The sequence below is a fragment of the Microcaecilia unicolor genome, chromosome 1 (assembly GCF_901765095.1).
Source record: "Microcaecilia unicolor chromosome 1, aMicUni1.1, whole genome shotgun sequence".
NCBI lineage: Eukaryota > Metazoa > Chordata > Amphibia > Gymnophiona > Siphonopidae > Microcaecilia > Microcaecilia unicolor.
In genome coordinates, this window is record NC_044031.1 from 670,202,486 (window position 1) to 670,490,843 (window position 288,358).

The following is a 288,358-nucleotide window of genomic DNA, read 5'->3' on the forward strand; positions in this document are numbered from 1 at the left end:
CCAAGAACTGGTGGCCATTAGCACCAAAGGCACAACTCAAAGGGAAGGTGATCATTGCAAGTGGAAGACCCTACCCTATCTTCCCCTGGACCTAGGGTGCCATACCATGTGGTGAACCCCTCCATGGATCTAGTGCACTCACCACTCCAGAATCTTCTCTGCTGACAAAAAAACATCACATGTGGAGCCCAGGGAAAGAAGTCAAAAGCCCAGGCCCAGAGAGAAGCAGGAAGGCCTAGACTGGAAAAAGAGAGTACTCCAGGCTATACTCACATGATTTATGTTTGAGTGGAGGATATACTGCTATAAAGCCCGGAAGGGCAAAACAGGCATTCGTTTTGCTTCCCATATTATTTTTGCTGCTCTGATTATCGAAGTCCTCATGGTCTTCTCTTACGGACCCTTTTACAAAGCAGCAGTAGGGCTACCACATATATAGTGCATGCCAAATCGACACTACCGCCCAGTTATTTTGAAGTTTGCAAATGCTGTTTCCCGTGGTAGAAAATATTATTCTATTTTCTACCACGAGGGGTGATCACTGTGGTAATCAGCAGCATGGTCACATTGGCACACACTGCATGAGTATTACGTGTGTAGCATGTGAGCCCTTACTGCTAGGTCAATAGGTGGCAGTAAGGGCTCAGGCAGTAAGTAGCAATATGCTACTTTTAATTCTAGCACATGGCTATTTACTGCCCCTATTAAAAAGAGCCTTTTTTCCCCAGCCGAAGTAAAAAATGGCCCAGCGCTTGCCAAAAACACTCACTCACACTACCACAGGCCACTTTTTTACTGCAGTTTAGTAAAAGGGCCCCTTAATTTATTAAGGGTATGTCCATGATTGTTCCCTTTCCATGCCCCCTTTTACAGGCCATACGTAAATTATAGGCACATATCATCTGCCTAAAGTTAGGTGCATAACAACCAATTAAATAGTGGCAATAATTGCTTGTTAAAAAGTCAATTATTGGCAGTAATTATTATTATTATTTATTGCATTTGTATCCCACATTATCCCACCTCTTTGCAGGCTCAATGTGGCTTACAATACATCATGGATAGTGGAAATGAGAGGAGAATTGACGTTTGGTGTTACAGAGTAATTTTGGGTTACAAGGTAATGGAATACATGATAGTGATACACCATAAGGCATTCTTAACATTACTAGATATATGTGGGAATATCACATGTTTTGATCTTTGTGGTATATCTTGTCGAAGAGATGGGTCTTCAGTAGTTTGCGGAAGTTGGTCAGTTCGTAGGTCGCTTTTAGGTTACGTGGCAATGCGTTCCAGAATTACGTGCTCATATAGGAAAAGGTTGATGCATGCATTAGTTTATATTTTAGGCCTTTACAGTTGGGGAAATGAAGATTAAGGAATGTGCGAGATGATCTTTTAGCATTCTTGGGTGGTAGGTCTATCAGGTCTGACATGTAGGCTGGGGCCTCGCCATGGATGATTTTATGTACTACGGTACATACTTTGAACGTGATGCGTTCTTTGAGTGGTAACCAGTGTAGCTTCTCTAGTAAGGGTTTTGCACTTTCGTATTTTGGTTTTCCAAATATGAGTCTGGCTGCTGTGTTCTGGCTGTCATCACCTGCATAGCAAAAGGGGAGGAAGTGTGTTGGTCAAAATAACCCACTTTTGTTTTTCAGCATTCATGTACATAGCCCCACACGCGAAGACCTAGCAAAGAATTGGTGAGGAATGGGATTGGCAGGCAACCCACAGATGTCATTGTACATGGTACAGAGCTGGAGACGAGGAGCGCAGTGTACTACAGAGACTGATGTGCAAGAGAGCCACACGGGCAGGTGGGTAGACATAGAACTGTGGAAGGAGTGCAGAGGACACAGTGGCTACAGCACAGAGGTGTGAGAAGGAGATATGCAGAGTTTGGTGATGGGGAAAGAGGAGGGAGTGGGGAAGGCCCCCAAAGCTGTGAAACAGTGGTAACCTACACACACATTGCTGGAAACCCTCCCCCCCCCCTGGCTACTCCCTGTGTCATAGTCTGCAGTGAATAGTGATTTGTATTGCATGAGGTGTTCTCACCCCTTCCCCTACTGAGGAGCACCACACTGTCCCCCACTTGTGTAAAACAGATGTGCTGATGTGTCAAGGGACCCAATGCCATGGATCCCCTCCTGGGGCAAGAGCCCATGAATGATGCGCTTGATGGGGGTCAAGTTAGTGGTGTCATCTGCTGAGGGGTTGGCACCAGCCTTCCTCCTGACATCATGCCTCAGCCGGCGCCACTTCCATTTGCAGTCTTTCACATCGCTGCCACAGTGGAAGACCGCGTTGAGTCGGTCCCTTACTGCCTCCCATTCTCTCTGCTTCATTGTAGCAGCCAGCCTTTGGCCCATGGGAGCAAAGAGATGCGTGTGCCTCCTCTGGATTTTCTGAACCAGCAGTTCAATTTCAGGGTCGCTGAAATTACCTTGCGGGTGGGTGGTTGCTTTGGTGCCATTCTAACAATGTGATGCAAAGATTCGAAAATACAGAGAAGGGCGCTTAAATACTCTCCCAGGGACGCCCATGTAAGAATGCGATGGGCGTCCCTGAGATGGGCATCCTAATTTTGATTATTGACAAAATCCCTAAACGTCCCCAGCTGCTCTGGCGATTTGGGCGTCCTCATTTCAATTATGGCTGGGGAACTATGGGTGTCCCCAGCTGCTCTGTGTTTCGGGCATCCTCATTTCGATTATGGGTGAAAATGATAAACGTCCCCAGCTGCTCTTCCCATTTGGAAGTTTGCATTCCCTTTATTGGCACCTCTTTAAAACGGCTTTCTCTGTGCTTGCACTTTAGAGGTTTTTCTTTAGATTATGGAGTGATCTTTCAAAGCGTTTTAGCTTCAGTTATAGTAAACCTTGTTTTTGCCACTGTATGCTTTTGTACACCTGTTTGTTTGTTTTTTTGGAGGGGGGGGGGACTTTTTGCCAATTCTTGAAAGATAACTGGTGTGTGGGCTTTGTACCTTTCCTTTCCAAAAGTTTCAGACTGGGTGTTAGCTGATAGCTTAGCATACTGTATACTCTCCATTCTCTACCCTCCAGGAGCTGCTTGCTGTGTGTGATGTGCTCCCTCACTGCCCCCCATTCTCTCTCTTCTTTGTTGAAGCAGGCAGCCTCTGGTCCCTTGGAGCCAACAGATTCTTGCACCACAAGTTCAAGGTAAGCTCATACCTCTCAGCCACCTCTTCCCTTTCTGCTATGTAGGTGCTAAACAAACACTTCTTGCATCTTGCAGGACAGCTGGTCAAGAGGATTGCAAGAGACAGCAGTGGACTGTAATACACTGCACTCTGAGAGCCATGATTGTTTCTACCCAATTCATTGTACAGATGTCTTGTTCTCTATTGGACACACTCAGTTGTGGCTGCCTGTGGGGTGGGGGAGGGGGAGGGGAAGAGGCCTTGAGAATGGATGTGTGCATCCTGCATGATCAAGGGCTCCCCATTCTCTGTATGTTCTCTGCATTCAAATCTTACCTCTATTTTCACCAGGGGCTCAGGTATTCACAGCTGGTAGTTTTTCTCCCGCTTTCCACCTCATGTGTCTCCCCGCTAGGTTCCATCCTTCTTTATGTGGTGAACCCCAGTCCCCTTTTATGAAGTGCCCACCCATTCTCAATATTGCTGGGGGTGGGGAAGGGGGGAAGCATATATGCACTGAATGACTTTTCCACATTATTCTAAAAAAGGAAGCCACACGAAGTGTGGAGGTGCACTTAATCCCCATGAAACAATATAAGAAGAAAAGGAGTCCTACAATCCTCCATAGTTATGGAACAACAACATTTCTAAATTCCAGTGCATTTTTTGTAGAAAAAAAGGTGCCGGTACTCATTGTGGGCGGGGTCACCACACATGACTCCGCCCCTGTTATAGCCACACCCACATTAGCCACACCCCTTGTACCAGCCATGGCACATATAAACAGACATCATTGAAAATATTATACTAGTATAGGAGAAAAAAATAACGTGATTTTTTTTCATTATAAATAATTTCTGTAAGCTGTTACAGCTCCAGTATACCCAGTGCAAAATAATACAGCAGATGTAAATTCTCAAATTGGACATATTCCAGACACTAAAATGAAAATAAAATGATTTTTTTTCTACCTGAGTTTTCTGGTGACTTTGTTTTTCTGATCATGCTGGCCCAGTATCTGATTCTGCTGCTATCTGTCCTCTTAACTCCGTTTCCAGGACTTCCTTTCCATTTATTTCTTTACTTTCCGTCTTTCTCTTCCTGCACCCTCATCTCATCTCCTTCCTCACTCTTAATATATTAGTATAGTGAATTGAGTGTCTTCACATATTATTTTGTTTTAGCATAATATTAATGAAACATCTAATAACCATGCACTAGAACATTCAAATAACATAGTTATGATGCTAATGCTTTTCTAAAATACAGCTTACCATAAAGCCAAGGGGGCAAGTGCAGATATGTAGATAGGGACCAAATGGGTGATACAGAGTCAGTAGGGATAAAAAGATGAGTGGCTAAACTCAAGGCAAGTTCTTTGTACAACTGTGTTGGCAGGACTGGTTTTCGGCATTCTGGGGCCCAGGGCAGAAATTACATGGGAGGGAACACAGCTGAAGTTTCACTCATATACCATTAGGCTGCCCAATCTGAATTCTTATTACCAATGAACAGTGCTGCATACATCCAGTGGTGTTATAAAAATGATAAAACGAGGGACTTCTGGTGGAGCTGCCGGCCAAGATGGCCGCCGCACATTGAGCTCCGCAAAGTCGCGATCGGGAGCTCCTACAAATCAGCTGTTTTCAGCCCCCATCAAGGTCCAGCTAGAGGACGGGTAACGAGGAAGGAAACGAGAAGGCGATCCGACCCCCTGGGAGGGAAAAAAATATAAGCGGCAAACCGCAGCGGCGCGAACTGGCAGTAGCGAGTCCCCCTTCCCCCATACCACGCGGCGAGAAGCTGGCGCCAGAAAGACACCCGAACGTAGACTGCTATAGGATCGGAGAACAGGAACAGACCGGGCAACGTTTTTACATGCCGACAAAGTGAGTCCTTACCGAGGCAGAGGGTGCTGGCAAAGGATGGTGGATCTGTGAACGGGAGGATGGACAACGAGAGAGCTGGAACCGCTGAACACAGCAATGGAAGAGGGGGAAGGAGAGGGCCTAGCGCAATGTAAGTAACACAGACTTGAAAAATAATATTCAGCAGAGATAATAGCTGGCACAGTTGCTTCAATGACTACAGTAAGATCAACAGAGGATGATGAAAGCAGGGTAAAGCAGAATTAAGAGAGCAGCCCGGAATTTAAAGAGACAGGAACACCCTTCCTCAAAAGCTCTACTTTCAGTCTTGGAAAGACTTGTAGGAGGTGAAAAACAACATCAGCCCTCATAGGGCGGCTGAAACAGTAGAGCAGAATTAGTTTTCTATCATACAGAGGACAAAAGAGTGCCTGGGAAGCTATTCGGATTTAAAGACAGTAAAATTTTAAAAGCACTCATTTATTATATTGTGCATGGCGACCCGAGGGTCCAAAAAAGAGCCGGAAAAATCTAAAGGAGGAGGCTCAAAGATGGCGGAGAAAAACTTCCCGTCGTCGCCATCGGTGAGTTCCGCCTGGGCTTCGGAAATAGTGGCGGAAGTTAAGCTAGCGGTGGAGGACACTCTAAATCACCAACTTCAACAAATAATGGACAAGTTGGATGGCATGGATCAACGGTTCACTACCTTCACAAAAGATTTCCAGGAGGTCCAGCAGAGACTAGGAGAAGTGGAAACATCAGCACAAGAATCCTCCACGGCTATAGAAGGACTTACAAAAAAAGTAGCAGCCTTGGAAGATAAAGTGGATGATTTGGAGAACCGCTCTCGACGGAATAACCTCAGACTGGTAGGAATACCAGAATCAATAAAAGAGAGGGATCTGAGAGAATATCTGGAATCCTGGCTTGCTAAGATGTTGCACAATGAAAATACAACTGGACCCCTAAGAATAGAACGAGCACATCGTTTAGGACCCAGGAAGATGCCCAACGACCGGCCGAGAGTGGTTATCCTGCGTATGCTCCACTACCAACATAAAATGGCGCTACTCACTGCTCTTAGGAAAGGAGCAACACTCGAACTTGAGGGTCATAAAATACTATGCTTTCAAGACTATTCTACTAAAGTCTCTCTTTTGCGCAAACAGTATTCGCAGGTTTGTGGAAGACTACATAAACTACAAATCCGTTTTGGTCTATTATACCCAGCGAAACTAAGCGTTCAACATAATGGTGTGGTGAAGTTTTATGAAACAGTGGAGGCAGCTCAAGCGTTTGTGGATCAGCTGGAGAAAGACAGACCGAGGCCTTCCACAAACGAGTAGACTTTGTTGGTGAGATGAAAACCTGAGTAATGGCGAACAGGGTGGTCAAAGAGTTGATAATCACTTCTGTTGATATTGAGTTAAATTTCTTTGAAATGGTTAATGTTGTTAATGTTGTTATTGAAGTTACATTGCATACAAAAGGGGGGGAGACTGGATGCATACTTGCTAAAAGGGGTCCACGATCGGAGACACGGAAGTTGAGCACCCTAGGTGCCCAAAAGAAGTAGGGGAGGACAGAGGTTGGGTGGGATAGGGGAGGGACTAGGGGAGGATTCTTTGAGGAACCATAGCTTCATGGGCAGGTTGGAGAAACAGGGGATATGCAGTTGGTTAAGGGCCACATTAGGAACTTTACGATATAGAGAGATACTAAAAGGACAGCGAGGGGGGTATTGGCTGGGATGCCCCCATTGCTCAATACGTGCAGGTCTCCATTCGGTGTACAATCTGAACAATGAGTTCACGTAATGGCACTTAAGATGGTGACCTGGAACGTGGGTGGCATCTCCTCGCCGATTAAGAGACAAAAGATACTCCAAGCGTTACATAAACAAAAAGTAGACATAGCTTTTCTTCAAGAGACGCATTTGAATGCTAAGGAACATGAGAAATTACGTAGGTGGTGGGTTGGAGATTACTACGAATCCCCGGCGCAAGCCAAAAAAGCAGGAGTTATAATATTAATCAAAAAAGGGATTCAAGTCCATACTCATAAGATTGTAGCAGATGCGGAGGGCAGATATGTACTTGTACACTTAACAATAGAACGACAACCAGTAGTGTTGTGCAATGTATATGCCCCCAATACGTACAATAAAACTTTTTACAAAAAACTCCTGCAACACCTAACAGGCTTCGATGGAATCCCCATGCTAGTAGGGGGAGACTTTAATGCAGTGGCTGATCCTAGGTTGGATAGATCACACGGGGAGAAGAGGGGGTCGGGGTCGGATTCGAGAGGCATAAACATGTTAAGTGAGGTCCTAGACTTGGTGGATGTGTGGAGGACTCTACACCCATTAGAACGGGATTTTACTCATTTGTCCCGCGCACATGCCACCATGTCACGAATTGACTACATATTTCTTTCACGCAATTTATTTACAAGGCTGCGGGAGACAGACATAGGTCCCATAAAAATTTCCGATCATGCGATGGTAACTGCAGTACTGGAGCCACCCGGGCCCGCACCAGGACAATTTCAATGGAGATTCCCTACTCGTCTGTATACTGACAGAACATTTCTAAACTATATAACACAGAAGTATAAGTATTTTCAAGAAACTAACCAGGAGCATAGGGGCAACCCAATAATATACTGGGATACAGCTAAAGCCGTACTACGGGGAGAGATTATAGCATACACGAGTCATCAAAAAAGGGTATGGGAGAAGGAGTTGTTTAGATTAGAAAAAGAAGTAACAAGAGTGCGGAAAGCATATGGGCGACATCATAGTTTGCAACTTAAAGCCCAACTTTTAGAATTGCAGCAGGCCCTAAATGAAGGGATTCATCAAAAGGCCCAAAAAAACTATGCTTATTACAGATACCAACTATATAAATATGCCAACAAAAATAGTAGGATGCTCGCAAGGTTGTCAAAATCTAGGCAAGGGCCCTCGAAAATAGACGCCTTGTACTCTCCTAGTGGGGTATTAGAGAATACGGATGTTCAAATCAATAAAATCCTGGTAGACTATTACACGCATTTATACTCGCCCCCTGATCCACCCCCGTTAGATAGCGAGATGTACTTTAGTAGACAAGACAACGTCCGAGTGGACCCGGACGGTCTGGCTATGTTAAATGCCCCCATAACAACTGACAAAGTAGCGTGGGCAATACAGCAGGGTCCCTTGGGAAAGGCCCCAGGCCCAGATGGATATAGAGGGGAATTCTATAAAATGCTGAGGGAGGAGGTGGCGCCACCGCTCACAGCTATGTTTAATACCATAGTGCAGGATCAACGAATGCCTCCCTCCTTACGGCTAGCACAAATTATAGTAATACCGAAGCCGGGACGGGATACGAGGAAACCAGAATCCTATAGGCCGATTTCGCTCCTCAATTATGAGGCCAAATTATACGCCAAAGTCTTAGCCAACCGATTAGCCCGTATATTACCAGATATTGTTGAGGAGTCGCAAGTGGGTGTTGTGCAGGGCAGAAGTATTACCAAGAATATCAGGAAAATACTTACAACGTTGGAGGTAGTATCTAACCAGGCCATACCATCCGTGTTAGTCAGCTTTGATGCCGAAAAGGCATTTGACAGAGTGGTGTGGGATTTTTTGTTTGGGACGTTAGAAGCATATGGAATAAGCGGGTTTTTTCAGGAGGCAATACGGGCGTTATACTATCTTCCACAGGCCCAAATGTGGGTTAATGGAATACTATCTGCCCCCTTCTCGATATATCGGGGAACTAGACAAGGCTGTCCACTGTCACCTTTGCTGTTCGTATTAACATTAGATCCCTTGATCAGAGATATTCAAGGGACGCCTGATGTGAAGGGAGTGGCGGTGGGCGCAGAAACGTTCAAGATCGCAGCATTTGCAGATGACCTACTAGCTCATCTGACTAATCCAAGTACCTCACTGACAGCTCTATTAGAATGTATGGCAGAATATGGGGATTTCTCAGGTTTTAAGTTAAATTTGGAGAAATCAGAAGCATTGCTGGGTGGGGAGAAGCGCGAGGAGAGTTGGCAAGGCCGTGTCCCATTGAGATGGGCAGATGGGTCCTTTCGTTATTTAGGAGTGCAGTTGTCCATGGATACCTCAAAGTTGTATCACCTGAATATAGAGAAACTGCTACAGGATACAAGACGCTCTCTTGAGCGGTGGAGCCATCTGCCCCTATCACTTACTGGGAGAATTAATATGTTTAAAATGTTCATCTTCCCTAGATGGCTCTACATCTTACAAGCCATGCCAATACACTTATTAAGAAGAGATATACGAAAGTTAAATAGGATTTGTAGGAAATTCCTTTGGGACGGGAAGAAGTCCAAATTACGTTTAGAATATCTTTATGATAATTGGACACAAGGAGGCTTGGGTCTACTCAATATTCAAAGATATAACCAGGCCTGTTTACTGAGACATCTCAGAGACTGGGTGCTAGGCACAAATCAGTATACCCCTATTGGGTGGGAGAGGGCACTGTATAGGCCTTGGCATATGAATTTTCTTCTGCAGGCTAAATCAACTAGTTTACCGCCTATATGTAAGAACAGTATTTTGTTACAACCTTTAAGACAGGTCTGGCGTTCCCTAATGACGGCTTGGAATCATAATCCAAATGTCAGTGATCAGTTGCCTCTTCAAGGGAATGGGGACTTCCAACCTGGAATGGAAGCAGGGACCATTAAAAATTGGGCAGAAATGGGAATCACTTTAGTGGAACATTTAGTCAATGCGGATGGAAGGTTGTATACATTCCAAGATCTACAGCAGAGGCTATCCCTAACAAACAAGGATCACTACACTTATAGACAATTACACCACTACTGGTATAGCTTAGACCAAGAGGCTCTGGGTACAAAAATGGGTCAAAAGCTTAGAGAATTTTTAAAGGGGGATGCACACGATCAGGTTTCAATATCTAGTTTACACAAAGCACTTCTGTTGCTTTGCCCACCTCGCAATTATGAAGCACTCACTGCAGCCTGGAGTAAAGACTTGGGATATGAATTGAAGGGAGTAAATTTTACAAAATTGATCATAGATATCCCAAAACAGGTGGGGGGCGGAGCTGCAGGAGAGTCAATACAGAATAATACACAGGGGATACATGACACAAACACAAGCAGCGAGAGCGGGGTGGACACCCGATGCCCAATGTTCCAAATGCAACAGAGGACGGAATACCTTTTTGCATGCATTTTGGAGGTGCGATAGAGTAAAAATATTTTGGAAGGCGGTGCATAAATACCTTGAGAGCATCATTGATCAAAAAATACTCCCATCCTGGAGAGGAGCACTTTTAAATAGAAGGACAGCCTACGGGATTTCGGATAGGAATTTGGACCAATTGATATGCAAGGCTTATGCCGTGGGGAAAAAATGTATACTTAGACACTGGATGCAGGTGGTACCACCCTCCTTCTGGCATTGGAGAAATAGGTTTCATGAATTGATGCTATGGGAAGCCAGGGAAGCCCAGGGCACTTCCAAGAAAAGAAAGAAGTTTATCTCCATCTGGACCAAGTACTTACAAAGTATATCCCATAAAGCGAGAAGTGCAATATTAAATAAATTTTCCACATAGGGGAACATAAAGGTGGGAGAGGATAATGGCAACTAGAGTTCAGTAACACAACATAAGGCAGAGCACCTTAACCAACACCGTAGCATAAGAGTGAGTGGGAGATGTAACTGAATGGCTCATGAAGTGAAGGCGGAATATTTCATGATAAAAGGGGGGAGGGGGGAAGGGGATGAAAGGGAGTATTGTGTTCAGTACTGGTCTCCGTATCTCAAAAAAGATATAGTAGAATTGGAAAAGGTACAGCGAAGGGCGACGAAAATGATAGTGGGGATGGGACGACTTTCCTATGAAGAGAGGCTGAGAAGGCTAGGGCTTTTCAGCTTGGAGAAGAGACGGCTGAGGGGAGATATGATAGAAGTGTATAAAATAATGAGTGGAATGGATCGGGTGGATGTGAAGCGACTGTTCACGCTATCCAAAAATACTAGGACTAGAGGGCATGAGTTGAAGCTACAGTGTGGTAAATTTAAAACGAATCGGAGAAAATTTTTCTTCACCCAACGTGTAATTAGACTCTGGAATTCATTGCCGGAGAACGTGGTACGGGCGGTTAGCTTGACGGAGTTTAAAAAGGGGTTAGATAGATTCCTAAAGGACAAGTCCATAGACCGCTATTAAATGGACTGGAAAAATTCCTCATTTTTAGGTATAACTTGTCTGGAATGTTTTTACGTTTGGGGAGCGTGCCAGGTGCCCTTGACCTGGATTGGCCACTGTCGGTGACAGGATGCTGGGCTAGATGGACCTTTGGTCTTTCCCAGTATGGCACTACTTATGTACTTATAAGGGGTTAACCGCGACACAAATACAAGTTATTATTCTTGGAAAGTGCAGATAGCGGATAATGTTTATGGTTGTTTATTGCTCTATTTTGATATAAGGATTAAGTTAAAGACAGTATTAAGGGGGGGAAGGGGGAATTGGGAAGGAAACTGTAAATCAAATTTGATGATAATGACCGCGGATTAGTGTACATATGATTGACAAAGTTAAAACTGTTATGTACTTAATCAAATGATTGTGTTACTCTGTGGCATCATCAATAAAAACTTTGAAACATAAAAATGATAAAACGAAATCATATTTTAAGTACAATATGCCATCCAGCCCCCATAAAACACTCCCCACAACCAGGACCCAATCACATCTTTATCATCTGAAAGTAATGAGATTTCAAAATGACATTTCTACACATATTTCCTCTCCCCTGACCTATCTCCAGCTCTCCTTATGCAGGTAATATTTGTTTATCTGTGTAAAAGAGCTGTTTGAAAACTGCCCATTCTTAACCAAGCTAAAAATACATGCAGAGTTCCACATTTCCTATACTTTAAGCCACATCAGATGGACTCCTTTACTTGGCAACCTGACCCACTGGTGCTAATACCATGAGACTACTGCTAGGGGGGTGAGGCATACGGTGGATGGCTTCTGCCCCCCCCCCCCCCCCCCACCAGAGAACCCTCCAGTAGGTGCTTGGGGAGGATATCTTTGAAAAGGAGATGGGGGATTAGGAAGCTGAGGAGGGGGTTCTTTTGTAAGGCACTGGCCCCTTTATGTTACTCCCTACAAGCATCAGGTTACGCATTTACAGCCTGATTCTCCCAGGTGGGAAACATAAAATCTCTTGAGACGGCATTATTGTTCCATGAAAAACACAGTTTGTGAGGTTTCACCTAACCTGCATTTTTCATTTTGCATAATTATGAGCTGCTTTGCATGCATTTGCATGCCTTGCCTTTTGCTGTTTAAATGTGTGCTGTGGTAAACAATCGTGCTTTAAGGGAAAATAACGCTGTCAATTAATGTGTGTTATTTGGCATATTTTATTTATTTATTTATTTATTGCATTTGTATCCCACATTTTCCCACCTCTTTGCAGGCTCAATGTGGCTTACAATACATCATGAATGGTGGAAATATATAAGAAAATAGACATTTAGTATTACAGAAAGATCTTAGATAACATGATAATGAAAAACATGATAATAGTATAACAAGCAATATTGTAAGACAATTCTGGATATATGTGTAGGGGTTCACATTTGTTGATCTTTGTGGTATGCCTTGTTAAAGAGATGGGTCTTCAGTAGTTTGCGGAAGTTAGTTAGTTCAAAGATCGTTTTTAAGTTGTGCGGCTGTGCGTTCCAGAATTGTGTGCTCAAGTAGGAAACGGTTGACCCATGTGTTAGTTTGTATTTTAGACCTTTACAATTGGGGAAGTGAAGATTAAGGAATGTGCGGGATGATTTTTTAGCATTCCTGGGCGGCAAGTCTATCAGGTCTGACATGTATGCTGGGGCATCTCCGTGAATGATTTTGTGAACTAGGGTACATATTTTGAATGTGATGCTTTCTTTGAGTGGGAGCCAATGTAGCTTTTCTCGTAGAGGTTTAGCACTTTCATATTTTGTTTTACCGAATATGAGTCTAGCCGCAGTGTTCTGGGCTGTCTGACGTTTCTTGATTATTTGCTCTTTGCAGCCAGCAGATTATGGGATAGATTCTATATATGGAGCCTGACAATTCCGCACGGAAAAAATAATATGCCTAGGCGAATTCTGTAAAGTATGCCTCTATTTTATAGAATAGACTTAAATTTCCTTGCGAGACATAGCATATGCCGAGCACCTTTCCACATGACCAAATTTAGTCACAGCCATTTAAATCCTAATGCCTAAATTAGGCGCAGAGCAGTGTATTCTACAACAACGCGAATAGATTTTAGAAACACCCATGCCCCACCCATGGCCACACCCCCTTTTTCAACTATGTGACTTAGCATTTAAGCACACCATATTACAGAATGTGCTTAGAAAGTTGTGCATGTAAATCTAAATTAACGCCAATTAGGGCTGATAATTGCTTGTTACCATCCAATTAACAGCATTGATTAGCTAGTTTATTAATAAAGTTATGCGCATTGTTATAGAATACACTTCAATTTCCATGTGGAAATTAATCCTGGGGTATGTGTTGGTGAATTTATTTTGTATGTTTTTATTGTAAACTGCTTTGATTTAAGCGGTCTATAAATATGTAAAATAAATAAATATTATTCCATTAATGTATCTTAGTAACTTTCCCAATTTTATACAAGACCAGCTAACTTGTGCAGCGTTTAAGCACATAACATATGCTTATAATAAAGGGAACTAAACCCTTGGATTCTATATATGGCATCCCAAGTTGCACTTCTGAGATGCATATGCACATAAATTAGATGAGCTCTGAAGCATTGGTAATTGGGTGCTAACAACCAAGTATTGGTTGTTACTTGGCACTCATTAAAATTTGCATGCGTATCTGGACATGTGCTATTCTATAAGGCACAGTGCCTAACTCCCATGGCGCATATCTCAAAAGGGGGCATGGCCATGGGCATGTCAGGGGCATTCTGAAAAGTTATGAGTGGAATTAGAGAAGAAACAGAAGAGATGCTGGACCAGGGGAGAAAAGAGAAGAGAGATGCTGGACAGAGGAAGGGGATGGATGAGAAAAGAGAGATGCTGGACAGGGGGGGAGGGAAGAGAAAAAAAGAGATGCTGGATAAGGGGGAGAGGAAAGAGAAAAGAAAGGGAGATGATGGATGGGAGGGGGGAGAGGGTGCCAATTTATATGTTTCAGGGAGTTGCCAGAAACCCTAGCATGGACCCTACCTGCCTTGCAGAAACTTACATGCATACAGAATGCTTTAAATGAACAAATTCCAGGTAATTTTACAAACCACTATTTCTGCACGCTGAAATTCCTTATAAAATGTCTTTCTTAATTTTGCTTTGGTTACCTGGCTTTGTGCATTCTAGTCCTAGTTAATTATCAGCTATTATACTGACCAAGGAAAAGACTTAGTACACTTTTTAAGACCATTTTGTGCTCCTTTCAAAACATATTTCATACCTTTATTTCTGGAAGCATTACTCTACGATTGTCCACATTATCAATGATATATTTATTTCTATTTCAAAATTACACAAGCTTTTATAAAAACTCTGGGCACCACATAGCACACGGATCTTATTTTCCATGTCAACTTATCTATGCCCCTCTGTAGAATTAATCTTGCAATGCAGTTACAATGTGAGAATTTGATGTTAATGCCTGAATATTTCACTCTGTAGATGTCAGCGTATCAGTTGGGTTGTGTGGATAGGTGCAGCATAGGTATATTTCCTTGAGTCGATGTGGATAGCGTGTAGGGTGTGTTTATGTGTATGAATCTTTGAGTATGTCTAGTTAATCAACACCATGATCGAAACAATTTTATGTTCGGTTCTAGAAAGCTAAATGTCAAGGCACGACAGGGTTAAAGAAGCCCCAAAGAGTGACACCAATAGCCTGCTGTACATAAAAGGATTCCTTGTTATTATTCATCGCACAGCCTCCACCCCAGGCTGGAGGATTTAAATAGAGGAGGGAGGGGGAGACAAAGGACATCCTCAGCCAGGCGTGGAGAGAGGGGGGTCGATCCCAGGGAACTCGGACCAGGCAGACACCTCGAGGTCTTGACAGAGGGCGCAGATAGGAAGGAGGGATCCAGGAGCGTGTCAGCCCCAGCCAGAGAGAAGCCTTGTCCCGAGCCCAAGCAGAGGCGGAGAGATGCCGGGGCTGCCGCCTAGCAGACTCTTCCAGCTGAGCTTCCTGGCTCAGCTCTTGCTCTTCTCTTTCATCTCAGTCTCCGCTTCCGTCAGTCTCGATGTCACTAAGGAGAGGAACAAAGTGGCCAAACTCAAAGTCAACCCCAGAGGCAACCTTTGGGCCACAGGTAAGTCGTAATTTCCCTTTTGCTTTGTGGCAAAGTTTCAGCCTTTCCCCCTAATCTCTTCCAACAACTTTCAGTGCTGAGGCTCTTTCTTTCTTTCTCTCTCCAGTAGGGTTTACTTTTATTCAGCGCTAGTCCCCAGTGACAAAATAATGCTAGCGGGATTTATGTATTTTACTACGACTTTATCTCAGAGGCGCTGTTCTTTAATTTGTTTGCTAATGTGACAGTTCCCACTTAGTTTCTGCTTTTAAGTTTCAAAGTGTGTTATTTTATTTAAGGAAACATCTGTTTGGTCTGGGCTTTCTGGTCTCCAGTTTTTGATGCAGGACTAAACTGCTACTAAGTTTATAACTGTTTTTAGAAGCTCTCTGTCCCTCTCAGATAGAAAGGACACTGCAAGACCTAAATAGCGATTTAGGGGGACAAGTGACTGCTCCCAGTGAGCTCAAGCCAGGCTACACTTTCTTCTTACAGGATCCCGACCCAAGCTCTTGCCATCTTCTTCTGACAGGTCTTCGTCGGCCATAGGAGCCAACTTTTTAAAATGATCGGGGGTGCTAAACCCAACAGAAATGACCTCTGCCTAGACACAGTCAAGGAATTTGTTCAATATTGGGGGGTGCTCAAGCACCCACAGTAGTCACAGAGCTCTGTCAGTGCTGCTGCATTAAGTTTTGGAATAGGGCACTATTGGACTCTCGATTATTCTGATTTTCAACCAGGGGCTTCGATGTTAGCTTCACAACTTCAGTGCAAGAACAGTGCTGGGCAGACTTCTACGGTCTGTGCCCTGAGAAAGGCCAGGACAAATCAAACTCGGTATACATATAAAGTATCACATACCGTGTAAAATGAGTTTATCTTGTTGGGCAGACTGGATGGTCCGTACAGGTCTTTATCTGCCGTCATTTACTATGTTACTACCACGAGTGCTAAGACTCAGCTGTTAGTCTAGGAGGGAAGATGTTGGTCTCTCCTGCCTGACAGGCTAAGATACCAGCAGCAAAGGCACCAGATGAAGCCACTCAGGAAGCGCAAACTGCACGGGTGAGTCGGGCAGAGCTTTAAGTTTAAGGACAGCCCGCACCAGTTCTGTCCATTAACATTCACGGTATGTTCCGCTTTACAGTGGTCACAATTTAGAACAGAGAAGGAAAAGGCTAAAAGCTAGGGATGAGTTCAGGTACAAAAAAAATTTAAATTCACTTTTGGATTCTTCCCCCCCCCCCCCTTTTTTTCCCCAGTTCGTTTCATGCATTTATTTTAATAAAAAACACAAGTTCCACTAAACATTTTAACAGGCAAATTTAATTGTGAACGTGTTAATTCAGAGGTTAACACTTTTAAATCGATTTTGTACAGACTAGTATTTTAAAAGCTTGCTAATGAGCCCAATGCATGCTATCCAATGTACATTCAAAGCGGCACAAGGACTGCATACTATGGGGGATCCTATGACTGTCACAGTAGCTTGAAGGCTGCTGATCTTGAATAAAAAGTCAGATGTGATTATGTAGCGTGTTTACAACTTTTATTCAATTTCGAAACGAAAACTCAGCAGCAGCAAAAACAAAGAAAAGACACGGACAAAAAAAAGAAATAATTCTCGCACCAGATTAAAGATTCAACATAACCTAAGGACTTCCAAACCAACCTATACTGTGGACTATGAATTTTGCATGATCTCATTCACACTTCTCCATTCGGGTCAAGGGAAGTGACATTGACCATGGTACAAGGCATAAAATAGCAGTAATGAAAGATCTCATGTTTTGCAGTGATGAACAGGGAGGGGCTTAGTGCTTCCGTTCCATTAAAATAAACCCTGATTGCTAAGGCTATGCATTGGAAAAAAAATCAACCTTATTGAATTAGTAATCATATTTAAAAAACTGTAGAATATGGAAGCATGGATGGCTCCTGCTTGACACCAGGGTTTCAAAAATTCTTGTAATTCCTTGCGGTTTATCTTACAAAGACAATTTTAGGACTGGACCTGGAAACTATGACGTAAAGAAACAAGTGCATTGTAATTTAACAATATCCCATGCAAAGTGTGTAGCCATCACTCAGCAGCCTTTGGCATCAAACGTTTCCATTTACTTTAAGGGGCACCAGTTAGCTAGATAAAGGAGTCTCCCTTATGGCTTAGATGAATTATAGACTATGCAGTATACTTTTAGGACAGGGGGTCGTGGACCATTCCTGCATATCAGGGGATCCCAGGACATGATGGGAATTTTGAAATAATGGCACCAACCAGGGGGCTTAAATGTTCTGCCACTTTAAATGCAAATTCTGATAATTAAGCTGTGGAATCTGTTGCTGCAGGACAGAGTCATGGCAACTAACACAGTGGAATTCAAAAACGAATTGAACAATCTCCTGGAGGAAAAGTTCATAAAAAATTATTAGCTAGGTAGATTTGGGAGAGACAATTACTCATCTCTGGAAATGATGTATAAGAAATAGATCAATCTGGAATGACCACTTGCAGAGACAAGATGCTGATCTCATGGACCCTGGTCTGACTCAGTATAGCTTTTGGTATGTTCTTATGAATGCAGATATCTCTCTCAACCTCCAGCCTGGGATTAGGATTTCAGAGGATTTCATTTCCTTAACAGTGGGGGGTTGATATTCAGCCTGATTTAATCATTAGGAGGGTTCCACCAAATAACTCTCTGGGCAAGTAGGACCCCATACACACCATGCATGCCTAATTCAACAGTGAGCATTGTATCTGTCTAAATATATGGCAACAGGTTAATATGAAATGTTAGAAATCCTAGCAGAAATATGGCCAATTACGTGGCCAGGTTTGTCTAGCAGGCTGTCCTAGTAAAATTGACTAGTAGCTAAGTCATCTAGTTCTCTAATAACTTGAAGTCCAAAAGGGAAGACAAATGCTGAAAGAGCCAGGTTTGTGTGCAAGGGTTTGCAGGGGACCAAGGAAGCCATATCTTTGGCAATAGCCACATTAGAATTGCTGGTTATTTAGATTATTACAGAGCTTAGGGGTTAGACATGAGGCAAGTGGGTGCTGGATTTGATTTGATTTCATTTTGACAGTTATTGACCAGTTATATCTTATGAGAGAGTCTAAATGGGGTAGTCTGACTTTCTGCTCAAGGAGTCTAAAGGAGGAAGGCAGGAAATCTGCCCTAAACAAGAAAAAAATATTGCAGGAAGTTACACTCTATGGTTGATGGCAGCGACACATCCTTACTGGGAAAAACTTAGTGGGTAGAGTGGATGGGTCAGATTTTCTTTTCTTGACATCATCTACTGTGTTGAGAAATTTGTGCTGCCTCCTTGATTACTAGTGAGCCTTGATTTATGGTGGTGGAGTAAAGATACTCTGGCGTTTAAAGGAATAACATTAATTCTATTTAAAACAAATGATATGTTATTCAGTATTATACATATAGTATATAATCCTAATTAGTATCCATTATAACAGCATTTCAGATGACCACATATATTAATACAGGAACTTCTGATTAGAGAAAGACCATCTACAAAGAGGGGGAAAAAGTTTCAGTTAGAAACCTGCTGGTATAGTTTAGGGGCTTTTGAAGAAAAAGTATCAGGCATTACAGATAAAGTAGATAGAGACAGAGAAAATGACGGCAGTTAAAAACCACAAGGCCTATCCCTTTCTCTCCCTTATAGATCTGCTGTATTTGTCCCATGCTGTCTTGAATTCAGATACAGTCTTTGTCTCCACCACCTCCACCAGGAGGCCGTTTCATTCACCCACCACCCTTTCCAAATGTTTATTTCTTTATTTATTAAATTTCAAAATTATAATCAAATAAATATAACAACTTGTACAGAAGCCATATGAATGAGAATAGCATCACACAAAAGAAAAACAGCATTATTGCAAGACACAATTTTATATTTTTACAATACATATGGCTACAGTCCTCAAGGAAATAAGATCCAAGACTAAGAAAAAGGAGAATTAACCCATAAGAAATAAAGAACAAATTAGAAGTAAGTACTAGCTGGTCTGATTTGCAATTCTTCTATAAAAGCATTAAATCCCAGAGGCTGCATCAGAAATATCCTGCGGGGCAGAACATTGTTCACTTCACTTACCAGCCAAAAACGTAGATAAATGAGCAGGATAAAAATATATATATATATTTACCACCCTTTCAAATTTATAAAATAAGGTCAGTTGTGCACGCAACTAAATTTAATTGACTGTTAATTGGAGTTAACATCCCATTATTGGCTTTCATTGCTAATTAGTGCTAATTAACATCAATTAGTAGTTGCATGCAGAACTGCCCTTAGCCATTCTAAAAGCTGCGCGTGTAAATTCTATCTCACACAACTGCCCTTAGTCATTCTAGAAGCTGTATGAGCAAATTCTATCAAACAACTTCGAGGGGGCTGTGGACATGGGAGGGACATCGGCAGTTCAGGATCGTGCATCAAAGTTAGATGTGCAGGTTATAGAAAACTAGGAGTTATGCACCTAACTGCTAACAGTAGGCATGAGCACTTACCAGCCTTTAACATAGCATAAGTGCTCGCACTTAAAGTTGGATGCAAAACTGTGGGCTTATACTAGTGTTCTATAAGAGCAGTTCCATGTGGAACTGTCGCTGCAAAATTCACACTTAGTGCTCATAATCCTGGTACCTAAATTCTGCTTCTTTTTTTCATAATTTCTTTAAAATTATACTGGCTTCAGCACCATCATAAAATGGAACTTCCTACCATCTCAGGGGTCGTTTTACTAAGGTGCGCTGAAAAATGGGCTGCGGTAGTGTAGGCGCGTGTTTTGGACGTACGCAGATCCATTTTTCAGCGTACCTATAAAAAAGGCCTTTTTAAATTTTTGCCAAAAATGGATGTGCGGCAAAATAAAACTTGGAGTGCATCCATTTTGGGTCTGAGACCTTACAGCCAGCCATTGACTTAGTGGTAAGGTCTCTGCATTAACCGTGCAGAAATTGCCTATGCACGCCAAGTCAGAGTTACCGTCAGATTTTCGCCACGCACCAGAAAATAAAATATATTTTCTGGCGTGTGTAGTGGATGAGCATAAAAAATGAAATTACCACATGGTAGCCGGGCGGTAACTCTAAATTGACACACCTTGGGTGCGCGTAGGCGCCTATGCGACTTAGTAACAGGGCCCCTCAGTGACTAAACGTGTGTATGTGTGTGTGTGTGATCTCTTTTTCAGGTCATTTCATGGGTAAGAAGAGTATACCAGACTCTCCAGTTCTGCAGTACCCAGAGGAAGCCGCACTCAGCTCTGTGCCACTGGCCTACAGTCCAGCACACTCGCCAGAAGACCTGAAGGAGCTGCTAGTTAGAGAGCTGCTGAAGAACCCCTTGCAGCAGAGGCAACTAGATGAAAGCAGAGTGAAATTCGATCTTAATGATCAGGTAAATAATATTTACAGAAACTTCCATGAGGAATGCATACACATCTACCGTACAGATGGGAACACACACAGAAAAATGGCCAGATTAACCTGGCATTTGACGCTTATGAGCAATGGCACGGTTCATGAAGGGTCCAAGGTGGATTACTATAACATTCATTCACCTTTCATGTAGTGGAGGAGTGGCCTAGTGGTTAGAGCACCGGGTCCGGTTCAAATCCCACTGCTGCTCCTTGTGATCTTGGGCAAGTCACTTAACCCTCCGTTGCCTCAGGTACAAAATTAGATTGTGAGCCCTCCTGGGACAGAGAAATATCCAGTGTACCTGAATGTAACTCACCTTGAGCTACTACTAAAAAAGGTGCGAGCAAAATCTAAATAAATAAATAACATGTAGGAAAAGCAGAGCCACTGAAAGAAAGGGATGAGTGATGGGTAATAGAATAAAACAGATTGAAATGTTCTACTTGCAAAGTATATTGATCCAAGTGGTTAAAGTAACTTGATGAAGATGGCCAGGTCTCATAGGGTTTCCTCAGTTCTATTTTCAACATAATGCTCTAGTCACCCCATCAATAGAATATTACAGTATATACTCCTGGCACAAGGATTATGAATCTTGGAGAGAGGAGAAAGTTGTTAGCAAAACAGAGACTAAAAGGCATAAATACAAAGCTTGTGTGCTAAATGTCAGGAGTGTGGCCAGTATCTGCTTTGCACTTACCGCACAGGGCAGGCACTTACTGCATGGGCCCAAGTTACTTACCTCGATAGACAGTGCAGGTGCACCTGAGCTATGTCAAGACATGTAATGTGGGCTTTGGGGCTAAAAACAAACAAACAAACCAAGCCTCTTACACAGTGCGCAGCCTGAACCTCCTCAGCACACAAGCCTACAGCCACCACCCTGAACAGACCCTCCCCCATACAACCCTCCCATATGATCCCCCTGAACAAGTGCTCCACTGTATAGACCCCCATCAAAATCTTCCTCAACAAGCCTCTCCCCTCTACAGTCCCTCCTGAAAATACATTCTCCTCTATGACTCCTCTCAACATGACCCCACCCTGAGCAAAAACACCCTTCGTGAGCAAAAACCCTTATCACCAATTCCCAGCCTTCCCCCTCTGCTGCTGCCCTGTACACTAAGCTACCAGGCATACCATCGAGTGAGTCTCGGGAGGGGGGAGGGGAAGGTCAAGGATTGGTGACAGGGGCTTCCTCTAGGAGGGAGACTTGTTTGGGAGGTAGGGTCCTGTTGGGGGGCATCTGTACACTACAGGTGTATATGATCTCTAAATTAAAGGCAAGCATGAGTTTAATTTCTATTTTATCTGGGTTTATTGTATATTGATACCACAGGAATGAAATCATATATTACTGTGCTTTATTCCATAGACAATATCTGAGAACAATGGAAAGACTTATGGTCATATATATGAATGAGCTCTTTAGATCCAGCATGTTGAGTTTCTAAGCTTGGTTTTAATCAGCCTCACCAATTTGGAAGATTGTACCCTAGAATGAAAGAATATGCAGGGTAATTTTATAACAGGGCATCTGGTTTAAGAAATTAAGTAGGTTGGTACTAATTTGCACAGGCAAGTAGATGCCTACTTATCTTTATGAAATACTAGAGTAAGTGGTAAAAGCTACACCTATACTGCAGATGCAGAAATTTACATGAGCACTGGGGCAGGTGTAAATTTCCATGCCCATAATTTTTAAGTCTGCACATAGATTAGCATATTTTACGATCTACATGTGTAATTGTAAACTCTGCCCACACATTCTCTCAAACTCCACTTCTGTACATGCTTACCAGCAAAGTATATGCCATCGTGTCATGGTACATCTATCTATATAATTCACAACATAAGTACATAAGTACATAAGTAATGCCATACTGGGAAAAGACCAAGGGTCCATCGAGCCCAGCATCTTGTCCACGACAGTGGCCAATCCAGGCCAAGGGCACCTGGCAAGCTTCCCAAACGTACAAACATTCTAAACATGTTATTCCTGGAATTTTGGATGTTTCCAAGTCCGTTTAGTAGCGGTTTATGGACTTGTCCTTTAGGAAACTGTCCAACCCCTTTTTAAACTCTGCTAAGCTAACCGCCTTCACCACATTTTCCGGCAATGAATTCCAGAGTTTAATTACACGTTGGGTGAAGAAAACTTTTCTTCGATTTGTTTTAAATTTACTACACTGTAGTTTAATCGCATGCCCCCTAGTCCTAGTATTTTTGGAAAGCGTGAACAGATGCTTCACATCCACCTGTTCCACTCCACTCATTATTTTATATACCTCTATCATGTCTCCCCTCAACCCCAAAGTTCTAAATGAAGCCACCACTGGAAGTTGAAGCATCGAGATCAGCTTTCCCCACCGGAAGTTGAGGCGTTGAGATAGCCACTTTCCCCATCAGTGTGTGCCCCGCCCTTGCATCACTACGTGATGATGACGAGGGCGGAGCACTGACACTGGACGAAACGGAACGCCAGCAGCAATGAACACATAACCGCTCACTTACACTGCAGCACCGACAACACAAACAGCGCTGACAGAAGAAATCCATTTGGATGGCCATGCTCCTGCTCTCCGTATGTGTCACCCCCCCCCCCCAAAAAAAAAACAAGCTAGCGCCCATTTCATTGCTCTGAGAAACGGGCCTTCTTTACTAGTACTTTTATAAGATACATACGCCTGAAAATGACTTTATAAAATTACCTCCTATGTGTCGAGGACTTTCTGGTCTATAGAAACAATTTGTAGGAAATCAGCTTCTGCTGCCATTAGAGTGGAGGAGTGGCCTAATGGTTAGTGCCAGTGTATCTGTAATCGATTTCTGCTTCATTCCCTGTCTTCTCTGGAAATCATTGTTCACTGGCATCCAGGAGACCCAGACAAGAGGTGGCTGTACATGTGTCTCTGAAGTGCTGTCATTGTTCAGCACTTGTCCATTGTTTATTTTTTCAAATGTATATATATATATATACACACAATTTATCCATCTTCTCATGTTTTTTTTTTCCATTTAAAACGATGGATTATTTTCTCATGAACATTGATCAAGTGACCCTAGGTCAAAGAACAGAAAAATAGATAAAAGCAGGAAAAAAGACCTCAGAAGTTAGTGCTTTGAGATGCCAACGTTCTATTGCACAGACTGAAGAAACTAAGAATGGTAAACCAGTAGCCATTCATGGTGACTGAGAAAAACTAAGATAAGTTTTTAGTGTTTGGGTGGATACGTTTTCTTAAGCTTACGGTATCACTGAATACAGCATGTTTGACAATCAATAGCAAAAAGCTGAGAGGCTTTTTTATAACCTTTGTTGTATTGAGAAGCCACCAAAAGGACTTTTTGCTCAAGGGGCTCACTACTGAGGACTTTATATTGTGATAATGTGATCAACAAACAGGCATGGAAATCTCACAGGCAGAGTTCAGTATAAAGTTGGAAGAAAACTTTATTGGTGGAAAATCATTATAACAAGAGACAGTCTGTTCTTCTCATAGGTTCAGTACTCTTCATTACATATCCATAGCTTAGCGGCCAAGGGATTCTGAGCCTACCTTGGCAGTCTCTTCTCTCTTACAAGCACTCAATCCTGGAATTCCATCACACATAAGTTTCAGATTTCTTCTCTTTCAACATACAAGGTCAGAGCTGGGGCCACCCTTCATCCCTGGAACTTTACCAGATACTGTAGCCTAAGTCAGATCACCTTGTGAGGATCCTTGCCCTCAGGACCTCTCCTGGAGACTTCTTGCCTCAGGCCCTCTCCCCCTCTCTCTCCGGAGCATTTAACCACCTCTTGGCCTGAGCCCCGCCCCTCTGACTCATCATCTGACAAGGCAGGTTTAGTGCCACCTGCTGTAAGATGGCTATAATGCAACCTCAGTGAGGGAGTGTTCTTAAGGACAACTGCCGCTACCCCACTCTCTCCCTGACATATAGATTTTTGTGATCTTTGATGCAGGGTCATTTGACTGAAGTTGGTTGAAATATTCCTGATGCTTGGGTTGTTGGTCACATTTTGTTGACCCAGCCTAATGTGAATAAAAAAAAAATGAGTTGCAGGCGCAGCATAATGATAAAAGGAAAGCAGTCCTTGGACCTGGCAGCATGAAAGAGGTTTGTAGAGGAAGTTATTTGCCGCTAATGTTATTTCCCGTTAGTATTATGCTGATCAGAAGAAATTGCAAGGGGAAACCTGAACAGACATTGCATGCAGGAGCTCTCCTTCCCTAGGAATCAGCAGCAAAAAAAAAAGGGAGAATTCACAGAACCGAAGAAGTTGCATTTAACACTAAAGCTTCTAACACAGGACCTGTAAAATGAGTTGTCTATATGGCTCCACACATTCCTCTAACCAGGAATTAGTGAATCAAGTGGAGGAGTAGCTTAGTGGTTAGTGCAGTGGACTTTGATCCTGGGGAACTGGGTTCAAGTCCCACTGCAGCTCCTTGTGACTCTGGGCTAGTCGCATAACCCTCCATTACCCCTGGTACAAAATAAGTACCTGAATATATGTAAACTGCTTTGAATGTAGTTGCAAAAACCTCAGAAAGGCGGTATATCAAGTCCCATTTCCCTTTCCCTATTTCAGATTCTACATGGAATGTTGCTACTATTGGAGATTCTGTTGCTACTATTTGAGATTCTACACGGAATGTTAATGTTGCTACTCCACTAGCAACATTCCATGTAGAAGCCTGCCCTTGCAGATCAGCAATGCAGCCGTGCAGGCTTCTGTTTCTGTGAGTCTGACGTGCAGGACGTCAGACTCGCAGAAACAGAAGCCTGTGCGGCTGCACTGCTGATCTGCAAGGGCAGGCTTCTACATGGAATGTTGCTAGTGGAGGAGTAGCCTAGTGGTTAGTGCAGTGGACTTTGATCCTGGGGAACTGAGTTCGATTTCCCACTGCAGCTCTTTGTGACTCTGGGCAAGTCACTTAACCCTCCATTGCCCCTGGTACAAAATAAGTACCTGAATGTATGTAAACTGCTTTGAATGTAGTTGCAAAAACCTCAGAAAGGCAGTATATCAAGTCCCATTTCCCTTTCCCTATTTCAGATTCTACATGGAATGTTGCTACTATTGGAGATTCTGTTGTTACTATTTGAGATTCTACATGGAACGTTAATGTTGCTATTCCACTAGCAACATTCCATGTAGAAGCCTGCCCTTGCAGATCAGCAACATGGCCGCGCAGGCTTCTGGTTCTGTGAGTCTGACGTCCTGCACGTACGTCAGACTCACAGAACCAGAAGCCTGCGCAGCTGCATTGCTAATCTGCAAGGGCAGGCTTCTACGTGGAATGTTGCTAGTGGAGGAGTAACCTAGTGGTTAGTGCAGTGGACTTTGATCCTGGGGAATTGAGTTCAATTCCCACTGCAGCTCCTTGTGACTCTGGGCAAGTCACTTAACCCTCCATTGCCCCTGGTACAAAATAAATACCTGAATATATGTAAACCGCTTTGAATGTAGTTGCAAAATACCACAGAAAGGCGGTATATCAAGTCCCATCCCCCCTTCCTTTTACTAAGCTGTGGTAAAAAGTGACCTTAGCGCATGTTAATGTGTGTCATTCCCCTGTGCTAAGGCTGCTTTTTTCCCTCGTGGGTAAACTGGCCGATTTTTCTATTTCCAGCATTAATGATCAAATACTAAAATTTTCCATTACCGCGTGGCCATTAGTATGTGAGCACTTACCGACATCTGTTTGTAGGCAGCAGGGGCGTAGCTATGTGGGGCCACGGGGGCATGGGCCCCCACAGATTACGCCCTGGCCCCCTCTACATTTGACCCCCCCCCCCCGCCGTCGCCGCCCGCCCTTGCCCCGCATCAGGTACCTTGTTTGCTGGCGGTTGTCCCCAAACCCCGCCAGCCGAAGAGTTTTCTTCAGCACCGGTCGACTCCGGTGCCTTCGTTGTGGGATCATCTGTTTCTGACGCCTTACGTCCTGCACTGTGTATGTAGCCCTGTGCAGGACGTAAGGCGTCAGAAATAGTTGATCCCACAATGAAGGCGCCGGAGTCGACCGGCGCTGAAGAAGACTCTTCGGCTAGCGGGGTTTGGGGACCCCCGCCAGCAAACAAGGTACCTGATGCGGCGGCGGGGCAGGGGGTGGGCGGGCAGTGGCAGTGGCAGTGGTGGGGGTTTGCGGTTGCAGCGGTCCAAAGTGGTGGAGGGGGTCGGCGGCTAAACAGTGCCCCCACCTCAGGCTTTGGCCCCCCCTCCCGCCGAGGTCTGGCTATGCCCCTGGTAGGTGGTAAGGGTTTATGCACTAGTATGCAGCAATGGAGCTGCACTAACTGATCAGTGCAAAACATGCCGACTCACCTCCCCAAACTGGCTCCCAGCTCTAAAATAAGGGCACTGTTTACGAAGTCGTGTTAGTGTTTTTAGCGCACCTACATTTAGCGTGCTTGCTAACCATGTAGGCGCCTATAGGGATATTATAGGCACGTCCATGGTTAACGTGCATTAAAAACGTTAACATGCCTATAACGCTGCTTAGTAAACAGGACCCTGTTATTTTTTAGCACGTGGTAGCATGCGCACTTGCAATAATTACTGTAGGGCGCCTGAGCATGCCTAACCATAAACCCTTTATTGCTATAGCAAGCATGCGTTAGTGCTTTCCACAGCTTAGTAAAAGGACCCCCAGGTGGTTCGGTCCTTCTTATCTCCTTTTTGACCCATTATCACTTCTTTGTATGATTCCTTTTCTTTTTGGTCTTCTATCTGATTTATTTGCCTTCTTTTATCTGGCCCCAATGCTCAGAACCTAACACCAGTGCTAAAGGCAATTAGTGCTGGACTGGCGTCGGCATTAATAGGTGCAGAATGTTCAGCGGGCACTAGCGCAGGAAACAACAGGTATGCCAAAGAATGCCATAAACTATATTTAAATGAAGTCGAACAGATGTTAATGAGGTCATTTGGTATTCCCTCCAAATGCTCAGGGAACAGCGCACAAACAAACCCTGCTCCTAATCCTGGAAACCTGCTACCAGCTCAGAGCTGGCATTGGGGGTGGTTTGAAGCAGGGGCGTAGCTACGTGGGGCCACGGGGGCCTGGGCCCCTGTAGATTTGGTCTTGGATCCCCCTGCCGATGACCCTCTCGACACCCCCTCCTGCCGCCAACCCTCCCCCGCCATCACCATGGGCTACCTTTGCTGGCGGGGGACCCGCGCAAGGCTTCGTTCTGTTTCTGACGTACAACGTGCAGAACGTCAGAAACAGAACGAAGCCTTGCGCGGGAAGCAAGAGGACCTCAGCTGGCGGGGATTGGGGTCCCTCGCCAGCAAAGGTAGGTGATGACGGCGGTGGTGTTGGGGAGGGTTGGCGGCGGGAGCGGGGGTTGAGAGGGTTGTCGGCGGGGGGGCAAAGTTGGTGGTGGCAGTGGCATCAGGGGGGTTGGCAATGGCGAGGGGGGTTAGCGTCGCTGGAGGGGGGCTAAAATGTGCCCCCTCACCTGGGCTCTGGACCCCCCTCCCGCTGAAGTCTGGCTACGCCCCTGGTTCGAAGAGAGGATTTATTCAGAATTTTTCACTTTACACTGTTGGTTTTGATTTTTTTTTTTTTGAAGCAGAAGGAAGCCCTGCAAGCCTCTAAGCACAGGTAGTGAGAAACAAATGTGAGCTAGTCCAAGCAAAACTGAAATGTGAAAGCACACATTGGTGCCTGTTTTCTGTGCTTCAAGTGAATAAAAATGGAAAAGCTTATATTTAAAGGTGCAGAAGAACCTTGCCAATGTGTGTTTCACTTCCGAGTTTGCCTGGGCATGCGCACAAGAGCTGCGCTTACCGCAAAATTCTTGTGCGCATGCACCAGGCATGTTCCTCCCCCCCTACTTTCAGTCTCATAGCTTGCATATAATTTGAGTGTCATTAGCTCTGAGCATTGGAGGACTATGTTTCTGTGCTGTTCCTGCAGTATGGGGTGGGCGTTGTTTGCTTTAGCGCCGAAGTTTTGAGCATTGGGGCTTCTGATTCTGATGTACATGTTTATCACTCATCCTTCCTCTTTCTATCTCTTTCTGTCTCTGTTATGCTTTTTCCATTCTCTTTTTGTTATTTAATTTACTTCAAAGCCAGCTCATTTTGTAAGCAAGACTAGTACATCTTTAGTTGACATGTACTGAAATAGTCCCACGTGACGACATACTGTGCACCTTATCCCTAGAGTATACATCTCTGAAGCAAAACATCTAAATAAGTAAGAATGACCAAAGGGAAGAAACGACTAAAAACATAAGACAAAACTTGTATCTACTTTTTTCAGCACATTGCTGATGAATTATAGAGCCTGTGCACTGCAACTCTTATTCTGGAGTTTGTTGCCAGAGTTTAAAAAAAGGGTTTAAAAAAAGGTTTGGACAGCTTCCTAAAGGAAAGGTCCACAGACCATTATTAAAATGACTTGGAGAAAATCCTCTGCTTATTTCTGGGATAAGCAGCATTAAAATGTATTGAACTTTTTGGGGATTTTGCCAGGTATTTGTGACCTGGATTGGCCACTGTTGGAAACAGGATGCTGGGCTTGATGGACCTTTGGTCTGTCCCAGTGTGGCAATACTTATGTACTTGTGTACTTACATAAAATATTTTTGGCATGAATGGTACTGAATGGGTGGTGACCAGATTCTGCTAAAATGTAGACTCCATAGCATAAACACACAGTTAGAAAGGAGGCAAAAAGGATGGAAGCAATGATATTCAGGCCAGATGGGTGCAAGAAAGAGACCCCCCCTATCTCCAGCTGGGCTCATCAGGAACTGGGTGGAGGGGTGAATGACAGCACGATAGGGGGTGGGAGTATGGAGAAAGGAAAGGAGACATCAAGGAGGGAAGCTTTTTCCAAAGATGAACCTCCTATGTCTGTTGAAGAGGAAGGAAACTCAGAGGAGCTGGCAGAGGAACATTATCTGGAAGCTGGATCAAGCACTACTGATAGCACCCATGAATGTTTTATTTCATTCAAGAACCAACCAACCATATTCCAGAAGCCTGGAAAACTCCAGTGTGCTCTTTGAGAGTTTCTCTACAAGAAAATTCTTGGCAACAAAGAAGTGTATTTGGAAAAGAATAACATCAGATGTGAATGGCCTCAAGATTGCCCCTAGGACATTAAATACCAACATTAGGATGTTCAGTGCAAACATCTGTAGTCTTGGTTGCCTCCTTTCTCTCCTCTGCTTTCCTTGCCTTCCCAGGGTCTGACTCGCTCTATCTCTTCCTTCTCCCCTCCTCTCTCTCCGTCCCTTCTACCTCATCCTCAGTTTCTTCTCCCCCTCTGGTCTGGCCTCTTCCTCTGTCTCTGTTACTCACTTCCTCTTCCCTGTCCTCTATTTCACTCTTTCCTGCATCTTGAAACCCACAGCATATCCAGGGGCTGAGGCAAAAAGCTACTGTCAGTCTAGCTGCGTGGTTACTGCTGGCTACATGAAGGTTGTATGTGCTGAGCAATATAGAAAGGGACTGAGAGCTGGAGCTAGCTCATATGGAATACATGGACACACACTGCATTATATTAAATGCATAACAGATCATTTATTTCTGCAAGCTTTTGATGATACTTAATATGTTTGGATGGATGACAGTAACATTATTTTGAATTTAAGTTGCAACAAGGCATATTTTCAAAGCACTTAGACTTACAAAGTTACATAGAGGGGCATTTTCGATATATCTAAGTCCAACTTTGGATGTTTTGAACAAAACATCCAAAATCTGAATAGTAAAGAAGGTCATTTTTGTAAAATAAAAAATGAATAAGGGACTGCAATGGAAATCGAATCCAGGTCACCAGGATCAAAGCCTGCTGCACTACCCATTAGGCTAGTTCTCTACTCCGGGTTCATAAATTAGGCTCAAATCTAGGCAAATGAATGGCAGGTCTAAATTTGATAGGCATAACTTCTAAGCTCCTATATTAAGATGAATTTTCAGCTGAAAAACTTAGGATCTTAAGGGGCCCTTTTATTAAGCCATGGTAGAGCTACCACGCAGGTAGCGCATGCCAATTTGACCCTACCGCCAGGGTACTGCAGGCACCCAGTGGTAGTTCAGAAGTTGGCGCATGCAGTTTCCCACGGTAGAAAATGATTTTCTATTTTCTACCACATGGGGCATTCCTGGCGGTTATCGGCAGCACAGCCACATTGCCGCACGCTGCCTGATTACCGCATGAGTAGCGTTTGAGCCCTTACCGCCTTCTAAATAGGTGTCGGTAAGTGCTCAGGCAGTAAATAGCCACAGGCTAATTTTAATATTAGCGCATGGCCATTTACTGTCCCATTTTTAAAACAGGCCTTTTTCTCACTGTGGTAAAAAAATGATCCAGCATGTGCCAATTTCACGCACCAAAACTAACACAGGCCACTTTAAACTACAACTTAGTAAAAGGGCCCCTAAGTTTGGCAGAAAACAGGGCACCAATTCAGACAACTTCAACCTGCTTGGATCAATGATCAATAATGGATCAAGCAGTCAAGAAATCCAATGACGTATCACTCTTGGTAAAAAGGGCAAAGAAGTATCTCTGCTTACAAAGATTTGACTTGTCCAAGTCATGGTATTTTCAACAATGTCATATAGATGTGAAAGCTGGACAGTGAAAAAGCAAGACAGGAAGTATTTTCATTCCTCGGAATTATGGTGCTGGAGAAGAATACTGCATACTACATGGATGCAACTGCTGAAACTGCCTCTCACGGGGGTCTCACAAGAGTTTGGGGCCACCATTTTAAACTGTGATTTGGGGATTGCTCCTGTCCAAGGAGGTTTGATTGAGAACCTCCTTGCTGCTGCCTGACCAGACACCAAAGTCGCTTCCTCTCAATGCATGAGCGGAGGGGGCTTTGGCGTGTGAGCTGGAGTCAGGGGCCCAATGTGTGTGTCAGAAGCAAAATGCGTGTGATTTGGTATGTCTGGGATAATTCTATAACAATGCACCTGTATTTGGAGGCTATATTATAAAGCACAATAGGCACCTACTTTTCTTCATAGAATACTAGCGAGGCAGGGCAAAGCTGTGCGTATACTTCAGGCACTCAGGCTCCGCCCATGTGTACACCCACCTTCAAATTACACCCCATCACATTTAAGCACTAGTTTATGGAATAGTGCATAGTGGAATATTGGCATATGTGCATGTCTGTGTGCACATATGTGTCTATTTGCTGGTGTTCAGACCATTTATGTGCTCTCTTGGGGCCTAAATACAGGTGCACTGTTAGAGAAGTAACATTAATAGTAACATACATGTAATATAAATGCTTTAATTAAAACTGTGGACTTTTTAGATAAGGTCTGTTAGACCCTAATTATTCCTCCTGCTGTTCCCCAGTAATATTTTTTCTTGAAAACGGACATTTTTCTGAAGTTGTAGATGTAGGGCCGGCCCAAGGCAAGATGCCACCTGAGGCGGAGCTAAGATGCCACTCCCCCATGCTGAGATGCGCCCCTCCCCCCTCCCGGGTTGAGATTCCACTCCCTAGCCCATGCCGAAATGCCTCCCCCTCCCGGGCTGAAATTCTGCCCCCTTCCTACCTCCAGCCCGTTCGCAGCGTTTACCTGTTTCATTCACGTTCCAAACCCGGCAGCAGCAGCTATTCCTATACGCTGCCCTGCCGCCAGCACCTGCCTCTTCCCTTTACTGTGGCTGCCTGAAGTTACATCAGAAGTTACATCAGAGAGGCAGCCACAGTAAAAGGAAGAGGCGGGTGCCGGTGGCAGGGCAGCCTATGGGAATCGTTGCCGGGTTTGGAACATGACAAAACAGATAAATGCCACAAAGGGGAGATGCTGCTCCCCAAAGAGTGGGGAAATGCCACTCCTAAAAGAGTGCTGCCTGAGGCCCCCGCCTTAGGTGGCCTAATGGTTGGACCGCCCCTTTGCAGATGGAAGTCTAAGTTACTATCACTAAGGATTCTCTGTCAGTCATAAAGGCTAAAAAGAGACCAGAAAAATAATACCTAGTTTATCCCCTGCTGTAGGAGGGGGATTCAAGGATTCCAAGTATAGCTATAGAACATGATTTAGGAACGTTGGAAATAAACCATGGCTCCAGCAGTGTCCATGAAAAAAAATGTCTTCTTTGAGCCAGTGAGATAGAGCCCATGACTGACTCCCAGAAGGTCTGCAGTTGGAGCATAAGATGATTCTCCTTCAGCAAAATCAAAGATTAAAGATCAGATCAGTTAGTTAAGTTAAAACTGATAGGGCTAGATTTACTAAAAGGTGCTACTGTGTTAGAGCACACTGATACCATTACTGTGCATTATTTTACTGCCGGTCCCATTTTATGCAAAAGGACCTGTTAACTTTGTGTTAACAATGCTAGCATATGCAATAGTGCACTTTATTAAATCTGGCTTACAATATATTGTCTGGAAGTTTTCATTTGAAAATCATGGGGAAATAATAGTAATAAATTCTGATCTGGGATGGGAGGTCCTGTGTTTGTTCACACCAGTGATGTGGAATATCCAGTGATACCAGGTACCACTGAGCACAGAACACAGGAAATTAACATTTATGTACTTTGGGAAGGGGGTGACTGAAGGCATATCAAGAGGAAGGATAAAAGGAGATGTAAAAAAACTGAGAATGTATAAGAGGAAATATATTTTCCTGTTGCCTTGAAGCATATGCCAGTTGGAATAAATAACTTGCATGACATATGGTTGCATGTTGTAGATACACATGGTGAGAAAATTCTGTCTCACCTCTGTAATGAACAAGATTTGATGGTAGTAGGGTGGCACTGCCAGATGGATAGAATTCTAGAATAGATGGAATTTTGTTACATGCAGGAAGCAGTTTTGTGATAACCAGGGGAGGTGTTCCAGGCTTCACCCCATCACTGGTTAATAGACAGGGGAGGAACTGTGCAATAACCAGAATACTACATTGGTGTTTGATTCATCATAAGTTTATGGGTCCAAATAGGAAGGAGATTTTCTTATACTATAATTCCTTCATGTTCTAAAGGATGTCCACAATCTCTGGAGCACAGAAAAGTTGAGATGTAGTTAAATATAGTGGCTGGACAATCTTCTACAGGAGTAGAGGTATAGCCTACTGGTTAGTGCAGTAGGCTGAGAACCTGGAGAACTGGGTTCACTTCCCACCATGGCTCCTAATCCTCTACTTCCCCAGGTACCAAAACAGATTGTGAATATACTAGGGCTGAAGAAAGTAGCTGTACATAATATGAGTAGAGAGGTGTGGTAGCCATGTTAGTCCACGTTTAAAGGTAATCAATAGAAATAAAACATGGAAAAGAAAATAAGATGATACCTTTTTTATTGGACATAACTTAATACATTTCTTGATTAGCTCTCGAAGGTTGCCCTTCTTCGTCAGATCGGAAATAAGCAAATGTGCTAGCTGACAGTGTATATAAGTGAAAACATTCAAGCATTACTATGACAGTAAAATAGATACCATTGGAGATTCTACATGGAATGTTGCTACTATTGGAGATTCTACATGGAATGTTGCTATTCCACTAGCAACATTCCATGTAGAAGGCTGCGCAGGCTTCTGTTTCTGTGAGTCTGACGTCCTGCACGTACGTGCAGGACGTCAGACTCACAGAAGCAGAAGCCTGCGCGGCCACATTGGTGATCTGCAAGGGCTGACTTCTACATGGAATGTTGCTAGTGGAATAGCAACATTCCATGTAGAATCTATAGAAATCAAACAAAATAAAACATGGAAAAGAAAATAAGATGATACCTTTTTTATTGGACATAACTTAATACATTTCTTGATTAGCTCTCGAAGGTTGCCCTTCTTCGTCAGATCGGAAATAAGCAAATGTGCTAGCTGACAGTGTATATAAGTGAAAACATTCAAGCATTACTATGACAGTAAAATAGATACCATTGGAGATTCTACATGGAATGTTGCTACTATTGGAGATTCTACATGGAATGTTGCTATTCCACTAGCAACATTCCATGTAGAAGGCTGCGCAGGCTTCTGTTTCTGTGAGTCTGACGTCCTGCACGTATGTGCAGGACGTCAGACTCACAGAAGCAGAAGCCTGCGCGGCCACATTGGTGATCTGCAAGGGCTGACTTCTACATGGAATGTTGCTAGTGGAATAGCAACATTCCATGTAGAATCTATAGAAATCAAACAAAATAAAACATGGAAAAGAAAATAAGATGATACCTTTTTTATTGGACATAACTTAATACATTTCTTGATTAGCTCTCGAAGGTTGCCCTTCTTCGTCAGATCGGAAATAAGCAAATGTGCTAGCTGACAGTGTATATAAGTGAAAACATTCAAGCATTACTATGACAGTAAAATAGATACCATTGGAGATTCTACATGGAATGTTGCTACTATTGGAGATTCTACATGGAATGTTGCTATACCACTAGCAACATTCCATGTAGAAGGCTGCGCAGGCTTCTGTTTCTGTGAGTCTGACGTCCTGCACGTACGTGCAGGACGTCAGACTCACAGAAGCAGAAGCCTGCGCGGCCACATTGGTGATCTGCAAGGGCTGACTTCTACATGGAATGTTGCTAGTGGAATAGCAACATTCCATGTAGAATCTATAGAAATCAAACAAAATAAAACATGGAAAAGAAAATAAGATGATACCTTTTTTATTGGACATAACTTAATACATTTCTTGATTAGCTCTCGAAGGTTGCCCTTCTTCGTCAGATCGGAAATAAGCAAATGTGCTAGATGACAGTGTATATAAGTGAAAACATTCAAGCATTACTATGACAGTAAAATAGATACCATTGGAGATTCTACATGGAATGTTGCTACTATTGGAGATTCTACATGGAATGTTGCTATTCCACTAGCAACATTCCATGTAGAAGGCTGCGCAGGCTTCTGTTTCTGTGAGTCTGACGTCCTGCACGTACGTGCAGGACGTCAGACTCACAGAAGCAGAAGCCTGCGCGGCCACATTGGTGATCTGCAAGGGCTGACTTCTACATGGAATGTTGCTAGTGGAATAGCAACATTCCATGTAGAATCTATAGAAATCAAACAAAATAAAACATGGAAAAGAAAATAAGATGATACCTTTTTTATTGGACATAACTTAATACATTTCTTGATTAGCTTTCGAAGGTTGCCCTTCTTTGTCAGATCTGAAATAAGCAAGGGAAAGGGATAGCGCCTTGCCTTTTACCTGTAGAGGAGCAGCGTGCAAAGTGACAGTTCTAGCAGGAGGCAACAGAAGAGAGGATACTGGCGACATGCCTCACGAATGGCATCCACCTGCGTATCTACCAACATTTGCTTATTTCCGATCTGACGAAGAAAGGCAACCTTTCGAAAGCTAATCAAGAAATGTATTAAGTTATGTCCAATAAAAAAGGTATTGTCTTATTTTCTTTTCCATGTTTTATTTTGTGTTATTTCTATTGTGTACATAACATGAAATTTATTATGCACAGAAAGGCAGTACATCAAATCCATGACCCTTTACCCCTCTTTTTTTTAGTTTGGACATAGTACACCTTCAGGTGTTGTCACAGACCCTGGTGGTCTTGTTTGAGATGATTATTTGTGCTGCTTTGGCACCTTTTCTGCCAATCGTGCCACCTATTTGGGGTATAAATACCATTCACAGTAGCTTGTATCCATTTATTTATTTAGATTTTGCTCACACCTTTTTCAGTAGTAGCTCAAGGTGAGTTACATTCAGGTACACTGGATATTTCTCTGTCCCAGGAGGGCTCACAATCCAAGTTTGTACCTGAGGAAATGGAGGGTTAAGTGACTTGCCCAAGATCACAAGGAGCAGCAGCAGGACTTGAACTGGCCACCTCTGGATTGCAAGACCAGTGCTCGGAATTCAAACATGCGTGGGATATACATAAAGGAATCCTGTGCAGAAGGAAGGGATCCTCAAAAGCTTAGCCGAAATTGGGTGGCGGAGCAGGTGGGGGGAAGAGGGGTTGGTGGTTGGGAGGCGAGGATAGTGAAGGGCAGACTTATACGGTCTGTGCCAGAGCCGGTGATGGGAGGCGGGACTGGTGGTTGGAAGGTGGGAAATCCTGCTGGGCAGACTTATACGGTCTGTGCCCTGAAAAAGACAGGTACAAATCAAGGTAAGGTATACACATATGAATTTATCTTGTTGGGCAGACTGGATGGACCATGCAGGTCTTTTTCTGCCGTCATCTACTATGTTACTATGTTACTAACCACTAGGCCACTCCTCCACTCCATTTGTCAATTACAGCATGTATACACAAAAAGATTTGGTTGGTCACCATAGAAACAATGATTGACCACATTGGCAGCAGTTCATATTGAACACTGCGCAGCTGCCAAGTTACCCAGTTCCAAGGGAGAATTTTTAGCCAGTTCTCATTTTGAAAGTATATCCCAATGCGATGAGGTATTTGCAGTCCCTGATTCTATCCACTGAAATCAGTGCTGCAGGTCCCATAATATATCAGAATAGGGTAGTAGAAAATCCTGGTCTGGCTTAAGAACAGTTCTTGTAATTAAAGCTTACTCAAAAAACAAAAAATTCTCATGTTGTGGCACTAAAGTACAAATTTTATCAGATGTAGTTCATGGTACATAGCTACATAGAAGGGCTTTCCTGCAATTAAAGTCTCGTACTCTTACAGTGGGGGGCAGGTTTTTTCTTGAAATTCTCCTGCAACAAAACTGGATGCCGATATTTGAACCCCTGATCCAAGATTTGCGTGCAACTAAATTGGCTAACAACGGGATTAGTGTCAATAATTAGGTGCTAATTGGCACTAATTGTCAGCAATTTGAATTTGTGCACACATTTTACTAAGCTACAGGAGAAAGAGCCCTGTGGTAGTGGCAGGGGCAGTTTTTCCTGCACGCAATGGCCCTTTTTAATGCAGCAGGTAAAAAGCCCCCCCAAAAATGGCCATGCATAAGATAACCCTTACTACATGGCCATGCGATGGGGCGCACATATCTTACTGCATGGCCATTTTTTGTGGGACTTTTTACCCGCTGCGGTAGAAAGGGCCCTGGTACGCAGGAAAAATGGACCCTGCCGCTACCACAGGAACCCTTTTTCTTGCAGCTTCGTAAAAGGACCCCTGGTTTAGCGCTCCGCTAGAGAAAGACATTTTTCTGGAGAATTGGAAGTGGCTCACACTCTAGCCGGAAATACCACCGGTGGTCGTGTTGGGCCGGTGGTAGTTCTGATTTAGTGTGTGTGGTAAGCCCGCATTGGGCATACCGCCGCTTTGTAAAAGACCCCCTTATCTTGCTATACGTTCGAAAGGAGGCGTGGACATGGGAAGTGTATAAGCGGTCAGGGGTATTCTTAAAATTTGTGTAATAGAATACTGGGGGGAGTGCGCGCCCAAATATGGGCATCAAAATTGGCCCTCAATGCTATATCTATAATGAACGCTCATCTTCGAGTTCCCATTATATAATAGCATTAAGCGCTGATTCTTTTTGGTGTCGTGTATTGAATCTAGCCCCAAGTGTTTAATTAATTGTCCTGATTCTAACTCTGGGGTCCTTTTACTAAGGTGCACTAATTGATTTTAACCCATGCTAACGAATTAGCCCATAGATATACAATGGGCTGTGTGGCATTTAGTGCACTCTAAATCCATCAGTGCACCTTAGTAAAATGAGCCTTAACTGTTAGATCCTGCTCAACTGGAACATTTATTATTAAAAAAAAAAGACAAGTGAATTTCCTCGATATTTTTCTTTATTGATAGTGGGTTAAATGGGGGATTTTAAATTAGATTTTATGGTCTTAGATATAAGATAATTAGGGGCCCTTTACCAAGTAGTGGTGAAAAGTGGCCCATGGTGGTGTCGGGACGTGGGATTGCCGTGTGCCAAGGCAACCTTTTTTCCACCACAGGTAAAAGTTTTTATTTTTGTTAAGGAGGCAGTAAATGGCCGTTCAAGTATTTACTGCTGGAGCCCTTAACGCCTAAATAGTAGGCAGTGAGGGCTCCGGCAGTAACCCAGTAGTGCTTCCCAATTACCGCTGGACACACCCACTCCCTGCCTACCAGTGCTAGAAAATAAAATATATTTTCTAACGTCGGAAATGGCACGCAGCAGACCTGGAACTACTTCCAGGCTCCTTGCTGCATGCAAACCCAGCGGTAGCTCTACCACCAGGTGATAAAAGGACCCCTTAGTGTTGATACTTTGCTCATCATATATGGCTTTATTGTTTACCTTGTATAATAATCACCTTTTTCCTCATTAATGTGGACTTGGTTGTGCTTTTTGTTACATACATATGTAAGTAAGTTTAATTTGAAAATGAAATTTTAAAAAAAACATCTTCCTGGAGCTAGGCAACTTGGCAGCTTTAACACTATCTCTGAAATTTCTCAAAAATGTGAAGCTTGTTGTGACATGTGGGACACTTCATAAAGCTGTGTGTATTTGACATTGCAGGCATCAGAATTATTAATGAAGATACTGGAAAAATATGTTGAAAATACCAGGAAGTGAAGATGAAGACTTGAATTCCCTGTTCCTGTACCTACTAGAAAACCTGCCTGAAATACACAGGACTTATTTCAGACATTCCAAAGGCTTTTGTTTATAAGAAAAGATCAAATGAGGATGATTTAAATTATAATTTAATGTAGCTACATCATTTTTATTATTTATTAATGTAATATTGTTAATATTTATCATCTATATATTAAAGGTCAAGGTACTAACTTGTATATTTTTCTGACATTTTAGGCATTGCTGCTATTGTTATGAGGAAACCTGTGAATAAAAACCATTCTTTGCACAGACAGCGTGACATCCCTTTTTCTTTGTCTGTTAGTTGATATAAAACTGAGCTTATTTTCAAAAGAGATAAACATCTCAAAAACAGCATAGCGGCATTAGGACATTTTTCTCTGATTTTCAATAGAAATCAAACAAAATAAAACATGGAAAAGAAAATAAGCTGATACCTTTTTTATTGGACATAACTTAATACATTTCTTGATTAGCTTTCGAAGGTTGCCCTTCTTCGTCAGATCGGAAATAAGCAAATGTGGTAGCAGATAGTAACTTCCAATTACCGCGAGGGTGGGCGGGACTCAATGTGAGAAGGCCCAATGACGACGTCGAAGACATTTTTAGTAGCAGGGAGGGCAGACACGAGGTGCTGCCTGTCCTTCTGGCGCTTCCAAATTCTTTTTTTAAAGCCAGTGAGGGTGGTGGGGACCGGAGAACAAAGCTAGTAGGTAGGTTGGGGGGGGGGGGGGACTCAGATGGGAGAAGGGTGTGTGGGGTGGGGGTTCTCAGGTGGGGGGAAGGGTGGGGAGGGGGTTCTCAAATGGGAAGGAGACTACTACTTAACATTTCTAAAGCTGAGGTGGGGAGGGGGTTCACGGATGGGAGAAGGGGGTGGGGAGGGGGTTCTTGGATGGTTAAAGGGGACGGGTGGGGAGGGGACTGGGGTTCTTGGATGGGAGAAGGGGACTGAGGAGGGAGTTCTCGGATGTGAGAAGGGGACGGGTGGGGAGGGGACTGGGGTTCTTGGATGGGAGAAGGGGACCAAGGTGGGGAGGGGGTTCACGGATGGGAGAAGGGGGTGGGGAGGGGGTTCTTGAATGGTTAAAGGGGACGGGTGGGGAGGGGACTGGTGTTCTTGGATGGGAGAAGGGGACTGGGGAGGGGGTTCTCGGATGGGAGAAGGGGGCAGGCACTGGGGTCTGAGAAGGGGCCATATGGGAAAATGGGAGCCATGCCTGGGGCTGGTGGGAAAATGGGGCATGCGTGGGTCAGGTGGGAGAATGGTTCTGAAAAGGGGGCCCTAATACAAGGCATGTGGATGAAGGGGGCTGGAACTGGGGGCTGAAAAGGAGGGTAGGTGGGATAAGGGGGCTAGTACTGGGACTGCAGGCTGAAAACAGGATAGGGAGAAGTGGCTGGGGGGCTGAAGCTCGGGACTGGTGGGAGAAAAGGGCTGGGGCTGAAATGGGGGACTGGTGGGATAGTGGGGCTGGAACTGGGGACTGAAAAAGGGGCGGAGAGAGGGGCAGATCCTGGATGGGGTAGCGAGAGGGAGGGCAAACCCTGGATGGATGGGAGAGGGAGGTCAAATTATGGATTGAAGGGGCAGAGAGAAAGGGCAGACAGTGGATGGCAGGGATAGAAAGGGCAGACAGTGAATGGATGGGGGAGAGAGAGAGAGAGGGCAGACAGGGGCAGATGGTGGATGGATCATGGAAGGGGCAGAGATAGAGGGCAGATGTGGATGGAAGGGGCAGGGAGAGAGGGCAGACATTGGATGGAGGGGACAGCATAGAGGGCAGACACTGGATGACAGATGCTGGATGGAAGGAAGACAGTGAAAAGAAGATGAGGAAAGCAGAAACCAGAGACAACAAACTGTAAATAAAATATATATTTTTATTTTTTTGCTTTAGGATATAGTATTGTAGCTGTGTTAGTAAATGTTTATAAATAGAACATGTAAATAAGGTAATCTTTTTATTGGACTAATTTTAATACATTTCAACTTAACTTTCAGAGAAGAAAACCCCCTTCCTCAGGTCCGGATAGGATACTGTAACAGTACTATACTGTATTGACCTGAGGAAGGAGATTTGGGCCTCTGGAAGCCAAATGTATTAGTCCAATAAAATGGTATTATTTTATTTTCTGTATTTGTTTTATTTCTATTTGTTAATTTGTAAAGTGGTGATTGGTATTTGTTAGTTTTTTCAAATTTACATCTGCTGTCTTTATATTTTGCACAGTACTAGGGGTCATTTTCTGTTTCTGTGGTGTTGAATTGTATGCTGAGTCTGGCATCTTGGGGGTTCAGTTTAATTTTTGTCTAAATAGAAAGTTTAAATATTACTACTTATTCTATAGTGGATTAGGGTGTATCTGTGTTTGTGAAAAAGACATGGCTTTCAGTTGGCATTGACTGTGCAGGATCGACAATCTGTACTATTCTGTCTGGTTTTATTTTACAATAGGTGAATTGATGTTCTAGTGCTCACTGTAGTGTTTAAGATGCTTTCCTTTTCCTTGTGTGACTAGTAGAAATGACTGCTTATGGTATGGTAGAATTGCTCAATAGGTCCTGAGTGTTTTGTATTCTCGGCATACCTAGTACTGGATTTTGGAGGGGGTGTTAAAAAATGACCGGGAGGGAGGGGGGCCTTGTAGCTGGGAGCCCTAGGGGGGGAAGCCCTGGAGCTGGGGGCCTTGGAGCTCAGAGGGAGCAGCCCGGGAGCTCGGAGGGAGGGGTAGCCGGCCCTGGAGCTAGGGTGGGGGTGGAGCTAGGTGGGGGCGGAGTTAGGTGGGGGCAGGGCTAGGGTGGGGCCCCATCAAATTGGTCTGCATAGGGCCCCGCACTTGCTAAGACCGGCCCTGGATGGACCGTTCAGGTCTTTATCTGCTATGTACTATGTTACTATGACCCCTCCCCCCATACATTCCATTGACTTGTTTTTGTATACTTTTCCTTTGTAAGTTTTTTTTTAATGGTCCTAAAAGATGATGATGCACTGAGCACAAAAACATCTAACAAATGGCCATTTTCAAAACAAAAGGTTGGACGTTTTTCTGGTTTGAAAATGGCCATGGTCACTGCTGGGTTTTTGGACATTTTTCGCAGAATAGCCAAGATTGGATATAGACATCATATCGAAAATGCCCTTCAGTATGTAGCAAGTCACATATAGGGTGATAATGGGGCAGTTTTCAAAAACAACCTGCCCGTGCAAAATCCTCAGGTACTTTGTACTCATGGACTTCATACAGATATTTGCAAGGAAAGCCCACATGTACTTTCCCTTAGAAAATTGCTCATGGGTACAGCTTGTTCACGGATTTTGGATTTGCTTTTCAGTGCAAGTACAAGCTGTTGGCTTTGATGCAGGAGTTCTGAGCATCGGCCCCTCAGTGAATTGAGTGCCACTCTAAACAGTGGTGAAAGGGAGCCTCCCTGAAGTATGCCTCACTGGATCTTGATGTCAAGAATGAAAAGCTGTCTTCATACTTCAGATGGAGTATGATTTGCCACATTCTTCATGGTGAACTTGATGAACTCAATAAATCCAGGGTGTATTTTGTGCATTTCAAGGCATTTTATTATTCAGGAATGTGGGATGCTATCAAAGGCTTTTTTTTATAGTCAATCAATGCAATACTGAGATTTCTGTTGGGTCCCAAGCACCAAAGTGAAGCATTTTGACCAGTGTTACATGAAAATCTATATTTTAAATTTATCTTTTGGAAGAAAATGCCAAATTAAAATATTAATTAATTCATGGGGCTCCCAGTTCAAGATCCAACATATTATATAAACCTCCACATATTATAGACTTTGGAAATTATAACCCATTCTTAAACATGCTCAAGTGTCCAGTACTTGCTGTTGGCAAAACTAATATTCTCCCATTCTCTCCCTTCAGAAAAGAGATTTTGCAAAGTGCAGCCCAGCCCTTAGCCTGTAATACAGGGCTTCCCAAACCTGTCCTGGGGATCCCACAGCCAGTTAGGTTTTCTAAATATCCAAAATAAATGTACATGAGATAAATTTGCATGCACTGGAGATCAGCATGCAAAGATAACTCATTAAAATTCATTGTAGATATTCTGAAAGGTCATGGGGTTCCCAGGACAGATTTGGAAGACCCTGATGTAATTTCTGAATGCACTATACAAGCAGACAAAGCTGTGAAGCAAGGCTGAGTCTCAGAATGGCTAAGGTTCAATTTTTAAATAGTAAGGAAGCACTTTTGCGAAAAGTCTTGCTTGCGTGTAGAAGAAAGCCTGTGTGTATTTAGGGCAAGAAGTTTAGCAGCTTCCAAACAGTCAGTTCGAAAGAGGTTCGAGCCACCCAGGTTAATTAGAGGACTATGCAGCCAAAAAGTTTCTCTTGGGTTTGTTTTGTGAAAAAAGGATTCTGAAAAGTAGATGAAGGTGAATCGCCACAATAATTCTGGTTTTAAAATCATTTATGATACTTATCATGACCTGTTTCATTCTCAAGACATTGATTAAGTTAAGTATTATTACAGCAACAATTATTAATCTGGTTTATATGTGATTACACTGTTTTATTCCTCTGTGATCTCTTCTAGTACTTGCACGTATATTCACAATATGACATTTTTGTATAATTCACAAGCAGACATTTCACAACTACAGGCAGGCGGTTAAGTGAATATGCCTGCCCTACTGGAAAATAGGTTTTAGACTCGTGCATTCCTCTAGCAATCCTCTCTTGAGGATGAGGATCCTGGGGATGAGCATTCACTTGCTGCTAGCAACAATCAGAAAAACAGGTGAATTAGCACAGATCTGAAAATTATAAGTGAAAATGCCAACATCAAAGTTTCATAAGAATAGCCATACTAGGTCAGACCAATGGTCCATCTAGCCCAGTACCTTGTTTTCAACAGTGGCCAATCCAGGTCACAAGTACCAAGAATTCCAAAAAGTATCCTGATTCCATGCTACCAATCTCAGGGCAAGCAGTGGCTTTCCCATATCTATTTCAATAGCAGACTATAGACCATACTACTGTCCCAAAGATCCACATCTCATGTTATTCAGACCCCATGCCTAACTCACAAGTACAAGCAGGCATGAAAGAACTGCTAGGCAAAATAGAGACTCATTCAAAGGGTACAGCTGTGTGATACAAGACAGAGAACTAAAAACTGAGTAGGATGCTATTGCATTTGGCGTGGAGGTAGGGGGAGGCTGAGAAATGACTATGCTTTTGGTGAAATGATTACAGAGAGGTACAAATAGTATTGGGTTACCCCATTGTCAAAAGAATGTGAGGACATCACTGGTTCAAAATAATTTTATTGGGAACTCAAAACCAGTCAAGTTCCCTGTTTAACCTCTTAGGGACAACACAGTCCAGAGTGAAGATGCAGTCAGTCTCTCTCTCTCTCTTTCTCTCAACAACAACAATATGGAATTAATATCACCACCCCGCACTTGTGGGGTTATCACTTCAAGGACACAAAAACATGAATCAGTAAAAGAATGTTGTGCTTGTAGTCAATGAGACACATATACAAACGAGCAGGGACCCCAAATCATATAAACCTAATCCAATCTAATATAACATAAATTGACATTTCTAACCCGCTTATTCCCTGTTGTGGTCTGAAGCTGCTTACAAACTAAAATTATTATGACAAATTTCCATCACATATTACAGTTAAATTCACAAAACGTAGGCAGTTGAGTTCACAATTACCTCAAATAGGTGTGTAACTGTGGACTCACGCTAGAATTTGCTAGAATTCACACTTAATGCCCATCATCCAGCCACCTAGCTTTAGACGATTACTACAAGAAAATTATCCCCATGTGCCTCCATGGTAACTGCACATCATTTACTCCTAAATCTAGTCACTGGGCACACAATATGCGTGCAATATTACCCTCTGTTAAAGGAAAAGAAGAGGCTTGTGACTTGCAGCATATAGGTGTCACCATGCTTCTACAGAGCAGAGGCACATGAATACTTGTACCAATGAAACAGAAGATTCCTTAGGACTACTACAACCATGGAAGAAGACATCATGCAATATCTCCTTCTAAGTGTACCACCTCTTGACCTCCAGTCTGATGAATCTCAAACCAGAGAGCCTGAAGTGTTTCAACAGATGAATTGCAAACGCCCCAATACCATACCACATCTGAGCTGGAAAAATAAAGCCATCCTAGGACTATTGAGACAATTCTATAATTTAGTGCCTTGACTTGGGCACTACAGTTGGGCTTGCTTAGCACCATTTCTGTAACGGCACTTAGGTGCGACCCTTTATGCCATGTCAAGGGAAGGTGGTCGTGCCTATGCGCGCTAAGTGATGCATGTAACTGATAGTATTCTATAATTTACGTGTTTCACTTAGTGCCACACACCCATGGCCCATCTACGCTCCTCCCATATTTACACCCACCGTGGAGTTGCATGCTATAGCACATAGGAGCTATTTTATAGAATAGCACCTATTGCACAAATGCTTGAAACTGCCAATCTTTAACGCACATAAGTGGTGCCTAGTTCTAGATGCAAACTCATAGAATTGCCTCAATTATGTCTGCTGGTCTGGGTAGGCATGTATTCTGTCATGCAAAATTGTCCAAGTTAATATTGCAGGCATTGTTAGAGAAAAAATATGAATCTCAGAGAAAAATATTCATAACCAGGTCTTGCCAAATAAAACAAGAAACAAAATTTCCCGACAGAATAAAAGGCAGGGACTTGCTATTGACACACTAATTAATGGTCTCCCACTAGCCTGACCTCCCTCCCCCTGGGTAAACGTGGCAGGATAGGAGGAAGCAAAAGCTGGTTGACCCAAGGAGGTTAGATTGAGGACAGGAGACAGTACTACTACTACTTAACATTTCTAGAGTGCTACTAGGGTTACGCAGCGCTGTACAAATTAACAATTAAGGACGGTCCCTGCTCAGAAGAGCTTACAAACAAGGCTATCTAGCCCATTATATGGGTTGAAGCCAGTAGGCGGAGCTTGCTGGCAGTAGGTGGAGTCACAAGTACACCCAAAACAATAGTAAATGCCATTGAAAGCAATAGTAAAAATTATTAGAAATAATGGACTGCCTATGCGTGGTCCATCTGTTAAAAGTCAAAGGCTGTTCTAGTTGGACAGAAACATGCTCAAACAACAGAATAATCAATTTATGTATCAACCTAATGATGATACCACTAGCCAAACTCCTAGCCAATCAAAACCTTAACCCCTACATATATGCTGATGATATCACGATCCACATCCCGTTCAAAAGTGATCTAAACGAAATAACCAACGAGATCAACCAAAGCCTCCAAATCATGCACTCCTGTGCATACTCATTCCAGTTAAAACTTAACGCAGAAAAAACTCAATGTCTAGTTCTCACTTCCCAATATAATACAAACAACTACCCCAACATAACCACACCATACTGCACACTTCCCATTTCAGAAAATCTGAAAATTCTTGGAGTCACTATTGACCGAAACCTCACACTTGACACCCATGTGAAGAATACAACGAAAAAAATGTTCTACTCGATGTGGAAACTCAAAAGAATAAAACCTTTTTTCCCAAGAAACATCTTCTGCACCCTTGTACAGTCACTAGTGATAAGTCACCTGGACTACTGCAACGCTCTGTACGCAGGTTGTAAAGAACAGACCATTAAAAAACTCCAAACAGCCCAGAACACCGCAGCCCGACTCATTTTTGGAAAAACTAAATACGAAAGTGCGAAGCCTCTAAGAGAGAAACTACACTGGCTCCCGCTCAAGGAATGAATTGAGTTCAAGATCTGCACAACCGTACACAAAATCATTCACGCAGACGCCCCACTCTACATGTTAAACCTAGTGGACTTAACGCCCAGAAACGCCAAAAGATCAGCCCGCAAATTCCTCCATTTGAACTTCCCCAGATGTAAAGGAATTAAATACAAATTCACCAGCTGTAAAGGAATTAAATAAAAACAGGCATATGCTACTACCTTTGTGTACAAAAGCACACAGATATGGAATGCACTACCTATGGCCCTGAAAACCATGGACAACTTAACCAGCTTTCGCAAATCTTTGAAGACACATCTCTTCAACAAAGCCTACAAAAGAAATCCTAATGAAACTAATCACTCCTAAACCACCCAAGTGCTTCAAAAACACCTCTCACATGACCTTACCTATCACCTTTCCATTTAAATCCTCATCTACCTTCAGCTTATTACCGACTGTATTTAAGATCATGTAATGACTATATCATAATAACACTCTGTAAGCCACATTGAGCCTGCAAAAAGGTGGGATAATGTGGGGGTACAAATGCAATAAATAAATAAAAGGTAAACTTCTACAAAACAGATGAAGATGTGATTCCAATGTGCCTTAATGAAAGGGGAGTTTAATTCTACTTCCATTTAATTTCAATATATTCTATCATCTTTATAACACCAAGGCAGATTACAACAACATTTAAGATGAACCCATCAGGAAACAGGGTACCCTCACTGAAATTTGGTCGTCTGTATTGTATAGTGTATTTATTTAGTTTTTAGTGTAGAAAAATGAGCACAAAATACAGAGTTTAAAATTGCTGTTTCTACCAGCTATAATAATTTTTTAAGCTGTTTTAGTGATATTCAACTGTTAATTCATGATATTTATATCTACATATGGGAAGCTTTGAAATAAATTAAAAAGCTGTCCAATAAGTAAAAATTAAAAAAACAAAAAACTTTTTTCCTCCACTGCCTATCCAACTGAAACAGCTTTAGACTTGTTACAGATGGACCAACAATAAAAAAAAAAAAAATGGACAATATGGATGCAGCAGCTCATAGGTTTGCTTGCTTTGTGTTGAGTGAATGGGGATGACGGCTGCGCTGGGAAGGGGAAACTTAGATTGTCCTAATTGGCTTCTTTTACAGTGGACTAGATAGGCGGCTCACTTCCACTCCTGTTTATTAAACTTCCTTGATCTATTCAATTTCTTGGGCTGACACTTCGCAGCACGTGACCGGAAGTTGCGTCGTGTTGTTTTTCCGGGTGCTCGGCGTGGAGATGCCGCTCGTGGTGCTCTGTGGGTTTCCCTGTAGCGGCAAGAGCCGCAGAGCCAAGGAGCTGAACGACTACCTAGTGGCGGGGTCCTCCGGTGGCAGAAAGGTGCACATAGTGGGCGATGAGGCGCTCGGGGTGCAGCGAAACGGAGTGTATGCAGGTACTGCGTGGCTCAACCCACCGCAGGGATATCCCGAGTGGCTGTTACAGTTCATCACTGTCCTGTAGTTTACTTTCTCTTTGATTTGAATTACTTCATAGCATTGCTTTGGCAACACATGGGCACATTTTGTCATGTAGGTAGATTTTTTTAATCTGAGACTTACCTACCCATAGTATTCACCAGCATCAGGACCAGGACCGGTGTAAGAGTATTAGGTGCCCTAGACAAACCTTAGGCCTTGCGCCTCTCCCAGTTAAACTTTAGGCACCTTACCCCCGTTCCCCCAACAATCATGAATACCTTAACACCATCCCTTCCAGAATAATTTAGGTAAATGAATTATTTGGAAACCTACTACCCTACCTGCTGATAAAAGTGCTTCCTGGTTTTTCTTTGAGCTGTGTGGCTGTCGGGACCTATTGCTTTTCTTTGGCTGCTCCCTCACGCCCGAAAGTCATGCCCTAGGCACTTGCCAAGTCCTGGCTGGTCGTTGGATCATCCTGAAGGGAGACAGATAACCTTTTTAACCAGAAAGCTAACTGCAAGGAAAAATAGCAATAGGAAGGGGTTGGAGGAGAAGTAGGGTTGATTGTTGTGGGCTCATCATGCTTCTGAGGTCTTTGTACTGTCATGCCACAGTAGTCCTGCCCATGATGTCTACAAGCATTCAGGGTGCTGGAGGACTTGGGAATGCTAACAGATCAGCAGTAGATCATGAGATACGTCACTGTATTGCCACCAAAACCACAACTATTTCCTTCCTCAAAAACTTAGAGACCCCCCCCCCCCCCCCATTTCCCTTGGAAACTCTCTTCTTTGGTGGGTGGGCTGCCCTTTCTGAATTGCCCTGAGCCTTAGGCACCCTCTCAGGCCAACTCTGTTGTCAGAGTTGTGATGACTGAGATGATTCCTACTGAGGGTATGATACAGAATGCTTGCATTAGAAGCGGTACACAGTTTCTAATGCAAGTGTAATGCCCAATGTTTGCTCACCAATGCAGTAAACAAATTATATACAAATAAGGCCTGCAGAGAGCTTGTGTGCTAATCAGGGAGAACACACTGCAAGTGTATGCACAAGTTTTGTGGTAAGGGCAGCTAGTGCTGTGCACATGACTGAGTAGAAAAATGTATTGGCACACATTGTGTATGTGTTGTACAGCTATTTGGTACTTAAAATGATTGCGATGCCAATATTTATTTGGATTTAGCGCATACCTTCTCAGTAGTAGTAACTGTTCAGGGTGAGTATTTATGCACAGAATAGTATTCCAGCACATCCACAGGTGCATGCTGGAACAGATTTTTTTTTTTCTACTCGGATCTGTGCATAGCTATAGCTGCCCTTGAAGCAGAAGTGTTGCTTCCTTTGTTCTTTCTTTTTTTTTTTTTAACCCTTGCTTTTCATGGAGGCCACAAAAAAGTTGGTGGGGCCTGTATGCTCACAGGAAAAAGAATAGGTATTGAATCCTAAGAGACACTACTGCAGAAGAATGCGCTAACCCTTCCATGCCTCCTCAGACTTGGGGTTAAAGCCCTGGTGTTGTGCTTAGCCTTTCTACATTGGGATGGAATAACTGATAAGCTCACTACCACTGACTTTAATATGCTGTGTGCTGGTGTCTAATGCAGGACTTTTCACAGGTTTAGTTTCTGCAAAAAAACCTTTTCTGAATTGTGCACCCAAAAAAATCTTTCACAGACATCATGCTACCCCTGTTCTAATGTCTGCTGATTTTTGCTGCACTGGCCCTTCAGAACATTTAACCGGTTGGCGCACAATGAGGAAACCCTTCTGTCTGGAACACTAACCGCTAGGGAGCACCATGAAATAGGCATGATCTCTCATGGGAGTACCTGGAGTTGACAGCAGGGCACCACTTCTGCCTGTAGCCTGCATCATTAGTGGAATGCTTAGCTGAAATTATCAGTCCTCATCTAAAAATAGCACTCGCCACTTATAGCTACCTAAACAGGAGCTCTCTCCTGTCATAAATGATAATCAGAAACAGAGCCAACTGTACCCTGAGTTCGTGTCACCTAAAATGGACAGAACAGACACACCAGTACTAAGGTCTCTTTATTTATTTAAGGCTGCATTGTGATTAATCAAGGTATTAAAGGTATGTTGTTTATTTCCTTCCCTCACCCACCCCCCACTGCAGCTCCTTGTGACTGGGCAAGTCAGTTAACTCTCCATTGCCCAGAGTCGCAAGGAGCTGCGGAGGGGGGGGAATTAATAACATACCTTTAATAGCATGATTAATCACGATTACAAATTTTAATCAAAATGCAGCCCTAAAAAATTAGAGAATGAAAGATAAGAAATACAAATTGAAAAATTACAAATTAAATAATTTAAAACAGCATTCAGAATAGCTATAAACAGTCGTACAGTTTTCACAGCCTACTTCAGAAAAGCAAGCCAGCCTAATTTAAACATCTCAAGTAGTTTGGATGTGTTAAGCAAAGTGATCATGCTGGGTAACCAACAATGTCCAGTTCCAAACTTGGTGACCCTAGGCCAGGAGACCAAACACCCAGGATATGCTTTTCAACACCCAGAAGGGCTTTTTTGACTTCCCTGAATTGTTCAGGGAAAGGTTATTGCAAGACACTTTTTGACTTGCTGCACCACTGAGGGTGATCTTGTGTCGTGTTTGAACTAAGCACTTAAGCCTTGTTGAAGCATTTCACGCAGAACATTGACTTTGCTCTATGGCACAGTTTCACCTTTGGCAGCCTTCAACAAGGCGTAAGTACAAAGAGCCTTTATTGGTTTTCTGTTCTAACAGTAGACAGTTGGACGCAATACGCTTATAGACTCCTGAAGCAGGCGGAAATGTTGAAATACGGTGCCTTGTTGAGTCTTAGAGGTTTCTTTTTTTTTTTTAATTGTAGTAAACGTTCTACTAGACTGATTGGACTTCTTCTCTATTGATTTTTTTTGGTTTTGCAGTGTCATTAGGCATCATACTCCAGCTTTCATATATAATATAGATGGCATTGTTTTGGTGCTGGAAGAGATATCCAGAGCCCTAAACATTTTGAAGCCATGTGAGATTTAACCTCAGATCTGATAAGGGAACCTATTTAGTCTCAAAAGCTTATGTACTAATGCATTTTCTGATGGTTCTTGTGTTGGATCAATAATATATTACACTCTTAAGACTCTGCTATGCAAGAGACAGCAAGGTACAGTAGTTTTTGGGGCCCTTTTACTAAAGGACATTAAGTCCTTAATGTTAATAGACTACCGCAGAACACATTTTGCAGTATTTTGCCTGTTTGCACACAGTAACCCCGCATGTTACCTATGTTTAAAAATATTTTTAGGTGGGGCCGTGTCATAGACAGAGTGGACATTGCCACATTATCTGGCTAGCATGTTAGGAGTAGTGCGCGCTAACTGGGTTAGCAAGAACCTGCTAAATAGGAGGGCATAAGTGCTTCAGCATTAATTTTTTTTACAGGAATGGTGCATGACCTGCAAAACAAAACAAACAAAGAAAAAGTTCAGCAAAAATGCGTTAAATCTGTGAGAAAGTCCCGTGTTAGAGCACGTTAAGCCCAGATTTATCACACTTTAGTAAAAGGGCCCTTTTGTGATGTTAAAAGCATGAAGGATGTCTCGGAAGTTGAGTGATTATTGGACAAAATTAACTAGAGTGATACAACTCACGTGACAAATATGGTAATATCAAAACTGTTACACGAATACAATACCTACAGTAATGGTTCATGTGATGTAGTAACGTAGTATATGATGGCAGATAAAGACCTGCATGGACCATCCAAGGAGCTGTAGTACTATTTTAAAAAGTGTAGTTTGCCTTATAGTTAAGTTAAACTCTAGCATGGACTGTTTACATATGTTCTAAATGAAGTACTTAATATATGGCATCTGATTTTATTTGATTTATCTTATTCAAAAATGTATATTCCTCACAATCTACTATACTTGGTGGATTACTGTAAACATGCACAGAACAAAAGAATAGGCATACTGGGTCAGACCAGTGGACCATCTAGCCCAGTATCCTGCTTCCAATGGTGGCCAATCCAGGTCATAAGTACCTGACAGAAACCCAAATAGTAGCAAGATTCCATGCTACCAATCCCAGGGCAAGCAGAGGCTTCCCTGATGTCTATCTCAATAGCAGACTATGGACTTTTCCTCCAGGAACTTGTCCACACCTTTTTCTAAACCCAGATATGCTAACTCCTATAGCAATATAAATAACCAAACACTAACATCGTGCATAACTAGAGAAAAAGTAGTCATTAACAATTTAAAATTTTAGTGTATCTCCATTTTTTTCAGAAACATGATAGCATGCAAGCCTCAGATAAGTGCTATACAATAAATTTTTAAATAAATAGAGAGTCATGAAAAATCAATATAAAAATAAAAAATAAGAAATAGATAATTATTGAAGAGGAGAATTAAAGCAATATAAATGCTGAAGGTTTTTTGGGAGCCGATAAGTTCTGTGAGTCTTAAAGTGAAAAGTGTAAACAAAGTTGGATTGCATTTATACAGAGCCTTTTTACTCCAGAGCAAGTTGCTATTTTCTCTTTCATTAAGATGAAAGTTACATAAGAAAAATGTGATCTGGTTTCCACAGTGTTGTCACCACATTGATATATTGAAAGTGCTTCTTTTTTTGACAAGTGGTTAAGTTTTGTATGATTAGACGTGATCTTTTTTTTTATAACTGCATAAAATTCACATCTAGGTTCTCAGATGATTGAATAATTTTAGTTAGCTTTTTTGTGTGTGCGTGTGTGAGCCAGAAACCTGAACATTTCATATTGCTAGGTTCACTGAAAACATTTTAGGCAGTAGTTGAAGGCGAGTTGTATGCCAACTTGAGCGCTTTTGTGAAAGACGAGTGATAAAGTCTCAAAATATAAGACATAGAGGCGTATTTTCAAAGCACTTAGACTTACAAAGTGCCATAAGTTACTATGGAACTTTGTAAGTCTAAGTGCTTTGAAAATGAGCCCCTTAGATTGTAAATGAGACCATGGGGAGATGGATGTGTTAGCTCCATTGAGTAGCCTATATTTGAAGATTCTCAGGATTTTGTTTCTGAATTGACAACCTTGTTGGTCACATTTCTGTCCAAGAAAAAATAGTTTCAGTTTTTAAAGCTTGTTTTTAGAATTGGAATCTTCCATTTTGTGGAATGAAATTGGAGGTTTTTCTGGATATTATGTAAGCAACGCAAGCTAAGGTCTTTTTGTTTTTGAAGCTGCATGTGAAACCATTGGGGGCTTCTTTTTTTTATCTGAAATTCCCTTGTAAATGTGTAGCGTCACTTAAAGGGCATCAGTATATTTTTGGAGATCCAGTGCAGTTAGAATAATTTCTTACTGGGAAATCAGAGATGGTTAAGGAGTTTTGATATGATTACCAGCCAGGTTGCAGGATGAAGAAAGGAAATGTTTCTCCTTCGATTATTTTTTTGTTTTCATTAGCTTTGTTGTAAGTTCTCCGTTGTATGGACTGGTGGTGTTTTCATAGATTATGTATGGTTATTAGTATTTGTTTACATTGTTATGATGCTTTTGTGAAAATAGGCTAATGCATAAAGGCTTTTCGTTGTAGTTTGCCTGCTATCACATGTTAAGCTGCATGTTAGTTAATTTTTTAGAATTTTCTATCTGTGGCATGGGTGGGAGTGGGCATTGGAAGTGTTAGCCAGCGAGCATATTATACTTGGTACTTGCTAACTGGCTAGCACATTGTTAATGCGGGAGCACTTGGCGCCTCCTAAATAGCACGTTAACTCTCTGCAGGTACTGCACACTAATGATAACATTAACATCTGAGCTGCAATAAAAAATAGAAGCAATGCACCCAAAAGATGCCGTGTTAAATGGAAGCTGAGCATGCAATAAAATCCTGCTGTCACAAAACGCCTAGCACCCACCTGGGGTTAACCTTGCGACCACCTGGAGGGTCTGTCTCCAGCACTGTTCAGGCCTCCCTGCACCTGGGCATGTGCTCTACACTAGCAACTTCTCTCACCGACTGGGTCCTGCTTGCCTTTGGGTGAGTCTCCCACTCTCAAGTTATTCCCTGTTGATTTCTAAGGACACTGGAGCCACACTTTCAGGGGTCCCACAGTTCCTAGAAAGCATCCACAGATCCAGAACAAAACAGCTAATAAACTAATGGATTTATTATCAGAAAAGTAGAACAGTGAACGATATAAAACATGTGGAAAAACAACAAGCAATAACAGGTAACTCAATAAGGATCACTATTAAAGCTATCTAAACACTTTGTTACTACCTGGGTAGCACCTGGGGAGTTTCAGGAAAATAACTGCTCACATGTCTTGAACAGAGTCTCAGGGCAGAGATTCTTACCCTCTGCTCTCCCTATCTGAGACTGGGGAAAATCCAGTACCTCTTGGCTGGATTTTGAACTCCAGGACAAATCGGAGCCCAGAGCACCAGCTTTGAAAGTATCTGGCCAATGGCACTGCAGGTTACTTTCCCACTGGGCTAAAACTGAAAAAGAAAACAGTCATCTCTGCAATAGCTGTAAAACAGAGAACAAACACCACCTGCTGGCCAAACAAGAGAAATACACTGCATGAAAACATTGATTTATTTATTTTATTTTATTTTATTTTTGTTATTTTTGTACCCCGCACTTTCCCACTCATGGCAGGCTCAATGCGGCTACAGTTCACAGGCTTGAAAACTCCCTGTTTCGCCACACATTAAGCCCAAATTCTAGCGCACTTTAGTATAGTATAAGGGCTCCTTAATTAAAAAAAAAACACAAAACTTTGGGATGGGGATTATCCGGATAGCCACCATAAGGAGAGAAGTTGGATGCTCATGTGATTACAAAATGAGGTTTTAAGGAAATGCTTATGAACAGTCCAAGCTGAATGAATCAGAGAAACTGAAACAAATCTCTGTAAACCTGGAAGATGTGATAAGGTAATTTGACAAATTGAAGAGTAGCAAATTGCTTGGATCGGATGATATACATCCCACTGGAAGATTGGAGAGTGTCTAATGTAACGCTATCTGAGGAACTTGGAGGTGTTCTGGCGTCTCCGCTGTCTGACCTCTTCAGTGCCTCCTTAGAGCCCTGGAAGACTAGAGAAGAGCAGATGTGGGGGGTGGGAGGAAGGACAGCAGGAAAGAAAGATGGGACAGCAAGATGATGGGGATGTCAGGCTACAAGGGTGGAGGAACGAGAAGGCGAGCAGATGCTGAGCTACAAGTATAGAGGCTGAAATGCTTCTGTGTATGAAAGAAGAGCGGAACTTGGGGGTGTTTGTATCTGAAGACCTTAAAGTGGCCAAGCAAGTAGAAAAGGTGATTGTCAAAGCCAGAAGCATGCTTGGGTGCATAAGGAGAAGGGATGACCAGTAGGAAGAAAGAGATGATAGTGCCCTTGTATAAGTCTCTGGTGAGGCCTCATTTGGAGTACTGCGTGCAATTCTGGAGATCACACCTACAGAAAGATATAAACAGGATGGAGTCAGTCCAGAGAGCAGCTACCAAATTGGTAAACAGTCTCTGTTGTAAAACATTTAGGGACAGGCTTATGGACCACAACATGTATATGGTGGGGGAGAGGGGAATATGATAAGAGACGTTACCTCAGTGGCGTTAATGTACAGGAGGTGAGCCTTTATTCAAATTATGGAAAACTCTGGAATGAGAGGGCATAAGTTGAAGTTAAGAGGAAATAGGCTAAGGAGGAATCTGAGAAAATACTATTCAAGGAAAGGGTGGTGGATGCGTGGAATGGCCTCCCAGTGGATGTTGTGGAGATGAGGACTGTGTCGGAATTTATGAAACATGGGGCAGAAAAAGGAGGTGGTGTGATTAATGAGGAAGGGCAGACTGGATGGGCCATTTGGCCCTTACCTGTCGTCATGATTCTGTTTCTAAAAAGGGTTCCAGAGGTGTGCAGCAGTGGCTAAGAAAGCAAATAGAATGTTAGGAATTATTAGGAAAGGAATGGAAAACAAAAATTAAAATGTTATAAAGCCTTTGTATCACTCCATGGTGTGACCGCGCCTTGAATACTGTGTGCAATTCTAATTACCACATCTCAAAAAAGATATAGCAGAATTAGAAAAGGTACAGAGAAAGGCGTTGAAAATGATAAAGGGGATGGAATGGCTTCCCTATGAGGAAAGGATGAATCAGCTAGGGTTCTTCAGCTTGGAGAAGAGATGGCTGAGGGGAGATATGATAGAGGTCTATAAAATACTGAGTGGAGTGGAACAGGTAGACGTGAATCGATTGTTTACTCTTTCCAAAAACACTGGGACTAGGGGGCACACAATGAGGATACTAAATAGTGAATTTAAAACAAACCACAGAAAATATTTCTTCATTCTTTGTGTAACTAAACTCTGGAATTCATTGCCAGAGAATATGGTAAAAGCAGATAACTGCCTGAAAGAAAATTTCTATAAGTCATTATTAGGATGGGTTTGGGAAAATCTACTGCTTATTTCTAGGATAAGCAGCATAAAATCTGTTTGCTCTTTTAGGATCTTGCCAGGTACTTGTGACCTGCAAGGGCCATTGTTGGAAACAGGATGCTGGGCTTGATGGACCTTTGGTCTGTCCCAGTATGGCAACACTTATGTTCTTATTTAAATCAAAACTAACATGAAAGTACGTAAACGGTGGAAAATTAAACTGTTAAAGTAAAACTTTGACAACTTTTTTGATAGTGTTGGTGTTAGAATCTGTTTTCCAGTGAATTTCCAGTTTTTCTAAACCTTCCTCAGAGGCTCGTAGACATTGGGAGCGTTTTCATGAGTTGCAACGAGTTACCGATTATAAACCAGCCATTATGGGGCAAGTCAGAGTGGGAAAGATGCCAGTTTGTCATGGTAGTGGAATAAAACTGATGAATAAAAGATGAGTTAGTTTAGCCAAGTGTTTAAAGCAAATTAGCTGTGACTAGTGCCACCGGTTCATTAAAGATTTACAACGCCTGTCACGTTCGAGTTTACCTTCTGATTGTTTCCCAGAACTGTGGTATTGTTGGACAGGCCCATGCAGTGTGGTCCAAAATCGCCCACTCTTCCCCAGTGTCTACAGAAGCACATGGAATTAACCTTATTAACCTTATGCAACTGAAACAGTGGAATAGAAGTGTGGCGTGATTTTGTATTGCATATCGTAGGTTGTTAATAGTGTGTCTCATTGAGTAAGGAAGAAATTGAAAAAGAACCCATCTGCTCTCTATTAAGTTTCTTTTCCTCTTCACAGATTACAGCATTCAGTCCTGATACCTATTTGTCTTCATGTAGCTTCCTTTGGAGCCCATGCAACTGTTTTTTTTTTAAATGAAATTACTATAGCAAAGCCCCTTTGTAGCAAAGTGTTACTTGTTTCTCGGTTATATCTTAATTTCTGCTGAGAGTTTCAGTTAGGGGAAAGGGATTGGGACCTGGTATACCGGCTTTCTGTGGTTTTTGCAACTACATTCAAAGCGGTTTACATAGTATATACATGTGCTTATTTGTACCTGGGGCAACGGAGAGTTAAGTGACTTGCCCAGAGTCACAAGGAGCTACAGTGGGAGTCGAACCCAGTTCCCCAGGATCAAAGTCCGCTGCACTAACCACTAGGCTACTCCTGCTTATTATTGAACAGGTATCTGCTATAGATTGTGGGATTTTTTTTTTATTACTGCCTCCTAATTGGAGAGCTGACATCCACACTTTCTAAATAGAATTTTTAAAAAAACAAGTCAGCAGGTCATCAGCTCACATCAACACCACCTAAATATAGAACATTTCAACAACACACTGTGATCGGTTGCCTACAGTTAACTATAAAATGTACATGGAACCATTTTAAGTTTAAGGTTAGTTGTTAATGTTGCATCCAAAACCAAGTATGAAAAGACTCTTTGAGGTTCAGAATCGATGTCAAAATAGAAAATAAACTCTAGCCCAGGTTAATAGTCACTGTTTAAAAAAAAAAAAACACAACAGATTCCCACCCAAAACCTTGCCTTTTGTTTTACCAGGTGGCCTACACTGGGTGTAATTAATTATGAAGTTTGGTCACAGCTGGAATTAAAATTGACTATTTACAGAACCCCTTTTATTGTCCTGAACTACCAGTTTCTTTTCCATATGTTCTTACTGAGTAAAATGGGGAAAGTACAGTCTAAACTGGGTGTTAATCACTTTTATTTCTTCCTATTTGTATTCTAATAGAAATATATTCCATTTTCCTTGCATATCAAATCAGCCACTCTCTTGGCAATGTGTGGCTTTGGAAACAAACCCTTATGCAAGGTTTGAAATGTTCCAGCGGGATTTAATTTACCAGGGAATTAATGGACTCGCCATGTACTCCCACCACCACCTCCCACGGTAATCAGCTTTTGAAGTATATGGTGTGTGTATTTCTTCCGCATAAAAAGAGTATCCTTCACCCTACCCCATCCCATGCAGCTAGCTCTCTCCTCCTTCATTTTTTACCTTACACAAGTCCAGTTTTACTCCTCCTATCCAGTCACTTCTTCCTCTTCTCCCCTTTACCTCATTTTTTTCATCTTCCTGTAATCCTCTTCTCTCCTATTTTTCTCTACTCTTTCCCCTATCATTCTCCTGTTTTCTCCCCTCTCCTTTATCCCTACTCCTGATTTTTCTATGCCGCAGATAGGGTCAAATATTCCATTTCCTTCTCCTGGTTCCTGATCAGAGCCAAAGACACTTCTTTTACAGTGTTTGCCAAAAAAGTCTACTCACTCCTCGCCCCTATGAATGTTGCCAAAGAACATGAATTTGGGCTGACAGTCTATAAGGGTTTGCAAAGATGAGATGCATTCTGAAAGGGTAGGGCCTAAGGCAAGAGAGGGAAGGGAATGAAATTTGTATACTGTATGGACAGTGACTGTTGGTAAAGGATGGCACTGATGGTCCTCTTAAAGAGATCTTAGTTCATCTATGTGATCACTAAAATTCAGTCTAATCTAGTCTGACTTTTTGTATACTGAAATTAGCCAAAAACACTAGATGTCTTTATTTTCTACTTCTTGGAATGAGTTACAGGAAGAGTGGAGTTTTTCCCATTTGGGTCTGCCTCTTCCAGTGACCTGGCCTGACCACAGTCTGTGACAAAATGGTAGGTTTGAAGGGCCATTAGGAAAAACGAGGTGATGATGCCCCTGTATAAGACTCCGGCACTGCAGAAGTTACAGAGAGAGGAAGCAAAGCTCTATCCCAGGCTCCTTTTCTGTAAGGTGTGATATTCCACAGTCGGAGGTGCTAGAGACCATGGAATTGCGGGCAGCACAACCGCAAGGTGTCAGAGTTAAGACAGGAACCCCTATTGAAGGCGGTTAAATAGGACCAGAATGATCCAGAGTTGGTGATGGTAGGACTGCCATCTCCTATTCCAACTGGGGGCAATATGCTACCTTTGAAATTATTAGCCTTGAAGGCATTGAACAGACAGCCCCAAATTTTTCTCCCGAGTTCATTAACATGATGCATCAAGTATTCTGCACTTGGGGGTAAGATCAGGAATTAGTGATGAACACAGGACCACCAGTGAAGAGGTAGGCACAACCCCTGGGCAGGTTCAGAGAGGTCTGTGGACTTTCGCACACCTCCAGTGAAAAGTCTATTATGGAGCTATATTTAGGGGGCAGGGATGAGCACCTGGAAGAAGTGAGGTGTATGAAGAAGTAGAATAAGACTGTAACGTAGTCTATGTGGGATGCAGTATTAAGGAAATTTCAGACGGCTCAACACGCCGCAGCTCAATTATCTAGGTATGAGAGGGTGACCCCTTTGCTTATGAAGCTGCACTGGCTGCCAGTGGAGGCATGCTGCATATTTAAACTCGTCTATTGCCTGCTGGTTGAAGGAGGCGGTGTCGTCTGCCTACCTCCTGGCAGAGAAGGCTTCGCCTTTGGGTTTGAAGGCCCACTCGACTAGGCGTGTGGCAACGTCGTGGGCAGAGACGTCTTTGTCTTCTCTGGTAGACATTTGCAGGGTGGCGACGTGGTCGTCGTTGCATTCTTTCAGCAAGCATTATAGGGTGGATGTTGCTGCGCGGTCAGATGCGTCCTTTGGGGCGGCAGTCTTAAGAGCAGCAGAGCCAATGGCCCACCCTCACAGGGATTGCTTTTGAGCATCCCGCTTGTCCTGGAATAGTGGGATAGAACGTAATAGAAGGAGAAATTAGGTCTTACCTGATCATAGTAACATAGTAGATGACAGCAGAAAAAGACCTGCACGGTCCATCCAGTCTGCCCAACAAGACAACTCATGTGTGCTACTTTTTGTGTATACCCTACTTTGATTTGTACCTATGCTCTTCATGGCACAGACCGTATAAGTCTGCCCAGCACTATCCCTGCCTCCCAACCACCAGCCCCGCCTCCCAACCACCGGCTCTGGCACAGACCGTATAAGTCTGCCCAGCACTATCCCCGCCTCCCACCCCCGGCTCTGGCACAGACCATATAAGTCTGCCCAGCACTATCCCCGCCTCCCACCACCGGCTCTGGCACAGACCGTATAAGTCTGCCAGCACTATCCCCGCCTCCCACCACCGGCTCTGGCACAGACCGTATAAGTCTGCCCAGCACTATCCCTGCCTCCCAACCTCCTGTCCCGCCTCCCACCACTGGCTCTGGCACAGACCGTATAAGTCTGCCCCCCACTATCCCCGCCTCCCACTACCGGCTCTGCTATCCGATCTCGGTTAAGCTCCTGAGGATCCATTCCTTCTGAACAGGATTCCTTTATGTTTATCCCACACATGTTTGAATTCCGTTCATTTTCTTTCTATTAGTTCTTCACACTATTCCAGGATCCCTCCCGGTGTTTCCGGCCTATTTTGCTTCTGACTGTCTTGCTCACTGTTCTGGATCCTGTCGTTAGTTTTGGGGTTTTTTTGCCTTGTTTATTGGTTGGTTGGTTGGTTGCTGTTCATGCATTTAGGTTGGTTTTCTGCTGGCTTATGTACAATACTGAGGAACTGGGTGGCTAGCACGTGGCTAGGTAGTAGTGCTCAGTTCTGGATTTTCTATCTCCACCTGCTGGTCGATGGACATAACTACCCACTTGTCCTGGAATAGTGGAACTAATGGAAAGAAAATGATCAGGTAAGTCCTAATTTCTCCTTATATATATTTGTGTTAGATTTATTCAATGATCTATGTTCCCATTATTTTGTGGTGTGTGTGATCAGTCTACCAAATGGTGGAATTTGTTACCTATGGCAATTGGGATCCAAGAAACTATATCTTGTTTCATAAGTGTGCTCCTTGCCAATGGAATCAATTACCACATGATTTGTGGATTGAGACCTCTTTGAGTCAATTTAAATTGAAATCTGACTTTTTTCATCAATCCTTTGGATCTCGCGGCTAAACTGGGCTCTGGTATGGAAACCTTGAAGATTACTTGAAGGTTGGTTGATTGGAGTGGAAGTATGATGGATTGAGAAGATATGTCTATCCTGGTTGAGTGGTGTGATTGTAGCTTTTCTTTCAATTTTTGGTGTTTTTTTATTTAATTTAGGATTATAAACCACTCTGGCCTTTGTGAAGAGTGGTATATCAAATGTTGTAAGCTATTAAAAACTTGTTGATTAAGTAGGTTACCCTCTTCAAGTACAGTTCTCTCTTTTTTTTTAAATTATTAAAAGATAAATTTCTTATAGTTTCTTGGGAGTATCAGCTACCTTTTTTATGTTTTGACATTTATTTAAAGGTCCACACTGAAGTTGTTAGCTATTTTCTTCTGATACTTTTGACAATAGTTGTAAGCCACATTGAACTCAAGAGTCTGGATGTGGGATTCAAGTGTCATAGTAAAGTAAAGGTTGTATGCAATTAAACTAGAAAAGATCGCTGTCCATCATTCTACAATTTTGGGGCTAGAAAGTAATATTGTAAGCCACATTGAGCCTGCAAATAGGTGGGAAAATGTGGGATACAAATGCAACAAATAAATAAAAAAGAATGCTGTGATTTTGGTAGATTCAAGTCATTCAGAGCAAGGGAATGGTAGTACAAAGTGGAAACCATCCTGAAAGCAGAAAGGCCAAGAGCAATACCATTGCACAAGCCCTGTATAGAAGAATATAAAATAATGAGCAGAGTACAATTGGTAAAGGGAAATCTGTGTACTTTTTCAAAAAGTACAAACGCTATTTACATAGTAACATAGTAAATGATGGCAGATAAAGACCTGAACAGTCCATCCATTCTGCCCAGCAGTCACACTCATCAATTCATGATTAAACCAACAATGAGTGTGGTATAAAAATACTTGATCCTGGTCTTTCTTTGCTTTTTTGGGGACATAAACTGTGGAAGTCTGCCCAGCACTGGCCTTAAGTTCCAACTATTGGTGTTGCCATCGAATCCCTCTCCAGGCCATACTAATTTGTTTTGCCATGTGCAGGATGCAGACCGTGCAAATCTGTCCGACACTGTCCTTGGTTTTTCAAAGCCGGAGTTGCCATCTAAGCAGCACTCAGCACATCAACACACATGCAGTCATTTTAGTTTTATTTTCTATACCATCCATTTCTAATTAAAGATCCTCTATTCTCATCCCACACCTTTTTGAATTCTGTTACCATTTTTTTTCTCCACCACCTCTCTCGGGAGGGCATTCCAGGCATCAACCACCTTTTTTTGTGAAGAAGAATTTCCTGACATTACCACCCCGCAACCTCAATTCGTGTCCTAGTTTTACTATTCCCCTGTCCCTGTCTTTGGAGAAGATTTGTTTCTATATTAATACCTTTCAAGTGTTTAAATATCTGTATCATATCTCCCCTATCCTTCCTTTCCTCTAGCGAATACATATTCAAGTCGTCCAGTCTCTTCTCCTTCTTTTGGTGCAAACCCCATACCATTGTTGTCACCTTCCTCTGAATCCACTCTCTCTTCATACTTCTTTGCAAACCAGACTGGCAGAGTTGGCAGATTTCACTCTACTACCCACAACAGGTGATCTTTCTCTCCCAAGAGCGTTGAACACTGCTTTCGCAACCCAAGCCAGACAGAGAAACAGTTAGACCCAAGTGGAAGCCAAGTTTAAGCTTCATACAGCATAGTCCCTCTCGCATGCTTCTGGTCCATTAGCATTACAGTGACGTAGCTCAGTAGATGGTGTAAAAGTGACAAATATCTCAGTTGTATTAAACCTTAATCTAACACTTCTGGTAGGGGAAACAACTAAATGAAAAGTACAGATTTCTCTTTTCTTCTCCTTAGTATAATTGTCTCCGTCATCGTGAGTAAGTAGTTAGCCAGATTCTGAATGCACATCTTCCTGAGCCAGAATTTTGTTGCTAAGGAACCTGGTCAGAGTGTGAAATTTCATTAGACTGCAAGATGGTAATGTAGCAATATAGAATCAAATCTCTTTGGGATCCAAGCTCTGTGTTTACTTGTCAACACTGAGAAGGGATTTGCGGGACAACAAGGTTCTTTTTCTTTCCAGGGCTGCAAACATGAGGAGGGGTGACAATATCTTTTATTTGCAAAGCTGTGAACACACAGCATGAGAGTTTTATTTTACCTCCTCCTATGTTTTGTCCAGCAGCTTTTTCATACTCGTCCTGGGCTTGCTTCTGATTCAAAACCTGTCCCAACTGATGCTCTGGCACCAGGAGTTTTGATCCACAGCTGCCCAGTCGCATGTTTATATTTTATGAAAACTATGCAACATGAACAGCAATAAAATAAAACAACACAAATACATCAAACTATTCCAAATTACCAGTCATTATTGGGAATGTGTATACTTTGAGCAAATACTTCTGTAGAGGTTCCCATGTTTTCTGGGCAAAAAATAATCTATCTTGCTTTTTAGCCACCAGCAACTTATGCTTGTATGTTTAAAAAGGTCAGGTTCCACCATGTCTTCCCTGTAATTTGGGAACTGTTGGGTTAGTTTTCACCTTCTGCTGTCTGTGTTTAATGGTAGCTGTAGCAGTTGACAAATATCCAAGTAGTGGTAATATTCAGTCTGCTATTCAGATAGCTTAGATCAGTCTTCTATCTATTCTAAGCTATTCGGATGACAGCATCCAGATAATATCTGGGACCTTCCTGGTTCCACTCATGCTCTGCCCCAGCTCTGTCCACCTATTGCCGAGGTGGTTTATAAGGATATTTGGAGATGATATTCAGTAGTGTTGCTGAATATCCTAGTCAAGCAGCTCTTATCTGAATAACAGGTGCTGTTATCCGGGTTAAGTGCTTTTGAATTGATCAGAGTCTTTCCAAGTATATATAACTTCTTTCATTGCTAATGTTCATAACAAATCGAGCAATTTCTTCTTCAGCATAACTAAGACAGATGGAAAAAGTAAACCTTCCACACTTCCAAAACAGAAGTTTGAATCTGAGGATGGATTGCATTCTGAAGAGGGTTGATGTATACACATTACATTTTGAGTTGTACCCTTGCATTTGATAGTTGTTTATATACATTTATACAAACTTGAGCCCTCCTGGGACAGAGAAGTATCCAGTGTACCTGAATGAAACTCACCTTGAGCTACTACTGAAAAAGGTGTGAGGAAAATCCAAATAAATGTTTATTTTAATAGACTCCTGATGCAGGCCTATCCGGCCGAAACACAGCTGTGTCGAGTCCAGAATAATCTACAATAAACTGTTTTCACTGATTAGACTATTGTCCGCTCATCCCTGTGTAATCTTCGCTGTTTTGCCACATATTGCATTCTGAGGATGCATTGTCTTTTTTTTTTTTTTCTTTCCACGTGTACCTTTCCAGTATCCAGCATATGAAAATAAAATTTAGTTCTAGCGGAGAACCAACACTTCCATCTGTTTGTAAAAACCAGAAACAGCTTTTGATGTGAGCATAACCACTTTACAAGACCAGACAGTCGGTGATATCCCTTGATTTAGTTCAAAGTTTCTTTTCATAGCGCACTTCGAGTTGTAACCATTTAAAAATTATGGCTATCAGAGCTATGAAGTTTGAGCATATATGAATTATTCAATAGATAGTTTATAACATAATTTTGTTGACAGCATAACAACAGTAAAATGACCAAATATAAACAAATACAATCAACGAGGTAAACTTGGAAATGGCAAATTGAAAACTAATGATGATTAGGTAACTAAAGATCCTCTAGAACCAGATTCAGCAATCATAGCCTCCTTGCTCTTTATATATGTCTGATGATAATGTAACCAGAGATTAAGGGAAATTTTTAAAAATGTGTATACCTGGGTAACATGGGAGCTCCGGTGTTCTGGGTGGTTTTGGTGCAGGGTTGGATATGCGAAGCTGAAATAATTATTTACAGTTTTTTAGACTTGCTCTATATGTATCATTTTGGCAGAACCCTTAAAAATTATCAGTCTAATTCAAAAATGATTGGTTACAGTTATGTATTGCATTTTTCTTTTCTTTATTTTTTAACTGTTTATAAAATTTTAAATTTTCGTTGTATTTTTTAAAAAAATCTATGTAAACGATTTTGATGCCTTTTAGTGTAAGGTAGTATATAAAGTAAATAAGTCAAATCAAGCGATGGCCTCAGGAAAGTCTGGGCTGTGCTTTGGTTCTTTCCAAGTTTCCTGCATTTGTGTGAAGATCTTGGCATGTTCAGTGGAAGTGCTAGGAAGGCCACAGCCTGTGTAGCGTGGTGTTGGGTCGAAGCTGGGAGGAGAACGGAGGCAAAGGGGCAAAAGGCTTCGTAACTAAGGAGAAGCCCGGGGAAGCTTCTCCCAAAGAGCTGCAGACCCAGAAATTTGAGTGCAGGGGTGTGTGTAAGAGGAAAGGTGCATGTGCCGAGAGCGCAAGGCAGCTGGGATTGCCGATCCCTGAGCAGAGCCGTGCAGGACAGAAGAAGGGTTTGCAACTACAAAAATGAATAAGTTAAAGGTATGTGGAAAAAATGTGTTTTAATTTGTTTTGGGTTAGCACAGTTTGTTGGTGTTGAGGGAAAAGTGCTGGTTTGTGTTGTCAGTGTCTCATGCGCCAGCAGCAGCAGCGGGACGTTCAAGGTTCTAAACTGTTGTTTCAGGCAGTAGGGCGAGCACAGTGACAGTGTGAAGATGTATGTGTAGTGATTTATGAGGAAAAAATTATAATTTATAGTCAGGAGATTCAGTGATTTTTGAGGTTAAGATTAGCAAAGGCTTTAGTGAATATGTTTGTGAAGTGTTAAGTGAGTTGAGTTTTGACTGTGAGAAACTTTCAAGGGACTGTAAGGGTGAGAAAAAAATGTTAAGGACAGAGAATTGCTGAGAGTTGGGTTAACAGATGCTCTGTTCAGTTGAGAGTTGAGTGTGGTACAGAATGGCATAAAATTGTATTAAATCTTTTTATATAAATGCATTTAGGTTATATGTAGTAACAACTGAGGAAGTGTGTGACTGAGTTGAGCTTGTAAGAGCTAATGAAGGACTGATGTTGAGTTAATTAGGGATCCACAATTATTTGTTTATTTTAGAATGATGGTAAATACTAACAGTAATATGCTGAACAAGACACATTTAAGTGTGCACATACTAGGGAGACAGGTTTCTTTGTTGAGTTGTTAAAGAAAGGACAGTAGGGTAAAGAGGGAAGAAAGCCTTACCTGTAATAACTTGAGATCAATGAGGGCCAGCGCAAGAGAGAGAAAACTTCATGGAATCAGAAATTTTGACTAAAGCAATGTGACTGAACTATCCCACTACAGCGTGTGCACAGACATTAACAAAGTAAAGGAATTGGGGGAAAAATGTAAACTAATACTTAACTGGTCAGGGATTTTTAGTCTAAACAGATGAGTGTTGAACATTAACCGTGAAAGAAAAAAAATGAAACAAAAGTGTTAAGTTCTTAAACTGGTGTAAGTGAACTACTTTAGTAAAAGGAATATTAATGTTTAGTGCAGCGGTCCCCAAACTGTGCATCACAGTGAACTGTCAGGGGTGCCGCTGCAAATCCTGACCTCCCTTCTGCCGCCATCCGAACCACCTCTCTGCTGAAAACATGCCTCACGTGCTCCTCCGGCTATGTGTCTCCCTCTCTGCGCCCCAAGTCTGGCAAGCCCCCATCTGTGAACACCCCCTCCCCCCAGTGTCTGCTTGCAAACATGTCTCTCTCCAGAGATCCCCAGCGGCAGTAGCATTTCTCACACCGCTGCTGGCGCATGGGAAGGGGGTGTTGAGAGAGGAGGAATTCCAATTTAGGAATAGAGAGGAAAGGAGAAACATGCTTCAAAGAAGCAGTAGCAGCATGACAGGGAGCCTGAAGTGGAACTGAAGACTGCAGAGGAGCCCTCTCCCCCCCCCCCCCCCCCCCCCCCCCCCCCAGCTGCTCCAGGTGAAGGTGAGCAGTGGAAAAAAATGTGTGGCGGGGGGTGGGCAATAGAGAACTGTGTAGCCAGAGGAGGTGAAGACCTGGGGGGGGGGGGGTGTGTGGAGACTTGTATGGCCGAGGGAGGGGAAAGACCTATGTGGCCTGGGGGTGCTGCGAAAAATTGCTTGAATACAAAGGGTACCGTGAACCAAAAGAGTTTGGGAACTACTGTTTTAGTGTCTATACTTATCTGAAACTGTTTTGGTGATGATGTTTTGTATCGCAATACCGAAGTCCTGAAGGTGGTGTACAGCAGGTACAGTTAAACATAAAAGTTACAATTTTGTTAACAGCATAACAATAGTAAAATAACCAAGAATAAACATAAATACAATAAATGAGGTAAACTTGAAAACAGCAAACTGAAGCCTAATAGGACTACCATGAAACAGAATCAAAAACATAACATATTTAACAGCACTGAAATTCAAATACCAGAGATATAATACGTTAGCATAATGCTGTTATACCTAATAAGCACGCATTAGAACATTCAATTAACAGATATGATGCCAATGCTTTTCTACAATACAGCTTACCATGTAGCTGAGGGGCCAAGTGTAGATATATAGATGGGGACAAGATGGGTGATACAGAGTCAGTTGAGATAAATAAATGGATGGCTAAACTCAAGGTAAGTTCTTTGTACAGTTAAAAGATATAAGGAATTGGTCTAAGATACATCGTGTGTAGCAAGCTAGTCCAGGTGCAGAATGAGTGCATAGTCAGTTACCCTATGTTTTAAAAGCTTGGGAGAACAGCCAGGATTTCACCTCCTTCCTGAAGTAGAGGTATTCCACTAAAGGGAAGGGGGATGGGATTTGATATACCATCTTTCTGTGGTTAAAATCAAAGCAGTTTACATATTATATACAGGTACTCATTTTGTACCTGGAGCAATGGAGGGCTAAGTGACTTATCCAGAGTCATAAGGAACTGAAATGGGAACTGAACCTGGTTCTCAGGCTACTGCATTAAACATTAGGCTACTCCTCCAAACACAGTGGAGCATCCTCACATACAACATGGCAAACCCAAGGTCAGCGCTTTAAACTTAAGCCTTCATTGGCTACCAATTCGATGGCCCACTAATGAAAGGGCAATGCTCATTATAAGTACAATTAGGGACCACTAATGAAAGGGCAATGCTCATTATAAGTACAATTAGGGACCCTTTTACTAAGCCGTGTAGGCGCCTATGCACGCCCAACACGCATCAGGTGATTTTTTTTTACGCGCACCCAATACAAGCGCCAGAAAAAAAAAATTATTTTCCTGCGTGTGGCGGAAACCAGGTGGTAATAGTTATTCTAGGAGTGTAGACAATTACCACACGGTTACCGCGTGAGACCTTACCACTAAGTCAATGGCTGGAGGTAAGGTCTCAGACCCAAAATGGATGCGCACCAATTTTTATTTTGCCACATGTCCATTTTCGGCAAAAATTTTAAAAAAGGCATGCTGAAAAATGGATCTGCAAAACACACGCCTACACTAGCGCAGCCCATTTTTCGGCACACCTTAGTAAAAGGACCCCTTAGAGAGGAACAGAAGAACTATCCATTCACAGCTAAGAACTGTTCAAGAGAGGCCTGAGCAATTGCTAAATGTAATTTAAACCATTTGAAATAGAAGCACTGTGTTTTCTGGACTGTAAGTCGCAGGGTTTTGTTCTGTTTTTTTGTTGTTGTTTTTAACAGGAACTTCAAAGGATGTAAGTAATATAAGAAATGTATATAAAAAGTCTGTCTACCTAACAGAACTTGCAATCTATGTATTAACTGGGAAAACAAAGAAGCGGGTTTAATTATGCTCATTTGTAGTAAATCTAGGCAGAAGATACAATAAATTAATTCATAGCATGACTAACAGTATATAATTTGCCACCTGAAATTTCTGGACTGTTTGAAAGTGACACTGAGGATGAGGACTTTGATGGTTTTTCATATGAATGCCCTTAGCCAATGCTTGATTTTGGAAATTTATTAAACATGCTCTGAATGTAATAACATCTGTCATCCAAGATAAATTTACTTACTACTATGTTTCATGCAATTCATTTTAATATTTATGGACTAATCTCAGCAACATACATTGGCGCCTGTTGGTGTATTTTGGCCTATTCTCAGCAAAATTGGCACATTGCATATATCCGGGGGGGGGGGGGGGGGGGGGGGAGGCGACGGCGACCTATATACAGGAGTAATATATTTATTAAGTTTATGCATTTTTAAACCATTTTTAAACACTGCGACTTATATAAAAGGAGTGACTTTAGTCTGGATAATATGGTAATATACTTTTCTAGGCAGCCCTCAACCTTAAAACTGAAATTGACACCCCTTTTGAACCTTTTGTGATGACTGCTCCAGCAGTGCTCCCTCCTTTGGGAGTGGTAATATTTGCAGCACAAAATCCATCTTTTCCTTTCTCCCCCTACGCAGCATCCCCCTCTTTATATTCCTCCCATTCTCTGCTCAGCTTCTCTAATCCCTCAAACCACCCTCCTCCCCTCTGCTCACATGCACTAGAAGGTTGGGAAGGGAGCACCAGTATGCAGCTACACAGACACTTCTTAACAGCTGGAAGAATCACAATATGTGACTTGGACATAGAGCAAGTGTCAAACAGGTCATTAGCGTATAACAGATCTGGATAATTCTATCAATTTAATCTAAGCAATTTTTGTTAAATTTACCTCTACTTTTTTGTATCTGGCTAAATGATAATTATTAGATAAAAGGTTACAATCCTCCCGCTCAACATACACTGCATAAAAGACAATTTAGTCCACACTCCAGTCCAGTGGAGATCACGGCATCATTCCTTAGTGTCTTATTTTATAATGATTTGGACAGAATGATTTCTAGTAACATGGACACCCTTCTTCATACAGTTCAAGACATGACCTTCTGATAGGGTACATTAGAAACATGAACTTATGTATTGCATTATGTATTAGAGTGTCCTCAATTCTCTGTTTTTGTCGCATGGCTGTTTTTGTGCTTTCCTATTTTTTTTAAAGAGAGTTTTTTTTATTTTATTGTTTTAGATTAACCCTCCATTGCCCCATGTAAGCCGCATTGAGCCTGCCAAGAGTGGGAAAGTGCGGGGTACAAATGTAATAAAAAAATATTGTATACCACCTTGTCCCATTTATTATACAACCTTTACTGAACAAATTATAAACTCTTAGAAAAACTATATTTTTGATAAGAATTGCTACTAAAAAGACTTAAGGGTTCAGAAGGAAGGTTTTTTTCAGCCGATGATCGAATGAGTAAGCACCACACTAAGTAGTGCTTGTATAGACTAAGGCTTTTTCCTCCTCAAAATACTAATTAATCTTAAGGACACAATTTTTGATTGCTACAGATATAATATTTGGAGGTTAAAGATATAGTTATATGTAGAAGGGTAATTTCAATACGATGTCTAAATCCAATTTTGGACGTTTTGCGTAAAACGTTCAAAAATCCAGTAGCGAACACAGCTATTTTCAAACCAGAAAAAGTCTCAACTTTTTCTTTCAAAAATGACAATTTGCTAGATGTTTTTGTGTTCAGTGCGCCTATCTTTCTGGACCATTAAAAAAAAAAGTCCAAGGGGAAAAAACCACACAAAAACAAGTCAATGGGATGTATTGGGGGGGGGGAGGGGGCAGCATTTTTAGCAGACTGGCCACACAGACATCCCAGCAGAGCAGTGGACTATACATAAAAGGCCCCAGGCATACATCTCACCATTACCCCCTTATATTGTATGGGGAGCCCTTCAAAACCCACCAAAAACCTACTGTACACCACTGCAATAGCTCTTATGTCTGTAGGTGTTACCTATGTGGTTACAGTAGGTTTCTGGAAGGCTCACACATTCTGTACCATAAGTATACCAGTTAGAGTGGGATATGGGGCCTGGGTCCCCTTCTCTACAGTGCACTGCACCAACTACTAGGCTACTCCAGGAACCTGCTTGCTGCTCTAAAAGGTTTGGTCATAACCTGAAGCTGTCATAAAGGCTGGTTTGTACCGTTTCTGTCACATCTTTGGGGGGTGGGTCATGCCTTCGTCCCTTGGGTCATTTAGGGCACCTTTTCTGTAACTTGGTCATGCTTGAAACAGAATTAAACCAACCATCTAACTTTTAGCCTCAGGCGTTTTTGCTTTGTTCCACTATGGCAGCTTCTTCCAATTTTGCCGCTGGTGGTAAAGTATTACACTTGATAAGAAAATTGATTTTAGTGTGTTGTGGCCAGCAATTATTGGATTTCCCAGTAAAAACTCAACACCAACCAGGAATTGTAACATTTAAATTACATGTATTATAACATTCATAGTTAAATGCTCAAATATTAAGAGGTTTCTTTCCTTTTCATCAAGCAAATGTTTAAATACTTGTTTGTTCTACTTGGGTGAATCTCTTCGTAAAGGCGGTTTATTTACGCTTCTTGAACCATTCTCTTTGCTGATTGATAGAGGGGATTATTTTTAACTCCAAATCGGTACTGGGAGCTCGAGGTTAAGGGAAATGTGTCTTTTGGGAGAAAGCTTATGTTGTAGGGAAGAAATGTATATTAAACCGTTGTTTGCAAGATTCACCTCCCACATTATGTTATTGGAAGAATAAACTCCATTTGTTGATGTTGTGGAAATTGCATGGAGTAAAGCATCATCCTAAGAAGCAAAAACAGTTTTTATCCATTTGGGAACCATATTTATATTCAATATCTCCTAAAGCACAAAGCCAAGTATTTAATACATTTCAGGATAATGTGAGAAAACCTGTCAGAGGTTGGGTCAGTGAGAATGAGGAGGTTGTTCATTTATAGGCTCAGGGTTGTTTCTGGTTCTTTTAACAGTTGGGAAGGTTTTCTTGAAAGAGGGGTTTGTGGTGGGGGGGGGGGGGAGGAGGAAGAGCTATAGCTGTTTGCTGAACTGTTCACTTCATATGTCTGTTATGTTTGTAGCTGTAATGAAAGGATTCTTTAACAATACTAGGGATTGAAGGGGGGGTGGGTTCTGGGAGAAATGGGGACTCTTCATTATGTCCTATGTTCCCTTTTGTCACTCTGATGTTGTTGTACTTGTAATGACTTTATATTCTATAAACAGATTCTTTAATAATAATAATAATAATAATAATCATCATCAATAAATAAATATATGCCACATCTGACCTGTTAATTCAGTCAAACTTTTATTTTCAGGAAGCTTCCAAGATCTAGTTTCTCAGTTACAGAGAGTTTGTATGATTTATATGTTGTGATATCCATTTGTTGTATTCATGTTGGATTTCTTGGGTTGCTAGAATATAAATGTCTGCAAATAAATAAATTTTGTAATTCCCTTTTTGTGGTTTTGCCAAGGAAACACTTATTTGGCTTGCAAATGATGCAGCATTCTGCAGCCATGGTGTTTGGCTGTTTAATGAGGGATTATATAATTCCTGTGTTCACCAATTTACATTAACCTCTGCTGCCTTTTAGAGCCCAATTTAAAATGTTATGTCTCCCTTTTAAAGTTCTGTATAAATTGGGTTCAGATTATCTTGTAGACAAAATACAGAGGGTGCTCATGCTGTTTTCCCCTGGGGCAGAGTCTCCGAATTGGTTTAATGTTTAATGAACTTGATATGCCACTCTTCCAAAAACCAATATCAAAGCAATTAACAGTAACCAGGGGATTGGTTTTACACATTCCACTACAAATGAACCTCGCCCTTAAGCCAGGAAGGAACCAGGGTTTTTACTTTTTCAGCCCCAAATTGATAGGAATTCCTTTTAGAGAACCTTGATAGGGGGGAGATTATTTGACGTTTAAAATGACTCTCTTTAGATAATTTTATCATGAAGTGTATATATATATAGATCTGCTCCAGTAGTTTGATATTATGAAGTTAAGGAAACATTTTAGCTACTTCCTGGCTTGCCACCCTAGTTTTGGACATTGGATCGGAACAGAATCTCTGTCTGATCAGTGGGGTGCAGTACGGTCCTGTCTTGTCCTCTGAGCCTCCTTTTTCATTGTGCCCCCAACCTAGTAGCAGGAGGAGCATTTAATCATATGTTGCCATCTTGCCCCATAGTAGCAGGAGATGTTTTCAGTTTGTTAACTTGGAGGTGAGGAGGAGGATTGGAAGGGTGGGGGGGGGGGGGGGGGGAAGCCAAGGGAGAAACTGAGACAGGGAAAGAGTGTAGGAGGGACAAGGTGGGAGACAGAAGAGGAAAGTTGGTGTGAAGTATCTGGAACGACTAGGAAAGGGCTAAGGAGATAGGATACTGTGGAAGGAGTGCGAGACAAGCTGCTTGATAAGGCAGAGGTTGTCATCCCAGTTTAGTTTTCAGGATATGAGAGACTTGCATGAACTGCCTTTATTGCAGGCAAATCTATCTCATGCATGTCATCTTGAAAACCAGACTGGTTGGTCGTGTCCTAGTCTTGAGTTGAAAACCATTGAAATAGGGATGGAGAGAGATTGGAGATGGGGTCTGGAGTGGGTGGGGGTGAAAGAAGGGAAAGGGAGACTGTGCAGAGAGAGCACCTAGATGTTAGGAGGGAATGAGAGTCAGGCGCTAGATGAGAGATGTGAAGTTGGTGAGTACTGAGGGGTGGAAATGGTTGCTTAGGGAGTGAGTGAAAGAAGGAGAATAGGAGACTAGAGAAGGAGAAAGACCGGGTTTTGTAGTATTACTTCATAGTCTGTGGCACTAGAAGGCATGTGTGCTGCTGTTATTGAGGTGATGCCACATTTTTCCTTACAAAACTATATTTAAAATGTAACTACCTTTGTTGAGGGATGTGGGGTGTGTGATAGAGAGTGGGAAGTGTATTGCGATTTCTATCCCATCCTATACAGAATCCATTGAATGATGCTATCAGATCATTTTAGTGGAAGGTTTGCTGAGTGATTGAAATTTGCCCAGAGGTTTCTTTATGAGCAGAAGTCCCTTGGGACGTTTTCTTGTTTCTTTACAGCTAATTTAAAAGTGGGATGGGGAGGGGATTAGTTCTTCTGCTGGTGGTAATGCCACTTTGACTTGCATTCTCCTCCATCCCCTTACAAATATTTGTCTTGAGATGCAGTTGGGGGTAGTCGAAGCTCAACATTTTTGTTCATTTGCTGACTTTTTTTTAAAGTTCTTGCCATAATACATTTTTGTAAAAACTTTATCCATTTATTTTCAACAATTTCCAAAGATTTTTTTTATTGGATTTTATAACAATTTCAAATTAACAACCAAGTAAACAACTTGAACAAAGAGCCATCTAGATATAAGCCTTAAAACATAGAAACACAGAAAAATCTAGTCAGATAAAGACCATATGGGCCTGTACAGTCTGCCCATCCATGCCGTCTACTCTCTCTGTCACTCCCTTAGAGATCCTATGTACTTGTCCCAAGCTGTCTTGAATTCAGATACTGTTTTCTTCTCCACCACTTCCACTGGGAGCTAAAGTCAACAATGAGGATCCAAGTTCAAAAATAGGAGAGAGAAAAAAAGGGAACAACAAAAAAACATATCTCATTTATGGAACTACTGCTACTACTTATTTCTGTAGTGCTACTAGACGTATGCAGCGCTGTATACATTATATGCAGGTACTGTCTCTGGCCCTATTGGAAGGTTAAGTGACTACTCAGGATCACAAGGAGCTGCAGTGGTACTCGAACCCAGTTCCCCAGGATCTCGGCTCACTGCACTAACCATTAGGCTACTTCCTCCATTAATGATAAACAAGAGCATTCAATCAGATGGGGCTTTTTTTTTTATTGTTACATTTGTACCCCGCTCTTTCCCACTCATGGCAGGCTCAATGCGGCTTACATGGGGCAATGGAGGGTTAAGTGACTTGCCCAGAGTCACAAGGAGCTACCTGTGCCTGAAGTGGGAATCGAACTCAGTTCCCCAGGACCAAAGTCCACCACCCTAACCACTAGGCCACTCCACCACTTGACCCCAGGCAAACTAGATAGAATAATCCCTACTCTTTGTTGCAAAAAAAAAAAAAAAGCAGTCAAATGAGCAGGGTCAACAAAGACATAGTCTGCAGACTGATACTTAATCATACATTTACAAGGAAATTTCAAGAGAAATACGGTCCCCAACTGGAAAACCCCCGGTCACAATAAAAGAAACTGCTGCCTTCTGAGTCTCTCATGCCACATTTAGAACCATGGAAATTTTGAAATAGAAAAATAACTTTGACAATTCTTGAAAAACAACCTTAGTAGCAATTCTGTATCAGAAAACAATTCCAGAGTTATTACTAACATTGCCAAAATAGTTTGCTCAGAATCAGAAGTTCCTAACAAAGGTATAACATCTAGTCCATCAATTTTCACACCTAGTGCTTCATTTGTACAAATTGCTTCTGTTCCTTCATCGGTAAATAATGTGGAGGGGCATAATTGAACGTCGCTGGTGAAATAGATCACCGGCGATGTATTTTGGCGGCGGCGCAACAGCTGGCTGGAACCGTATTATCGAAAAAGATGGCCGGCCATCTTTTTTTCGATAATACAGTTTAGCCCGGCCAAATGCCAGAGTTCGCCAGGTTTGAGATGGCCGTTTTTTTTTTTCAGCGATAATGGAAAAAAATGCCGGCCATCTCAAACCCGGCGAAATCCAAGACATTTGGTCATGGGAGGAGCCAGCATTTGTAGTGCACTGGTCCCCCTCACATGCCAGGACACCAACCGGGCACCCTAGGGGGCACTTCTAAAAATGTTTAAAAAATACACAGATAACTCACAGGTGCATAGCTCCCTTACCTTGGGTGCTGAGCTCCCCAAATCCCCCCCAAACCCACTCCCCACAACTCTACACCATTACCATAGCCCTTATGGGTGAAGGGGGTCACCTACATGTGGGTACAGTGGGTTTTGGGGGGGTTTGAAGGGCTCAACACTTAGCACCACAAGTGTAACAGGTGGGGGGGGGGGGGGGTGGACACTGCACCCATTAAAAACTGCTCCAGGGACTTGCATACTGCTGTCAGGGAGCTGGGTATGACATTTGAGGCTGGCATACAGGCTGGTAAAAAAAAAGGTTTTTATTTTTTTAGTGTGAGAGGGGGTTGGTGACCACTGGGGGACTACGGGGAGGTCATCCCCCATTCCCTCCAGTGGTCACCTGGTCAGTTGGGGCACCTTTTTGAGGCTTGGTCGTGAAAATAAAAGGACCCAGTAAACCCGGCAAAATACTGTAACGCCGCTTTTTTTTCCCCATTATCTGCGAAAGCTGGCCATCTGGTAGCCACGCCCATGCCCGCCCATGCCCCGCCTTCGCTATGCCGCCGACACGCCCCTTTGAACTTTTGCCAGCGTGGTGAAGGGAAATCGGCAATGGTGTCAAAAAAGCTGCTTTCGATTATACCGATTTGGCCGCTTTTGAGAGATCGCCGGCCATCTCCCGATTTATGTCGGAAGATCGCCGGCAATCACTTTCGAAAATAAGCCTGATAGTGTCACAAGAGGTGGAAAATTAGCCTGAGGAACATTCAACACCTCACTTAAATATCTTATAAACATACCCTTAGCTAATAACATATACATTTTTACTTATGTTTTTTTTTTTAAATTTACACATTCCAAGAACATCAGCCCATATGAATGCACAAAAATAAAGAATATCAAACTAAATTAAATGACAGTACATTTTCGTGGGACCAACTTCATATAGAGTGATCATATTGCACATAGAACAAGAAAGAGAGAATGCTGTTTTTTCTTGTGTTAACTTTTATATCTGTGCAAGTAGTGCTGTGGCTACTATGAGCTGACTTACAAGAAGAGAAGACCTCCTAAAACAGTGATGAACTAGTGATTTGCTTTGCAGTTTTAAGTGATGTAGAATAACTAACTTTTGTCTTTGCATGATGTCCAGCGGAATGAGGAAAATCTCCCCTTAATCACAAAGAACTTACAAAGTTGCACGATAATGCCGACACAGTCCATTCACTTTATGGGCTGTGTCGGCATTGCTGAGGTTAGAAAGTTTTGAAAAAGGTTTTTCTTTTATTCTAATTTGTGAAGCTAATCCATTTTAACAGTTTGCTTATTGGTGAAATTGACATTTGATTGAATCCACTGTCCTCCTGATGGATTCTGTGATAGCTGGTTTGTCCAAGTTCCTGAAAAACTGATAAACTTCATGAAACAATCCACAGCATACACATGGCCTGTCTCTAACGGCTGGTTTCTTAAAAATGATGGACAGATGTTGCAATTCATGCCATGACAGCTGGAGGTGCTTAGTTCTTTTCCCCAATGGCATGCTGTTTTCTTACCACGGTACTGATATAGTGTTTGCTCCTTGTTCAGCATTTCTGTTTTCTGCAAAAGTACAGCGGATTGTGATATCTTCAGTGATGATTTTTTTATTTTGCACACAGATTCTCAAAAAGAGAGAGAATTAAGAGGCACACTGAGAGCTGAAGTAGAAAGGTAAGACCACATGCTAGTCCTCTTCCTGTTAACATGATAAGCATCTCCTTGGAGGCATATTATTCAGGTATCCTTGTATTTGTGCTTAGCACTGTGTTCCATTAGTGAGCGCTGCAGGAAAAAAAATGCATGTTATGCAAGTCTGTCTTGGTTGGGGAAGGGAGTGCAGCCTCCCTTAGAGGGTGTGGTACAAGTGTGTGTGTCTAGCTGGGAAGGTGGAGTAAGATGCACAAATATACGGGCTTTTTGGAGGTGCAGAAATATATAGAACAACTTTTGGGGAAGCATGTGTTACAAATATGTTTTATTTATGTACAAAACTTTATATATCCTCTCCCTGTTGAAATGTGGGTCTCTTCAGCTTACGGATGTACATGTGTCTTGGGGAACAGCCATTCTGTTTAGGGTTGTAACTGACACCCCATGAAAGTTACCTCTATTCCTTTTTGGAAGCATAGTTTATTTTTGCTATTATTTTTGGTTAAATCACTGTTCCCTCTAGGTCAGTAATTCTCAGCCCAGTCCTTGGGACAGACCTTAGCCAGTCAGGTTTTCAGTATACCCACAATGAATATGCATGAGAGATTTGCATGCACTACCTCCATTGTATGCAGATCTTTCTTGTGCATATTCATTGTAGTTATACTGAAAACCTGACCATCTGGATGTGCCCCAAGGACTAGGTTGAGAACTCCTGTTCTAGATTATCCAATTTCTTTACCATTCTCTAGCTATTAAGGGATCTCTTGTGATTATGCATTTTTGAATTCTGCTACCATTTTTGTCTTCCTCGCTTCCTGGTTGAAGAATGATTTTTGGCAGTTCCATTCTGTTGTTTCCAAATTGTCATGTAGAGTATTTTAATCAAATTAAACAAAATGCTACCATGGCTTACTTTCTTGGGGAGTATGATGCTGCAGGAAGACAGGAAACATAGTCACATTGTACCTGAATTGATTATTCCCAGACCGAGCTACTGCTGCCCTAGCAGTGGATTGCAGAGGCAATAGAAGTCACAGCTATCACACTACAGCAATAACCTTTCCTTGTCATCAGCAGCAGACAAATTCAGAGACTTGTGAGTTATGACCATCTACCAACAGGTGGTATGAGTAACAAACTGAACTCTGCCACATAGGATGGTGCGCTCCTTGGTCATTCAGTATTCTCTGTCTCCAGCAGGCGATGGATGGCCTCTTACAACTCTTGGCTTCTTCTGCTTCTGTGGTTCCTGTTCCAGGTTCCCTGGTTCAGTTGAGCTTGAGGGTGTTTAGGCCAGTAGAGGTACCTGACTTGGGGTACACTCGATGGTGCCAGGTCCCTCCTCTCCTTCCCCCCCCCTCTCCTGCCACTTCCTTCCTCCTCCTCCAACTTTGCGTGTTGGAAAAGAGCAGTGTTGTATGTGGCATTCTGGAGGAGATGGGGTGTCTCTGTGCTCCTGCAGCTGTCCAGAGTCAGGAGGCCTGTGGGTATCAGTAAGGCCAGCAAAATTGTGAGTATGAACTTTCATTCTTCCCCTCTGTCTGGACAAACAGGCGGGCGGTCCTAGTGGTGTCCTATCCTCCACTCCCCTTACCTTACTATACTGCCCTGGTGGTCTAGTGACCCATTTGGGGCTCTTTACTGCCCTGAAGAGGTCAGTAGACCACCAGGGCAGTATAGTAAGGGGAGGGGAGGATAGGACACCCTTAGGGGTATGTGATGGGGATGGGGACGGGCAGGGGTGTGTGAAAGGGGCAGGGCGGTATGTGAAAGGGGGCGGGGCAGGGTGTGGTGGGTTGCAGGGCATCTGTCCTTTTTTGGGGTGGAGCAAATATGGTAACTCTACGTTCATATTATTAGTATTCAAGGTCTGTGCATAAATTTTGCATTACATTAATCCACCTTAGAAACAAAAAGTGCATGATGCAGTTTATGAAGTATGAATATTTATATTGTGAGCACACAAGAAGTCCAAATCTCCCGTGAAAACAGAACAAAACACAAAAAAGGCGGAAGATAAACCAAAACAGACCAAAAACAAGGGAGTAAGAGCGCCAGAAAAGTTTAATAGGATCCTACACGGTCTGTGTTTCGGCCAGTAGGCCTTCCTCAGGGGTCTAAAATAAAACAAAACAAATATATTAACATATGTACAACTTAAATATAAAGTACAATTGTTCCAAAATTAAAAACATAAAAAGTGAAGGTTAAAAACAAATTAACAATGAGTCCAAAGATGTCAAGGAAATACCAAAGCGCATAGACACACACATCACAGACAATTCCTATAAAAGATCCAAGTATCTGAAGAGCTTACCACTGAATGCTGTCTAATGGCGAACGTAAGCGTATGTACTGGCGAAAAACTATAACAGCTAAAACCGCTGTCATTTAAAAGAAAACAACGTGACGTAGCCATCCATTCAAAAATAATTGATAACGTGACCAACCGTTCAAAACAATTAGTGACATATGTAGAGCTCGATGGAGCGAAAATTCTGGTTAACTAGGTCCTAAAGGTCGCTAGAGGAACACATACTAAGCGTGAAGGCGGAGAGCTACTTATCCTTGTGGAAAGAGAAAAAGGGAGCATGAATGAAGAACAAAGAACACATAGTAAAAGCTAGCTAAGACGAGTGTCTGCATAAAAATATATAGATATATGTATAGGTATATAAAAAAAAAAATGTTTAAGCAGCCTAACAGAATAATAAATGATCGATGTGTTAAAATAAAAAAGGGGGTGAAATAAAAAGGATTATGAAATGAAAATAATATTATGAGAATATAAATATTAATAATAATGTGTATAAAAATGATATAATATAACAATCATAAAAGAGCATGAAAAAAATATATTGTGAGCCCACTAGGCACAGACTCAGTACCTGTAAAATAAAACTGTAAACCGCTTAGGTGTAATCGGTATATAAATACTGAAATGAATGAATTAAATGAATGAAGTGTTTTTTTCATCAACAAAATGCCTCACTGACCTCAGTAGTCTCCAAAGTACAAAAACCTTTTCTTGTAATTTCAGTGACTTGATTATCAATTGAGAGTTAACCAATATCCCTAAATATTTAAATGTCTCAACTGGGGGAATAGGTATCCCCCAGAACATTGGTATAATATTGGGTTCCAGCAAGTACATGTCTTATTGATGCTTAAAACTAAGCACTGTTCTTAGCCATTTGGCTACTGCTGATAGCAGTCTTGAACAGATATCAAATCTGGGTGTAAAGGGTCTTCCTTTGCCACTATCAGAATATTGTCCGCATAACAGTAGATATTGATTCCAAATTCTTGTATGATAGTCAATAATGGGGCAATAAAATATTAGAGGACTGGCAACAGCGAGGAGCCCAGTGGGACTCCACTACTTGAATTTGATGGTCTTTAGAGCTAGAGTGATCTGCTAATACTGAGTAAGTCTATGTTTGAGAAATGAAGTAAACCAGGAAAAAGCTATATACCATTCAATTGTAATCTTCAACAAGGTTGAATGTTGACGTTAAATCCAGTGAAACAGTTAAAGCAATGTAACCTTTATCCAAAATTTTGAGTCTCACTTAAGAAACAACTGACAATTGTTTCTGTGCTATGAACCTTTCTAAATCCAGACTGTGGAACACAGCCCTAGTCCTGACTCTGGATATGACTGTGCCTGGTGGTTGCAGCTCCTTTTACATTTCAATTTCTGATGACTGGGCATGGCTCTGTCACTGAATGTCTCTGTATCATCTCAGTATATCTAGTGAAACTCTCTCTACATTTAGTGCACAGATCCCTCTTGGAATGGGAAGCATTGCCCCATCTGGGATAATCAACAAGGCTCCGTCATGGAATATGGATCATTGCACTATCTCAGGGTGCGGCGCATGGCTTCATCTGCTTCTTCTGTACATAAGTACATGCCATACTGGGACAGACCGAAGGTCCATCAAACCCATCATCCTGTTTCTAACAGTGGCCAATCCAGGTCACAAGTACCTGGCAAGATCCCAAATACATCTTATGCTGCTTATCCTAGAAATAAGCAGTGGATTTTCCTCGTCCATTTTAATAATGGTCTATGGCATTGATTCCCAAATCTGGTCCTGGAGGCACCCCATCCGGTCAGGTTTTCAGGATATCCACAATAAATATTCATGAGTGAGATTTGCATGTGGTGCCTCCATTGCATGCAAATCTCTCTCATGAATATTCATTGTGGATATCTTGAAAACCTGACCGGATGGGGTGCCTCCAGGACCAAGTTTGGGAACCACTGGTCTATGGACTTTTCCTTTAGGAAGCTATTCAAATCTTTTTCAAACCCCACTAAGCTAATTGCTTTTACTACATTCTCTGGCATTGAATTCCAGAGTTTAATTACATGTTGAGTGAAGAAATATTTTCTTTGATTTCGTTTTAAATTTACTACTTTGTAGCTTCATTGTGTGCCTCCGTCCTAGTATTTTTGGAAAGAGTAAACAAGCGATTCACATCTACCCATTCCGCTCCACTCATTATTTTATAGACCACTATCATATCTCCCCTCAGCCGTCTTTTCTCCAAGCTGAAGAGCCCTGGCCGCTTTAGCCTTTCCTCATAGGCAAGTTATCATTTTTGTCACCCTTCTCTGTACCTTCTCTAATTCCACTATATCTTTTTTGAGATGCGGCGACCAGAATTGCACACAATATTCAAAGTGCGATCACACCATGGAGCAATACAAAGGCATTATAAAGTCCTCATTTTTGTTTTCCATTCCTTTGCTAATGATACTTAACATTCTGTTTGCTTTCTTAGCCGCCGCAGCACACTGAGCAGAGGGTTTCAGCGTATCGTCAACGAGGGCGCCTGGATCTCTTTCCTGGTCGGTTACTCCTAATGTGGATCCTTGCATTACGTAGCTATAATTCGGGTTCCTCTTTCCCACATGTTTCACATGAGCCGGTCGATATTGTGTATATGGATTTTCAAAAGGCGTTTGATAGAGTACCCCATGAAAGACGCCAGAGGAAATTGGAGAGTCATGGGATAGGAGGTAGTGTCCCATTGTGGATTAAAAGACAGAAAACAGACAGTAGGGTTAAATGGTCAATATTCTCAATGGAGAAGGATAGATAGTGGGGTTCCCCAGGGGTCTGTGCTGGGACTACTGCTTTTTAACATATTTATAACATATTTATAAATGAGCTAGAGATTGAAGTAATTAAATTTGCTAACACAAAGTTATTCAAAGATACCTAGAATGCCCTCCCTCAGGAGGTGGAGGAGATGAAAATGGTAATAGAATTAAAAAATGCATGGGATAAGCATAAAAGAATCCTGTATGGAAAGAGAATGGAACCAAACAAACTTAGCAATGTTTAGATGGCAACTCCAGTAATTGAGAAGCAAAGCCAGTACCAGGCAGACTTCTATGATCTGTTCCTTGATCATGGCTGGACAGATTTGGATGGGCTGGTGGGGGGCTTCGATGATGGCCTCAGTAGTTGAACAAGGTCAGTGCTGGGCAGACCTCTACAGTCTGTGCCCTGAAAAATGGCAAGGACAAATCAAGAACAATTATGCATATATAGTATCGCATTGTACCTTACGGTTATGCTATGAGTTTGTCTTCTTTGAGGAGACTGGATGGACCGCACAGGTCTTTATCTGCCATCATCTACTGTGCTAATAAGAGTAGCCTAGTGGTTAATGCAGCGGACTTTGATCCTGGGGAACTGGGTTCAATCCCCAGGTACAAATAAGTGCTTGTATATACTATGTAAACCACTTTGAATGTAGTTGCAAAAACCACAAAGTCCCTTTCCCCTCTACTGTTGCACTGCAGCTTACTTTTTATAGCCAGGCCAACCATGTTTTTCCCCATAATTTCTCTAGTTATTGTATTGAAAAGTTAGGTGCAAAGGAGGTTAGCATCCCAGTAAACTGTTCATTTCTTTCCAGTTTTGTAAATAAAAACAAGAAAAAGTAAAATGTTGTTTGGCCTGTGACTCGGAGGTAGTTTTTGACAGTGACGAGGAATGGGAAGTCGCCCATGTATGAGTGATGAAAAGAAGTTGGGGTGGCCCAGCGAGCTCGGCCTTGCTTGATGAAGCATTGCAGATGTGTCTCAGCATCTCCCTCCTGTTCAGAGCTGCAAAGCCAAAGGGGGAACCTGTTTTTCTTGGCATTGTAGTTTTTGTATAAGCAGAACTTTGGCAGCTGGCTCTGAGGCATTAGTTCCCAAACCTTGGGGTATTATGCTAGAGAGAACAGATACACTCTGCTTTGTTCCAGAAAAATATCTGGTACTGTAGGTTGGTTTTGCAGATACTGAGAATGCAAGGCAGTTACTTGTATACAGGGCTCTGTGTACAAATTTCTATAGCACTCAGCTGTGGCTTTGTGAAATGCTTCAGTGTAACCACTGCTGTGCTATAAATTCAGAGATTCAGGTCATGACAGATAGAGGTGTAAAAAGAAAATGCCATACCTTTGTTTTGTAGCTGCCGGGTTGCAGGTACGACACCATTGGTTTGTAGAATGTAACAGATGCTTGGTAGTGTGGCATGGAGATTAGAAATAACACACCAAGACACTTGTACCTGGAGATCCCTAAATGTTCTTACTAAAAGCAGACTGGAGACTGGGAACACATTTTCTTTATTGCAAATACCTTTCAAAATTGATAAAATGGGAATAATGTAAACTGGTGGAACTACTTCCAAGTCTTTATTGCTTCTTTGCATGCCGCTGCTGCTGCACCACAGCTGTAATCAAGGGTCAGGTCACTGCAGCGGGGCATGTCAGGACCAGAAAACTTCCACATGTTCATAAAACATCTGTCGACTCCCCTCCCAGCACCAAAATTATAAAAGAACAGCAAAGCAAAGATAGATAGCTATACTGATAACAGGATCACTCAAAATTGTTTGCCTCCAATTAGTTTTTCTCCGAGGACAAGCAGGCTGCTTGTTCTCACTGATGGGTGACGTCCACGGCAGCCCCTCCAATCGGAACACTTTTCTAGCAAAGTCCTTTGCTAGTCCTCGTGCGCCGATGCGCAATGCGCATGCGCGGCCGTCTTCCCGCCCGAACCGACGCGTGTTCGTCAGTCTTCTTTTGTCCGCGCTCGGTACAGTCGTGTTACGCTGTTCGCGCCCCTTAAGTCGACCTCGCGCATCTTTTTGGCTCTTTCGCTAAAAAAAAAAAAAGGGAAAAGGATTTCGGAAGAAGGCCTTTTCGGTCTTTTTCCCTTCCGGTATTTCCAGTTTTTGCCCCGTTAAGTTTCTTTTCGTTTTCGGGGTAGGCCCTTTTGAGGCCTCGGGTCGAATTTTTTTCTTCCCCTCTTTTTTGGTGCCTTACCGCAATTACGAGTTTTGATTTCACCGGCGTGATTTTTCCGCCCATGTCATCGAAGTCTCCCAGCGGCTTCAAGAAGTGCACCAAGTACGCCCGGGTAATCTCGCTCACTGACAGGCACGCGTCGTGTCTTCAGTGTCTGGGGGCTGGGCACCGCCCGCAGGCCTGTAGTCTTTGCGCCCTTTTACAGAAAAGGACTCAGGTAGCATGATTGGCCCAGTGGAACGTTTTGTTCTCGGGCTCTTCGTCGGCATCGGCACCGGGAGTATCGAGTGCATCGACGTCGGCAGCGTCAAGTCCTCCGTCCTCGGCCGCGACTGCATCGAGTGCATCGAGGCATCGACCCTCTGCATCGGGGCCGAGACATCGGAAGGCTGCGTTGGCGTCGGTGGTACCGGGACCTCCACTTCTGCTGATGTCGTCGGACGGTGGTGCTTCGACTGGAGTGCAGGTGAGGGCTGTCCATTCCCCTGCTGGTGGCGGTGAGCCTTCGGGTGGGTCTCCCCCTACCCTGAGGGCTCCTGCGGTACAGCCCCCCCGAGACTGACCTTCTTCAGCCTCGGCCCCGAGGAAGCGACGGCTGGATTCTACGTCCTCCTCGTCGGTGCCGGGAAGCTCCGGTGACATGCTTCGTTTGAAGAAGTCAAAGAAACACCGGTCTCCTTCCCGTGTCGGTACCGGGAGCTCTGGGTCGCCGAGGGAATCGGCACCCAGTAGGCATCGGCACCGAGAGGACCGCTCACCCTCTGTTCAGGAGGTGTCGATGCGCTCCACTTTGGACAGCCCGGAACAGACTCTGACCTCGACACCTGCATCGGCTTCCATGTCTTTCTCTACAGCCACTCTGCACGAGAGTCTCGGGGCCGTCCTCCCAGAGATCCTGGGAGAGCTGTTGCGCCCTTCCCCTCCGGTACCGGGGGTGCTTGCGCCACCGGTACCGTCGAGTGAGGCGCCGGCTGGCCCCTTGCCCGGGGTGAGGTCTCCGACATCTGTGCCGCTTGCGGTACCGACTGCGGTCGCCTCCCAGGAAGGCTCCCCGACAACGTCGGCGGAGGGAGCTTCGCCGGTGCGGGCGAGGGAGTCTACCTCTCGACGTTCACACCGTGGCCGTGGTTCCACGGAGTCGAGCCGGGCACGGCTTCAGACACAGGTCCGTGAACTTGTGTCTGATACCGATGGTGAGGCCTCGTGGGAGGAGGAGGAGGACATCAGATATTTCTCTGGCGAGGAGTCTGATGGCCTGCCTTCTGATCCCACTCCCTCCCCTGAAAGGCAGCTTTCTCCTCCCGAGAGTCTGTCTTTTGCAGCCTTTGTCCGGGAGATGTCTACGGCCATCCCCTTCCCAGTGGTTGTGGAGGACGAGCCCAGGGCAGAAATGTTTGAGCTCCTGGACTATCCTTCTCCACCTAAGGAAGCGTCCACAGTACCCATGCATCATGTCCTGAAAAAGACATTGCTGGCGAACTGGACCAAGCCATTAAGTAATCCCCACATTCCCAAGAAGATCGAGTCCCAGTACCGGATCCATGGGGACCCAGAGCTGATGCGCACTCAGTTGCCTCACGACTCTGGAGTTGTGGATTTGGCCCTAAAGAAAGCTAAGAGTTCTAGGGAGCATGCTTTGGCGCCCCCGGGCAAGGACTCTAGAACCTTAGACTCCTTTGGGAGGAAGGCCTACCATTCTTTTATGCTCGTGGCCAAAATCCAGTCTTACCAGCTCTACACGAGCATACACATGCGGAACAATGTGCGGCAGTTGGCGGGCTTGGTGGACAAGCTCCCTCCTGAGCAAGCCAAGCCATTTCAGGAGGTGGTCAGGCAGCTGAAGGCGTGCAGAAAATTCCTGGCCAGAGGGGTGTATGACACCTTTGATGTTGCGTCCAGGGCCGCTGCTCAAGGTGTGGTGATGCGCAGACTCTCATGGCTGCGTGCCTCCAACCTGGAGAATAGGATCCAGCAGCGGATTGCGGACTCGCCTTGCCGTGCGGATAACATTTTTGGAGAGAAAGTCGAACAGGTGGTAGAGCAGCTTCACCAGCAGGATACCGCTTTCGACAAGTTCTCCCGCTGGCAGCCTTCAGCTTCTACCTCTTCAGGTAGACGATTTTTTTGGGGAAGGAAGACTGTTCCCTACTCTTCTGGTAAGCGCAGGTACAATCCTCCTTCTCGACAGCCTGCGGCCCAGGCTAAGCCCCAGCGCGCTCGCTCTCGTCAGCAGCGTGCGCTTCAGCAAGGCCCCACGGCTCCCCAGCAAAAGCAAGGGACGAGCTTTTGACTGGCTCCAGCAGAGCATAGCCGACATCCAAGTGTCAGTGCCGGGCGACCTGCCGGTCGGAGGGAGGTTGAAAGTTTTTCACCAAAGGTGGCCTCTCATAACCTCCGATCAGTGGGTTCTCCAAATAGTCCGGCAAGGATACACCCTCAATTTGGCCTCAAAACCTCCAAATTGTCCACCGGGAGCTCAGTCTTACAGCTTCCAACACAAGCAGGTACTTGCAGAGGAACTCTCCGCCCTTCTCAGCGCCAATGCGGTCGAGCCCGTGCCATCTGGGCAGGAAGGGCTGGGATTCTATTCCAGGTACTTCCTTGTGGAAAAGAAAACAGGGGGGATGCGTCCCATCCTAGACCTAAGGGCCCTGAACAAATATCTGGTCAAGGAAAAGTTCAGGATGCTTTTCCTGGGCACCCTTCTTCCCATGATTCAGGAAAACGATTGGCTATGCTCTCTGGACTTGAAGGACGCCTATACTCACATCCCGATACTGCCAGCTCACAGACAGTATCTGCGATTTCAGCTGGGCACACGTCACTTCCAGTACTGTGTGCTACCCTTTGGGCTCGCCTCTGCGCCCAGAGTGTTCACGAAGTGCTTGGCTGTAGTAGCAGCGGCACTTCGCAGGCTGGGGGTACACGTGTTCCCATATCTCGACGATTGGCTGGTGAAGAACACTTCCGAGGCAGGAGCTCTACAGTCCATGCAGATGACTATTCGCCTCCTGGAGCTACTGGGGTTTGTGATAAATTATCCAAAGTCCCACCTTCTCCCAATTCAGAAACTCAAATTCATAGGAGCTCTGCTGGATTCTCGGACGGCTCGTGCCTATCTCCCAGAGGCGAGAGCCAACAACTTGTTGTCCTTTGTCTCGCGGGTGCGAGCGTCCCAGCAGATCACAGCTCGGCAGATGTTGAGATTGTTGGGCCACATGGCCTCCACAGTTCATGTGACTCCCATGGCCCGCCTTCACATGAGATCTGCTCAATGGACCCTAGCTTCCCAGTGGTTTCAGGCTGCTGGGGATCTAGAAGACGTGATCCACCTGTCCACGAGTTTTCTCAAATCCCTGTATTGGTGGACGATTTGGTCCAATTTGACTCTGGGACGTCCTTTCCAAATTCCTCAGCCACAAAAAGTGCTGACTACGGATGCGTCCCTCCTTGGGTGGGGAGCTCATGTCGATGGGCTTCACACCCAAGGAAGCTGGTCCCTCCAGGAACGCGATCTGCAGATCAATCTCCTGGAGTTGCGAGCGGTCTGGAACGCTCTGAAGGCTTTCAGAGATCGGCTGTCCCACCAAATTATCCAAATTCAGACAGACAACCAGGTTGCCATGTATTACATCAACAAGCAGGGGGGCACCGGATCTCGCCCCCTGTGTCAGGAAGCCGTCAGCATGTGGCTCTGGGCTCGCCGTCACGGCATGGTGCTCCAAGCCACATATCTGGCAGGCGTAAACAACAGTCTGGCCGACAGGTTGAGCAGGATTATGCAACCTCACGAGTGGTCGCTCAATTCCAGGGTAGTGCGACAGATCTTCCAGGTGTGGGGCACCCCCTTGGTGGATCTCTTCGCATCTCGAGCCAACCACAAAGTCCCTCAGTTCTGTTCCAGGCTTCAGGCCCACGGCAGACTGGCATCGGATGCCTTCCTCCTGGACTGGGGGGAAGGTCTGCTGTATGCTTATCCTCCCATACCTCTGGTGGGGAAGACTTTGTTGAAACTCAAGCAAGACCGAGGCACCATGATTCTGATTGCTTCTTTTTGGCCGCGTCAGATCTGGTTCCCTCTTCTTCTGGAGTTATCCTCCGAAGAACCGTGGAGATTGGAGTGTTTTCCGACCCTCATCACACAGGACAAAGGGGCGCTTCTGCATACCAGCCTCCAGTCTCTGGCTCTCACGGCCTGGATGTTGAGAGCGTAGACTTTGCCTCTTCGGGTCTGTCAGAGGGTGTCTCCCGCATCTTGCTTGCTTCCAGGAAAGATTCCACTAAGAGGAGTTACTTCTTTCTATGGAGGAGGTTTGCCATCTGGTGTGACAGCAAGGCCTTAGATCCTCGCTCTTGTCCTATACAGACCCTGCTTGAATACCTTCTGCACTTGTCTGAGTCTGGTCTCAAGACCAACTCTGTAAGGGTTCACCTTAGCGCGATTAGTGCATACCATTACTATGTGGAAGGTAAGCCAATCTCGGGACAGCCTTTAGTTGTTCGCTTCATGAGAGGTTTGCTTTTGTCAAAGCCCCCCGTCAAACCTCCTACAGTGTCATGGGATCTCGATGTCGTTCTCACCCAGCTGATGAAACCTCCTTTTGAGCCACTGAACTCTTGCCATCTGAAGTACTGGACCTGGAAGGTCATTTTCTTGGTGGCAGTTACTTCAGCTCGTAGAGTCAGTGAGCTTCAGGCCCTGGTAGCCCAGGCCTCTTACACCAAATTTCATCATAACAGAGTAGTCCTCCGCACTCACCCTAAGTTCTTGCCGAAGGTAGTGTCGGAGTTCCATCTGAACCAGTCAATTGTCTTGCCAAGATTCTTTCCCCGTCCTCATTCCTGCCCTGCTGAACGTCAGCTGCACACATTGGACTGCAAGAGAGCATTGGCCTTCTATCTGGAGCGGACACAGCCCAACAGGCAGTCCGCCCAATTGTTTGTTTCTTTTGATCCCAACAGGAGGGGAGTGGCTGTAGGGAAACGCACCATATCCAATTGGCTAGCAGATTGCATTTCCTTCACTTACGCCCAGGCTGGGCTGGCTCTTGAGGGTCATGTCACGGCTCATAATGTTAGAGCCATGGCAGCGTCGGTAGCCCACTTGAAGTCAGCCACTATTGAAGAGATTTGCAAAGCTGCGACGTGGTCATCTGTCCACACATTCACATCTCATTACTGCCTGCAGCAGGATACCCGACGCGACAGTCGGTTCGGGCAGTCAGTGCTTCAGAATCTGTTCGGGGTTTAGAATCCAACTCCACCCCCCTAGGCCCATGTTTATTCTGTTCCAGGCTGCACTCTCAGTTAGTTGGATAAGTTGTTAGGTCAATCTCAGTTATGTCCTCGCCGTTGCGAGGTCCAATTGACAATGTTTGTTGTTTTGAGTGAGCCTGGGGGCTAGGGATACCCCATCAGTGAGAACAAGCAGCCTGCTTGTCCTCGGAGAAAGCGAATGCTACATACCTGTAGAAGGTATTCTCCGAGGACAGCAGGCTGATTGTTCTCACAAACCCGCCCGCCTCCCCTTTGGAGTTGTGTCTTCCCTTGCTTTGTTTGCTACATATGGGACAGACGAACACGAGTCGGTTCGGACGGGAAGACGGCCGCGCATGCGCATCGGCGCGCGAGGACTAGCAAAGGACTTTGCTAGAAAAGTGTTCCGATTGGAGGGGCTGCCGTGGACGTCACCCATCAGTGAGAACAATCAGCCTGCTGTCCTCGGAGAATACCTTCTACAGGTATGTAGCATTCGCTTTCTCTTTCTATTGTTTCCTTTTTGCTTTGGTTAAAGTGAGCCTCTTACCATTTTTCTTAGCTGTGGAAAATATGTATTGGAAATTACACAGGAGTAAGATAAGATGCATCTCTCGCCGGCTTGTCTTGCTTCACAGTCTTAAATGTTCCAGAATCTTCCTTACACCCAATGCTTCTGACAACACAAGAACTGCCGCCTGCCTACCCACCATCCAGTCCTGTATATGTACTCTTGAGTCCTGGGGTGTTCTTACAGAGAGATCCCTAGTAGTGGTGTCTTCTGCTGGCCTGGTAAATTCACTGATGGTTGCCCATTTTGGAAGTGGGTGGGGAAAAGACCGATGTGTCTTTTGGGCCTCTTTCCTTCCAGTACAGACTGGCTTCATTGTGTAACTTGACAAATTTTTCCATTCTTGTCAGTTTGCAGACCTGCCCGCGAGCAGAAATGGCATTGCTTTGGTTGTTTTTAAGTCCTCTTGATGGTTCCTGTCCTTTCTTTGCAATTGGCGTGTTATGAGGGCCTTTTTATCTTTGTCAATAACTCTTCTGTGGCCATTTGGTTCTTGTTGTTCAAGAGCAAAAAATATCAAATTAGATCTAATTCATTTTATATTAAATTCATTATGTTTTTGTTACAGGAAGCTCAACAAGGAAGATGTGGTGATTCTGGATTCACTTAACTACATAAAAGGTGAGCTTCTTTCCATGACTAAGCCTCCACCTCTAAGGCTGAGATAAACCCTAGTAAAATGAGCCCATGGTTACATAGGATGGTTGAGACAGAGAAAAAGTCAGAAAAGGGCCATTTTGGCTAATCCTGATTGTCCATTTTTAAAATATATATATTTTTTATTGAAGTTTATACTAAAACAATAAGTATATACAGTAAGCATTACTGAGTATCTGTTATTACCAAATAGAAATCTGTATAGTACAATATAAAAGTTTGATAAAGAATTACCATAACAGTTCAAAGAACTAATCAAACTAAACAGACATATGAGCAGCAAAAATTAGTTCAATCCAATGAGTTGAGTCTTAGAAGCTTTAAAAAGAAATTTAGCAACTTTGGGCCATTTTTTGTTACGCTTACAATTAGCTAGTAAGAGAGATGGAGATATCATCATATTTCTGAACTGTAATACAGTGTTCCACCATAAATAAAACAAAAAAATAGAGGTTTTTTTCCCAGTGTTGAATGATCAATTTTAAAGCAGTGGAAACTAAAAAGTTAAATAATGCAGTGTCTTCATATGAAAAAATTAAGGATTTTCAAATAATACATTTGTGCAATTAAGGATTTTCAAATAATACATTTGTGCAATAATGTTTCATTAATTTGTAAAATACTTACAATTTTGATCCAAACATCTGTTGAAAAACATAATGACATTGTCACACTCAAAAATCATGTGTTTGAGATTCCCTTTGTTACTATTAAAGAAACAACAAAGATAATTTTGAGTAAGACCACATTTGTAAGATTTAACTGTTATCACCTATGTTGTAGAAAAAATAGATTGGGTAACTGAGGATGAGAGAGATGGCCTAGGACCATATAGCCAAAAAAGGGCCATTTGGTTTTCAGACATGGAGTCACCTATTTCATTTTCCCAGGCTTTTTGGGAAGATAAAAATTTTTGGAGTGAGTTTCGAAACATTTCTAGAATAAGGATGCAGAATGTTTATATAATGTGTACGCTGACAAAAAGGATTCAGTTAAGAGACCTGAGGATAAATGCTGGAATTCAAAGCCTGATGTAGACAATACCAGTTAAAACAAAATTGTGTGTCAGATAAGTGAAATTTGTTCTGTAGTTGAGAGAAGGATTTTAATTCCCCATCATTCATTAATTGAGAGACTAGCCAGATATTATTAGCATGCCAATTTTACCAATCAGTAGTAGTATTAGTAAGAATCTTGGAATTATTCCATGTAGGTAAATCAGAAAAAGTTCTGACTTTTTAGAAAGGTATGATTTAAGTTGGTTAGAGGCATTATCAATGGCAAGTACTACAGAATATGAATTACATTTTTTAATTTGAGTCATCTCATGGATCAGACGACTACCCTCAGACTTACCTTATTTCTGGGGGTCAGCATCTATGCTGGCTTCTGTCTGTTTCTGTGTTAGTCTTGTCTCTGTGTGCTGATTGCTTCACTAGACCTCACCTGTGTGGGCTATGCCTCTCTGAGGAGCCAGCATCTAAGATGGCTCCCGCTTGTTTTGTGCCAGCTTCCAAGATGGCTCCTGCCTGTTCTTCCTATGTGTTCCAAGCCTCTCCTTGGTGTGAGTGTGTTCCCTGCTCCTGTCCTGCAGTAGGTGACATACTCAGTGAGAGCCTTCATAAGGACGTGCTGTTCTTGCATTCAGGGCCTTTGCATGTGCTATGCCAAAAGGTTGTCAGGTTAGTGAGTGCACTGCTGCGCTGCTACTTAGCCTTTCTCTGGGGCTCTTGCCTGTGTCTGTGGACTGCTAGTCCTTCTGTGTGGGCTCTGTCCTTCTGCTTTGTGTCTGTGGACTGCTAGTCCTTCTGTTGCCTTGCTCTGTGTTTGGAGTCTGAAGCTTCAGCCATTTTCTCTCTGTCTGTGTTTGGAGTCTGAAGCTTCAGCCCTGACCCTGTTATCCCTGGTTAATTCCTCTGTCTGCTGCCTTTCCAAAGACTCGGTTAGCTCCTGCTTTATTCTATTGTCTGCCGCCTGTCTAAAGACTCTGTTAGTTCCTGCTTTATTCTCTCTGTTTGTAGCCTGCCCAAGACTCTGCTAGTTCCTGGTTTATTCTCTCTGTTTGCAGCCTGCCCTAAGACTCTGCTATTCCTGGTTTATTATCCTGTCTCTGCCTAGCTAGTGTGTATATCCTGAGTGTATATCCTGAATCCTGTCTCTGCCTAGGCTTTGTGTACGTCTTGTCCCCTTGGTCTGTCTTGTGTTTCTGGCTTAGTGGCTGCGTGTAGCTTTCAGTCCTAGTCTAGTTTAGTTCTGTGCCAAGCCTCCCTCGTGTATACTTACTGTCCACCTCCCTGGTGCTCAGAAAGATTGTTTGGCCATGACGGGTAAGGAGGACTAATTGTCCCAACCTAAGACAGCCTTCGGTCTTCTGAGGTGTGAACATAAGGCCTAGATGATTGACTTAGCCTACTATAAGTTGTCAAACCATATATTGTTGAAGCCCTTTCCTAAAGGCCTTCAAAGGGGGGAGATGTATAAAAATGCTACAGCTATGAGCCTTGGTCCCCTGCCTAGACTTTGGTTCAGGCTCTAAAATGAAGGAAAAGCTTACAGGCCTGTGTGGCTCTTGCTTGAACTCCCAGTGTTGGAGCACTGCAGAGAACAACAGGAAACACAAGGGTGGGGGTCCAAAGGACAGAGTGACATTGTGGTCAGCCATGGTGTGAGAAAGGAAGGGCATAGCTGGATGCAGGGTCTTGCTTAAGATTTGTGGTCAAGCGAGCTAAAGACAAAACCATGTTAGCAAGATAAAAGCTACTCATTAGCATGAGCCAATCAGTGGTAACCATGACATTAGCATAGATCCAATCAGGTATATCTACTATCATATTATCCATATCCTGTGTGCACCTATAAAAATCAGAGTATTTCCTGGTTTAAGTTAGAGAGAAGGGTTGGCACTCTCTCTCTCCAAGGGAAACTAATGTGACCAGCAGAATTGACAAATTACCTAATTGCTTTCCCTTGTAAAACCTTTAATTGGTAAAAGAAATGATAAAAGATTAGGAACTAATTAACACCTGTTTGCAGCTGGATTATTATATTCCTATAATTAATTGATTGTACGTGCCTGTTGTCAATCACTGATTTGACTTGTATCTTGGCAAATAAACTCCTCATCCCAAATGATGTTCTGTGGACTTCACTTAATGATCAAAGGCTGTAAGTATAGATGCTTCTGCTCTATCAGGCTCTCTCTCGCTGCATTGTATAACCTGTAGCCTAAATCCAGTTTGTCATAAGGCTGGTATCTTTTCCTTGCCAGTGCTGAGAGGCGGACTAGCGTCTCTCTCAGTGGCAATTCATTTTAGAACTTCACAACTTCTTGATTACCTCAGTACTAGTACCATTTAGAGATGGAGTTAGATTTGAGGCCAAACCATCCTTCTTTTGAGGTTCTCTCCGCTACTGGACAGCTGAACTCCAGTGCCGGGCAGAACCTAGGGGTCTCTGAACCCTAGATTAAAACAATCCTGAATCCTGTCTCTGCCTAGGCTTTGTATACGTCTTGTCCCCTTGGTCTGTCTTATGTTTCTGGCTTAGTGGCTGCGTGTAGCTTTCAGTCCTAGTCTAGTTTAGTTCTGTGCCAAGCCTCCCTCGTGTATCCTGGACTGAGGGTGGGTCCTCTGGGTCTTCAGTTCCTGCCCTGTCCTGCAAGTCCTGCCGGCCACCCGCACTCCAGAGCTCAACTCTGGAGGAACGGTGGTCAAGCGCAGGTGAAGCTGTTCCTGTTCTGGCTGTTCTAGTTGCCTGCCTCTGTTACTACTCCAGTCCCGAGTTCCAGTCCTGCTGTTCCTTGTATCCAGTTCCAGGGTGGTCTTGCCTGCCTCTGCCGCTCCTCGGCAGTGGTCCAAGGGCTCACAAATTCCGGTCCTGCCTCAAGGACCTGACATAGGGTGTGTCATATTAGCTTCTATTCCTTAGCCTCAGCAGCAGATGAATCCAGAAACTGGTGGGTTGTATCCGCTTACCAACAGGTGGTGATAGAGAACACTGAAATGAAGACAGTGACCCTGGATGACCAGTTCCTTAGCCCTTCAGTATATCTCTATCTCCAGCAGGTGGTGAATGGATTCCTTCCAGCTCCTGGATTTGACTTAGTGGGGAGCTCCTGGGCTTGGCCATTTGAGCAGGGTGTGTGTGACTGAAGGTGCCCACTTTGAATGCATATCTGGGTTCCCAGGTCCCTGCCTTACCCCACCTTTCCCTTGCTCCCAGTAGTCCCTCACAGAAAAAAAAACCCCTCTGCAGCATTTAGCCGGCAAAAAAAAAAAAAAAATAGCTGAAAAAAATATGCTGGGACTGTGGAACTCCATTTGGGCTCCTCCTGGGAGTTGCTGCTATGGTGATATACCCTGTCCGCATCAGGGTGAGTGCCTTCCCTTTTTAATTTCTTCTTTCTCGGCAGTTGGGTGTATGAACAGTAATCTTGAATAGCTGTTTTGACTGAGTCAATAAAACCTTCTTCATTAATCAAAACAGGATTAAATCTCCAGTGGAATTCTGATTTTTTGTTTTTTAGGGAAAGGAAAATTTCTATTGTAATTTGTTGTAGGGCTGCTCGTTAATTGTGATTAATGCCACAATTAATGTGTTAATTATTAGTCATGATTAAAATGTAATCACGATTAATAACTGCCCTCCCTCCCCTGCCTGCCCTCACTAATGCACACACATACAGTCGGTCCAGCATCTCTTTGTCTCCTCCTGGACCACAGGCATCTCTCTCTCTTACAGCAGCGGAGGGGACGAGAGATGACTGCGGGAGGGGAGGGGGGGGCACGGCACATTTCAGAGAGAAAGAGTGGGTTAGTGCACAGGGGGCACCATTTGAGAGAGAGACAGAATGGGTGAAGGCACAGGGGGCATATATCAGAGAGAGAGAGAATGGGTGGAGGCACGGGGGGTGCATATCAGAGAGAGAGAGAATGGGTGAAGGCACGAGGGATGCTTATGAGAAAGAGAGAATGGGTGAAGGCATGGAGGGGGGGGGGCATGTATGAGAGAGAGAATGGGTGAAGGTGCAGGGGGACAGAGAATGGATGAAGACATGGGCACTCATGAGAGGGAGAGAGAATGGTTGAAGGCATGGGAGGCCACAAGAGGGAGAGAGAATGGGTGAAGGCACAGGGGCACATATGAGAGAGAGAGTGGGTGAGGGCACGGGGGGGGGGGGGGCTCATGAGAGAGATAATGGGTGACAGCACAGGGCACATATGAGAGAGAGAGAATGGGTGAAGGCACAGGGGGGCACATATGAGAGAGAAAATGGGCTCAGGCCCCTCCAGTACTATTGAATGGCTGGTGGGTAGCTGAAGCCTCACCAGTTGAAGGAATTTGCTGCCTGAGTTACCCCCTTCCTCCTCATATTGCCTCACCAGCATTGAAGTCAGCGGAGTGCCTCCAGCCACCAACTCTTACACTTCCCAAGCATGCAAAGTTCATGCCTGCATCGGCGGCTAGAGGCACCCCATTGACTTCCTTACACCTGAGGCAGCACAAGGAGGAAGGGGGCTGCTTTGGTAGTAGATTTCTTTGACTGTTGGGGCTTTGGCATCCCCACCAGCAAAGGTACAATATCTAATGTGGGGGATGCCCCTCACCCATGGACTGATGTCCTGCCTTTAATCACAATTAAAAAATTTTAATTGGACTTCAGCCATAGTAATTTGGATTGCAGCATGATCTAATATAGGTATTTGATATTTTTGGTATCTAAAATCTTGGGAGTTAAAATATTACAAGAAAGAAAAAAAATATGTGAGTGAATATTGTGTGGAGCAGAATAATAAGAAAAATCATATTCAGAAGGATGAAATAATCTCTAGATATCAACAAGTTGTAATTCTTCAATAATAGTAGAAACAAACTTTCTGCCTTTAGAGGTAGTAGCAGAACATTTAGATTTCCTATCAATAGCTGGGTTCAACACTAAATTAAAACCACCACCCAAAATTATAGGGATAGTAGTAAATGATAATAAATTATTAGCTATATCTGAAAAAAAGAGGGATCATCACTGTTTTGATCATAAGTATTACAAAACACTAAAAGGTTTGACCAATAAGAGTGTTAATAATCCAGCTACCCTCATTATTAGAATATTGTGAAGTTAAAGTAAATGGCAAGGAAGATTTATAATACATTGCTGTGCCATTTTATTTTTTAATTTACTTTTTCTTATAGCAGGAGAAACAGCTGCCATGGAATATTTAGTATGATTTAGAAGATAACGAGCAGCATCTAAATGAGTTTCCTGAATGAATAGAATGTCTGGGGAAATTCTATTAATATAAGACCAAAATTTACTTCTCTTAAAAGGGTTGTTTAATCCTTTTATATTTAGGGAAATTATTTTTAAGTTATTAGCAATAAGAGATCTAAAGAAAAAAATATCTTCGGGGTGTATAAGAAAGTATCCATAAAAAAAGGACATTTTCTGTGCAATTAAAACCATCGTATAGATATGCAATCCAACACATTGGAATGATGAGAGAGCAATCTGCTCATATAGAAAAAAGTGAGCTATATGAGAACTAGCAACCAAGTGCCAACATGAGAGTAGAAAGAAAGCATCAGGCATCTCAATGAGATATAACAAAACAAAAAACAAACTTTAGATCAGATAGTAGAGATAGGATATGCAAATTTGAAACTAATATGAAGACATCAAAAAGATATGCAAATAACATTTATGTAATAAGTGTTAAGGAAGACCAGCATGATAACATCAGAGAAGGAGAAACCAAAAATTTGAAGTACCAGAAAAATATTAGTAGTTGTTTAGCAAGTTATCAAACCAATATAAGGTTTATATTCAAATACAGAAGTAGCAACTATTCTTCAAGATAAGAATACAATGATCAAACTAGAAGAAGACCATCTGAATGTAGAAATTTAAGAACAATAATATATGTGGAAGGCGATAGAGGTTCTAGTTGGGAAGGTAAACTCAATGCTGAGATTACCAGCATGGTAAGAACTGCCATACAGGACAAATTCTAGAAGATGCAGAAATGTTCATAGGAGAATGCATCAAGTTATAGAAGTATTAATAGTTGTATGTATGTCCACAAAACCCAATTGTTCTAAGTGTTGGCAGTAAAGCATCTGGATCCTCAAAGGATTTAGTCAAAATGTTAATAGTGACTTTCATAGTCAGGAGAAAGAGGTCATATTTGGTGCCTGTGCATTTGTGCCAAGACCTCATTGCAAGGAATTGCTTTCATCGTTGAATAGTCTTTTTATGTAACTGAGCAACAAAAAGGGTAGGATAGCATGTCTTTTGAATTTTAGCGGGGCTTTAGGCTTGGCTAGCTGCAAGATTTGACATGCATATTGGTATCTTATGATGTAGTTATGATTGCTCTGGGAGTTTTCACATTCAGAGGAATAAAGGATGGTGCCCTATGAGCTCTTTTAAGTTCTATCAACTGAGAAATTTTCAAATTGAAACATTTTGGAATCTAGTTTTCCAGAAATTGAATCAAGTTAGATCCTTCAGTTTTATCTGGTAGACCTAGAGGCATATTTTCAAAGCATTTAGCCTTCCAAAGTTCCATAGGTTTCTATGGAACTTTGGAAGGCTAAGTGCTTTGAAAATATGCCTCCTAAGCTTCGAAAGTTGCATCTGCTGGAGCAATTGTTTAGGTCTTCAAGGTTTCATTCCAGTTGTTGTGTGGATTTGCGTAATTTTGGAATGGCCTGTAGCTGTTGATTGTGTGCATTAGTCTTGTATCTCCATTCTCGAAGAGAGCATTCACTTGTTTAATATTAAGCGTGTCTTCCTTTAGAGTTCTTTGTTTTCATAAATTAGATCCTTCACTTGATGCAGTTCTTGGAGTACGATGCGCATGTTTAAGTTTGAGGGTATCCCACCAAAGTGATAATTGGCCACTCAAGTTGCACATTACAGTAAGTGTGATGATTAGAAGTGGAATCTTGTATTCTACCCACATAAGGTCATATATCCTTGTTTAAATTATATTGTACTCTGCATATAGAAGCAAAATTCGATTGACCATGGTGCTGATTTTGAAGTGTCTCCTTCTTACTAAAATAATTTTAGCTTTTATCTCAATAAAAACTTTTCTTAGCTTTCATGTAAGTGTACATGCACAATGAATTTAATTTTACATGTCAAGGATTGCTAGTCTGTCAGTGGATTGATTCTCTTATTTATTTATTTATTTATTTATTTTATTTATTTGTTGCATTTGTACCCCACATTTTCCCACCTATTTGCAGGCTCAATGTGGCTTACATAGTACCGTCAAAGGCGTTTGCCCAGTCGGTGGATAACAAATACAAAGTTGTATAGTGATCGTATGAGGTATAAGTGGAGGGTCGGAATGGATGAAGATTACGCGATGTCCTGTTCGATCACAGTCATGCTGTGTTGGTAGGTGAAGAGGGTTACGTGGGGTCGTTGGGGTAGGCCTTTTTGAAGAGGTTGGTTTTTAGTGATTTCCTGAAGTTCAAGTGGTCGTGGATTGTTTTCACAGCTTTTGGGAGCTCATTCAATAGTTGTGTGCTTATGTAGGAGAAGCCTGCTGCGTAAGTTGTTTTGTATTTCAGTCCTTTGCAATTTGGGTAGTGTAGGTTTAGGTAGGATCTTGATGATCTGACTTTGGCCCAGATACATCAACCATACATAAAAAAATCTAAAATGTTAAAGTCCTTAACGAATTTGAAAAAACGAAGCATGCACCAAAAAAACAAGTCGCACATGTTCGGTGCGATATTGAAAAGTACAATGTATCAAAGATTCGTAATCCCCGTCGGTAATCGGCCCCTAAAGCATGCGCAGAGCAGCCAAGCGTTATGCTGGCTGCTCTGCGCATGCCATAAACGTCCAAAACAGCAACAACAAAAAAAACACAAACACGTGGCTCCCCGGCTTCCCCCTGCATCAATACAAAAATAAACAGACATCAAAAAAGGATCTGGAGGGGGCAAAGGCACTCGTCAGAAGCGTCCAGTATGGAAGGCCTTCCCCCCCCCCCCCCCCCCGAGGTCGCCGCTGCTCCCCACTTCTGCTAGTATAAAATAAAAAATTAAAACAAAGCTAAAAAGTTTAGCAGCCCCGCTCCCCCTCCCTTCCTGTCTCTCTCTGTACTGCTTCTCCCATAGCTCCGCCTCCCGGCATCCTCCGCCCCCGTGCCCCGCCCCCTGAGTTCGTTGCCGCCACTCCCCCCCTCTACCGGACCCCCCCTCCGCTTTACCGGCCCGCGCAGTGCCTCTCACCTCTGTGTGAAGGCGCTGCACGGGATGGAACAGCTGATCGGCGATCGCTTCTGCCTTCACCGACGTCTCTCTCCTTCTTCCTGTGCCCGCCCTCCTCTGACGTAAGTTACGTACTTAACTGCCTCCCCCCCCCCCCCAGTGTGTCGGAGCTGCAGCAGCGTAGAGTGTGGCACTAGGAAAGGAAAAGCTTCTTCTTGCCTCGCCTGCAGAGGTGGCTCTGTGCAGCTAGGATTTCAATGAGAGAGAGAGCGAGAGAGAGATTTACATGTACACAGCTCAGATCTGAAGCTAGGATGTGCTTTTCATGGTCTGAATCGTTGTGAGCCTTCCTCATACAAAGGGGGCGGAGGATGCCGGGAGGCGGAGCTATGGGAGAAGCAGTACAGAGAGAGACAGGAAGGGAGGGGGAGCGGGGCTGCTAAACTTTTTAGTTTTGTTTTAATTTTGTATTTTATACCAGCAGAAGCAGGGAGCAGCGGCGACCTCGGGTGGGGGGGGCAAGGCCGTCCATACAGGATGTTTGTTTCATTTTTTTATTTTAGGCAGAGGGAAGCAGGTAGCCACGTGTTTGTGTGTTTTTTTTCTTTTTAAACATGCCAGGGGATTTTTATGGTGCAGGGGCCACGGGGAGATGACAGCTCAGGCCTTAACGACAGGTCTGAGCTCACTTAAATTTCAGACGGTAGATGATTCGTTGCAATCGTCGGTATGGTTAGTGCATTCCGAATTGTCCACATTTCAATGGTAGTTTCTTGTTTGCATTCCGTTTTCGTTAGCTGCTTGCTTCGTTGGAAAAAGGCCTTTAATGCATGCAACGGTTAGGAATTTCCTTCGTTAAAGGGTTGTTAGAGGGTCGTTAAGGTTTAGTGCATCTGGCCCTTTGTTTCTTATTTGTAAGTCATAGTAACATAGTAGATGACGGCAGAAAAAGACCTGCACGGTCCATCCAGTCTGCCCAAGATAAACTCATGTGTATACCTTACCTTGATTTGTACCTGTCTTTCTCAGGGCACAGACCGTATAAGTCTGCCCAGCAGTTTTTCCTGGCTCCCAACCACCTGTCCCGCCTTCCATCACCGGCTCTGGCACAGACCGTATAAAAGTCTGCCCTCCCCTATCCTCGCCTCCCAACCACCAACCCCTCTTCCCCCCACCTGCTCTGCCACCCAATTGTAGCTAAGCTTCTGAGGATCCATTCCTTCTGCACAGGATTCCTTTATGCACATCCCACGCATGTTTGAATTCCGTTACTGTTTTCATTGCCACCACCTCCCGCGGGAGGGCATTCCAAGCATCCACCACCCTCTCCGTGAAAAAATACTTCCTGACATCTTTTCTGAGTCTGCCCCCCTTCAATCTCATTTCATGTCCTCTAGTTCTACCGCCTTCCCATCTCCGGAAAAGATTTGTTTGCGGATTAATACCTTTCAAATATTTGAACGTCTGTATCATATCACCCCTGTTCCTCCTTTCCTCCAGGGTATACATGTTCAGGTCAGCAAGTCTCTCTTTATACGTTTTGGAACGCAAATCCCATACCATCCTCGTAGCTTTTCTTTGCACCGCTTCCATTTTTTTACATTCTTCGCAAGGTACGGCCTCCAAAATTGAACACAGTACTCCAGGTGGGGCCTCACCAACGTCTTATACAGGGGCATTAAAACCTCCCTTCTTCTGCTGGTCACACCTCTCCTTATACAGCCTAGCAATCTTCTAGCTGCGGCCACCGCCTTGTCACACTGTTTCGTCGCCTTCAGGTCCTCGGATACTATCACCCCAAGATCCCTCTCCCCGTCCGTGCCAATCAGACTCTCCCCGCCTAACACATACGTCTCCCTTGGATTTCTACTCCCTAAGTGCATCACATTGCATTTCTTCGCATTGAATTTTAATTGCCAAACGTTAGACCATTCTTCTAGCTTCTTCAGATCTTTTTTCATGTTTTCCACTCCCTCCGGGGTGTCCACTCTGTTGCAAATCTTGGTGTCATCCGCAAAAAGGCAAACTTTACCTCGTAACCCTTCGGCAATGTCACTCACAAATATATTGAACAGAATCGGCCCCAGCACCGATCCCTGAGGCACTCCACTACTCACCTTTCCCTCCTCCGAGCAAACTCCATTCACCACCACCCTCTGGCGTCTGCCCGTCAACCAGTTCCTAATCCAGTTCACCACTTCGGGTCCTATCTTCAGCCCATCTAGTTTATTCAAGAGCCTCCTGTGGGGAACCGTGTCGAAAGCTTTGCTGAAATCTAAATAGATTACGTCCATAGCACGTCCTTGATTTAATTCTCTCGTCACCCAGTCAAAGAATTCAATGAGATTCGTTTGGCACGATTTCCCTTTGGTGAAACCATGTTGTCTCGGATCTTGCAACTTATTTGCTTCCAGGAAATTCACTATCCTTTCCTTCAGCATCGCTTCCATTACTTTACCAATAACCGAAATGAGGCTTACCGGCCTGTAGTTTCCAGCCTCTTCCCTATCACCACTTTTGTGAAGAGGGACCACCTCCGCCGTTCTCCAGTCCCTCGGAACCTCTCCCGTCTCCAAGGATTTATTAAACAAATCTTTAAGAGGACCCGCCAGAACCTCTCTGAGCTCCCTCAATATCCTGGGGTGGATCCCGTCCGGTCCCATGGCTTTGTCCACCTTTAGCTTTCCAAGTTGTTGATAAACACTCTCTTCCGTGAACGGTGCTCTATCCGCTCCATTCTCAGGTGTACTTTTGCCAGTCCCTAGCGGTCCTTCTCCAGGATTTTCTTCTGTGAAAACAGAGCAAAAGTATCTATTTAGCAAATTGGCTTTTTCTTCATCATTTTCTACATAGCGTTTTGTTGTATCTTTTAGTCTCACAATTCCGTTTTTAGTCTTTCTCCTTTCACTAATATACCTGAAGAAGTTTTTGTCTCCCCTTCTTACATTTCTAGCCATTTGTTCTTCCGCTTGCGTCTTCGCCAGACGTACCTCTCTCTTGGCTTCTTTCAGTTTCATCCGGTATTCCTCCCCGTGTTCCTGTTCTTGAGATTTTCTATATTTCTGGAACGCCAACTCTTTAGCCTTTATTTTCTCAGCCACTTGCTTGGAGAACCATATGGGTTTCCTTTTTTTTTTGCTTTTAGTTACTCTCCTTACATAAAGGTCTGTGGCCCTATTTATTTCTTCTTTCAGCCTGGACCACTGTCCTTCCACTTCTCGTACGTCCTCCCAGCCCATCAGCTCCTTTCTCAGGTATTCACCCATTTTACTAAAGTCAGCACGCTTGAAATCCAGGACTTTGAGTTTAGAGTGTCCGCCCTGCACTATGAGGTATGTCATGTATTCTGGGACTATGCCGCATATGATTTTGTGGACTAAGGTGCAGATTTTGAAGATGATCCGTTCTTTGATTGGGAGCCAATGCAACTTTTCTCGGAGGGGTTTGGCACTTTCGAAGTGTGTTTTGCTGAATATCAGCCTGTCTGCTGTATTTTGGGCGGTCTGGAGTTTTTTTTATGAGTTGTTCTTTGCAGGCCGCGTAGATTCTGTTGCAATAATCTGCATGGCTTAGGACCATTGATTGTATTAGGTATCGAAAAGTTGCTCTTGGGAAGAAAGGTTTTAATCATTTGAACTTCCACATTGAATAGAACATTTTCTTTGTTACAGAGTTTACTTGGCTCTCGAGGGTAAGGTTGCGATCGAGTGTGACACTGAGTATTTTCAAACTGAATGAGGTAGGGAGGGTATGTCCTGGAGTATTTATGGTTGTGGGTTTGTATTTGTTATATGGAGAGGAGAGGATGAGGCAATGTGTTTTTTTTTGTTCATTTTCAGTTGGAATGAGTTTGCCCAGGAGTCCATGATGTTCAGACTATCGTTGATTTTGTTGATTATTTCTGTCAGATCATATCTGAAGGGGATGTATTTACTTGCATGCACTCCAATAACTAATTTGTTGCCCTGAAGACACATTCACAGCACCAGGCTTCTGTTTGACAGCATGCAACTGTTCACCTACAACAGTATCCAGCTGTTAATTGAACCTTTTCTGTCCCTTTTAGTAGCTCAGGAAGCACTCCAGCACGAGCTAGTGACATTTTTCTCCAGGAATATAGATGTTTTCCACTTCTAGTTATGTAATTATCCAATAATTATTTGAAAAAAATCTCCTATCGAAGCTAACAAACAAGATAGAACAGTTGGCATAGCAATGCCTGTATGTAATGAAGACAGTGATGTTTTCCACTGTGTGGTAAATACCAGAGGACTTGCAAATGAGTTAAAAAAAAAGAAATCCCATTAGGAAAATCAAAGAAGTAAAAGAAGAGTAGTTTTACAGATTGCTTAGGGCAATCTTTGTTCTGGCGTCTGCTACCGTATCTCAAAGCAGTAAGTGAGTGTGTAAAAATATATACACTAGGATTATTTCCTTAGCATCCCTAAGGACCGGCCCAAAATGTAACTGATAGGTTATGCACGCCTTCCAGCAGATGGAGATTGAAAACTCTTGACTCTAGAGAGAGCCCTGGCTAACTGGAACTAGTATTTTCAGTCTCCAGCAGGTGAAAGATGCTGAGCCCTTTCAGTCTGTCTGTCTGTCTCTCTCTCTACTCCTTTCTTTTCTTCTGCTTTTTTTTTTAAACTAAATATATAATTGTTTGGGGTAGGGAGTATCTTGGGCTTTATTTGTAACTTTATTTATTCTCTGTCCCGGTGTCTTGCAGTTTCTGGAGGCTGAGGCCCACGGGGGTCTCCCTAAGCCTCGGGGTATCAAACTTGGGAGGCTGGGTCCCTCCCCCACTCTTCCCTTGGTCTCCCTGCACAGCTCTGCACTGCTGCGGGTTGGTAGCCTGCCTCAACCTCTTCAAGGGAAGAGAATTTTGGGCTTTCGGAGAGGCAGTTGCTAAAAAAAAAGGATCCTTACATTTGCAATCAAGCGCGAATGAACATGGAAAGCTCTGTGTCCACCTGTGTCTGCAGCGGTTTGCTTGTTTTCTTTGATAGTTTCGGTCGGCTGCATTAGGGAAAAAAAAAGCCACTATCGCTGTACAGCAGCGCCATGACAGAGAAACTCCGCAGGTGTTTGGTTTGTCTGTGGCATGAACTTGAGGCTAGCGGGGTGTGCAAGTACTGCACCGCTGTAAATAGTTCAGCGGAGGCTGGTCCCTTGAGAGCCACTTCTTCGGCGGCGGCCACAGTTCGCGAGGATTTGGGTGGTAATGATAAGGCGCTGGCTCCTGTTGTGTCATGAAACGCCGCCATTTTAACAAGCTGTGCCTGAAAAATGGCCTGCTGTTCTGCCGCTCCACTCGATGGATCAGGCAGACTTGGCTTAACCTATGCTCTTGGGACTCTTGGAGAAGGGATGCTCTCTGAAGACCCTGATCTGGTGGAACCAGGTGTGGAACCCTTTCTCCCAGGAGAGGACCCCTCAGTGGTTCGGATTTTCCACAAAGAAAATTTGCAAGAGCTCATTTCGTTGGTGGCTACTACATTGCATTTTGAGGAGGAGCAGTCCATGGCCATGAAGGACTGTAAGGTGGATCTTCTGGTGAAAGGTATTAGAAGACCAGGTAAGACTTTTCTGTATACCAAGATATTAGAGATATTATACAGGCTCAGTGGGATGTGCCAGACTCCCCCTTTAGGCTTGCTAAGGCGATGGTTCGTCTCTATCCAGTTCTGAATGCTGACAAGTCCCTTCTTAGGCCCCCAGTAGTAGATGCGGTTGTCTTGGCAGTTACTAAAAGAAATACTGTCTCTGTGGATGGGGGCATGGCTCTTAAGGATGTTCAGGATAGGTGTATGGAAGCTGTCTTAAAAAGCAGTTTTGATGTCTCTGCCTTGGCGGTTCAGGCAACTATCTGTGGTTCCTTAGTAGCTAGGGCATGTTTCCGCTGGTCTGAGCGAGTTTTGGTCAGAACTTTGTATGATTTGGCCTTAATAGATACCAAAGTGGTGAATTGAGATGGGTTCCGCCTTTTTGGCGGACACTTTGTATGATTTGCTAAGAGCGTCTTCTAAGTCCATGGCCTTAGGTGTAGCTGCTAGATGCTCGCTGTAGATGCAGCTTCTAAGTCGAGTAAGTTCCCGTTTTGTGGATCTTTTCTCTTTGTAGAAGAGTTGGACAAGCTGGTCCATGGTCTTGGGGATATTAAAGTGCCTCGGCTCCCTGAAGACGGGCGTCGGGTTGTGCCCTGCTGGCTGGTAGAGGGCGGGGCGAGATTTTCGGCGGTATAGCCAAGGAGAGTGGCTCTGGCTCAGTGGTCCTGGTTTTTTCAGAGAAATCAGTCCTTTTGTGGGGCTCAAAGAGGAGATAGGGAGTCGGGAGCTTCTTTCAAGTCCACTTCCCATCCTGCCCAGTGAAGGTTTCCGGGTCCAGCCTCTAATTCCTGTGGGAGCTTGGTTAATACAGTTCTGTTGGAGGTGGGCCCAGATTACCTCCAATCAGTGGATACTAGAGGTTATTCGAGACAGGTATGCCTTAGAATTCGCATGGCATCTTCCAGACGCATTTCTGGAGCCCCCTGTTATTCTCGTCTCAAGGTGAGCGCGATCCGGGATACTTTAAAAAGGCTTCTTGATTTTACAGGCTGTTTGTCCGGTTCCCTCCTCATAGATCAGACAGGGTCGTTATTCCATTTACTATGTCGTCCCAAAGAGAGAGGGATCTTTCCGACTGATTCTGCACCTTGAGGCTGTCAGTCGGGCCCTCAGAGTCACCAGTTTTTGTATGGAGACTCTTCGGTCAGTCATTGTGGCAGTCAGATCCAGGGAGTTTTTGACAAAAGTTATGGTGGTGGTAGCTGCAGCTCTGAGGAAGGACTGCATTCTAGTTCATACCTGGACAATTGGCTGATCAGAGCAAAGTCATATCAGGAGAGCCTATAGGTCACAGATCGAGTGGTTCAGTTTCTACAATCCCTTGGCTGGGTGGTCAACTCTCTCAAGAGCCACCTAGTTCCATCTCGGTCCCTCGACTACCTAGCGGTTTCCTTCGACACAGCTTGGGGGTCTAGTGTTTCTTTCCCAGACCAGGATTCACAAGTTGCAGGCCCAAATTCAGGCATTCCTGCACAGGTCAGTACCCTGTGCAAGGGATTATCTTCAATTGTTGGGCTCTATGGCAGTGACGATAGAAGTGGTGCCATGGGCCAGGGCACACATGAAGTCTCTTCTGTTCAGGTGGTCCCCGCAGAGAGATTCCTCACTGGTGAGATTTTCGTTGAGAGCTCGGGAGCGCGTCAGCCTACGTTGGTGGCTTCAGACACCCAACCTAACCAGGGGGATAGTGGTCTCAACGAATGCCTGCCTCAAGGGTTGGGAAGCTCACTGTCAAGGTCAGTATGCACAGGATCTGTGGTCTCAGCCGGAGACTTCCTGTTTGATCAACCTCTTGGAAACCAGGTCGATTCGGTTGGCGTTGGAAGCGTTTCATCCTCTGCTGGTAGGCAAATCAGTACGCATCCTGTCAGACAATGCCATGGCGGTGGTATATGTCAACCGACAAGGGGGGATGAGGACTTGCCTGTTTGAATTTTTAAATTGTTCTTTTTTAGCATTGAGCTAAGTTGTAACCATTGATAGAATTGAGAGTCTAATAAAGAGAATTCGGCTTTCATAACAGAAAATGATTTCCAAGTATGATTATTTAAATCAAGGAAATTGCTAAGATCCCATATACCAATATGTTGCCATTGCGACCAGGAAATCTGTTTTCTATTAATTATAAATTTGGAGTTATTCCCTATAGGCATGTGTGTGGTAGCAGACCAGGTTATATTTAGCTGCTTATCAAAAGAGGATAATAATTCCTACTCACTCCTCTGCCTAAAGATACCAAGAAAAGCACAATGGACTTAACCAACTACCGACCAGTCGCTTCCATCCCACTCACAACAAAATTGACGGAAGGTATAGTGACGAAACAACTCACCGAATACCTGACCAAACACTCAATTCTACATGAGTCTCAATCAGGATTTCGATCAAATCATAGTACTGAAACTGTACTAGTGTCGGCAATGAACACATTCAAAACAACGATCGCTACCGGCAAGAACATACTCATCCTACAATTTGACATGTCTAGTGCCTTCGACATGGTGGATCATGGAATACTATTACACCTACTAGAGTACTTCGGAATCGGAGGCCCAGTTCTCAAATGGTTTGAAGGATTCCTCACCACCAGATCCTTCCAAGTAATAACGAATACGGACAGATCACCACCTTGAAGACCAGAATGCGGAGTTCCCCAAGGATCCCCCCTCTCACCAACTATCTTCAACCTAATGATGATACCACTAGCCAAACTCCTAGCTAACCAAAACCTTAACTCCTACATATATGCCGATGATGTTATGATCCATATCCCGTTCAAAAGCGACTTAAATGAAATAACCAACGAGATCAACCAGAGCTTCCAGACTATGCACTCTTGGGCGGACTCATTCAAGCTAAAACTCAACGCAAAAAAAACTCAATGTCTAGTTCTCACCTCCCAATACAATACAAACAACTACCCTACAATAACTACACCCTACTGCACACTTCCTATCTCAGAAAATCTGAAAATCCTTGGAGTCACCATTGACCGAAACCTCACTCTCGACACCCACGCGAAGAACACTACGAAAAAAATGTTCCAATCGATGTGGAAACTCAAAAGAATAAAACCTTTCTTACCAAGAAACATCTTCCGCACCCTAGTACAGTCAATGGTAATAAGCCAATTGGACTACTGTAACGGTCTATACGCAGGCTGCAAAGAACAGACCATCAAAAAACTCCAGACAGCCCAGAACACCGCAGCCAGACTCATTTTTGGAACACCTAAATACGAAAGTGCGAAACCCCTCAGAAACTACACTGGCTCCCGCTCAAGGAACGAATTGAGTTCAAGATCTGCACGACTGTACACAAAATCATTCATGCAGATGCCCCACTCTATATGCTAAACCTAGTGGACTTACCACCCAGGAATGCCAAAAGATCGGCCTGCAAATTCCTCAACCTGAACTTCCCCAGCTGTAAAGGAATGAAATACAAACAGGCTTATGCTACTACCTTTGTGTACAAAAGCACAAAGTCCTGGAACGCACTACCCATGGCGCTGAAAACCATAACCAATCTAACAAGCTTTCGCAAAGCCCTGAAAACACATCTCTTCAACAGAGCCTATAAAAGTCACCCTCAATGAAACAAAACATTCCTTAAACTACCCAAGTACACCTAAGACATCTCTCACACGTCCTTACCTAACACCTTTCCATCTGAATTCCTCTTTCACCTCAGCCTATGATTGACTGTCTTTTTTTTTTTTTTTCCTCTTCAAATCATGTAGCAACGTTTTCATTTCCATACTCTGTAAGCCACATTGAGCCTGCAAAAGGTGGGAAAATGTGGGGTACAAATACAATAAACAAATAAAGTTGTGAGTGGTGTTAATAATGGGATTAGAAGCAATATTTTTGGGAAGATGCGTGCCAGTTAGATGAGAGTGTATTAATGGATTTATGATGGGCTGTTCAAGAATTAGCCATCTAGGCAGAGAAGTAGTATTGAAGGGAGTGATCAATTCTAAGCCCTGACGAATAATAAAAGTTTTATGGTATGTTAATAGATCAGGGAACCTTACCCCACCTTGCGATTTAGGCAGTTTTAACTTAACTAAGGAGATTCTGGGTGACCGAAGATTCCACAAAAAATTGGAGAGTAATTTTTCCAGTCTTTTATAGAAAGTGGAGGAGTGGCCTAGTGGTTAGGGTGGTGGACTTTGGTCCTGGGGAACTGAGGAACTGAGTTCGATTCCCACTTCAGGCACAGGCAGCTCCTTGTGACTCTGGGCAAGTCACTTAACCCTCCATTGCCCCATGTAAGCCGCATTGAGACTGCCATGAGTGGGGAAAGTGCGGGGTACAAATGTAACAAAAAAAAAAAAAGAACTAGGAAAAAGGAGAGGAATCATGCTCAGAGTATATGTAATTTTGGGTACTATCATCATTTTGATAGTGTTAAGCCTGCCCCACCATGTTAAGCTAAGTGGGGACCAGGATGAGAGGGAAATTTCAACTTTTGCTAGAGAGGTGTGGTAGCCGTGTTAGTCCACTTTTAAAGGTAATCAATAGAAATCAAACAAAATAAAACACGGAAAAGAAAATAAGATGATACCTTTTTTATTGGACATAACTTAATACATTTCTTGACTAGCTTTCGAAGGTTGCCCTTCTTCGTCCGATCTGACGAAGAAGGGCAACCTTCGAAAGCTAATCAAGAAATGTATTAAGTTATGTCCAATAAAAAAGGTATCATCTTATTTTCTTTTCCTTTCCATGTTTTATTTTGTTTGATTTCTGTTGATCAACTTTTGCTATAATCTTATCAGAGTTTATTTTGATAGTGGTAGAGAAATCTCTATCAAAAAAGACACCCAAATCCTATATAATAATTCTCACCTCCAACAGGATGTGCCTTTGACCGTGCCTGCCGGAAGTGGTCTGCTAGGCAGGCACGCACTGACCTCAGTGTCATCAGTGACAGACAATTTGGCAAAGCAAAACAATCTGAGTGCTGGCCATTAGGACACAGGGTTGATAGGAGAATTTTAAAAGACTGAAGGAACTGAACATGTTAAAGGGGGGGGGGGAGGGGGGGAGTTCTGAACGACTGAAAGACATGAACATTTAGGAAAGGAAAACAATCTGAATGCTGGCCATTAGGACACAGGGTAGATAGGAGAGTTTTAAAAGACTGAAGGAAACGAAAGTGTTAAACTGGAGAAGGGGGGGGGGAGTTGTGAATGACTGAAAGACATGCAAATTTGGGACAGGAAAACAATCTCACTGCTGGCCATTAGCACACAGGGTACATAGGAGAGTTTTAAAAGACTGAAGGAACCAAAAGTGTTAAAAGGGGGGGGGGGGGGGGGGGGCAAGTTCTGAATGAATGAAAGAAATGAAAATTTACGACAGGAACACAATCTGAATGCCGGGCATTTATACACAGGGTAGATAGGACACTTTTTAAAAAAAATTAAGGACGTGAAAGTATTACATCTTGGGGGAGGGGTGAGGAGGAAAGCGGTGGGGTATCCGGATACTGGAAGTTAGGGCCACGGGGGTACATAGACTTTTGAAAGCCTTAAGGAACCCAAAGTGTGGGAAGGAGGAGGAAAAGGAGGGGAGGGAACGGGGTGAGGGGCATTAGGAACAGGGGAGGGGGCCCTGTCACACACTCTCATTCTCACACACACACTGTCACACAGACAGTCTCACTCTGTCACACACCCGCAGATTCACTCTGACTCTCTCTCTCAAACATACACACTCCCAGGAAAACCTTGCTAGCGCCCGTTTCATTCGTTCCAGAAATGGGCCTTTTTTACTTGTATTTAATAGAAGAGACTACCTATTTGAGAGAATAACCAGATATAGTGCAAGGAATACAGGCATCATTTAAAGGCATCAACTCAGTTTTATCCCAGTTAATTTTATAGCCAGACAACATTGAAAATTGGGAAATTAGCTGAATAAGTGCCTTCATAGATGCCTGTGGTTTAGTAAGGTATAGCATTATATCATCAGCACATGCTGAAGTTTGAACTCTACCTTGCCCATAGCAACTCCAGTAATATCTTTTGAGTTTTGAATAGCTACCAAAAGAGGTTCAAGAGCCAAATTAAACAATATGGGAGAAATAGGGCAGCCTTGCCCTGGTGCCTTTGTATAGTATGAATGGGGAGGAAAGCTCACCATTAGCTGCAATTCAAGCAGATGGGAATGAATACAATAAATGCAACATATTTATGAAGAATTCAGGGAAACCAACATGTCTAAGTACATTAAACAAATATTTCCACTCCACCCGGTCGAAAGCTTTTTCAGCATCCAAGTAGACGGATAATACAGGACATTTTTCAGACCGGGCGAAGTGGATGAGATGACATGGAGGCATATTTTCAAAGCACTTAGCCTTCCAAAGTTACATAGAAACCTATGGAACTTTGAAAGGCTAAGTGCTTTGAAAATATGCCTCATAGTAACCTAGTGTTAACAGCATCATATCTGAGTTTTACAAATTCAGCTTGATCTCTGTGTATAAGCAATTGAATAATAGTCTCCATTCTGCAACATAGTAGCTTTGTGTAAATCTTACAGTCTGCATTTAGTAACGAAATCGGTCTGTAATTTTGTACAAGGGTACAGTCTCTATTAGGCTTTGGTAGTACTATGATATTTACATCCAGAAAATGGCCTGGAGATGATGCATCTCTCAAAGTTTGATAGTAAAGCATTAAATGAGATGAAATGGAAGTGGAAAATGATTTATAAAACTCCATTGGTAGACCGTCTGGACCTGGTGCTTTTTTATATTTCAACTTTTTTATTGTGAAAAATCAAAGCAATACAATATAAACTTCAAGCATAGTGTATACACAATTTGTCTCTCTTATTGCTCTATTTAAATACAACATTTACATTTGACAACTTTAAGATAATTTGATCCCCTTTCCCTACTCCCCCTCCCACCCTCTTACCTCTCCTCCTCCCTATCTCCATTCCCCCCCCCCCCCCCCCCCAATTATCCCATGTTGTACACCATACACTGTAGTTGTTATCTGTTATTCTATGATAAGGTATTGACAATGAGACTTCGTCCTTTCTGGGTCATTTTATCTAAGTAGCATCCCTATATTTTAAGAAATCGGATTTTCCTTTTGCAGTGCCCTTTAGCCTCTTTTGCCTCCCATACCAGTAATTGATGTACCCGGTTGCGCCAATGCCAAAAAGTCGGTGGATTGGCCGCAGTCCAATATTGCATAATACATTTCTTCGCTACAAGACATAATTTTCGATATAATATTGTTTTGTCAGCGTTCAGTCTCGATTGTGACTCTTTCATATCTAGCACTAACTGCAGTGGGTTCATTTCTACTCCTCTGCCCAGTATACAAGATAGGTAGCTAGCTATTTGTCTCCAGTAGCGCTGTATTAATACACATCCAAAAAGCGCATGATATATAGTGTTATCATATCTATTACATTTCAAACAAAGAGTTGTCTCAATACCCCCAGACTTATATAATTGAACTTGGGTAAAATAAGCTGTATGAAGCACCCTATACGCACATTCCCTATAATCTGCACCCCCTATTATGCGTGGGATATCTTTTATCTGTGCAATAATATCCCAGGATTCCAATTCCCGCCCCACATCCTTTTCCCATTTCTGTCGAAGCTGGGTCAGCTTCTTCCCAGGAGCCAAGCCCCATAGCTTCTGATGTATGTGAGATATAGATGGAGCATTTTCAGAAATCTCATCAAAAAAAATTCTGTATTTTATTGCCTAATTTGTCCTTCAGTGCTTCTTTATTTAATGTTTGCATGTAATGTTTAAGTTGGCAGTGCGCGTATCTGTCACCCCATCCTTGCACCCCCTGTGCCAACATCTGCGACAGCGGTTTTATATTTCCGTTCTCTCCCAATACATCTGCTAAGCAGCTCACTCCTAGTTGTTCCCATCTATCAAAAGTTTCATTCTCCAGCCCTGGCACAAATGCCGGATTGCCCTTGATACTTAGGAATTCAGTTGTTCTCGGGTCCCCTCCTAGTAATGTCCCTAAAAATCTCCATGCTTCTCTTATGGGCATAAGCAGAACGTTCTGTCTAAATCTATGTGGAATCTCATTTGGACCTGGTGCTTTTGTTGAAGGTAATTTTTGATTGCAAAGATGATCTCCTCATGGGAAATAGGTTGATTTAGCTGGCTCCTTTGATGATCAGTAAAGCAAGGAAGATTTAATGATGTAAGAAATTTAGAAATTTCAATATCATGAGCTGTGCATTCTGAAGAATATAATGACGTGTAAAAAGATTCAAAAGCTTCAAGTATTTGAGGAGAAGATGTCAGAGGGTCCAGCAGAAGATTTTATAATGGCTATACGTTGCTATGTTCTTTTGCCTTTAAGATAAGATGCTTGCAGTTTACCAGCTTTGTTGGAATCTGTATAATACATAGCATTTTGCTTAAAAGTGATAATATTGGAAATGCTTGATAAAAGAGAATTATACTGCATTTTGAGAGATCTGAGATTAAGTGTAGACGTAGATGATGAGGAGTATAAAGTCATTTCAAGTTGGTGAATTTCCTTTTCAAGTTTATTAAGTTTAGCATTATTGGTTTTACGAAGATGAGATACATAACTAATTATTTCACCTCTTAGCCATGTCTTGAATGCTTCCCATATTGTTAATAGGATGCTACAGAATCTTTATTATTATCAAAAAATTTGACAGATTTCTAGGAGATATTTTGCAGAAATGTTGGATCCGAGAGTAAAGAAGTATTAAGTCTCCAAGTAGAGGAAGTTGTTTTATTAGAAGACCAAATAAAGTCACAGGTTATTGCTGCATGGTCAGAGATCAATATTTCATGTATCTGTGCAGCAGATAACAGGAATCAAGTCCTTAGTACCCAAAAAATAATCAATTCTTGAATAAGTGTGATGAGGAGCAGAAATAAACAGGAGTAATCTCTAGCTGTTGGATAAAGTAATCTCCATAAATCAGACCACCCATTCGACTGCATAAGAACATTTAGTGAGTTGTGAACTTTAAGTTTGGCAGGTTTGCAATTTGAAGAGCGGTCCAGATGAGGATCAGTTGGGAAGTAGAAGTCTCCTCCAATTATAGTGTGGTAATTGAGAGCATTTGACCCAGAAATATTGATTTTATGAAAGAAATTAGGGTCATCTATATTTGGAGCATAGACCTTAATTAATGTTAGAGGTTTGCCTTCTAAGGAACCCTCTAGTCGACACCATCTGCCTTCATTATCATGGATGTGGGAGATTAATTGCAAGGGCAAATATTTTCTAATGAGAGTAATAACACCTTTTTACGACCATTTGCTTATAAGTTTGGAACTTTGTTGTGCATCTAAATGAGTTTCTTTCAGAAAGCAAATGTCAGAGTTTTTCTTTTTCAGATAAAGTAGGAGTTTCGTTTGATGGGATTAGAGATCCCTTTAATGTTAAGGGATAATATGCGCAGCTTCATCATTGATAATACTGAAGATTTGCATCCAGCTGATCAATATAATACATACATGCATGAAAAGAGATTTGCAAATGATTAGCAGGTATAAAACCTCAAAAATAAAAAAGAAGTCAATAAATGGAACAAGAAAAATAATAATCTTAACAAGAATAAAATATTTGTTCCATGTAGAAGAGTGATGAAAATCGCTTATGGGGCACATGCGTCCAGTTCAAACACAAAAAGAGTTTAAGCCAGCATGCGAAAATATGATATTGTATGTAGCACCAATGCGTATACATCTATTATTTATTTATTGCATTTGTATCCCACATCCCACCTCTTTGCAGGCTCAATGTGGCTTACAATTCATCATGGGTACTGGAAATAGAAGAGAATATACATTTGGTTTTACAGAGGGTTATGTGTTACATGGTGGTGAATACTACTACTACTACTTAACATTTCTAAAGCGCTACTAGGGTTACGCAGCGCTGTACAATTTTAACATGGAAGGACAGTCCCTGCTCAAGGAGCTTACAATCTAAAAGACAGGTGTACAATCTAAAGACAAGTGTACAATCTAAAAGACAGGTGTAAATCTAGAGACAAGTGTACAATCTAAAAGACAAGTGTAGAGTCGATACATGACAGTGTTAAAGCAAAAGACATTATAAGACAATTCTGGAAGTTTTAAAGATTATACAGTTACACATGTTGATCTTTGTGATATATCTTGTCAAAGAGATAGGTTTTCAGTAGTTTACGGAAATTGGTCAGTTCATAGACCGTTTTCAGGTTACGTGGCAACGCGTTCCAGAGCTGCGTGCTCGTATAGGAAAAGGTAGATGCGTGCATTAATTTGTATTTCAGACCTTTACAATTGGGAGGATGAAGATTAAGGAATGTGCGAGAAGATTTTTTTGTGTTCCTGGGTGGTAGTTCTGTTAGGTCTGACATGTAGGCAGGGGCGTTACCATGGATGATTTTATGGACTAGGGTACAAAGTTTGAACGTGATGCATTCTTTTAGTGGGAGCCAATGTAATTTTTCCCGTAGGGGTTTCGTGCTTTCGTATTTTGGTGTGCCGAATATTAGTCTGGCTGCCGTGTTCTGGGCTGTCTGGAGTTTTTAAAGTACTTGCTCTTTGCAGCCGGCATAGAGTGAGTTACAATAGTCCAGATGACTGAGTACCAATGATTGTACCAGATTGCGGAAGACAGTCCTTGGAAAAAATGGTCTAACTCTTTTTAGTTTCCACATTGAATGAAACATCTTTTTAGTTATGTTTTTCGCATGATTCTCAAGTGTTAGGTGTTGATCAATGGTGACTCCAAGAATTTTTAGGGTATCCGAAACTGGTAGATTTAGTTTTGGTGTGTTGATGGTGGTAAATTTATTCTTGTATTGCGAGGTGAGTACCAGACATTGGGTTTTCTCTGCGTTAAGTTTCAGCTGAAATGCATCTGCCCAGGAATTCATGATATGTAGGCTTTGCGTGATTTCATTGGAGATTTCCCTTAGATCTTGTTTGAATGGGATGAAGATCGTTACATCATCAGCGTATATATATGAGTTTAGGTTCTGATTTGATAGCAGTTTGGCCAAGGGTGTCATCATTAGGTTGAATATGGTCGGTGAGAGGGGGGATCCCTGTGGAACTCCGCATTCAGGTGTCCAAGTAGCTGATGTAGTCGAGTTTGATGTCTCTTGATATGAACGTGAAGTTAGGAACCCCTTGAACCAATTGAGAACGTTACCTCCGATTCCGAAGTATTCGAGGATGTGTAATAAAATTCCATGGTCAACCATGTCAAATGCACTTGACATGTCGAATTGTAACAGTAGAATATTATTGCCATTTGCTATGAGTTGTTTGAATTTGGTCATGAGAGTGACTAGTACGGTTTCAGTGCTGTGATTAGAGCGAAATCCTGACTGGGAATCATGTAATATTGAGAACTTGTTTAGATAATCTGTGAATTGATTGGTCACCACACCTTCTGTTATTTTGGTAATTAAGGGAATAGATGCTATTGGTCTATAGTTTGTTAGTTCATTAGCATTTTTCTTTGCATCCTTGGGTATAGCAATATAGGTATACCAATGCGTATACATCTATTAGAAATTCAGGCACATTAAAATGATCAAATATCACATATTAGCAGGAGAGCCTTTATCAAGAAATGTTTGCAGGTCAGCAGGATCACTATAATATTTAGTATTATTTTGAAAAGTTACCTTCATGGTCGCAGGATATAAGAGGCCATATTGAGCGCCTATGGCTTTTAGCTTAGGACACATTTCTAGAAACATCTTCCTTTTTTTGCAGTGGGTTTAGAGGAATCCGGTACCAGAAGAACTTTCGCTCCAGCGTACATCAGGGGAGATTTTGAATGAGTAGTATTAACAACAAGCTGATCATGTCGAAGAAATTTAACAATTATAGGACGCGGGTAATTTTTCCCCAGAGTAGGCCGCAGTGTAATACGATGAGCACACACTATGTCTATGATTGTGTCAGCAGGCAGATCAGTGATCTTTATGAAGAATGATCTAAAAAACTGAAACATATCCTTACCCTCAATTTGTTCAGGTGCTCCAAGTATGCAAACATTATTTCTTCTTAATCGGTTAGATAAATCCTCCATATCGCGCTGCATGAATTCATCTTTATTCAGTTTACGGTTCATTTCCAGGTGAAGTGCATCATGAACTGATTATGCAGTCTTCGAGAAATTCAATTCTAGCATTGAATTGGGTAAGTTGAGTACAGATTGTGATTCATTCTGATTTTATTTCAGAAGTGGTGCTGAGATTCTGCTGCATTAAGATATGCAGAGCCTTTATATTGTCTTCAAGAGATTCTGCTTGGTCACGCGGTAACGGTGACTGCAAGGCCTTTTTGGGCATGGAGAGGTCTGTTTTGTTCCTTTTAGAGACTGAGTGGCGAGAGTACAAGCCTTCGTTCCGGTTGGATTTTGAAGTCATCTTGTTCAGATACGCTGAAAGCAAAGTTCTTCACGATAAAATGAGACATTTAGCTGCTATATCGTGGTATCAGAGTGAAAGCCGGCAGGAGAGAAAACTATAAGTGTCCATGCTGGATGACGTCACGCACTTCCCCCCTCATAAATAGACTTTTTAAAAATGTTATGGGTTCTGCTCTTTTGTTGATTCTTTTGTTTCACCTTCTTGTATTAAATTAGTAGCAACTTAAAAGAACTAAAACGTTACATAGAGAAATGAATACACTGAATTACATATTTTCAGTCTTAAACAGGTTGTTCTAACTCACATTTTTCCTGTAGTAATAAAAGTACCTACCTCAAGGAGCTTACAGTACAATTACTTGCAATGCTTAGAGTACCTCACCCGTTTTACATGGCAGTTGCCATACAGTTCACATATGCTGTTATTTGAAAAGGTTTTTCCTCTCATCATGTCTCAGGTATAATAGAATCGTACCCATGTGACACACCAGGCCTGCTCTGAATCTCCCATCTGGTTCTTAGTTTCTGGTCTGGCTTTCCTCTGACAATAAGACTTCCTGCACTCCTCATGCCCATACTCCTTTCATGTTCGTACTTTATCTTCACTCTATCCACCCCTCAATCTTTTAATTAATCTCGGCTCCTATTAGCCCCTCTGTTCTCCCTCCTCCTGACTGTCGTCTTCCACAAGGTCTCTCCTACCAGCCCCCAGGTCTGGTCCCTTCTGTTCTTCCTCTTGCCACAGTTTGATCTTCCTCCATTCACTTCCTCCCACTGCTTCCCAACAGCACCGTTTTAGACCTGCGTCATTCCAGGCCATATAGGCAGATTGATGTGTTCTACCTCCTTTTAAACTATGCAGACCCACTGAGTCTGTTTCAAATATGAAAAAGCCTTCATAGGAAGCAAATTTCTGTGCTGCACAACTGTGCAGAACTCTACCAGGTGTATATTTTTGACTGTAAACTCTCTCTACGTTTGCCTTGCCTGCTTCCTGCAGGCAACCATGCCTTGGACTTTAAAAGGTTGGTGATCATTGGTTTACTGTACAACATAGGTGACATCCAAGTTAAGCAAATTATTTCAGAGGATCTTTTAGAGTAGTAAAGTCTTGAAATATAGAAATATATACATTTAGGACTCCTCTTACAAAGCTGTGCTACTGATTAGCGGGGTACTAAATGCGAAGAGGCCCATTCTGTTCCCATGGGTGGCTTCACATTCAGTGTGTTGTTAATGGTAGCACAGCTTTGCAAAAGGAGCCCTTAGTTTGCGTAGTTTTTGTGTTTATACTGCACATGTCTGGGTAGCTAGGAATATCTCTTTAAGGGGGGGGCATGTTAATAATAAATATGCTCTCTTGCGGGAAGATTTATTTACACTTCCATTAATCAGCAACCTCACAAATGTGAAATAAGGAATTTTTGGGAGGTTCCCTTTGAGAAGTTAACATTTTCTGTCTGTTCCTGCGTTGGAAAGCATGTTGATACTTTGAGATTGTACAGTGTTGTTATTGCTAATGACATCTCAATAAGGAAGATTTCTTTAGAAAAAAGAAAAACAACCCAGGAACCACACCAAGGAGGGGTTAATCCAGCCCATTATTATGGAGTTAGTAGTTGGAGGTTGCTGGCAGTAAGTGGAGATTGCCACCATTTTTGCTCACCCAAAACAATGCTACTAAAAACAATAGCAAAATATTATTAGAAATAATGGACTGCCTATGCATGAACCATCTGTAAAATGTCTAAAGCTTTTCTAGTTTATTTATTTATTACTACATTTGTACCCTGCGCTTTCCCACTCAAAGCAGGTTCAATGTGGCTTACATAATAATATGGATTACAGAGTATTGGTAGAGAAAATATAAGTTAATTATAGCAGACTAATAAAAGAAATAGGTAGGTAGAAATGGGCAAGGGTGAAGGGAGTAGGAGAGGTATGAGCAAGGGGCAGGTGATCATTGGAGGAGGGTAGAGAGGCGGGAGGGGGGATGGGACAAGGGATAAGCACAGGGAAACTTGATGGGAGATGTAGTCTGGGTCATTGTCGCGGTCTCCTGGATATGTGTTGGGTAGATGGGTTCGCAGGACTAGTCTGGGTCATTTGGGTAGGACTGTTTGAACAGATGGGTTTTTAGCGATTTTCGGAAGGGTAGATAGTCGCTGATAGATCTGATGGATCTGGGGAGGGCATTCCCTCCAGAGTTGGCTGCCTAAGAAGGAGAAGTTGGATCCATAGTTCGATAGGCAGTGCCTTAAAAGATGGAGGACAAAAGATTTTTTTTTTTACTTATTTGACAGTTTTTAATTTATTTGAAAGCTTCCCATATGTAAATATTCAGTTTTTATTTCATTATATTTATATAACTAAAACTGCTTAAAAAATTATTGTAGCTGGTAGACATTTCGGCACATGGACACTTTGGCCATTTTAGTAGCCACCCTCTGAACCAACTCCACCCTGTGGTGGTCAGCATTTTTTGATATCACTGATTGCTGTGGGCAGAATTAGGTTCCTATATACAATGCCTGCACCTATCTGTTATGAGCACTGAATATCTAGGAGTTTGGACATGCCTGGAAACGATCTGGCTATGGGCAATGTTCAGTTTCATACCCGGTTAGCTATCTGGGCATCAGCACTAAATATCTGTGGCACTTGAATAATTTGCTGAATAGGGGGCACCAAAAAATATAGAAGAGTAGAGCAACGAAACTTCTCACAGCTGGTGTTCAAACCAAAAATGTATTTAGAATTCTTCTAAAAACATGGACCTTTTCAGTAGAGTATTTTTCCTTCTGTTTGTGACTGACTTGAATAATTTGGCCTGCCTGCTGGACTGCCCTTGGACTTCTCCAGCCCTAAGCAGATAGTGCTACAATGGTCAATACTAATATTCAGTGGCACCAGTATCGCTGAATATTAGTGGTGGTGCAACTTGGCACAATTTAACCTGGTTAAATTGTTTTGAATATCTGATCCTATTTTTGTCTAGCTGTGAATTTTAGCGTTCATTGTCAAGTGTGTCACAACAGAAGAAAGATTGAGAAACACTGGGCTAGTGCAGTACTACTGACAGCTTGGTGGTGACTGATGGAGTGGTAATCAGAAGAAAGTCGCAAGTCTAATGAGAAGACAGGAACCTCAGTGTCGGTATTTGTAAGCAAGCTCCTTGCTGGAGAACCCGTTGACATTTTGTGTCTTCTTTCTTTCAGGTTATAGATATGAGTTGTTCTGCTTAGTAAAACACACACAGACTCCTCACTGCCTGGTAAGACATTGTACGTATTCAAGCAATGTTACCTTTTTTATACTTCTGTAGTATAAACATACCTTTATATTGTGTTAGTGTATTATAAAAGAAATTCAAAATTGCTATGAGTGTAATACATTTTATATTTTAGGAGGTGGAGGACATCTTGTTCTCATTAAAATATTGCCCTTAATAGGACAGTAATATGCACATTAACTCATATTGTTCATATGGTGGATAAAGAATGTCCTTTATTTTTCTCGTTCCTATGTCTTTTTAGAAGACTTGTCCATGTCTACTGTGGGAGATTTCTTCTTTAATTACAACTTCCTCTATAGAAGTATTGATGAATGATATTTGGAGATAGTATCCTTGCAAAGTATTTTGGAACAGCCAATTAAGGTTTCCTTATCTGCAAGTTTCTAGACTATTGGCTGTTGAGAATAATCTGAATCACAGTTACCTGATGCTAGGGTCCACCTTGGGGGGCTCAGCGCTGAAGAAAAAGATCTGGGTGGTGTTGTAGGTAATATGCTGAACTCTTCTGCTTAGTGTGTGGCAGTGGCCAAAAAAGCAAACAGGATGCAAGGAATTATTAGGAAAGGGATGGTGAATAAGTCCAAAAACATTATAATGCTTTTGTATCGCTCCATGGTGCGTCCGCACCTTGAGTTTTGCATTTAGTTCTGGTCACCGTATCTCAAAAAAGATATAGTGGAATTAGAAAAGGCTCAAAGAAGAGTGACGAAAATGATAAAGAAGATGGAACTCCTGTCGTATGAAGAAAGGCTAAAGAGGTTAGGACTCTTCAGCTTGGAAAAGAGACAGATGAGGGGAGATATGATTGAGGTCTGCAAAATCCTGAGCAGGGGCGTAGCCAGACTTCAGCGGGAGGGGGGGGTCCAGAGCCCGAGGTGAGGGGGCACATTTTAGCCCCCCCCCCCCCGACGACGACCCTGCCGAGAGTCTTGACCCCCCCTCCCACCGCCAACCCTCCCCCGCCGTCGCCTACCTTTGCTGGCGGGGGACCCCAACCCCCGCCAGCCGAGGTCCTCTTCTTCTGGCGCAAGGCTTCGTCCTGTTTCTGTGAATCTGACATCCTGCTCGTTCGTGCAGGACGTCAGACTCACAGAAACAGAACAAAGCCTTGCAGATCAGCCAGCAGCGCGTTGCTGGCTGATCTGCAAGGCTTCGTTCTGTTTCTGTGAGTCTGATGCCCTGCATGTTGTATGTGCAATACGTCAGACTCACAGAAACGGAACAAAGCCTTGCGCCGGAAGAAGAGGACCTCGGCTGGCGGGGTTTGGGGTCCCCCGCCAGCAAAGGTAGCCGACAGTGGTGGCGGGTTGGCGGCGGGAGGGGGGGTCGAGAGGGTAGTCTACAGGGGGGTCCAGGGACATATCTATGGGGGCCCAGGCCCCCGTGGCCCCACGTTGCTATGCCACTGATCCTGAGTGGTGTAGAATGAGTAGAAGTAAATCGATTTTTCACTCGTTCCAAAAGTACAAAGACTAGGGAACACTCGAAGTTACATGAAAATACTTTTAAAACAATTGGGAGAAAATATTTTTTCACTAAACGAATAGATAAGCTCTGGAGCTCTTTGCCAGAGGATGTGGTAACAGCGGTTAGCGTATCTAGATTTAAAAAAGGTTTGGACAAATTCCTGGAGGAAAAGTCCTTAGTCTGCTATTGCGACAGACTTGGGAAGCAACTGCTTGCCCTGGGATTTGTAGTATGGAGTTTTACCACTATTTGGGTTTCTGCCAGGTACTTGTGACCTGGCTTGGCCACTGTTTGAAAAACAGGATACTGGGCTAGATGGACAATTGGTCTGACCCAGTAGGGCTTATGTTCTTGTGTAATCCTACACAGAATCAATACTAACAGAATACCCGACGTTTTTCAAACACAGGTAGACCCTCAAGTATAGAATAAGTAACCACAAACTAAAAATAGAAATATGTAGACAAAAATTAAACTGAACCCCTAAGAAGCTACATTCTGCATATGGTGCAAGACCAGAAAAATAGGACCAGTGACGTATGTCCCTCTTTACTATGCAAATATAAAAAGAGCAGATGTAAATTTCAAAAACTGACCTAGTCCAATTGCTTCATTATCAATTAACAAAATGAAAACAGAAAATAAGATAATACCTTTTTTTATTTCGACTAACATTACCGTTTTTAACTAGTTTTCAGTAGAGGAGTGTGGTAGCCATGTTAGTCCACTCTTAAGGTTATCAATAGAAATCAAACAAAATAAAACATGGAAAAGAAAATAAGATGATACCTTTTTATTGGACATAACTTAATACATTTCTTGATTAGCTTTCGAAGGTTGCCCTTCTTCGTCAGATCGGAAATAAGCAAATGTGCTAGCTGACTGTGTATATAAGTGAAAACATTCAAGCATTACTATGACAGTCTGACAGGGTGGGAGGATGGGGGTGGGTCGGAGGTATGCATGGGGACATCAAAGCATATCATTGGTATTCTAACAGGATGGGTGTGGATAGGTGAGAGGTGGGGTGATCAACAGAGACATACAGCTTTATGGTTTATAATGGGTTAGGAACCCCAGATCCTTGTTAAGTCCTTTCTGTTGGTTGTTAAAATATTCAATCATTCTGACTTCAAAGGTCTTACGTTCTTGTATGGTTTTAAAGTTACCTTTCAGTATTCTCACTGTGAAATCACTGGTACAGTGTCCTGGTTCTGTGAAGTGCTGTCCCACCGGGGTGGGGGCCCTACTGGCTGTATTGTTCATGTGATGTCTATGTAAATTGAATCATCACATGAACAATACAGCCAGTAGGGCCCCCACCCCGGTGGGACAGCACTTCACAGAACCAGGACACTGTACCAGTGATTTCACAGTGAGAATACTGAAAGGTAACTTTAAAACCATACAAGAACGTAAGACCTTGGAATTCAGAATGATTGAATATTTTAACACCCAACAGAAAGGACTTAACAAGGATCTGGGGGTCCTAACCTATTATAAACCATAAAGCTGTATGTCTCTGTTGATCACCCCACCCCTCACCTATCCACACGCATCCTGTTAGAATATCAATGATATGCTTTGATGTCCCCATGCATACCTCCGACCCACCCCCATCCTCCCACCCTATCAGACTGTCATAGTAATGCTTGAATGTTTTCACTTATATACACTGTCAGCTAGCACATTTGCTTATTTCCGATCTGAGGAAGAAGGGCAACCTTCGAAAGCTAATCAAGAAATGTATTAAGTTATGTCCAATAAAAAAGGTATCATCATATTTTCTTTTCCATGTTTTATTTTGTTTGATTTCTATTGATAACTAGTTTTCAGAAGCCAAAACATCTTTCCTTAATTTAGGACAAGCATACTTTTAACAGCAGTATAGTGTCCAGATCTGAAAGAGGAGGTTTTGGCCTCCAAAAGTTAGTCAAAAAATGTATTTAGTCCAATAAAAAGGTGTCACCTTATTTTCCTTTTTGTCTTTTATTTACATTTATTAACTTTTTAAGTGGACTAACACAGCCACCACATTACTTCATCCTAAATTAAAAGTAAAATTCTTTTTTTTTTTTTTACCTTTGCAGTCTGGCCATTTCATTTTTTTTAAATTGTCTCTGATTACTGCTTTCGTGTCATCTTTTAACTCTTTCCAAGGGTCTTCTTTTTCCTCTTCTGTCTTCTTCACCTTCTCCACTACATCCAACTCCAGCACTGATCTGTTCCTTTCAGCTTTCTTCCATTTCTTTTCTCTGCTTGTCCATTCTGATTTCATTCATTTTATCCAGACTTTAATCTCTCTCTTTTTACTTTGTCTACCTACAGCTTTCAATTTCTTTCCCCTGCTCTGGCCCTCCCCTTTTCCTTCCTCTTACTCCCCAGTCTTTCAGCAACTCTTTCCTCTCTGCCCCTTCCATCCAGCATCTTCTCTGTCTCTCCCTCCACCTACAACCATCCAGCATCTCCTCTCTTGTCTCTCCCCCTTCCAACCAGCAAATCCTCTCCTGTCTTTCTCTCTCTCCTCCCTGCTAGCCAGCATTCCTCTTTTACTTTGTGTCTTTCTCACTCTCCCCCCACCCCCAGCCAGCGTTTCCTCTCTGTCCCCTCTTCCCATCCAGTATCTCCATTGGACCTCACCTGGTCCATGCTAATAAATATCCCTTCCATTGCACCTCACCAGGTCCGCGCTAACAGTCAAGGCAGAGACGCGGGACCATGGCTCTCTCCTGCCGCTACTTCTTCCTGTGCCGGCCCGGAAGTTTACCTCAGAGGAGGCGAGAACAGCACCTGAAGCAGTAGCGGCAAGCAAAGAGCCGCAGTCCTGTGCCTCTGCCTTGCTTGTTCATTAGTGCAGACCCAGCAAAGTGGAATGGGAGGGATATTGTGCTGCATGGTGGGTGGACAAAAGGGGAGAGAGAGAGAAACGGGATAACACAGAATGGGAGAGGCAGTGGGTCCGGGAAAGGTTGTGGTTGGGGCTGGAGAGGCTTAGCCTCCCCAAGTCTCTTATACGAGGCACCTATGAGGAGCAACAACACATAACAGTAATTATTGGATCCTTTTTTTCACACTTTTCATTGTAGAATATGTATGAGGCAGGCAGCAGGTCTGTCTCGAGGGCAAGAGCTGCAAAAGTCAACAAGAAGTGAGACTCAGAGCTGAAAGACTGAGAAGCAGGTTCACAGAATATATGGGGAGAAAAACATTCCCTGCTGAAACTGCTCTGGATTACATTTGTTGTTTTGTAAGCAGTGTGAACAAAGTTAGCTGTGACCCTTGATAATACAACGTGAGGAAAGCATGCAGAGCATAGTTGATGGAATTCTTTCCAACTCCTCTGCGTGTGTGCATGTGTGTGTGTGTGTGCAAGTGTGTGCATGCAGACTTGCACATCTCTAGTCATTGTTACCTTTGTATGTCTCTGTTGTTTTTGTGTTCTGTACATGTGGTGTCTGTGTGTATCTTTGTTTTTGTGTGCGCATGTTTGTGTATGTCTGTATATATGCATTTGTATGTGTGCATGTAAACTTACATGGTTTGTATATCTGTGTTGGTTTATATGTGTCTGTGACATTAGAGGAAAAGGCAGTTTAAAAGATGCAATTCCTTAATCAGTGTGTTGCTGTTGGAACAGATTCACCCTTTGAAATGTACTGGGGCATTGGGGAGAGGGAGGTAGTGGCTTAATTTGTCTTCTGTCCCCCACTAAATTCAGAAACTCCACTTCTACAGCACGAAAACTCACCTTAGCTCACCACCTCCTTTCTTGTAACTTGAAGTGACTTCCAGTGCTTGCCCCCCCCCTCCCCAAACCCCACTACCTTCCACTGGCTGGACCCCAACCCACAGTCTAATTGGATGCAGGCAGGGAGTCTCATACAGAGGATGGGGGGGGGGGGGGGGGGAGAGGTTTGCTAAAATACAAATAGAGATTTTAATCTCAGAATAATGTACAAACGTGTTAACCATCCTTCTAGCTCATTAACATTAATGCAGAATTCTGTTGGATCTTGAATAAAGCCAGACAGTTGGCAATCCTAAACTCATGTGTCCTGAGCACATCTCACAGGGCCCCCTTAAACATTTGGACCCAAAGTATGGCCTTCCCCATGGTAGCAGATATAGTTGGCGGTACACATAGCAACCAATAATGAACCTATATGATTCAGACAGTAGTTTTCATGGTATAATTAGCAGAGAAAATGAAATATAGATCAGGAAGACTAAAACGCATCCCATCGGGGATAGAGTATGTTTGCATTCCCTGTGTGTGCTATGTGCTTTGTCTGGTGAGTACCTATGAGTGATGCAGCAGTTGCAGGGAGGTGGTTTTTGGGGCTGGGGGCAGTTTGTGGGGGTTGGGGCAATGGGGCACTCTGTAGGGGAATTTAGGTTTTGGGAATGGGAGCAGTTGGAAAGTGAAATTTGCAGGATATAGGTTTGGCACTGGAGCAGTTAAGGAGTAGATTTTGGGCAAGGGGACAATTCAGAGGTTCGTGAAAGTAGCGAATAGGGAAGAGGCAGATTGACGTTAGCAATTATCTAACTGCTGTATTTCACTCTATAATTTTTTATGCTGGAAAACTTGGAACGGCTCTCCTATAGAAATGCATTGAATCATCTAGGGAGAAGGAGGCTTATTTTTCTGGAACTCCTAGTCCAATCTGGCCTGTTTTCAGTTTTGATCTCACTTCATCACTTTTTTCCTCATGCCACATTATATCCATTATTGTTAAATTTTCAGAGAGTTTATTTTATCCCCAAACAGACGTTATTGTTAAATTTTCAGAGTTTATTTTACCCCCCAGACATTCTCGGCCACTGTTGTAGAATTCTTTCCAACTTCTGTTAGGTTGGAAAGAATAATAAAGAGGACAAAATATCACTGGGTAGGGGGAAAGGTGCTTGGTACACTGCCACCAGCAAAGTTTCTTCTTTTAGTTCTACAGAGGAAATGTCAGTGTCTTGTGGAAAATGTTGCAGCTGGTATAACATCCTGGTAGAGACAGAGAAGTCAAGATGGCTGTGAACTTTTTATTCTGAGGTTCAGAAACAACTTAAACTTCCACCTCCCAGTGGCAAAGTAAAACTGCCCAGCAGAAATAAACCCAGTCTTCTGCAATGAGTTATAGTTCCTAACAGAAAACACATAAGGAAAACTATCATCCTAAAGCAGTGGTTTCTCAACCTTTTTTTTTTTTTTTCTATTGGGACAACCTGATGGATGATGCGTGCACAACCCTCACAGACTTTTGGTCTGACACAGTATAGCAGTTCTTATGAATTAAATGAAAAAATGCTGTGCATTCACAAAAACCCTACAATAGGTGAAGATCAGAAGTAGGACCTTTCTCTATAAAACTCACCACACACAACATATTCTGATTCTCATGTCACCTGAGCAATACATTTCTCCACTGTGAGGCACATTGTGAAATAATACAAAACCTGAAGAAAATCCTAATCGAACATACATGTAGCAAACCTGCCATAAAATAGTAGCACTAATTCCTGTGTTTCAAAGAGCACGTTTCCTAATGCTAACATATTCCAGTTCATAAATTCAAACTAAAAAAACACCTTTTTCTACTTTTGAGTATTTTATTTTTCTAATCATGTTGGTCCCAGTTTTTCTTCTGCTTTCCTGTCTGTCTTCTGCTAACTCTTTCCAGTGGCTGCTGTCCATTTGTGTTTTCTCCATTCCATCACATCTGTCTCTGACAAATCTTATCTTTCAGTTTTAGCTCTTTCCTCCCTTTCTGTCAGTTCAGATTTCATTCTCTCTCTCTAGTCTTTCATCTTCTTTTTACTTTTCACCTACCTATCAACTTTGCATCTCCTCCTCCTTACTCCCTATCTCTTCCATTTCCACTGTCTCATCCCTTCCCCAGTCTCCTTCTCCCTTCTTTCTTTCTTTTACCCACTCCTTGTTACGATACTTCTATTACATCTTCCTCTCATTCATGTCCTTGACAGCTCTCCATGGCCTCTCCCACATAGTTCCATCATGTTCAGTATTTGTCCTCCCTTTCCCTACAGCCACCCTTGTAACTTAGCATTTCAGCCCCCCCCCACCACCCTTGTAGCCCAACAACTTCCCTCACTCCTCCAAAATGTAGCCTCTCCCTGACCCTCTCACCTTACCTTGCCAACAGTATAGGTTGTACCCTCTTCCCCCCCTCCCCCCAACAGTGCATTATCCCCTCTTTTCCACTTCATGTCCAGAATCCCCCCTGTCTCTTTACTTTTGTTTTCATTTTCTCCCTCCTCCCTATCCAGTATCTCTTCCTCATTCCCCTACCCATCATCTCTTCCTTTGTTCTCTTTTCTGTCAGTCCAAAGCTGCCCTTTTCTTCACGATTGCTTCCACCAACCCTCAGCATCTGTCGGTCCCACTCCTGATGCAGACTTCATGTGTCAGAATGAACGGGACTGGCAGATGCCAAGAGCCTGGGTATACTCTCGACATCTTTCGGTCCCATATGAAGTAAAGTTGCCACCAAAGTAACTCTAGTATTAATCTCTTCATTAGTTAAACTTTAGAGATATTTGGTAAATCACCAGAGGACAATTGCAAAACGTTAATAAAACAAGCTTTCAGCATCTCAGCAGCAGAAATCAACTTGTTAAAAAGGATTGAGCTGCTGGAATAGGCTAGAAAAAAAGTGCATCAATATAGTAGACTTTACCCTCAATTCTGTTTGCCACAAATACTTCTTGATTGGCAGTATCAGTAACTATATACTTTAATCTGTTTATAGCTTTAGGAAAACGGAATAAATATATACACAGTTAGTTGCAGTTACAGTTTATAAATTTTGATATAAATAAATATTCCACCTGGCCTTATCAGATCAATATACAATGCAAAGAGAGGGGTTTTGACTCCAAAGTATAGTAAGAATTACAAGTACTTACCATGAGGTGCTGTTGCTGTTCCTGGGAGATTTCAATCTGCGGGATGTAAAGTTCCGTCTGCGGAATTGGAAAGAAGTAGAGAGATCGTGGATGCTTTTCAAAGTGCTCTGCTCAGACAAATGGTGACGGAACCCACGAGGGAGGGAGCGACGCTGGATCTGGTGCTCACATCTGGGGATAGTGTGTCAAATGTCCAAGTGGGTGCCCACCTGGGCGGCAGTGACCATCAAACGATTTGGTTTGATATGACGGCTGAAGTGGAGGGTGGCCACTCAAAAATCAAAGTCCTGGATTTCAAGTATGCTGACTTTAGTAAAATGGGGGAATACCTGAGGAAGGAGCTGATGGGATGGGAGGAACGAGAAGTGGAAGGACAGTGGTCCAAGCTGAAAGAAGCTATAAATAGGGCCACAAACCTTTATGTAAAGAGAGTAAATAAAAGCAAGAGAAAAAGGAAACCGATATGGTTCTCCAAACAAGTGGCTGAGAAAATAAATGCTAAAGAGTTGGCGTTCCTGAAATATAGAAAGACTCAAGAAGACGAACATGGGGAGGAATACTGGATGAAACTGAAAGAAGCCAAGAGAGAGATACGTCTGGCGAAAGCGCGAGCGGAAGAACAAATGGCTAGAAATGTAAGGAGGGGTGACAAAAATTTCTTCAGGGATATTAGTGAAAGGAGGAAGACTAAAAGGGAATTGTGAGACTAAAAGATGCTGAGAACCACTATATAGATAATGATTAAGAAAAAGCAAATTTGCTAAATAGATACTTTTGTTCTGTTTTCACAGAAGAAAATCCTGGAGCAGGACCGCAATTGACTGGCAAAAGTACATGTGAGAATGGAGTGGATATAGCACCGTTTACGGAAGAGAGTGTGTATGAACAACTTAAAAATCTAAAGGTGGACAAAGCAGTGGGACCGGATGGGATCCACCCCAGGATATTGAGGGAGCTCAGAGAGGTTCTGGTGGGTCCTCTTAAAGATTTGTTTAATAAATCCTTGGAGACGGGAGAGGTTCCGTGGGGTTGGAGAACAGCAGAGGTGGTCCATCTTCACAAAAGTGGTGATAGGGAAGAAGCTGGAAACTACAGGCCGGTAAGCCTCACTTCAATTATTGGAAAAGTAATGGAAGCCATGCTGAAGGAAAGGATAGTGAATTTCCTGGAAGCAAATAAGTTGCAAGATCCGAGACAGCATAGTTTTACCAAAGGGAAATCGTGCCAAACGAATCTCATTGAATTCTTTAACTGGGTGACTGGAGAATTAAATCAAGGACGTGCTATGGACGTAATCTACTTAGATTTCAGCAAAGCTTTTGACACGGTTCCCCACAGGAGGCTCTTGAATAAACTAAACGGGCTGAAGATAGGACACGAAGTGGTGAACTGGGTTAGGAACTGGTTGACAGGCAGACGCCAGAGGGTGGTGGTAAATGGAGTTCGCTCGGAGGAGGGAAAAGTGAGTAGTGGAGTGCCTCAGGGATCAGTGCTGGGGCCGATTCTATTCAATATATTTGTTAGTGACATTGCCAAAGGCTTACAAGGTAAAGTTTGCATTTTTGCGGATGACACCAAGATTTGCAACAGAGTGGACACCCCAGAGGGAGTGGAAAGCATGAAAAAAGATCTGCGGAAGTTAGACGAATGGTCTAACGTTTGGCAATTAAAATTCAATGCGAAGAAATGCAAAGTGATGCACTTAGGGAGTAGAAATCTACGTATGTGTTAGGCGGTGAGAGTCTGATAGGTACGGACGGGGAGAGGGATCTTGGGGTGATAGTATCTGAGGACCTGAAGGCGACGAAACAGTGTGACAAGGCGGTGGCCGTAGCTAGAAGATTGCTAGGCTGTATAGAGAGAGGTGTGACCAGCAGGAGAAAAGAGGTTTTAATACCCCTGTTTAAGACGATGGTGAGGCCCCACCTGGAGTATTGTGTTCAATTTTGGAGGCCGTATCTTGCGAAGGATGTTTAAAAAAATGGAAACGGTGCAAAGAAAAGCTACGAGAATGGTATGGGATTTGCGTTGCAAGACGTATGAGGAGAGACTTGTTGACCTGAACATGTATACCCTGAAGGAAAGGAGAAACAGGGGTGATATGATACAGACGTTCAAATATTTGAAAGGTATTAATCCGCAAACGAACCTTTTCCGGAGATGGGAAGGAGGTAGAACTAGAGGACATGAATAAGATTGAAGGGGGGCAGACTCAAGAAAATGTCAGGAAGTATTTTTTCACGGAGAGAGTGGTGGGTGCTTGGAATGCCCTCCCGCGGGAGGTGGTGGAGAGGAAAACGGTAACGGAATTCAAACATGCGTGGGATAAACATAAAGGAATCCTGCTTAGAAGGAAGGGATCCCCAGAAGCTTAGCCGGTGGTGGGAGGCAGGGCTGGTGGTTGGGAGGTGGGGATAGTGCTGGACAGACTTATACGGTCTGTGCCAGAGCCGGTGGTGGGAGGCGGGGCTGGTGGTTGGGAGGCGGGGATAGTGCTGGGCAGACTTATACGGTCTGTGCCCTGAAAAAGACAGGTACAAGTCAAGGTAAGGTATACACAAAAAATGGCACATGTGAGTTTATCTTGTTGGGCAGACTGGATGGACCGTGCAGGTCTTTTTCTGCCGTCATCTACTATGTTACTAATGAGGCATATTTTCAAAGCACTTAGCCTTCCAAAGTTCCATAGAAACCTATGGAACTTTGGAAGGCTAAGTGCTTTGAAAATATGCCTCTTTGTTACTATGTATGACATCCTTATGTTATTTAAACCAGCCTTATGCAATGAAAAGGGTGTAAATTAAAGAATTCAGTGTTCCTTAAGAAAAAAACATACAAAGTCAGAAACTGGAATACTAATAATTGGTGTGTGAAATAGTAAGTAAACCCCTAGTTTCCTTAGCATAACTAATTAAAATGTATGTGCTGCAAGTATCGATAAATTGTTGGGTCACAGAATGTATATGAATTTCTTTGGCTTCTGGCATGATGTGTTTCCACTAATTTTTATGATGAGACCAACCTCAAAACCTCTTCAACCTTTACATAGGAGAGAATGCCCAAAATCAGTCATACAGATTTAGGGTCCTGTTTACTAAGGTGCACTAGCGTTTTTAGTGTGCGCTAAAAATTAGAGCGTGCTAACCGTGTAGACGCCCATAGGAATATTATGGGTGTCTACACAGCATGTGCTCATACACCTCTAGCACTGCTTAGTAAACAGGGCCCTTATTCTGAAAGGTGGTTTACTTGTATCCTATTTTATTTTAAGCACCTGTTTGTAATAGCCAAATAAACATAGACGCAGAACCTGCAAAAGAGTCATTGGTGCTCATCTGAAAAAGGTTACAAGACAATTTCTGAACATTTGGGAAACCTTCCAGCCATACTCTAGCTAGGAGGAAACTGATGCTCTCTGAAAAGAACATTGCTATGTTTAATTTATTATTACATTTGTTTGACTGCCCTTTTAATCAGTCTATCAAGGTGGTTTACTTTCTTTGCATTATCGGTATCTTTCAGGTGCTTGAATATTCTTAATGTCTTTCCTGACTCGCCTCTTTGCTAAGGTATACATATTTAGATGCTTAAGTCTCGCAGCGTTTCTGATGCAGATCTGACATATGTGTACTCCTTGAATATACTGAATGCATTGTAAGATTTTGCGTAGCACATTTTTTTATTTCTCTCTCTATAGATTCATTGTCTGACGGCTCCAGAAATCAGCTCCGTATGGAACAGCAGCAGAGAACCTGAAAATCAGTACACACAGGAAATGTGAGAACTGCAGTCAATTTACTATATCCATTAGATTGTTTTCTATTTCATAGTGATGCCATCCCAAACCCTGGGGAGATGTACAGTATCAGTTAAAACAAAAATACAAAATAAGTAACAAATTAACAATCATAAAATAACATATAAAACATGTATAAAATATCTATGAACAGCATTACAGTAACCTCAGAGTTGTATAGTTTGAAAAGAGCGTTATGTCCAAATTAGAAATGACTTTATTTTCTGCTGTTAAAGCATCATTTGCTGTAGAATGTGACAGGTGGTACTTGAGCCTTAGTCTGAATAATTCATTGTTGGTACAGTTGCCATCCCATGACTTTTCTGTGGTGTGTGAGTGAGACAAGCAAAAGAAAACAGAAGAATGGGTGGTCCAGGTTAACAGGATCTGCTGGTATCAGATTTTAGATGTACCTGTAAGGAGAATACTCCTGAGGCAAGCCGATAGGCAAAACATGGCCCATGTCAAGTCAATTGAAGATTCTGAATTAAGGACAATTGTGTGCCTTGGTGTATTTTTTCTCTTTTGGTCACCTCTGCTGTTTCTTTGTCATGTTAGGTGAGACAGCATGAATGATTTTGTGAATGGTGTAAACCAGACAATATGTAACTGTTTTTGAGAAAAGGTGACTAAAGTAGTGGATCCAAAATATTAAGAATAGCTGAATTTCTTTTCTCTCTCATCTCATGGAGCCATAAGCAGTCTGAAAAAGTTACATGTTTGAGCTTCTTAAACATTTTTTTTTATGCTTCCACATAAAAGAATGAGGTTTGGACTGTTGTATTTCAAATTGTTTGCTCTAACAGAATTTATTAAAATTTCATTTTTTTGTTTCCGGGGACTTTAGTCACTTTTTCCCCAGAGATGGTCTCACATGTCAAGCCAAATACTAGAAATTCCTATAATTTGTCTGCAAAATAGAAGAAGAAGCTGATAAGGCAGAAGGTCTATTACTTTCTTCCTTCCCCCAAACAAAAAGGGAGGAGCAATTCCCACTCATACCTGCTTGCTCCTTCTTATGGCTTAGAAATGAAAACTCAGGCTCATGGCTCTACATAGCAATACGAAAATAATCTGTATATAGTTTTTGGTACTAAAATAACTGGACAAACAAAATAAAAATAGTTTAAATGTACTGTAAGAACATTCATTTTTGATACAAGTTTAAAAACTTAGTTGTTTTTCAGGTATAAACATTTTTTGAACAGATAAATAAACTGACATACAATGAAAGATTATCCATGTCTTCAGTATTTTCCAACTAAAATGTCTCCCCATCCCCCAATCCATTTGTAGGTACATTCTGCAATATGAGCTACCACAAATCCAAACATATCAAATCTAGTACCAAAAGAAGACAGTACAAAGCCAAACAATGAAACTCCCTTCACCCCCACCCCCTCCCAACCAAAGTCCCCCTAGTAAAAAGATGGAAAACCATAAATCAACAATCACTTAGTTGTTCTTATTAATTTCCAACGATCATAAGATTGTATTGGTTCTTTTCCATGCTTAGGATGGCCGGTTGCAGGTGGCAGGGTTACTGCTGTAATTTTCCCCTTCTTGGTTATTCCTCTGTACATTTCCACTTTTAAGGTTATCAATAGAAATCAAACAAAATAAAGCATGGAAAAGAAAATAAGATGATACCTTTTTTTATTGGACATAACTTAATACATTTCTTGATTAGCTTTCGAAGGTTGCCCTTCTTCTCACTTTTAAGGTTGTAATCTTTCCCCTTGCTTTTGTGTCCAGTCTGTCTGGTGTTATCTAATGTTTTGTTTGTTTTCTATTTTGCCATTTTTGTGTCATGACTTTTCTTGTATATTGCCATGGTGATCTGTGAATGGCAGTATATCAAATGAATAAATATAAATAAATTTTTAAATAGATTGGTTACTTGTAATGCAGCCAGAAGAATAATTTTGGCACAACAATTAGAATTGTATGTGCCTTGTACAATGAATTAGCCAAGTATGCATGGACACTGCCTTTCAAAGTGCTGTGAAAATACAATCAGTGAGGGTGCTTTTTGCTTATACATTTTCAGAGTGGAGAGTGTGCAGCATTTTTATAAGACAAATATCTTTTAATATGCCAATCTTAAGGGCTGCTGCTTTCTCTCTAGGGCCAGAAGATATTGTCACTTGCCTATTTCAAAGTTCTCTGCACTGCTTTCAGGAAAGAAGACGAGAGAGATTTTCATTCTCATCATTTTGATCATTTGAACTGCCCTAAGGGTAGAAAGAAAAGTTGACGTGTTTTCAAAGATGCCCAAAGCGCACAGGAAACAACATATATCTCATTTCTTTCCATGCTCGATGAATTTAAAGCACCCATCTTGATTCCACTAAATATCATGCCTGTGTTTAGACCCCCAACCTTCCTCTTCAGCACTGAGTAACCCAGGCTATATAATGTTAATGCTTTGTGGTTTTTGGCAAATCAATTTACCTTCCTATGTCTTTCTTCATTCAACTGTACTTGGGTAATATTGTGCCGCCTCCTTATGGACATTTTAATATAATGTGCAAGAAAGAAAATTAGTTTGTGAATATGCGAGTGCAGATATTCCCATAAATATGATTGTAGTGTGTTCTAGGGTTTTCTGTGTATTATTTAATAACACACATAGATGGGCATTTTCAATATGACATCCAAATCCGATTTTGGCATTTTGCAAAAAACATCCAAAAAGCCATGGGTTATTTTCAAACCAGAAAAATGTCTTTTGTTTTGGTTCGAAAATAGCCCTATTTTAGACATTTTTATGCTTGGTGTTTCTTTCTTTAAGGTACATTTTCAAACAAAAAACTTCCAAGGGAAATATGCACAAAAATAAGCCATTGGGATGTCTGGGGGCCAGCAGTATTACTCGATTGGCTATACAGACATCCCAGCAGAGCAGTGGGACAGCCTAAGGGGCACTGCGGTGAACTTCACATATAATGTTTGAAGTACATATCACATCATAACCCCCTTATATTGTATGGTGAGCCCTCCAGGAAAAGCAAAAAATATACTGTACCCAGCTGTACACCACTATAATAGCCCTTATGACTGCAGGTGTCACATATATGTGGGTTTAGTAGGTATTTTGTGGGTTTTTGGGCTCTCACTTTCCTCCACAAATGGTACCAGTTAGAGTGGGATATGGGTCTAGTTCTCCTGTACAGTCCACAGCACCGACCACTAGGCTACTCCAGAGACCTGTTTGCTGCTTTTAGAGGAGTGGCCATTATATCTGCACCTGTCATAGATCCTGGTTTGTATTGTCACTTTCACCTCTTAGGGGAGTAGGAGGGGGGTCAGTGATCACTGGAGGATTAAGGGGGGGGGGAGGTCATGCCTTTATCCCTCAAGTGGTCATCGGGTCAGTTTGAGCACCTTTTTGGCACTTAGTCATTATTGAAACAGATCTAGCCAAAAAGTCCTATTTTTTGTGCCCTGGATGTTTTTACAGTGTTTTATTATCGCAGAAAAAGTCCAGATCTTAAGCTTGCTCAAAACATGCCCCCTTGAGGTTTAGACAAACTGCATAGAAAGTCTTAAAAATGAGTTTCAAAAATAGCGATTTGGATGTTTTTGCAAAAAAATGTCCATCTGACACTTTGTGCTAGTTTTTGGACATTTTTTGTTTCAAGAATGGGTGTCATAGTAAATGATGGCATAAAAAAGACTATTCAGCCCATGTAGTCTGTTCAGATATTCTGCATACAATTGTAAGGATACTTTCCCAGCTGCTAGTGTGGTATATTTGTTTATTCCAGAACTTGATACACTGCCTTTACTTAAAACAAGGTCAAAGCGATTTACATAAAACAATGTTTAAGAGTTAAGGAAAATCAGGAAAGAACCCATTCACACAGACCATACGGTAAGAAAATTATCACTCCAAGGGCAAATTGAAAGCAAGTTTAAAGAAATAGCTTTTCAGCAGCAACTTGAATTTAGACTGAGAAAGCTCAGATCTGATGTACGTTGGGAGGTTGTTCCAAAGATCCCCCTGTAAGGTTTCTGCTTAGCCAGGACAGTGTTCCATCCTTTTTGCTCTCCATTGTCTTGGCTAGCAGAACATTCAAATCCCCACTTAAGGATTAATTAAAGGAATGGTCTTCACTGCTTTTTAAGTTGGGGCCACTTGAGATTCAAAAGAGGTGAAGGAGAGCTGCTAAATATCTTCCCATGCAGGTCCACAACACTGCTAATCAAAGTGTTGCAATAACATCCAACACTTGCAGCCCTCTTTGAACTTTTCATGTGGGGTACAGTAGAAGTCCAAAAATCTGGACTGCTTGGGGATCGGGCCAGTCTGGATTTTTAGATTTTTCAGATTCTCAGGCAGGCCCCCAAGGTCTCCCTCCCTCCCTCCCGCCCGTTCCCTTCTGACCCATACCACCCTTCTGAAGGCAGGAAGTTGCATCAAAAGGAGCAGTATAGGTTAGAGGGGAAAGGCCGGAGGCAGCCAGTGAGTAAGGCTGCCACTGGTACTGCAAAGACTTCAGGACTTCAGGTTAGAGAGGGAGCAAGCAGGAAGGGCCTGGAATGGGGAGAAGGATGCCAGATTGTGTGGGAGGGAGGGGAAAGGCGTATCCACACATGGGGCCTTGGGGGCCTGGGAGAATGAGTGAAGGACCAGGAATGGAGGGAGAGCGTGCGGAGCCGGGAGAGAAGCTGAACCAGGTGAGAGGGGGAAGTCCAGATTCTCAGGTGGTTTTCTGGATTCTCGGGCACTCCGCAAGAAAATATGAAGGGTCTGGATCCACAGGTGGTTTTGATTTCCGGGCTTCTACTGTATCATCAAGGAGGTGGGAGTTTCCAAGTGCATTCTCTTCTATTGAGAAATGCCTTGTTCTTTAAGCATGCAGCTCATCCTCCCATCCACATTCCCCTTTCTGAACTAAGCTTGGATAAATAAGAGAGTAAAAATAAATAAATAAAATGGCCATAGAGGCCTTATCTTGAACACTGAAATAATTCATTTCCTGCATTTATAATGTGTTCTAGAAGTGGAAAATAGCTGTGATAAAATTGTGTGGGGTAAAACATGTAGTTATTCCCAAGGGTCTACTTTGGGTAGAGCAAGGTGGAGTTCGATGTATGTGCTTATGTCATAAAATATGTGTGCACACATGCATATATGCACCTACCTTGGAGCAAGTGTACATTTTGTGCAAGAACATTTGTACGTTATTAGGGATAATTCAATTACCACTTTATTGTTGGGTGAGAGTATCTTGAAATATTAAATGTGCCAATTAGGGATTCAAGATGGCTGCATGAATGGATGCACCTGCGGGAGTTCCTTTCCTCTCTCTATTTTCGGGTTGTTTCCTTTCTTGACCCCATATGGAGGAAAAGAGGAAAGGACTAGTTCGGCAAGTTCCTTCATCTACCGGAGCTGCTCCCTCAATGAAACAGACAACTTTGGAGCCGTTCCGCACTCCTGTTGGTGTCAGGATTGTTGCTTCTCCCTTGACAATGTTTGTGTTGGAGTCATCTTTTTGTGGCTGTGTGAGTGGGGTTTTGCCCGCAGGGGCTTTATTTGGTGCAGCCCAGAGGGGAGACTAGAAAGGCTGTGGACAGAGTTGATGAAGAGGTGAATTCTTCACTCTCCGGAAAGGAGGCTTAACCCCTTGCGTCCTCCTCCTTTCTGGATACCAACAGCCTGGAAGGTCTACAATCTTTGCAGCCAGCAGTGAGTACCTTAACCAGGTCTAGAGAACTTGGGAAGCTCTCTGAAGTGTCTGCACCACGGTTGAAAAAACTTGCTAAAGTCACTATGGACTCTCTGTGGGACGCTATATAGACTCTTAATGCTACCCTATCATCTGTGGTCAAAAGTTGTTGGTGAGCTGGCAAGCTCTAAAGATAAGGCTGAGGCCGAATCCTGTGAAATGAGTCACCAATCTTTGTTAGAAAAAAAAAGTTGGTGACTTGAATGATATTAACAATGTACTGATGAAGGATAATGCTTTTATGCATAGAAAGTTGGAGTACTTGGAAAATCAAAACTGTAAGAATCTTTGCGGGTTTTTTGAATTTTCCCAAGGCCCCTTTGATAACACCTGTGGATATGTTACAGAAATATATGCATGAGGTTTTGAAGTTATCAGCAGAATCTTTGCTTCCACCTCCAGTGGTGAAAGCTCAGTATTTGAATTTGGTATCCAGTTCTGATTCAGATTTGTTGCCAAAAAAGGAGCAGTCTGTGGTAAATCTTAAACTTTTTGTAGTCATCATTGGAGGTAGTAACTGAGAGAGCAACTCTTTTAGCAAATTTTGCTTTGGAAATGGAGTGGACATTGGTTTTGAAAGCTTATTTCCGAGTAATGGATGAGAAGATTTTGGGAGATAAAATAATGAGGCAGACCTTGTAAAAAAAAACAAAAAACGACTTTATTAGTAGATTAAAAGCTCCCAGATATTCAACATAAAATGCCCGACATGGCTGTGTTTTGCCAATATAAGAATGGCTACGTCAGGGGCAGTGGGTCACTGTAAATGAAAATATAGTAACATAGTAGATGATGGCAAAAAAAGACCTGCACGGTCCATCCAGTCTGCCCAACAAGATAACTCATATGTGCTACTTTTTGTGTATACCCTACTTTGATTTGTACCTGTGCTCTTCAGGGCACAGACCGTATAAGTCTGCCCAGCACTATCCCCGCCTCCCAACCACTGGCTCTGGCACAGACCGTATAAGTCTGCCCAGCTCTATCCTCGCCTCCCAACCACCGGCTCTGGCACAGACCGTACAAGTCTGCCCAAAAATCTGTAGACACTCAAAGCTTGTACAAATGACAGCTACATATATCCTTCACAATGAACAGAATAATACATAACACCTGATCACTTTTTGTGTGTGTGGTACCATCCTCTTTAAGGATTTAACGGGCACATTTAATTTTTATCATCAATTTCAATATTAGTATCACAATTGAGTAATTGTGTAATGAGTAAATGAAAATAAAATAATTCAGTATCTAAAAACAACATATAAAAGGCATGATGATAAATGAATAAACTAAAAACACAAAAGGAACATTCAGAGGAACCCCAAGCTAAGAAAGCTGTGAGTACCTAGGTAATAAAACAATGTGCAAATGTGAATAATACATATCTTTAAAAGCGTAATTTAAATAAATAAGCTTTAAGAACACCAGGGAAACTCTTAATAACAGCACCGTGTTAAAATGCTGAATGTCTAGGTTCTAAAATGATGTACAATAGTGAAACAGGCAACTTTCATCATCTGTGGTGTTTTTGTTTCTGTTTTAGAGCTTCCTATGTTTTAACAGCCACTCCAGCCTGTTTTTTTGTTGTTATTTGCTGTTTTTTTGTCAGCTGGGTAAGCCTCTCTGTTTGTTTTACTGTTTCACCATTGCACATTGTTTTAACACCTAGACAGTCAGTGTTTTAACATGGTGTATTATTCACGTTTGCACATTGTTTTATTACATAGGTACTCACAGCTTTCTTAGCTTGGGGTTCCTCTCTTGTGTTTTTAGTTTATTTATTGTCATGTCTTTTATATGTTGTTTTTAGATACTGAATGATTTTATTTTCATTTACAGTAATCCACTGCCCTTGACTCAGCCATTTTTATACTGGTGAAACATCGCCATGATGGGCATTTTATGTTGAATATCTGGGAGATTTTAATCTACTAATAAAGGCATTTAGCCTAGAATACAAGCATTGAGACTGAAATTACTGTTGAGATTTCCTCTTTCTTGTGTTATATTTTTTCAGAATAAATCTTATACATTTTTTGAACCCAGATAACTTGTAGACTTTATAGTGGCTATAGTAACTGTTCCACAATCCACTGCTTTGAGTAAATTTCTTTGTGTGTAATCGTTAATCTTTATAGTGTGGTCGAATATTAGATTTATTTCCCAATTGTAATGTGATATTGTTTTATATGGCATTTGTTACTGTCGTAATGATGTAATTGTGATACTAATATTGAAATTGATGATAAAAATTAAATGTGCCCGTTAAATCCTTAAAGAGGATGGTACCACACACACAAAAAGTGATCAGGTGTTATGTATTATTCTGTTCATTGTGAAGGATATATGTAGCTGTCATTTGTACAAGCTTTGAGTGTCTACAGATTTTGCTCCTTATCCATGGCAGCCAGGTTTCTCAGCTTTCTTCTTTGTCCCCTGCGCTCTGGGTAGAAAGGTCATGAAGTTTTCCTCACTTCACTAGAGGTCAGAGTGGTGGTTTATCTTGTATGCTTTTGTTAACTCTGTTCCTTGTCAGTTCTACCTCTCAAACGTGTTTTAATTTCTTTCAGCTTTGGTATCTTGCTACCACCTCAGTAAGGACTCCTCCCCCCCCCCCCCCCACTTTGAATGTATTTTTCTGTGAAAAAAATTGTACTCATTGCAGCTGCTAATTTTGTTAGTTTCTTTTATCATCTTCTCTTCTTCCTTCTAGTAGGTACATTTTGAGTGGCAAGATCCCCCCAAAAAGTATAAAACATTTTATGCTTCTTATCCCAGAAATATTTTCCCCGAGTCCAATTTAATAATGGAGGAAAGAAAGGAATAGGAATATGATAGAAATGTTCAGATATACTGTTAACTTTTTGCATCCCAGATTCTGCCATCATTATGCTCCATTTATTTATTCTGCCTTTTTCATGGATACTTTTTTAAAGGCAAATGGGTGCCCGTTTGCCTAACCCTGCCAAAGGGCCTCCACCTCAAGCCCGTTTCTGTGGGTAAAATAGTATTCTGCCCTCCATATGTTTTTTGAGAGCCTTGGTATTTTTAACCAGATGTGCCTGTTTTCTATATTGTCTCCCAAATTTGTGATGTGTAGGACCTTCTGTTGTACAGCTAGAAATAATAGATTCTGGTTGGGAGTGTTTGTTAGAAAATGTCAGTTCAACTTTGATTTAAAAACAAAATTGTGCATCAAGGGGACAATTCTAAAAGTAGATGCCTAGAACCTGTTCTATAACATCTGGGAGCCATAACTCAGTATTGGCATGCAAGCACCCAGATGAGTTACTCCGTAAAGTCTCAAAGTTTAATCAGCTTTTTGCTCTTCATTCTGCAGGTTTGATGCCTTAGTACAACGTTTTGAGGCCCCTGACTCTCGAAATCGATGGGACAGCCCACTCTTCACTGTGCAGAAGGATGACACCTTGCCTTTGGAAGACATCTGCAATGCCATTTTCCATAGGAAGGCCCCTACCCCCAATCAGTCCACCCAAAGTGTATGTTACCAGCAGAGCTGGGAGTTTGGACAGGGGAGGGTAAAGAAGGGCTAGTGTTTATTAAAGCAACTTTTTGCAGATGGAATTAACAGTGTAAACCTGAGACTCTTGGGCCACTTGGTGAGCTGCCTAGTTTCACTGATCATTTATTACCCAGAAAATTGGTTGTTGGGCTTCACCTGCATTAAGTTCTCTTATCTCATGATACTAAATAGTGGCTTCACCTGCATTAAGTTCTCTTATGATACTAAATAGTAACCTGTGAATTGGCTATTTAGTGGGCTTGTCAGTACACAAGAAAGCCATGAATCCTGGAGGACCAAGTATCAATCCTGCCTATACTTTATTTTTGTAAAGATTATCAACAATATCATAATTCATGCTAAGGTTAGGGCTGGGCCTACCATTAAGCAACGTTTGTTTGCATATGGACCCACTTTTCAGCCCTTAATGACTTATGGAAATGAGGCCCTGCAATGAGTCTGTGCCCGTGGCATTGCAAGCCGCTCAGATTTCCCCTGACTAAGGTACAGATGGCTTCTTCAACATCATTACGTGTGGGAAACATGCAAAACGCACATAGCTGGATTTGTTTTTGTACATAATATGTTCACAGAAATCATTCTAAACAGATAAAGAATCCAGCAAATTAGTTCATTAGCTGTTTTGCTGTAGCAAAACGGCATGTAGAAAAATTGTGCAAAGCTGCAGTTTTCAGCAAAACTTTGAAAATTGGTGCAATGTGTTGAATAGAAGTACCTGCAAACTTTGCCCCAATGCAGACACTTTTTGAATATTGCCTCCTTCACTCGGTACTTTACTAAAATTCAGTTAATATGAAGATCTATTTCTTAGCATAAATTCTGCAAGCGCATAGTGATGTTGGCGGAAGTGTCACTGATGATGCCCTTGTTAAAATTGTTCTTTTACTATCTAATGAATTGCAGGGGTTATATGAAACCTTGAAAATCAATCTACATAAGTACATAAGTATTGCCATACTGGGAAAGACCAAAGGTCCATCAAGCCCAGCATCCTGTTTCCAACAGTGGCCAATCCAGGTCACAAATACCTGGAAAGATCCCAAAAAAGTAGAAAACATTCTATATTGCTAATCTCAGAAATAGTGGATTCTCCCCAAGTCCTTTTAATAATGGTCTATGGACTTTTCTTTAGAAAGCCATCCAAACCTTTTCTAAACTCCGCTAAGCTAACCGCCTTTACCACATTCTCTGGCAACGAATTCCAGATTTTAATTACACGTTGAGTGAAGAAATATTTCTCAGATTCGTTTTAAATTTACTACATTGTAGCTTCATCGCATGCCTCCTAGTCCACTCATTATTTTATAGACCTCTATCATATCTCCCCTCAGCCGCCTTTTCTCCAAGCTGAATAGCCCTAGCCACTTTAGCCTTTCCTCATAGGGAAGTCGTCCCATCCCCTTTATCATTTTTGTCGCCCTTCTCTGCACCTTTTCTAATTCCACTATATCTTTTTTGACATACGGTGACCAGAATTGAACACAATATTCGAGGTGCGGTCACACCATGGTTCGATACAGAAGCATTATAACATCCTCATTTTTGTTTTCCATTCCTTTCCTAATAATACCTAACATTCTATTTGCTTTCTTAGCTGCAGCAGCACACTGAGCAGAAGGTTTCAACGTATCATCAACAATGAAACCTAGATCCCTTTCTTGGTCTGTGACTCCTAACGTGGAACCTTGCATGACATAGCTATAATTCAGGTTCCTGTTTCCCACATGCATCACTTTGCACTTGCTCACATTAAACATCATCTGCCATTTAGACGCCCAGTCTCTGTCTCGTAAGGTCCTCTTGTAATTTTTCACAATCCTCCCGCGATTTAACAACTTTGAATAACTTTGTGTCATCAGCAAATTTAATTACCTCACTAGTTACTCCCATCTCTAAGGTCATTTATAAATATGTTAAAAAGCAGCGGTCCCAACACAGACCCCTGGGGAACCCCACTATCTACCCTTCTCCATTGAGAATACTGACCATTTAACCCTACTCTCTGTTTTCTATCTTTTAACCAGTTTTTAATCCACACTAGAACACTACCTCCTATCCCATGACTCTCCAATTTCCTCTGGAGTCTTTCATGAGGTACTTACTCAAATGCCTTCTGAAAATCCAGATACACAATATCAACCGGTTCATCTTTATCCACATGTTTGTTCACCCCTTCAAAGAAATGTAATAGATTAGTGAGGCACGATTTCGCTTCACTAAATCCATGTTGACTTTGTCTCCATGCTTTTGAATATGCTCTGTAATTTTGTTCTTTATAATAGTCTCTACCGTTTTGCCCGGTACCGACGTCAGACTCACCGGTCTATAATTTCCCGGATCTCTTCTGGAACCCTTTTTTAAAAATCGGCGTTACATTGGCCACCCTCCAATCTTCCGGTACCACTCTCGATTTTACAGATAAATTACATATTACTAACAATAACTCCGCAAGTTCATTTTTCAGTTCTATCAGTACTCTGGGATGAATACCATCCGGTCCAGGAGATTTGCTACTCTTCAGTTTGTAGAACTGCCCCATTACATCCTCCAGGTTTACAGAGAATTCATTAAGTTTCTCCGACTCGTCAGCTTCGAATACCATTCCTGGCACCGGTATCCCACCCCAAATCTTCCTCAGTGAAGACCGAAGCAAAGAATTCATTTAATCTCTCTGCCATGGCTTTGTCTTCCCTGATCACCCCTTTTACTCCTCGGTCATCTAGCGGTTCAACTGATTCTTTTACTGGCTTCCTGCTTTTAATATACCTAAAAAAAATTTTTACAATGTGTTTTGCCTCCAATGCAATCTTTTTTTCGAAGTCCTTCTTAGCCTTCCTTATCAGCAGTTTGCATTTGACTTGACATTTCTTATGCTGTTTCTTATTATTTTCAGTCAGTTCCTTCTTCCTTTTTCTGAAGGATTTTCTTTTAGCACTAATAGCTTTCTTCACCTCACTTTTTAACCATGCCGGCTGTCGTTTGATCTTCCATCGTCCTCTTTTAATACACGGAATATATTTGGCCTGGGCTTCCAGGGTGGTGTTTTTGAACAGCATCCATGCCTGATGTAAAATTTTGACCCTCGCAGCTGCTCCTATAAGGTTTTTTTTACCGTTCTTCTCATTTTATCATAGTCTCCTTTTTTAAAGTTAAACGCTAACGTATTTGATTTCCTATGTATACTTCAAAGCTAATATCAAATCTGATCATATTATGATCACTTTTATCAAGCGGCCCCAGCACTATTACCTCCCGCACCAGATCATACGCTCCACTAAGAACTAGGTCTAGAATTTTTCCTTCTCTCGTTGGCTCCTGTACCAGCTGCTCCATAAAGCAGCCCTTGATTTCATCAAGGAATTTTACCTCCCTAGCATGCCCCGATGTTACATTTACCAATTCGATCCACTCTATCACTACGATATAATTTGTACCCCGGTATGACAGTGTCCCACTGGTTATCCTCCTTCCACCAGGTCTCGGAGATACCTATTATATCTAATTTTTCATTTAGTGCGATATATTCTAACTCTCCCATCTTATTTCTTAGGCTTTTGGCGTTTCCATATAGATCCTGCAGTGCCTGCTAGAGTCTGTTAATGCTGTGTACAAAGTTTTTAAAACTAAGGGGAAAAGACTATGGAGATTAGTTGATAAAATTTGCTTTTTTATATTTTTATTTTGCCTATCAGTAACCTACAATTCCTCCTTTAAACCCCAATCTTTAAGTTCACAAAGCAAAATAGTGTTCACTTACCAGAGAAATGTCCTCTTCTCTCAGAACTTCTCTGATTGCTTTAAGTGGTCATTGCCTTGTCAGCTACATGATATCAGATTGAGTTGTTAGCAGTCCCTTCTAAACCCATATAAAACAGACTTCTGGACGACAGGTCACACTGATTTCAAATGACACAAATGTGATTGATCAGATACACAGGTGGTTAGGCAGATGGACCTCTTTTATAGTGATATATGTTTCAGGAATTTAATTGCCTTTTTTTTTCTCTTCCTTACAGCAACCTCTCTCTTCTACAAACTATTTGCATGAGTTGGACAAGGTTACTCAGGATGTGGTGATGGTGTGTTTTTAATTACTTTTTTTTTTTTTTTTAGCACAGGTACATTAGATGTCAAACCATCCATTCTTCTGGGTCCTGTGTATGCCAGTGGGATACAACAAGCTCTCTGACAGGCATAACAGGACGTATTCACCAAAGAAAGTGAAACAAACATTTAATAACAAGCTGGTGTTTAGGAAAGGATTCCCTGTGATCTCTCCCAGTCATGTTTAATACACCTTCTTACTCATCGTCACCCTTTGAGGAATTCTGTGGTCATTTGACTTTATTTAGAAAGCAAACCAAAGTACTCCATTTCAAATCCAGCCTTCACCATTCTCTTCCCATCCACCCCCCCCACCCCCCAAAAAAAAAGCCTGCATAGTGGCATGACTGGCTTTGGAGTCCCTACTCTATACCATAATGCTTACTACCCTCTTATTCTTGAACCCCCAGTTTTTTCTCCTCTGCTTCCCTTTCCCAGAACAGCCTACGCTGTGGGAATCAAGCAGGTCCCAATTTGTGGCCTTCTTTACTTCTTCCCCATATTACTTCTGCACTCTGGTTATACGACAGTCTTACATGGTTTCAGTGCATGTAGTAGCTCTGTAAATTAACCTGGTGCTACATTTTAACAATAGACTAACATTTGTTTTATTTCTAGGCAATCCTGAAAGCCCAGAAAACCAGTGTTCCTGGAGATGTCATTGCTGTGCCTGGAGCCAGTGAGAAAATATCCTTCAAATAAAAAGTACATTTTGGCATGTTTGTATATGTGTCCCCAAATGTTTGACACCATTCCAATTTGAATAAATGGTCACTCGTTAAGTTACCACTAAACAAAATTAAAATGATTAGTTACAACAGTTGGTTTTGTTTAGTCTGTAAGAAGCAAACATATGATCCATAGAATCCAACATGGTGCTATTTTAACCAGAACAATTACAGATAAACTGTTTGCCTTCAAGAACATGGCCGATGGGCCCACAAGGCACTTTATAGATACTCTGGGCAGGGCAATCTGAGCTGCTCTTATTGTTTTACCCAGCTCTAATGGACTTTTCCTGCAGGATCTTCTCACAGCTGTAATACCATCTGCCCTTATATTTAACGGACATGCCTAAAGACCGGCAACCATATGTCCAAACTGCCAATAGTAACTGCCAGCCAGATGAGGTTTTATGGCTGGTAACTGACAGTCCTGCTCCTGGACTTCTGCTATATTGATGTCCCTTCAGCTTTTGCAAGTCTAATTTTATGTCTTCATGAAATTGTAATCCTGTCCTGATTTTTATTTATTTTTTAGCACTCCTCCCCATGCTAAAGCAAGAGAATATAATTACAAGCAGAAGGAGTTTGAAAATCAGAACAGGATTGTAGTTATGCTGAATCACTGACTGCTGGCTGACTAGTCAGGAGGAGAACATCGTGTAATGGAATTAGCCAATATGTCCTTTTGACCGTAGGCCATGGGAGAATAAGAGAGAAGGGAAACACTAAGGCAAAGAGAAAAGGAGACTGCTAAAAGAAAGGGTAAGGCTACCACTGTATTTTCCTTAATGTCGATCATACATAGAACTCACTAGGACCCTCAGTATGGCAGAACTGAGGAAACTTCAACGCCAATTTATCAGTTATACAAAGCTGCATCCAAATGAAAACATCTCACAGCTAGCCAATATGTTTGTACAGTATCTTAACAAAAGCACACACTAGTTTATTATTCATTGTGATTTTGTAGGCTGTTGCCCTCACTCCCAAGTGGGTTGTGTGAGAAAGATTGTATAGTTTACATGACATGTGAGCAGAGCCTTTGTTTATCTGTCAGATTTTATTCAAATAGGAAAAATAAATTCTCAGATATTGATTTTGTTCTTTTATTTATTGTAAGGTAAGTTTAGAGCTGTTCTACTTATGTACATTGTATTTTGTCGTTGAGGCAGTTGTGCAAATGAGCAATTAAAACTTCCATGGTAAGACACCTTGATTATGATTCAGTGCTCCTCTGGTAGAAGTTATTACCTGGTCTTCAAAATCAGGGGCCACCAGGCTCAGTCCTCCATGGCCTCAACTCATTCAGGTTTTCATAATTTCTACAATAAACATGCTTGAGATACATTTGTATACAATGAAGGTGGTACATGCTTATAGATATCTTACATAGTCGTTGAGAAAATCCTGAAAACCCAACCGGATTTTAGCTTTCTACAGAAGGCTGTTGTGTTTCCAGTCTTAACATTAAAAAAAAAAAACTTCATTAGATGCATCACTATAAGGAAATGACAGACCCATCTACAGTCTTCTGTTCTTGTGTAAATTAATAGTACAGACTATGGACAGCCAGGTTCAGGTGTTAGTATAGGATCATGAAATCCTTGCCCCTTTCCAGACTGGATTCCACAGAGGCAATAATATTGAAACATTACCTGTTAGAGTTGCTGCATTGAGAATGAGATAGAGGAAGTTGTACTGGAAGTGATATTTGATGTCTTCTCCTTTGACACTTATATCTCCTGTTCCTACTCACATGTCTGCAAGCATTGTGGCTGGAGTCAGCCATATTAAAATGGCTTGACTCTTAAATAATGGTAAGTTTAATAAGTTGGAGTTGAGGCAGAAGTTCTACTTGAAAACATGTATGTGAAATTTTGGCGTTGCCATTTCAATGCTACAAAAATGGGGCAGAACTTAAAGCCAAAAGAATTTTGGGTGGCCAGAATTTTTGATGAAGTGCAGGCAAAAGTCCTCCTCCCCACCTCCACCTCCCACACACTGACCTTCAGTATTTGTCGGGAGCAGGGCTGTGTTCACTGCTGTTGGGGTTCCTTGGGTAGAAGGGAGATGTAGGCTACCCCAGGTGGTGCCTGTGAGGAAGGAAGGATGTTCAGGAAGCCTGTTCTATCCTTCTGGGGCAGCCTACATCTCCCTTCTGCTCAAGAACCCCCAGCGGCAGTGAGCAGGCATAGCCCTGCCCCAAACAAATACCAGAGATCAGTGCTGGGGGGAGAGAAGAGAGGAGAAGTAGATCATTTTTGCCTGTGCTGCCAAAATTCTTGCAGCCTTAAGTTCTGCGCTGTTTTGACAGCACTGAAATGGTGACTTCCAAACGGCAGTGCTGTAAAGTCCTGCTTCATTGGAAATACCTCAATCAGGGGTTCTCCAAGGTTTTCATAAAGGTAGTTAATAAATTTCCACTATGTCACCAAAGGATCAGTCCAGACTAATGGGTTGTGCCCATCTGCCAGCAGGTGGAGATAAAGAACACTATCGAGCTGTGTAGTACAAGCACCTGTGCATTAGAACTCAGCCAATGTTCTCTATCTCCAATAAGTGAGTAGACATTCCCTGTGCAGCTCTGTGACTTTCTCAGTGGTCTCCTGTCTTTACCAGGTTCAGTTAGTTGAGTTAGAGTTGAGATAGTGTTGTGCCTCTGGTGTAAACCTAGTGGTGCCAGGTTCCTCCCTACTCCCTCATTACTTCTTCTCTGCTTCTGTTCTTCCCTAGCTATTTTTCTCCTGCCTCTTAAAAAAAAACAAAAAAAATTACTTTACCTTAGCATTTCTCTTTGAGAATTAGCTTTGGTGTGGAAAGTTATAGGATTTTTACAGTGCCTTTAAAGCAAATGAGCTGGCAGAGACTATCTACAAACAGTACTAGAGCATGGCTGAACTTTTTTTTTTAATTTTTTTATTTATCATTTTACTTAATTACATTCACATTTATCACGTAAATGTAAGGAAAAACAGAAATTAATATAAGGAAAAAGAAAAAACATTTTCTCTCAACAATATATATAATTGTCCACAATTGGGGGATCCAAGATCAGGAAAACAATCTTAAAGAAAATAAGAAAAACACCAAGTGGTTAATCTTACAAATTCATATTTTCTGAGGGAGGAAGGTTAATCTTTAATTGCAGCCGGTACAGTGGTAACTAAAGGAAGTAGCTGCAGAGGGTTCGTCATCTGTTCTTTTAACTCCACAAACTCTTGTAATTTCTTGGGTTCAACAAATAAGTAATAAGGAAATAAAACACTTACAAGGGAATCGCTCTAGGAAGGTCCCACCTAGGGCAATGATTCTTGGCTTAAAAACCAAGAGTTCACACCTCCTAGTCTGCGATTCCCTTGATATATCAGGAAATATATTTATCTTTGAACCCAAAAAACTATCAGCCATGTATCGGAAATACAATTTTAAAACATTGTTCCTATCTAAACCAAAGGCAAAAGTCACTAGTAATATAACTCTCTATATAGGGTATTTTAGGAAGATTTATCATTCTCAAGTTATTTTTCCTTAATTGGTCTCCAGAAGTTCCACTTTTTTACAAGAAACATGACTGTCCTTCATTACCAGATTAACTGATTTTCGTAGAGAAACCATTTCCGTAATCAGAGTCTCTATTTTTATATCTTGGACTTCCACTTTGTTAGATAAGTGTTGATATAATCACATATTTATTCCTGAAAAATTTTTGACATCTGAAGAAGAGAATTATTCACATTCTGCAGCACTTCCCATAATGCGTCCATTATGACATTTTTTGGCTTCACCAGGTCCAATTTCTCCACAGAAACCGCTCCAGATATCTTCGGGGGGAAGAGCTCACTCTCCAATCCCCCAGTTGGTTTATTATCCGGAGCCAATGCTGCGCCAGGACCTCCTTGGATCGCGTGAGAATCCTAACCCACTTCGGGCATTTCCACTGTCGACCTCCATAGCGAAGCATTACTGTTTCCGGGTCTTGGAGAGGTCATGCCAACAGGGGGACTCAAAGTCACTCCCTTTCCACTGAGATTTGGCAATAAAGCCTTGCTGTTCCCCGAAGCAGGAACCGATATCCCCGATGTTATGACCCCGAATCTCTCCAAAGTAGACTGAGAAGTGGTGGGAACCCCAGCCGTGTTCGAGGAGGACAACACCACGGCTTTGCCTTTTTTCTTCCCCATTCTCTGGGGAGCGCGCCTACTTCTTCAGGTATTCTGGTGTAAAACGGGAACTCAACTAACATATGTCCTCCCTCGACGCCATCTTGGATCCTCCAGTTTGGGACACTCTTTTTCTGGTTTCTCCTCAGAGGCCTGTCTGATATGGGTAACCCTTCAGCATAGCCCTCTAAGTCATTGAAACACGGAAGCCCCTCCACCACTTACAAGGTGGTGTCCCTTCGGAGGGGAGCATGGCTGAACTTTTAAAAAACTTCCTGCTTTGGTAGTCGGCCGTTGCCATCTGGCTTGTGTAACATTTGAGTTAAACTGGATGAACTATAAATTCTTCCGAATATAAGTTTCGGGGTCCCCGCTCATTGGAGCAATGCTGGAGCCGGCTCACACAGGTCAGGGGGCTTCCTTGCTGCCCTTACCTGAATTCGTACTCCTTTTACATCAGGCTTTCCTGTTAAAGAACAAACAGCCTGTTTCTCTCACTCCTGCTTCTTAGCCTCTTTCTGAAGCGAATATTTCAAAAAAGAGGAAATTGTCTGCACTTAAGGAGTTGGAAGAGCTTTCTCCTTCATCTCCTCAAGATTCTGAGGAAAGATAGCAGTAGCTTCTGAGCATTCATTTTCTATTGATTTGCCTGAACCAAATATGCCTGGTACGGAGGGGGGATGGTCCCACAGCAGCTAGGCTATTTCTTAAGAAAGAACTCTCCTTATTAATAACCAAGACTATGGAAGTTTTAAATATTACCTCTCCTGCTCAGGCTGCATTCTCAGCCCACTCTATAATGTCTGGTACAAAAAGACCCTCTAAATCTTTTCATATTCATGACGCTATGAGGGAACTCATTGTGGCTCAGTGGGACACTCCTGACTCTAGTCAAAAAGTGGGAAGGACTATGTCAAAATTTTACCCCCTTCTATCAACTGACTTAGAGCTGTTTGTTTTGCCAAAAGTGGATGCCGTAATTATGGCAGTCACTAAAAGGACAACTATCCCAGTAGAGGGTGGTACTGCCCTTAAGGATATGCATGACTGCAGACTGGAGTCCTCTTTAAAACTGGCTTTCCAGATAGCAGCTTTAAGTTCCCAAGTGGCAGTTCGTGCCTCTTTTGTTGCTAGATTTTCTTTATCTTGGGTTCAGCAATTGTCTGCCTTAGATTCTCCACCTGACTTTTTGCCTTCTTTGGAAGCAGCACTGTCTTACCTTGCAGATGCTTTGTATGATATTCTGAGAGCATCAGCTATGTGTACATCCCTAGCGGTCTCTGCAAGAAGATGGCTTTGGGTTAGACATTGGGCAGCTGATGTAGTGTCCAAGTTTCGTCTGGCTAAATTGCCTTTCAGGGACAAACTTCTCTTTGGTTCTGACCTAGAGAAGATTGTTAAGGATTTAGGAGACGCTAAAAAGTCTAGCACCTTCCCAAAGACAAACCTAAACCTTGGTCCTGAACAGCTAAAGCCCGTTTCAAGAAAGCCAGCATTACAGACCAGGAAAATCTGGCTCTTCTGCTCAAAAATCATGTTTTCAACAGAGTCAGTCTTCCTTTCGAGGAGGTAAAAAAGCTTTGCCAACCTCTTTGAGACCCTCTATCTCTGCTTATCCCTCGCAATGACGGGGACAGGGTTCACTCCTTGTCTCTAGTTATAGGAGGGCGTCTTTCCCTTTGATACAAGGAATGGATCACCATAACTGCAGACCCAGTGGGTCTTGAATGTCATTCATCAGAGTTACAAACTTGAAGTCTGTTGACCAATCACAGATATTTTCTTACAATTCCCTTGTAGCAATTCCAGCAAGTGTCAGGCAGTACAACAGACTTTGCAGTCTTTGTTACACCTGGGTGCAATTCAGCCAGTTCCTCTGGTAGCGAGGAACAGACACATACTCCATTTATTTCATTGTACCAAAGAAATGAGGTTCCCTCTGTCCAGTTCTGGACCTCAAGGATGTCAATAAGTCCCTCAAAATCCAGCACTTCAGAATGGAGACCCTCAGATCGGTCATAGCCTCGGTCCATCCAGGAGAATGTCTTACTTCTCTAGATCTCAAGGAGGCTTATGTTCACATTCCAATTGGGCCTCCTCACAGGAGATATTTTCGTTTTGTGATCCTTTTTTAATTCATGGCAAAATAGTGAAAAGTGGTGGTGACCTTTCTTTGCAGACAAGGTATTCAAGTGCATCCTTATCTGGACGATTGGCTCAATTGAGCACCTTCCTTTCAAGAGTCTTCAGAATACTTCCAAAGTAGTTTCTTCTCTCTTCCCTAGGATGGGTGGTAAACAACATCAAGAGTCATTTGACCCCATCTCAATCTCTTGAGTATCTGGGGGTCCACTTCGATACGAAGGTGGGGAAGATCTTTCTTCCCATGGCTCTTCAGTTGAAGCTTCAGAATCAGATTACCACTCTTTTATCTCTTCCCTGCCCTACAGCATGGCATTATGTTCAAGTTCTAGGGTGATGTAATCCCACTGGCCAGATTATTCATGTGGCCTCTTCAGTCTTCACAGTTGAGCCTCATGTCCCCAGTCTTGGGAAGCATACCAGGAGTTGGTACCTTTGATGTACCAAACCAGAGTGAGTTTAAACCATTGGCTACATCCTCCAAACACTCAAGCAGGGCTTCCATTGCACACTCCAAATTGATATGTCCTCTGTTCAGATGCCAGCCTCTTCAGTTTGGGAGCTCATTCTCTTCAACAGGCTGCACAAGGTCGAGGGTCAAATATGGAAGCTTATTGGTCCATAAACAGATTGGAGCTCAGAGCAGTCAGAAAGGCTCTTCTAGCCTTTGCCCCTCTGCTGAGAGGGAGCCAGTTTGTTTTCTCGGACAACGTGAAAGTTTATATCAAACGGCAGGGAGGAACCAAGTGCATTTCTCTGGCCAGAGAAGCTTTCCTTCTCTTTCAGTGGGTAGAGAAGAATATTTCTCTAATTTCAGCATCCCATATAGTGGGCACCTTGAATACTCTGGTGGACTACCTCAGCAGGGTCTCTCTGGATTCAGGGGAGTGGCAGCTCTAGGAAACAGCTTGCCACCTAATAACATCTCACTGCGGTGTTCCAATTCTGGATCTCATGGCATCCAAACAGAATGCTCAAGTACGCAGGTTCTTCAGTCATAAGGAGACAGGCTCCTTGGGCATAGATGCTGTAGTACAGCCTTGGCTGACAATGGAGATTCTCTATATATTTGTCCCATGGCCTATGATAGACAGACGCTACGCTGCATTGCTCTTTATCAGGGCCTGATAATTCTAGTAGTACTAGACTGGCCCAGATGTCCTTGGTATGGGGACCTAGTGCGCTTTCAAGTTGCTCCTCCTCTGCATCTTTTTCAGCAAGAGGACTGTTGCATCAAGGTTCCATTCTCATGGAAGATCCCTCCCCCTTTGTTCTTACGGCCTAGCTATTGAGAGGGAGAGATTAAGGAAGAAAGGATACTCTGAAGAAGTCATTACCACTTCAAGCTCTGAAGCGGTCTACTTCTGTTTCTTATGCTAGAGTATGGAGAACTTTGAAAGTTGTTCTAAAGATAGGAGCATTTCCCTTTTACAAGTTTCTTTGCCTCACATTTTAGCATTCCTTCAAGAAGGTTTCAAAAAAGGATTAGCTCTTAATTACCTGAAGGTTCAAGTTGCAGCCTTAGTTGTTGTAGAGGCTGTATTTAGAAAATTTCTATTGGAGCGCATCCCGATATAGTCCGTTTTCTGAAGGGGTTCAATCATTTACGTCCTCTTGGAATGTCTGTCAAGAATGGAATCTTGCTCTTGTTCTTAAGGCTCTTCAGAAAGCCTTGTTTAAACCTCTTAAGAAGGCTACTATCAAAAATCTGACATTAAAATCAGTTTTTCTGGTTCCTATCTTGTCTGCAAAGTGGGTTTCTGAACTTCAAGCCCTCTCTTGCAGGGATCCTTTTCTCTGTTTTTCAGAGGCCAGGGTTTCTGTTTTCATAGTTCCTTCTTGCTTGCTGAAAGTTGTTTCCTCCTTTCATCTAAACCAGACAGTTTTTCTATCTTCCTTTTCCAGGGATGATTCTGTTGCATATTACTCTTCACTCCATCTTTTGGACCTTAAGAGAATACTCAATGTGTTACCTTGCATCTACCAATGATTTTAGACACTCTGATTATCTTTTTGTTCTCTTTTCAGGCCCACATAAAGATATGTCTGCATCAAGAAGTACAGTAGCTAGATGGTTAATAGAAGCTATTTATTCGGCTTTCTTGCTGTCAGACAAAGCATCTCCATTAGACCTTAAAGCTCATGCCATGAGAGTTTTGTCTACTAATTTTGTGGAATCTCTTGCCATCTCATTGTAGATCCGCTACATGGTCATTCCTTTGTCAACTATTATCACTTAGATGTGGCGGCCAGATCAAATGCCTCTTTTGGAGCATAAGTCCTTTCTGTGGGGGTATCACATTCCCTCCCTAACTGAGAATTGCTTTTCTATATCCCATTAGTCTGGACTGATCCTTTGGTGATGTAATTGAAGGAAAAATGAATTCTTACCTGATAATTTTCTTTCCTTTAGTCCCAAAGGATCTGTCCAGGACCCACCCTTATTCTCTCTTCAGCATAATTGTTTGTACATAGTTATACTGTTCCTTGTTTCTGGGGAATGAGATTTGTCCTCTTTAAATTGTTCTTTACATTCTTTAGATTATTTAGAGGCTGGAGTTTTTTGGCTAGGAATCACTCTTTCCACTGCTTAGCTATCAAATACTGGCTCTGAGTTCTAATGCACAGGTGCTTGTATGCCCAGCTTGTTAGTGTTCTCTGTCTCCACCTGCTGTCGGATAGGCACAACCCATTAGTCTGGACTGATCCTTTGGGACTAAAGGGGGAAAAAAATTATCGGTTAAGAACTAATTTTTCCATAAAGGAAATCATCATTTTCTCAGTTTTTTTTTTCAATATATACTTTCATCCCATTTAAATAATGATTAGAAACAACAAAGTGTCATGCCAGATGTATCCTGCTCTTTCCTCTTCCTGCAGCTTAATAAACCCTCACCCATTAAACACTATTGCATATTTTAGAAGTGGGCAACCACTGTCCTTAGAGGGCCACAACCCAGTCAGGTTTTCAAGATTTCTACAATGAATGTGCATGAGATTGATTTGCATGTACTGCTTCCATTGTCTGCAAACAGATCACATGCATATTCCTTGTATTATTTATTTATATTATATTTGTATCCCGCACTTTCCCACTAAAAGCAGGCTCAATGCGGCTTACATAGTAATAGGTAACACAGAATTTTGTTATGTAAAGTAGGAAATTAAGTATAACATAATAATAGGATCAGTGGCGTTCCTAGGGGGGCTGACACCCGGGGCAGATCGCTGATGCGCCCCGCCCCTCCCCCCCCCCCCCCCCCCCCGGGTGCACGCGCGCCTGCCGGCTCTTCGTTGTTATGCTCCCTCTGCCCCAGAACAGGAAGTAACCTGTTCCGGGGCAAAGGGAGCATGAAAACGAAAAGCCGACAGGCGCGCGGCACCCCCCCAGCGGCGTGCACCTGGGGCGGACCGCCCCCCCCCCCCCCCCCCCCCTTGGTACACCACTGAATAGGATGGATGGGTAGTAATAGGATGGATAGGTAGGTAGAGGAAGGTAAGGTGCGAGATAAGAGTCTGGGTCAATGTCGTTTTCTCTTCAGTATATGTAAGGTAGAAATCTTAAATCTTGAAAACATGACATGGTTGTTGTCATCAAGGTCCATGGTTGCCTGCCTCTGGTATATTTTGGAGACATTGCCCCCAAGGGAAACACTGTTGCATATTACTTACAGGCATTAGGAAATATATTGCTGAAGGTAAGAAAAACTGAAACGCTTTGGGTCAGCCATTAAAAACCTGATCCATCAGCTTATTGTTGGGTTATATTTGTACTGCTTTCCTTGGACACAGTCCAGTCTAAAGCAGTCAGCAAGACAAAAATAGGACATTCAATAGCAATAATCACAAAAATAATACATCATCCCCAGATCTATATAGCGCAACTTAAATTGCGTGTGCAAGTCCGGTTGTATTATGGATTTGCGTGTGCAATTTAAGTTAATAATCACCAATAATTGCCACTTAACAGGCAATTGACACTAATTGACATTAATTAGAATTTACATGCACAACTGTCTAAGCGTATTCTGTAATGTGATGTGTATAAATTCTAAGTCAAGTCACATAGTTGAAAAGGAAGCTTGGCCACGGGTGTGGAATGGGCGGGTCATTGGTATATCTAAAATCTGCATGTATTCTAGAATACACCCGGTCCACACCTAATTTTGATTTACTTGGTGTAACCGGCCACAACTAAATGTAGTTGCGCGGATGAGCGCCCAGCGAATTCTATAAACTACGCTTAAATTTAGGCGTACTTTATAGAATACTCCTAGGTGGGGAAGGGGGGGGGGTTCATCACCAATTTTTCAGGCGCCATATGTAGAATCTAGTCCTATAAGTACAACTGCAAGTCAAATGCACTCATGGCTATTTGAATCTGCTTTTTCTGAAAGAACTTTTTTTAATTGAGGATTTTTAAGTTATTTATAACTGAACAGGAAAACATACAAGAATAAACAAAGGAAATTACATTACAAAGGAAAAGAAAAATCTACTTATCCCACTGTGCCAGGCAAAATTGGTGTGTTTTCTTTGATATGTTGCAGCTTGAGAAATTTCTGCAGATAGGGCTGTTATATAATACCAGTTTTTCCTTTTCCTTCTTCCTTTTCAAGGTTTTATATAGAATATCCAGCGTGATTATGGGGGGGTTTGAAGCCTTGATTATGATTCTTTAATTAAAGCTGTCTTTTTTTTTTTTTATATATCACATTTTTATGAGGCTTAGCTTGCATAGATTTAATGATGCACATTATTTTCCTCCCCTAACCTAAAGATACTCCGGGAACTGCCTCCACCTAACATGGCTAAAATTACACACATTCCCCCGGATTTTATATCGCGCCTAGAGATTGGTGCCAAAATCCAAGTGTATTCTGTAATCGTGCGTAACTTAATTGGCTTAAGCCAATCAGCATTGTTAACGGCACTTAGCAAGCAATAATGAGCACTAATTGGCAATAATTAGAATTTACGCACACAACTCACTAAGCGTATTCTGTAATGCAGTGCACCTAACTTATAATGTGCGCAGGCAAAAAGGAGCATGGTTATGGGCGGGGAAATGGGCATTCTGAAATTTACACATGTAGTTCTAAAATATGGTCCAGTGTGCCTAATCTACGCACCAGGATTTATGCCATGTTTTCATTGGTGTAAATGGATGTACATAGTTTTAGGCATTGAGATACCACCTAAGCATATTCTATATAACACGCCTAAATGTAGGCACCACTTATAGAATAAGCTTAGGCACAAATGTTTTCCATGCGGATTTTTTTAGGTGCCATTTATAGAATCTCCCCCCCCCCCCCCCCCCCCCCCCCCATTGTGGAAGCTCGTGTGCTCTGATAATCATGTTAAGGGTGCACAGTTTTCTGATAGACCTTTTACCTGGGTAAATGGCTTTTGAAATTGCCTTTATAGTTATCAGTTTGAGTCTGTAGCAGCTGGTGAATACTTAGGTGAACTCGTGTGTTGTCATTGAGTGAAACCATGAAATCTTACATCATAGCTATAACCAAAATGACATTTTTCAAAGTAAGTTTTCATCAATGTACCAGCATTTTCTTAAAGCCTTCAAATTCAGACCAGCCATGCAGACTTTATTTTATTTATTTATTTTGGAAGGGGGAGAGAGTTGATTACTATAATAACGCTATTTATCTATGGCTCCCAAACACCCCTTGTGTTACATCTCATTCAGAATGGCATGGCATGTATCTTTTCTGGTAAAGGATCTTTAGTGATCCTTAAGGACCTATACTGGCTTTCTCTACCAGGCAGAGTGAAGTGTAGAATTCAGATGTTCATCTTTAAAGCCGCAGGGGTGATGCAGCCAACTTTTTGAAATCTGCCCTGATGGAATATGAGCCTGCTCAATCCCTCAGATCATCGGACAAAGCTACTACTACTACTACTACTACTTAACATTTCTAGAGCGCTACTAGGGTTACGCAGCGCTGTACAATTTAACAAAGAGAGACAGTCCCTGCTCAAAGAGCTTACAATCTAATAGACAAGTGAACGGTCGGTCCGATCGGGGCAGTCAAATTGGGGCAGTCTGGATTCACTGAACGGTAAGGGTTAGGTGCCGAACGCAGCATTGAAGAGGTGGGCTTTAAGCAAAGACTTGAAGATGGGCAGGGAGGGGGCTTGGCGTAAGGGTTCAGGAAGGTTGTTCCAAGCATAGGGTGAGGCGAGGCAGAATGAGCGGAGCCTGGAGTTGGCGGTGGTGGAGAAGGGTACTGAGAGGAGGGATTTATCCTGTGAACGGAGGTTACGGGCGGGAACGTAAGGGGAGATGAGGGTAGAGAGGTAGTGAGGGGCAGCAGACTGAGTGCATTTGTAGGTAAGAAGGAGAAGCTTGAATTGAATGCGGTATCTGATCGGAAGCCAGTGAAGTGACCTGAGGAGAGGGGTGATATGAGTATATCGGTTCTGGCGGAATATGAGACGTGCAGCAGAGTTCTGAACAGACTGAAGGGGGGATAGATGGCTAAGTGGGAGGCCGGTGAGGAGTAAGTTGCAGTAGTCCAGGCGAGAGGTAATGAGAGCGTGGACGAGAGTTCGGGTGGTGTGTTCAGAGAGGAAAGGGCGAATTTTGCTGATGTTAAAGAGGAAGAAGCGACAGGTCTTGGCTATCTGCTGGATATGCGCAGAGAAGGAAAGAGAGGAGTCAAAGATGACTCCGAGGTTGCGGGCAGATGAGACGGGGAGGATGAGGGTGTTATCAACTGAGATAGAAAGTGGAGGAAGAGGAGAAGTGGGTTTTGGTGGAAAGACGATAAGCTCGGTCTTGGACATGTTCAGTTTCAGGTGGCGGTTGGACATCCAGGCAGCAATGTCGGATAAGCAGGCCGATACCTTTGCCTGGGTCTCCGCGGTGATGTCTGGTGTGGAGAGATACAGTTGGGTGTCATCAGCATAGAGATGATACTGGAAACCATGAGATGAGATCAGGGAGCCCAGGGAAGAGGTGTAGATTGAGAAGAGAAGGGGTCCAAGGACCGATCCCTGGGGAACACCAACAGATAAGGGGATGGGGGTGGAGGAAGATCCATGAGAGTGAACTTTGAAGGTGCGGTGGGAGAGATAGGAGGAGAACCAGGAGAGGACAGAGCCCTGGAACCCAAATGAGGACAGTGTGGCAAGAAGTAAGTCATGATTGACAGTGTCAAAAGCAGCGGATAGATCCAGGAGGATGAGGATGGAGTAGTGGCCTCTGGATTTGGCAAGGAACAGGTCATTACAGACTTTAGAAAGTGCTGTTTCTGTCGAGTGAAGAGGGCGAAAACCGGATTGAAGCGGATCAAGGATGGCATGAGAGGAGAGAAAATCAAGGCAGCGGCTGTGGACTGCGCGCTCAAGTGTCTTGGAGAGGAAGGGTAGGAGGGAGATGGGGCGGTAGTTGGAGGGACAGGTAGGGTCTAGTGATGGTTTTTTGAGGAGTGGCGTGACTACAGCATGCTTGAAGGTGTCGGGGACAGTTGCAGTGGAGAGAGAGAGGTTGAGGATATGACAGATGGAGGGGGTGATAGTAGGAGAGATGGTGTTAAGTAAGTTGGTGGGGATGGGATCAGAGGAACAAGTGGTGCATTTTGAGGAGGAAAGAAGGCGGGCGGTTTCCTCCTCGGAGATATCAGGAAAGGAGGAGAAAGAGGTCTGGGTTGGTTGGTTGAGGGAGAGGGTTGAAGGGTGAAGAGGAGGAGGTGGCTTGGTAGTGAACTCAAGGTTGATCTTTTGCACCTTGTCGCGGAAGTAGTCAGCCAGTGATTGAGGAGAGAGTGACGGGGGGGTGGGAGCGGAGGGCACTTTGAGGAGGGAGTTAAGGGTGGCGAAGAGACGACGAGGGTTAGAGCTGAGAGAATTAGTCAATTGGGTGTAATAGTCCTGTTTGGCAAGGAATAGTGAGGACTGGAAGGAGGATAGCATGAATTTGTAGTGAAGGAAATCTGAATGGGTGCGAGATTTCCTCCAGAGGCGTTCAGCAGATCGGGCGCAGGAGCGAAGGTAACGGATGCAAGGGGTCAGCCAGGGCTGGGGATTAGTACGCCTTGTGGGACGGGAGGTGGATGGTGCAAGGGTGTCCAGAGCAGAGGAGAGAGTGGCATTGTAAGCGGAGACAGCCTCGTCAACAGACTCGGAGGACATGATGGAGGGGAGGAGATTAGAAATACTAGATGATAAGGTGGGAGGGTCAATAATCTGGAGATTCCTGGAAGTAGTGGTTAATGTTGGGCGGGGCTGAGGGGGAGGGTGAAGAAGTGTGAAGGTGATCAGGTGATGATCAGAGACAGGAAGAGCTGAGGTGTGGAAATTGGAGGGTGAGCCGGAAGAGGAGAGGACGAGGTCAAGGCAATGGCCATCACGGTGAGTAGGGGTGGTGGAACAAAGCTGGAGGTTGAAGGATAATGTTAGAGTGAGGAACTGAGAAGCGTGAGAGTTGGACAGGTCATCAACGTGTATGTTGAAGTCTCCGAGAATGAGGGATGGAGATGAGGGTTCAAGAAAAACAGAAAGCCAGGCATCGAAGTCGGTGAGGAAGGAAGGGAGGGATTTATCAGGGGGGCGGTAAATGACTGCCACTCTGAGTGGCAACGGGTAGAATAGACGGATGGAGTGGACTTCAAAGGATGAGAAGCAGTGAGACTGTGGTAGGAGGAGGGGTTGGAAGCTACAGGAGGGCGAGAGTAGTAACCCGACGCCTCCTCCACGGCCAACTAGGCGGGGAGTATGGGAGAAGAGATAGCCTCCATGGCATAGAGCCGCAACTGAGGCAGAGTCGTCAGGGGAGAGCCAGGTTTCAGTTAGGGCAAGCAGGTGAAGGGAATGAGAGATGAAGAGATCGTGGGTGAAGGGAAGTTTGTTGCAGACCGAGTGGGCATTCCACAGTGCACATGAGAAGGGGAGGGAAGAGGGGGGGAGGAGGGGAATAGATATGAGATTGGAGACATCCCGGAAACGTTTGCATGGATAGGACGAAGACAGGTGTGGGGGACCTGGATTGGGATTGATGTCTCCTGCGGATAGCAGGAGGAGGAGCAAGAGAGTGCGGAGGAGGGTGGGGGAGGTAGGGCGACGAAGGCGACGAAGACGGGATGCGCTTAGGAGGAATGGGGATGGGTTAATGGCAGGAAGGAAGTGTTGAAGGTTGAGAGCTAGGAAGGAGGAGGGGGACAGGAGAGATGGTGAGGTGGTGAGGGACGGGGGTGAGTAGGGTATTGCAGTAGTGAGCAAGATGGGAGAGGACATGGGTGGGCAGTGAGTTCCAGTGGTAGACAGCGGTAGGGGGAGGGGAAAAAGATTAGGAAGGGACAGGGCAAGGAAGAGAATGTGTAAAGGGGCCATAAGTAGTAACTGAGGTGTTATGGGTATATATGTAGTGACTGAGGTGTTAAGCGATAGATAGAACGGCAGAGCTGGATTAGAGGCTTAAAACTGGAATGGTAGGCAGCAGGCAGGTAGGCACTGCCCAGTAAGAACAAGTCACACCCACTATGTTTGAAAAATGTGGGAGGAAAGGAGGTGAAGAGCCTGAACACAGAGACAGAGCAGTTATCTGCAGGCAGATTAGGTTGCTTGGGAGGGTATATAAGAACTATCACCCTAGGGGTGGGTGGGTAGAGGGGTGGGTGGGAGGGATCTAAGTCTAAAATGTACAGACAGAGCTGCAGCACAGCCAGTTAATCTGTAAAAAAGATGGATTTCTCAAGAAAAACTGGTATAGAAGGCTGCCCCTCTAACAGAGAATCAGGTCACACCCACTAAGTTTGAATTTGTGGGGGAGATTCAGAGACAGAGCTGCTAAGTCTAAAATGTACAGACAGAGCTGCAGCACAGCCAGTTAATCTGTAAAAAAGATGGATTTCTCAAGAAAAACTGGTATAGAAGGCTGCCCCTCTAACAGAGAATCAGGTCACACCCACTAAGTTTGAATTTGTGGGGGAGATTCAGAGACAGAGCTGCTAAGTCTAAAATGTACAGACAGAGCTGCAGCACAGCCAGTTAATCTGTAAAAAAGATGGATTTCTCAAGAAAAACTGGTATAGAAGGCTGCCCCTCTAACAGAGAATCAGGTCACACCCACTAAGTTTGAATTTGTGGGGGAGATTCAGAGACAGAGCTGCTAAGTCTAAAATGTACAGACAGAGCTGCAGCACAGCCAGTTAATCTGTAAAAAAAGATGGATTTCTCAAGAAAAACTGGTATAGAAGGCTGCCCCTCTAACAGAGAATCAGGTCACACCCACTAAGTTTGAATTTGTGGGGGAGATTCAGAGACAGAGCTGCTAAGTCTAAAATGTACAGACAGAGCTGCAGCACAGCCAGTTAATCTGTAAAAAAGATGGATTTCTCAAGAAAAACTGGTATAGAAGGCTGCCCCTCTAACAGAGAATCAGGTCACACCCACTAAGTTTGAATTTGTGGGGGAGATTCAGAGACAGAGCTGCTAAGTCTAAAATGTACAGACAGAGCTGCAGCACAGCCAGTTAATCTGTAAAAAAGATGGATTTCTCAAGAAAAACTGGTATAGAAGGCTGCCCCTCTAACAGAGAATCAGGTCACACCCACTAAGTTTGAATTTGTGGGGGAGATTCAGAGACAGAGCTGCTAAGTCTAAAATGTACAGACAGAGCTGCAGCACAGCCAGTTAATCTGTAAAAAAGATGGATTTCTCAAGAAAAAAAAAGCTAGACTCTGCACCTTGTCATTTAAGGATTAAATCTGACAGATTCCTATAATAGACCCTTCTCTTACATGGGGCTTGTCCTATGGAATGCCATTGAGTTACATTTGGAATAAATAATAAGGTGAAGGCTCAGATTTTCAGTATGAGTTGATTACCCTAGTTTTGTTTTTTCATTCTCCCATTTACCCGCATAGTGATATTGAGGGGGAAAATTATCAGCGTGGGCTACCATTAAACTCTGTTATTTTACTGTTAATCCTAGTTATTTGTAACTAGGTCTCATTGCATAGCATGGGAACTGTGGTAAATTAACACATCTTTAACAGTGGCCCACATTGATAACTACATCACATACAGGGCAATTCTTTAAAGCATTGTTTGAATTTTACATATACTAAGCCAATTTTATTAGACTTGCACAGCCAAATACATGAGTATAAGTATGTGTACTGACCAGATTGCATGCGCTTATATGTGCATTGTGTGTAGGCATTTTTGGAATAGGAGGATAGAGTTGCAATGTCAGAGCAGGTATGAATTTGTGCAATACTGGGGCTGTTTCTAGATGCCTATCTTGTAAAAGCACATAGACACCTAGATTGCTTTCAATATTTCCAAATCTTCTAACTCTTAGTGCAGAAAACCAGAGCCTTTGATTATAAGTCCCATTTTTTCACCATGCCTTTTTCCCCTGAAAGCAAATTACTAATAATGTTTGGTTTGACCCAGTATGGCTACTCTTATATTCTTATGGCTATTGATTTGATTGATCTTGTTTTGTTTGTGGTCTCTTTCCTGTCTTAACAGTGGTGTTCCTTGTCCCATACTTTGTATTTTTATATCGTACACCATTTAGATCTGTTAGCCAGTAACAGCAGTATAGAAAGTTGTAATAAACATCAGCAAGTTAAATGCTTCAAGTGTTCTGTCTTGAAATTAGATTAAATTGAATGGTATTTCCAATTAGTAGTATTTAGTGTGCTGTGTATAATGAAGTTGTACTATGTTTTTGCATAATTATATTATTCAAACTAATTTTCTTCTACAGACATTTCATTTATAACGTTAACGGATTAATGCCTTGGAAGCTGTTCTGTAATTTAGCTCCTATCCTGCTACAATAGACATTTTAAACTCGTAAATCAGCTCTGACAGTGCCAGTCCTTCATTTTCCTCACATTGTGATCAACACAGCTGTTTCTAATTTGTGTACCTTCATAGCACTTTTTACATTACATAATATAGCACTTAATAAGTCCCAGTGCTTACCAGTGTTTCAAACCACATACTGTTTTGCAAAGGATGTGGTTAAAGAATTCCCCTACCAATAATGCATGTTCAAAATACAATTAATAGAACTCATAGTATCAAGATGCAAAACCTAATGACACAGTAGATGATGGCAGATAAATACCAGTTTGGCCTATCCAGTCTGACAAGGATATATCCCATAGAACAGTGTTTATCAGTGCAAGACCAGGAGTAGGCCCATCAATACTGTGTCCCCCTGGCTCTTTCCACAGATGTAGAAATCTACCCCCACCCCCACCTCTTCTCCTGACTTGCTGCTGGCATACTTAAATAGCAGCACCCTACTACCATCACATCGATCATCCATCCCATGCAAGTTCAATTTTCCACCTCCCCCCCCTTTCTGTGTTGCCCTCTACTAGCAGGCCACCTCAGGCCTTATTGTCTTCTGTTCAATTCCCACAAGACTAATCCTGAAGACTCCATCCATTTTATGCCCCACAACCAAGCCCTGAGTTAATCCACACATTCCTCACCTGTACCTCAGGGCTCTGCTCTTTTAGTCCTTCTATTTAATTTGTATAAGTACCCATTTTGTGTGTTGTTGTAGCCCATTTAGATTTTTAGATAAGACGGGCTTTAAATATTTTTAATAAATATGTTAGTATTCTAAACATTTACACATGAATGCCAGTGTTATTTATGAAACTGCCCTTATGTCGGCACAATACACCTTAAAACAACTTTATAGATAGTAGAGGGGATCAGTGGAGGAGGAAGATCTAGACAGATAACATACAATAACAGGCGTTTGAAGATAAGGTGACTAACTTGAGGAAAAATAGCACATGGAGTCAGACAAGCTGCATGAAAATGATCTCAGATTATGTGTAGAAAGCAAGTCCTGCTATAGTTTGTGCAGCTGGTGTTAATGTGTGTGTGTGTTTATTTAGGTGGCCTGATTACTCCTCCTGCCCTTGACCAAGACCTACAGGGGTGTAAAAGATTTAAAGATCTTTAAATCTTTTAGACCCTGATGCAGGCCGTTTAGGCCGAAACACGAGTCATATCAGGTCTCCCTTTATGTTTTAGAAGAACCTTTAATAAAGACTATTTTGGACACCATCTGTAAGAGGATCTTTTCCTTTGCTCTACTGTTTCAAGCTTGGTGCTTTTTACTCAGGTGGAGCAATTTGCCTTCTGTTTTTGGACTATCTCACCTTCCTAACCACCACCTTCTCTCTGCCTTCTCAATAACCATTCAATTCATTCCCTCACACTCTCCTTTTTTTTTTTTTAGTAACCTCATCATTCAATTCATTCTCTCACACGCTCTTTTTTTTAGTAACCTTAACCTCCCTATTTCTCTCTCAGATTCTCATCTCTTCATTCCATATCCAGTTTTCCCTACCACAGCCCATTTCTTCCTTTTGCCAAAATCCTTTGTCGTTTCACCTCTGTCCGGAATCCCTACTTTTTTGCTTTCTGACCTGTACCCCTCAGAAAAAAACACAAAATCCAGAACATGCTTAGCTTACAACATCAGGAGCACTGAAAATTGTCAGCAGAAGAGATGTACAAATGTTCCTTCATCTGCTTCCTACTTGCTAACCGTACTTTATCATGTAGTAATTGTTATTATAAAGGACTGTGTGTGACATCTTAGGATGTTATGAAAGACTCTTTCCTTCAAAAGTGCCATTCCTTCCAGATTGAAATAAGTACAGTCGGTTGATGTACATACACTTGTGGAGAAACTTGTATAACTTTGCTGCATACAGGGTGAGGCAAAAAAAAAAAAAAAGGTAACTCACATAAGTAGTGCCATACTGGGGAAAGACCAAAAGTCCATCAAGCCCAGCATCCTGTTTCCAACAGTGGCCAATCCAGGTCACAAATACCTGGCAAGATACCAAAAAAGAACAAAACATTCTATACTGCTTATCTCAGAAATAGTGGATTTTCCCCAAGTCCATTTAATAATGGTCTATGGACTTTTCCTTTAGGAAGCCATCCAAACCTTTTTAAAACTCCACTAAGCTAATTGCCTATACCACATTCTCTGGCAACGAATTCCAGAGTTTAATTGCTTTTTTAATTTTATTTAATGGTTGCATTTGTATCCCACATTTTCTCACCTCTTTGCAGGCTCAATGTGGCTTACATGGTACCGTATTTGGCGTTAACCAATTTCGGTATGAACAAATACAAGTTACGAGTAATATCAAGGTGATATTATGGTAGAGTGAGATACATGTATGGTAAAGACAATTGGGGAGAACTTAATGAGGGAAAAAAAAAAGTTAGGATATGTCCATTACGATCTTTGGTTACATTGTGTTGCAAATGTCCAGGTTTTTTATGTTGGGTCGGTGAGGTATGCCCTTCTGAACAGTTCTGTTTTTAGTGCTTTCCGGAAATTCATGTGGTCGAGTGTGTGGTTTTTACTGCTTTTGGCAGTGCGTTCCACAATTGTGCGCTCAGGTAGGAAAAGCTGGAAGCATAGGTGGATTTGTATTTGAGTTCTTTGCTGCTTGGGTAATGGAGGTTTAGGTATGATCGTGCTGTTTTTATGGTGTTTCTGAGTGGTAAGTCGATGAGGTCTGTCATGTATCGCGGTGTATCACCGTAGATGATTTTGTGAACTGTTGTGCAGATTTTGAATGCGATTTCCTTAATTGGAAGCCAGTGCAATTTTTCTCAGAGAAGTTTGCCGCTGTCAAAACGTGTTTTTCCATATATAAGCTGTGCTGCTGTGTTTTGGGCTGTTTGAAGTTTCTTTATGATTTGTTCTTTGCATCCTGCATAGATTCCGTTACAGTAATCTGCGTGGCTTAGTACCATTGATTGTACCAGGTTGCGAAATATTTCCCTCGGGAAGAATGGTTTCACACGTTTTAGTTTCCACATTGAGAGAAACATTTTCTTTATGGTGAGTTTAGCTTGGGACTCTAGTTGGAGGTTTCGGTCGATTAGTTACTCCAAGAATTTTCAGGCTGTCTGAAATAGATAGGGTGTATCCTGGGGTGTTAATGTTTGTGGATTTGTATGTGTTGTATTGGGATGAGATGATGAGACAGTGTGTCTTATCTGTGTTGAGTTTTAGTTGGAATGCATTTGCCCATGAGTTCATGATGTTTAAGCTGAGCTTGATTTTATTGGTGATTTTGGTGATCCTTGAGGTACTTTGCAGTTTGCTTTCCAAGGTGGTGATATGTTTGAATTTGATTTCATTTGGTGTTCTAGTGGTTAGAAAACCCTTGATCCAGCTACGTATATTTCCACCAATCCCGAAGTAATCTAAGAGTTTTAGTAGTATATTGTGGTTTAACATGTCGAATGCGCTCGACATGTCGAATTGGAGAAGTATGCTTTTACCAGTAGCTATTTCCTGCTTGAATTTGGCCAGGAGAGTGACTAGCACAGTTTCGGTGCTATGGAGGGGGCGAAATCCTGATTGTGATTCACGTAATATTGAGAACTTGTCCATGTAGTCAGTAAGCTGTTTGGTCAGCATGCTCTCCATCAGTTTGACTGCAAATGGGATGGATGCAACTGGGCGGTAGACTTGAGAAAGCCAATGGTTATCCCTATCTACTGTCTGACATCTACAATATGCTTCTAGTCATCCAGGTGAGCCAGTATCAGAGGCTGAATGCTGTGCTCATTCGACTTTTGGTCTGATCCACCATAGCATGTCTTATGTCCTCATGAAGCAGTCCAATTTTCCCTTTTGGACTTCTTACCTAACTAACCCACAAAAGCATCACGTGCTGCCTTCTGGCACATGTTTATGCTTGTTAAACTTGATATACTGCCAATTCCAAACAGCAAGATTTCTCCACCTTCTGTATTAAACTGAAACAAGGGGGCCTTAATTCAAAATGTGTAGGTTACAGCCATCCAGGCCCATGGCTACACCTCTTATGTAGGCTTCTACCAGTCAGAAAAGACAGGGTTGGAAGCAACTTGGATCAAGTAGGTCAGTCACCAGCACAGAGAAGAAAGGTGGCTGTGGTATGCAAAGGTGCTTGTATATGACTGAGTTTGGGGTGAGTAGGTTGGTTTCATGAATGCAGAGACCGATTGGAGAAGTGGGGTGAGTTTGGTGTATGAGTGAGATTATAACGAGTAGCTGTGTTGGGTCAGGGGTCAAATTGATCACTGCTTATGAGTTTGGGATCAATTTGAACTCAAGAAATTCTGTGTTTTATTGGGCTTGGATAATTAACATTAGTCCAGTTTCAAGTACCATAACCTATTTATTTTCTTTAAAAATTTATCTTGCTTTTTGTAAAATAAACATCAAAGTGGTTACAATATTAAAATAACATATAGAAAATATAGCAGTAATGGAATATACAAAACCCTTACCTCCAGCCTTTGTGCCTACAGCAAAAAGCTACCCATCTATCTTCATCTCCCGCTATACTCCTTAATTAACAAAAAAAAACCCTATTTAATCGATAAACATTGTCATGGAGCACTGATGTCGAATGCGTGTAAGCACTTGATGACAAGTTTCCCTTCTAAAATAACTAGCGTTCTTTTAAGCAGAGTAAGGTGAAGTGATGGGATTGGAGCCAAGGTCTCAGGCTTCTACAAGATCTCCATGTTTTATTTATTGGGATTTATTAGCCACCTTTATGAAGAGTTTCACCCAATGTTGTGATCAATAGGCTACGCTGTCACTTGGTTATTTTTTTAATGCTATCAGTACAGAACCAAAAAATTAGCAGTTATCCACAACTCTGAATCTATGTGGGGGTACTGATATGAGAAATCCAAACTCATTCACTGGGTACTGGCTGGAGCTCCCAGTCTCTGTGTTCTGTGTTCCCAGGAACATTACCGTACACTGCCAGCTGCTGTCTGAAGGGAAGAATGTGAATCTAACATTCAGGTAATCATCCAAATGTGATTGGAGGCAGCATGTCAATTATGCAACATCTGAATTTCTCCAGCTGATTTGCTTTCTGAGAGACAAATCAAATGCAAGCATAAATGTTTAAGGTGAAAATCTACAAGAGAGGCTTTAGGAGGATCTGTCTGGATTTGGCCTTACAGATTGACGAAACTTAGCAAGTGAACCATACCACTGAAGCTGTGTTTTCCTGTCCTTTCAGTCCCAGGAGTCATTTCTTATGCTCTTATACATTCTAAATAGGGTCTTGAGCTCCCTGTGAATTTAAGGATATAGAAGATAATTACTATTAATTCATCACAGAAAGGAGCCACAGCTTTAAAACCAGCTGCCTGGTTTTACCTTGAAACATTTGAGTAAGACAGCATTTGCTGCCACCAAGGTCATTGGTATTCAACAGGGTTTTGACTGGCAGAGGGAAACAGAAAAAAAAAAAGGTTAGTCACTAAAGAAGGATGAACACTGACCTGCATATTAATTTATCTAATGCAAACAGATACCTAGATAGTACCTGTACATGGGCTTGAATGCTGTCCTTCAGCCTTCATGAGGAAAAAGAGTTTTCAAGACAAGCCTGCTTAATAAGAAAGGAAGCAAGACTCAAAAATAATAGGTTTAAATCACTCATTTACTCTTTCCAAAAGTACAAGGACTAGGGATCATGCAATGAAGCTACAAACTAGTACATTTACAATAACCTGGAGAAAATATTTCCAGAGAATGTGGTAAAAGCCATTAGCATAGCAGAGTTTAAAAAAAGGTTACTGGGGAAAAAAAGCCCTTAAACCACGATTAAGGTGGAGTTGGGGGAAATGCTTATTCTTGAGTTAAACAGCTTAGGATGTATTTACTCTTTTGAGACCCTGCCAGGTACTTGAGATCTGGATTGGTCACTGTTAGAAACTTGGTACTGAGCTTGATGGACCTTTGGTCTGTCCCAGTATGGCAATGCTTATGCTCATGTATTAATAGTTGTTATGTAACTTTTGGGATAAGAAGCCAAGATAGTATGGATGCAGGTCAAGACTATAATCTTCATAAAAGTATATATGGAACCCAATTTTACAAAGAACATGGAGAATGGAATTGAGACATCCAGGTCAGGTCATACTCAATTCTGGTGGCATTTTAGAATAAGTTCTACCTGCAGAAGTGCATGTGTTTTTGCTGGTGTGTGCACTCCTGCAGGTTGTTTTATTCACATATGCATTTTAGAAATGTATATGTGAATAAAATGAATGGCCTAATCCCAGCAGCTTCCAGATGGAAATGGCGATTTTGCAACTTCCATATGGAAATGCAGTGGCGTTCCTAGGGTGGCTGACTCCCGGGGTGGATCGTCGATGCGCCCCCCCCCCCCCCCCCGGGTGCAGTGCAACCCCCCCACCCCCGGCAAAAGGACACCCCCCCCCCCCCCCCCCGGGTGCATTTTTACCTGCTGGGGGGTGAAGACAAAATAATCCGTAATTTTGTCTGATTTCTTAAGCAAAAAATTAGATGAATGGCAACAGTCTGAATAGTTTGGACCTTTTTCAGCAGATACTTTGGTAACCCCAAGTAAACGATGTTGCAGTAATCCAACTTGCTGAGAATCAAAGACTGTACCACAAGTCTAAATACTTCTACTATTTATGAATAGCCCATAGCCTTCTCATTGTATAGAAAGAACTTTTAATTAATTAATTTATCTGTGGCTCCATAGATAATTTATTTTCCAACATAATGCCTAAGATTTTAATGGGACAGCTATGATCTCCTTTCTTCTGCGAGGATTGTTGCTGCCTATAGCAATGTGCATCTGCTGGCCCAGAGGGCCACCAACTCAGATCCAGAGAGGATTTTTAGATGCCTCCCATTTGGGCACCCAAAAGTCAAGCTGTCATTTCCACAGTGGCGTACCAAGGGGGTGGGGGTGGCCCGCCCCGGGTGCACGCCACTGGGGGGGGGGGGTGTCGCGCGCCTGTCTGCGCTGCTCGTTCCGTGCTCCGTCTGCCCCGGAACAGGTTACTTTTCTCATAGGGAAGTCATCCCATTGCAGAGACCAGAACGGAACCCAATATTCGAGGTGCGGTCACACCATGGAGCAATACAAAGGCAGTATAACGTCTACAATGTCCCTGTAGGCTTCCTCTATGTACCGCTCTGTCTCCCTCAGCTCCTCCAAATCTGCTAGTCTAGCCTCAAGAGAACAAACTCGTTCTCTGAGAACTAGGAGCTCTTTGCATCGAGCACATACATACGACCTCTCACCAACTGGGAGATGATCATACATGTGGCACTCAATGCAAAATACTTGATAGCACCCCTCTCGCTGCTGGACTACTGTCTGCATCTTAGTATTATAGAGTTGTTTAATTAAAACTTCTTAAGGTATTTAGTGTTTGCCTCTCAGAAACTAATGAAACAATTAAAACTCTAATGAAAACCCCCTCTTGTCCTAATTAGAATTGACTATAAATGAAGAGTTGAGCTGGGTTGGGTGGGAATGAGGGCTGAACTAGGTCCTACTGTACCTTCTAGAGACTGTTAATGCTGTGGCAGAAAATTTAAGTTTTAAAACTATGGGATAAAGGGTTGTATACTATGGAAACTAGTTAATAATACTTTCTTCTCTCTCTCTTATTTCTTTTCTAAGACTGAACTGGGCCCTTCTTTGCCTTCTGGAGACTATCTGTTAGTGCTGTGGCAGAAAATTTAAGTTTTAAAACTATGGGGGAAAGGAAATGGAGACTATCTAATAAAGTTTGCTTTGCCTTTTTTTTTTTTAATTCTGTGTTTATCAATATCCTACAATTCCTCTTTTAGACCCAATCTTTAAGTTACCAAGCACAGAATAAAATAATGTCACTTACCCACAGAAATGTCCTCTCCTCTCAGAAACTCAATGAAATTACATGGAAATACTTTTAAAATAAATAGGAGGAAATATTTTTTCATTCAAAGAATAGTTAAGCTCTGGAATTTGCTGTCAGAGGATGTGGTAACGGTGGTTAGCGTATTTGGGTTTTTAAAAGGTTTGGACAAGTTCCTGGAGGAAAAGTCCATAGTCTGTTATTGAGATGAGCATGGGGGAAGCCACTGCTTGCTCCAGGATTGGTAGCATGGAATGTTACTACTAATTGGGTTTCTGCCAGGTACTTGTGACCTGGCTGGATTGGCCACTGTTGGAAGCAGGATACTAGGTTAGATGGGCCATTAGTCTGACCCAGTATGGCTATTCTTATGCTCAGATTTAAAACAAGGTGAATGGTTTAAAAATGTGAGTAACTGAAAATTTGGGAACCTAAATTTAATACAAAGTAATACAGAGCCTTATATTTGGGATGCAGAACGAAGTAAGGGAGAGGGAAGTACTTGTGCACTAAACAGGCGGACCTGGGCATAATTTTACATGATAATCCCAATGTAGCTAAACAGCCCAACAGAGCAGTTCTGAGAGCCAGATGTAGGCTAGGGCTCCCAGGAGAGATACTGTTCCCTCTAAGCTGAGTGGGAGTCCTCTACCTACAGTCTTGCCAATGGGGGGTACTGTTTCACTTTCACATTTCCAAGAGTGAAGGACAGGCAACCTGTGTAGGGCTCCAGGGAACCTGCCCGTCCCTAGTAATTGAAAGCACAAAATTAAAGCAGCAACCCCCACTGGCAGCAATGTGGTTGGAGGACTCCTGCTCAGCTTAGAGGGAACAGTGGTAGAAGCCTCAGAAATAATTGGTATAATGCCTCTGTACAAATAATTGATGCAAAGCCATAAGTATTTTGTCAAATTCTGGAGGCTGCCTCTTCAAAAAGAGTATAAGTAGAGAGAGTCCAGTGAAGAGGTATCAAATGCTAAGGAATATAATTCACCACATCCTTCAGAAGTAAAGCTTAAGGGTCTAAACATGTGTACCCTAGAGGAGTAAGATCTATGACAGAAATATTCATATGCTTCAAAGTTAGAAAAATGCACAAGGGGGAAATGTTTCAGTGGAAAAAAAGCTACAGAACAAAGAACTATGGTATGAGACTGAAAGGAATAACATCAAAACATTTATTCACAGAGCCGTGAAAGTATGGTGTAGCCTCCCAGGAGAGGTAGTGCTGGCTGAAATAGTATCAGAATTCAGAAAAGTGTGGGATAAAGACAGAGGATGTGGATTAGGGAGAAAGAGGTGGTAGAGATAAGGATCAGATGGGGATATGAGGGGAAAGAGAGAGAGGAAACAGGATGACTGAATGAACTTTGCCTCTTTAGCCTGGAGAGAAGGCGGCTGAGAGGTGATATAATAAAGGTTTACAAAATAATGAGCGGGATAGAGTGGACAGATGTGAAGCGTTTCTTTACGCTTTCTAACAATAATAGAACCAGGGGACACAAGATGAAATTAGAATGTGGTAGGTTTAAAACAAATCGGAGAAAGTTTTTCTTTACTCAGCGCGTAGTTAGACTCTGGAACTCATTGCCGGAGAAGGTAGTGACGGCAGCTGGCCTTGCTGAGTTTAAAGGGGGTCTGGACAGATTTCTGAAGGAAAAGTCCATTGATCGTTATTAAATTTTGGGTTTTTGCCAGGTTCTTGGAGCCTGGATTGGCCGTTATTGGAGACAGAGTGCTGGGCTTGATGGACCTTTGGTCTTTTCCCAGCGTGGCAGTGCTTATGTGCTTCATATTCTGTCTGTCAAAGCCATCTGCAGATAGTACTTTTCTTAAGACATTGAATGTTATGTCTATATTTGGAGCTTATAGACTTAACAGATGCAGGTCAATATTCAGGTGCCACAATTAGCATTTTTTAAAACAGTGTGGAAGTTAAAAAAATATCCAGATATTCAGCACTACTACCCAGATACCCCCGTATTCTATGTAGATCATGGAATGTTGGGTGCCGAAATTTGCATGCGGATCTGAGATCCGTGTACAACTTAAGAAGGAAATTGGCACCGTTTGGCCACTTAATTGGTGCTCAGTTGAAGTTGTGCATGGATCTTCCTGCATGCTCTTCCATAATTTGGTGCTAACTTTTCCTGCATGCAACCGAAAAGAGGACAAGGCCATGAGAGGGGCATAGACGGATCACAGGTGTTCCCAAAAGTTAGGGGCTAAGTTATGGAATACTGCTGATTCGTGCCTAACTTTAGGTGCCAGACTTATATCTGTTTCTATCAGGCTTAAGTCCAGTGTCCAAAGTTAGTCATGACCTGCTCATTTTACCAGTATTAAATAAAGGTTGGGCACCCTTTATAGAATAGGGGCTCAGCACCAATCTCTTCAATGCCTAACGTTCAACGCTATTTATAGAATTTCCTCCATAATGGCAATATTCAATCTGCTATTCATTTAACTTAGGACCGAAGGTATCCTAAGTTATCCAGATGAAAGACTGAATATTGGCACTATCTGGATAAGTTCCAGGATTTTCCTGGCTCCCTCTTCATTCTGTCCCAGCGTTATCCACATAGGAGATCATTCTCAAAAGGTCATCTAAAGTTAGGTACAGTTACAACTTTTATATTCCGCTTTAATCAACTACAGTTCTAAGTGGATCACAAGTAAAGAAGCTAGATCACCAATCTAGGAAGTCACAAAAAGAACATAAATGCTTATAAAACTGATTTAAAAACTTATCTAGCCAAAACAATTTTGCAAAATAGAATTATTTTATCACATTTGTAAGAATATCAAAACTTGTTAAAGAGTCTAACTTCTTTAGGCAAACTAGCCCAGGTGCTTGCTGCTTGACGGGGAAAAAAGAGAAACAAACATTTTCTTAGATGACGTGCCTTTTGGAGTTTGAAATGACAATAGCATTAGATTTTGAGATACAACCTAATGACATCTGCCCCTCAACAATTTATAGCAGACCTCACGAATCACGTGAACTATATGTTACAAATTGGACTCTTCCCGAAGGAGAAAGGAAACATTCTACTTACCCCTATACCCAAAGACACAAAGAAGAGTGCTAGTGAACTAACCAACTACAGGCCAGTAGCATCCATTCCCTTAATAACCAAACTAACGGAAGGGATGGTAATCAAACAACTCACAAACTATTTAAACAAATTCTCAATACTACATGACTCCCAGTCAGGATTCCGGTCTAACCACAGTACGTAAATGGTACTAGTTACTCTCATGAATAAATTTAAACAAATAATTGCAAATGGCAAAAACATACTACTTCTACAATTTGATATGTCTAGTGCCTTCAACATGGTTGATCATGGTATACTACTACATATCCTCGAATACTTCGGAATTGGAGGCAACGTTCTCAATTGGTTCAAGGGGTTCCTAACCACACGATCATACCAAGTGACATGAAATTCGACTACATCAGCTACATGGATACCTGAATCCAGAGTTCCACAGGGATCCCCCCTCTCACTGACCTTATTCAACTTAATGATGATACCCTTGGTGAAACTACTATCAAACCAAAATCTCAACCCATACATATACGCAGACAACGTAACGATATACATCCCATTTAAACAAGATTTAAAGGAAATCTCCAATGACATCAACCAAAGCCTACATATCATGCACACATGGGCGGACACATTTCAGCTGAAACTCAACGCAGAAAAAACCCAATGCCTAATACCTCACAACATAACATGACCAAATTCACCACCATTAACACACCAAAACTGAATCTTCCAATTTCGGACACCCTAAAAATTCTTGGAGTTACCATTGATCGACACCTAACACTTGAGAGTCACGTGAAAAACACAACCAAGAAGATGTTCCAATCAATGTGGAAATTAAAAAGAGTAAGACCTTTCTTCCCAAGGACCGTCTTCCGCAACCTGGTACAATCAATGGTACTTAGTCATCTAGATTACTGCAATGCACTCTACGCTGGCTGCAAAGAGCAAATAATCAAGAAACTTCAGACAGCTCAGAACACTGCAGCCAGACTCATATTCGGTAAAACAAAATATGAAAGTGCTAAACCCTTGCAAGAAAAGCTGCACTGGCTTCCACTCAAAGAACACATTACGTTCAAAATATGCACCCTAGTTCACAAAATCATTCACAGAGACGCCCCAGCCTACATGTCAGACCTGATAGACTTACCACCCAGGAATGCTACAAAATCATCCCGCGCATTCCTAAATCTTCACTTCCCCAACTGTAAAGGTCTAAAATACAAACTAACACATGCGTCAACATTTTCCTACCTGAGCACACAATTCTGGAACGCACTGCCGCGCAACCTAAAAACGATCTATGAACTAACTAACTTCCGCAAACTACTGAAGACCCATCTCTTTACCAAGGCATACCACAAAGATCAACAAATATGAACTTCTACACATATATCCAGAACTGCCTTACAATATCTACTTGTTAAACTACTATCATGTTTTTTTTCATTATCATGCTTTAACATGCTTTATTTTGCTCTAAAATGCTTTATTATTACCTTGCCTACAACATTTGCTTGTTAAATTTACTATCATGTTTTATCATTACCATGCTATCCAAGATCCTTCTGTTATACTAAATGTATATTTTCTTATATACTTCCACTATTCATTATGTATTGTAAGCCACATTGAGCCTGCAAAAAGGTGGGAAATGTGGGATACAAATGCAATAAATAAAATACTGTATGTAATATTGATTGATGGCTGATCTGCATATAAGTGAGAGAATATACTGAAGTATTATTCCAGGCGAGATGATGTATGTGAAGCCTGAATTCTATATCAGCAATTATGCACATAATTGCCATTTTAGAATACTAGCATAAGTCTTGCATTATACCTAACTTTAGATGCAAGCACTTATGCTAGCTCAATGATTCGTGTAAAAGCTTGTGCATAACTGCTGTCAGTTTGATGTGTAACCGATAATATTTTATAACCCATGCACATAAATGATAGCCATTCCCCTGACCTGTCTATGCCCCTCCCTTGCCCCCTTGCAGTTGCCTGCTGTGGATTTTGTGTGCACAGTGTAGAATAGTGACTAAGGGCATTTATATGTATAACTGCTAATTAGTCCAAGAAAACAGCAGGGTAATCGATCTGCAAATTCCAAGATGGACACCAAACGAAGCAGATCCATATCAATTAAATATTGTTTTCCACATACGTATCTGCTTCGTTTGGTGTCCTAACTGCTAATTAGTGCCAATTAAAACCAATTATAATTAGCATCTAATTATTAAATTTAGATGCATAACTGACACTATATTACTATATTGCGCACATGCAAGTTTGCATGATAAGCATAAAAATGTGTGCACAAGTTTATAGAATTAGATGGATAGTACAAATGCTATTTAGAGTCACTATATGGATAATGCAGAGGCTGTCTGTAAAGCAATTTGGAGGCACTATCAGATAGTGCAGAGGCTATCTGTAAGGGTATTCTTTCTTAGAAATGATGAGCTTTTAAGGTTGCTGCCTGGATGTTTCACTGCCATGTCATGTTCCAAAATTAACCACTCCTATGCAGAAAATAATGAGGTGCCACGATAATAAAACGTAATGGGAGAACACATGCAGTTTAAAAAACCAACCCCGTAGTTTGGGGAACAAATTTTATGAAAATGCTGCAGCAAGTGGCTGGCTCATAATGCTTCCAGTAACAATGGTGTTCTCTCTAGTGCGATAAATTTAAGTGCAAGCAGTGCTTTTTTTGTAGAAAAAAAGGTGCCGGTACTCATTGTGGGCGGGGGCACCGCCCCTATTATAGCCACACCCACATTAGCCACACCCCTTATACCAGCCATGGCGCATATAAACAGACATCATTGAAAATATTATACTAGTATAGGAGAAAAAATAATGTGATTTTTTTTCATTATAAATAATTTCTGTAAGCTGTTACAGCTCCAGTATACCCAGTGCAAAATAAGACAAATTCCAAACACTAAAATGAAAATAAAATGATTTTTTTCTACCTTTGTTGTCTGGTGACTTTGTTTTTCTATCCATATTGGTCCCAGTCTCTGATTCTGCTGCTCTCTATCTGTTCTCTTAACTCCGTTTCCAGGGCTTCCTTTCCATTTATTTCTTTACTTTCCTCCTTTCTTCTTATTTTGTTGCCCTGCATCCATAAGTAAAAGCTGGGTCCTCCTCCATGGAATTGACTGGAGGAGGTATAACATGGATCCAGCTTTTGCCTATTTTCTCCATCCATGTGCAGTTTTTCTCCTCTTCCCTTTCCCTCATCTCCATCCATGTGCATCTTCTTTTTTCTTTCCTCCCCTCCATTCATGTCCAGCACTTCTCTCTCCTCCCCTCCATCCATGTCCAGCATTTCTCATCTCTCTTCCCTCCTCTGTATCCATATAAAGCAATAATTCTCTCTCCCCTCTTCTCCATCCAAGTCAGCATTTCTCCTCTCTCCTAGCCAACTCCTCCATCCATCCATGTCCAGCAATTCTCCTCTATCTCCTGCTCTCCTCTCCATCCATTTCTAGCATTTCTTCTCTCTCCCCTCTCATCCATGTCCAGCAATTCTCTCTTCCCTGTCCTCCCCTCCATGTCCAGCAATTCTCTCATCCCTGTCCTCCCCTCCCCATCCAGTGATTCTCCTCTCTCCCCTCCATGTCCAGCAATTATCTCATCCCTGCCCTCCCATCAATGTCCAACAATTCTCTCTCCCCTGCCCTTCCCTCCCATCCCATGTCCAGCAATTCTCTCTCCCCTGCCCTCCCATCCCATCCCATGTCCAGCAATTCTCTCTCCCCTGCCCTTCCCTCCCATTATTTCCAGCGATTCTCCGCCTCTCCCCTGCCCTCCCATCGACGTGCAGCGATTCTCCGTCTCTCCCCTGCCCTCACCTCTCCCATATCCAGTGATTCTTCGTCCCCCAGCCGTCCTCCTTCACTGCCTGCCAGCCAGCGTCGGACTCAGAGGCGAATGGTGCAGGCAGCGATTGGCTGGCAGCGTTGTAGCTTCCCTCTGCAAGTCCTGCCTACAACTTCCTGTTTACGCATAGGCGGGACTTGCAGAGGGAAGCTACGACGCTGCCAGCCAATCGCTGCCTGCACCGTTCGCCTCTGAGTCCGACGCTGGCTGGCAGGCAGTGAAGGAGGACAGCTGGGGGACGAAGAATTGCTGGATATGGGAGAGGTGAGGGCAGGGGAGGGATGGAAAATCGCTGCACGTCGATGGGAGGGCAGGGGAGAGGTGGAGAATCGCTGGAAATAATGGGAGGGGAGGACAGGAGGAGAAAAAGGTGCCGGTACGCCGTAACGTTGCGTACTGGCACAAAAAAACCACTGAGTGCAAGTGTTACAGCTTAGTGAAACTTTTCAAATTCTGGAACCTCATAATCAAAATCTCAGTTTTCCATAGGTTGCGGGAACACTAGATGCAGATGAACTACGAAAGGTGAGCTGTTTCTGGGGGTCAGGATCCACGTCAAACCTCCACTGCTCATTTATTCTTTAGACATGACCGTTACTGAAGGACATTTTTCACTGCTGCGGGTATTATTTTTTATGTACTAGCTACCTTTCTTCTATCTGATCATTCACTGATGCAGGCAAACCCCAGCCAAGTTAACAGAAAACAAAAAGCATCCCCACGCAACACACAAACACAAGCACCTCAGGGCCCAAATTCACCACCAAGCTAGAAGTAACCCCCCCCCCCCCCCCCCCAAAATGGTGAACTGGATAAGAAACTGGTTGACCAACAGGTGGCAGAGGGTGGTGGTAAATGGAATCCGCTCGGAGGAAAGGAAGGTGAGCAATGGAGTTCCTCAGGGGTCGGTGCTGGGGCCTATTCTGTTTAATATATTTGTGGGAGATATTGCTGAAGGGTTGGAAGGAAAGGTGTGCCCTTTTTTGCAGATGCTACGAAAATAGCCAGTAGAGTGGATACCCTGGAGGGAGTAGAAATGATGAGAAGGGATCTCCGAACGTTAGAAGAATGATCGAGGGTCTGGCAGTTAAAATTTAATGCTATACTTTAGGGATCTCCGTTGATTCAAACTGACTCAAGAGAGATGCCTTGGGGTGTTGGTGTCTGAGGATCTAAAGGTAAAGAAACAATGTGACAAGGCGACAGCCATGGCCAGAAGGATGCTAGGCTGCATAGAGAGGGGCATAACCAGCAGAAGAAAGGATGTGTTGATGCCCCTCTACAAGTTGTTGGTAAGGCCCCACTTGGAGTATTGTGTTCAGTTTTGGAGGCCGTATCTTGCTAAAGATGTAAAAAGACTGGAAGCGGTGCAAAGGAAAGCTACAAAAATGGTATGAGATTTGCATTGCAAACTGTACAAGGAGAGACTTGCTGACCTGAACATGTATACCTTGGAGGAAAGGAGAAACAGGGGTGACATGATACAGATGTTCAAATATTTGAAAGGTATTAATCCGCAAATAAACCTTTTCCAGAGATGGGAAGGCGGTAGATCTAGAGGACATGAATTGAGATTGAAGGGGGGCAGACTCGGACTAAATGTCAGGAAGCATTTTTTCACGGAGAGAGTGGTGGATATATGGAATGCCCTCTCGCAGGAGGTGGTGGAGATGAAAATGATAATGGAATTCAAACTTGCGTGGGAGAAACACAAAGGAATCCTGTTTAGAAGGAATGGTTCCGCAGAATCTTAGCGGAGATTGGGTGGCGATGCTGGTAATTGGGAAAGAAAATGGGAGCTAGGCAGACTTCTACGGTCTACGCCCTGATTGTGACTGAATAGATAGGGATGGACTGGAGTGTAAATTTTAAGGGGCTTTGATGTTAGCTTCAGAACTTAGTACAAGAACAGTACTGGGCAGACTTCTACGCTGTGTGCCCTGAGAATGGCAAGGACAAATCAAACTCGGGTATAGAATAAAGTATCACATACCATGTAAAATGAGTTTATCTTGTTGGGCAGACTGGATGGACCATACAGGTCTTTATCTGCCGTCATTTACTATGTTACTATGTTAAAATGACCAACCTAAGTGCATGGATTTTCTACTATACAGTAACAATGTGGACAATGGGGATACCAGCAGCAACTCCAACCAAATGGAACAAAATACCAGTACACATCACAGGAAGAAGACAACCACTCCAGCAACTGGTAGAGCCCAGGAACCACCTAAACAGCAACGTAGAGACCAAACAAACAACCATCAACATGAAACCAAACATGAACAACACCCAACAAAACAACAAGAGCAAAACAGGCAGTCCACACAGCTACAAACAGCTAAAAAAAAACCAACATTAAACATGACACGTGTGTTCTGATACAAATAGATTACATAAAAGCGAGATTGGCAGTAAGTAAATAAGACAACACTACTAAGAGACTGGATAGAAATGGAACTCGGACTACTGCTCATAACTGAAACATGGCTGCACCTCAAAGATGATCCTGCGCTACTAAATCTATGCCCACCAGGATACAAAATAATCCATATCAACAGAACCAAAAGGAGGGGAGGAGGCACTGCAATAATATACAAATCCTCCTTCACAGCAGAACCTGTTGCTCAACTCACATCCTCAACAATCAAAATTCTGGCATGCAAAATCACCGACAAAACATTAACTGACTAACTATGCATTACATTATTCTGAATCGCATGAACCATGCAGAACAAAAACGGGGAACAAAAAAACCCCACAGGCTAATGAACTAACAGTTAATAAAAAGTACACTGCAAAAACTTAACTACAGAACAATTCCTGCCAGTTCCAATAGGATATATTAATGCTAGGTCAGTAGTGAACAAAGTAGAAACCATATGAGAATGGCTATAAGAGAACAAACTAGGCACTCTATTCATAACAGAAACCTGTCTTCTAGAGAAGACCCGATCCTACATGAACTTTGCCCCCCAGGGTACAAAATCCTGCACCTGATGAGACAAAAAAAAGGGAGGGGGCCTAGCTATACTATACAGATCCTTTTTTCAGCTGGAAATTATCTCTACACTCGGATCCCCCTACTTGTAAATATTTGCTTGCACTATACACGACATTACTGTACAGGGCCGACTATGCTGCCTCGTATTCTGTCAACTTCCCCCCTCCCCCCGGCAAGTGGTCAGAATCACAGTCAGACTTTATGGACTTCATCCCCAAATCTATGTAAACCACTTGTGCTACTAATCAGAGACCTAAACCTGCATGTAGACAACCTCAATGATAAGAATGTCAGCAACAGCACAACTTTCCTACATCAATGGGACTTTTAACACCCAAGTGTAATTAAAACCCACATAAAAGGCACGCGCTTGATCTGATCATGTACAGACTCACAGAAGCACACATCTTCAAGCTAGAGAATGTCAACTAGGAATAAATGGTATGGTTGGACCACTTCAAGCTAACCTTCACTCAACTGTCTAGAAAACACACACTCAGGTAACCAACAACCAAGTCCAACAAGCTCTACTGGTCTAAGCTTTACAACAACCAATGGTCTCTGAATGCATGTTCCATTAACTTTCTGTCGGAATGGGAGACCTGGTGCCAAACTTTAATGGATGAAATAGCACCACTGAGAACAAAACCAATTACCAGTCCAAAGGTTCTGGTTTAACAACGAGCTAGTTAAAAATGGCCTGCAGGAAGCAAGAACAAAAATGGCATAAAAACAAATCAGACAAAAACAAAATAGCACGGAGAAAGACTATGAAGGAATACAAGTCTAAACTACAACAGTATAAATACCAATACTACAAAGAGCAGATTGCACCAGACTATAACACCACCAGATAACTGTATGGACTGGTTAATGGTCTATTAAACAACCAAGCACTAACTGCAGGTAATGACATTCCACACACAGTGGATGAGCTAAAATGCTACTTCGAAACCATGTCCCGCCTTCGCTTATCTACCAATACGCCCCCTTGAATTTCGCCGGCAAAGCGATGGAAAAGCGGCGATGCAGTAAAAAATGCCGCTTTCGATTATACCGATTTCGCCGCTTTTAAAAAATCGCCGGCCATCTCCCGATTTGTGTCAGAAGATGGCCGGCGATCACTTTCGATTATAAGCTGGATAGTAACATAGTAGATGACGGCAGAAAAAGACCTGCATGGTCCATCCAGTCTGCCCAACAAGATAAACTCATATGTGCTACTTTTTGTGTATACCTTACCTTGATTTGTACCTGTCCTTTTCAGGGTACAGACCGTATAAGTCTGCCCAGCACTATCCCCGCCTCCCAAAAACCAGCCCCACCTCCCACCACCGGTTCTGGCACAGACCGTATAAGTCTGCCCAGCACCATCCCCACCTCCCAACCACCAGTCCCGCCTACCACCACTGGCTCTGGCATAGACCGAATAAGTCTGCCCAGCACCATCCCCGCCTCCCGGCACCAGCTCTGCCACCCAATCTCGGCTAAGCTCCTTAGGATCCATTCCTTCTGAACAGGATTCCTTTATGTTTATCCCATATTACTTTATGGGAACAATAGGAGTTTGACTAGATGTGGTGGAATAACCACAATAAAGTAACTTTTTCAGGTGAAAAATCAAAGACAGAAATTCTAGCACCCACTACTATATGAGTAACATTGCCTAAAATTATTTCAAAATCAGCTGATTGATACTTTAAGGGGAAAAAAGAAAGATTAATTGATCAACAGCTTATAAATGAAAAGGCACAAACATCTGCAAAAGAACATAGAGGTGGAACCAGCCCAGTGCTATTATACAGTGCCAGTGCCACGCAGAAGAATTTGTTCAATTGCCAGGTCTGGCCTCTGCTCCCCTAGCCAGCAAAGCACAGGGATGCTGGAGAGACAAAATTCATGGTCCTTGTGGAGAGGGAACTTCAGCCATTGCTCACCGAAGACACTGATTGGCCAAACTTCGGTTCTGGAAGGATGAGGACTATCATTGCAATGGCTGAGTTGGGAGAAGGAAGTAAGTATAGAGGGAAAAAAATCAGTGGCTTACTGTGGAACTCAAGCACCCAGGGGTCAATGTTTACAAGTGCTGCCCCCCCCCCCCCCAACACACACCACATTCCAAAACCCCAGCACTTCTTTTGCTTTTTTATGTTCCAATTCCTCTTCCAACACCTTCGTCCCACCACTGCTCAAGTTGGCATGTGGAGTCCCTGGACCCTTTCTGGCCCATCCTCTCCCAATATGCCACTGGAAAAAATCCTATGTAGTTGAAAATGAATGCTGATGGCACTGTAGCCCAATAGAGGCCATTTCCGATTAGACTGGAGGTCCAAAAAAGCAGGATAAAACTGAAAGGTCATTAAAACAAAATCCCATAACCATTCACCCACTAAGAAATACAGTGAAAACTTAGAATAGCCATATAGTACACAAAACTTGGATCTGTGCATTATCGTAATATTAAAAAGAAATCTTCAAACCAGTGCTTTTTATTAGACACTTGCCTTGCAGCATGAAAACATCTCACGTATTTGGAAAGAAAAGCTCTGAAATCCAAAGGACTGCGAGTGCGGAATAACTTAACTTTAAAATGCAAGGTGACACTCTGGGCACTCATGAATAAATGCTGAAAAATTCAACTTTTAGAGAAGATTAAGCTCTCCATACCTAGAGCTGAAAGAATGGGGGAAAATGTGGCCCGGGCCTATTTTGGATGGGACTTGGGTGGGCCTAAAAATAAACATTCATTCCCCATTGCAGAAGGTGAAGGAATGTGCATGTCCAAAAGGACAGACATTGGGAGTTAGACCAGCTACGTAGGATGTCCAGGGTCCCTCTGTGTTAACTGCAAAACATAACACAGGGTAAATGCAAAGCTTATGCAGTAAATTCAAGGAGTATACCTATTATCTACCCTGCATGCACTGCACAGGGCATTTACAGCACCCACTCTAGTCAGAGCCCCCATAAACTCAAAAGCCACTGTAGTGCCCCCCCCCAAACTAATGCCCCCCAGCATGTCCAAAGCCCCCTCCCATTCTCCCCCACAAGAGTACCTGAGCCTCCTCCTGATCCACCAAGTGTTCCAATGTTCTTTGCCCCCCTCCATGAGTTCCAATCCACCCCCCCCCCAAAAAAAAAAAAACACCCCAGACATATCAGCCACAGCTCCCCAGGGCTTTATTCCCTCACCTCTCTAGGAGTCCACTCAGGGTGTAAATGGCTCGAGTCAATGTTCCCAGGTAGCAGTGGTCTCCTTCCACTGCTGCTCAGGATATCGCCAAGATCCAAGATGGTGCCTCTGCCTCCTACCTCTAGATGCTGTGGCCACCATTTTGGACCTAGAACAGAATGGGCAGCAATGACTGGGTATTGCTGCTGCCCACCCTACTCTAGACCATAAGGGCATCGTTCAGATAGGTCTCAGGGGGAGGCTATGGAGGGTGGGGGTGTCCTGAAGAAGGAGATGGATTCACTTGAAGGGCTTCAGGAGTGGAATTCTTCTGAGGAGCTTGCAGCAGGGGGATAGATGCACTTGAGGGGTTATGGATGCTTTTGAGGAGGGGGGGGGGTTGGGGGAGCACCATGGTGGACGAGTCACACAGGGTGCAATTATAGCTTGTTATGCTATCATTTTGCCCAGCACTGACATCAGGTTCCCTAGAGACTGATATAATCATTTAAAAGGTTTTTGGTTTGAGGTTTTGTTTGTTTGTTTGTTTTTTTTTGGGGGGGGGGTTGTTTTGTTTTGTTTGGAAATTCATTGACAGGCTGAGTTAAAAGAGGGTGGCGTTTTTTTCTGACTTGTAAATGAAAAACAGCATTTCCTGGGATTGCAATTCACGTGCCATCTTTTTACCTATTCAGATTTGCATTAATTTCATAGCACATGTAAGAAGCATTCGCTCACTGCTTTACACATTCAATCAGAGCAGTTTTATTTATTTGAACAAGGAATTTTTTCCAGTACCTATAAATGAATTCTAAATAAGGAGAATGAATCAGGAAACTACAGAGAGAATCCCCCAAAGACATTAGTCAAATATGACCTTGACTTCTTAGAATTAAACTTGGTAAGGAAACAGCTATTTGTGAATTGCTAGGGGAACTGAGAGTTACTTTCTGGGGAACAGAAGCTGTATCCTGCAGTATGATTTTGTTGGTTTATGAAGATCTCTGTGATGTGATTACCCACTCTGGAAGAAAATAGAGGAAGAAGTCTGGTAAATGATTAATAGAACATGATCCATAGACAGCTAATTTCTTACAGCTAAAACTCTGGTTTCTATACAAATAATTAACCAATTCATTATTCATCAGTGGCAGTTAATAATTAATAAGATCTCTTTGAGGACCTCTTGATGAACCGTGAATTCAAGCAGTAGAAAATGATGTACAAAGATCACCTTTGCTGCTCTGTAACCAAAGCAAATCATTATATCCATCAGGAGGTTGCTTCTGGGGATCAGGAGGAGGGGGAACCTGCTGCAGGGAAGGAGTGGTTGAGGGAAGCAGCTTCTGGGGAGCCACACATGACAAATGAATGCAACTGTCCGGAACAGGACGAAAGAAGAAGTTGAGGTGCAGACAAAATTCATTGTTGGAGGGGGCAGAGTCCAAAAATAGAGAAAATACAAGGCCATCCAAGTCTGGGGCATCAACCAGGAGAGGGATCCATAGCAGGCTAGAGGACTGCAAGAAAACAGGAGAGCAGAGAGGCAGTAACCTGACAGGGCTGGAATGGGGACAGAGTGAGCAGGGAGGCAGGAGCCTGACAAAGCTGGAACAGGGACAGAAGGAGCAGGGAGGCAGAAGACTGACAGGGCTGGAACGGGGACAGAGTGAGCAGGGAGGCTGACAAGGCTGGAACAGGGACAGAGTGAGTAGGGAGGCAGTAGCCTGACAGGGCTGGAATGGGGACAGAGTGAACAGGGAGGCAGGAGACTGGCAGGGCTGGAACAGGGACAGAAGGAGCAGGGAGGCAGAAGACTGACAGGGCTGGAACGGGAACAGAGTGAACAGGGACACAGGAGACTGACAAGGCTGGAACGGGAACAGAGTGAGCAGGGAGGCAGGAGACTGACAAGGCTGAACGGGGACAGAGTGAGCAGGGAGGCAGGAGCCTGACAAGGCTGGAACGGGGACAGAGTGAGCAGGGAGGCAGGAGACTGACCAGGGCCGTGCCTAGGGTCTCTGGCGCCCCCCTGCAGACTATCAGTTGGCGCCCCCCCCCCCCCCGTGAAAATGATCACGCCCCCCCCGGTGAAAATGATCACGTTCCCCCCCCCCCCCCCCCCGGTGAAAATGATCGCTCACCACTTGCCACACTGACAGGAATTGTCAGCAATATTCTTAGAAACAAATTGCTATACATTGCAAAATAAGATAGCAGATGTAAATTCTCAAAGTGGACATATTCCAACCGCCAAAATGAAAATAAAATGATTTTTTTCTACCTTTGTTGTCTGGTGACTTTCTTTTTCCGATCATGCTGGCCCAGTATCTGAGTCTGCTGCTATCTGTCCTCTTAACTCCATTTCCAGGGCTTCCTTTCCATTTATTTCTTTACTTTCCTCCTTTCTTCTTCATTTCTTGCTCTATATCCATTTCCAGCAATTTCTTCTCTCTCCCTGGGTCCTGTCCTCCCATCCACGTCCATCCTTGTCCCTCTCTGCCCTTCCCTCCTCCATCCATAGCCAGCAATCCTCCTCTCTCCCCTCCCCTCCATTTCCAGCAATTTGTCCTCTCCCTGGGCCCCCATGTCCATCCTTGTCTCTCTCTGCCCTTCCCTCCTCCATCCATAGCCAGCAATCCTCCTCTCTCCCCTCCCCTCCATTTCCAGCAATTTGTCCTCTCCCTGGGCCGCCATGTCCATCCTTGTCCCTCTCTGCCCTTCCCTCCTCCATCCATAGCCTGCAATCCTCCTCTCTCCCCTCCCCTCCATTTCCAGCAAATTGTCCTCTCCCTGGGCCCCCATGTCCATCCTTGTCCCTCTCTGCCCTTCCCTGCTGCATCCAAAGCTAGCAATCCTCCTCTCTCCCCTCCCCTTCCAGCAATTTGTCCTCTCCCTGGGCCCTGCTGCTGCCCTCCCATCCATGCCTCTCTGCCCTCCCATCCATGCCCTCCCATCCATGCCTGTCTCTCTGCCCTCCCATCCATGCCTCTCTGCTCTTTCCTCCGCGCCCTGGGGCCTTTAAATCATTTACTTCCGGTCGCAGCAGCGTCAGTGAAAGCGGAGCGCTGCCGACGTCTCCCTTCCCTTCACGCTCTTGGTTCCCTCAGTGTCCGCCTTCTTCTGACGTCAGAAGAAGGCGGGACACTGAGGGAACCAATGAGTGCAAGGGAAGGGAGACGTCGGCAGCGCTTTCACTGACGCTGCTGCGACCGAGGTAAAAGATTTAAAGTCCTTGGCGGCGCGAGGCGAGGGTAAGCACCGCGGCGGCGCCCTCCAGAGGTGGGCGCCCCCCTGCGGCGCTTACCCCGCTTACCGCATCAGCACGGCCCTGAGACTGACAAGGCTGAACGGGGACAGAATGAGCGGGGAGGCAGTAGCCTGACAGATGCAATGGGAACAGAGTGAGCAGGGAGACAGCAGCTTGACAAAGCTGGAACTGGAACAGAGTGAGCAGGGAGGAAGCAATCTGATAGATTTGGAAGGAAGACAGAGTGAACAGGAAGGCCACACTCTGACACAGCTGGAACAGGGAGGAGGAAGCACAAGGATGCAGCAGATTGACAAGGCCTACTAGACCATTACAAACAACACATACATATAGCAAATTCAATTAGACTAACATAACACTAATCCAGTTACATAACACTAATCAAAAGCTTTACTAAAGATCATTATTTGCAATGCTTATGAAAAGTCAAATAAGAGCTCAACATAGACAATTCTTTAGGATCCGAGTTCCACAATTCAGAACTAGCAAAGGAAAAAGCCCTTTCCATCACAGCTACGTATCAGACCACCATCAGTAACAGGATACAGAGTATGGCATCCTGTGTGATCATGTAACAAAATTAATTTCCAGCTACTTGCCCCCTCGGGTACTTCTCCCTTCCCTATCAGGCACACACTTTCAATCTAATCGGAGATCCCCACCCTCTTCATCAGGAACCTTTCCACTTATCTACCACTCCCCTTCTCTATCAGGCATATCAACCTCCCCATCCAGCACAGCCTTTTCACCACCTCTCTCATCAAGTATCCTGTCTCTCTCCATCAGGTTCCCCCTTCTCATCAGATACCCATCATGTCTTCCCCCACCTCCCCTCTCAGGCACTTCCTTTTTCTTCCCTGCTAGATTCAGACTATTAACTCTAAAAAAAAGCACAGCGCCTCAAATCTTCAAACTGCTATTTTCAATGTGGCAGTTTTCTATGTCATATATAATGGACCTCGGTACTCTTTGTGCTGCGGCGATTCATAGACCCGATGCAGCCTTAGCAAAACATGCCGTATGTCGGCCAGTGGTCCCATTGTTCACAACTACAATTAAAGCTAAGTTTCTCCTTTTTTTGAAGCTTTAAGATATAAATATAGTTGAAGGGAGAAGTTATATTTTGAACTTTCGACAGTTGTCAGGGGGGAGGGGGGTATTAGAGGGTGATGGTGGGGGATAGGATAGGTAGGAGGTCAAAGAGGATTTAAAGGGGCTCTCATGTAGACTGCTGTACTTAATTTATTCTCGTTCCTCAGGACAATTGGTTATTAGTTTGTAAATGTATAGGTTGGAATCCACTGGGAGATTTGGGGAACTCGTTATCGGACAGTGACGGGATATGTCTACATTTGGTCGAAGCTGGCTGGGGAGGATGGGGCGGGGTGGATCACATAAGGGCACGGGTTTCTTATAGACAGATATAAAATGTTATATTAGCATTGCTTTCTACTACATATTAAGGTGTTGCTTTCTGACAGTTAAGCATTGTTACCAGTAAAAATGATTTAAACATAAATATAGTTGAAATATAAATAAAGTTCAAGATTATTGATAAGATGAAAAACTGGACTGGTGAAGAGGCAAGGCGAGTTAAGAGAAGTTTCGGCTCTTAACAGATGAATTACCATCGCACAAGTGCCGCTGAGGTCCATTATATATGACATAGAAAACCGCCACATTGAAAATAGCAGTTTGAAGATTTGAGGCGCTGGGCTTTTTTTGGAGTTATTGACTGTTTAATCTGCTCCCGCCTTGTGTGTAAAAGTGAAATCTTTAAGTTTGACCACTTTAATTAAATTCAGACTATTGGCATGACTATTTTAGACATGTCGTTAAACTAGTTACCCAATGGTCCATCCAGTACCTGGCAGAAACCCAAACAGTGGCGACATTCCATGCTACCAATCTCAGGGCAATCAGTAGCTTCCCCATGTCTGTCTCAATAGCAGACTATGGACTTTTCCTTCAGGAACTTGTCCAAACCTTTTTTAAACCCAGATACCCGGTATGTCAAGCTCCATCTCTGGCCGTCTTCAAATCTAAGCTAAAAGCCCACCTTTTTGATGCTGCTTTTAACTCCTAACCCTTGTTCACTTGTTCAGAACCCTTATTTTATCATCCTCACTTTAATATTCCCTTATCTCTTGTTCGTCTTGTCTGTCCTAATTAGATTGTAAGCTCTGTCGAGCAGGGACTGTCTCTTCATGTTCAAGTTTACAGCGTAGCATACGTCTAGTAGCGCTATAGAAATGATAAGTAGTAGTAGTAATACGCTAACTGCTATTACTACATCTTCTGGCAACAAGTTCCAGAGCTTAGCTATTCATTGAGTGAAAAAATATTTTAAAAGTATTTTCATGTAACTTCCTTGAGTGTCTCCTAGTCTTTGTATTTATGGAAAAAGTAAAACATCGATTCACTTCTACTTGTTCTACACCACTCAAGATTTTGTAGACCTCAGTTATATCTCCCCTCCCTTAGGCACTTCCTTCTTCACAATCCATGATAGTTCACACTACAAAGCTGCCATGGCACTTGGTTCCAGGAGAGAAACTTTTCGGCAATCCTAGTTTTGAACTTACATCCTTAAGTATTGTGGCTAGACATTTACGGCCAGTGAATAAGATTTCTCTCAAGGGCCCCAGCCATGGCTTAAACCAGTTCTAGCATACATTGTGAAGGAGAGGACCAGGGGGTAGATAAGATGGAAGAGGAAGAAGGGGGGAGGCTCACGAGCAGACGTAGGCAGAACAGAGCCTTGCCTCCATTCCATCCCCAGAGAGCGAGAAAAGTAGTAATGCCCCCTAGGAAAGGGTGGAGAGAAAAGGACTACATTACCCAGCATTCCCCGAGAGAGAGCAGAGAAAGGGTCGTGACCCCTGTAAAATGGAGGAGAGGAAGAGATTACCTTCCCCAGCAGGAACAGGGGGAGAACTCTAACAAGGAAAGGGTGGTGCCCCTGCAGGGTAATCAAGGGAAAGAGGAACAGCTGCAAAGTGGGTGGGACGGGGAGCCCATGGAGTATCAAGAAGCTGGGCAGGGAGAAAGAGCCTATGGACCTCTCAGCCTGGGCTCACTCATTAGATAACAAAATAAGGGACCAGGTAACTTCATGGTATGGTAACTGGGCTAAGAGAGGAAAGAGGAACGGTCATGTGGGAGGATGGGTCAGTGTTTAGAGAGAGTGACCCAGATGGGTGGGGCCTTTTCATTTTTCCAGAGCTCGGGCTGTGATTGAACTGTGAGTTTTAAGAGTTCTGGTTGAAGAGGGATGAGAGATTTTCCCGGAGTGGGCTGAGCCCCAGCAGGAGGAAGGTGGAGTGTGAACTGTGGCTAAAAAGCCTAAAAGAAGCTGAAGGGGTTTTGAGCTGTGTGCTGAAGCCTCAAGAACTATGTTTGGTTTTTTTTTGCTGGAACTGCTTGCAGTGTTTTGCCCCCTCCCAAGGGAGAGAGAGGGGGAGGGGAGAAAGAAGACCCAGGGCTATAAAACTGTCTGTAAGGAACCAGCTGGGTGCTGGAAGCCTGGGAGTTAAAAGTTGTTTTTTTTTCTTGCTGTGGTTGTACCCCTGAGAGGAGCAACAGGGGGAATTGTGAGGTTTTTTTTTTCACTTCAAGTATTTTGTCTTTTTGAACTGCTGGACTGTTGGATCCCAAGCAAAATAAAGAACTTGTTAGGTTTGCTTTGAAGTTGATTTCTTTGAGCCCTGCCCGTGGACTGCAGTGAACCAGGAGGTGGAGTAGCCAGGGTGAAGGGGAGATTCTGGGGACCTTCAGGCGGAAGGGAGGATCGTTTACAACGTACATTCCAAAAATTGACATAATCAATAAATAGAAAATAAAATTATATTTTCTACCTTTATTGTCTGGTCATTTTATTTTCTAATTGTATTGGTCAGTGTCTGGTTTCTGCTTTCCTCTTTCTTTTCTTAACTCTCTTGCCAGGGTCTCCTTGTCCATTTAGCATTTCTTGTCTCTCTTAAGTCCATCATTCCTCTTCTATCTGCATCCCAATCCACCCTGTCCAGTTATCTGTGTCCCTGCCCCTATCTTCCTGCTATGTTGAACATCTCCCTTCTCTGAGTCTTTATTCTTGCCTTGCTCAACATTTTCCCTCTGTATCCACATCCCTCCACATGTCCAGCTTCTCCCCTCACTCCTCCCTTTATTCAACAACCCCCCCCCCCACCCCCTAGGGCCAGCATTTCTCCATCTCTCTTCCTTCCCTCTAGCCCATCTCTCTGGGGACCAGCCTCTCTCTTCCTTTTCTCCTGTCTCCCATCCCTACCCTGGGTCCAGCACTTCTTTTCTTTCCCTCCTGTCCCCATCCATAGGAGCCACAATCTCTCTTCCTTCCCTCCTGTATCCCCCCTCCCTCCCTCTCTGGAAGCCAAAAACTTTCTTATTTCCCTTTTGTCCTCCCACCCCACTCCAGCTTCTCTCTTCCATTCTGCTCCCCCCAAGGACCAACATCTCTCTTCTTTCCCTCCACCCTCCCAATACCACCTTCACCAAGAGCCAGCATCTCTCCTCTTCCTCCTCCCCCCCCCAAGTCCCAGTATCTCTTATTCTCTTCTCCTACCCTCCCCCAGAGTCCAGCAGGTGTCCCACCCTCTGCCTCTCCACTGTGAGTCCAGTATGCCCTGCCTACTACTCCTGAAGGCCCCACATCACTTCTTCCCCTCCTGTGGCTGGCATCTCTCACTCTGCACCCCCCTGCCCGGCCTAGCCTGACATCCTTCACTCTTCCTCCACCGCCCCCCTCCTTAGTCCAGCTCAGCTCCAGCCAGCATGTCATCTATTACCTTCCTCCTTCCCCCTGGACAGCAAATCTCAAACCACAAACAGGAAGTTGCATCAGAGGAAGCAGGATGTGGCAGGTGAAAGAGTATCTATACCGGTTGAAGGCAGCATGGCTGTGATGCTGGCAGCTTTACAGGGAAGGTTTGAGGTTTGCGGTCCACAAGGGAGGAGACTAGGAGAGAGTAAGAGATGCCAGGCTGGGGCCAGCATTAAAGGGAGCGATACAGTCTGTGGAGGTGGGTATCAGTTGACTTCTAATACATGTGAGTTGGAGAAGGGACCCAAATGCGTGCAGGTGCTATAATAAACCACACTGACAGACACGCCAAGCACACACATTCAGACCCATTCTGCAGATCTCACACTTTTATGCCATGATTTCACACATTGGTACATTGGTTGCTGCTTCCGTGGTGATCTGGCATCTTTAGTTATTTCCTTTTCCCTACTCCTGCAGCCTGGCACATCACTTTCTCCTCTCCTGCCTCCATGGTCCTCCAAATTTACTTGTGCTGGTAGCGCTGCAGAGGGGCAGCTTCCAGCCAGTGCAGGGCCTTTCTTCTATCTCCTGTGATGCTACTTCTAGTTTCTGGGGTGGAGCATTACCTCTCTACCCTCCTCTCCCCCTATGTCCCCACCCGTAACCTCCGCTCTCAGGACAAATCACTCCTATCTGTACCCTTCTCCACTACCGCTAACTCCAGACTCCGTCCCTTCTGCCTCGCATCACTTTATGCCTGGAACAGACTCCCCGAGCCCATACGCCATGCACCCTCCCTGCCCATCTTTAAGTCCTTACTCAAAACCCATCTCTTCTCCCTTGCTTTTGGCGCCTAACCACCTTCCCCATTCATGATACACTGACTACATAGTTTGTTACCTTTAGATTGTAAGCTCTCTTGAGCAGGGACTGTCCTTCCCCATGTTTTAACTTGTACAGCGCTGCGTAACCCTAGTAGCGCTATAGAAATGCTAAGTAGTAGTAGTAGCAAGGTAGAAGGAAGATGCTGGGCCAGTAGGAAAAAGTCTCTTCAGTACTACTGACAGAAGAAAGTTTGGAGGACCACGGAGGCAGGGCAGAGAAAGTGAGAGAGATACTGGGCCTTGGGAGTAGGGGAAGGAAAGAGAGAGAGAGAGAGTGGGGAGGAGAGAAAGAGATGGTGGGGAGGGGTGAAAGATGCTGGGACAGGGGATGGAGTGGAAGAAGAAATGCTAGGACCTGTGGCCAAAGAAGGAAGAGGGAGAGCTGTTGGACCCCCGATGCAGAGTGAGGAACACTTGATTGACCCAGGGGTGCAGCCACAGGCGGGCATAGGCCCACCCAGCAAGCTTGGATCCCACGGTCCTGCATCTCCCTCTCTCCCTCTCTAAACAAGGCTTCTCTCTTCAAAGGGGCAGCGGCAGCAATTCCTACACGCGGCCTGCAGCTAACTCAGAAGCCTTCTCTCTACCTAGTCCCACCCACTGCGATGCAACTACCTATTTCCACCTGAGTGGAATGCAGCAGAAGGAAGGCTTTAGGGTCAGCCACAGGCATCATGCAGGAATCACTACTGCTGCCAGCAAGAAGCTTGTTAAAGTAGAGAGTGTGTGTGTGTGGGGGGGGGGGGGGGGGGGGGGGGGATACGAAATCTAGACCACAGATCTGCTAGGGAAAAGCTAGACAATGGAAGGGAGGAAGAGAAGAGAGCGGGAGAATTGTGGACATGGGGGGAGGGAGGGAGAGAAGAGTTAGACATGGGGATCAGGTGGGAGGGGGAGAGATACTTCATGGGGAGCAGGGGCAAAGAAAGAGAAATGTTGGCTCTGGCACTGGAGGAGACAGAGGGAAAGATACTGCTTGGGGAGGGGGAGAGTGAGAGATGTTGAATCCAGGGTGCAAGGGAGAGAGATGGTGGACAGTGGGAGAGGGAGAAGGGAAGAGAGAGGGAGAGGTGTTGGACATGGGGTGGAAGGGGGAGATGCATAGTAGGGGAGGGAAGATGCAGGGCAGAAGGGATTGAGGGAGGGAGGGAAGAGAGAGGGAGAAATGCTGGACTATAGGGGAAGGGGGCAGGAGGAAGAGAAATAAGACAGGAAGATGCTGGGGGATTGGAATGGAAGGGACGGAGATACCAGGCTATGAGGGTGGGGAGGGGAAACAGGAAGCAGATGCTGAGCTAGAAGAGTGGAGGGAGGAAGATGCTGGTAATGGTGGAACCATGTGAGAGAGGCCAGGATGGGGGGGGGGGGGGCGGAATGAATAAGAGGAGGATAGTGATTATAGGAGGTAGAAATACGGTAATGGGGAGTAGATTCAAGATGAACAGGAATTGGAAGGCTGGGGAGTGGAAACGCTAGTGGGTGAGCGAAGGAGATGGAACTTTGATAGGCAGCTGAAAAGTGAAAACAAAAAAAAGGTGAGAAAGAGGGTGACATTTGAGTGGACAGAGAGAAAAGAAAATAAGAGAAGAAAGAGCAAAATAGAAACAATCAATATGTCAGAGGCAGGTGGAAAAAGACAGGAGAGAGATGAGAAAAGACAAATGGACAGCAGCTGCTTGAAGGAGAACAGACAGGAAAGCAGAAAAGGAAACTGGAACCAACATGATGGAAAACTAAAATACCCAGACAACAAAAGTAGAAAAAAAACATGTTATTTTTAATTTATTAACTGAAATATATTAGCATTGGAAAATGTACATAGCAGATGTCTTTGTATTGTGTTCACTAGAAAAGGAAATACATTTCCCTTTTTATTTCTCCAGTGTTGTACTACATGCTGAGTTTAACTTCTTAGGGTTCCCAATTCAATTTTTGTCTACATATCTTTATTTCTAATTTGTGATCCCTTGTTCTATTTTTGGTGAGGGTCTGTTGGTGAGATAGTATTGGTAGGTGGGGAGATCAGAGGGGAAGCAGGGAGCCCCCTCCCTTATTTTCTGACCTGGGCCTAGCATGTCTAACACTGGCCCTGACCCTTGCTGCAGCTGGTGGGGATCCCCAAGCATTGCCAGTTGAGGACCTCCTCCAAAGGCAGCCAGAGTTCCCTTCTATCAAGCTCTGCAGTTGGTGGCAGAATACTTGAGCCACCGACAACTAAGCATGGATGGGGCGCTGGCATTGGTGGCTCATGGATGTTTCTGCTATCTTCCAAGCTTGGTAAAAGGGAGTTCTGGCCACCTTCAGAGGAAGTCTTCAGCTGACAGACCTTGGGGATCCTCATTAGCTAAAATATTTATATTTTGAGTTGGGAGATGTTGGGGGAGGGTTGGACGTAGGGTAGAGGCAGCGAGAAACTTTTTGTGCCCACCCACTTAGAGCTCAGGCCCACCCAATATTGGCTGTCTGGCTATGCCACTGGATGGACCCCTAGAGATGGGAGCAGGAGAGGGAATAGAGGGAATGATGTTGGCCTGGGGGTGGGGACAGGAGGGAGGGTAGAGAGAGGGAGAGATGATGGCGTGGGGGGGGGGGAAGGAGGAGGCAAGGACATAAGAGTTATGTTGAATAGGACAAGAACAGGGTCACAGAGAGGGGAGATGCTCAGTATAGTGGAAGGATAGGGACAGGGACACAGGGGTGATGCTGGACAGTGTAGATAGGAAGGCAGAGAAAAGATGGATGGTGGACAGGCAGAGAAAATAAGTGTTAAATGGACATGGAGATCCTGGCAAGACAGATAAGAAAAGGAAAGCAGAAACCGGGACCAAACAATAAGAAAAATAAAATGACCAGACAACAAAGGTAGAAAAATAATTTTATTTTCTCTTTATACGTGGAGGGGCATAATTGAATGAAAACGTCTATCTCCATGGGCATTTATCTCCGAGAACGGGTCCGTGAAGGGGCGGACCGAACCGTATTTTCGAAAAAAATAGACGTCCATGTTTTATTCGACAATTTGTGAGCTGGGCGTTTTTGTTTTTCAGCGATAATGGAAAATGAAAGCGCCCAGCTCAAAAACGAATAAATCCAAGGCATTTGTTCGTGGGAGGGGCCAGGATTCGTAGTGCACTGGTCCCCCTCACATGCCAGGACACCAACCGGGCACCCTAGGGGGCACTTTTACAAAAACAAAAAAAAAGGTAAAAGAGCTCCCAGGTGCATAGCACCCTTCCCTTGTGTGTTGAGCCCCCCAAATCCCCCTCAAAACCCACTGCCCACAAGTCTACACCATTACTATAGCCCTAAGGGGTGAAGGGGGGCACCTACATGTGGGTACAGTGGGTTGGGGGGGGGGGGGTTGGACGACTAAGCATTAAGCAGCACAATTGTAACAGGTAGGGGGGGGATGGGCCTGGATCCACCTGCCTGAAGTCCACTGCACCCCCTAACAACTGCTCCAGGGACCTGCATACTGCTGCCAGGGAGGTGGGTATGACATTTGAGGGTGAAAATAAAAGTTGTGAAACATCATTTTTTTGTGGTGGGAGGGGGTTAGTGACCACTGGGGGAGTCAGGGGAGGTCATCCCCGATTCCCTCTGGGGGTAATCTGGTCATTTAGGGCACTTTTTGGGGCCTTATTCGTGAAAAAACAGGGTCCAGGAAAAGTGCCCTAAATTCTAGCTACAAACGCATACTTTTTTTCCATTATCGGTGAAAGGCGCCCATCTCTCCTCGGCCGATAACCACGCCCCAGTTCCACCTTCGCCACGCCTCCGACACGCCCCCGTCAACTTTGTACGCTTCCGCGATGGAGTGCAGTTGAAAACGTCCAAAATCGGCTTTCCATTATACCGATTTATTCGTTTTTGTGAGAAAAACGTCTATCTCCCGATTTGGGTCGAAATCTAGGCGTTTTTCTCTTTCAATTATAAGGTGGATAGTGTTCTGAAAAAACAGAACCCCTAACTTTTTTTCCAAATAACTCAAAAACAAATGTACTATTATTAAAACATTATTACTATTATTGACAGGTGTTACTGTAGATGCTGTAAAAACTGGATGATCCCTGTTTTCAAAGTAACATCATTCAGGAAGTGACCATTAAGATCTGTTTTAGCAAAATGGCATTTAGCAAACAGAGCCCCTTTTACAAAGGGGCGCTAGTGTTTTTAGCATTTAGTGTGCGCTAAAAATACTAGCACGCCTTTGTAAAAAAAACCCTTAACACATTTTTTTATTAGCTTTTGAAGGTACCTCCTTCTTCCTCAGATAGAAATTTCTGAGTTTCTGATCTGAAGAAAAAGTCAGTACCTTCGAAAGATCATCAAGAAATGTATTAAGTTTGTCCAGTAAAAAAAAGGTAGGTATCATCTTATTTTCTTTGTTTTATTTTTATTCCTATTTATTGTCTTGACTCTTGGAAGACCTGGCAATTCAAAGAGCCCAGGGCTAGCTGACCATTAGGAAAGACAAAGCAGCTTCTGAGGGATAACAATCAAAACAATAGCTTTTGAAAGCAGAGGAATTCTTTTACTTTTAGGGAGCCTGGCCATATCCATAATTTAAAAGTATGATGTCCAATTATGCATTTTTACAGGAATGTTGTGGAAGACCTGCTGCCAGGCTAGGGTTACCATATGTCCTCTTTTTGGGCATCTTCAGATATGTCTTCCAGGATTTTTAATTTTTAGGGCAATGTCCTCTTTTTCTTGTATGTGCCTATGACCAATACACCTACCCACATAGTGAGAGAAAACAGCTTAGTCTGGACACCTGAGTGTGCTAAAGAGAGAGAAATGCAGTGGTAATCCCCTGCCTGTTCCCCTGCTGGTTGAATACGTCAAAAGAATTTAGTTCCTGCAGCACAACTTTAAGCACTGTATCATACAAAGCATGGGCGTTGTTTGGGGGGCAAGGGGGGGCAGTGCCCCCCAAATGGCTTGCCACCTCCTGCATTGCCGATCGTGATTCCGTCTACCCCCTCTCTTCCTCCCTCCCTCCGGCATGCAGTCTTCAATCTATCTAGGCTCGAGTCCCGGCAGCATTAGCAATGTATACAAGCTACCTTTGAACTGCCCCAGAAGCCTTTTCTCTGCAGCGTCCCTTGGTCCCACCTATGGGGGAACAGGAAGTTGAAGAGAAGGCTTCCGGGGCAGACCGAAGGCAGCATGTATACATCTCTAACGCTGCCAGGAGCACAGAAAGATTGAAGACTGCTGTGCCAGAGGAGGGGAAAATGATCCCAGTCCTCACAGTGTGTTTGCGCGATCCTGGACCTGACGGGCGGGTGGTGCAACCCGGACTGGGAAAGGTGGGGCACAGCAGAGGGAAGGAGCAGGAGATGGATGGGACTGGGAGGAGTGGTGAGCAGAGGGAAGGAGCAGAAGATGGATGGGACTGGGAGGGGTGGTGAGCAGAGGGAAGGAGCAGAAGATGGATGGGATGGGAGGGGTGGTGAGCAGAGAGAAGGAGCGGAAGATGGATGGGACTGAGTCTGGGAGGGGTGGTGAGCAGAGAGAAGGAGCGGAAGATGGATGGGACTGGGTCTGGGAGGGGTGGTGAGCAGAGGGAAGGAGCAGAAGATGGATGGGACTGGGAGGGGTGGTGAGCAGAGGGAAGGAGCAGAAGATGGATGGGACTGGGAGAGATGGAGCACAGCAGAGGGAAGGAGCAGGAGATGGATGGGACTGGGAGGAGTGGTGAGCAGAGGGAAGGAGCAGAAGATGGATGGGACTGGGAGGGGTGGTGAGCAGAGGGAAGGAGCAGAAGATGGATGGGATGGGAGGGGTGGTGAGCAGAGAGAAGGAGCGGAAGATGGATGGGACTGAGTCTGGGAGGGGTGGTGAGCAGAGAGAAGGAGCGGAAGATGGATGGGACTGGGTCTGGGAGGGGTGGTGAGCAGAGGGAAGGAGCAGAAGATGGATGGGACTGGGAGGGGTGGTGAGCAGAGGGAAGGAGCAGAAGATGGATGGGACTGGGAGAGATGGGGCACAGCAGAGGGAAGGAGCAGGAGATGGATGGGACTGGGAGGGGTGGTGAGCAGAGGGGAAGGAGCAGAAGATGGATGGGGCTGGGAGAGGTGGTGAGCAGAGGGAAGGAGCAGAAGATGGATGCGACTGGGAGGGGTGGTGAGCAGAGGGAAGGAGAAGGATAAAGGGGTGGAGCACAGCAGAAAGAAGGAGCAGGAGATGGATGGGACTGGGGGGTGAGAGAGGGAAAGAAGCAGGATGTGAAATGAGGGATATGAGAAAAAGGGCAAGAAAAAGGGATGATGTGGGAAAAGGTTGAGACATAATGTGAATGACCTGGAAGACTGAAGAGAGGATAAGAGACATTGAAAAGGGATTGGGATACTGGTGAGGGGTATAGGAGAAGGGGATAAGTCTCTGAAGGGGGTTGACTTATGGTTGAAAGGGGTAAGTTATTGGGCATGGGGTAAAAGATAACAGGCAGAAGAGTGGCCTTGGAGGCAAGGGGAGGAAGGAGAGACATGGATGGAGCTGGGACTGATAGGGTGATGAGATGCAGTGGAGGGTAGATGAGGGCAAAGGGGGGTGAGTACAGAGTATGGGAATAGGGGAATAATGAAGTGGGTGAAAGATGGGGGAGGTATTTAGGAGACTGGGTAAGGGAGAGACAGAGGGGGGAATGGGAGTGCTGGAGAGGGAATGAGAGAGAGATGGTCAAAGCCAGTAGGTAGATCGATACTAAGGACTAAAGAGTGAGAGAAAATAGAGAGAGTGTGTGTGTGTGGGGGGGGGGAGTAAAATGAAAGATCAGTGCCAGACAGATGCAGAGAAGGACAGGAAGAAGACAAGAGAAGAGTGAAGAGATGGAAAAGTCAACCTGGAAAAGAATTTAGGAGAATATTGATACATGGAAAGTGGAAAGGAGACTGGGACCAAGCCAACTAGAAAAATAGAATGCTCAGAATTGCGTTCAAAGTTTGCACCCTGGTCCACAAAATCGTTCATGGGGAAGCACCGGCCTATATGTCAGATCTTATAGACTTGCCTAGTAGGAATGCAAATGTAAGCCACATTGAGCCTGCAAATCTGTGGGAAAATGTGGGATACAAATGCTACAAATAAATAAATAAATAAATAAATAAAACATTCTTTTATTTAATGCTTTTTAAGGACTACGACGTGCTGCTTTGTGAAATGTACATTTTTTCTATTGTATTTTGCAGAGTACAGGAGAAAATACATTTCTGTTTCTCGTTTACCAGTATTTGCACTGCTTACAGAGTCTGGCTTTCTTGAAGAGATCTATATTTCCGTTTTTGAGGGCATGTTATTTGTGGTTCCCTATTTTGTATCACGAGGGCCTGTCCATGTTCTGCATATGTGACTGACGTGACGGATTGTGCTAGCATGTAGTGTTTGTGTAGGAATGTGTAACAGTCCAGCTTGTTACAGTTTTCCAGTAGCAGGTATATTGGTGCTCTAGGGTCTAGTGTAAAATTTATAGCACTGTCTTTTCATAGGTGGGTTAAGACTGTTGTGTGTAAAGTTGTCTGTATAGGTTTTGAGTGTCTTTTTGTAGGGTTTAGTGTTATTTCATAAAGTGTCTGGCTTTATTGTTTTTGATATGCTGCCTTCATATTCAGCATTTTAGTGTGGTGCGTGTGTGTGTGTTTTTGTTGATTTTATTAATAGCCATAATGAATATGTATAAGATGTATATATGCAAATGTGCCAAGCACCCTTTGCCCCTCCCCCCAAATGAAACAGTCAAACTTCGCCCATGATACAAAGAATTTCACACTATTTCAGAAGCCAGCCAAAGTTGTGGAGGGGCTATGTGCTCTTCTGCTAAGTATGCTTGAGCTCAGACTCAAACTGAAATCCCGAAGTTTTTGAACGTAGATTGTATTTCCTTAACAAATATAGCAACCATTTTTATTTTTTCTGTCTCCACAAATATGGTAACCCTATGCTGGGCTGATCTTGATTTTTGAGTTTAATTATCCAAATGTAGGGGGGGGGGGGGGGGGTGTCAGTGAGGTTGATTCAGCTGAAGATTGCCCACCCGGGGCCCCTGAGATCCTTACACCAGGACTGTGAACCGGGAGCTGCCTGGAGGGAGGAGGAGGAGCAGCAGCACCTGCATGTAAAATAACAGGAAGAGAGACGAGAGCGAGGCACGGAAAAGCAGCAGTAGCGGCCTACTCGGTCTCTGTTTTACCATCACCGAATCGGTGCAAACTGGACACCTGAGCACAGCTGTCTGGAAAACCGTGCGGTCGGCTGCCGAGGACAAGTTCAGGGCGTGCGGCACGGCTGCAGCCAGGTCAGAGCCGGGGAGGGGGAGTCATTTGCACTTTCTGGCTCCGGGATCGCTTATGTATGCCTGGCCGGCCCCACTGAGCTGCTCGGCTGCTCCCCCTGTGCTTTCTCTCTCTAGCGTGCCGTGCATTAAGGGTGGGATCTTACCTTATTATTAGGCTTCTCGCAGAATCTATACACTGGGGTTAAAACCAGAGGATTCTGCATTCCGTGTCTGATGTTCCTGAGAGTGAAGTCGATGAAAAAAGTGTTAAGTAAGGCCGTAGAGAGCATAAAACACCGTGGAAACACCCCGTAATGAATTACACCAGTAAAGAAGGGATTAGAAGCAGTATTATTCAACTGATTCAGTTTAGGAATGCCCCATATTTAGGAGAACATTAGTGTAATCAGATAATAAATCATAGTGCATTATGATTTAGGAAAAGCATGACTGTGTTTACAGAAACCCTCAAATACTCAAAATCTATCTGTTTAATCTTGCATGTAAATATTAGCCCCAATAGCTGCTTAGAGAGAGGCTGAGCCAAGGGCAGCTGTTACAGTCATTGTTTGTCAGCAACCTGTATGGGCCTGTATTACCACAGATTAGGCTGTGTGCTGTGCTAGGATGATTTCTGCCAGTCAGATCACTGGCCTGGATTGTTTTTGAATGGCAGCTGTCTGCAGCCATCCCAGCAGCCTTGCTGAACCTGAGTTTTCCCACCGGTTTTCTTTAAAAACTAAGAAAAGCAAAATATAGCATTGTGCGTATAGGAGGTAATTTTATAAGGAGTCACCTAAGGTGGCATATATGCAGTATGTTTTTTTCTAGCAAAAAAGGTGCCAGTACTCAAATGCCAGGCCACCCTTCAGGGATGGGGTGATCACTGAGGGACCCACCCCACAATAGCCAGGTCCCCTGCAACCAGTCACAGAAGCTATGACAAGGCAGAATTGGTGTGTAGAGCCTGAGCTCTTTCTTTAAAACTTGAGGACCATGAGCCAATTTTAACAGACAATGGAAAAGGTGCCAGTACTCAGTATCCCCAAGTACCCCCCTCAAAAAAAGCCCTGCATATATGTACGTAAGTGCTAGTGTTCTGGTTACACATGTATGTGAACATGTGCATGCGTAAATGACCTTTTTCTGGGGGCAGTTTCTTCAAGTGGTTTAGTTTTGCAAATACCATGACAAGAATGAATCTTGTTTCTAAACCAGGGTTTGTGGAGTATGATCTCTGTCAAATTTACTGCTAATGCCTCTGTAGTACTTGCATTGTGCCAAAGAGAGCTGCTTTCTGGCGTTCATAAGTTGTAATATGTACTTGTAACTTATCCAGGTGTGCTTAGAAGTTCTTTTTGATCAAGCCAAAACAATGAGCAATATTTCTGTTATCTTTCTGCCACATTTTTTTGGTTTCGGACTGCATTTCTTGGTACTTGGGGATCTTCCCTCTTTCCATGAGATTCATAGAGTAATCTCTTGGGATCGACACCTCTATCAATGCCGTTCTGATATTTTTCTCTTTTACCATTTTTTCCGGTTTGTCTCGCTATGTGGTACTGTGTACATACATGTCAAGATGCGATGGTGTGGTTACCCTCTGACTCACCCCCACCCCCCAGCAACATTTCTTTCCCCCGTCGCTTACTTGTACTTGTCTGTTCCAATAAAACCGTATCGCCTTATATCATTCTTCTTATTTTGTTAACCTTTATTGGATTCTACCTGTGATTCACTAGCTCTCTAGAACTCTCTTCTTAAATGATTACAATCAGAACCTTCTTATTTAAGAGCAGACCTGAAGCGTCAACTTTTTCCATAGCGGAGTCGACTGTCTGTCAGTGACTGCTCACAACCGGCCCCTTCCCATGAAATTCTATAGAGAGCAGCTAGGTTACGAAGAAAATTTTAAAAATAATAACAAAAACAATATTTCAGTCTGAAAGCAAACTAGTCAGCCTAGTAAGGTATAGATAGGGAGTGAGGGCTAGTTAATCTTTCTAGATGCTCTCTATAGATTTCCATGCCCTTCCATACTGTTGTTTTCTTATCCCTTTGGTTCTGTTATTAACTGTCATTCTTAAACGTGGGGAACGGCAACTGCCCTTATTTGGTGTGCCACCTCCTTTCCTTAAAGCTTAAATCCCTACCCAATTTAACCTATCCGATCCCACCTCAGAGGAGCAAGGGATCCGGCCCAAGCTCACCGTGACGTGGCTAATAAGCTTCTCCACTCCTCCCCCAGCCACTAAACGGCCACATTAAGGGCTTACCGCACCAAAAGGGGTTTGAATAATTACAGCCCAATCAGGGGTAAGAAATCGGCCAACAGGACAGTCCAGTTTCTGCTACCCCTCTTCCCCCCATGAACGAGCCACTCTGCGCATAGCCAACCCCCGGGCAGTGCCACCCCCTGTTAAGGGGGGAGGGCTCGAGACATGACTCTTGCCCTGGAAGCGTCTTACTTTTTAAAATTTTATTTATATTTTATTGGTAAATGAAAAAACAATGCAATATAAAGCCCCCAGATCCTCCACTACTGCTGAGAAAGACATACTGTAACTCATCAGTACATGACCAAAATATACAGCAAGCCAAACCCACTCCCCTCGTCCACCACCACCCCTCCCCCCAACTACATCTACACGCTAAGAGTGAAGATTAAACAAACTGAGTAAGGTAGGACACTGGGGTATCAGACGATGCCTCAGAGCGATCAACCCAGGCTATATAGTCATCCCAGACTTGATGAAATTGAGCAAACTTGTTCTGTCGCAGGACAGTAAGCTTAGACATTAGGAAGATTCTTACTTTTTATTTTAGTTCATACACTGCCTTGTGGGTTAACCTGTTAGGCGGTATTAGTAAAGGGATGACGAATAAGACCGAAAATACTATAATGCTTTTGTATTGCACCATGGTGTGTCTGCACCTTGAGTATTGCGTTCAGTTCTGGTTGCCGTATCTCAAAAAAGATATAGCAGAATTAGAAAAGAGTCAAAGAAGAGCAACCAAAATGACAATCCCCTACTCACAAACACCCCAACAAAACCCGCACTACGCTCCCTTCTCCCTCCCATTTACCCCATACACTGACACAAGTTCCTCTCTAAAATGAAAATCATGAGGGTCCAAGTAGAATATCCGCTGAGGCAATTACAGCTTCAACATGTTCAAAAAGGTGGAACGCACTGTCATCGATAAGGTGCCCAAATATAGAGTCCATAATCCAAGAAATCTCTTTTTAGCCTTGAACCCTCCAGTACCCACGGTATGATGCCCCTTAAGCAAAAGTTTGTTCATTTGGTTTCACCATTGTGTGAGTGTTGGGGCTTGTTCCTTAATTCATTGTAGTAAAAAGCAATGCTTGGTGACCAAGTTAGCCTTACAGAGAAACAATACTGAGACTTGAGTGCCTTCCGCTAGAGAGTCCATACTATCCAGAAGACAACACTGCAGGGTAGGCTTCAACTGACGGGCATACGTTTGACTAAGCTGCATCCACACGGACCTCTAGAACCGACAAATAGGTTCACAGTCCCATATGCAATGCTTATGTGACGCATCCATGGTGCCACACTTAAGACAAGTCCCATCTGATGGGAGACCCATCTTTTTCGCACAAGAAGGATAAAAATGTGTAATGCCAATTTGGACCCTTTTTTAAGCTGACCATAAAATTGGCTATAGGGTAGGGGCCAAAATCACAAATCCATTTGTCCAAAATGATCAACAACTGAATAGATCCCAGAGGATTCTGAAAGCTATCATAGTAATGACCCACCAAGCCTCTGTGTATCGCCAGAAGGGGCCAATGTTCATTAAAACTAGATTCCTCGAAATTGATTTGAAATGATCAGAACTACTAAATGGACTTGGGAAAAATCCACAATTCCAGGAATAACATGTATAGAATGTTTGTACGTTTGGGAAGCTTGCCAGGTGCCCTTGGCCTGGATTGGCCGCTGTCGTGGACAGGATGCTGGGCTCGATGGACCCTTGGTCTTTTCCCAGTGTGGCATTACTTATGTACTTATTAAAATGATTTGTACAGTGCATAATACCAGATTACGCAGCACTTGACAAGACAGACACTAAAACACAGAGAATAACGACACATCCTTGTGCTTGTCCCTTGCTTTCTTGAATTCATCTACAATCCTCATTTGCACTGGGAAGCTCTTTCATGCATCCACCATCCTTTCAATAGAGAAATATTCCTACTTTTTGGAGTTTGCAACCTACACATTATTGATTTGCTTGCTTTATTATTTCTTGTCTATTAAATTGTAAGCTCTTTGAGCAGGGTCTGTCTTTCTTCTATGTTTGTGCAGCGCTGCGTATGCTTTGTAGCGCTATATAAATGCTAAATAGTAGTAGTAGTAGTAATATAGTGGTGTGATTGTCTGTAATTCATTTTTCATTTTAAAGTAAGCTCTAAGTATCATAAACTTATCCATTTCAGAAACTAATATTACCAAGAGTGTGGAACATTGCTTGAAATCATCCTGAAGTTTCCAAAAACTTTGTTAAATCGAATTCAACAATGTCTTCAAGCACATCCATATTCCCACTCTTAAGGTTACCAACAATTTTTTCTTTTGAGGCAAATAGTATATATTAGATATTAATAAAGAATCAGCATTTCTGAGAGACAACACTTTTTTTAGGCATTTCCTGAACGCTCGGGTGATAACAAAGGAGTAAAAAGGAAAATTCAAAATCCACAAATTCTGGGCTCTATGAAGATTTTCCAACTGTTCATTTTTATGATAAAATGCTAAAGACTCTTTTATATACGAGGTACTTGTCACCTGAAGTATTAAAACCTTAGGCTTCAATTGTTCAAATGTTTATCATAATCCAACAGCTTCTTGTCCATAGAAGCCATTGCCTGAGAAGATTGTTTGGTGTAATCACTAGAGCCCTTAAGCATGGTTTCTACACCCTTAATAAACTTCCAAATACCTACCAAAGGTACATCATGAGGCGTCTGCTGCAGCATTCCCAGAGAAAATTCTGGGCATTTAACCGGAGCAGGTTACAAAATAGCAGAGCCCCTGGGGAAAGGAGACCTGCTTGCTCCAGCCCCGAAACACTTGAGGTCCAAGAACCTTAGTAGGATACCCTCCTTCAGGGAAAACTAAAGAAGACATAGGTGGAGATGGGGTTGGGGGACCCCCAGAACTAAGAGATGCATCCGAAAATGAATTGGGAGTGGAGGAGGCTATCACTACTCTGATTGGGTCAGGCAGCTTTTGCACATGTCTGTCCATTGGACCAATCATGTTTGTTTGCTTGGAGGTAGTGCCTTCCTTGATTTTCTGCTTCTTCCTCATAATACAAAGAAATCGTACTCACAGTTGGGAAGAAGAAAGTGCCAGAGTTCCCAGCGTCTAGGGCTCCAGAGGGGTGTGCCCCTTAGGTCGCTCCCCTTCAGGCCACGCCCCGTGGCCACATGCCGCAGAGCTTGCATCACTCATATAGTCTTCCCAAAGGCCCTCGGATGATGTCAAGGCAACCCTCACACAGGTATCAAAGGCAATGCCTGGAACACTCACACCCCTCCATATTGTGTCAGCAGCCAACATCCAACTCCCTATTATTATCAGTTTTAAAATTTATTTGTTACATTTGTACCCCACATTTTCCCACCTCTTTGTAGGTTCAGTGTGACTCTCGGGTCCATATTCAAAAGGAATTATATGTTTAGCAAGATCTGTGCTAAAATATTATTCTGCAAAGAGCGCTGTGCACAGAACACCCTGAACAGAGTACTGTCTGAGGCACATCTTCCCAGTGTCATTTACTGAATTCCACCCTTAGCTTGTATAGGCAAGGGGGTGTTCACAGGGGAAGGGCATTAGCGAAACCAATATTTATGTGTGTAACTTAAAAAATACAGCAAGTTGCATGTTAAAGTGCAACTCCATGGTGCGACCACACCTTGAATATTGTGTCCAATTCTGGTCGCCGCATCTCAAAAAAGATATAAAGGAATTGGAAAAGGTGCGGAAAAGGGCGATGAAAATGATAAAAGGGATGGAATGACTTCCCTATGAGGAAAGGCTAAGATGGTTAGGGCTCTTCAGCTTGGCGAAAAGGCGGCTGAGGGGTGATATGATAGAAGTCTACAAGATAATGAGCGGACAGATGTGAAGCGTTTGTTTACACTTTCAAACAATAATAGAACCAGGGGACACAAGATGAAGCTAGAATATGGTAGATTTAAAATAAATAGGAGAAAGTTTTTCTTTACTCAGCGTGTAGTTGGACTCTGGAACTCATTGCCAGAGAATGTAGTGACAGCTGCTGGCCTTACGGAGTTTAAGGGGGGTTTGGACAGATTCCTGAAGGAAAAGTCCATTGAACATTATTAAAAAAATTTTCTTTTGGTTGGGGGGGGGGGGGGGGGTTGCCGGGTTCTTGAAGCCTGATTTTTTCTGGAACCCAAATTTGGGTGCCATTTACAGAATCTGGTCTTTCAGGACCACCACATATAATATAGGGAAAGGCACTGAATATTAGGGGCAGTCATTTGCAACAATATGAAAAATGTTAATGATGTCCCATGTCATTGCAGGTCATCATCAGATGAAAAGAAGCCAAAAAACATACAAATTTTCGAGAGGGTATGCACTATTTCCAAAGAGGACACCTACTATGCATCAGTGGTGTAGCCAAAGGTGTGCCTGGGTGGACCAAGGCTCGCCCAGTTTATACTCAGGCCCACCTGTTATGGCTGACAGGTATCCCCAAACCCCTCCATCTGAAGACTTCCTCCTCGGGCAGCCACCACTCTTCCAAATGGCAGCCAGCAGCACTTGCCTCGAGCTGACGCTGACATTGGCCCGCTTTGCACGTATTCAGTTTTCGCGTGTGCTCAGCCTGCCGGCATCATCATCAGTTCAAGGCAAGTTCTGCTGCCTGAGGAGTATGTTTTCATCTGGTGGGATTTAGGGATGCCCGCCACCTCAAGTATTTAATATTTTGTGTTGATGAGTGGGAGAGGGAAGGGTAAAGGGGCAGAGTGGGGCAGGGCCAAGAGAGGGCTGAATTCCATGCCCACCCACCTTGTACTAAGGCTCATCAAAATCGTGTGGCTGCATCCCTATGTGCATGCACAAACTATTTTACATACATGTCCCATTGTTCATAGGTGCATATTACGCAGTCTGTCAGAAAGAATGTGTTGTCTTTGCACATAGTGCACCCTCTTTGAAAAGGTTCATGCTCAGTGACTTTGCTCCAATGAGGAAAATATCGCCAGACAAAAATGAATAAGACAAACATTCCCAGAAACAATATGAAATGAAAATGTTCTGGCTGCCCAGCTCTACTTGAATATATGTTTTACGGGCCCTTTTACTAAGCCGCGGTAGGCACTAGTACACCTACCTTACACCAGAAAGCACTGCCACAGTATGCTCTGAGGCGTCCCGTGGTAGTGTGCTGTTCAGCATGCGCTAATCCCATGCTAAAAAATAGCATTTTTTAAACGCGGGAGGCGTGTCAATGGTCAGAGAGTAGGTGTGCCCTGTGCTAATTGGGTAGCGTGAGCACATCGCCGAATGCTGCTCGATTAGTGCGGGGTTAGCACAGGAGCCTTTAGTGCCTACAAAGTAGGTGTTGGTAAGGCCTCCCACGGTAATGGCCATGCTCTAATTACAGAAAAAGATACAAGTGCAGCCATTTTCCCACTGCACTAAAACTGGCCACAGCGCATGGGAACCCTACACACTAAGAACAGCGTTGGCTGCTTTTTAGCACAGCTTAGTAAAAGGGCCCCTTAATGAGAAAATTAAACCTAAGCTCAAATTTGTGAGAGAGTTCTAAACCAAAACTTTGAGCTCAAAATGGTTATTCTGTAACTGCTATTTCAGTGTGACCTTGACTTAAGTTGTTCTGTTTATTTAGGGTTAGTTCACATCATATCAGTGGTAGCTCAAGGCAAGTTGTAATGGGTATTTCCCCATCCCAGTGAAGGGTGATATGACTTGGCCAAGGTCACAAGCAAAAGCGGTGGGATTTGAACTCTGGCTTCCCTGGTTCTCAGCTCTCTGCTCTTAACGACTTGGCAGCTACTTCACTCCAGAACTTGCCGATATTATAAAAGTCTTGGTACTTTCCATTATTCCTCCTCAGCACATGTAGGAAGGATTTCTTCTTCTTTATTAATAAAATGAGACTACTTCTGTATATCGGTTTATGGCTCAGTGATGGTCTCCAGTATACTTCAGTCTATATATTAAATCTTGACTGTGATTGCTTTCCCTTCTAGGTTGAAATGGAAGAGTCTCAGTTGTCCTCCCTCTCTGACCCTGTGCCAATGGTGGCAAAGGGAAATGAAATTCCTGTTCAGAGTTCTGTTAATCGGCCAGGAAATGACCGCCGTGGTCTAAAGCTTTGCCGCTTCTTCTCTCAGGGGAGGTATTGCCAGTTTGGTAGGAGATGCCGATTTCTCCACCAATACAACTACAGTCCAGAACCTGCTGAAGTAAGAACTCTGAATAATAATGAAAATGCAGAAGAAGGACAAGACCTGCAGTGTCTCACACAAGACAGTGTTGTAGAAACTTCCACTGCACCATCAGACAATAATACATCAGAAACCAAGGCAGTCATTGGTGGCAACAGTAAAGTGTTGAATGGTTCACTGTATTCACAGTCAAGTGATAATGGAGTTCTGATTCCACCAACAACTCAAGTGAAAGCTATTAGACCCAAAAAGCAGTGCAGATACTTTAGGTCTGGCTATTGTGCCTTGGAATCCAGGTGTAAATTTTGGCATCCTGAACCATTTCTGCCTCTGAACAATCGACCTCCTCCTTCAGAGAGGCGATGGGATCCCCAGAACCCAAATCCGTTGGCACCACGTCTTCCCGTTGCTCGTCCTTGTGTGGTGAGAGAGGAGATGAAACTGTCCGAAATCACTCCTGAGGTTGCTAAGCAGTTGAGGGAGACTGAGATTACTCAGCTGATTAAAAGGTTTCCAAAGGATAAGATGATCATCCAAGAGAGGGAAGATGGGAAAGTGACATACTATCGAGTTACCATGGAACCCACAGACCCAGACTGGGTAAGTTTTGTGTGAGTTCCTACAGCAGTGAAATGATGGTCCGTTATTTATTGCTTCTTTACTGTGGTGCAGTCCACAGCGATCACTACCATTCAGAATGATATGTCTTTACAGGTCCTCCAAACTCCCTTTCAGAGGTTTAATTATTAAGATAATATGCAAATCAGGTTTGTTCAATAAATCCCAGTAAAATAAATAAGCTTGGTAAGATAAGCAAGATACATTGTTGATTGCATATGGTCAGTTTCTCTGGTTTGATGCAATGAATATGATTGAACTTGAGCAGCACTGCACCTATTTTGTAAGTTAGTTTTTCTCTGGTTTTAATCTAAGAAGGATTTTCTTTTTTTCTTATTTCAAGGCCCAACTTGGATTTTATTAGCCATGTTAATTGCAGTGTTTCCATCAGTTGCCTCATTGGGCACTATGCAGGCAGATGGAGACAGAGCACATAGGTTGCTATATATCAAAGTAGGTTTGTAATGATATTCATCTTTTTCTCTTCCAGGGCATCGTACATTCTTGTGCCCAAGCGCTGTTTCAACCCTGCAGTCTAGGTCAAAACATACTATTTTATTTTATTTATTAGGATTTATTTACCGCCTTTTTGAAGGAGTTCACTCAAGACAGTGTACAGTAAGAATAAATCAAACATGAGCAATAGACAATTACGGCAGTAAAAATATTCAAATAAGAATACAAAGTATGGCATGGTATACTACTTACAATGTCAACACAATACGTAATAGAACATACGATTTATATAGAGTCTTTGCCCCACATTGGTTTACCTGTAATACACCTTCAGTGTGTTAACCCAGTTCAGTAAGTCCTACACTGAGGTTGTTGGGCAAGGATTTGAATCCGGGTTTACACCTATCACAAGCAGATGTTTTAGACAGCAGCATAGCTGTACCTCCAGTTAGTTTTATTTATTTAACAGTCTTTATATTCTGTTTTTCCCTTGGAGACCAGAGTAAATTGCAGTGATGAAAATAATGCTTGATAGATGCAAGAAAATTTTTAAAAAGTTTTAATCAAGAAATATAAAATAGACTAAATAATATTTGCCCAAATGCCCTATCATAAATCCAACTAACAAAAGGATATCAGATCTAGGAAAGGCCTGCTTGAAAAGCCAATATTTAAGGCCTTCTGAAAAGATGAAATTCCATATCATCAAGCTGATCAATCCATAGACTGGTGGGTTGTGTCCATCTACCAGCAGGTGGAGATAGAGAGCAAACTTTTGCCTCCCTATATGTGGTCATGTGCTGCCGGAAACTCCTCAGTATGTTCTCTATCTCAGCAGGTGGTGGTCACACACAGCAGCAGCTCTGGCTAGGCCTCCAAGCCTAATTTTTAGGTTTTGTTGAGTGCCTGGGGTTGAGGGCTCTTTTGAGCAAGTGCAAACCTGGTGGTGCCAGGTCCCTCCTTTTCTCCCCCCTCCCGCTGGCTCCGTTAAAAAAAAAAAAAAAAAAATTTTTGAACGTCCTTAAAGGCGTTTATTTCGACGTTTATTTAAACGTTTATTGCAGCTACTCACTGGGACACCAGGTCGTTACAGCTCGGAGCGGACAGCAGGTAATTTTTACCTTTTTATAGCGGGCAGGGGGTTCCCCGATTTATCTCCACGTGGCATATGGCGTCGGAGGGCGAGGGCGTAAAGAGTCGCTCCCCGGATCGCTTGGGCGCTTCTAGAGGGGATGCGGGGGTCTTAAAGCCTGATTCGCCCTTGTTGGGTGACAGTTTCGTGGCCGATGAATGTCCCGGTCCTTCCTCCGGTGTGGCGGTTTTTCCCGCCATAAACGCCCATCCCCCGCTCCTCGCCTCCGCCATCTTGGCCGGCCACGCGGCTCGGACGGCTTCTTCTTGGGCCGCCCTTGAGGTTGGAGACATTAATGCCATAAACGCCCTTAATTTGGGCGACGGCACAAAAGCGGCTAAAGTTAAGCGCCGTTCTTCCCGCGCGGCTCCTTCGCGGAGTGTCGCGCCGGACGCCATTTTGGATGCGCAGCATGTCTCTCCCCCGCTCTTGCGAGCGCCGGTTGAGGGTGCGTCTAGGCCCAGGCTGCGGAAGTACACAGTCTGGGGGGTTTCTCCCCCGAGTTTGTTTTGCTGCTGCATCAGGCCTTCCTTATGCAAAACGCTGCCCCTGCTCCCTCGTCTGGTAAAGAGGTTGAGGTTCCCAGAGGTAAACGCCCTCGGGTTGATTCACAGGCCTTGGAGGACTTTGTCTCCTCCGATGTAGATGAGGGCAGCGTGTCTGAGGTCTCCCAACGGTCCTTTGCGGATTCCTTGGAAGAGACGGATCCCCGCTCGGATGGAGCGGATGACCCCTCTGCAGCGCGGCTTTTTAGCTCAGAGGATTTGTCCAACCTGTTGGTACAGGCCATGAACACTTTGAAGATTTCCTCTCCGGAGGACGTCTCTCCCTCAGCCCCTGTTGGCTCTGCCATTATGCTGGGGACGAAGCGCCCGCCTAGAACCTTCCACGTGCATGATGCCATGCACACCTTAATTGCGGCTCAATGGGATGTCCCGGAAGCGAGCCTTAAAGTGGCTAGGGCTATGTCCCGCCTCTATCCTTTGACTGAAAGTGAACGTGAGGCCTATCTGTGGCCTACCGTGGATTCTTTAATCACTGCGGTGACTAAGAAAACGGCGTTGCCGGTGGAAGGTGGCACGGCCCTAAAGGACGCCCAAGACAGAAGATTGGAGGCGGCCTTAAGGTCGTCCTTTGAGGCAGCTGCTTTAAGTTTGCAGGCCTCAATTTGCGGCTCCTATGTGGCCAGGGCGTGCCTGTCTATGGTGCAGCGGGCTTTCCCCTCGGATCCTTCCTTGAGGGCTGATTGGCCGGCCCTGGAATCGGGCTTAGCCTATTTGGCAGACTTGCTGTATGATGTCTTGAGGGCCTCAGCGAAAGGCATGGCTCAGACAATCTCTGCGCGGCGGTGGCTTTGGCTGAAACATTGGTCTGCTGACCACGCCTCTAAATCCCGCCTGGCTAGATTGCCTTTTAAAGGCAAGCTGCTCTTTGGGGTCGAGCTGGACAAAATCGTGACCGATCTCGGCACGTCTAAGGGCAAGAAGTTACCAGAGGTCAGGGCTCGGGCTAGTACTCGCCCTGGTACCTCCAGAGGACGGTTTCAGGAAACCCGTCGGTACCGCCCGGGCAGGTCGGGCTCCTCTGCCCCCTCTTCCTTCAAGAGGAACTTCTCCCCCAAGCAGCATTCCTTTCGCAGAGACCGCCGTCCCGGAGGTGCTCCCTCCGGTCCTCCCCCAGGGTCTCGTACCCAATGACGGGGCCTTGGTCTACGCCCCAGTGCAGATTGGAGGACGGCTGTCCTCGTTTCTGGGCGAGTGGACCACAATAACTTCAGACGCTTGGGTGCTGGAAGTCATCAGAGACGGCTACAAGCTAGAGTTCTGCCGACCCTTAAAAGACGGGTTTGTACTCTCTCCCTGCAAGTCTCCGGTCAAAGCTGTGGTAGTGCAGCAGACCTTGAACAATCTGATCCGCCTGGGGGCGGTCGTTCCGGTGCCAGAAAATCAGCTTGGCAAGGGATGTTACTCCTTTTTCTTTGTGATTCCAAAGAAAGGAGGTTCTGTACGGCCTATCCTCGACCTCAAAGGGGTCAATTGGGCCTTGAAAGTTCGGCACTTTCGCATGGAGACCCTCCGCTCTGTTATAGCGGCAGTGAAGGCAGGAGAGTTCCTGGCATCCTTGGACATCAAGGAAGCGTACTTGCATATTCCCATCTGGCCTCCTCATCAACGCTTTCTGCGTTTTGCAGTAATGGGCCGACACTTCCAGTTCAGAGCCCTCCCGTTCGGGTTGGCTACTGCTCCGCAGACCTTCTCCAAAGTAATGGTGGTCTTTGCGGCCTTCCTGAGGAAGGAAGGAGTTCAAGTCCATCCTTATCTGGACGACTGGTTGATCCAAGTCCCCTCTTATGCAGAGTGCGGCAAAGCTGTGAACCGGGTGGTTGCTCTTTTGAGCTCCCTGGGGTGGATCATCAACTGGGAGTAAAGCCAGCTGCGCCCGACTCAGTCCCTGGAGTATCTGGGAGTTCGATTCGACACCCAAGTGGGCAGAGTGTTCCTGCCAGACAATCGGATTGTCAAGTTTCAGACTCAGGTGGACTAGTTCCTAGTAGCCTCTCCTATTCGGGCTTGGGACTACGTGCAGCTGTTGGGCTCTATGACGGCCACGATGGAAGTAGTGCCCTGGGCCAGGGCTCATATGAGACCACTACAACAATCTCTGCTGCTGCGCTGGACTCCGATGTCGGAGGATTATGCTGTGCGCCTTCCCTTGGACCCAGCAGTGCGCAAGGCGCTGAGCTGGTGGACGCAGACAGACAAGTTGTCTGCAGGAATGCCTCTGGTGACCCCGGAATGGATTTTCGTCACGACAGACGCCTCTTTGATGGGCTGGGGAGCCCACTGCTTGGGAAGGACAGCGCAGGGGCTCTGGTCTCCTGCAGAGGCAAGTGGTCTATCAACCTCCTGGAACTCAGAGCCATTCGGTTGGTGTTGTTGGAGTTCATCCCGGTACTGGTGTTGAAGCCTGTACGGGTCCTGTCGGACAATGCCACGGCTGTGGCCTATGTCAACCGCCAGGGAGGTACCAAGAGCGCCCCTCTAGCCAAGGAGGCCATGAATCTATGCCAGTGGGCGGAAGCGAACCTGGAACAGCTGTCAGCGGCCCACATTGCCGGAGTCATGAATGTCAAGGCGGACTTTCTCAGTCGCTATACCTTGGAGCCCGGAGAGTGGCAGCTATCTGCTCAGGCGTTCTTGGACATCACGAAGCGCTGGGGCCAGCTGAGCCTAGATCTGATGGCGTCATCGGCCGATTGCCAAGTGCCGCGCTTTTTCAGCAGAGGACGGGACCCTCGATCCCTGGGAGTAGATGCTCTTCTCCAACGGTGGCCGACACAAGAGCTTCTCTATGTGTTCCCGCCCTGGCCCATGTTGGGCAGGGTGCTAGACCGGGTGGCAAAGCATCCCGGCAGGGTAATCCTGGTGGGTCCGGATTGGCCCAGACGTCCCTGGTATGCGGACTTGATCAGGCTCTCAGTCGGCGATCCTCTGCGGCTGCCAGTGGAGCAGGGCCTGTTACATCAGGGTCCCGTGGTGATGGAGGATCCCTCCCCCTTTGGTCTTACGGCCTGGCTATTGAGCGGCAGCGTCTGAGAAAGAAGGACTTCTCAGACAAGGTCATCGCCACTATGCTGAGAGCGAGGAAGCGCTCTACTTCTACTGCTTACGCCAGGGTTTGGCGTATCTTTGCAGCGTGGTGTGAAGCAGGCTCACTTTCTCCCTTCACTGCTCCAATTTCTTCAGTGTTGGCGTTCCTGCAAGAAGGTCTGGACAAAGGCCTGTCGCTCAGTTCCCTGAAAGTTCAGGTAGCGGCTCTGGCTTGCTTCAGGGGCCGCCTGAAGGGTGCTTCCCTGGCTTCGCAGCCAGATGTGGTGCGCTTTCTCAAGGGAGTTAATCACCTGCACCCTCCTCTGCACTCAGTGGTGCCTGCGTGGAATCTCAACCTGGTGCTAAGAGCATTGCAGAAGCCGCCTTTTGGACCCTTGTCGAGGACATCTCTGAAAGACCTGACGTTGAAAGCAGTCTTTTTGGTGGCTACCTCTTCAGCCAGAAGAGTTTCCGAGCTCCAGGCACTCTCATGTCGAGAGTTTTTTCTGCAGTTCACTGAGGCAGGAGTGACTATTCGCACAGTGCCTTCCTTCCTGCCCAAGATTGTTTTTCGCTGCCATGTGATTCAGCAGCTCTGTCTCCCTTCCTTTCGTAGGGAGGTCTACCCAGAGAAATACTCTGCTCTCAATTTCTGGATGTGAGACGAGTCATCATCAGATACTTGGAAGTGACCAATGATTTCCGGAAATCGGATCATCTGTTTGTCCTGTTTACAGGTCCTCGTAAGGGTCTGCAGGATTCTAAGCCTACAGTGGCAAGATGGGCAAGGAAGCCATTGCAGCGGCTTAGGTGGCCGCGGGGAAGGCCCATACCTTTGCCAGGCATTACCGCTTGACTGTGGCTGCTCGGGCGGAGGCCCGGTTTGGAGCTTCAGTGTTGCGGTCAGGGATTTCTATGTCCCGCCCTGGGTGAGTACTGCTTCGGTACATCCCACCAGTCTATGGATTGATCAGCTTGATGATATGGAAGGTAAAATTATGTATCATACCTGATAATTTTCTTTCCATTAATCATAGCTGATCAATCCATAGCCCCTCCCAGATATCTGTACTGTTTATATTCTGGTTGAATTGTAGGTTCAAGTTTAGCCTTCAGTTTCTTCAGGAGGACTTCGTGTTCAAGTTCTTCTTTCACTTGGATTCTTCAAGAGTTGAGACGAGTTTGTGTTACAGTGAGCTGCTGCATTCCTCTCCCCTCCGTTTTACGGGGCTGGATTGAGATTTAAATTCTGCCGGCACTCCCTCCCGCTTCGTGCGGCTGTAGGGCAGCTTTGTACCCCTCCCGCTTCGGCGGTGTTAGGGTCAGTCAGCTCCTCCCGCGGTTGCGGTTGCAGGATAAGCCAGATCCCCCCGCATCGGCGGGTGTGGTGTCCCTCCCCCGCTCCGCGGGGATGAGCTGGACGGATTCCCCTCCCCCACTTGTGTGGGGATGAGCTGGGTTAATTCCCCTCCCCCGTTTCGGCGGTGGTGAGCTGGGCAGAGTGTCCCTTTTGTGGGTGTAATTCTCTAAGTGCTGAGTCCTGCGGATGGAGCTTTGATATCGACATACTGAGGAGTTTCCGGCAGCACATGACCACATATAGGGAGGCAAAAGTTTGCTCTCTATCTCCACCTGCTGGCAGATGGACACAACCCACCAGTCTATGGATTGATCAGCTATGATTAATGGAAAGAAAATTATCAGGTATGATACATAATTTTACCATTCTCATCCTCACAAATCTCCCAATTCCACAGTGTGGGAGCAATCCTAGAGAAAGATAGCTTTCTAGTCTTCACTAATTTTATCACAAAAAAGCAGATGTACCATATGAGTCCCTCAGCCAACAGAGATGCCTGTTTGGACCCAACCATGAACCAATAGGGAGAAGACCAAAGGTTGTGTAAAATGTGTGGCAGCACAGTAGGCCGACGTCTTGCATATTTCTGTATTAGACCAAACTTACTTTCATGTCGCATGTGCAAGGCATTCTGGGACAAGAGGGTTGGTCATGTTGATAAAATACAGGACTAGAGATCTCAGAGTCAGGATTGAAATTAGCATTGTATGTTAATAGAAAATAGTTAATTCTGCTACTCAAACATTTCTTAAAATGCTGCTCCGTCTTTGCAAAAGAAAGGGCAATTCTGCACTGTGATGCCATGATTCTATTTAGATATTCTTACTAAATATAGCCCCCACCCTGAGCACAAGTACATATGGTTTGCAATATAATCTCATCAAGGAAGAATGTAAGCATTTAAACAAGGCCTTTTATTTCTCTTTTATAGTTTAAATTTATTATTTTTGTGTGTTGGTACAAGTGTGCTTCAAACAGTAGTCGCAGTGCAAAATTTCAAGCGAATGAATTTGTGCGTCCTGCAGCTCACACAGCCTATCAGCAAAATGAAAACTCATTGTGAGCTTCAGGATGCACAAATTTGTTTGCCTGAAATTTTACACTGTGATTTGTGGAAGTAACACAGGAGCTTTGTACCACTGTGACTACTGTTTGACCCCTGAGGCAGGAATTTTCTGAAACAGAGACCATGCCGGGTCCTTAAATAAAATTTGCGTATTTTGATCCTCGGCTCTGCCTCATTGTTTCATCTGCAGCCCACTACACTATGATTGGTCAACTTATAGAGTTATTTAGCTAAAGCATGGATGGAGTTGTTCAGCCAAACCAGGATGGAGTTGGTCCAGAGGGCGGCTACTAACATCGTTGGTAGTTTTTGTCATAAAACGTACGGGGACATACTTAAAGATCTCAGTACGTATACTTTGGAAGAAAGGTGGGAGAGGGGAGATATAATAGAAACTTCCATAGCGTCCCACAGATCAATCCAGAAATTTGTGGGTTATGTCCCTCTGCCAGCAGGTGGAGATAGAACTTCAGAGGTTTGGTATATGTGGTCATGTGCAGCCACCTTAACCGCAGTATTCTCTCTATCTAGCAGGTGGAGGGTCATAACTGTGCAGCTCTGTCTTGATTTGGCTCCTGTCCCATTCCCCAGGTCAAGTAGAGCTTGGTTTGGGGTTGAGGTTCCCTGAGTTGGGAAGTCTGGGTATACTGGGGTTGTGCCAGATCCCTCCCTTTTCTCCCCTCGCTGACCCCTCTGTCTCCTTGGAGTTTATTCCTTGGGTTGCTTGGCTCCAGCTTCCTCTCCTGCCCTCTATTTAAAAAAAAAAAAGTGGCAGCTGTTGAGCACTTCACAAAAAAAAAAACACAGAAAAAAACCAAAGACAAACGGAAGAGTGCTGTGTGGCGATTAGGGGCAGCACGAGGGAGGTCGGTCTCTCACGACGGTTAGCTGCAGCCCACATGTCGGCGCCGTCTGAAGCTGCAAAGCTACTCTCAGTGTGGGAACCAGAGAGCAGCGTTGGGAGTGTTCGAGGCTTGTTCACGTGTAGACGCGCTGCAATCACAGTGGTCAGCCTCAGTGGGGAGTCTGGTTTCGGGTGAGCCATCAGTGGCGCTGAGTCCCGTTTTGGCGGGAGCGTCGGGCCTTGGTTCTATATGCGCACCTGCAGGTGCCATTTTTTTGGTTCCTCAGTGTTTGGCCTCAAACGCGTCAATGGGGCAGTTGCAATTTGAGCAGTCTCCTGCCCCTGCTCTGGTGGAGCCTAGTTTGCAAAGAGACCCGACCGAGTTCAGGCGTGGATAGTGCCTCCTGTCTGGATTTTGTGCTTTTAATGCACAGAACTTTCTTGTTGAAACGGGTCAGGGGATCCTCGGATCACTGATATGTTGCCCTCCCCCCCAGTGGTCCCTAGACATTCAGCAGTGCTTTTCTACAAGTGGCCACATGTGGAGGCTTTGCAAGATTTAGACAACGTCTCTCTTCGGACGCGGAGGATAGCCTCTTTTCCGGGGATCCCCCTCTCGGGTTTTGGATGTTCTTGAAGAGGGGGAACTGCTGCCACAGGAAGGGGATCACCCCAAGGTGGCACGCCTGTTTAGAAAAGGATGAGCTTCCTACCCTTATAGTCCGGGCGCTTGAGGTTCTGAATATTTCTTTTCCAGAATCTGTGTCCGGGCCTCCGTCCATACCTTCTGTTATGTCAGGAGCCAAGAGACCCCCAGAATCCTTTCATATTCATGAGGCTGTGAAAGGCCTCATCTTGGTGCAGTGGGAAGCACCGAACGCTGGCCTAAGGGTGGTGCGTGCAATGGCATGCCTCTATTCTCTGCCCTCAAGATTTGGAGTCTTTAAGACTGCCCATGGTGGATTCCTTAATTATGGAGGTCACTAAAAAGACCTTACCGGTTGAAGGTTGCACAGTTCTTAAGGACCCACAGGACCAGAAGTTGGAGTCTTCTCTCAAACTGTCCTTTGAAGTGGCAGCATTATGGCTCCAAGCATCTGTGTGTGGGTCTTAAGCAGCCAGGCATGCCTTTCATGGGCTCAAACGGCATCTTCGGCAGACAAGCTCATTGGCTACTTGCTGGCCCTGGAATCGGCAAACCTGTTGTATGATATCCTTTGGGCATTGGCCAAAGAAGTCTCTTTGGCGGTCACGGCTCACCACTGGATGTGTTTGCAGTATTGGGCAGCTGATGTGGCTTCTAAGTCGTGCCTTGTGCGGTTGCCGTTTCGTGGGAACTTATGCCATTCAGGCTTGCAATGACGCCCAGGACTTTCTCCAAGATCATGGTAGTTGTCGTAGCCTTCCTCAGGAAGGAGTGGATTCAAGTCCATCCCTGTCTGGACAATTGGCTGATTCGGGCATTGTCGTACAAGGAAAGTCTTCAGACAACAGACAGAGTGATCAGTCTCTTGCAGTCTAGACTGGGTGATCCGTATGTCCAAATGTCACTTGTCTCCTTCGCAATCCCTGGAGTACCGTGCTGGTCAACACTCGGGAGGGGATGGTGTCCCTTCCAGCAGCTTATAGGCTATGGCTCCAATGTCATTTGGAGGGCCTCCTTCGAGTGCCGGCACCCTGGGTGTGCTATTATGTGCAAGTGTTAGGCTGCATGGCAGCCACATTGTACGTGGTGATGTGGGCCAGGAGCCACATGCGACCCCTGCAGTTGCTCCTGCTCAGCCATTGGTCCCCTCTCTTGGAGGATTGCCTCACATCTGGACATTGTACGTTTTCTGTGGGGAGTGAAGCACCTACAGCTGCCGTGTTTGCACATCGTTCCAGCTTGAAATCTTAACCTGGTTTTGTGGGCGTTTCAGAGATCCCTGTTTGAGCACATGGATTATTTGTTCTTGAAGGATCTCATGTTAAAGGCGGTTTTCTTGGTGGCCATCACCTCAGCTAGGCAAGTTTCGGAGCTGCAAGCTATGTCCTACAGGAATCCTTTTCTCCGTTTCACAGAGGCAGGGGTCTGCATTAGGACAATCCCCTCCTTCTTGCCCAAGGTTGTGTCGCGTTTTCACTTGAATCATTCTCTTGTCCTGCTGACATTTCGTCGGGAGGTCTATCCTTCTGAATTCTGGGCCTGTGTTGTCTTGATGTATGATGCATCCTTATTCGCTACCTGGAGGCCACCAATGACTTTCGTTGTTCCGATAATCTTTTTGTCCTCTTTGCTGATCGCAAGAAAGGGGATATGGCCTCAGAAGCCACGGTGGCCTGTTGGCTTTGGGAAGCGATTTTTTTCGGTTAACATCCCCATGGGGAGGTCCCCTCCGTTGCGGGTCCTAGCGCATTCCATTAGAGTGCAAGCAACTTCTTTCACCGAGTCTTGTTTGGTTCTCTTGGAGGACATTTGCAGGCAGCCACATGGGCTTCCGTGCATACTTTTTCTAAGCATTACAAACTACATGTGGCAGTGCATCAGGATGCGGCTTTTGGGGCATTCGTAACTTCTGGAGTGGTACTGTCCCGCCTTACTTGAGGACTGGTTTGGTACATCCCAGCATCTCTGGTTTGATCTGTGGGATGCTATGGAAGGTACAATTAGTCCTTACCTGATATCAGGTAGGGACTGATTTTACCATTTAAATATCTATGCAGCATAAATGCACAGGAGGAGAGTCTCAATTGAAAGGAAGCTCTGGAGCGAGGGGGCATAGAATGAAGGTGAAAGGGAATAGACTCAGAAGTTGCCTGAGGAAATACTTCTTCACAGAAAGGGCGGTGAATTCGTGGAACGGCCTTCTGGTGGAAGTGGTGGAGACAAAAACAGTATCTGAATTCAAGAGAGCTCGGGACAAGTATATAGGATCTCTGAGGCAGTGATAGGGAAAGTAGATGGCTTGGATAGGCAGAGTGAGTAGGCCATTTGGTCTTTATCTGCCTTCATTTTTCTGTTTTTTATGTTTCTGTGATGCCTCAGCGTGTCCTGTGGTAAGCATGTGCTAGTGCTTATCACAGCTTAGTAAAAGGATCCTTTAGTTAGCAAAGTTGAACACACTTTATAGAATAGTTAGCTGTGTGCACAACTTAATAATAATAATTCAGTAATAGGAGTTGATGATAAACTATTGGCTATAATTGACCTTAATTGGCACCATTTAACAGTTACTCGTATAACTGCCCTTAGTCACTATTTTATATGTTGCGCACTCAAACTCCAAAGCGTGTAACTTCAAGGGGGGCATGGAAAAGGCTTGGATATGTAGGGGGACGTGTTAGGCAGTTATGCGGGTAAATGATAGTATTCTATAACCTGTGCGCCCAACTGCCTTTGAGTTGGCATAAGTGGCCATGTCTAACATTAGGGCAGCAGACTTCAACACTAATATTGTATAATTATTAGCCACTGTTACAGAATTTGTGCTCAATACGCACATCCCGGTACCTACATTTTGGCGACATTTCTTGAATTTACTCCCCTATGTCCAGTGTGATCTGGAATGGATGAGCTCACGCATTTGCAGGGGAAAAGCTAAGAAACCTGTTCAGAAAATAGATTGAGTTGCAATGGCGCTAGTCTCAAGAATGGATGCAGCCGGCACGGTTCCAGTGCTGCATCGTGTGAGTCGGTGGGACACATGAGGACGTCGGTCAGACTCTGTTTGTTGTCTGTTGCTTGTATGAGTCAGGGAGACTTACTGGGCTCTCAGACTCTGTCCTGTTCTGCTGTGTCTCTGGGTTGCTCAGACCGCTGTGAATCAGTAAGTCAGACTGAGGTCAGGCTCTATCTGGCAATCTCCATCCTTCCCTCCTATGTGTCACTCTGTTCTTTCTCTGTGTCTCAGCCGTAACTAGCTTTGCCCTATCCATGAACTGTATGAGTCAGTGAGAATTGTAGTGAGGTTAGGCAGAGTCCGCTTCTGCTTTATCTTCAGCCTGTCAACTGACAGTGATGCTTGTCTATCTTTTTTTTTGGCCTTGACCCCATTCTCAAAGCCGAGCAGGATTGTGTGACACCCCTCGCCCTCCCAGAGGTGCAGAATACTGATGCACCTATGGAGAGTCCACCCAGGTCACGACCCCAAAACATACATTTTGTGACCCCCCCCCCCCCCCCCCATTTGGTGTCCCAACCCACAGTGTGGGAAGCTCCGATTTATAGGATCACGCTTGGAGAACAACATGGCCTATTGTGCTGCTCTTTGTTTTGGGTCGTGTTCACTAGTGTTCCATTCCTGGGAAGTGATTCATTGGGACTCGGGTTTGACTGAGGCAAGTGGGCAGAAGTAATTTATTTAACTTTGGTCTCGCTTTACTTTATTCATTTTTAACTCTTTCTTTTCCTTTCTGTTGTAGCCCTTTGACCTGAAAGAAATGGACGTGATGGTGAACTTTCCTGATGGTTACCCTTTAGAGGTATCTTTCTATGCATGTTCTTATACTGTAGCTGCTCCTAATTACTTACTAAGGGCCTGATGCACAAAGCCTACTGGACCAGCAACGTGCTTTTTAGATCGGTTCCAGCCGGTTTAGCGCAGTGGCATAGCCACAGGTGGGCCTGGGTGGGCCAGGGCACATCCACTTAGGACTCAGGCCCACCCAACAGCAGCACACATTTAGCGGTAGCTGGTGGAGATCCCAAGTTCCACCAGCTGAAGACTTCCCCCTGATGGTAATGAAAACGCTACTCTCCACAATACTGGCACCTGCGCATGTTCAGTTTTCAGCGCATGCCTGCTGCAGACTGCCAAGGTGGAAAGAAGCATTTTCCTGCCAGCTGAGATGTCTTTTTGTGGTGGTGGGGGAGAACATTTGGTGCCCACCCACTTCTTGCCTAGGCCCACCCAAAATCTGTTGTCTGGCTACGCCCCTGGTTTAGCGACCATGTTATCAGCGGGAGATGTACAAAGGGGCTTTGTGGGCTTTTTACCATGTGGGGCAGCAGACAATGGGAATCCCATTCCTAATCTATTTAAATGAGCTGTTTAGCATTCAAATATGCATTCCGAGCGATGCACAGAAGCAGCCCCTACCTTTCACGTGGAAATTTTAACGTGTGGTCCGGAGCTGTCTTAGAATGATGATGGGTTCTCAGTGGAGCAGTCTGCTGCATATTTCTCTGATGAGGGAAGCGGCTGTGATCAGTGGTGGGCTGCTGGGTAATGGAAGGAAGTGGTCAGGGTTCTGCAGTCAGGTCCCAGCATGAAATCAGCGGCCGGGGCTTACCAGCTGGCTTTACCCTACTGAGCTGCTCGCTGTTTTCAAGCAGCTCTTTTGCATGCGATTTCCTTTGGGATTCGCTCACTCTGTGTACGTCTAGTGGCGCTATAGAAATGATTAGTAGTAGTAGTAATAGCAAGCAGTTCCCTCTGGGGACCTTTGTGCATCGGCCCCTAAGTATGAAAGGAGATCTCAAGAAATTTTCCTTGTAAAACAGTCTGACACCGGTAAGCATGGGCAGAATCTGAGTTATGGTTTCAGGCTCTTGCATTAAATCTTCCACAGCTCTGATACAATAGCAGTTTACTTTAGCTGACCTGTAGAACAGTGTGTCGAAAAGATCCTCTCTAGGCATGTGAAGGGTAATTTTAATAACAGGTCAGCTAGGTCGGGAGGCTAAGTAGGTATCTAGTGAAGCCTATTTTATAAAGACAAATAAGCACTTAAGTGTCTTTATAGTATGCCAGCACAAAACCTGTAAAATTGTAAGGCTACATGGCTGGAATACATGTGTAGGCTCATACTTCATGTTTCTTCTTAAGCTCCTCCCCCAAACAGAACTATTTCTGTATATGGGGAGAGTGGAGGAGTATTTTGTGGAAGCCATGTTGGATTTGTTTGTTGGTATGTATATATATTTTTATTTATTTATTTAAAATTTGCTGTACTGCCTCAACTACCTAATAGATCTAGTTGGTTTACAATCTAAAAACACAATACATAAAAGAGAGAAAAAGAACTATAGTAAAAACAGGAAAGGCTAGCCATACATTGTACTATATATTAACATATACTTCTAGAATTCCTTTACAAAATTACCCCTATAGCGCTATTGCTTTCATCCGTCCAAGAAATACAGCTTGAGAAGAAACTCTAATTCTAGGGTTGGCTGTTGCAGATACTTTTTAGCTTTCCTTGACTGGGTGCTGTGACCCTCTTCTTGAACTTCTTCCCCCAGGCCTGCTATCTGGGAAAAACTCCCTGAGAGTTACAGGGGAGCTGAGTGTCTGAGACACAGACATAGCTCTGAAAGTCCCTGCACAAACTGGTCTCTGGAAGCAGTGTGCTTTAATAATAATAATAAAACTTTATTTATAACCCTCTATATCTATAAAAGTCTAAGCGGGCAACAAATTACATACAAAATATAAAAGGACAGAACAATAAAAATTATTTCTTTGCTCAACAAACTATACAAAAATTACTGTGTTACTCTAAAATTAAAACATACAAACAGATAAAAATTTACATGGTATTAAAATAATATCTTCAGAGGAACCAAAAGCCTGAAAAAAATAAATGAGTTTTCAATGCTTTTTTAAAGTGGTCCATATTTTATATTGAACGAAGTTCAATGGGCAGTGCATTCCATAATTTCGGACCTTTGAGGTAGAAAATAGATGATCTACATTGTTCCAAATAAACCTGATGAAACGAAGGCACAATGGTTCCAGGGTCACAGTGGAGCTCAGAAAACAATAAAATATTGAAGTTCTGTTCCATCTGCTGGTTTAGTGGAATCTTTTTGATTAGTAGCTAAATGGGGAACAGGTCAGAGACTGGAACTCCTTGACCACTGATGGAATAATTTGTTTCTCATTCACAGGTGTTTGCGCTGAGCATACCTGAGGACCAAGACTTGCCATCTGTTATGGGCAGGTAAATATTAACCCACAAATTCTGTAAATGTCACCAAAAATTACATGTGCAAATTTGGGCACGCACCCAATTTGCACATGCAATTTAGTAACAAGTTAATTAGCGCCAATAATTGGATTTTTAATAAGCAATTGGCACTAATTAGATTTAATTGGAATTTGTGCATGGGATTTGCACCTTAATTTTACATGCAAAAAAGGGGGCGTGGAAATGGGAGGGTCATGGATGGGGGAAAGCGTTCTTAGCATTTATGCATATTGTTATAGAGTAAGGGGTGATATGCGCCTGATTTAGGCATATACATTTACATCATGTTTCAGTTGGTGCAAATGGTCACGCCTAAAGTTAGTCCAAGAAAACAAGAAGGCAGACAATCCGCAAAATCCAACGTGGAAGCAAACAGATGCGGATCAATCAAGGTATGGTATACAACTTTATTCTAAAAAAACGCCCGACATGGCTGTGTTTCACCCACTAGGGCTGCGTCAAGCCCCTGACGCAGCCCTAGTGGGCGAAACACAGCCTGTGTCAGGCGCTTTTTTTAGAATAAAGTTGTATACCATACCTTGATTGATCCACGTCTGTTTGCTTCCACGCCTAAAGTTAGGCATGATTCCTGGGCGTAAGCGCTATTCTATAAAACGTGCCTAACTTTAAGCGCGGCTTATAGAATAAAGCTTTTTTTGGCACCTTAGAATTTACCCCTAAGGGGGTAATGCTATGTGGGCACCTCCTTTTAGGCGCCCTGATGTCATGTGGTGAGAGCCTATTCTGTAATAGCATCTGGGCACCCTGATTCTATTATAGAATACTAGCATACGCCCATATTCGTGCGTCTTACATTTAGTTTCCCAAAGTTACACCACCATAGACATAACTGACATAACTGGGTGCTTAAACGCAGCAAGGGCAAATGCAGCTTAGACAGATCACTTAGAATAATGTAAGTGGCAGCACCACTCATACCCCTTCCATGTTCACTCATGGGAACTCCCCCTTGCATTTAAGCATTATTCCACGCTATGCACCCTTACAGAATATCATTTAGTTGCTTTACTGCCACTTATGCACTGAAGTGGCACATAAATGTGGGCACCCTGTTATAGATATTTAGTTTTTGTTCCTAGTAAACCACTTATCATCCAGAGAGTAGAAGTGTAGCTGGAGTTGCCCACAGATCATGATATTGTATTTTAAACATCATTTCCTTGTCATTTCAACAGATCAGTCTAGACTTGTGGACTGATCTGTTGAGACTAAAGGAAAGAAAATTAACAGGTAAAAACTAATTTCTCCATAAGCAGTCTATTCATGGATTTCTTTATACGTAATATTTTTAAAAGTATAGTTTTGTGCCGACAACTGGGAGTCTAATGCCAAAAAGGAGAGCGATGAGGCACTGGTCAATGAAACACAGTTTTCCTGAAAGGTTTTTCATTGGCCTCTAAAATTTTTGCATTAACTGGTGGGGTTGATTTCACAGAATATAGCACTTCCTAGGCCAAACTGGATGGCACTTCGCACTATGAACCAAAAGAGGAACATATAGTAAACTAAGTTTATTTATACATTGAACTATCCAAGGCCCATGATTGTGAAATCATTGCCACTTGGTGGTATAAAACTGTGCTTGATGTGTCTGGTCAGAAAAGTTACTAATGGGAAAGCTGCAGCCCAGAGGTGTCAGATTGTAATGCAGTTTATCTTTCACCACTGGAACACTCTTCTCCCTTTCTTCTCTCCCTAATCTCAGATTCAAAACTCTCTCTTTCTCATCAATTTTTGAGAAGCCTACCATTATGTCAAGTTAGGTGTGGATTTTCATGCAGTTATTTGATAGTAATAAGGGGTTAGTTTGAGAGCGGTCTGGAATTAGGAGACCTGTAAACGTTTTATTAAGGAGGGTGGAAAGGAAGGTTCTGAATGGTGCTTTTATTTATGATTGTTTTCATTAACATGTAGGTGGTTTATTCAAACCTGTATAAATAAAATAAACACTTCCCTTATGAAAAGAAGAGATAATTAGGTTAAAACTCTACAGCTTGGAAAAGAGACCAATAAAAGCTTATAATATCATGGGTGGGATGGCGTGGTTAATTAGGGAATGCTAGTTTCATGTTTCAAATAACTCTAAAACAAGAATATACTTCTGAAAGAAAATGAATGTAGATTGAACACAAATCATAGAAAGGGTTTTTTTCACACAGCACATCATCAAGCTATGGAATTTGTCGCCAAAGAATGTGATCAAGGCAAGTAAAATAGTGAGACTCAAAGAGTGGTTTGAAAACATCTGTAGTGTATCACCATTAGAGTATTGTTCTGTTGACCCAGTAGAGTGCATCACCTACAAAGGATCCAGCTTTCTGCAGGACCAACATGGCTCCTGGAGCTCTACAGAGGTATTTGTTTTTTGGAACTGCATGGCTTTTACTGAGATTGTTTTTGCTCTTATCAACAGACACATTTGCCAAGCTTCAGAGAAGTGGCTGCAGGCAAAATACGCAACCAATGAACTCATGGGAAAGGTGGAGCTCCTTTTCCGTCCCTTTCTGCGCTGGCTAGATCGCAACATGGAGAAGCTTTTTACAGAGGGGGCGCGACTGGTAAGAGACAGTAGTGTTAAAGTGAGAATTGGTCAGAAAGTGGGCCCAGAGAAAAGAATATTTTGATTCTGTGAAAAGAATATCTTAATAAGTAGAATGTTATTACACTAAATTTGGTCCTCAGGGAATGAATACAGGATATTTCTTAGGAAGGAGTTAATTGTAGTTATGAAAGTAAATGTGAAGATCTAGAAACATTTTGGAGAGGAGGTTCTATTTTTTTTTTTTCCAGAGGCCAGATACAAAAGATTGGACATTTTTGGAAACGTTTGCCATATCTGGAGCGTAGCTGTCATATATGACAACAGAGGCTGTACATTTACTGCAAAAAGGAGGAAAAGACCTGCGGGGATAATAACTCCCAAGTACTTGAGTTGTCCCTCTGCCCAAGTGAGGGGAAATGTGTCCACCCAGGCACCTCTCGTGCATCCATAAGTAGGGCAAAGCCTCTGATTTCAGACGATTCAAATGAAAGCTAGACAATCACCCAAGCTGCTTTATCTTGTATCTGGTTCAGTGCTTGAGTTAGTGATGCCTGAGGTTCATACAACACCCTTAAGAGGTCATCTGCATGATCCCTCTTGCTTACAGAATGGATCAAATTATCTAAGCGTAAACAGAGGCTCCAGATACAACAAAAACAATAAGGGCAAAAGTGGGCATCCCTGCCTCTTGCCGCCACCAGTGGAAAAGGGATGGGTCCTGGGTCCATTGACAATCAAAGAAGCCACCGGGTTGGAGTAAAGCGACCCCGCATTGTATCATAAAACTAATCTTGCAACCCCACATGTTGTGATATGGCAAACAAGAAGTGCCAGTTGACCAAGTCAAACACCTTTTCCGCATCCAGGCCTACTAAAAGTAGATCAGTATCAGTGACATAGCCAACAAGGATGTTTATATTATTTTAGTTATGATGTACAGCTTGGCATTCCCCTAGAGAGAGAAGAGGGACATGTTGGGTGGTATTATGAGTTTTTTGTGTATTGTACTTTTATGATGTAAATAGCTTTGTTGATATTGTATTTTATAAGGTAAACTGCTCCAAGTACATTTTTGAGCAAGGGGTGGTACATAAGCATTAAAGTAACCAAAATTATGTGTATTCGTTTTTTTCCAAAGTTTCCATTTGTAAAAAAATTTGCCGTTTTCCTTGACAAAACTCTCTATCTCTACAGCTGAAAAGGGACATCGAAGCTGAAAAGGCTGGGATTGAATTTGTCCCCTACCAACAGCTTCAGGCAGCTAAGCCAGCTGAGCCCACTGATACTAACAGTGCCGAGCATCAAATAGAGGGCGAGGCGGTTATCGCAGAGTCTGAGATCGGTGATGAAGAAGGGGATTCAGATAGCTGGACCAGCTGCGAAGAGGAGGAATTGGAGCCTGCTGTGCTACCTGGCAAAACCGAGACTGCTGCGAGCGTCGTTCCTGGAAGAGAAGACTCAAGTCCTGTGCGGTTTAAAGGAACCGAAATTAGATTCATTGATTTACGGATGAGCGAAGGAGTCGGTACATTGGAGGCCCGGAAGATAACTGTGTCACTGCAGTGCAGCAGGTGAGGATGTGAAAAGTTACTTCTGGGGGAGAAGAGGGGCTGTGGGGTAATTAGTAATAGGATGACTACATGAGAAATCCACAAAAGTGCCCATTTTATGAAGAATTGTAGGTACCTATGAGCCTTTACAAATTAGGAATCCAGGGCCAGCCTCAGTAATGCACAAAAGTCTCCACACAAATTTACACCTGCTCTGAAAAAGGGGTAACTGAATGCTTGCACTCTGTCCCCCAGATTCTATATAGGTCGCCTAAATTTGAATTTGAATTCCAGTGCTGTTAAATGTGTATATTTTTTATACTGTTTTACGGTATTTCTATTATTAGGTTTCAATTTACTGTTTTCAAGTTTACCTCATTTATTGTATTTAGTTTATTCGTGGTTATTTTGCTATTGTTATGCTGGTTAACAAAGTTGTAAGTTTTATGTTAAACTGTATCTGCTGGGTGAATCTCTTCATAAAGGCAGTTAATAAAGCCCAATAAATAAAGTTGGGTGTGTATTCTAGATCTGAGCGCAAACTAACTAGATAATGAACAGTTAACAATTCATAATTGGTGATAATTGGCACTCGTTTTGGTTTACCCATGGATCTGCCCTGAGCCCTATTCTATAAAGTGTATGCCCAAGTTTTATAGTGTGCAGCTCAAAAGGGGGCGTGGTACTTTATTAAGGCATGTTTGAAGGAGAGATAGGTTAGTGGAAAATGGATTGGTTGGATAAATAAGGATGTCGGCATAAAATAAGTTAAAATTACAGAGGACTGAATTAGGCCAGGGGACTTAGGAATAGGTTAAACAGAAAAAGGGAGAGAACAGAATCTTGGGGAATGCCACATAATTGGCATGGATTTGAAATGGAGTCCTGGGTGGTAACCTGAAATGTATGGAAAGAAAGGAAGGAAGCTTGTTGGTGCACTATAGCAGGTAACATAAACACAGAGCCGGCTTAACCATTGGACCAGGGCACCAAAATACCCAGCCTCTGATTTCACCTGGTCTACATGTTAAGGCTTTTCTCTTTCTCCCTGCCTCTTCCTTTCCTCCTCCCTGCAGGTCCGGCACTGCTTCCTCACCTTTTTCACTCCCCTACAGACCTGTAAAGGTTCCAGCAGTTGCTGGCAGCAACAGCAGCATGACAGGCTGATTTCAGCTAGCCCCTGCGTCGTCCCACTGCTGCGTCCTGCCTCCGCTGATGCAATTTTCTGTGGGCGGGACGTGGCAGAGGGAAGACCCAGGGGCTGGCCAAAGGCAGTCTGTCATGCTGGTGCTGCCAGCGACTGATGTAAACTGTACAGCACTATGGGGGAGTGAGAGCGGTAAGGGAGTAGTTCAGACCCATAGGGAGGAGGACAGAAGACGGGGAAAGAGACTGAATCAGGGTGGAGGGAGAGATGCTGAACCCACTGGGAGAGAGGGGGCACTGGAAGCGATGCAGTTCATGGAGCGCAACCAAAGCAGGTTGGCTCACGGCGCCAGTATCCCTTGAGCTGGCTCTGCATAAACATAAAGAAAGTTCTTATGTACTGTCTGAACCCTTAGCTCAGTTCACTTAAAAAAAAAAGGAGTCAAGATAAGACTCCAATACTTGATACAGTATTAAGTTCACATTGCAAAATTATCTAGAAAATTCCAAATGTTAAAGATACTTAGAGGCATATTTTCAAAGCACTTAGCCTTCCAAAGTTCAACTTTGGAAGGCTAAGTGCTTTGAAAATATGCCTCTTAGTGAACAACCAAGTTTTCAGCAGCTTTTGAAACTTCAGTAATCATTTTCACAACCTCTGAACACAGGTAGAGTTCCACAAGCTCAGAGCTACTGAATTAAAAAAAGTTTTTTTTTTTCTGAGATGATGCTAGATGAAAAAGAGAAGGATGCTGGTAGGTCTAATTTGTTTAAGTGACTCTGCTGACTAGATGATGTCCAACCCTCAACAGAGGAGTCAAATACAATGGCCCATTACCATGCATTATCTTAAAAACTAGGCTTAAAATTTTAAGGACGACACAAGGTTCTACTGGAAACCAGTGAAAGGTCTTCAAGAGAGGGGTTGCTCTGTTGAATCTGGATTTAAAAAACATTAATTTGGCCGCTGTGTTTTGAAAGGGCAGAAGGCGGTAACTCCTGAATCTGTGTTAAAACTTTGAGTTTGAAAACCTTGTGGTTCTGAGCAGGAGAGGTGTGGCGACCTCATACTTTTTCAGTAGTAGTTCAAGCTGAGGAGCTGATTTACAGAATATTAATACAGTTTTAACCCGGTTTTACCTCAGATTTTACTGGCTGAGCAATGCTCTAATGGCTCCAGCATGGGTATAAACTCCTGCGGAAGCCACCGCATTAAAAAGTATTTAAAAGCATATTAATGCAGTCATTGAGTATCCTGCAGCTTGATTGGAAAATAAAAAGATTTCTCTCATATGCACGGGGAAACTTCTTTGCCAGGTCTGGGACAGCATAGAAAAGGGTTGGTTGAGAGGAGCGGGTGTCTAGTGGCTAATCCTGCCCTGGACTATTTGGTGTACCAGCCCAAACCTACCTCCCTCTCCTTGACCCTACTCAAACAACCAACCCTTCCAACCCCAGCTTATCAATAGAAATCAAACAAAATAAAACATGGAAAAGAAAATAAGATGATACCTTTTTTATTGGACATAACTTAATACATTTCTTGATTAGCTTTCAAAGGTTGCCCTTCTTCGTCAGATCGGAAATAAGCAAATGTGCTAGCTGACAGTGTATATAAGTGAAAACATTCAAGCATTACTATGACAGTCTGACAAGGTGGGTCGGAGGTATGCATGGGGACATCAAAGCTTATCATTGATATTCTAACAGGATGGGTGTGGATAGGTGAGGGGTGGGGTGATCAACAGAGACATACAGCTTTATGGTTTATAATGGGCTAGGAACCCCCAGGTCCTTGTTAAGTCCTTTCTGTTGGGTGTTAAAATATTCAATCATTCTGACTTCAAAGGTCTTACGTTCTTGTATGGTTTTAAAGTTACCTTTCAGTATTCTCACTGTGAAATCACTGGTACAGTGTCCTGGTTCTGTGAAGTGCTGTCCCACCGGGGTGGGGGCCCTACTGGCTGTATTGTTTATGTGATGTCTATGTAAATTGAATCTTGTCTTAAGCATCTGGCCTGTTTCTCCAATATAGCATCCTTCGTTACATTTTTTACACTGAATGATATATACCACATTGGAAGATGAGCAAGTGAAAGATCCCTTTTTGTTGAATATCTTTCCTTTGTGGGTAACTGTGGGGTCCTGTGAAATATTTTGGCATAGTTTGCAACTGGATAAATTACAGGGACGTGTGCCCTTCTGTTCCTTTTCAGTCTGTGATGGAAGTTTACTTCTGATTAGCTTGTGTTTTAAGTTGGGTGGTTGTCGGAAGGCTAGTACTGGTGGGGATGGGAATATCTCTTTCAGTAATTCATCCTCCTGGAGTATAGGTTGTAGATCTCTTATGATTACTGAAAGAGATATTCCCATCCCCACCAGTGATAAGCTTTGATGTCCCCATGCATACCTCCGACCCACCCCCATCCTCCCACCCTGTCAGACTGTCATAGTAATGCTTGAATGTTTTCACTTATATACACTGTCAGCTAGCACATTTGCTTATTTCCGATCTGACGAAGAAGGGCAACCTTCGAAAGCTAATCAAGAAATGTATTGTTATGTCCAATAAAAAAGGTATCATCTTATTTTCTTTTCCATGTTTTATTTTGTTTGATTTCTATTGATAACCTTAAGAGTGGACTAACACGGCTACCAACCCCAGCTTAAAAATTCCTCTTTGGTAGTCTAGTGGGCCCCCTTCCTGATTCAACCCCGCTTCCCCTAATATCAGAAACATGCCCTAGTGGTCAGTTGGTCCCCTGATCCCCCCCTCCCCCAAACACACAAATTCCCTGGCAGTCTAGTGGTCTCCTCCTTTCCCTTCCCCTAATCTTCAAAAAAATCCCTGGTAGTCTAGTGGGACCCCTACCATCATCAAGCCCATCACTCTAATCCTAGCTCCCTGACCCTGTACCTTGCACAAGGCAAGAGCGAAGTTCCTTTCTTCTGCCTCCGAGCACCATCATTGCAAAATGGCAGTACTCTGCTTTAAATGATGCATCATAGGATGCACCGTGCGGGGCCTGTTTACGATAATAAGGGCATTTCTGTCTTATATGGTGGACAGGCCCTGCCTGGTGCATCCCAGGATGCACTGTAGAGCGCCGCCATTTTGTGGATGATTGCACCTGGATGCAGGAGTGAGTGGGCATCGCTCCTGATTCATTCGAGATACGGGGTTGGGGAGGCTAGGTGAAGGGTGTGAAGGGGGTCCAGCTAAACTACCATGGATTTTTTTTTTTGGACTACTACTACTACTACTTCTTATCATTTCTATAGCGCTACAAGGCATATGCAGGACTAGGGGGAAGGGAGGGAATTTTTGTGAAGAGGAGGGGGACTGGGAGGCCACCTGACCACCAGCCCTTTTTTTATAGGGGAAGGAGGAGTCAGGAGGGGGAAGCAATCATTTGGAGGTGGGGTACTGCTGCACACCTGGGATATTTTTTCGGGGGGGGGGGGGTGAAGAGGTATCAAGTTGTGAGTTGTTTGTCAGGACACAGGTTAGGGGGATGTCACTGCAGCATGGTTGTGGTTTGTTTGGGGTTTTTTAAAATGTCAACCTTTCCTGTCAAGTGCCTGAGCCATTCACTGCTCAAGTGCTGAGGGGGAAAGCTGACATTTTCTGCTGAGACACAGATTACTGCTGTGATTTTAATGTGGCAGTAATTTTAAATGTTCATTAGTTTGAGCATGTGGCGGCAATTTTATGACGCTAATTTTGTAGTAGAGTGAAGACTCTACTGTGAGCCTTTGAGCGTGGTGTAGTAGATATTTTCCTGTCCACAGAGGCCTTCCAGTCTTAGGCTGTACCTTCTGCCTTACCAGTTTCTCCAAAAGGAAATGTTCTCCTAGGGTTCACTACCAGTGGGAATCCATAAAAACGAGAACATCAGGTCTGTGCTTTGGTGACAAAACCAATAGCTGTCCCTACCTTCTTTGTAGATAAGATTTTATCTTCCAATGTGCGCTTGGAGACACCTACTTCTACCTCTGATACCGGTCCTGTCTTTTGCCAGGTGCAAAGTGACTGCTGATCTGAGCATGGCAAGTAAGCAGCCATGTACAGCCCAGTGCGAGAAGTGCAGTTCCCGGATAAGTGCTACTTTCCATCCCAATTTGCTGCACCAGTACACTGCAGTCCTAGGCCATTTGGACTTGCAGGAGGCCACACCCATGGACCTTGTTCTTCAGGACAGTGTGTTTGTGGTGAGCTGTCTGACATGCTCACAGGAGGGGCCAGTGCAGGTAAGTAGAGAATTGCTTGCAAGGTTTGTGGGGTGGGATGGGGGTGGAGGGTGCGGGCTTTATTGAACTGCATTTGCTGGCATTATTTGCTTTTACGTCTCTCGGTACTTTACAGAACCTCTCGTATGGCCAGAACAAAGAAATGAACTGTTTGCAGTGCCACAGCAAGCTCAGCATCTTTGTGGAAACTGCACGGTTCCAGAAAATAAAAGGTTATCCTGGAAGAAACACAGGTAGGATTTTTATTGAATCTTTGGGTTACACATGGGCTCTGAACTGCTGTACTCATGGTTCAAGTTTTTCCACTAACGGGCAGGAGAAGTGAAAGAGGAGAACTTGTTTTTTCTGTGAGTTTAGTGTGTGGCAGAGTAGTTGTGAGAGCCGGTGTGTGTGTGTGTGGTAGAGAAGGGCTGTCTATCCCAGCATGATTGTGTAGGAGAGATGCTGTGAAAGTGAGACAGGCTGTGACAGAGAGTCATTTTATAACTGTGTGCCTGTTTAAGAGGGCAAGTAGGCACCTACTTAAGCACTATTTTATAAACACATATAGAGCGGCATTTTCGAAAATTGGGATGAGCAAGATCCCCAAAAACCTGTCCAACTCGCAGCCATTTTTAAACGGGAAAAATGTTGGGGTTTCCTGTTCAAAAATGTGCGAGAATGTCCAAAATGAACAGCCACTTTCCAAAATAAAACATCCAAATTGTGAATGTCAAAAATTCCAGGGACATTTGTACGAAAATGGCCTGCCTCACAGAAATCTCTACAGAGCAGAGGGGCAGCCTAGTGATCAGTGCAGTGCATTTTAATCCAGGGCACCCAGGTCCATATTCCACTGCAACTCTTTTTATTTTAAATGCTGAGCCCTGCAGAGACAGTGAAAGACTATACCTTAATGTGCATTATTACCTCAGCAGCCCTCAGGCTTGCAGGTATCTTTAATATTTAGGTAAAGCAGGCATATCTCTGGTTCTGGAGGGCTCACAATTTAAAAGTAAACAAAGAGCTGAGTGGAATTTGAACCTGGGTCCCCTGGTTTATAGTCCACTGCACTGACTACTAGCTGCCCTTCAGGCCTGCTTGCTGATGTGTTCAGAATGCTCATAATACTTGATATAAGGGAACCTAAGTAATGCCACACTGGGAAAAGACCAAGGGTCCATCGAGCCCAGCATCCTGTCCACGACAGCAGCCAAGGGCACCTGGCAAGCTTCCCAAACGTACAAACATTCCCGGAATTGTGTATTTTTCCCAAGTCCATTTAGTAGCAGTTTATGGACTTGTCCTTTAGGAAACCGTCTAACCCCTTTTTAAACTCTGCCAAGCTAACCGCCTTCACCACGTTCTCCGGCAATGAATTCCAGAGTTTAATTACGCGTTGGGTGAAGAAAAATTTCTCCGATTTGTTTTAAATTTACTACACTGTAGTTTCATCGCATGCCCCCTAGTCCTAGTATTTTTGGAAAGCGTGAACAGACACTTCACATCCACCTGTTCCACTCCACTCATTATTTTATATACTTCTATCATGTCTCCCCTCAGCCATCTCTTCTCCAAGCTGAAAAGCCCTAGCCTCCTTAGTCTTTCTTCATAGGGAAGTCGTCCCATCCCCGCTATCATTTTAGTCGCCCTTCACTGCACCTTTTCCAATTCTGCTATATCTTTCTTGAGATGCGACGACCAGAATTGAACACAATGCTCAAGTTGCAGTCACACCATGGAGCGATACAACGGCATTATAACATCCTCACACCTGTTTCCATATCATCATGCTGATCAATCCATAGACTGGTGGGTTGTGTCCATCTACCAGCAGGTGGAGATAGAGAGCAAACTTTTGCCTCCCTATATGTGGTCATGTGCTGCCGGAAACTCCTCAGTATGTTCTCTATCTCAGCAGGTGGTGGTCACACACAGCAGCAGCTCTGGCTAGGCCTCCAAGCCTAATTTTTAGGTTTTGTTGAGTGCCTGGGGTTGAGGGCTCTTCTTGAGCAAGTGCAAACCTGGTGGCGCCAGGTCCCTCCTTTTCTCCCCCCTCCCGCTGGCTCCGTTAAAAAAAAAAAAAAAATTTTGAACGTCCTTAAAGGCGTTTATTTCGACGTTTATTTAAACGTTTATTGCAGCTACTCACTGGGACACCAGGTCGTTACAGCTCGGAGCGGAAAGCAGGTAATTTTTACCTTTTTATAGCGGGCAGGGGGTTCCCCGATTGATCTTCACGTGGCATATGGTGTCGGAGGGCGAGGGCGCAAAGAGTCGCTCCCCGGATCGCTTGGGCGCTTCTAGAGGGGATGCGGGGGTCTTAAAGTCTGATTCGCCCTTGTTGGGTGACAGTTTCGTGACCGATGAGTGTCCCGGTCCTTCCTCCGGCGTGGCGGTTTTTCCCGCCATAAACGCCCATCCCCCGCTGCTCGCCTCCGCCATCTTGGCCGGCCACGCGGCTCGGACGGCTTCTTCTTGGGCCGCCCTTGAGGTAGGAGAAATTAATGCCATGAACGCCCTTAATTTGGGCGACGGCACAAAAGCGGCTAAAGTTAAGCGCCGTTCTTCCCGCGCGGCTCCTTCGCGGAGTGTCGCGCCGGACGCCATCTTGGATGCGCAGCATGTCTCTCCCCTGCTCTTGCGAGCGCCGGTTGAGGGTGCGTCTAGGGCTGTAGCCCAGGCTGCGGAAGTGCACAGTCTGGGGGGTTTCTCCCCCGAGTTTGTTTTGCTGCTGCATCAGGCCTTCCTTATGCAAAACGCTGCCCCTGCTCCCTCATCTGGTAAAGAGGTTGAGGTCCCCGGAGGTAAACGCCCTCTGGTTGATTCCCAGGCCTTGGAGGACTTTGTCTCCTCCGATGTAGATGAGGGCAGCGTATCTGAGTTCTCCCAACGGTCCTTTGCGGATTCCTTGGAGGAGACGGATCCCCGCTCGGTTGGAGCGGATGACCCCTCTGCAGCGCGGCTTTTTAGCTCAGAGGATTTGCCCAACCTGTTAGTGCAGGCCATGGGCATTTTGAAGATTTCCTCTCCGGAGGACGTCTCTCCCTCAGCCCCTATTGGCTCTGCCATTATGCTGGGGACGAAGCGCCCGCCTAGAACCTTCCACGTGCATGATGCCATGCACACCTTAATTTCGGCTCAATGGGATGTCCCGGAAGCGAGCCTTAAAGTGGCTAGGGCTATGTCCCGCCTCTATCCTTTGCCTGAAAGTGAACGTGAGGCCTATCTGTGGCCTACCGTGGATTCTTTAATCACTGCGGTGACTAAGAAAACGGCGTTACCGGTGGAAGGTGGCACGGCCCTAAAGGACGCCCAAGACAGAAGATTGGAGGCGGCTTTAAGGTCGTCCTTTGAGGCGGCTGCTTTAAGTTTGCAGGCCTCAGTTTGCGGCTCCTATGTGGCCAGGGCGTGCCTGACTATGGTGCAGCAGGCTTCCCCCTCGGATCATTCCTTGAGGGCTGATTGGCCGGCCCTGGAATTGGGCTTAGCCTATTTGGCAGACTTGCTGTATGATGTCTTGAGGGCCTCAGCTAAAGGCATGGCTCAGACAATCTCTGCGCGGCGGTGGCTTTGGCTGAAGCATTGGTCTGCTGACCACGCCTCTAAATCCCGCCTGGCTAGATTGCCTTTTAAAGGCAAGCTGCTCTTTGGGGTCGAGCTGGACAAAATCGTGACCGATCTCGGCACGTCTAAGGGCAAGAAGTTACCAGAGGTCAGGGCTCGGGCTAGTACTCGCCCCGGTACCTCCAGAGGACGGTTTCAGGAAGCCCGTCGGTACCGCCCGGGCAGGTCGGGCTCCTCTGCCCCCTCTTCCTTCAAGAGGAATTTCTCCCCCAAGCAGCATTCCTTTCGCAGAGACCGCCGTCCCGGAGGTGCTCCCTCCGGTCCTCCCCCAGGGTCTCGTACCCAATGACGGGGCCTTGGTCCACGCCCCAGTGCAGATTGGAGGACGGCTGTCCTCGTTTCTGGGCGAGTGGACCACAATAACTTCAGACGCTTGGGTGCTGGAAGTCATCAGAGATGGCTACAAGCTAGAGTTCTGCCGACCTTTAAGAGACGGGTTTGTACTCTCTCCCTGCAAGTCTCCGGTCAAAGCTGTGGCAGTGCAGCAGACCTTGGACAACCTGATCCGCCTGGGTGCGGTCGTTCCGGTGCCAGAAAATCAGCTTGGCAAGGGACGTTACTCCATTTACTTTGTGGTACCAAAGAAAGGAGGTTCTGTCCGGCCTATCCTCGACCTCAAAGGGGTCAATCGGGCCTTGAAAGTGCGGCACTTTCGCATGGAGACTCTCCGCTCTGTTATAGCGGCAGTGAAGGCAGGAGAGTTCTTGGCTTCCTTGGACATCAAGGAAGCGTACCTGCATATTCCCATCTGGCCTCCTCATCAACGCTTTCTGCGTTTTGCAGTCCTGGGACGACACTTCCAGTTCAGAGCCCTCCCTTTCGGGTTGGCTACTGCTCCGCGGACCTTTTCCAAAGTAATGGTGGTCATAGCGGCCTTCCTGTGAAAGGAAGGAGTACAAGTCCATCCTTATCTGGACGACTGGTTGATCCGAGCCCCCTCTTATGCAGAGTGCGGCAAAGCTGTGGACCGGGTAGTTGCTCTTTTGAGCTCCCTGGGATGGATCATCAACTGGGAGAAGAGCCAGCTGCGCCCGACTCAGTCCCTGGAGTATCTGGGAGTTCGATTCGACACCCAAGTGGGCAGAGTGTTCCTGCCAGACAATCGGATTGTCAAACTTCAGGCTCAGGTGGACCAGTTCCCAGTAGCCTCTCCTCTTCGGGCTTGGGACTATGTGCAGCTGTTGGGCTCTATGACGGCCACGATGGAAGTAGTGCCCTGGGCCAGGGCTCATATGAGACCACTATAACACTCTCTGCTGCAGCGCTGGACTCCGATGTCGGAGGATTATGCTGTGCGCCTTCCCTTGGACCCAGCAGTGCGCAAGGCGCTGAGCTGGTGGATGCAGACAGACAAGTTGTCTGCGGGAATGCCTCTGGTGACCCCGGAGTGGATTGTCGTCACGACGGACGCCTCTTTGTCGGGCTTGGGAGCCCACTGCTTGGGAAGGACAGCGCAGGGGCTCTGGTCTCCTGCAGAGGCAAAGTGGTCTATCAACCTCCTGGAACTCAGAGCCATTCGGTTGGCGCTTTTGGAGTTCATCCCGGTACTGGCGTTGAAGCCAGTACGGGTCCTGTCGGACAATGCCACGGCTGTGGCCTATGTCAACCGCCAGGGAGGTACCAAGAGCGCCCCTCTAGCCAAGGAGGCCATGAATCTATGCCAGTGGGCGGAAGCGAACCTGGAACAGCTGTCAGCGGCCCACATTGCCGGAGTCATGAATGTCAAGGCGGACTTTCTCAGTCGCCATACCTTGGAGCCCGGAGAGTGGCAGCTATCTGCTCAGGCGTTCTTGGACATCACGAAGCGCTGGGGCCAGCCGAGCCTAGATCTGATGGCGTCATCGGCCAATTGCCAAGTGCCGCGCTTTTTCAGCAGAGGACGGGACCCTCGATCCCTGGGAGTAGATGCTCTTCTCCAACAGTGGCCGACACAAGAGCTTCTCTATGTGTTCCCGCCCTGGCCCATGCTGGGCAGGGTGCTAGACCGGGTGGCAAAGCATCCGGGCCGGATAATCCTGGTGGGTCCGGATTGGCTCAGACGTCCCTGGTATGCGGACTTGATCAGGCTCTCAGTCGACGATCCTCTGTGGCTGCCAGTGGAGCAGGGCCTGTTACATCAGGGTCCCGTGGTGATGGAGGATCCCTCCCCCTTTGGTCTTACGGCCTGGCTATTGAGCGGCAGCGTCTGAGAAAGAAGGGCTTCTCAGACAAGGTCATCGCCACTATGCTGGGAGCGAGGAAGCGCTCTACTTCTACTGCTTACGCCAGGGTTTGTCGTATCTTTGCAGCGTGGTGTGAAGCAGGCTCACTTTCTCCCTTCACTGCTCCAATTTCTTCAGTGTTGGCGTTCCTGCAAGAAGGTCTGGAGAAAGGCCTGTCGCTCAGTTCCCTTAAAGTCCAGGTAGCGGCTCTGACTTGCTTCAGGGGCCGCCTGAAGGGTGTTTCCCTGGCTTCACAGCCAGATGTGGTGCGCTTTCTCAAAGAAGTTAATCACCTGCGCCCTCCTCTGCACTCTGTGGTGCCTGCGTGGAATCTCAACCTGGTGCTAAGAGCATTGCAGAAGCCGCCTTTTGAACCCTTGTCGAGGGCATCTCTGAAAGACCTGACGTTGAAAGCAGTCTTTTTGGTGGCTATCACTTCAGCCAGAAGAGTTTCCGAGCTCCAGGCGCTCTCATGTCGAGAGCCTTTTCTGCAGTTCACTGAGGCAGGAGTGACTATTCACACAGTGCCTTCCTTCCTGCCCAAGATTGTTTCTCGCTTCCATGTGAATCAGCAGCTCTGTCTCCCTTCCTTTCGTAGGGAGGACTACCCAGAGGAATACTCTGCTCTCAAATATCTGGATGTGAGACGTGTCATCATCAGATACTTGGAAGTGACCAATGATTTCCGGAAATCGGATCATCTGTTTGTCCTGTTTGCAGGTCCTCGTAAGGGTCTGCAGGCTGCTAAGCCTACAGTGGCAAGATGAGTCAAGGAAGCCATTGCAGCGGCTTATGTGGCTGCGGGGAAGGTGCCGCCTATCCAGCTGAAGGCTCACTCCACAAGAGCTCAGGCGGCCTCGATGGCAGAGGCCGGGTCCGTGTCCTTGGAAGAGATATGCAAGGCGGCAACTTGGGCATCGGCCCATATATTCTCCAAGCATTACCGCTTGACTGTGGTTGCTCGGGCGGAGGCCCAGTTTGGAGCTTCAGTGTTGCGGTCAGGGATTTCAATGTCCCGCCCTGGGTGAGTACTGCTTCGGTACATCCCACCAGTCTATGGATTGATCAGCATGATGATATGGAAGGTAAAATTATGTATCATACCTGATAATTTTCTTTCCATTAATCATAGCTGATCAATCCATAGCCCCTCCCAGATATCTGTACTGTTTATATTCTGGTTGAATTTTAGGTTCAAGTTTAGTCTTCAGTTACTTCAGGAGGACTTCGTGTTCAAGTTTTTTCACTTGGATCCTTCAAGAGTTGAGACGAGTTTGTGTTACAGTGAGCTGCTGCATTCTGCCGGCACTCCCTCCCGCTTCGTGCGGCTGTAGGGCAGCTTTGTACCCCTCCCGCTTCGGCGGTGTTGGGGTCAGTCAGCTCCTCCCGCGGTTGCGGTTGCAGGATAAGCCAGATCCCCCCGCATCGGCGGGGTGGAGTCCCTCCCCCGCTCCGCGGGGATGAGCTGGACGGATTCCCCTCCCCCACTTGTGTGGGGATGAGCTGGGTTAATTCCCCTCCCCCGTTTCGGCGGTGGTGAGCTGGGCGGTGGTGAGCTGGGCAGAGTGTCCCTTTGTGGGTGTAATTCTCTAAGTGCTGAGTCCTGCAGATGGAGCTTTGATATCGACATACTGAGGAGTTTCCGGCAGCACATGACCACATATAGGGAGGCAAAAGTTTGCTCTCTATCTCCACCTGCTGGTAGATGGACACAACCCACCAGTCTATGGATTGATCAGCTATGATTAATGGAAAGAAAATTATCAGGTATGATACATAATTTTACCTTTCCATACCTTTCCTAATAATACCCAACATTCTATTCGCTTTCCTAGCCGCAGCAGCACACTGAGCAGAAAGTTTCAGTGTATTATCGATGACGACACCCAGATCCCTTTCTTGGTCCGTAACTCCTAACGTGGAACCTTGCATGACGTAGCTATAATTCGGGTTCTTTTTTCCCACATGCATCACCTTGCACTACATTAAACGCCATCTGCCATCTAGCCGCCCAGTCTCGTAAGGTCCTTTTGTAATTTTTCACAATCCTGTTGCGAGTTAACGACTTTGAATAACTTTGTGTCATCAGCAAATTTAACTACCTCACTAGTTACTCCCATCTCTAAATCATTTATAAACCTAGTTTCCTTTTCTGGTGTCACTTTCTTGGGTGAGGGAAGGAGACAGTAACCACTGGGTGGATTCATGAGGGGTCATGCCTTAATACTCCCAATGGTCAGCTGCTCAATCAGAGCACCTTTTGGTACCCTGGACGTGATTGAAACAGGTCTAAATAAAAATGTCTTTTTAGACTTGGATGTTTCTTGCTGTTCGATTATCGCTGTTGGACGTTCTAATTTTGGGCCCTTCCTAGTCTGACCCAAAACATGCCCTCAACATGTCCCCTTGCTTTTTGGATGCATGGCAGTGTATTCTGCTATTTCAAAATTGCAGTTTGAACATTTTGAATATGTGGTCATTTTTTGAGGTATTTTGAGATGTCCATCTGCTTTGAAAATGAGCACCCTAGGCACATATATGTTTTATAAAATGCTAACATAAAAGGATAAATTCTACCTACCTGCAGGCACAGATTACACCTGCTCTAGAGAATGACCAAAACTGGATTGAAATCCTTATTTGACACTGTTCGGGTTTTGGCCAAAAATGCCAGTATATTATCAGCTGAAACGCTGACCTGCTATGTACCCATAGAACACATTCAATTCCTGTGGGCTTTGTCGTATTTGCTGAGCACCACCACTTTGTAAAAGGAGTCCTTAGTGGTCTGTCCATGTCGGCTCCATTCTCAAAATGGCTGCCACAGCCTTGATCGGCAGTCTTGCTAGACTGCACTGGAGTCCATGGCAGCCATTTTGACGACAGAGACTGATGATTGTTCCAACTAGCCACTAGACCACCAGGGGCTCTAAGGTAGGCTTCAAGGAGGCCTGCAGGTGGGTCCGGGGAAGTGATGGCTACCTTTGGGTGGGGAGCGGAGAAGGGCGTGGAAGCTGATACAGTTTGTGGGCAGGGCTAGTTTCCACTTCAATGTCAGCCAAAACAAGCAGCAAATTTCGACTACAGATTTGGTTTTGGATGGAAAAAAAAACATTTATTTATTTATTTATGTATTTGTGACTTATATCCCACATTTTCCCACACATGCAGGCGCAATGTGGCTTACAGAGAATTAAATAAGAGTACAGACTTAACAGTTTAGGCAAGCATAAAGAAGGAAGTAAGAGGGAAGAAACTAACAAAGTGAACTAAATAGGGTAAGGAACAAGGGATGCTTTAATCAACATGGTAAATTGAGGGGTAAATCTTAGCAAAGAGGAATGTCTTTAACAACTTCTTAAAAAGGGCATGGTCCACTTGGGTTTTAAGGTGACGAGGTAACGTGTTCCAGTATTTGGGACTCCAATAACGGAAAGACGAGGCGAAGATTTTCTTATATTTAACTCCCTTACAATTCGGAAAATGGAGGTGGAGATAGGACCGAGCAGTAGGGTTGGCATTTCTAGGCGGAAGATCGATCAAGGGGAGCATGTATTCCGGAGCAGCCCCATAGATGATTTTATGTGTTAGGGAGCAGATCTTAAAAGCAATGCGCTCCTGTACCGGCAGCCAATGAAGTTGCCTACACTTGGCCCAAACTTCACCCCTCTACATGCCTACTGATAAAGTACACAAGGCCATTTATCTGCATTAATCAGCCTTTTACATATGAAAATGGTTTGTAAAATTACCCTTTGGGAGGGAGAGGGTGTCAGTATTGGAAGTGAGTGCATGGCAGGAAGAAGTTTTTCTGTCATGGATTCCTCCTGCTAGTAAATAGAATAAAACCTCTTGGTACAGGGAAAATCAGGGCCGTGCCTAGGGTCTCTGGTGCCCCCCCTGCAGACTATCAGTTGCCCCCCCCCCCCCCCCCCCCCCCCCGTGTGGCACAAGATGCAAAGGAAATAGGAGCTGAAATCCCATCTTTGTGGGATTGCTCAACAAATAGAGGGTTTACAACCACTTAGCTTTTCGTGCTTTCATGTTCACGAAATTAATAATTAAATCTTTGATATCTAACTGGGCACATACATCATTCTCAATAGCAATCATGGCAGGGCTTACAAGCCTTTCTGCGAAATACTTGATCGCAAATAATTTTTATGATTTTTAACCGTGAAAATGATTGCTCACCACGTGCCACACTGACAGGAATTGTCAGCAATATTCTTAGAAACAAATTGCTATACATTGCAAAATAAGATAGCAGATGTAAATTCTCAAAGTGGACATATTCCAAACACTAAAATGAAACTAAAATGATTTTTTTCTACCTTTGTTGTCTGGTGACTTTCTTTTTCTGATCATGCTGGCCCAGTATCTGATTCTGCTGCTATCTGTCCTCTTAACTCCGTTTCCAGGGCTTCCTTTCCATTTATTTCTTTACTTTCCTCCTTTCTTCTTCATTTCTTGCTCTATATCCATAAATAAAAGCTGGGTCCTCTGCAGACTTGACTGTCCAGTGGATCCAGCTTCTGCCTATTTTCTCCATCCATGTGCAGTTTTTCTCCTCTCTTCCTTTTCCCTCATCTCATCTCCTTCCTCTCCCTTCCCTCCCTATGCCCAGCATTTCTTCTCTCTCCCTTCTCCTCCATACATGTGCATCTCCTTCCTCTGTCTTCCTTTCCCTCCCCTCCATCCATGTCCAACAATTCCCCTCTCTCCCCTCCATGTTCAGCAATTTCTCCTCTCTCCCAGGGCCTGCCCTGCCCTCCCATCCATGTCCATCCTTGTCCCTCTCTGGCCTTCCCTCCTCCATCCATATCCAGCAATTCTCCTCTCCCCTCCATTTCCAGCAATTTCTCCTTTCCCTGGGCCCTGCCCTCCCATCCATGTCCCTCTCTGCCCTTCCCTTACCTCAGCTCCGTGGCGTCCTGGGGGCTTTAAATCTTTACCTCTGACGGTAGCAGCAGCTGAGTATCGTCAGTGAAAGCACTGCGACGTCTCAGCCTTCCCTTCGCACTCGCTCGTTCGTTCCCTCAGTGTCCCGCCTTCTTCTGACATCATTTCCTTGCGAGGGTGGGACACTGAGGGAACGAACGAGCGCGAAGGGAAGGCTGGAGACGTCGGCAGCGCTTTCACTGACGCTGCTCAGCTGCTGCGACCATCGGAGGTAAAAGATCTAAAGCCCCCAGGGCAGCAAGGAGCTGAGGTAAGCAGCGAGGGTAAGCACCGCGGCGGTGCCCCCCTGCGGTGCTTACCCCGCTTACCGTGTTGGCACGGCCCTGGGGAAAATCATCCATTATCACAATCCCCATCCTTTTCCTTTGCATATTCTTCAAACTTGTCTAATTCTTTTGGAGCTTTTAGATTGTCAGACTGAATGGGACCGTACAGGTCTTTTATCTGCCATCATCTACTATGGTACTATGACTTCTAAATATAAATAGTGACTGCCACTAGATGGCAGTGCAGTCCAGAGGTTAGGAAGGAACGAGCCTCACATAGGACAGCTAGAGATCTGCAGTGTGCTTCTTTGCATAGCAGGGGATTTTAATGTAGTAATGTTGCATTTGTAAAAACATACAAGAAGTGGTTTTATAAATGTGTGGTGTTAATCATTCATATAGGATGGAGGAAAATACCTCTGTAACCCTGGTCAAAGAAACCTCTGGTTGTATGACACTCGGGGTGGAGTTCTTCATCGGCTGAAAAAACCTCCAAATCGTTTTCACCTTTAATTTAGTTTTAAAGTCATGTACTTGTTATAGCATAAAGCACTTATCTTTTGCGTCCCGACGGGGTCCCGTTTTGCCGTTAAGGCTTTATCAAGGAACCAGACCACTTGTCTTGCTTAGCTTGTGCTGATATCTGTAAATTAGAACCACAATGATAAGCCAACCTCCATTCTGGACTGCTGCTGAAAATGCATATGTTACGTTATAACATTATCAGGATACACTGTAGCATTTCCCAGAATTGAAAATTAAACACACTTACTGAAAAAAAAAAAAAAGTCGTACGTTTTTACTATTTTTGGCAGTGCATTCCATAGTTGTGCACTTAAATAGGAAAGGCTGGATGCATACGTTAATTTGTATTTGAGTCCTTTGCTGCTTGGGTAGTGAAGATTTAGGTATGTTTATGCTGATCTTGTTGCGTTTCTGGTTGGCAGGTCTATGAGGTCTGTCATGTATCCCGGGGCTGTGCCGTAGATAATTTTATGAACCAGGGTGCAGATTTTAAAAGCGATACGTTCTTTGGGAGCCAGTGCAGTTTTTCTTGGAGGGGTTTGGCGCTTTCAAAACGTGATTTTCCAAATATAAACCCGACTGCTGTGTTTTGAGCGGTCTTAAGTTTCTTTATAATTTGTTCTTTACAGCCCGAATAGATTCCGTTGCAGTAGTCTACATGGCTCAGTACCATTGATTGTATCAAGTTGCGGAATATGCTTTATGCTATAATAAGTACATGACTTTAAAACTAAATTAAAGGTGAAAACGATTTGGAGGTTTTTTTCAGCCGATGAACTCCACCCCGAGTGTCATACAACCAGAGGTTTCTTTGACCAGGGTTACAGAGGCTTTTTCCTCCATCCTATATGAATGATTAACATCACACATTTATAAACCACTTCTTGTATGTTAAGTAACACTTTTGTAAAATTTGTGGTTGAGTCCTCAGTTCAGTGAAAGGGCATTTGTAAAAACACCAGCTAGACTATTTATTTTCCTCCTCATGTTTTCTTTATTTTAATCTCCCATTCCAGATGGCGTGCCTGAGTAACTCAATTAATGTTTCTGGGCCTTGGGAAAGAGGAATATCTCATCCAAGATCCCTGAGCTCGCCCTTTAGCCAGCAGGAACTCTTTGCAGTAGTGTCTGTGTCTTTCTCCATCCCTTACTAAGCTGGAGAGTTTCGTCTCCACACAGTCTGCTGTGCCCATTTCTCTGCTTTATTTCTTTTGTTCTAATCCTTCACTTTCCTTTAATTCCTCTTAACGTAACGCTTCTTTATATTTTTTCTATTATAAGACAAAACAGAATGTGTGATCACAAAAACCTTGTTCATGAAACTCTCCCAGAGTGTGCTCTGAAGTTATTCATGCTTTATTTCTTAATGCAGAACTCACCCTGTCTGTGTGGATGCTCCTTTTAACAGTGCTTCCTGTCCCCCCCCCCCCCCCCCCCCCCCCCACACACACACACACATATATATGATTGGAGAGAGCAAAAGCTGCAGTTTTTCTGATGAATAGTGAAGGGGATACAGAGTGGCACATGGTCTACAAGTGAACAGAACATTATGTTTGGCAGTTTTTACATCAGCCATTGTAACAACGGCCATTGCACAACTGTGCTGAACCTTCTCTGTTACGTGGGCAGCAGTGAATCAGAGGACTCTATCTTAGGGGAAGACAGACGTGGGTGCAGGCCTTTGACTCTCATTTTGGGTGGAGACGGGTGCGGCTGTGGACCTTTGACCCTCGTGGGAGGAGAAGGAGGTGGGCACAAGCCTTTGAGTCACATTCTGGGCAGGGCTGCTATTAGAAGGGTGCAAACAGGGCGACTGCCTTGGGCCCCATGCCTGCCCTGATAGAGCCCACTGGTGGGCTTTGGGTAAGGCTGCCAACTGGATCCAGATGTGCAGGACAGGGTTGATCCAGTCCTGGGTTGATCCAACCCTGCAAATCTAGATCTAGTTGGCAGCAATAGCTTTGGAGGTCCTTCTTAAATTTCTCCTCTAGGCAGCAGCATGATTAACACCAGCCCTGATTCCAGGAGAAGACAGAGGAGCAGGTGTGGGCCTGTCACTCTCATTCTGGGAGAAGACGGGGGAACGGGCACAAGTTCTGGGGTACTTGGAGCCCAAGAGCAGAGACAGAGTTAGCACAGAGTGGGAGGAATCCCCTCCTCAAATCCTAGAAGTAGAGGATACACATGAGTAAAATTTTACAATAATTCAGTTCCAGGAGTTTTGACAGGTTTCCTCTTGTATGTTTTGTCTCTAATAGTAGTTGGAAGGTGAATGAATGGGAGTAGGTGGGGGTCCTGGACTCTGGATATCCAGGTGCAAGAGCCCTTTGAATTGGGATATAACACTCTTGGCCAGCCCTGTACAAATTAAATAACTATTAACCTTTTGCTGATTGACCTACCTTGGAGTGCTTCTTAATATTTTAGGAGGTAAAGCCCTGGTAAAGCCAAAGAAGTCGGTGAGAGACCCTGCTATTCAGCTGGGGAAGCCCCTGCCTGAACATGGTACCTGCAAACATTATAAGAAGAGCTGTCGCTGGCTCAGGTAAGACACTGAATGTTACAGCTGATCCTATTCAGCACAGTAGTGATCAAATCTAGCAGGTGAAAATGAGTCTGTACATGGAAAGATGGTGTTAATTAACAGCCATGCAGAGTTGAGTCCCAGCACCCTGTTTGCGATGCAGACCAGTCCATTTTACAAGTAGCCAGCAGATCCTAAACATTACGTCAGTTTGTTTATAGACCATTTCCAGAGACATGTAATATTCTTCCCTAGTCTATCTGGCTAATAATATTTTCTTTATTTTTATTTTAAGATGTCTTTATTAAGCAGCATGTCAGAGTATAAGAAAGATGCCAATAAGTGACAAAAACATCAATACAATAATCCAGTCCATAAGCAGATGTCCCAGCACAGAGCCCTGGGGAACCCCACTAACTACCCTTCTCCATTGAGAATACTGACCATTTAACCCTACTCTCTGTTTTCTATCTTTTAACCAGTTTTTAATCCACAATAGAACACTACCTCCTATCCCATGACTCTCCAACTTCCTCTGAAGTCTTTCTTGAGGTACTTTGTCAAACGCCTTCTGAAAATCCAGCTACACAATATTAACCGGCTCACCTGTATCCACATGTTTGTTCACCCCTTCAAAGAAATGTAGTAGATTAGTGAGGCAAGATTTCCCTTCACTAAATCCATGTTGACTTTGTCTCATTAATCCATGCTTTTGAATATGCTCTGTAATTTTGTTCTTAATAATAGTCTCTACCATTTTGCCCGGCACCAACGTCAGACTCACCAGTCTATAATTTCCCAGATCTCCTCTGGAACCTTTTTTAAAAATCGGCGTTACATTGGCCACCCTCCCATCTTCCGGTACCACGCTCGATTTTAAGGATACATTACATATTACTAACAATAGCTCCGCAAGCTCATTTTTCAGTTCTATCAGTACTCTGGGATGAATACCAAAGTCTACTCTACCACAAATGAACTCTAACGCAATACCACTCTATCTCTAACTCCAAATATGATCTCTTTATACTCGACTGTTTAATCTACTCACGCCAATCATGATCTCTAATATAATACCACTTGTATCCTTCACTCCGGAAATCGCGATCGCCATGACAGAACAATGTAAGCCACATTGAGCCTGCAAATAGTTGGGAAAATGTGGGATACAAATGCAATAAATAAATAAATAAATATCTGAACTGTGAGTGAATGACCTGGACCAACAAATATCACAAGAACCTTATAAACATTAACTTTGGCTAGTGTCATTTTATAGACTTTATTCCAGGCACTTGTCCGAACTTTTTAGAACCCTGCCGTGTTAGTCACCTTGGCCATATCCCCGGGCTACAGCTTAATTATGCTGTACATTTTGAAAATAATTTCTGCAATTTATTTCCAGTCTCCTGGTTGTTAATTTCATGCAGTATGCTTGTATTTTACTGTTTGAAGTTTAAACAACCTTTATATGTTTAACTGTTACATAGTAAATGGTGGCAGATAAATACCTGTATGGTCTATCCAACCTACCCAAGACAGAAGACAGATTTCTACCTGCTAATCTATGCAGGCAATATCCATGCTTTGTTTAAAATGTGAAAATCATTTGCTTTGATTTCATCCTTTCTATATAGGGATCCTCTGTGTTTATCCCATGCATTTTTGAATTCCAGTTACTGATTTTGTTCCCACCACCTCCACCAGGAGGGCATTGCAGGCATCCACTACCCTCTCTGTGAAAAGGATTTCCTGATGTTAAGTTTTACCTCCTTGCAATTTGAATTGATGTCCTTTAGTTCTACCACTTCCCTGTCTCTGGAAAAGATTTGTTAGCATATTAATACTTTTCAAGTATTTAAACATCTGTATCATAGTTCCCTTCTCCCGCTTTTCCTCTAGGGAAAGCCAGTCTTCAGGACACACCAAGCCAGTCAGATTTTCAGGATATCCACAATGAATATGCATGAGATAGATTTGTGTTCACTACCTCCATTGTATGCCAATCAGTGTCGGTTATTCTAATTAGAATAACAAGAGTGGAGGTTTCATTGTTTTAATTATATTTAATTACTTTCTGAGAAACAAGCACTAAGTAAATCACACAATATACCATATAATCTTAAGGCTGTTTATATTAGTCTAATATCCCTAGTACCTTAAGAAGTTTTAATTATGTTTAACTCTGTTTTATTGAACCAACACTTTCAGGCAAACAAAGTCAGTAATTTTAACAGTGAGGGCTACAAAAGTAGACACCCTCCCAGCTCCTTATGTCCCCTCCTGTCTTCTATACCCACCCCTACTCCCATGTCTGTCAACTGTAATCAAGCCAGAGCTTATTGACTCATTGGCATTGAAAAAGGACTTAGGCTGCCCACCGGCTAACCCAACAATGGCAACCTATGTTAAAGGTGTTATCTAACCAAAGACCCCTCCCTTCAACTCCAACTTTCCCTATAATCCAAAACAAAAAATTTACCTCAGAGGGTTTGAACTCTTATAACCTTCCGAGAATACACGTCCAGGGAATGAATGAAAGAAAGGTTCAACAATTAGCCATGTTATTAAGGATAGAATTTGACAGTGATACAATGTTGATGAAGCATACTCTGCTCAAGCAAGGCCCCATGAGGAAAATTAAGTCCATGAGTATACAAAGTACAATGATCTTTCAAAATAGAAGGCACCAAGTAAATTAAGAATGCAAACTAGAGACTCACCTAATCTCTCTACCCACCCTCTACTGCCCAGCAGCCCAAAACACCCATAAAACAAAAACAAGACAAAAGAGAGAGAAAAAAATCACTTCCTATCAGGGAATCCCCTAGACTCGAAGCCCCAGCAGCGAGGTCTTCTCAAAGAGTATTAAGAACTAAAATTCTAGCCTTGGGGGGAAGTGAAGAAATATAAGACTCCCAAATGGCCAAACATTTCTGCTTACGTTTAGGAGCACTGCCCACTCCTTGTTTTTCCAGAAACATGTGTTGGTGTATAGAATTCCTCCAGCCTCAATAAGATAGAGAATCGGAAATCGTCCACACTCTTAAGAATCAACTTCTTACCCAAAAGAGCTGCCTTATGAAGGAACAGACAAGGGTCGCTCCATACATGGGGGGAAACCTCATATTGATCTAACAAAAAAATGGCAGCGGAGAAAGGAATAGACATGCCTAATAAATCCTCAAGATAATGGATCACCTGTGCCCAGAATCTGTAGGCAATAGAGCAACCCCAAAAAGGATGAAAGAAGGAATCAGAGCAAGTAGAACATTTCAGGCAAAGGGGAGTTGCTTGCCCCCAACCCCAAATTGAGTCTGGGATATAAAGGCACGATGTAGAAGTTTAAATTGACATTCTCTTAAATCTGCCATTATTGACAGCTGGGGAATATGAGAAATTAATTTACCCATGTTGAGAGAAGCAGGTGATCTATTTAAATGTTCCTCCCACCTTGCTGACACCACCAAAAAATTTAGAGGGATAAAATTGAAGGAGAGCTTTATAAAGGGCAAAGACCGAAAATCGATCTCTCTCCCTCTACAAAACGTAGGCTTAGCCTATCCCTATGGTCTGCTGTTAAAACTATGAAATCTAATGAAGCCACATAAAAGCATAATCGAAAGGGGCGCCCAAGTTTTCCTGAGGACGTCCTCGCAGGATGTCCCGGTGAAGGGGCGGGGAAACCCGTATTATCGAAACAAGATGGGCGTCCATCTTTTGTTCGATAATACGGTCGAGGATGCCCAAATCTTGACATTTAGGTCGTCCCTAGAGATGGTCGTCCTTAGACTTGGTCGTTTCTGATTTTCGGCAATAATGGAACCAAGGGCGCCCATCTCAGAAACGGCCAAATGCAAGTCCTTTGGTCATGGGAGGAACCAGCATTCATAGTGAACTGGTCCCCCTCACATGCCAGGGCACCCTAGGAGTCACTGCAGTGGACTTCAGAAAAAGCTGCCAGGTACATAACTCCCTTACCTTGTGTGCTGAGCCCCCCCCAAAACCCACTACCCCCAACTGTACACCACTACCATAGCCTTTACGGGTGAAGGGGGTACCTAGATGTGGGTATAGTGGGTTTGTGGTGGGTTTTGGAGGGCTCACATTTACCACCACAAGTGTAACAAGTAGGGGGGGGGGTGGGCCTGGGTCCGTCTGCCTGAAGTGCACTGCACCCACTAAAACTGCTCCAGGGACCTGCATACTGCTGCGATGTATCTGAGTATCACATTTGAGGCTGTCATAGAGGCTGGCACAAAATACTTTTAAAGTTCTTTTTTGAGGGTGGGAGGGGGTTAGTGACCACTGGGAGAGTAAGGGGAGGTCATCCCCGATTCTCTCCGGTGGTCATCTGGTCGGTTCGGGCACCTTTTTGTGCCTTGGTCGTAAGAAAAACTGGACCAGGTAAAGTCGTCTAAAGGCTCGTCAGGAACGCCCTTGGTCGAGGACGCCCATGTGCTAGGCACACCCAAGTCCTGCCTTCACTACGCCTCCGACACATTCCCGAGAACTTTGGTCGTCCCCGCAACGGAAAGCAGTTGAGGACGCGCAAAATCGACTTTCGATTATGCCAATTTGGGTGACCCTGTGAGAAGGACGCCCATCTTCCAATTTGTGTTGAAAGATGGGTGTCCTTCTCTTTCGAAAATAAGCCTAATAGTGGCGTAATTGAAGATAAGCAAACCTATCCGCCAAAGAAGTCAAAAAGCCTTCCCCCAGGGTACCCAGAGGCAACAGAGAGCCATCAGTGTGAAGTACATGTTCCAAATGAGTACTCCCCAGATTTGCCCATTTGTAAAAGGCTAAATTGGTGAGTCCTGGAGAGAAGTGGATGTTCCCCTGAAGTGGAAGCAATCTAGAGGGGTAAGGAAGCAGACCCCACAATTTAGAAAGATAATATTCTTAATGGTTGTAGCAAACTGCTCCTGCGAATTGATTTCGAGAGGTCTGTAAAAGGAGAAAACTGAAATGCCAGGTATGAAAAAATTCATTTTCCAGACTTTGGGGAGTATTATCATTGTGGTTCAATAGCCAATCTCCTAAATGACGGGTGAGGCATGCTTTATTATATTTATAAAGATCGGGTGAACTCATCTCCCCCATTCTCCAGGATCCCATAAGACTGTGGATTGGAAGTCTGGGTTTTCTCCCTCCCAAACAGAAACGGGACAAACTATGGTGAAGCACCAGGAGGTCTTTCTTTAAAATCTTAAATGGAAGCAGCTGAAAACAGTACAACCATTTTGGGAACTCCACCATTTTAAACAAGTGAATCATATCATGCACACCCAAAGGTAGGGATTTCCAGCTCGCCAGGGTGGCGGAAGATAACTCTAATGGCCGAGTTATATTTAAAGAGTACAATTCTGAAGGCTGCTTAGAGAGACAGATCCCCAAATAATGAAGACAGCTAATTCGCCCAACGCAAAGGAAATGTACCCAACCCTGTTGAACCTGTGGAGAAGAAGCGAGAGCCAAGGATTTCTGGAAGATAAGACGAAAACCTGAAAAGTCCCCAAATTCCTGGATTCATTCCAACAGCACAGTCAAAGAGGATTGCGGGTCAGTAAGAATAACCAATAAATTATCTGTGAAAGTAGAAACTTTAAAAGTTAAAGTGAGAAAAAGTACCCCATGAATAATTTCCCGAATAAGGGAGTCTAATGCCAACACAAATAACAAGGGGAAAAGCAGGCAACCTTGCCACCACATACCTTTAATTAACACAATAATACTAAGATGCCGACAGCAGTACAGCAGAGAGAGGGATGCTATCCAGTCTTTTGCACTGAATGTCACATATATGATTATTTCCCAGTTGGGAAGAGGTTGTATACGTGTGTTCGATGCAAAGAGCTCCTAGCTCTCAGAGAATGAGTCCGTTCTCTTGAGGCTAGGATAGCAGGCTTGGAGGAGCTGAGAGAGACATAAAGGTACATAGAAGAGGCCTACAGGGACGTTGTAGAGAATTCCCACCTCCAGTCTGGTAGCCCATGTTCTGCCTTGGAAGAGGGAGGTTTCCTAAAAGCACCAGTGGAGCTGGAGATAAGTACCATATTGCCCTAGTTTATAAGTACCGCTAGTTATTTTGCACAGTTATCTGTTAAAATTCACATTTTGTGCACAGCATTTGGTTTTGGAAGGTGGAGATTTTTTGGTCAATGATTACATCTAACACCTTAAGTTGCAAAGAGTGTTCCTCTAATCAAGGACAGTTGACTGGGTGTTTTATGAGACCTTTTTCTCCATGCCATCCTTATGCTATAAATTTTCTTTTGCTAAGTTTTTGGCACAATAAGTTTGGTGAAGCTTCCAGATTGGTGACTGGTCTTCAACTATTTGATATTTATTCACAGAACCATAGAAAATGATGACAGATAAGGACCATATGGTCTATCCAGTCTTCCCTTGCATATTGCTTTTCCTTAGAGATTCTCTGTGCCTATCCCAGTCTTTCTAAATTCAGATACAGTCCTTGTCTCTACCAACTACACTGGGAGACTGTTCCACGCATCCACCATCCTTTCTGTAAAGAGGTATTTCTTTAAATCGCACCTGAGTATATCCTCTTTTACCTTCATCCTATGCTCCCTCGTTCCAAACTTCCTTGCACTTGAAAGAGACTTGTTTCCTGTGCATCTGTTTCTTCCAAAGTATACATATTGATATCTTTAAGTCTATCCCTATGTATTTTATAGCAAAGACCCCTGACCATTTTTGTAACCACTGACTCCATCCTATTCATTTTCTTTCTGAAGGTGTAGTCTCCAAAATTGTACACACTATTCTAAATGGAGTCTTGCCAGAGACTTATACAGAGGCATTATCATCTTCTTTTTCCTATTGCATTCCTTTCCCTATGCACCCAAGCTTTGTATTCCAGAAACCTCGCTATCCTCTGTCTTAGTAGTGTTTCCATTAATTTACTCAACACAGAGGTCAAACTAACTGGCCTGTAGTTCCCAACTTCCTCCTTACTTCCACTTTTTGTGGAGAGGGACCACATCCACCCTTCTCCAGTCCTCAAGGACCACTCCCGACTCTAGAGAAGCATTAAAAGTGTCAGATAGCTATTTGACCGAGCCACTAGAACTTCCCTAAGTTCATTCATTACCCTCGGATGTATCCTATCCAGCCCCATCATTTTGCCCACCTTTAGTTTAACTAGCTCCTCATGAGCACAGTCTTCTGAAAATCATTCAAGGTCTACCTCCCTTCCATTCCTATTTGTGTTTGTCTTCTGCAGTCCTATTCCTGGCCCTTCATCGTGAATACAAAACAGAAATATTTGTTAACCAATTCCATTTTATCAGTTTCTACATATTCCTCCCCTTCACCCTTGAGCCTCACAATTTCACTTTTGCACTAACATATCTAAACAATGTCTTGTCCCCCTATTTTACCATATTGGCTATTTGTCTTCCATTTGCTTTTTTTTGTTTTCCTAACCACTTTACCAGCTTCTCTTAGCTTTTCCAGATATTGTTGCTTATCTTCCTCTTTCTACAGTCTCTTGTAGTTTATGAAGGCTAACCTTTTTCCTTACCTTTCCATTGACTACGTTTGAGGACCAAAACGGTCTCTTATGCCTCTTACTTGTATTTACTTTCTTAACAAAAAGATTTGTTTCCCTTAAAGTGCTCCTTTCAGTTTTGTCCACTGCTTTTCTACTTCCCTCAGATGTTCAAATCCTGCTAGAAACTCCTTGAGATATTCCCTCATCTTGAAAATTAGATTTTGTTGAGATGTGAATGAACCATCTCCTGCTTCTAAGTTAAGACTTTATTCCTGCCAAAATTCTTTTGAGATGACAGAGCTCAGCACTATATTATCTTCCAAACTGAGTAGTTTAGACAGACTTGATGTCACGGAAACTGTTGATTATTGGAATTCTGTTTTGCTAGAATCCTTAGATACTGTTGCTCCTCTGAAGCTTTGTCAGACTAGTCGTTCCCATAAAGTTTCCTGGTTTTCCAAAGAACTTGAGATACAAAAACATAAAACTGAGACATATCGAGAGAAGATGGAGGACATATCCATTCAGGATTTCCCTCGACGAATATAACCCCGAAGCACAGAAATATAAAACAGCTTTTGTTGTCAGCCAAAAGAAAATATTTTAATAAGTGATTGAATCTTCACCTTCTCATACAAGAGTTATTCTCAGTTGTTACTTGCTGAAATTTTCTAGCTTGCCTGTATTCTGTAAATTATTGCTGAATACAGGGGGATAGCTGCAGAGGCAGCCATAGCCAAATGTTTTAAACAGCCAAGATCCCAGTATTCTTGTTTTCTGCCTAAACAAGTCATGACTTCTCTAGTTAATCACTATCCCATGCACCTGTCTTCCCAACCAGTTTCTACTCTGTTTAGCCTTCTTTTGTCATATTTCAAGTTGTGCTGTTTTCCTTAGACATTTACTTTATATGTTGTAGTGTGAAACATGGATGGAATCAGGTTGAGTGACCTGATATCTAATCTGTTGCCCCCATCTGTGCTAGAATTTCCAAGATTTGTTTTAGACACGATTTATTTATCCTGTTATTTCTCTATAGTGTCTCATTTGCATCTAATTGGATTGCACTTAATTTTAATGATCAATTGACTAGGTTCTAAGGGAAACATTTTCAGTAGGCTTCCTAACTAGCATGCTGGTTGTTTTTGGAGTTTTTTTTTTTTTTTAGCCCACACAAATCTGACTCATTTTTGAAGTATATTGTGCTTGATTATCTGCTTTTGTGGTAAAAAGTGCACATATACATTGAACACAGTTTTTTTTGTATAAAATACATGAATTGACTGCATCCATATATTTTGGAGAAGTCAGTGCAGGCATAGTTTTGTCTCCTTACCAAGTTGTACTTCTGGGAACACCTCTTGTTACTGCAATTAAGTGTGCATGTGTTGGGAAAGGGGATGGGATTTAATATATTGCCTTTCTGTGGTTACATTCAAAACGGTTTACATATCATATGGAGGTACTTATTTTATATCTGGGGCAAAGGAGGGTTAAGTGACTTACCCAGGGTCACACAAAGCTGCAGTGGGAGTCGAACCTGATTCTCAGGCCAGCGCACTAACCATTAGGTTACTCCTGCACTCCCCAGATGTTCTTTGAATTGGCTGGAATCAACATAGCAAGATTTAGCCATGCCACCTTCATAACACCCAATTTTATTTGCACAGTTCTGGCTAAGCTTCGAAACATTTACTGCAAATGATCTGTAGTTAGTGGACAAATTCAGGGCCAATGATTGCAGGGACCATCCCCGCCTACTAAGGTTTGTTGGAGGATGAGGGGATAAAACAGAGGGAAAAGTTCCCGGATAGTTGAGAAACAAAGACTCATGGTGCCGAGATTCAAACGCAGGTTACAAAGGAACAGGAAGAATTTGTTGGGTTAAAAATGTTTACTTCAACTATAATTTGTGACTAACCAATACAAATGTCGTTAAAATGTGACAATATTAAAATGTGGTACTAGTAGTCTTACCTGCCAAACCTAGTTCTCAGGTTTTTGTAACTTTTTTCTGCAGGTTTCCATGTTGCGGGAAAGCTTACCCATGTGATGTTTGCCATAACGAGGGCCAAGACCATGATATGGAGCTGGCCTCAAGGATGATCTGTGGCTACTGTGCTAAAGAGCAGGTAATCGTTGGAGACCTCCCTCTTCTATCCTTTTGAGCATTATTTGTTGAATTTGGTTTGAATTATAAATAGTTTTTCATTGTTTGCTTGTGGTCATTATAGCCTATGAGAATGTAAACAAGTCATCTTTTACCCATGAGTCATTGAACAGGAACAGTCTGAAATTAATCTAAATTCTTCATAGAATTTATTTTCTAGCCTATTCTGTTTTATGTTTATATATATATATATTTACACCAAGGGCCCTGGAAGCGGCTGGACTAATCAGTATGGTTTCTTTTCCACTTTTGTAATGAATTAAGAATAGCTAACAATTCTATTTTTCACTGACCTTGTCCAGTTATTTACCCCAAATTCTTACATCAACCAGAAACACAGCACATGCATGCACTGTACCTGGGAGTTTCTGCTCTTCCTCTTTCTGGCCAATACATTTTTTTTCCAGCTGCTTTTTCTAATCCCTATGCTTACTCCCATTCAAGAAGAAAAAGAATCTAATAGTTCTGATCCATATCATCCTCTGTATATTCCGACTAAGGATATGGCACATTCTACTGTCACGTAGCCCAGTGCATGGAAAGTGGACCTGAAGAACAAGACCCAGCCCAGTTCTAGTTTCAACAGAGTGCAATCACCATACCAGTCAATAGTGGCAGAATCCACCCTAAGAAAATCCAGTCTAGAGACTATTCAGTTTCTTCTTCCAAGATTTTTGATCACATACAGGAAAGGAGTGTTCCAGGATGGCTTGCTTAGCTCCAGGATCACATCTCATCAGATACACTTATCCCCATTGCTGCATGCAGAAATACACAACATTTTTGCTGAGATGCTTCCAAGAGAGAGAAGGACAGGGAGCTTCCTTTAGATGTTGAGGATTGCCAACAAAATCTTGCAAAATTATGAAGGTTTTGAAATATGATAGCATAACCATTCTTCCATTGAAGTTATAGAATTATCCACTAATAGGGGCGGACTATAATGTAACAATCAATCTTGGTCCCCAATTGCCAAGATTGATTGACACAATATAGAATTTTTAAAAACTGCACTTAGCGCCATTCTGTAAATCTAGTATAAAAATGTACGACTAATTTAGGCGCAGATTGGGCCTGTGCATAAATTTTAGGAACACCCATGACCCTTCTATGGCCACGCTCCCTTTGAGAAACATGTCGTCCTATTTACGTGCATTGCTTTTTAGAATATGCTTAGCGAGCTATGCACATAAATCCTAATTAGTGCCAATTAGTACTGTTTGCTTGTTAACATCCAGTTATCAGCGCTGATTGGCTTGCTAACCAGTTAGGTTGCGCATGCAAATTGGAATATTACCAGATTTTGCGGTACAACTTTAGTCGCACTATATAGAAGCTGGGGGAATGCGCTGTATTCCTTTGTTGTACATTAAATGATCTTCTTTTTAAAGCTCGCCAGTGAGCTTATTTGAGTTCTGAAACAATTGTTGCAAGAGCCCTAGATTAACAGCAGACTTTGCACATCTTTTTTTTTTTTGTGGCGTTAACTAACAACAGCACTGGCTGGATCACAGTGGTCAAAAGGATGGTGCTAAGTAAGTTAGTCAAGTAAAGCTTGGAAGGCCCTGATGATCTAACGGCCTCTTCAAAGCAGAAGTGATCCCTTGTTGCTCCTGCTCCTGCCCACTCTGTAGGGAAAATGACGGCCTGGACTTCCTGCGGTAGCATCTCGAGACTGCCATGGGAGGTCGCAGACACAGTTTTGGATTGGAACCACCATGGGCTGTGACTCTCATGGCAGCCTCATCAGACTGCTGTGGGAGGTTGCAGCTGCCATTTTTGAGATTGGAAATGGTACGAGCAGGAACGACTGGGGATTGCTCCTGCCCATGCCGGTTCTAGTCCCAAAATGGCAGCCACGACCTCTTGTGGCAGTCTCGCAAGGCTGCCATGGGAAGCCATGGCCACCATTTCACTATGCAACAGGCAGGAGCAGGAGAGATTTGGGATCACTTCTGCTCCAAAAAGACCACTAGACCATCAGGGCTTTTAGAAGTTAGGCCCGGGGAAGGGCCTTATGGGTAAGTGGTGGGTGGCCTGCAAAGACAGGTTTTTTTTGGGGGGGAGAGGATAAACTGGACCGGGCTGGGGGTGGGGAGTTTAGGTTTCAGCTGAAAATGTGCTGGCATTTTAGGCCAAAAAAACAAATCCGAATTTTGCTGAAACCAAAACCAAAATTTGGTCGGCTTCTAGTTACAGTAATTGAAGACGTTGCCAAGAGCATGCCCATGCAATGTTGGCTAAACTCTACTGGCTGTTAGTGGCAGAGTAAATGAACTATAAACTCTTGTACAACAGCAATATCAGATGATCAGTATCAAAGTCTTTGGACTTTCCCTGGCTTTATGTACTGGCTAACTGACTTGTTCTGTCTTGGGCAACCTGCCCCTCACGTTTAACTCTTGTGAAGATCTGAATCAACCACAAGTGAGCACACAGATTATGATACTTCACTTCTGGCTAAATGTTGCCTTTCCTCGTCTCTGGACAAATTTTGATACTGCTCAGCATTATGCTCACTCCTGTGTCAATACCTCCAGTGGATCTGATATCAGTTTTCATGCATTTATTTCCTTGTGTGTTTTGGCAGTGGAGCCTTAGTTACATGTAGGGGTGACCTACAACCTGGTTGGGTGTTTTTGATGGACAGCTGTGTGGGGGGGGTTAGTATTCAGATCAGCCTACCAGCATTGTGTAACAGATCAAGAGAAATCTAGTTTTCAGTAGACTGTGTCTCAGCTGGATGGACTGCAAGTTTGGAATTGTTGGATAGTTTAAACTCTTGAATCAAAGCTACAGACTGAGTTAAACCATAAGAGTTTAAACTAGGTTTTGCCTATGTAAGATAGATGTGCATAATTCTTATATGAATGACACCACAAAAAATGGACATATAGATCTGACATGAAAAGATATCACAATTCTGTACTCTACACAATCTCTCACCTCATCTGAAAATTTCACTTTAGCTTGCAAGAACATGATGACTGGAAGTTACTGTGTGGATAAGCAATGGACAGTGCCAAAAGTCCTCAGCAAGGACTACAAACCAGTCTGATCTTCCTAATATCCAGTAAAGAATATTCATCAAAAATGTTTGCAACACATAATGATGTAAGAATAAGGCTAATTTTTATATAGCTTGGTATCCTGAGAACCAGATGTGTTTGTGGCCCTTAATATATATTTTTTTATTTACATTTATAGCCCACCTATCACCTAAATGGGTTACAGATAAATATACACAAAAGTACAACTCACAATAACTCATTTCCAATCTTCATCCCGAATAACATTTGGCACAGTATGTATTTACTGCAGTCGTGAAAATTGATTCGGTCTGATGAATATAGACATAAGATTTTGTACATTGCTGGTCCAGTTGTTCACTGGAATAGGCTGCCTTTAAGACGTAGGAATATTTCAGATTTTAAAGACTTTAAAAGGGAACTTAAAACACTGTTGTTTTATGCAAGCATACAGCTTGGGGATTGAGTAAGGATCCTGTGCCTGTTTTAAAAGCTTCATTGATTTTATTTGTAATGGTGTTACGTTATGTCATTTGTTTTGTTCTTTATATTATGAATGTAACCTTGTGGTCTGCTAAGAACTGTGGATTAAGCAGAATATAAGTTTTGTAATAAATGATTGTGTTGGAAGTTGTCCAGATCTTGGCACACAGCTGGCTGAGAGTGCTTATCTAGTGAAATGACTCAGCCAAGGTCTTGGAGCGGTCCGGGGATCATGTAGTTGAATAGGACGTAGAAAGTTATTTTTATTTTATTTATTGGGATTTATTAACTGTCTTTATGAACAGATTCACCCAAGGCGGTATACAGTAGGTCCAGATTAACATAAAACGTACAATTTTGTTAACAACATAACAATAGTAAAATGACCAAATATAAGCATAAATACATTAAAAGAGGTAAACTTGGAAATATGATGTCAGTACAATATAAACAATACCATTATAGACTGCATGGAAGAATATTCAAATAACAAAATATGATGTCAACATAATACCAATAAAACACCTAATCAGCAATGCAATAGAACATTCGAATAGAATAGATATGATGCTAATACTTTTCTATGTAGCCGAGGGGCCAAGTGCAGATATAAAGATGGGGACAAGATGGGTAATACAGAGTCAATTGGGATAAATAGATGAGTGGCTGAACTCAAGGCAAAATCTTTGTACAGTTAAACAAGATATGAGGAACTGGTCTAAGCTACAGGGTGTGTAGCAAGCTAGTCGAGGTGTGGAGTGAGTGTATAATCAGTGACCAAATGTATTAAAGACTTATAAGAAAAGCCAGGCTTTTACCTGCTTCCTGAAGTAGAGGTAGTCTCGAGTTATATGTAGCCCTTCTGGGAATGAATTCCAGAACGTGGGGGCTACTCCTGAGAAGGCTCGCTGGCAGGTATCACATCGTACAATTTCTTTTGATGAGGGGACAGAAAGTGATGATCCTGGAGCTTAGAGATCTCAGAGGAATGTAGAAGAGTAAGATAGTCTTTTTAAGTACTCTGGCCCATTTTTTTTTCTGAGGACCTTGAAAATACGGAGTTTTTAATTTAGCCCTGTAAGGTACTGGTAGCCAGTGTAGTTTTTGCAGGAAGGGTGTAATGTGGTCATGCCACTTGCAGCTTTCTATCAGTCATGCTGCGGCATTTTGAGGGGCCCTTTTACTAAGCAGCAGTAAAAAGTGGCCTGCGGTAGTTGTTTGCGCGTATGTTGGGCACGCGCCGAGCCAGTTTTTACCGCATCTACAAAAAAGGCCTTTTTATTAATGGGACGGGAAAAGGGCCTGTGGTAAAGTGCCATACCCCTCTGTGAAAAACTGCACCGGCTTCTGATCAAAGAACGTATTGCCTTAAAAAACTGCACCCTGGTCCACAAGATCATCTACGGTGAAGTCCCAGGTTACATGATTGACTTGATTGATCTCCCAACCAGAAACAGAACCAGTTCATCACGGACTTACCTGAATCTCCACTACCCAAATTGCAAAGGACTCAAATACAAAACAACCTATGCGTCCAACTTCTCCTACATAAGCACACGACTATGGAACGCACTGCCAAAAGCTGTGAAAACAATCTATGACCATCTAAAATTCAGAAAATCATTAAAGACCTACCTGTTCGGTAAGGCATACCCTACCAACCCAACATAAATGCCTCAACTCTGCAACACATCTATACCAAAGATTGTATTAGACATTTTGTAACCCTTCCTATCTTCAACCCCTAATGTGCCTGAATCTTACCTACCCTATTCCACCCTAACATCTAATTGTATTTGTTCCTCTACCAGACTAGGCGATTGCCTTTACAGTACTATGTAAGCCACATTGAGCCTGCAAAGAGGTGGGAAAATGTGGGATACAAATGTAACACATAAATAAAAAGCACATTTTGTTTCTCATTTGTAGTCTGCCTAAAACCTAGGCAGATTGCAATAGAAATATATGCAACAGAAAAACCCCCCCACAAGACTTCAGCCATCTTTTCCTGTGTTCCAGCATCCAAAGTCTAGTCCTCTCAATTATAGATTATTGCAATGCTGTCTATCTGGGTATGTCACAAACACAAGATAAGGCACTTCAGGTCATACAAAGTGCTGCGACTGGGCTTTCTAGATATGAGCGTGTTTTGATTAATACACATGAAGTTCTTGTTTTTCTCTTCCAGCCATACAGTAATGGGAAGCCATGTGTTGCCTGTGGCAATATGGTGACCAAGGGCTCCAATTCTAGTCACTGGGAAGGAGGGCAAGGATGCAGGAACAAAGTGAAAATGAGCCGGTACGTAGAAAAGAAGAATAATTTCTCTCCGTTCTACTCTTGTTTTTTATCTTGCCAAAAATATTTTCAGGTTGTTTTTTTTTCAAGCATACCAATGGCAAGGAGTTAGTGAAAAAAATAAAACTTGAAATATGTCTTTATGCTGTGCCTCTTCTTCCCTAGCAGCATACGTTTTGGTGAATTAAAAGTGACATTTCGTATCCCGGTTTCTGATTGGTTTAAGTAGAATGTGTGATATCACAGGTCACAATAGAGTTCTGTCATCCCATTTGTGATGTAATGTGCTTGTCTATTGCTACAGCAGCTATTCAGAAAGTGGCCCAAGTAATTGGATTGGATTGATTAATTTAATATACCACAGCATATTCAAGTTTTAAAGCAGTTTACAATGAAAATGATAAGCCATCAAACAGTATACAAATTATAGTTAAAATATAAAGTCAAATTAAAAACCATCAAAAGCGTTTTCAAAAATACAGGTTTTTTAAAACCGTGCAAAATCCAACATAACTAGTTAACCCGCTGAGAGCATCCGGCAAGGATTTCTGTAAAGATCGTCTCGTATCACAAAAAGTCCTTTTTCTTGTAGATGTCAATCTCACTGTTTTCAAAGACAGAAGCTGCAACAGGCAGCCCTGTGAAGAATGCAAAGGTTGAAAATGTTCTTGTTTCACCAACCTATGAGAGACAGATTTTGGTGCAGTGATACAAACAGCCTTAAAGACAAAACACAACAATTTAAAAGGCATCCTGGCAGAAATAGGCAGCCAGTGTAAGACTATGAAAATTAGAGTAATGTCATCTGATCTTTTTCCATTAGTTATCAGGTGCACTGCTGTGAGTGGAGAAGTAGCCTAGTGGTTAGTGCATGCTAAACCTATTCATCCCCAATGATCAGTGACCAACGCGCCAAAGATTGGCATGCTGGCCACGGCAAACCTCTGAGCTGGCATTATGGTTTGCAGACCATTGGGGAGGAATGGTAAGCCCTCTCCAGCATGCATTTGCATTCTAGCAGGCCCCCATTCCCCCCAATGCAGCAACCCCCCCCCCCCCCCCCCCGCAGGAAACTCCCTTATATAGGGTGAAGCCCTGCCCAGAGCATCCCAGGATACACTGGGCAGGGCTGGGAGCTGCCATTTTGCAGGCGGCACCAAAGGAAGAGGAGGGAGGCCACCTCCCTCCTTCAACTTAAGGTAGGGGGTGGGGGGATTGACCACGGCCCACTGGGCCACCAGGGACTTCTTACGAATGCTTGGGGGGGTTAGGGGGGCTGGAGACCCACCGGATCAACAGCCCTTCCTGAACCTGTGTTGGGGGGGGGGGGGGGGACCGGAGGTCCACCGGTCCTCCAGCCCTCCTTGCGCTTTGCTCGGGGCAGGGGTAGTTGGGATCTGGTGGTCCCATGGACCTCCAGCCCCTGTGTTTGACAGGTCTAGGCTTTTGACAGCCCAGACCTGTCAAACAAGTTACTACTACTACTACTACTACTACTACTACTTAGCATTTCTATAGCACTGCCATGGTTACGCAGCGCTGTACAAGTTTAAACATGGAGAAGGACAGTCCCTGCTCAAGAGAGCTTACAATCTAAAGGTAAAAACTATGTAGTCAGTGTAGGTATCAGGAGTGCTAAGGCACAATCCTCCCACACTTCTACCCCATGATCAGAGAGAACTGCGTGCTTAAATTGCCATGCAATTATCTCTGATCATAGGTGCGGTAAAGCCCCGCACTGTTCCAGCACAATTTTTAGAGCACTGTTTAGAACAGTGCAGGGCTTTTGATCATCTGCCCGTGATTATACTATGTAGACTGCTTTGAATGTAGTTGCAAAACCCACAGAAAGGCAGTATATCAAGTCCCATTTCCCCCTTTTGAATTAATTGTGGGGCAGCTGCTTAAAGAAATACAGCAAAGGCGAAGTTCACTAGAATTCTACATAAAATTTTTATTCAGTTGTGGCAGAATTACAGGGAGGTCTGTTTCCTCATAACTTCCTGCACTCTTTTTGTTTTGGGTCTGGAATTGCTCCCCTCTGCCTCCTCAGAATTGGAGATCTTTGTCTTATCTTCCAAATTACCTTTTACAAATTACTCACTAGTAACTGTTTAAAATTTTAAAATATATTTCTTTATTAATAGATCAATACAATTTTCCTAAAATAAAATCCATTCCCTTAACCCATAGTTATTAACCAATCCATACACCAATACATTTAAAACCAAACAATTCTCCACAATACTCTTTCAATACACATTCAAATAGCATATATCTGGCAATCTTTTACATCCGTGTGTGATCATAGCTCTTTAGTCATGTGTAAATCCACTGCTCCAGAGTCTCCCACAAGATTCAGCCTTGCTTCAAATCAGACTCATTGAATCACCAACTTGTAAAATAGTTCTGTCCTTTTTTCCAACAAACCATTGTAACGTTAGTGATAAATCTTGAACAACCATTGATGATGTCAGTCAGCAACATCCAAAACTGTCCATTTTCACCATTAGCAGTATCATGTGTTCCAGATATATATATTTTTTGAAAATGTGGTTACATTTGTATTAGAGTTTCAATCTCTCCAATTCTTATAGTATTCCACCATACGACCAGGACCCAACATGCTCATGTTTCGCTATAAAAGCGTCATCAGGAGTCTTAAATTTGGCTCATCCAGGTGGTGGGGTAGTCAAATACCAGCGATGCGGTGGTGAGCTAGAACTGCTCTCCCAAACGCATACCTTTTAAGATGGACAAATTCCCTGGACCTAGAATACATGAAGTTGCCAAAAATGGTAACATGTGGAGTGGAAAAAAAATCTCAAACAAAAAAATGCAGGAAAATCAGAATTCGTGGTGAAGCTGACAGGTCAGCAAACTTGTCATTTTACCGCATTTTATACTTGTCTGTTCTATCACGATGATCATATAAGAATCAGATAGTTATGATTCCAAGTGGTCTGGAGGGCATAAGCTTTTGAAAAATTGACCTTTTTTGGCAGAAACAGACACCCAGACTACAGTGTTGTTTGATAGCCTTGCCTTAACTTGGGTGAAAGTGGACTAAGGGAAGCAGGAAGCCTTATAACTTTTTATGCATTCTCAGGGATACATAAGTACAAGACACCACTGTTTTGTATAGTCAGAAGCTAGGGAAGGTAGTAATCAATAGTGAGGCGGAGTAAGAAAAAGGAGGTTTTATTCAATGAAAGCGGGGTACTTGAGAGAACTGAGAACTCTGGTCAGAGGTCTCAACAGCTAAAGTAGTGTGAAAATGTGTTCTATGTGAGAACAAACATACTTGTACAGCTGTCATCCTGTGTATACTTGCGCTCTTTGTTACATGTATTTATATTTAAAAGTATGTAGCCCTAAAAACATATGCCATAGAATTTTACATAGAGTGAGAATCTGAGAAAAACCCTACGTAGATGAAGGTCCAAAAAGAAAGAAAGAAAGTAGGGCAGGACCATGGCAAATCCACAAGGAGCCAAAAGGGAGGGCCAAAACAAGAGGTTTATTGATAAAGCAACTGTTCAGTTGTGGTGCTTTATCAGATATACCAGATAGGAGGGGAGAAATTGATAAGCATAGCTCAGGAGAGGAACCTTGGGGGTGATGGTGTCTGAGGATCTCAAGGTGATGAAACAATGCAACAAGGTGGTGACCACGGCCAGAAGGATGCTAGACTGCATAGAGAGGGGTATAACCAGCAGAAAAAGTTGTATAAGTCATTGGTGAGGCCCCCAGTTGGTGGATTGTGTTCACTTTAGGAGGCCATATTTAGCTAAGGATGTAAAAAGACTTGAAGCGGTTCAGAGAAAAGCGACAAGAAGGTTTGCGTCATAGGACAATATTAGGAGAAACTTGAGGACCTGAATATTTGTACCCTGGTGGAAAGGAGAGCCATGGGTGATTATGATACAGGCATTCACATATTTAAAAGGTATTAATTTACAGACAAATCTTTTCCAGAAATGGGAAAGTGATAGAACTAGAGGACATGAATTGAGGTTGCAAGGGGGCTGACTCAGGAATAATATTAGGAAGTACTTTTTCACAGAGAGGGTGGTAGATACCTGGAATTCCCTTCCACAGGAGGTGGTGGAGATGAAAACAGTAACGGAATTCAAAAATGCATGGGATAACCACAAAGGAATCCTGTATAGAAGGCGTGGAACCAAACAAGCTTAGTGGTTATTAGATGGCAACACCAGTAATTGGAAAGCAAAGCTAGTGCTGGGCAGACTTCTACGGTCTGTGCCCTGATCATAGCTGAACAGATTCAGCTTCAGTAAATGGAGAACAAGGCCAGTGCTGGGAAAACTTCTATGGTCTGTGCCCCAAAAATCATGATCAGGTATATGTATGTAGTATCACTTTGTACGCAGCGCTGCACAAACATAGAAGAAAGACAGTCCCTGCTCAAAGAGCTTACAATCTAATAGACAAAAAATAAAGTAAGCAAATCAAATCAATTATTGTGTACAGGAAGGAGGAGGGTAGGTGGAGGCAGGTGGTTACAAATGGTTACGAGTCAAAAACAATGTTAAAGAGGTGGGCTTTCAGTCTAGATTTAAAGGTGGCCAAGGAAGGGGCAAGACGTAGGGGCTCAGGAATCATCGGCATATATATATGGATTAAGGTTATGGTTTGATAGAAGGTTTGCCAGGGGGGTCATCATTAGATTGAAAATAGTTGGTGATAGGGGGGATCCTTGCGGTACTCCACAGTCAGGTGTCCATGCAGCAGACGTAGTTGAGTTTGATGTGACTTGATATGAGCGTGAGGTTAAGAACCCCTTGAACCAGTTTAGAACATTGCCTCCGATGCCAAAGTATTCGAGAATGTGTAATAGGATTTCGTGGTCTACCATATCAAAGGCACTTGACCTGTCAAATTGTAGCAGGAGTATATTGGTGCCGGTTGCAATCATTTGTTTGAATTTGGTCATTAGGGTAATTAACACTGTTTCTGTGCTGTGATTTGACCGGAATCCTGATTGGGAATCATGTAGTATGGAGAACTTGTTGAGGTAGTTTGTGAGTTGTTTGGTAACCATCCCTTCAGTTATTTTGGTTGTTAAAGGTATAGATGCTACTGGTCTATAGTTTGTTATTTCGCTTGTGTTTTTCTTTGTGTCTTTGGGTATTGGGGTGAGTAAAATGTTTCCTTTTTCTTTTGGGCAAAGTCCGTTTTGTAGCATGAAATTCATGTGGTTAGTTAGGTCTATTATGAATTGTTGATGGGGCTGATTTCATGAGGTTGTTTGGGCAGATTTCTAGTTTGCATTGGGATTTGGCGAATCTTTTGATACTAACAACTACAAAAATATGTTTGTTTATTAAAATTTGCTATACCGCCTGGATGAATGTGATCACGGCGGTTTACAAATGCAATAAAACACAATTTAAGAATATAAGAATAGCCATACTGGGTCAGACCAATGATCTATGTAGCCCAGTATCCTGCTTCCAACAGTGGCTAATCCAGGTCACAAGTACCTGGCAGAAACCCAATTAGTAGCATCATTCCATGCTACCAATCCCAGGGCAAGCAGTGGTTTCCCCATATCCATCTCAATAACAGACTATGGACTTTCCTCCAGGAACTTATCCAAACCTTTTATAAACCCAGATATACTAACCGCTGTTACTCATCCTTCAGCAACGAGTCCCAGAGCTTAACAATTCTTTGAGTGAAAAAAATATTTCCTCCTATTTGCTTTAAAAGTAGTTTCATATAATTTCATTGAGTGTCCCCTAGTCTTTGTACGTTTTAAAAGAGTGAAAAATTGATTCACTTCTACACCACTTAGGATTTTATAGACCTCAATCATATCCCCCCTCAGCTGTCTCTTTTCCAAAGTGAAGAACCCTAACCTCTTTAGCCTTTCCTCATGTGGGAGGAATTTCATCCCTTTATCATTTTGGTTGCTCTTCTTTGAACCTTTTCTAATTCCACTATATATTTTTTGATATACAGCGATCAGAGTTGAACGCAGTATTCAAGGTGAGGTTGCACCATGGAGTGATACAGAGTCGTCCCTTTCTTATTTAATAATTCCTAGCATTCTGTTTGTGTTTTTGGCCGCCGCCACACACTGGACAGAAGATTTCAGTGTGTTTCGTATAATGACACCTAGATTTTTTTCTTGAGTGCTGACTCCTAAGGTGGACCCTAGCATCAGGTAACTATGATTCAAATTATTCTTCCCAATGTGCATCACTTTGCATTTGTCCAGATTAAATTTCATCTGCCATTTGGATGCCCAGTCTTTCCTAAGGTCTTCCTTCAATTCTTCACAATCCGTATGCGTTTTGACAGCTTTGAATAGTTTTGTGTCATCTGCAAATTTAATCACCTCACTTGTCGTTCCGTTTTCCAGATCATTTATAAATATGTTAAATAGCAACAGTCTCAGTACAAATCCCTGCGGCACTCCACTGGTCACCCTCCTCCATTGAGAAAAATGGCCATTTACCCCTACCCTCTATTTTCTGTCCAATAACCAATTTCTAATCCAAAGAAGGACATTGCCTCCTATCCCATGACTAGAAATAATTTGATGGTGAAACATTTGCAGGGGGATTATTTAATAAAGTCTCTTTATTGTGTGACCGCATACACACACAAAAGGCTTTTTATAAAATATTGACTGGCATAAATGTACATGCCATATCTAGACTGTGCATATTTTACCACTAGGCATACCAGGGGGAATAGTCTGGACAGTGCATGGGTGAGGTTCACAAGTACATGTGTTCATTATAAAATACTTGAATCAAAGCATGTGCTTATAAACTTTACATGTGAACATTTACACCTGTTCCTGAGCCATTGTAAATATATGTGTCTGCCTTCAAGGTGCAATTTTTGCCATGTACTAGTATTTTATAAAGACAATTAGGCATCTGTGTCTCCTTGAAACAACATCAAAGTCAAGACACAATCACAATAAGTCATGAAAAGAGCATTCAGTAGTGATACAGTTAAACTTGCAGTCTCCCACACTGCAATCTTTTTGTTTTGAATCCCTTATCACCCTCCCCATGTGCCAGCTGTTACAAAGGAAACTCTTTATCCTTATAAACATTACACAAACTCTCATAGAAGACTCTCCATTCCCCCAGAAACTCATCCAGAATAGCATCTATGGAGGTGGCTACTTGACCCTCTTAACTTATGCATGCTGTTTAAAAAAAATGTACTCTCTAAGTCTTGTTTGCTTTAATGTTCCTTCAAAAAATGGGGACATCTTTCTTCAAAATTAATCAATTTAAATACTCTCAGAGGCAACCAAAATCAATTTATGATACATTTAAATTCCTTGGACCTAGTATCATTACCTTATTCTTATCTGTTATTGAGTTGTTTTGTATTATCAAATCAAACCAAAAATGTGAAAATATGCTTAGAAATGAACTCCCAGAACCAACAAAAATCAATTTATGATACGGAACTTTGGAAGGCTAAGTGCTTTGAAAATATGCCTATAAGGGCCCTGTTTACTTAAGGCACATTAGCATTTTTAACGCACCTACAATTAGCGCGTGCACTAACCATGTAGGAGCCTATAGAGATATTGTTGGCGTGTACACAGTTAATACGCGTGCATGGTTAACGCGTATTAAAGAAAGACACTAATGTGCTTATAATGTGGCTTAGTAAATAGGGTCCTAGGTCCAGGAATTTAAATGTATCATTACCAATTTACTCTTATCTATTATTGAATTGTTTTGTATTATCAAATCAAGCTAAAAATGTGAAAATGTGCTAAGAAATTATAAGGTGCCCAAATATCAAATCCTGGCCAGCCAATTTCCATCATCACATTTTTCAAGGTAGTATTTTATCAAATTCTGCAATGTAGTGCTTTAATGTTATCTGTACCTTGAATCGGCCCTCTGTTGGGAAGGGAAAGCCAAACTTTGATAAGTGCTCTAGGTCAGAATGAGAGGATAATATGTGGAGGCTGCACATGTTCGTCCTGAAAACCACTGGAAGGGATAGATCATTGCAAGAGAATTTCCAGAGAAGGTTAAAAATAAATTGTGTACCCTAGTGATTCCATATTCTAGGAGGTGTGTACTCTGCAGCAGGCTTTTTACTTCAGCAAAGTGCATGGGAAGGAAACTGACAGCTGTTGAGGAATTGTGTATAACTGGCACTGCATTTCTTGTGTAACAACTATTTCCTTTTACAGAAAAGACAAACAGAAATATGCCAACTTGGGAAAAACAGTCTCACGCAGAACGGTTAGTCTCCAGAAGAAATGAGAATGATGACCCTGCATTCAGAGAATTGAGTTCTTCTAGAACAGAGGCCGTGATTTCAGAGTAGCTGCAGCAATTTTCCTGTTTAGAATGGGTCCTAGCTCATAGCCACTTCACTGCTTTGTTTCCTCAGCTGCAGAAGATACGCCATATGTCCTGCCTGGCTTAGAGGGTGGCCTGGTGAATTGAATGAATAGCACCAACAAAAACTATGTAGAGAAATACGTTTTCTGGATATTGTTTCAAAATATGTGGTGCAACTTGCCATATAATAAGACCTCATTAAAGCATATGTTTGCTAGTTTTTTTTAGAGCTGAGTTTTGCTTTTGCTTGTGAAGATTGAGACATTACGTGGAACCCATGAAGGTGTAAAAGTCCAGCAATGAAAAGAACAAGCTGAGAATAAAGTCTTCAAGTTAAACTTAAATGTTTAAGCTCTCACTCATTTTTATTTGTGTGATTTTTTTTTGTACGTATATTTTTTGTCATGTTTTTTATTAACTTGCTTACTATAATGAAAGACATTATTAACCCAAAGAATCAATTTAAATAATGCAAGTGTATCTTACAGATCAGTATGAATTTGTTCAGTTATTCATCATATAAGCCACTTATTTCCTAAATCGGTACTAAATGAACATCAGAAAGTTACATCAAAATGTACCAATATTTACGTGCATTATGCCAGTGACTCCAAAACCTGCCCTGGTGAAACCCCGGCCAATCAGGTTTTAAGAATATTCCCAATGAATATTCATGAGACCAATTTGCATACACTATCTCCTTGGTATGCAAATTGCAGACAATAGCACAAAACCAAAACTAATGAGCATATTCATATGAAAGGCATATTAAGTAAAATTGAGCATGATGAAATGTTTTTACTCAACCTACATCACCAAGTGCCTCAAAATAGAATAGCTTTGAGCCACTTCCTAAACTTGTGTATCTAATTCAGCACATGAGGTAATGGGAAGAGCATTTCCATGTTGATGATTAGTTATTGTAAATGCAACACATTAACCATTGGTGATTGGACTGCAGAGATAGTCATTGTCCATAAGGAATCAGTGCAGCAATCAACTGCCTTGGGGCCTTGCTTCCAATTTACTTAAATACGAACAGCCACCATTTGAAACAAGCACAAGCCACTAACAACCAATATGGTAGCTTAAGACCTGGTATACTATACTGATACAGGGGCAGTCAGAAATCAGCTGAGCAGCTATATTCCAAGCTAACTGGAGAGCTTTAATGGAAACCACGAGTAACACTAAATAAGTGGATTTGTAATAGTCATGGACAGGAAGAATTACGAGTTTCAACCTACATAACATCAACTTAAAAAATACTGAAGAAGTCTCACTCTGAATTTAAGACATCATAAAGTTGAGAATTAACTTCAATTTCATCACAGTTGAAATTTCTGTATTGGCTTTCGATAGCACATAAATCATCTACAAGACCTGTGTGTTCAATTGAAAAATGTTAGGTGATGGGTCCAAGTACATGGGAACCTTACTTTGGGGCCCCTTTTACTAAGTTGCGTAAGCATCTACGCCAAAATGGAGTTACCGCCCGACTACCACATGGCTTCTTGTGGTAATTTCATTTTTTGCACACGTCTAAAAAGTATTTTTTATTTTTGGACGTGCGCAGGTCATGACCACCTGGTTACCGCTTGAGTCATTACGTCTAGGTCAATGGCTGGCGGTACGGTCTCGGACCCAAAATGGACGCGTGGCAATTTTCATTTTGCCACACGTCCATTTTTGGCAAAAATTTTAAAAAGGAATTTTTTACAGGCTCGCTGAAAAATAGATCGCCACGCGCCCAAAACCCGCACCATTTTTCAGTGCGCCTTTGTAAAAGGGACCCCTTTGTGTATATGAGTAATGGTTTCTTTTTTAGGCCTGCTGCAGTGGAGGCAGCTCCTCACCTGAGCCCCATTGCAACTCTAGGTATGGGCCTCAAAACATGCTTCTGGCCTAATAACATCCCACTCCCTCCCCTTACTTGGTACAACTCTGACTTAGGGTTCTTGTTAGCTAGACTCCACAAGGAGCTGTGGTTTGTGGCCCTTTCACAGAGTCTGTTGTGCCTGTAATGGCTGGGTTGAGTTGGGTGGGAGATATTTACTCATGGTCTAATTGAGGCTGATTCTTAATTGAGCTGGAAGATAAATTGTTAAGGACATGGGGGGGAGAGATCATATGTATTTGGACATTGAAATTTCTGCTATAATTTCCTTGGTTCTCCAGCTATCATAAATTGCATTTGTCACTTCAGGTGACAGCACTCCACTATCCAAAATGGCAACCATGGAGAATTCAACATGGAGAGTTATTGAAAACTGATTTCTGGATATGACATTCATTTGATTATTTACTCATAATTTATTACTTTGGCTGTTGGTAAATTTAAGATTTACCACTCAGTAAAATAATAAGAATAAGATAATGTATTTATATTGTATCAGACTGTGAGAATAGAGGTTTCCCTGATGTAATACTTTGTGGTGTAATCATTAATAGAAACTGTCATTCATCTTACTGGACTCAAGAACTCTTGGTTTAGAAGTTCAGAGCTTGATTTCATTAAAGTAGATTTTTCATTTGGCCCTTTTTTCTTTTAGTTGTTGACAGCAATAAACCTCTAGGTAAGATATCAAAATTTTGTAATCCATAATTCCAAGGGCCGGTGTAAAGGTATTGGCACCCTAGGCTAACCTTCACGCTTGCACCTCTTTCTATTAAATTTCAGGACCCTATGCCCTATACCCATTATTATGCAAGCTACACTGGCTACCCATTAAAGCCAGGATTATTTTTAAATAATGTGTTTTTGTCTTTCAGATACTATATGGCATGATTCCGAATTACATGCAGCCCTTAATAAATGTTCCCCAATGTAATATAACCTCGGGTTCTAGGGACTACCTTAGACTTCGTCTTCCAGATTGCAAGAGAGTGCGCTGTAAGTCAGTTCACTCCGCAGACTTTAGATACCAAGGTGCTAAGTGGTGGAACTCACTTCCAATGGCAATCAAGAGTCAGCCTTTCCTTTATGAGAGGTTTCTACCCATTGATGGAGTGTGTTAGATTGTAACTGGACATCAGTGGCTTATTATTTAGTTCTTATTTGTGCTACTCTGCTCTTACTTGATATTTTGTTTATGGAATTGTAAAGCTTGCCTGCTGTTGTAAGCCACATTGAACTCAAGTATGTTTGGGTTAATGTGGCATATAAATGTCAAAATAATTTATATATATAAATTCACACACCAGAATTTGACAATTCAACTCAAGGGTCACAGTTATCCTGGCACATACTTTCTAGAATAATCCTGTAAAGCAACATAAATGGACCCTGTTCTTTTAAATATTAAACTTTATATATTTTGATTATATATCTATAGTTATCTGGGAATGCTGGCTCTTCTCTTCCTGTCCTCTTCCTTGTAGCTTTCTCTTTTATTTTCTTCTATGTTTTGTTTTAACCTGCTTTGTTATGCCCTCTTTAGGGTTGAAAGACAGTATATGGAGTGGAGGAGTGGTCTAGTGGTTAGAGCACCAGTTCAAATCCCACTGCTGCTCCTTGTGAAATTGGGCAAGTCACTTAACCCTCCATTGCCTCAGGTACAAACTTAGATTGTGAGCCCTCCTGGGACAGAGAAATATCCAGAGTACCTGAATGTAACTCACCTTGAGCTATTACTGAAAAAGATGTGAGCAAATCTAGATAAAATATCAAGATTTCAAATAAACTACATATATAAACCTCTCTATAATTATAAAATGAGGGCTATTTGACAATTACTTACCCTCCTTGTGGGTTAAAGTATGCACTGATTATTCTCTGAGTTGGTATGAGATTTACTTTGACCACTGCTGTTCCCCAGAAGCTACTAACTCAACCACCTAGTCTTCTCAGTGGTTAAGCCAGCCCTGCATAATTCTGCAGAGAACAGATTTCTACAGTACATATAACTACTAAGGTTTGATTGTAGCGTGGAGAGGCAATCTTATATGTGGCACAGCTTAGACATGGCATAAAAGTGAGGATAATGGCTATGGTTGCAGGGCCAACTTCTGACCTCTAGTCGTGATCAATAAGAGGACCTAGCGTAGATTTCTCTGCAGATACACAAATAGAGGAAAAGCTATATGACAGACTTCTATATGCAATTATTCCACATCTTTTTTTTTTTTTTTTAAGTATGCAGTTTTACAAACAATATAACATGTGAATACACTTGTATGGAAATTTAGAGCAATACTCATCCTTAGACATAAGAAAAAGCAAGCAAAATGTTTGCAAGAAAAAAGTATAAACTAAAGCAAGTATGCTCTAAAATTAAAGTCCACCAACATGGGGGTGTGAACTACAACAGGAGAATATTTAATGAAAATTCGGTTTGTTCATATTTTTGCATTTTAACTTTGTTACTCCAGAAGTTTGCTTTCTAAAATGTAGCACTCAGTCCATCATCGGAAACATTTCACATAGTCGATCTTGAGAATTCTACAGTGTCAGAAATATTACTGTATTTTCATACATCTTGTATCAAAAATAAATGGAAAAAAACGCTACCTGACAATTCTACATTCCACTTGTGATCACTACACAGCTCCAGTGGTTCATAATGAGTGTGTTTCCACTATTTTTGGTAAAATAGTGGAAATTCTACTTTTTCGGCTTGCTCCCCACCCATACTCCTGACATAGTAATATAGTAAATGACGGCAGATAAAGACCTGTACGGTCCATCCAGTCTGCCCAACAAGATAAACTCATTTTACATGGTATGTGATACTTTTAGTTAAAACCAAGGCTTTTTTTTTTCAGTCAGTATGCACCCGGCACATACATTCATTCATTCATTCATATTTGGAGATGCAATATATTTGGAGACATTATAACTATTAGGGGAAAGTTGGGTATTTTCCCCTGTAGTTTCTAACCCCTGACGCAGCCGTAGGTCGAAACATGGCCACATCAGGTATTTGTACTATTAAATTTGCTCAGCAATCCTATATTCTTGGTCTGCTTGTTGCTTGCTGTCACATTGGTGTGCAGATCATCGCCTCTCATGTTGGTTGATAGTTAAAACCAAGGCTTTTTTTTTACCAGCCAGTATGCACCCCGCACATACATACATCCATTCATTTATTTATAAAATCTTATACTCTGCATTATCATATTCTAAGTGGATTACAAAAGTCACATATATAAAGATCTTTTTAAAAAAACATTACCAACATTATTAAACAAATAACAATCATACATCCATCATTTCCTTTTTGCTTGCCTTCAAAAAAATGCTCTGTCAATCCAATTAGATATTTTACTGAAAGTATTTCAACATTTTTTTCACCAATCATGCACAAGCCACAGTTATGTAGCCACAGGGGGCCTTGGGGGCCTCTCACCACCACACACACACACTATGGGCTTAGGCCCCTCTAGAACTGCAGCATCCCTTTACTTCTGCTGGCGGAGATGCCGTGGCCGTGCTGCTTCCTTCCTGTATGCTGATACTTTGTATTTATTTGGCTGGCAGGGCCTCGTCATCCCCTCCAGCAAAGGTATGGTTGGTGCACGTGTGGGGGGGGGGGGGGGGGAGAAAAATGCATCTCCCTCCCCTCCCCCATCCACCCCGGGCACCTTCAAAATTGCAAGGCTGGCTATATTTAAGTTCTGACCTATAATCTTCAGGTTGAGGGTCAGCCACCTTCCAGGTACAGCTATTTGGGCTTACCATAGAGGTATGCACACAGTACTACACTCCTTAATATAGTATAGAGAATTTTTTTAAGGGGGCACTTACCAATCTCTGCTCAAAAGGGTACAAACACATCTTGCGCCTCTGGAGGTTTTTGTCAGTCATGTTTGAATTAAATGTTCCTGCCGCATTAAAAATTTGCTTGCTTTCAGCTGTAGCCATTCCTATAGTTTGAAAAGTTTATGAAATACCAGCCAGGTCCAGGTCATTAGGGCAATCTGAACCAGTCCTGGTTTTACTCCCACTGCATGCATTTGAGGGTAAAAACCTGGACTGGTTCAGCCTGTTCCTAAATAACCCAGATCCTGTCAGGTAGATTTACTTTTTATATCATCAATTCAATCTCAGCTGCAATCCTTGCTAAGATGTAGCAGCAAGTGGCGCTTCATGTGGTTTTACTTCTGGTGTGTACTTAAGGCTGCATAATATCCATGTTCTGTGTATATGTGACCAAAGTGAAGTATTCTGCTGACCTAGTTTCATCCTGTTTGTTCTGTTTTCCCAATATGAGATGTGTTGGTATTCTAGGGATTGGTGTAATATTTGCAGTGCTGCCTTTTTATATGTTGCATGGCTGGTGACAAGGGTAAGGCTACTGTGGGGGTGTGGCTACTGAAGGGGAGGAGCCATGGATAGTCATCACATCCCCTAAGGTTGGCTCAGAGTACAGGCATCTTTTTTCCTAGGACAAAAAGCACTGGTTAAAATTATGTTGCATTTTTTCTTTCCTACTTTTGTATTAATTTTTCCGTTTCCTTTTTGTGCTGTAGCCTCTGGAAAACCCACAGAAACAACATGAAAATGGGAGGGAGGGTTTGTGTTGTTTCAGGTTGGAAACAAAATTAAAGAAATGTCACTGGTATTTTTCAATGGTATTTTGACTGACAGCAATCCATAACTTCTATAAAATATTGCAGCTTACAATTCATTATAAGTACATAACAAAAGTATTGCCATACTGGGAAAGACCAAAGGTCCATTAAACCCAGCATCCTGTTTCCAACAGTGGCCAATCCAGGTCACAAATACCTGGCAGAATCCAAAAAAAGTACAAAATATTTTATACTGCTTATCCCAGAAATAGTGGATTTTCCCCAAGTCCATTTAATAATGGTCTATGGACTTTTCCTTTAGGAAGCCATCCAAACCTTTTTTAAACTCCGCTAAGCTAACCGCCTTTACCACATTCTCTGGCAACGAATTCAAGGAGCAGATGCCCTTCTGAAAACAACAGATCAGTTTGGTTGCATGATAAGTTTGCATTCTCACTTGTCGCATATGTTGTCTTTTAATTGAGTACTAGCTTATATTAATCAACAAAATCATTTCATTAAATCTGCCAACACTATTTGAGCTATTTCTGGTTAATTAATACCATCTGGTTTCAAAGACAAAAATCTATGCTTTTAGAAGGATTTTTGGCCTTGGGAAGAAAACAGCAAGAAAATTTTCACAGTAATCTTCCTAAAATTTTTGAAAAATGATGGTGGACAATGCTTCGTACACTGTAACACAAAAAGACTGAGCTATAATAATTATGGATCAGATCATAATGAGACTTTGGGGCCCTTTTACTAAACTGTGGTAAGATTTGCACTCAGTGCACATTAACAGGAAAGATTAAGGTGTGTGAGTTTAAATACTTGGAAAGGTATTAATATACAAACCAATCCCAACCACAAAGCTCTGATCTCTCCCCATCCCCCCACCAAACCGCTGATTGCCTTTTAGCATCCCCACTGGTCCCATCCCACCTCTGTGCATAAACTCCACCCTTTTTGTTAAACCACACCCCCACAGAAAACATGTATTTGCCGCTGCTTGATATACTGCTCATCATGCCACAGGCCATCTAAGTGGTGTGCAGTACATAAACAATGAAGGAAAGTGAGACACATAGAAACTAGCAGTGCACAAAACATAAAGACAGGAGAGGTGTAAGGGAAGTCACAACTCTCTGGAGGGAAGCAGGGAGGGCTGGTCATGCATATGTGAGGCTAAGTAGCCAGGTTTTGACCAATTGCTTAAATTTTTGGTAACACCCTGTCTTCCCTGGGTCCTACCCAAGGGTCTTCTTCAATAGCTTAGGGGTCCTTAGCAGGAGCCAGTCCCCTCCCAGGCCTCAACTGGTCTCCAAAGTGGCTGCTGTGACCCCTAGTGGTAGTCTCACCGTGCTACCACCAGGGGTGAGCCTTCCACATAAAGAGTCTGCCTGTCTTTCCCTCTCTCCTCCCCCTCCCCCATTCAGCATAGTCCCACCCCTTTCTCTTTTGCCCTTTCCCACTACCTATGGCTTGCTCTGTCTCTCACCTATGTACCCTCTTGCTGCCAAGTTTGAAATCCTGGTTTAGCTGCAGTGGCACCATTTCCCTCCAAAGCAGGAAGTTTACATCAGAGGGGGTGGAACAAGCAGAGCTAGTAGCAGCACACACAGGGAAATGGTTCTGTGCATCTTCCTATTGTTTTTACTGTTGCTGCTGACTTGGAAAGGCATCAGGCCCAGGACTGGTGATAGAAGGAGAATGTCTTGGCTGGTGCTAGGGAGGATAAGCCTCCTCAAGCCTCTTATATGGGGTATTTATGCCTTTACAAAACCCATGGTGGATAAAAATAAACTCTTTCAGTTGTTTCAAAGAGTATGTTTTGACATATCCTACAAAAAAATAACAAAGTGTGTTAGGAAGGATTTACAAGGAAATGAAGTGAAATTAAAAATACTGAAGATTTTCCATCAGAATAAACATGTGGAGAAAGGGAAATGGGACTTGATATACTGCCTTTCTAAGGTATTTTGCAACTACATTTGAAGTGGTTTACATATATACAGGTACTTATTTTGTACCTGGGGCAATGGAGGGTTAAATGACTTGCCCACAGTCACAAGGAGCTTCGGGGTGGGGGGGGGGGGGGTGGGAATTGAACCCAGTTTCCCAGGATCAAAGTCCACTGCACTAACCACTAGGCTTCTCCTCCAGTTGAGGTAGTGTAATTCAATTTTCAGAAAGCTTTTGACAAAGTTCCTCATGAGAGACTCCTGAAAAAAATTGGAAACTCATGAAGAGGCAATGTCCTCCTGAGGATTAGGAATTGATTATTGGACAGAAAACAGTGGGTATTGTCAAATTTATTTATTTATTTATTTGTGGCATTTATACCCTGCTCTTTCCTGCTCAATAGCAGGTTCAGTGCGGCTTACAAAGTGTGGTACAACGTATCACAGAGATACTACAGGTTTGGGAACAATGTATCAACGAGATGACATAATTATATAGAGTGGGTTCAGTGCAGCTTACAAAGTATGGTACAAAGTATCGCAGGGATGATACAAAGTATGGAACAAAGTGTCGTAGAGATGACATAGTTACATAGAGTAAGATAATAGTAAGAGATGTGGGGAAGGGGTTGAAGTGTGGGTAATACTAGTGTTGTGGAATTATGTGTGGAAATATATTTGAGAGTTAGGATAGTCATTTGGGTAGGCTTGTTTGAAGAGGTAAGTTTTCAGCAGTTTTCGGAAGGGTAGGTGTTCAGTGGTTTTTCAGATGTGTCAAGGTATGGCGTTCCAGAGTTGGCTGCCTATGACAGAGAAGTTGGATGCGTAGTAAGTTTTGTATTTGAGGCCTTTGCAGTTGGGAAGATGAAGATTGAGATATGTTCTAGAAGTTCTGGTCCAGTTCCTGGCTGGAAGATCGATAGGTTGGACATGTAGCTAGGAGATTCGCCATTGAGGATCTTGTGGATCATTGTGTGGGCTTTGAAGTTTATACGTTCCTTGATTGGGAGCCATTTTTCTCAATGGAGGAGGGTGAATAGTGGAGTGCCACAAAGATCTGTACTGGGACCGGTGCTATTTAACATATTTATAAATGATCTGGAAATCAGAACAATGAGTGATGTGATTACATTTGCAGATGACACAAAACTATTCAAATTTCATACTTCGTATTTCAAAAAGGTTGAGGTGGTTGCCAGTTGCTTACCATGTGAAGTTTAAATTGTTGCTTTTATTGCATTGTTTATTGTATCAGGATTCTTCCTTTTACTTCTCCTTTCATTGCAACCTTCAATGTCTTCAATTAAATCTCATAAGAATATGAGAATAGCCATACTGGGTCAGACCAATGGTCCATCTAGCCCAGTATCCTGTTTCCAACAATGGCCAGTCCAGGTCACCAGAACCTGGCAGAAACCCAATTACTAGCAACATTCCATGCTAACAATCCCAGGGCAAACAATGGCTTCCTGCATGTCCATCTCAATAACAGACTATGGACTTTCCTTCCAGGAACTTGTCCAAACCTTTTTTAAACCCAGATATACTAACCGCCGTTAACACATCCTCCGGCAGCGAGTTCCAGAGCTTCACTATTGTTTGAGTGAAAAAATATTTCCTCCTATTTGTTTTTAAAGTATTTCCATGTAATCTCGGTCCACTTCTTCTGTCTGTGAAGGATGCCTGTATATTAGACCAATGAAAAAATACACTGTCCATTTGCTTTTTCCAGATTAGCCCACATTTTCTCTTCCGTACCCTTTAAATCCAGCATTTCTGTTGCTTAATCTTTAACATATAATGCCACTCCTCTGCCATTTTTCCCTACCCTGCCTTTCCTGAAAAGCGTATAGCCTGGTATAATGATATCCCAGTCATGGCTCTCCTTGAACCACATCTCCATAACCACCACTGTTCCCTCTAAGCTGAGCAGGAGTCAGGGGTGTAGCCAGAAAATAGATTTTGGGTGGGCCTAGGCAAGAATTGGGTGGGCACCAAGTGTTCTCCCCCCTCCAAAAAAAAAAATCTCAGCTGGTGGGAAAACGCTTCTTTCCACCTTGCCAGCAGTATTGCACTGAAAACTGAGCATGTGAAGGTGCCGGTGTCGTGGAGAGTAGCGTTTTTGTTACCATCAGGGGGAAATCTTCAGCTGGCAGAGCTTGGGATTCCCACCAGTTACCACTAAACATGTGCTACTGTTGGGTGGGCCTGAGCCATAAATGGGTGGGCCCTGGCCCACCTGTGGCTACGCCACTGGTGGGAGTTCTCTATTTACAGTCCTACCAGTGGAAGATGCCGTTTCACTATCACATTTTCAATAGTGAGGGACAGGCAATCTCTGCTGAACTCCAGGGTACCTGCCTGTCCCTAGTAATTGAAAACACAACATTGAAGCACCCCCCCCCCCCCCACACCCACACACACACACTCTGGCAGCAATGCAGTTGGAGGATTCCTGCTCAGCTTAGAGGGAATATA

General features: G+C 43.3%; 3 protein-coding genes across 6 annotated transcripts; all 3 read left to right on the forward strand.

The window, feature by feature from the left end:
• The first annotated feature begins 15,127 nt into the window (after positions 1 to 15,127).
• NMB (neuromedin B) lies at positions 15,128 to 39,632 on the forward strand. Its single transcript, XM_030190358.1, has 3 exons — positions 15,128 to 15,426; positions 20,636 to 20,841; positions 39,292 to 39,632. The coding sequence occupies exons 1-3, from the start codon at positions 15,261 to 15,263 to the stop codon at positions 39,346 to 39,348; spliced, it is 429 nt and encodes a 142-aa protein (XP_030046218.1). The 5' UTR covers positions 15,128 to 15,260; the 3' UTR covers positions 39,349 to 39,632.
• Positions 39,633 to 48,384: 8,752 nt separating this feature from the next.
• On the forward strand, positions 48,385 to 150,277 carry KTI12 (KTI12 chromatin associated homolog). The gene is made up of 9 exons (XM_030187248.1): positions 48,385 to 48,584; positions 78,370 to 78,421; positions 92,122 to 92,174; positions 122,693 to 122,748; positions 134,855 to 134,934; positions 144,035 to 144,194; positions 148,255 to 148,317; positions 148,961 to 149,029; positions 149,869 to 150,277. Exons 1-9 carry the CDS (start codon positions 48,428 to 48,430, stop codon positions 150,010 to 150,012), a joined length of 834 nt encoding a protein of 277 aa, XP_030043108.1. The 5' UTR covers positions 48,385 to 48,427; the 3' UTR covers positions 150,013 to 150,277.
• Positions 150,278 to 196,521: 46,244 nt separating this feature from the next.
• LOC115457699 lies at positions 196,522 to 277,744 on the forward strand. Of its 4 annotated transcripts, none has more exons than XM_030187282.1 (12): positions 196,522 to 196,542; positions 213,733 to 214,530; positions 227,398 to 227,457; positions 229,868 to 229,920; positions 232,382 to 232,526; positions 233,705 to 234,081; positions 239,229 to 239,457; positions 239,573 to 239,690; positions 253,448 to 253,565; positions 263,084 to 263,195; positions 268,934 to 269,046; positions 277,253 to 277,744. In XM_030187282.1, the coding sequence occupies exons 2-12, from the start codon at positions 213,739 to 213,741 to the stop codon at positions 277,323 to 277,325; spliced, it is 2,190 nt and encodes a 729-aa protein (XP_030043142.1). In that variant the 5' UTR covers positions 196,522 to 196,542; positions 213,733 to 213,738; the 3' UTR covers positions 277,326 to 277,744. The 4 variants fall into 4 exon arrangements, with proteins under 4 accessions (XP_030043142.1, XP_030043133.1, XP_030043118.1 ...); XM_030187273.1 differs by lacking the exon at positions 196,522 to 196,542 and adding an exon at positions 204,975 to 204,995; XM_030187258.1 differs by lacking the exon at positions 196,522 to 196,542 and adding an exon at positions 205,210 to 205,469.
• Positions 277,745 to 288,358: the final 10,614 nt, after the last annotated feature.

What these genes read in the sequence shown, in the direction of transcription:
- NMB (XM_030190358.1), top strand. Translation starts at nt 15,261, where the DNA reads ATGCCGGGGCTGCCGCCTAGCAGACTCTTCCAGCTGAGCTTCCTGGCT. An exon ending in AGGCAACCTTTGGGCCACAG is followed by an intron (nt 15,427 to 20,635) that starts GTAAGTCGTAAT and finishes TCTCTTTTTCAG; the next exon opens with GTCATTTCATGGGTAAGAAG. An exon ending in AATTCGATCTTAATGATCAG is followed by an intron (nt 20,842 to 39,291) that starts GTAAATAATATT and finishes TTGACATTGCAG; the next exon opens with GCATCAGAATTATTAATGAA.
- KTI12 (XM_030187248.1), top strand. Translation starts at nt 48,428, where the DNA reads ATGCCGCTCGTGGTGCTCTGTGGGTTTCCCTGTAGCGGCAAGAGCCGC. An exon ending in GCGAAACGGAGTGTATGCAG is followed by an intron (nt 48,585 to 78,369) that starts GTACTGCGTGGC and finishes TTTTGCACACAG; the next exon opens with ATTCTCAAAAAGAGAGAGAA. An exon ending in CACAGACTCCTCACTGCCTG is followed by an intron (nt 122,749 to 134,854) that starts GTAAGACATTGT and finishes CTCTCTCTATAG; the next exon opens with ATTCATTGTCTGACGGCTCC.
- LOC115457699 (XM_030187282.1), top strand. Translation starts at nt 213,739, where the DNA reads ATGGAAGAGTCTCAGTTGTCCTCCCTCTCTGACCCTGTGCCAATGGTG. An exon ending in AACCCACAGACCCAGACTGG is followed by an intron (nt 214,531 to 227,397) that starts GTAAGTTTTGTG and finishes TTTCTGTTGTAG; the next exon opens with CCCTTTGACCTGAAAGAAAT. An exon ending in AACAAAGTGAAAATGAGCCG is followed by an intron (nt 269,047 to 277,252) that starts GTACGTAGAAAA and finishes TTCCTTTTACAG; the next exon opens with AAAAGACAAACAGAAATATG.